This window comes from Lissotriton helveticus, chromosome 2_1 (genome assembly GCF_964261635.1).
Source record: "Lissotriton helveticus chromosome 2_1, aLisHel1.1, whole genome shotgun sequence".
In the NCBI taxonomy this organism is placed as follows: Eukaryota; Metazoa; Chordata; class Amphibia; order Caudata; family Salamandridae; genus Lissotriton; species Lissotriton helveticus.
In genome coordinates, this window is record NC_136059.1 from 1309518160 (window position 1) to 1309767159 (window position 249000).

Below are 249000 nucleotides of genomic sequence, written 5' to 3' on the forward strand. Positions count from 1 at the left end.
GGGTCCCCCGAGAGGGACTCCGCCTACCTTGTCCCTTCCGAGCCTGCGAGGCTCAGCCTCAGTAGCGTCAACATCGAGCCCAGCGAGGCTCGAGTGCCGGTTCGTTGTTGCCTGAGCCCTGAGAGGCTCGTCCATCGTCTTTGAGCCCCGAGAGGCTCCAAAATAGTACAGTTGCTTCCTAAGCCCCGAGAGGCGCTGTCATGGCCCGTGGGGCCACCGCGATACCGGGTCCCCTGAGAGGGACTCCCCCTTCGTCCTTGAGCCCCGAGAGGCTCCACCTTTGACCCTTGTCCTGCCGAGCCTGCTTGGCCCGGCCCCAGCCCAGCATCTATTGTCCTCGAGCCAGAGAGGCTCATCCCTGGCCCTTGTCCCGAGCCTGCGAGGCTCCAACGTGTCGCCCTGTCCTCTACAGCTGCCCAGCACTTCGTGGGCAGCTGCCACGTGTAGGTTTGTTCATGGCTCCCTGCAGCCGTCCTAACATTGAGACTTTGGGCGCCTTCGCCCCAGAAAAGGCCGCTGGCCTGTTAGAAGTTATTGTTGATGTTCTATGTGATCCCTGAGAAAGTGTTCTGGGTGCGCCTCCAACGGTGCCCCTGTTATGTTACGTACTTCCTTCCTTCCTAAGTTCCTAGGTCTCATGTATATGGCTTCTGGTTAGAGTGAGTCTACTGCTAGTTCTATTGTGTTCCAGGTTGTCATGTGTTCTAAATGCTAGCTCCTGGTTGTGATGTGTTCTGGTACTAGTTCTAGGAAGCTCCCAGTTGTTATGTGTCTTAAATGCCATTTCCATCATGTGCATATTCCTGGCAGTGGTCCCCTGGCCCTGTCCTGTGTTCAGTCCCTTGTAACCCTTGTCCGTGCCCCTGGCACCATGTAAATTGTGTATTTATCCCTGAGTATGTTTTGTAATACAAAATCTATTTTTCATATATATCTTGTGTGGAGTTCCTTTTGTGGGGGGCCGGGGAGGTTGTTGCTGGGGGTACGTGCGCAAATGCTTTACACATGACCTCCGAGATAAGCCTGACTGCTCGTGCCAAGCTACCAAAGGGGGTGAGCAGGGGTTGTCTTGAAGGGTGCTTCCCTACCCTAACTGGAAATGGTGATTTCTGCCTGGCCTTGGCGCAAGCCTCGGCCAACCAGGGATCCCATTTCTAACAAGACGGGATTGGGCACGTGGGTCCCCTCAGTTCAGCGCGTCGTGGGGGGACTGAAATACCTAGGGGTGTTCTTGTCAGATGTCCCTGCGATCTCCTGGGAACCTAATTTGGCTCCCGTCTGGGAACGGACCCGTAAAGATCTTAAGTCCTGGTCACGTATGCCCCTATCACTGTATGGCAAGTCACCAATTTTCAAAATGGTGGCGCTCCCCCCGGCTTCTACATCAGCTGCAAAATCATCCGCATCAGATCTTGCCCCAATGGTTCCGGCAGGTGAATGCAGCGCTTGGGCAGTTCTTATGGGAAGGGGGTAAGGTGCGCGTAGCTCTGCGTACATATTTCCTCTCAACGTACTGCAGGGGGCTGGCATCCTCTGATGTCCTATCGTATTACCAAGCTTCGCATTTATTGGTCTTTAACCCGTTGGCTGCTTCCGCTTTTTTGCGCCCGTTTTAAAAAACGGTCGTGTCGGCCATTGGCCGACGGCAGCACCAGCGAGGTAGTGCTGCCGTCGGCCAATGGCCGATGGCAGCAGCCAACGGGTTAATGCGTGGTGGTACAGCAATAGAGGAGACCCGGCATATGCTGTCGAGCGATGGCTAATGGGGCACCATACACTACATACAATTCTTTACTCTGCACCCCTAAGGGGCTCTTTGCCAGCTGCTACGAGGGCGGTATTCCTGATCTGGAGACAGGCACTGCGACAAATCGGTTGGTAGAATACCTTGACTAGGGAGACTCCACTCTGGAACAATGGGCGATTACCCCAATTAGCGGCCTTGCAGGGGTTTCGTGGGTGGGACAATATAGGCATCTCAACACTTAAGTATGTCATGAGGGGCCTAACGCTTAATTCCTTCCAAGATCTTTAGGCCGAGTTTCACATGCCACAGACCCAGTTCTATTGCTACCTACAATTTCGGCATGCCCCGTCCCCCAGCCTGGAGGGCTTAGAGTCCCTGCCGGAATTCAGCTAAAGTGGAAGCCAAGGTTTTCATGGGAGACCTGCCAGACCGGTAAATATCCTGAATATACCAATCCCTAGTTATACATTGCTCCTCTACAATGCAGAAGCTTTGGGGGGACTGGGAGGACGACGTGGGCTCATTGGAGGAGGAGGACTGGACGGAGGCCCTGGCTGCACCACGGGGTGCGGCTATAGCCATGCGACTCCACCTTGTCCAGTTCACGTACCTTCATAGGGTCTATTACACATGGGTTTGCCTGTGGAGGGCGGGGTTGATTGCCTCCCCTGAATGTCTTCGTTGCGGGCGAGAGGAGGGCACATTCATTCACACGTGTGGCATTGTTGGTCCTTGGATCAATTTTGGAGGGGGGTGTTTGACTGTTTATCAGAGTGCCTGGGGTGGAGGCTTTCCCGCACACCGCAACTAGCCTTGCTGCACGTTATGGAGGGGATAGGCGATAACATTTATAAGAGGCACCTCATGCTGTTAGGTTTCACACTGGCGAAGAGGGACATTGCCAGGGCATGGAAGGCACCAAGGGCCCTGTCATTGGCCGCATGGAAAAATGGACTGAACTTCTGCATGGGGTTGGAACAGCCTATCTTTGTTGCCAGGGGATGCCCACGCAAACACTATAAAATCTGGAGATGTTGGGCGGACTATCGAGGCTTGATGTTAGAACCACCACCGGTGGAGGAAACTCATTCACTGTAATAAGTCATGGATATGATGTGGGGGTTGGGGGTGCAAGGACGGGGGACTCAGGGAGTTCCATTTGTCTAGCTGCGCACAAATGTGGGGGGCAGGGCTGAGCAGACCTATTGCGATCGAGGGGAGGGGGGGAGTTGGGGTTTTCAATTTATTTGTAACATAAACTTGCTCGGGCAACATTGGAAAAAGTCAGTCATTATATCTGTGTGGGTTGATTGCGCAGATGTCTCTGGGATGCAGAGCCCTGCAATATATGTGCAACTTGACAAATACAATCTGTTTTCAAAAACAAAAAAACAGGAAGAGGTGATCTGAAGACACATTAAGGCAGACAAAGCAGCCAAATAAACTTCTACGGTGGTAACTGCCAAAAACTGCTGTACAAGGGATAGCACAAAGAGCAGATCATCTGAGAGCAGAAATTAAAAGGCTTTACACCTTTCAACTCACGCAAACAAACACACTTTGACCAGCAACCCACAAAAAAATACATGGTAGCGGGGTTTCAGGCAGATATACCAATATCAGCAAGCTCGATAAGTAAGAAGGAAGACTCTAGGGAGCACCACTCAATCCTCATGCATGTACTGGCATTGTCAGATGCCTGGGATGGAGGCCCAGAACGTATTGCTGGTAAAATGTCACACAGAGTGAGCATTCACTCTGAGTGGAAGAAGAAGAGAGAGCAGAATGATAAATCCTGATAACACAGCATACCAAATGCTCCTCACCAAAATGGGGCTTAACACAATCAGCTGAGCTCAGTCTTTCCAAATCGGTTTAAGAACATTTGACAGAAGTGGGGCACATGGAATGCACAAAGTGTAAGCACTGGTAACCAGTCAAATATTAAAGCATCTCCAAGGAAAACATTTGGATGGAAATGTATGCTACAAAAACCGGGGACATTTCCTGTTCTCCGGCTGTGGCAAAGACAGCCAGGGGTGGGCATCCCAATCTGGAGAAGGTCATGTCTATCATCTCAGAATGAAGTTGACACTCATAGTTCTCTAGGGACCTGTCATCACACTGAGGATTCCACTAAATGTTCTGCTACTAGGTACGGGATCTTCTGCTTCGCTCCTTACTACAGGGGCGAGGCCTCCCAACTTCGAGTCCAGCAACCCATATCACCCAGATTATGGATATAGTGCACAATGCACTGCAGGTTGTCCTTGCTTCGTCCCTCAATGCGGGACCAAACACTGGATGCCATTCCCTCATTGACCTGCCAACAGGATTCCTGTTGTGAACCACCTCACATGGATCAAGTCCCCCTCAAAAGAAGGCCAGTAGACTTTCGGGAGATACCTACTGTCATCGGATCTCCTTCAGCACAAGAGTGGGTGGAGCAGAATCACTACACTGTAAACATTGCTGCGTTATTTCTATCAGAATCACCTCACGAGCGACTGCACCGTCCACAAGTACTGCAAGGCACCACCTTCTTCCTCAGTCTAGGTATTTTAAAAGACTATGCCTTCCTTGTCGGGACACCGCCTAGGGAAATGCCTCATGGATGACTGACAAGTACTGCGAGGCACTACCTTATTCCCCAGTAATCGGGGAGTCTACATCTTCCTTCTCAGGGCACCACCTACAAAGAACTGCACCGTCCAAATTCTAACCAGCTGGGAGCAGGTATAATGACGCCTATGTCATAAACACTGGTTCAACTCAGATCGGACACACACAAGTTGGCAGATTAGTCTTCAACCATTACCTGTTATTCTGTTAAACTGTACACAGTGTGGGTGCTGTATGCGGCAGCCATAGGTACTGCTATATATGGTTTTCCTTTGCATACCTACATAACCTGCTTCGCTAGGAAAACTAGACCCTAGTTTTACAGCATATCAAGGAACAATTTACAACTATCTTTCCCCAGTCCAGGGGAAATCAACCAGAATCAACCTTTGGCTTTGCATACTCTTTCGAATGCCTAGCAGTTTGAGGGTTCCTTACAGCACTATATCTTCCCTACACAGCATCAACTTTTACATAATTATTCTAATATATATGTATATCTAAGAACTGTTTTTTATTGTTACTTTCCCAAATAATACAGTGACATTTTGCCTACTACTGCATGTAGCCAACTACCTTGGTTATAATTCTGTTTTAAGACTGATGTACACGTATACAGTTTTTAATTATTCCCATATTCTTTATGTGCTGGATTGAGCTCTGCTATTTTCTCAGACTTCTCTGACTCTAAATTCTCCTCCGCATGGCCACTGTGGGTATGAATCAGCCACCACCATTCCTCAATGACATTGGAGAACCTGACCTACCTTTGGAATGGTGGATAAAATTATTCCAATCTTATTTCATTGCCATAGGAGGAGATACATTCTCTCCAGTTAGCAAGCAGCAGGTTTTATTACACAATAAAAAGAAAAAATAACCAAATTTTTTTGACAACCTATCAGAACCTGCATTAGACTAAGGAGATGGTACAGCTACTCACCAATATGTTTTCCCATTGTCACTTAAGAATCTAGAAGATCAATTTGGAGAAACAAAATAATGTGGTTCTTTGAAGACGTAGGTATTTTTTTTTTTTTTTGAAGACATTATTGTGAAAAAAAAGTGCAGTACATATAGCAAAGCCTACAACCCTGCGGGCCGGCTGCGAGAAGTCCGTGTATTGTTGGGACATAGGGTACAGGGGAAGGCATTGTGCATCGTCTCGTTCATTGTCTGGCGTGCCTTGTCATTAGTAGATTATGCATACTCTTCGCATTGCGCACACGATCATTTCTATAATTGACGTCTCATTTTACATTTTTCTATAATTCAACCATTAACTCTTCAACATAAAACAGGGCTGTTCACATCGGTATGTCCCAGTGTGTCCGTGATGCCAGTGCTGCACCACGCACCATCGGTGCGCACGGCACCAATGTCCCATCAACCTGTTAGGCATGCGCTGGCGGCGCATCAGTGAAATGTGGGATCTATGGCTCGCTTGCATGGTTTGCTGTAAAGCTGGTGGGGAGCAGGTTCGGGGAGCGGTAGTGTCCCCCCATCTGTCGATTCAGTGTACGGCGTGTGTGGCAGACATATGTGTCGCCCCTGTTGCACTTTCGGTGGGTGTCACCCGCTCCCGTGTTCCCTGCCGAGTGTCCAGTCAGCGGCACCCGTCCGCCGCCGTGTGATGGTGTGCATCCACGTGGCTAGTAAGAACAGGAGTGCGAAACCTTTAACATGGGATTGCGTAAGGGGGGTCGGAAATGGGGGGGGGGAGGGGGGGAGTGTACTCGTGGGGGCTGTGTCAGGGCAATGGTGCTAAGAGCAATGGTCGGGCCATTGTGTGGTGGAGGGCCCTCATGTGTGTGGCTGACTGTGGTCGTGGCTTGTGTGTCGGGGGGTCGGTGTTGCTCTCATGGAGGGGGGGGGTGAGCGCGGCGCGCAGCCCTGTCTATGGTGTCGCCGCTCGCGGGGCGCCTACCCTTCTCAGCTGTCTCTGCGTGAGCCCCCTGGCCTCGCCCTCCCCCCGCAGGGACCCCAGGATGTCATCCCAGACGTGTGCGATCGGGAACTGCCTCAAACCCGCTATCTCCTCTCCTCGCAGTGCCGTGCCCTCTGCTCTGGCCCAGTTGAGAAAGGATGTGTACCAGTGTGCGGGGGTTGGCGGTTCTCTTCTTTTCCAGTGCCTGGTGAGCAGGCGCTTGGCCGTGATAAGGCCTAGGTCCCAGAACCGGGCTTGTGTTTTATTTTGTTTAGTCCTCTTGTATAGCCCAAGAACGCATGCCTCCCACGTGCTGGGTAGCCCCGGGCCTGTGCTATGTGTCAGGAGCGATGTCACCTCCCCCCAGTATGTAGACAGAGTCGGGCAGCTCCAAAGCATGTGCAGGATGTCGGCATCCAGCAGGTCGCACCTGGGACAGGCTGCGGTGTCTGTCGCAAAGTATTTATTTATTCTGTCTGGCGACAGATATGCCTGGTGCAGGATGTACAGCTGAATAGTGCGGAAGCGGGAGTTACGTGGGACGTTCACAGGGCTGGCTAGGACCAGTTTCCATTCTTTGTCTGTCCATTCCCTCCCTCGGTGGGTCGCCCATTTGTCCCTAATCGGTTGTGTGGGCCTCTGGGTGTGTATAAGGAGCGCCTGTGCCAGCCAGTGTGTAATGTGTGAGCCTCTGCCCGTTACATGTAGGTATTGGATCAAGTGATGGAGTGGTGGCTCCTCCTGGATATCCCCCCAGGACTCCGCGTACGTCCTCACCACTGACGCGTGGAGCAGGAATTGCCCCGCCGGCAGGACAGTGCTCTCCGATAGTTCCGCGAAAGGAAGCAGGCCCCCGTCCGTGTAGAGGTCTCCCATTGTCTCCACTCCGGCGGCAACCCAGGGTTCCATGTTGCGTAGCGACACCATCCCATTCCTCCGGGGGGTGCCCAGCAGGGGAAGGGCGGGGGCATACGGCTTGACATTCCTTGTCAGCTTCAAGCAGCGAAGGTTTGCGGGCTACGGCCATGTGCAGGGGCAGAGGGCGAGGTCCCTTGGTCAGTGGGTGAAACAGGGCACACACCTGCGGGTGCGTCCATTGGTAGTCCGCGTTGGCGGTGTCGTCGAGGTGTGAGTCGCTAAGCCAGTACGTGACCTATTGCAGCTGTGCTGCCAGGTAGTACAACTCCATATTGGGGACCGCCAGCCCTCCCTCCGCCGTCGGGGAGTACAACTTCGCCAGGGCTACTCGTGGGCGCCCCGCGTTCCAGATTAAGCCGCGGAGCATCGACTCCAGTTCGCGGAAGATCCTTGTGGGGACATACAGCGGGACATTTGCAAAGTGGTAAAGTAGTCTCGGTAGCGCGATCATTTTAGACAGAGCGATCCGGCTAGGCACATTCAGTGGCAAGGTCTTCCAGAAGTTCATCTGGGCCCTCAGCGAGGACACGGCGCGCACCAGGTTGCCCTCCAGTATATTCTGCGGGTCTCTGTAAATGTGCAGCCCGAGGTACTTGAACGTAGTCGGGTACCAGGTAAGCCGGGCGCCACCAAGGTGTACCTCGCATTCCTCCAGGTCCGGGCTGAAGGCGTACACTCCGGACTTGGTCCAATTGACCCTGAGGCCCGACACCCCTTCAAAGGTCCGGAATATGTCTGACAGTGTTGCAGGCACCGCAGTGAGGTCTCGCACATAGAGTAATAGGTCGTCCGCGTATAGCGAGACCCTGTGCACCCCGTCAGCCAGCGGGATCCCCCATTCCACTCCCTTGTCCCGCAGTAGAGCTGCCAGGGGTTCGATGGCCAGGGAGAAGAGAAGGGGCGACAGGGGGCAGCCTTGTCTGGTACCCCTGCGTACCCGCACCGTCTCCGACAGCAGCTTGCCCGTCCGTACGCGGACGTTGGGTCTCTGGTACAGCAGCCCGACCATGTCCATGAAGGCATCCCCGACACCGAGTTTGTCCAGCACCGCTCCTAAGTACGGCCAATCCACCGAGTCGAAGGCCTTCTCCAGGTCCAAGACGAGGCACCCCGACCTCGGCCAGTGTATTGTGGCCGCTTCCTGGACTCGGAAGAGACGTCGCAAGTTACGGGAAGTGCTCCTCGCCGGCATGAACCCGTTTTGGTCTGTGTGTACCAGTGCCGGGACCTCCAGGGCCAGGCGGCGGGCCAGCAGGGAGGTGAATACTTTGTAGTCCGTGTTCAACATGGCTAATGGCCTGTAGGACCCCATGCACGTGCCATCCCTTCCTGGCTTCAACCAGGTTCGCCTCGTTCAGTGAGTTTGGGAGCGCCGAGTCCTCGATCGCATGTGTATATAGCTTGAGCATCTCCGGGACCAGTACGTCTGAGCAGGCCTTGAAGAACTCGGCAGGCAGGCCATCGGGGCCGGGAGACTTGCCGTTGGACAATGCGAAGATGGCCTCTCGCATTTCCTCTTGGGTGAATGGGCCCCCTAAGTCTTCCTGTTGCGCGTTCGTCAGGGAAGGCAGTTGGATGTCAGCTAGGAATTCCTCAATGGTGGCCGCCGAGACCCTCAGCTGTGACATGTATAGGGCCTGGTAGTGGCCCACAAATGCCTGGTGTATCTTGCTTTGTGTGTACGCGATCTCCCCTCCAGCTGTCCGAATAGCGGATACTGGTTCCGTGCGGGATTCCTGTTTGACCAGCCAAGCCAGCAATCTCCCCAGCTTGTCGCCGTGTTGGTGCACCCGCGCTGAGTGGGCCGCGAAGTTGACGTGCCTCAGTCTTTCTAGTAGCGCCGCATGTTCCTCACGGGCCTCCCTTAGCCGGTCACCCGCGCCGATCACCGCCTCCCGTTCCCAACGGAGTAAGTCCGCCTCCACCCTGCATAGGTCCGCCTCTAACTTCTTCTGTATGCTCCCTTGTGTGCCCAAGCAGTGACCCCGTATCACCACTTTGAAGGTGTCCCATTCCACACTCGGGGAGGACGCCGTGCCCGAGTTGTCGGTGAAGTACTGTGCTACTCGGGCCTGTAGGGCGTCTCTGAAGGGGGCGTCGAGCAGCAGAGCGGGTTGCAGCCGCCACGTGGGTATGGGTGGATGTGGGCGTTCCCATGCTATTGCCAGCGTGTGTGGGTTGTGGTCTGAATGTGTCCGGCCGAGGTATTGCGACTCAGTAATGTGCGGCAGCATTTCCGTTGTCACCATGAATCTGTCCAGGCGGACATGTAGCGTGTGTGCCCCCGAGTAATATGAATATACCCTGGTGTCTGGGTTGTGCGCGCGCCATGCATCCCTGAGGTCCCACTGTGTCGCCCATCTTGTGAACGCCTTCGCAACCCCTAAAGATGTAGCATCTGGCCTGGGCGGGGTCGAGCGGTCCAGTACAGGGTCTAGCACTGTGTTGTAGTCTCCTCCCAGTACCCAGGGGACTCCGTGCCAGGGCGCCAATTTCTCCGATAGGTGTGTCAGGAAGCTTCCCTGGTCTGTGTTCGGAGAGTAAACGGACGCCAGGACTACTGGCTGCCCGTCCATCCGACCCTTCACTAGTACATACCTCCCCCCCTGGTCCGTGAGCACTTCCGACATTGTGAAGGGGGTGCCCGGCCTAACCCACAGTAGTGTCCCACGGGCAAACGAGGAGTATTCTGTGGCATATAATTGACCCCTCCACCTGCGCCGTAGTGCAGCCACTTCCGCCCCGTGTGTCTCCTGCAGGAGTGCGATCTGTACCTGCTGCCTTTTCAGGTAGGAATATATCTGGTATCTGCGCGCGGGTGTGTGCATTCCCCTGATATTCCAGGTGCATATCTTAATCGAGGTCATGTTAGCGGTGCGTACTCCTCCCCATCCCTCGCACAAACAGCAGCTCCACCAGGGGCTCTCCCATCGCCATCCTCAGCATGCCCATCTCCACCCCCCGTAGTACACTTAGCATTGTTCAGGTAGACATTAGGTAGGGAAAAAACAATAAACAACATTAACCAACTGTGGGCGAGACCCACTGAAATACCAAAGGGGCAGTGGCGAAACGGGCCACCGTCCATAATCTCAATTGAGAGGGACAACAGTTCCAGTCTAAGGGGCAGTGCGCATAAGCACGGTTGAGGCTAAGAGGAAGTTAAGTCAGTTAAAGGGATTCCAGTTCCATCCCCGAGCCTCAGGTTGCAGGCCGTTTGCTGGCCACCGGCTGTGGACTGGCACACGACGTCGCTCCGGTCCCCATGGGACCCCGCTTGTGTGGACCCCGGCCATTGGGGGGGAAGGGTCGCGGTTCTGTGCGGGCTCTCAGCCCCAGTCTGGGAGGGCACCCCTCCCCCTCCTGGCCACATCTGCAGACGGCCAAGGATGAGCACGGGTCAAGGGGCAACCCCACCATCACCAACCCCGTCAACCACCAACGCCACTTAGGCAGTACTCACTGTTTCTGTGGTCCGCTGTCCATTCGGCAGGCAGGGGGGGAGATGAGTGCACCCCCGGTTGCACCTGGCGCTGGCTGCGCCTCAGCGTCCCGTCGACCATTGCCGCATTCCCCCCGCCTGGACTGTCATTTTCCAGACTTCTCCTGTGGGGCTAGTGGATCAGGTCTGAGGTTTGCGGCGTGACCACCGGCAATTCCACAGAGATCTGTGAGTTCGGGATCCCGTAGATGGCTTCTTCGTCGTCGCTGGGCGCTGTCTGCTGTCCGTCCTCGAGGTGTGATTCCTGGAAGGGTGGGTTGCTGAGCTGGGAAACTTTCCGCATCGCATCGCGTTGTTCCTGGAGCATCTGATCCAACGGGGGAGAGTGTCGCGACCCTTCCTCTGCCAGCCGGGACTGTTGAGTTCCGTGTCTCCGGCGGTGCCGTGGGCCGTGCCGCCTGGGCCTTGCCTCGCCCCCACGATGGTGCTTGGGTGCCGCGTCTGTGCCTCCGTCCAGCCACTCGCTGACCTCCCCGGGGGTCCCGAAGAAGTACGTGTTGTCCCCCGCCACCACTCTCAGCTTTGCGGGGAAGAGCAGGGAGTATTTGAGGCCTGCAGTGCGTAACCTCCTCTTAACTTCCAGGAAGTCGTGTCTCTGGCGTTGCACCTGGATGGTGTAGTCGGGGAAAAACATGATCGTCGCATTGTCTATGCGAATTTCACCCATCCGCCTCGTTTCCCGCAGTACTGTGTCACGATCCCTGTAGTTCAGTATCCTGAAAAGTAGTGGTCTTGGGTTGGCGCCGGTCGCGTAGGGCCTGGTCGGTACTCGGTGCGCGCGTTCCACGACAAAGTGGGGCGAGAGCGTGCCTTCAGGCAACAGGGTCCGTAGCCAGTCTTCCACATGCTGTGCGGGGTGGTTCCCTTCCCATTTTTCCGGGACCCCTACGAGCCTGATGTTGTTGCGTCTCGCCCTCACTTCCGCATCTTCGGCCCTGTCCTCCAGGAACTCTACTCTGTGCAGGAGGTCCTGCACGTGCCTGTCCGTTTGGGTGACTTTGGGCTCGATCTCCTTCATCGCGCCCTCCAGGACCTTGGTTCGGTCGGACAACTTCCTGTGGTCGTCCCGCAGGAGGGTCAGGTCCACAGCCACGCCGTCTATCTTGGACTCTAGGGAGGTCCTGGTCTGCTGGAGCGATTGTTCCATTCGCTCGACGGCCGCCAGCACGCTGTCCAGTCTCGTGGCCAATTGTTCAGCAGCCATTTTGTCGAGCTGCTTGTTTGTTTTCCCTTTCTGTGGGGCCCCACCAGTCCCGGTGCGGGTCCGCACCCCTCCTGACATGTGCGGGGGTGCACGTCCAGCAGAGTCGTTGTCTCCGCCACTCTGGTGGCACCTCTGGGATCACCCCCGCCTGAGTTGGGGGTCCGTTGGTCCGAGACTCCCCTCTCGACCGTGGCCGGCGTCTTCGCAGGGGGGGGGGGTCCGGTGGGTCTCCTCTCCTCCGTGGCCCAGCCCCGCCACGCAGCCCGTAGTGCAGCGGGTGTCCCAGGGGTCCGGGCGTCTCGTGTGCGGTCGGTCACCCCTTCCTGGCCTTTTTTTTCCCCCCGCACGTGTGCCTGTGCGGAGGGGGGGGGGGAGTCCGCAAATGTCACTTCAGGTGTCCTCACCGCAGGGGGGGGGATGTCCGCTGTGCCACCAGCCGTTGATCGCAGGCCTGACCGGGGGCACCGGCCCGTGGTGGCGAGTTGTAGGTGGCCTCTCCGCCCCAGTCCCTCCGTATCCACGCTCGTGTCCGTGACTCCCCGGGTGGTGCCCGGTGTTGTGCGGCGCCCCGGGGGCCGCCCGACTCTCCCCCTCCTCACCGGATCAGTTCGCGCTCCTCGGTCGCCTCTGGCGCGCCGGTGGCGGTGTAACTGGTTTTGCTGCGTGGGTGCTGGGCCCTCGTCGTCCTCTGGTCAGGGCAGCAGCGACAGGGCTGTGTCCCCGCCGGGCCCTTGGCGGTCGCCCTCTGAGCGGTAGCAGGCTGCTGGCGGCCCTCGGGGAGTGTGGGCCGGGCGCGGAGGCGAGTTGTGGGCGGCCTCTCCGCCCCGGTCCCTCCGTGCCTGCCTGTGTGTCCGTGACCCCCCGGGTAGTGCCTGGTGTTGTGTGGCGCCTCAGGGGCCGTCCGACTCTCCCCCTCCTCACCGGGTCAGGTCGCACTCTTAGGTTGCTTCAGGCTCGCCGGTTGCGGTCTTGCAGGGGCTGCAGCGTGGATGCCGGGCCGTCGTGGTCCGCTGGTCAGGGCAGTAGTGGCGAGGCTGGCCTCCGCCGAACCCCCGGTGGTCGGTCCCAGTGTGGCAGCGGTCCGCAGGCGGCCCCCGAGGAGTGTGGGCCGGGGCCTTTACGCTGGGCCCAAGCCCCGGTCTCTCGTGACTTCACCGCCGGCCGGGAGGCTTCCGGGTCCGCAGGAGGGTCGTAGGACAGGCCGGGGTCCGGCCCGACGGAGCTTCGGGTCAAAAGTCGGCCAGACTGTCGAGATGACCCCCGCGGGTGTCCGCCTGCAATTTCCGGCAGCCGCGATGTATTTTGGCGGATAATTGGCTCGGGGAAGGGGAGCTTTTCACGGAGCTCTACCCGAGCACGTCCTCCGCCATTGCGTGCTTAGCCACGCCCCCCCTTGGAAGACGTAGGTTTGTTATTACAATTCAATGGAAAAGAGAAACAGCTGCAACTTATGTTGGAGTACTGAGAGGGTTATCTGCAACTTGCAAATTTGAGACCTTAACGGAATTCCTCATTAGAGACCCATTAGTTAGATGCGCCAATGATCCTAATTAGCAAGAGAGGCGATTGGCTCTCAATCCAAAATTAACCAAAGCTATAAATGTTGCCAAAAGCATTGAGTACACAACCAACTGTGTAAAATAAATGAAACTACTGAGAGAGTCCCTCAAGGTTACCAATGGCATCAATAACATTACAGATTCAAATGAAGTGTATAAGATAAGAAATGCACAAGATTCAAACCTACACCTATGTCAGAAAAAATGACATTTTTCAAATGTGTTGTTATCAGACATTTAGATAATAACCCCAGTTCTCCTGTTAAAAAAGGCACGGTATACCAGAAGGCTAACAAGAGGGTCACTTTGCCAAAGTTTGTAAAAATGCAAATAGTAAGGATGGCTATAACATCAGGTCAAAAGAAATTAAAGAAGAGAGTAAATATGTGTTTCGAGTGGATGATGCTGGCAACATTAAGACACATAACCCACATGCAACATTCTTCAGGATGGGGTTCCGTTCAAGGTTTTCACTGAATCTTGCTCTCTGTACACATTTATTGATAGAAAAACCTTTGATGAGAAACTAGCTAATTAAGGGATAAGAACTAGAAATCCCTGACATTCTTCCAAAAGGATACAATGAAAATCCTTTAACACTGGATGAAATAGTCAAAATGAGAATGTCTTTTATGGACAGGCATTCTGCTGGTAAGGTCTATATTTCCAAAAGGGGTACAAGCTTGTTAGGCTTGAACCACTATAAAGACCTCAGCATCAAACTTGATCCCAATAATGCAGAACAAGTGCTGTGAGTGGACTGGTTTGTGGCATGCAATGAATTTCAAGAAGTATTCACGGGTAAACTGGGATTATTGAAAGATTTTGTTAATAATATCAAATTTAAATCTGATACTATCCCAGTCATAAACAAACATCCCCTAGTACCTCTTCTTATGAGGGAACAACAACAAAAATAATTAGACTCCCTGGAAACTCAAGATATTAAATGAAAACAGAAAGCTCAAAATGGCTTGCCCCAATAGTAATAGCCACAACAAGGAAAAGATAATATATGCCAGTGCGTTGACCGGGAGATTTAAACACCAACATATGGGTGAATAGATATCCTCTGACAATAATGTATGTAATGATCAGTTTTTTACACAGTGGGCCAAAATGCTCAGGGCCCTTATGTATCCTTGGCCTATTACCAAGATGCTGAACCCAACATCCTGAATTCAAACTTAAACATCCTTCGTCACACCATTTGGTGCATACCATTTCCATAGGATGCTGTTTGGTCTTGCATCTGCTGCAGCAGGTTTTCAGAGGGTGATGCAACACCCACTAAAACATATACAAAATGCCCCTTGCTTGGAGGATGACATGCTGATTTTTCGTTCATCTGAAAATGATCACAATAACACCTTGAGAGGAATCCTTAACACCCTCAGAAATGCCGGTTTCATCATAAAAGGAGATAAATGTAAAATTGGGGTCAAATCTGTGGAATATCTAGGACATACTATATAATGTGAAGGGAACACACACAAGTGGAACCTGATTAATTCTGTCAAGTTTGCACTTTCCCCATCTAACAAGGAGGAATTGAAGTCCTTCCAGAGACTACCAGAGTACGCCCAAATTTGTTGATAACCCTGTGGACAAGGCCTAGCCCTTAGGATTCTTACTAAAAAAAGGTGTTCATTTTGAATCGGACACGGATCAGCAGAAATCTCTGAATGTCAAAAAAGTGACCATTATTAATGTTTCCATCAATGGTAAATTTAATGTGAAATACAAGTATATACTCACCATTGACTCGATCAATGATGGTCGGGGGGTACTCTATCACAGGTAGTCAATGGGACAGAAATACTTGTCGTTTATCCGTACAGACACCCTCAAGGACGCAGAGTCAAACTACTCCGCTGTAGAAAAAGAATCACTAGCATGCTTTTAGGCAACAAATCACATTAAAGCTTTATTGCGGGGATTGACTTTTACTATGAGAACTGAATACAAGCCTTTAGTTTTGGTATTTTCCTCTAAAGGAATTGGAAGATCTACACCCAGGATTGCCAAGTGGGTACTTGTCTGCAGGGGTACAATTTCAAAATGGAATACGTTCCAGGTACACAAAACTATGCATCCAACTGTTTGTCGAGATTGACAGTTGAAAGTGGGGTGTATGAATCTAAGGTCCTTGGTGAAATGATTTTATCCATCTTCATACCTGCATTTTTAAAGAAGAATGGGAAAGTTGATTACTACAGGAGGAAGTTCTACACCAAATAAGAGAGATGATACAAAATGGTTGGCCAGAAAAATGCAATAAATTGCCTGAAATTATTCTGTCCTGTTGGAATGTGAGAAAATCTACAGATGTTAGCCTGATCCTCAAGTCCGGCAAAATTATACCACCAGAGGGAATTTGGGATGGCATCACAGACTTAGACCATGAAGGATACCTTGATAGAAACCTCACCAAGAACAAAGTTTGAGCTGAATTTTGGGTTCCTAAAACTGATGTAATTATAGAAAGCAAGGTTAGAGATTGCTATCCATAGGGATGAGCGATAAAACCAAATCGACCCGCCATAGTCCTCCTCCCCCTGTAGAAGTATCCAGCAGGCCTTGGGACAAATTTGATTTAGATATATTAGGCCTAGTAGATTTACTGGGTTTACTCCAAAAGTATATGTTTGCCATCCTCACTGGGTATCTACTAAGAGTGTGAACAATTTCCCCGCCAAGACTCAAAATTACTTATTGTCATTTGTCTTTGCAGTGAAAGGAATACCCAGCACTATTGTCACTGACAATGAAGATCGATTTACAGCAGAGGAAATGAGACATTTTTGGGGTAAACTATCTATTTGTCATACCAAAACTCCCTTGTATTGTCTCAAAGCCAACAGATTAATGCGTCCTTTTTCCTCCTGTTTCCATGTTTCCCCTTCCCCTCCTTCCTTACCAATCCTTGGTCTGTTCCCAGCATGACTTGTTTAGAATGCTGGGGTCAGCAGATCGCTTTTACATGAGCAGAATTTGTAAGTGCTTATCAATGAACTTTGTCTAGTTATAAGAATATGTAAATTGATTCGCCTCTAAATACATCCCTAAAAAACAAGTTACTTACCTTCGGTAACGCTTTATCTAGTAGAGACATGATCTAGCCATAGAATACTTACCTTTGAATTTCCCAGGCGTCAGACTGGATTCAGAAGCTTTTTCTTCAAGCAATACCCCTGCATGCTGTTATGTGGCATTGGTTGGTTCCACGTGACGGCGTCTGACCCGTAAGTGACGCTGCATCACCTATATAGGCACCACCTCGGCACACTGACGTCAGTTACTTGTCACCAGTGGCGGGCAGTGACCCTCATACTGGAGGGGCGATGGGGCGACAGACAAACCCGGGGGACAAAGAGATCATTTAAAAAAAATTAATTACCCGCGTTTCGCTCTGCATTTTCTTCTTTCTTTTGAAGTGCAATGGAAGGCACCTCATGGAGCCTCAGGCAACCCCCTTCTACAAATACGGACGCTGCTCTCATGCTGCAGATGAGCAGTGCCAGGATTGGCAGGAGCGCGCTGCCTCAACGCTCCAGCAGGCACAGGAGGCCTGTGCATGCTTTCCATCCAGCTGCCGGAGCCAGCTAGGTGGAGAGGTTTACACTGCGCAAGTCAGGCTGGCTGTTGGAAGACGGATGGCTAAAGTAACTTGTGCAGTATAAATTGGTGGAGTGAGCACCACTCCCTTACTGCCAGTCAGCAGCAGCCCACCCCCAAACACTGCTCGGGCTGGGAGTATTGAAAAATAAAACGGTAATTCATTTTACATTTTGGCAGCAGGGGGATGTTGCTCCTCTGCCTTGATTGAGGGGGGGGGGGAGGGGGAACTGCTGCTTGTCACTTCTTTGCATGCCAGAAGGGTGGCGCCATGAAGTGCACAGACATTGGTGTATTTAGAACAATTAGGCCCCTGAAAGGGAACAGCCCTGACCGTATAAACTTGTCCGCAAAGGCGGGCAGGATGGGTGGGTCAGTAGGGAATCTGCAGTTAGATCATGTCTCTACCAGGTAAGGCGTTAACTGAAACTAAGTAACTTGTTCATCAGATAGAGACATCTAGTCGCAGATTCCTTAGATACCAAAGCAATACCATCCAGAAGGAGGGACTGAGGTCAAGTTTAGACCAGAAAGTCCTGCAAGACAGAACCACCTAAGAGGCATCCTGAGCATCGAGGAAGTAATGCTTGGTAAATGTAGGCAAGGAGGCCCGTGACCACCTGACAAATGTCAAGGACTAGAACTCCACGTTGCCTCGCTGAGGTAGCAACCTTAGCTCTAGTGGAATGAGCTCAAAGCCTTTAGGAGGCTGAAATTTTGATGCAGAGGATGACCCATCGCAAGATAATCCTCTTCTGCACTGCACAACCTTTCTTTGCCCCAGGGTAGCCCACAAATAGTTGGTCACCCACAGTAATTCTTTTGTGTGGTCAAGGTAGAAGACAATACTCTTTTTTGGATCTAGGCGGTGGAGTCGCTCCTCTTCTTTAGAGGGATGTGGCGGAGCATAGAAAGCGGGCAAGGTGACAGATTGCCCCATGTGAAAAGGTATTAAAACTTCTGGGAGGAAAGAGGCCATAGTGCAAAGCACCACTTTATCAGGGAATACTGTCAGGTAAGGAGGCTTGGATGACAAAGCCTACAATTCGCTCATTCTCCTGGTGGATGTTATTGCCACTGAAAAGGCTGTTTTGATGGTAAGGAGCCGGAGGGGGCAATTGTGCAGAGGTTCAAATGGAGTGCACATCAGGAATGTAAGAACCAAATTAAGGTAACACTGAGAGATAATGAAAGGGGAAGGTGGGAACATATGTACAAGTCCTTTGATTAATTTATTTACAAAGGGACATTTAAATAATGTGGATTGGTTTGGCAGCCACAGAAAGGCAGGCAGAGCTTAAAGGTACCCATTTAGAGTGCCCAGAGCAGAGCCCTGCTGGGCAAGGGTTAAAATAAAAAGCATAACATCAGAAAGGGAGGCAGAAAGAGGGTCAATAGACTTTTTTGTGCAATATATTACAAATTTGTTCCATCAGCAGGCGTATACCGACTTGATGGAGGGCCGTCTGACTGCCAAAATAATATTACAGACTTCGGGAGGAAGGTTGAATGGTGTCAACTGCCGCCGCTTAATCTCCAAGCAAGAAGGCTTAGAGTTGACAGGTGCGGGTGGAGAACCCAGCCCTGCTACTGCGACAGAAGATCCTCCCAAAATGACAGCCTGATTGGAGGATCGATGTTCATGCTACGACACTCAGGATACCAGACTCTCCGTGCCCAGTAGCCACAATATTGGCTTTGACCCTGTCATTCCCGATCATCTTGAGAACTCTGGGCAGGAGTGGTATGGGCGGAAAGGCATACAGGAGGCCGGAGCTCCAATTGAGACGAAAAGCGTCTCAGAGCAAGAGTCGCCTTGGGAACACCAGCGTGCAAAACTGCAGGCATTACGTGTTCTCTGTGGAGGTGAACAGATCTAACCAAGGCTCTCCCCACTGCTGAAAGAGACCTTGTGGCACCTCCGGATAAAGACGCCACTCGTAATATGTTAGGCATCGATGGCTGAATTTGTCCATCCTAGCCTTGAGAGGAACCTGCCAGGTGTTGTACCACCAGGGATGTGTTCTGCTGTTCCAGCCATGTCCAGAGACGCAGGGCCTCTTGACAGAGTCTATGACCCCACTATGCCCTGTCTGTTGCAATCCCACATGCCGGTGGTGTTGTCTATGAACATTTGAACTGGTCAAACTGTGATGGAGGGTAGAAAGGATTCCGCCAGAGACCAGAGTCCTCTGATCACTACCTCTCCCAGATGGCCGCCCCATCCCAGAAGAGACGCATCTGTCACTCCTGTGAGATCTGGCAGGGGAAGGGGTTAGCCTCTGACCCAATCGTGATTCATTAGACACCACTGCAAGTCCTGTGTGGTTCCTCAGAGATCTTGACCATATTGGAGAAACTCCCCTCATGCTGTGCCCACTGGAACGTCAGGTCCCACTGCAGAGCCTGCATATGCCATTTGGCATTTGTCACTAGGAGGATGCAGGCGGGCATGAGGCCAGCAGCCTCAGTCATTCTCACCGAAATCCAGGATAGAGGCTGAAACATCCGTAGCATAGCCTGAATATCTTGAACTCGCTGCTCCGGAGGATATGTTCGAAACTGAACTGTGTCCAGAACAGCTCAGATGAAGGGGAGCGTCTGAGAGAGAGTCAGGAGTGAACTTGGCACGTTAATAGAGAACCCCAGTGAATGCAGGAGGTCTGCAGTAGTCTGGAGGTGGGAGACGACAGCCTGTGGCGAGCCTGCCTTCAATAGTCAGTAGTTGAGATAAGGGAAGACTGTCACCCCTCATCTGCGTAGATGTTCTGCTACCACCGCCATCACCTTGGTGAACACACAAGGGGCACTGGTAAGGCCAAAGGGGAGAATGGTGGATTGAAAATGCGTGTGGTTCATCGTAAACAGCAGGTAGCACTGATGGGCAGGCAGGATGGTAAAATGGAAATAGGCTTCCTGCAAGTCCAATGCTACCATCCAGTCTCCTGGGACCTGAGCTAGAGTGAGCATCCTGAATTTCTCCTTTTTGAGGAAGTAGTTGAGGGCTTATAGATCTAGGACAGGACGAAGGCCTTTGTCCTTTTTCAGAACCAGAAATTACCGGTATTAACAATCACAGCCCACTTCTGGAGCCGGAAACCTCTCTATGGCTCCCTTGGCCAAGAGAGACATGACTTATTCCTGAGGCAAAATCAGATGATCCTCAGTCAGTCGGTCTAAAGATGGAAGCATGGAGGGAGGGCTAGCCTTGAAGGGGAAGGAGTAGCCCCTCCGGGATATTTGGAAGACCTTCCTATCTGAGGTGATGTTCTGCCATTGGTGGAGGGGATGGCTGATCCTGCCACCAACTGGCCGCCCATTGTCTGGAAGGGCTGGACTAGGAAGGCTTGAGGCCAAGGCTGCATGGGGGTGGTGGCCTGAACCGATCTCTGGTCACCCGACCCACATGGTCGGAACAAGCCACACCCACGGCCACCCAGAGGGTGCTAAACTTGCAAAGTCTTGTGGCTGGGATATGGCTGGCGTGGCTGACAGCCCCTTCTGTAGCCACAAAAGGGACGAAAGGCAGACGGGGGACGTGAGGCCACTGAGAGGCCCAAGGACTTGGCCGTAGCTTGTGAGTCTTTAAAGCACTCCAGCTCCATGTCTGCCTTGTCTCAGAAGAGACGGGTGAAATCCAAGAGCATGTCCATGACAGAGGCCTGGACATCTCCTGAAAAGCCAAAAGTCCTCAACCAGGCATGGCGTTGAACACCCACCGTCGATGAGATCGCTCTGCCCAGAGAGTATCTCGTGTCGAGACCACAACAAATGGCGAACTTTGTTGCATCTCTCCTGTCTGATACAGTTTGGGAGAGAATGGCCCAGGCCTCCTATAGGACCTTTCGTAGCACTTGAGCAACAGTTTCCCAGTGAGTGGGAATAACAGCCAGAAAGGAATACTGTGTTCACTAACTGCAATGCAAGAATGGGGGAAGAAAAATGTTTTGTACGCCAAGTGTCCAGCCTCTTGGATTCCCTATCCAGGGATGAGGAAGGGAATGCGCCTTGGAAAGGAGATGCCTAGACTGCCAAGCTCTTGTGGGTAGGGTGGTTGGTGAGGAAATGTGGGTTGCCCGGAGCAGGGCGATGGAGCTGGGCAATTGTCCTATTCACAGGAACCCCAGTGCTGGACTTAACCAGGTTCCCAGAAGGACATCTGTCAAGGCCTCATTTAAGTGCAGCAAGGCCTCTGAGGAGGAGACACCGGCTGCAGGGCCGTTGTCAAGATAAATGTCTTGAATGCCACAGGGAGTTGAAGGTCCAGAACCTCAGCTGCCCTTCGAACCACCATAGCGGTTGATGCTCCCTCCTCCATAGCCATGGTAGGGGGAGAAAGCTGGGCAAAATATGGGGAAGTATCCTGTACGCTGGCCTCACCCAATTCCTCGTACCAGTATATGTCCTGATAAGGCTGGTCTTGTAAAGGGTCAAGCACCCCTCCCAATCTTCCTCCAGTACTAGCCCTTCAGAATAAGGCTGAGGAACCGAACTAGGACCCAAGGGTTCTGTTGGCGCCGATCCGGCTGTGGGTCATCAGGGATGAGAATGGGGCTGGCGATCCCGAGGTAGGTGTCGCTGGTGTCGGGAGTCTCAGTGTCGGGGACAGCAAAAGGTTGCAGTGGCATGGCCTGTGCCAGTCCGGATCAATTGGGGGCGGGGCAGCAGGGGTGTCATCGGAGCCTGTGTCGGAGCTGCTGGCTTGGAACCTGATGGGGCCTCCTCTGAGCCTACGGGGCCCAAAGACATGCCAGAAGGGTCAGAAATCCCAAATATGAGGCACATGGCATCATAGAATTCTTTGAGCTAGGCAGGTGTTGCTCTGGCTCCTGGGAAGGTGGAGAAGCGCAGTGCCGACCTAGGTGCAGATTCTGGGGAATGAGGCCTAGAACGCAGAGGCTTCCCATTGCGTCGACCGACGGACAGGGAGAAATCGAAGCACGCTTCGACTTCTTGTGTTTTTGGTGCTTCTTTCCTGACCGACCCACGACTTCGAGTGAGAGGACGAAATCTTGGGACTCCCGGAGGGGTGCACGGACCTTCCTCTCGACCAGGCCCGAGATATCCGGAGAGAATGATGTGGTGCCGAGTACCAGGCTGCAAGCAGCTTTAGGGACTGCTCCCCCAAAGCTTACAGAGACGTGGCATGGCAGTCAGAGCACTCCTTCGAATTGTGGCTGTGCTCCAGGCACTAGAGACAAACCAAGCGATGGGCCGTCACCGACATAGCGCGGTGACAGGCTCAGCATAGTTTGAATCCAGACTTCTTGGACATGATAGGGAAACTTACACACCAAAAAAGTAGACAAAATGTCAAAAAAGCCTGTCAAAAAGTGACAGAGGGTAGCTCTCGTCTCAGATCTGTCCTGGCTTGCGTGCAAAGAAAAGAACGGATGTCAGCGGGACGAGGTGGCGCCTATATAGATGGACATATATCAATAAGGGCTAGCTAGTTTAGTAGGATATAGGAGACTCAGGTGGGTACGTCAAGGAGCAACAAAGAGTGAGGAAAAACATTGTTTTTCTCATAAAGCCCTCACCCACCGACCTAGTCGGTGGCATGCTTCATCATCGGGCCCACCACAGTGGCACCGAATGTGCCCCGGGTGTGCTTCAACGCCAGGAGACTGCGGAGCTGGTATGTTGCTGAGTGTGCGGTGAAAAGGGTGAAAGGGTGAAGTTTATAAAAGCTATGCAGGAGGTCCCAGCACCCGAGGGTTGCTTATCTTTAATGAACTGGGCCTCTGCTAGCAGATAAAAAGGCAAGGAGACGTATTGGAGTGCTTATTATGACCTCCAGCGTCTGGTGCAGACATCACTTCCGGTTTGGCAGATGTCACACGGAGCCGACCGACATCACAAACCTGAGCGAAGGAGTGTTGCTCGAGGAGAAGTCTTCCGGATCCAGTCTGACACCTGGGAAATTCAAAGGCAAAGAATCTTAGGCTAGATGTTTCTGTCACATGGGAACTAATTTACTCACCACTGTTTTGGTATAACTGTCACTTTTATGGCTATTGTTTCCCCCTTGTTTCACGTGTCATCATATTAAGCCTTGCTGATGTCATTCAAGCAAGGATCCTCAGGACCATATTTATATCCCCACTGGAATCGCTAGTATGGGCGTGCTTGCCCCTAGTCCAATACTCCAGATTCAATCCACTGTCTAAGTGTAGGAAAGTGCCCCTTTCTGCATGGTTATCCTCCACTTTTTGCCTGACATTTGATGCAATTTGACTTGATGTGTCCTAGGTCTCCGCGATTCAGGTTCCCAGTGCTTGGTACCCACAATTGGCACAGGTAAGCCCCTTGTAAAAGGTACCATGGGTACCAACAGCAGTGTGACCAGGGAAGGCCTTCTAGGGCTTCAGCACCTATTGTGCCACCCTTAGAGACCCTGCACCTTGACACCCACACACTGCTATTGCAGGATGCATGTTTTGGTGCAGAGAAATGTGATGAGTCGAGATGGCACACATCCCTGTGTGCCATGCCTGCAACCCACTTCCTGGGGCTTAGGTAAGTCACCACCTCTAGCAGGCGGCACTAGCCCCCAGGTGAGGGTACAGTGCATGAGCACTGTAACTCCCCAGTGCCTAAGTCCATTCTCAGACACTGTAAATGAAATAAATACATAAAGAGTATATGGTCTGGGAGTTTGTCATTACAGACTCCACAGCTACATAATGGCTTTACTGAAACCTGGGAAGGTTGGTAGCAAACCTCTCAGCACATGAACCCCACACTAATGCCAGTGTGAGATGCACTCAGAGGGTATCTTAGAGATGCCCCCTGAAAAACTACCAGCCCTGGTGTGGTTCCTGAATGGCTGCCTGCCATTTTCCACCACCAGACAGGTTTTTGGACCCCTGGGTAGAGGACCTCCGCTCTCTGGGTCCAGAAACAAAGCCCATTCTGGGCAAAAGTGCCATGCCTCCTCCCACAGGATGAGCAGGGTCCAAGAAGGTGAACCTTAAAAGGCCTTCCGCCTTTGTAACCTGTCCCTGCCTTTTCCTGCCCCTATCAACAGGCTCCCACCGGTTCTGACCCCCACTTTGGGTGGGAGAATCGATGGGAAAACCGAGTTAGGAGGAGAGGTGCGCCCATCTTTGCCAAACCCACCCCTCAGGTTGGGAAAGCAAGGTGAAGCACACATCGCAGTCCCTTCCATCTTGAAGATGATGAGACCCTGCCAATTAGGAGATGCCCATGCCCCCCTCCCACTCGTGGGTGGCATAATAGGAAATGTACCCACCCCAAGGAAGGGACCCATTGGTCCCGGCATGCAGACCCCTGTAAACGCCCCTAAATTTAGTATTTAGGGGCAACCCCGAACCTTGCCTTCTCAGATTTGAGGACAAAAGAAGAACGACTGAACAGCTGCGCTGATCCAGGAAGAAGAGGACACCAACTGCTTTGGCCCCAGCCCTACCGACCTGTCCCAACTCCGACTTGCCTGCAGCAGAAACCCCGGTGTGTGAGCAGTCAGCAGCCTCCCAGAGCCCGGAGAACCTGATCTGCACTCACCTTAAAGACACTGTGTCCAGTGAGCACCGGATTTGCTCAGCAAAGACTTCAACCACAGACTCCCGATCCAGGCAGCTCCGCGATTCTGCACCACTCTGTACCCAAAGCCCACGGCCCGTGTTAGAGAGGCCAAACACCACAAGGAGGTCTCCCTATCGATCCTGGCCTGGAAACTTGTGATCCCAGACATACCTCAAGCTTCAAGCTGACGCCTGTAGCCTCAACTTGAAGGGTCCCCCTGACCGCGACCGGAGCTGGTAAGAAGACCTGATGCAAAAAGACACCCCTGCACCCGACTCCCCACAGCCTTGGGTGGACTAACCAACGGTGTCCAGGCATCCCCCAAGAACCCAACTTACCTCTCCTGCCGATGGTCACCTTCAGGAAGCCTCCCTGCCTGAGCCTGCAGCCTTGTCTTTGAGCCGCAGATCTGCACTGAAAACCACAGGGTTCCCAATATCTTCATGGCACTCTGCACCTGGCCGCCCCATATCGCTGGTGGTGCAGCTCCTGTGCTGGTTGTTAGTCCCTGTAATGCTGTTCCTAAACCCAGGAGCTTTACTCCCACACTCAGGCGACCTGCTCGTAAGCAGCCCCTGACCGAAGTTCCCTTAGACCCCCTGGCTAACATTGGGACTCTGCACTCTGCAGTGCCGCTGGTGGTGCAATTTGAGTGCCTAACTGAACCTTGGTTCTAACCCCCAACAACTATTCTTGTAGGTCATATACTTACCTGCAAACAAATAACCCTCTTTTTCCAATAGGAATCAATTTTGAGGTTTTTGTTCCTAAAAATGTTCCAAGTGTCGAGCTGAACTTTTGTATGAAAGAAAAGTAACTGCTTTAAACCCTTTAGTGTCTTACTTACCTTTTTATTGTAGGGCCATGGTGTGATAACCAGGCATATCACCCTGAGTAGTTGATGTCACGGTCTGTGTGCTCTGGCCACCTCTGCCACTATTTATTCCATACTCTATATTTTAGAGCAGCAGGTCTTCTCTCTGCTCGCACCGCCTGCAATGTGGACATTCATCTACCACTCCAGCCCCAATTATTATGCGTGGACACCGTAAGTCAACTCAGAGTCTCCACTCTCAAATGGTTTCCCTAGAGACTCTGACCTGGCATCCCTGCCCCATCCGTCAGGAACCTAAGTACTCTGGGTGTGGGGTGCAATGCCCTGTCGATTCTCTCTAGACCCCCCACTTCATTCTGGCAGGGGTGGCCTGGCCTGTCTCGGATAGGCTCATCAAAGATGTCCGCACTCCGTGGTTCAGCCTGTGTTCCAGTCACCGGCAGATTACAGTAGGCACCACTGTCCCACAACATTCAGGGACACTATGGAAAGCTCTGGAGCTTCAGAAGAGAAGCATGGCCTACATGGCTGCCAGCTACGCTCCCTCCTCTTTTAACCAGTTACCTACTAACCACTGACACCATAATCAACCACATTGAAGCATTGATGTACACCCATTTTAACTGTACTTATTTTTTGTTTAAAGTGTTTTTGTTTTGTACCTTCAAAAGCAAATGAGTCAATATGATGCACTATCTGAGTAGTACTATCCAAAGGTATCACGAGTGGACTGTGCAGGGCTATTAGAAGTTTATGTATACTGTTATCAGGTACAATCTTAAAAGGCACCTCAATCTGAAAACTATGAAAAACAGTTCACAAGAAGACTCACATTTTAAAATCTTCATTATTGTAAGACGAAGTTCAAGAATGAAAGGAAATGTAAGGAGGCACGTACCTACCAGAAAGTGAGGGCCTCATTTATGAAAAGTGACGCATCGCTGCGTGAAAACAGCGATGCGTTGCTTTTCACTGCACCCTCCTTGCGACACCAATGATGTGTCATATTTACGGTAGTTACAGATATGTCAGTATTTCTGACTTATCTGTAGGCGAAAAAATGACGTATTGCTGGAGTGTGTCACAAATGTGACGCAACTCCAGCAATGGGTCATTACACATGGGCTAGTCCCATGTGAAATGTGCCGGCATCAGTCTTACGCCTGCCATGGCAGGCATAAGATATTGACGCATTTGTGTCCTAGAAGTGGCGCAGTGAAATCTATTGGAGCAGTGAAATCTTATAAATTTCACTGTGTCACTTCTACGACCATTTCTTGTGTCGGAACGCCCCCTATGCATACATTATACCTGGCGGATGTATAATGTGACGCAGGGGTTTACTAAGTGACGCATCTACCTATATACGTCACTTTGTAAATATGGTGCAACAAGGCAAATTTTTTACGCCACTGGTGCGTCACAAAAAGTGACGCACCGGCTGGGCAAAAGTGACGCAAGGGCTCATAAATAAGCTCCTAAGAATTCTTGTAGTCTGTCAAAATGTATCTCTAAATCTAAAACCAAGTTACATTTCTCTACACATCAATTCCGTATAATATTACTGAATATTACTGAAAAATTGTCAGTTCATGCCTGCTCTCGCCTCCCCCACCACTGTTAGCTCCCAGACGTGCTGAAACTAAGTTCCTGCCTTTGCTGCAAAACCATGTGTGTTTCTGATTCTGCCTGCCCACGGTTTTTGCTAATTTTATATGTTCCATTTCTTTTCGGCTGCCTTTTCACTGAAGTAACACTTCTCAGCCGAACAAAACCGGCCCAGCATCCGTCGAGTCTCCGAGGCAGCAGGAGGCCTGTGCCAGCATCGCGCTCGAGACACATGGCGTCCTCCCCCTCATCCCTGGAGCTGCCTCTGAGAAATGTGCTTTCTTCAACCGGGAAAGGGCGGAAGCCTTCATTTCTTATGATATAGGTAAGGTGATCCGAAGGAGCAACGTCACATGCGAGCCACGTTCAACCTGCGGGAAAAGGCTAGCAGCAAGTACGCCAGTCCAACCCCAAATCAATATACATTAGCCAAGAGTAGCTCGGATGGGTGCTTTGTGCGAGGTAGGCCTGTGCGTGAAGTTTGAAAACCGATGTTGGTACTTGAGGGTCACGTGATTTCCCTGATGCTGCAGTTCCGGCGAGTCAGCAGTCCCTACGTCAACCAATCCTGCAAGCACTGAGGGATTCCCGTGCCTAGTATTGGGGTGCAGCAGTGCTTGGAATGGAAATGGTACTCGCCATCCCAGAATACCCGTTTGCTCCTTAAAAGTGGCAGTACTCTTCCATTATAAGTATTGCAGCAGCACTAAGAAGTGCAGGTACTCTCCCTTTCAAATGAAGAAAGTGCAGGTACTCAGTACCGGAGAGTGCCTGCCTATTAGAAAGCACTGGGTGCAAGCATGATAGCTGCACTGGGAGGGGGGCGAAGCACAGAGAAAAGCTCCTGCCAGCCTCCATGTGTCAGCATGTCCTCTCTTTAGCCATACTGATGGCCCCTACTTTTACCCAACCCCAAGTTCAAGGTCTGTGGTACCATGCACCTCCTAATGCCTCTTAGGCTTTAGGTGGATCAAAGTGTATGTGTGCAAGTAGCATAACTAGTCATGCAGGCACAGGGAACGGACAAGCCATTGAACATTCATGATCAAACCACATCAAATATATAACCAGCCTGTGGAGAAGTGTGGCTCAAAGGTTAGAGCGGCAGACCCTGATGCAGAGGTCTGGCCCGGGACCAGGGTTCAATTCCTGCCTCGGCGGGTCTTGGGCTCAATTTCCTCGGACCTGATAATTCTCGCCTCGTTGCCTATTCTAATCATGGGTCCCACTCTGCAACTCTGGGCAATAGCTTGCTTTATCTCCACAATGGCCCCAACAGCGCTGGGATGCCTGGCTTCACCTTGGGGGTGCCCAGGAGTGGACATTTCACAGGGTTCCACAGCGGTATGCGTTACAGAGCCAGGACACCCCAGTTGGGGTATTATTGCGCTTTACAAGTACAAATTACATTACATTACATTACAGCCACATAACGTCGTGAGCCAAAACGAGGCTGATGAAGCCAGTGCTGAGGGAAAGAACGGCCAAGTATCTTAACACACGGCAGCCAGTATCAAGCATGCATAAAAAGCATAGGCAGAGTACAAGAATTTGATAACAAATACGGAACTCAGACATGCACCAATACTACACTTTAAGCCTATTGGCCAAGCTAGCTCGAGGAAGGCGGAGGAGAACATACCGCAGGATAGAAACGGTCGAAATGGTGGATGGTAAGGATGAAGGAGGCGGAGGGAGAGCAGGTGCATGAAGGAGCAAAGTCTGCAGGTGATAGGAGGGTGAAAGGGCACAGGTCTGAGGAGAGGAAAGCTTCAAAGACAGTAGGAAGAAGGCGTAGGACCACAATGGCAGGCAGGAGAAAGGCGGAGCAGCAGCAGGAAGCAGATGGAATGAGGCTGAAGGAGTGAGAAGGGGGACATGTTGAAGGGGGTGAACAGACCCAGCAGCAGGTGTGGGGATATGAGAGACATGGCGAGATAACACACCTATGCCACACGAACATCACATCACTGATTTGCAAATACTTACTAATTTATCTCATGCCCAATGGCATGCACGTGTATTTATAATCATGCATTTTTTTTTTGTCGATGTGGTTCGGCATCGACGAACAAGCAACATTGAAAGACGAGACTTGCTGGATTTGCTCTTGGTTTTTTGTTTTTAAAACAGTCTAAACAGGGAAAAAGTGCCACGTTTACAAACCTCGCAGGAGAGGCACATTAGAAGCAGGCTTTCAAAGAGTGGAAGAGGAAAGAGGGTAGCGAAATAAAATCAAAGAGCAAAGGATGCTGCTCGATTAGGCTCTGTTATGTTCCATATAGGTACCACAATATAGGCTCAGGTAGCATCCGACCCTTTCACCTATATTCTCCCCTTTCACTACACTACATAACGGGTCTTCAGACTGACATTTACCGAGTTAGGGTACTGCTAAGAGGACATAGGGGTTTCCCTGAAAACTAGCCTCATCCATTACGCATGAGGATTCTTGGAAACTCAGCAAGACTACCATCTCATGCATAATATATAATAACTATGTAAAAGGGTTATTCCTTTCGTCATCCTAAGTCCGACATAACACAGCAAGGTAGAACCCCTAAGGATACCAATTTCGGTATATAAACACCATATCTTTGCTGAGGCAGGGAAAGGAGAAAAGTACTTCCATGCTGATACACAGACGCGAGACGCTGAGGTTTCTGCACGCAGACACTCCAGCTCGCAGTGGTCTGACATCCCTCGCGGAGTGTCCATCTCGAGACCAGGACAGGGTCCCACAGTCTCTCACTTCAGGTAATGGGGTTGACTTTATCCTAGAGGGCTTCTTAGCTTTACACCTAGATATATGCTAGGTACACTTAGGTACATCTAGTTAGGGTCACATTGTAGGAGTATGCATTATTACTGTCATGTATTTTTATACCTGCATGTATTCCTTGTTTTAGCACTATGGTAGAAATCTACCACCCTTTTACTCTGTTGGTGCTTATAATCATTTATATCTGTTTCTGTTTTATGGTCGTTTCAGCACACCTAATTTACACTAGAATGACGCTGGTTCAATAATTGCTTATTGAAAACGTCGCCACCGTTTATTCTGTGTATCTCTCGGAGACAAAGTGAGCACAAGTGACTGAGGAAAAAGTAATGCACTGTTTCCACGATCTCTGATGGGACAGAGTTGTCATGTTTGATAGTTGCCAAGAACTATTCTCTCCTTGGTAAGAGGGGTTTCTAGTGGCGCTCTGAACTAGCTAGTACACAGGCAAACATACTCGGTAGTGGTGTCTAGAATCAGTCTGGACACCAATCCTACAGTCTATGTTGTCTAAATGCACAGATCTTATATAGGTTTATAGGAACTACACGGCACCCAAGTCAAATGACGATGGGGACAATACACTTTAGGCTGGGGGAGAAATAAGCATGTTAAGTTCCTAAAGGTATTGCAAATTGAAGAAAACGCATAAATGTTTTTTCATACAGCAGTATTAGGACTACAAATAATGAAAAGATGTCAAAATGTTTTCTGCAACGCAACTATTGATATATATCAGATACTCTTGGAGACCCTTTCTTTCTGTTTGTGATAAGAAATATATCCGACCAAAAGGAACAACCGCTTGACGCTGCAAGTCAACAGCCTAGTCATAGGGTTTGTATACTATAATTCTGCTACCAGTAAAGGTGTAGATCAATCCCTTTGGGCCTGATCTTCTGAACCCGTGTGTAGGAAGCTGGCGCTGTATATACAATATCAAAGTGAGGTATAGTGTGCACAGAGTCCAGTGGAACCCCAAAGGTAGGCAGAAGCAAAGTTAGATAGAACTTTACTCTCTATTTGTGGTAGTGTGGTCGAGCAGTAAGGCAGTATCAGAGGACAGTGTTAAGCATTTGTTGTACACACTCAGTCAGCAAATAAATTCACACACTCAAAGACTGAACTTCAGACCAATTGTTTTTGTATAAAAATATTCTTTTAGTTATTTTATTTTCTAGAACCAAGCAAGCCTGGCACAGGTAAGCAAGAAGTACTTTACAGTAGTAATGCAATTGAAATACAGTTTGAATGATAATTGTATATGCACTTTCATTTGATTTACAGTTTGGATGCAGAGAAATGCAATACTTAGTAAATGCAGTACATAGACTTGAATAGGCTTTTTAGTAAAATAGCAGGTAAGTAACTTTTGAGATTACAAGGCTTACACAAAGTAGTATACCTAGATACTACTCTGGGACATTTCCTGAAAACAGGTAAGTAAAATCGTTTTTGTTAGATTATACAATTTTAAATAATTTCTTTAGTTTCTCAAACGCCACACTTAAAAACTTTTCACAGAAAAACAGTCAACGTTATCCTAAAGAGGAAAATAGTGTTATCGGTTTTGAGGTAAATATTTGGTAGTGGGAGTTGAGGTTCTGGGGGGTAGACTCCGGGGTCCCCCCAGGGTCAAGAATGCACTCTTGTTACAGCCTCAGCGACACTAGGGCGGCAGGGTGCAGAGTGCTGACGTCCAATGTTATCCAAGGGGGCAAAGGGGACCTCCGGTTGGTGGCTGCTGGCAAGCCGGCCACTGAGTTGTGTGGTTCTGAAAATCTGGATTCATATAATTATACTGGACTCGAGAAATAAAACTTCGTCGAAATATGACGAATTTGGTATCAAAAGACCGAGAATGACGAGTACATCATGTACATGTATTTTCGGCGTGTTCGAGTGACGATTTCACCTCGAAATCGTCATTTACATTCTGAACCCTTGGCTCCCATTTATATGTTGCCCTTTACATAGGCCTTAATCCAGTTGAATTTGATTCCACAAGGACACATACTCCTTGATCGACTTTTCCCTGACCTCAGTACAAGTTAGAACCATTGCCCCAGGCCGAACTCGTTGGGTCAGTTCCCTCCCAGTGGCCGAGCAAGATAGCATCTAGGCTCAACCAGCCATAAAACCATTTCAGCGCGCACACCTGCCATATCTCGCTCACATCTTTTTCCACTCCTTTGCTTCATTTACTTTATGGTGGGGAGGTGCCCGTTTTTATTAGGGGTCCAGTGATATCTGATGAAATGTTGGGCCTTGCCAAATGATTTGTTGTCGGCAGCACGAAGTGAAATATGGACATGTCATCATGACTCTGCTTTTTCTTTGTACTGGAAACATGTTAACTATTTACTTTACAACCAAGAATGTTTTGCCCGAGGCCCAAAACTGTGTATAAGAAGAGAAGCCTGACTTCATGAAAGTGTGCAGTCTCCTGAGAACATACCCGTATTGTACTTCTAGGACACCTGTTACCTTGGTTGCAGCCAATAAACTAATCTTTGACTTCACCTAGAAGACTCTGAAGTTTCTGTAGGTCTGGATCAGGAGAACCCGAGGTCTCTGGGTGTTGATTCCCTGGCACCGCTGGGTTACCGGTTCTGTGCCGGTTCTTAAAAACCCAGTACCTCAGTTGGCGCCCAACGTTTGGGGCGATTCCAGTGGTACCAGTCAGCCTGAAGATCGTGAGGAGCTTCGTGTGAAAATTCCGGAGGACGGCCAACCACCTCATCGACCCCTGCATGTCGACGTGGTCCGAAGGTCTTTGCTGCGAGGTTCCCCGCTTCCCGACGGCTACAAGGACTGCTGCCCTGGCTATCGCCCTGATTTGGACCCTTGAAGTTTTTGGTAGAGCGAAACACTGAGACGAGTCTTCTGGTGACGTCATCGAGATATTTTCAGTTAAGTATAAGTGGAGCGTCTCCCAGTCCTTAGTTGGACTTACTTTGTGGTATCTTTGGGATACAAAAGGTTTTGTATTGGTACTTGCAAGCACCATAACCGAAGGACTCGTGTATTCACGAGAAATATCGTAATCGATAATCCTTTGAAGTTTGGAACTAGACTAGAGAGCGAGGATGCCTAGTCTTAGACTTGGGAATTTATTTTGTCTTGGTAATAATAGGGACTCCCGATTGGAGGACTCATGTCCGGTTCCTCCAGTTGGAACTCCGACTTACGAACTGTATGTAAAACATGGGGTAGGCCCCATCATCTACAACGAAGTGTGGATTAAATACACCAGGAAAGATGGTGTTTTAAAATGGCCCCAATATGGTAGTTTTGATTCTGAAATCTTAGACAACCTTGAAGTTAAACTCTTCAAAAAGAAAGCCCGGCCGGCAATGTTTGACTCTTTCCGCTTATGGCGTAAAGAAGCCAAACAAAAAGAAATTAAATTAGCTAAGAAAAATAAGAGAGAAGGGGGACTTTCAGTAATGCAAGCTGCTGTGCAGTTTAAAGATAATGAAGAAGAGCAGATGAATGAGCAGTTGCACAGGCAACGTAAACTGGCAATAGATAAGTGTTATCCAGTTTTGCCGTCTCTTCAGCAAGAGGCAGCAAAAGAGCGTGAAAAAGACCCATTAATGTCACATTTGCTAAATTCACCACCCCCCTATGCGCAGAATGCCACAGCACCCCTGCAACCTTTAGTTGCACAAGCTGCGCCTCCTGCTCCTCAACAGCACCCACCAGCTGTTCTTCAGCTGGCTCCTAGTTCTTCGGTGCAGCCTCCTCTAGGCCCACCGACCACTTCTGTTTCACCTGTGTTTTCTACGACTTTGCCTACTGTACTTTTTACATCTCCTAATGCTCCCTCTACAATTCTGCCTAGTACCACCTCTATTTTCCCTGATACCTCTTCTGCTATCTCTACCCCCGCCTTATCTCACCCCGTTTTTCCATCTGTTTGTCCTTCAGTTTCACCTTCCATTCGGCAGAAAGTGGCCAGCACTGTTACTAATCTTCTTTGACCTCTTTTCGGGTCGCCTGCTACGACCCCTAACATAGGAAGAAGACAGTTGCGAAGTCAACTGCCTGATTATCAAGAGAGAGATTCCCTGAATAGTTTAGCTCGGAAATGGGTTATGGACACTGCAAAATATGATGTACAGTCTGTCATGGAAGTCTTCCATCAGTGGGAAGCAGCGACACAGAGATATGTTTTCGAACAAATGTGTGTCTTTCTTGGCGAGGATTTAGAAGATAACGATCAAGACTGCATCCCACAAGAGATGTGTCGTGTACGGTTTAAGTTTGGAGAGGGTATGATTGTAGGTCCCGATGTGGAAAAAGCAGTTGAAATGTTGTTATCATATCGGAGTAAGGGAGGCCGTTCAGGGTCACCATCTGAATCTAATACATCCAGTAGGAAAAAGGCACGACAATACCCTATGAGAGAAGTTCCCCCACAGTGGAGAGAGGGTGACGCGACTGCTGTCCCACCTATTCTGCCACACTTCCAGCGTGTATGGGTACATGTCCCATGGAAGCGAGCTGAAGTTTTAGCACTCAAACAAACATTACCAGATCCGCGTAAAAATCCTGCAGGGTACTATAAAGAATTGTCACAAACTGCTGGGTCATGTATAATGAATTTAGCCGATATCGATATGCTATTTGGGAATGTCGTTCCACAGCCTTTATGGGGTAAAATTCGTCATGTAGATCATGACCAGGAATTAGGTGACACGTGGGCTAATATTACTGCTGCAGATGCCCGCCAAGTTGGTGGTGCCAAGCCCGAGCCTCTGATAGCAGAACTCCCTGGTAGAATAGTAGATTACATGAAAACGATAATGCCTGCAATACGCGTAAATTGGGATAAGTTGTCTGCATGCAAGCAAAAGAAAGAAGAAACCGTTTCAGATTTGAAGAAACATTCGTTGACCACAGCGGTCAAGATATGACCACGGAAGGTGGTCAGAGATTATTTGTTGACAAATTCGTGCACAATCTGCTTCCAGAATTGTGTAGAAAATTAAAAGATTCAGAAAGTTCTTGGGCAGTCTCATCTTCAGCGCAGATATTAGCTACTGCACAATACTACGAGAATAGAGACAAAGATGAGAAAGATAAAGTAGAAAAGAAAACTAGAGAACTCAAAACAAAGGTTTTGCTACAGCAAACCTATCTGCCATGTGGTGGTGGTAATCAACATAATAATGGCCAGAATCACTACCAGAATACTTTTCAGCAGCCTCAACAGTATCAGAGAAACTCGCAAAGATTTGATTACACTCAACCCCGTGTAGGTCCCAACCAGTGTTTATATTGCAAACAAGAGGGTCATTACAAGTATAATTGTCCTGTCCTATCACAACGTGCAAATGGAGTTTCTGGTGTTAGAGGTCGTGGCAGTCAGCAAGCGCCTAGAGGTAGAGGGCGTGGAAACGCCACTCAGGACACACGTCCCCTTCCACCACAAAACTCTATGAACAGGTTTGATCAGCAAAATAACGTATCTGACAGGACCACTCAGTACTATGTTGAAGATTATTACACAGAAAATGAGCAGTGGGAGAATGATGATTGCTAGGACAGCCATAGACAAAGAGAGAGAGTTGTTTCAGTTCCAGTAGATCAGAGTGGACCTTACGTTGAGGTGATTACATCAGGTGTGTCAGAACCTTTTCTGTTGGATACTGGTGCTACAAAGAGTTCTATTATGCACTCCAAACTCCCTGGCACACCTTTGTCTGGCGAAATGAACGTTTCTGTAGGTTTTTCTGGCGCCCCAGTTAGAAATCCGATTTCTGACCCTTTGTCTCTTTCTGTTGGTCCCTGCGAATTCGAAGCACCCCTCATACTGACAACAGGTTGTGGTGAAAATTTGCTAGGATTAGATTTGCTAAAAAGATTGTATGCGACTTTGTACTGTTCTCCTTCAGGAGTACAACTTACTTTAGGCAAGAAAGTGGTTTCTCCTATGTATTTGTCGAGAGATGCACTTCCAGCAGAATTGGCACTTCTCCCAGATATTCTTTGGGCTACTGGTCCTAACGATGTAGGTCTTTTAGAAATTCCACCACATGTTGTAACATTGAAGTCGAATGTTAAAATGCCACGAATTCCCCAATACAGAATATCTAATGAGGGTGAAAAAGCTTTGCTAGCGATTGTTTACGAATTGATTGAAAAGGATGTGATTGAGGAAACACGAGGCAATGTTTGCAATAGTCCTGTTCTGCCTGTTTTAAAACGAACTGACCCTTCTCAGCCACCTGTGTACAGATTTGTGATTGATCTTCGAGAAGTAAATAAAATAGTCGTGCTACAATTCCCAGTTGTGCCCGACATTACCACATTATTGACTATGATTCCAGCTTCTGCTTCGTGGTTTTCAGTGATTGACCTAAAGAATGCTTTCTTCAGCATCCCGATTGCTGAGGAGAGCAGGGATATTTTTTCCTTTAGTTTAGGAGGTCGAAGCTTCCGCTTTAAACGCGCTCCTCAAGGCTACTGTGAAAGCCCCTCAATATACAGTCAAGCTCTGAAAACACAGCTTGACACGATTATTTTGCCAAAAGGTGCCACTCTTGTACAGTATGTGGATGATTTGCTCATTGCTGCAGATAATGAGAAAATTTGTAAACAGGCCACATTGACATTATTGCGTCATCTGTGTGATCTGCATCACAAGGTGTCACTTTCCAAGCTTCAATATTGCCGACAAGAAGTGACCTACTTAGGTCACCTCTTATTGAAGGAGGGAAGGAAACTGACCCCAGAAAGAATTCAGGCAATAGCGAAATTGAATGTGCCAAGTACACAGAGAGAAGTGCGTGCTTTCTTGGGCATTACATCGTACTGTAGACAGTGGATTCAAAATTTTTTGTTATTGGCCAAACCCTTGGTGGCATTAACGTGTAAAAATACACCCAATCCCATTCCTTGGTCTGAAGAGTGTCAGAAAAGTTTTCTCGAATTACGCACAGCATTATGTTCGGCTCCTGTGTTAGGTACCCCCAACTACAGTAAGCCTTTCACATTGTATGTCAAAGAGAAGGAGGGCTGTGCATTGTCTGTGCTGACTCAGTTATTCGGAGATAGACAGCGGCCATGCGCCTATTTTTCGTCAACTTTGGATCCGGTAGCACGAGCATTGCCGAGTTGTTTAAGGGCCACAGCAGCAGCAGCTGTTTCTATTCGACAGTCTGCTGGTCTAGTAATGAATAATACACTAATCGTGATGGTCCCGCATGCAGTAGACACATTGTTAAATAGGACCAAGACACAGCACTTAACTAGTGCTCGACTGTCCAGTTACGAATTGACGCTGCTAGCGAGCCATGTGCACATAAAAAGGTGCAGTACCCTGAATCTAGCCACGTTGTTACCAATTGCAGGAGAGTCAGATGCTTTAGAACAGCACGATTGCGAGAGTGGATTTATTTGACACTCCTCTTGCTGAATGTGATGGTACATTACGGGTAGATGGTTCATGCTTTAAGCTCCCAAATGGGAATGTGACTACAGCATATGCTGTCACAACTTTGCACACAGTCGTTGAAACTGCGCGAATACCACATGGTTCAGCTCAAGCCGCAGAACTAGTCGCACTTACGAGAGCATGTGTGTTGTCTAAAGGAATGAAAGTGACTGTCTACACTGATAGTCAGTATGCGTTTGGAGTGGCTCACAGTTTTGGACGATTGTGGAGAGAACGTGGATTCCTGACTTCTCATGGAACTAAGATTCAGCATGGTCAGTTGGTGAATGAGCTTCTTGAATCACTGACCTTGCCCCTGCAAATAGCGATTGTGAAATGTAGTGCTCACAAGAAGGTGACTGATGATGTTGGTCGTGGAAATGCATTCGCTGATGAGACCGCTAAAGAAACGGCAAAGAATGTGATGAGCCGAATGTATGTTGCAGGCCCTGAAAGATGGACTGGTAAGGTTGGAATATGTGAGGACACGATAGAAAGTGTGAAGTCCATCCAAGCTGAGGCCACAGAGAAAGAGTTAAGCACGTGGAGAGAGAGTACAGGAAGAATGGATGCAAATGGTTGTTGGGTTGAATTGACAGAGCATCAGAGATGGTTGTTACCCGATGCATATGTGCTTGTAGTGGTTACAATGGCTCATGGAATGGCTCATATCAGCGCGAAAGGGATTTGCGAGTCGTTGGCCCCAGTGTGGAAGAATTCAGGGATTCCCAAGTGTGCAGAGAATGTTGTCAAAAATTGCATGGTATGTCTGAAGCACAATCCTGGTAGGGGAACCCCAACTCCAGCTGGTCATTTTGCACCTCCTACGTATCCGTTCGAGGTTTTGCAGCTAGATTTCATACATATGGAGAGGTTCAACAACTTAAAATACGTGCTCGTTGTTGTTTGTGCCTTCTCGAGATGGGTAGAAGCCTATCCCCTAAAAGACAATACTGCCTTGTCCACAGCCAAAGCCCTTGTAAAAGAGTACTTCCCCAGGTTCGGAATGCCTAGAATGGTCTGGTCTGACAACGGAAGTGAATTTGTGGGTCGTGTGATGAAAAGAGTGTGTGAAGGGCTAGGCATTAGGCAGAAGTTCCACGCTGCAAATCACCCCCAATCAGCTGGATTAGTAGAATGTTACAATGGCACGCTTAAACTTAAATTGGACAAAATCCAAGCGAGCACAGGTCTTAAATGGCCTGACGCTCTACCCTTAGCACTCCTATCCACCAGAATGACTGTGCATTCGCGAGTGAAACTCAGCCCCTACGAAATCGTCTTTGGCCGGCCAGCCAACATATGGGGAGTGCCTAGGCCCACGAAGTTCAGCGAGCTGCAACACCCTATTTTGCTTGATTACTTGTATGAATTGACGGCTAAGTTGCGTGTTTTACACCAACAGGTCCACAACACCTTGCCTCCGGTCTCTGAAACTCCGGGTCACTCCATTGACCCCGGTTCCTGGGTTCTCGTCCGCAACTTTCAAAGAACAAGAAACGACCAGCCCAGGTGGACCGGGCCTCACCTCGTCCTTCTGTCTACAAGGTCAGCCGTTCGGGTGGAGGGGAAGGCCAACTGGGTCCACGGGATCCATTGTAAAAAAGTACCCTTCCCTCTGCCCTATGACCAATGGGTCCACAAAGGTGGCACTGACTCAGAGCTCTCAACTGATGACCGTGTAAAAGAAACTAACTCTGAAAGTGAAAGCGAACATTTTTTTCAAGAAACTGTGCCACCACCAGAACAATTGAACTCTTTGGAACCTGAACTCCTGTTTCAGGACCAGACAGTACCGGGAAAAAGACGCTACAATTTGCGACCTAGAAAAACGAACAAACAAAAGTGATTCCTTTTTATGATTTTGAGACCAAGACCTATGGACTAATAAATTCTTTTTTCTCCCAAATACATTTTGTGCAGCTCTCCCATTTAGGAAACTTGCTTATTTTTGTTTTTCGAACCGCCATCCGGGTTCCGCTGCTAGGGCCGCGATTGGTTAAAGTCTTCGGAAGTGCAGCCAACGACGTTAGGTCGGTGGTTCTGGTCGGTCCAAGGGAGTTGCCCTAGACTGACAGAGGCACTCCTTAGCAGAAACAACCTCCTCGTCGCGGACAGCACCTTAGAGAGGATGGAGTTTCCTGATGTGGAGAGACCTGCCAAACAAATGAACTTTAAGCAGAGACTATGTAAAACGATGACAAAGAAAAGTTTTATAATATTGTGTATTTTCATGCTATCAAGCGTAATGATCTTTTTGATAAATTATGTTTTATTTTATTTCCATGTAACATTTGCGCCCACTGCATCACCCATACCTCCTCCTACTGTTTCCTCTCATTCTTTCCACCCTCTGCCTGACCACGAATCCAATAGAAGGTTAGAATTCATTAATAACTCCTTCGTTCAGTTATTACACCAACACCAACTTGTAATGAACACAACTAACTGTTGGGTGTGTGGTCTCATGCCTCACACAACGGATAAAGGTATCCCCTATTTGGTCCTGCCATTTAGTCACAATGGTTCAGTATGGGCATATAGGACAATGTTCATATATGCACGAGAAATCCAACCCCTACGTTCTGTAAAAGACAACCTCAAGACTAGCGCCCTAGTCAAAGGTATAGTTGACATGATCAAGGAAGTAACTTCTTATGAAGAAACTCCGGATGATGAGATACTTGCATATGTAGGTTGGAACGTGACCGGATATGGCACTACATTAAGTGAAAAACAGCAAGCCAAAAGATCGTCCCCTATCTGGATCGTACCCCATCAAGGTCACCTGTGTCTGCAAGGTATTGGCAAGAATCCCAGAGCTCAGCTAGGGAAGAGTATCTGTACAGAAACGTATGTTTTTGGATCTCAGACTTCCCCTGCGTTTTTAGCCGCTAAGGGTACTTATTTATTGAAACTGCTGGTGCCCTTAGTAACCTGACTGCTGAGCTCCAGTCGGATCGACTTATGACCCTTCAGAACCGGGTCGCTTTGGATGTAATACTTGCGGACCGAGGTGGAGTATGCAAATTGATCCAGTCTAGTTGTTGCATTTTCATCCCAGATAATGCTCCAACAGTGTACAGGGCCATCTCCAAACTACATAAGATTTCTGAATCTATTCATGTGGATAAAGGAGATTGGTCGTTAATGGGATGGTTCTGGGAACTGATATCTGCCTGGGGATGGAACATTCTGATAGTCATTGGGATGGTCTTAGCCAATCTTTTTCTGTTCTGTCTATGCATACAGTGTGCTCCTGCAATATGTGGCCTCTGTGTTACATCATGTGTAAGGAAGCCTGTGTCAAGAGATGAACTAAGTACTAGAATGATGTTACAGCAACATCTCAATGACTTTAGGAATATAGATCTGGACTCAGACTAACATGAGGATAGATTAATTGCCTATGTAAGGGCAAAAGGAGGGTTTGTGGTTCTGAAAATCTGGATTCATATAATTATACTGGACTCGAGAAATAAAACTTCGTCGAAATATGACGAATTTGGTATCAAAAGACCGAGAATGACGAGTACATCATGTACATGTATTTTCGGCGTGTTCGAGTGACGATTTCACCTCGAAATCGTCATTTACATTCTGAACCCTTGGCTCCCATTTATATGTTGCCCTTTACATAGGCCTTAATCCAGTTGAATTTGATTCCACAAGGACACATACTCCTTGATCGACTTTTCCCTGACCTCAGTACAAGTTAGAACCATTGCCCCAGGCCGAACTCGTTGGGTCAGTTCCCTCCCAGTGGCCGAGCAAGATAGCATCTAGGCTCAACCAGCCATAAAACCATTTCAGCGCGCACACCTGCCATATCTCGCTCACATCTTTTTCCACTCCTTTGCTTCACTTACTTTATGGTGGGGAGGTGCCCGTTTTTATTAGGGGTCCAGTGATATCTGATGAAATGTTGGGCCTTGCCAAATGATTTGTTGTCGGCAGCACGAAGTGAAATATGGACATGTCATCATGACTCTGCTTTTTCTTTGTACTGGAAACATGTTAACTATTTACTTTACAACCAAGAATGTTTTGCCCGAGGCCCAAAACTGTGTATAAGAAGAGAAGCCTGACTTCATGAAAGTGTGCAGTCTCCTGAGAACATACCCGTATTGTACTTCTAGGACACCTGTTACCTTGGTTGCAGCCAATAAACTAATCTTTGACTTCACCTAGAAGACTCTGAAGTTTCTGTAGGTCTGGATCATGAGAACCCGAGGTCTCTGGGTGTTGATTCCCTGGCACCGCTGGGTTACCGGTTCTGTGCCGGTTCTTAAAAACCCAGTACCTCAGTTGTGGGAGCAAAGCTCCTGGACTTTAGCTCAGGGGAAATGGGAAAACAAATTAACACCAAAGGTGCACCCTCAGCAGCACTGGGGGGGCGGGTGCAGGGTGCTGTTTCAATGTCAGATGCCCTGTTGTTTTCAATGGAGAACCTCCGGTTTGCAAAAGCACTGCAAGCAGGGAGACAAAGGTCTTCTGGGTGCGACCACCACTTCAAGAGGTAAGTTGGGAAGTTAGGGGTTGGTTAGGCACCGTCGGCTTGGGCACACAAGGCCGTGGGGCATCAGGTGCAGGGCTGCCTCTTGGGGTCGGACCTTCCTACTAGCTCCTGTTTGCGGTTAGGGGGGTCTTCTGGATTTAGACTGCAGGCGTCGGCTGGAGGCTTGAGGTAGGTCAGGGGTCGCAGGATCTCGGGTCAGGATTGCCGGGGGGGACCTCCCCGTGGTGTTTGCCCACTCGAGCTCGGGCCGTGGACGGTAGGGCGCAGAGTGGTGCGGTTTCCTGCCAAGGCCAGAGGTTGCAGATGAACAAATTCGGTGTTCAGGGGAGACAACATCTTTGGAGTTGAGGGCAGGCAGGTCCTCCAGGGTTTTTGAGGTTGCTGGCAGCAGGACAAACCGGGATTTCGCAGGAGCAGGTTCGAGGTGGAGAAAGGGCGGAAGGGCTGGGGCGAAGTCAGTGGCCGTCTTCCTCTTGTTAGCTGCTGCACAGCTGTTCGGTCCTTCTTCTTGCAGGTTTTTGTCTGAGGAAACAAGGTTCAGGGGTGCCCCTAAATACTAGATTTAGGGGTGTTACAGGTAGTTAAAAGGCAGGGACCAATGGGTCCCTTCCCTGGGGTGGGTAAACCCCTATTACGCCACCCTCCAGTGGGAGGGGGGCATGCGCCTGTCCCTGGTTGGCTGAGTCCCCCCATCTTCAAGATGGCATGGACTGAGAGTTGCGCTTTACCTCGCCTCCTCACCTGAGGTGTGGAGTTGGCAGAGGTGGGCACACCGCTCTTCCTCACTTGTTTTTACCGCTGGTTCTCGCGCCCAAAGTGGGGTCAGAACCAGTGGGGACCAGTTGCTGAGAGCAGCAATGGGCCTGGGGAAGCTCACAAAGGCCGCATGCCTTTTAAGCTTCCCCTTCGTGAACCCTGCCCATCCTGAGGGGGAGGCTTGGCACCTCGTCCCAGGATATGTATTGTTTCAGGCCCCAGAGAGCAGCAGGCTCTCGACCCAGGGGTCCAGAAAGATGTCTGGTAGTGGCAGCTGAAAGCAGCCACTCAGCCTGGACACTAGTGGTAGGTTAGTTTTCAGGGGGCATCTCTAAGATGCCCTCTGTGTGCATTTTTCATTAAATCCCACACTGGCATCAGTGTGGGTTTAATGTGCTGAGAAGTTTGATACCAAACTTTTCAGTTTTCAGTGTAGCCATTATGGTGCTGTGGAGTTCGTAATGACAAGCTCCCAGCACCATATACTATTAACAGCAGCACTGCACTTACAATGTCTAAAAATGGACGTAGACACTGTAGGGGTACAGGGCTCAGCACCTGTACCCTCACCACTGGTATAGTGCACCCAGCTAGAGGGGTGACTGACCTATGCCAGGGCAGTGGATTGTAGGCATGGCACACAGGGATGTGTGCCATGTCGACTCTTCACTTTGTTCTGCACCAAGACACGCAGCCTGCAAAGGCAGTGTGTGAGTGTTAGGGTACAGGACCTCTAAGAGTGGCACAATAAGTGCTGCAACCTTTGAAGCCTTCTCTGGTCACAGTGCCCTGGGTACCTGTGGTACCATTTACCAGGGGCTGACCTTTGGCCACAAATGCCAATTGGGTTTAGGCTTCGCTTAGTTTTAGGGAAAGAACATAGGCCCTGGGTACCTGATTAGCAGGAGCCCTGGGCACACTCACAGTACATCAGCAATTCAGCAAAAAGTGGGGGCAACCATGCAGACAGAGGGCTCTTTCTCACACAACATTCCCCCCCCCCCCCAAACGAAAGAGGATGAGACTAACCTTTCCCTAGAGAGTCTTCATTTTCTAAGTGGAAGAACCTGGAAAGTCCAACTGCGTTGGCATGGGTTGGTGTTGAGCAAATAGCCTCTTTCAGGGTGTCAAAAGCCTTTTGACAACTAACTGTCCAGTTTACGTTTTTGGGTATTTTCTTGGAGGTGAATTCTGTGAGGGGAGCCACAATGGACCCATATCCCTTCACAAACCTCCTGTAGTACCCAGTCAAGCCAAGGAATGCCCTGACTTGGGTCTGGATTTTTGGAGCTGCCCAGTCCAGGATGGCCTGGATCTTGGGCTGTAACTGTTGTACCTGCCCTTATTGGGGCACAGCAACACAAGCACACATCTGCTCCCCTTCAAGGGGTCAGATGTTTTTTGTTTTTTTTCACATTGTAAGAAAACACCCACATAGTGTTTGGCTCCTTCTTTAGCGCAGGCACACATCATGTTGCCCTAGCAGGAATACTAGGCTGCAGGAACACATTCACGTCTGTGCCTCAGCAAGGAGCCCAGATGTTGTTTGGATTTTTTGCTTATCCTCTGAAAAAAACCAGACCGCTTCCTTTTCCTCATTGAGGCGCAGAGACATTCTCATTTCGGAGTCCAAGTGAGGAGCATGGACCAGAGCCCGCCTCCTCACTGGAGAACAGAAACAAATGTTTGGGCCTCGGGTTGTCCGCGCCCAAGGGAAATCTACCAGCCCAAGACATTTCTTAATACTGGACATGAGGAAGAGTCCTGGGTGGTGTGACATGCATGGGCATGACCATTTTGCCATGCATAGTTCAAACTTTAAAAAAAAAAAAGAATTTCTTCACATTTCTGTGATAAGAGGTTCTGGAATTTGTAGAAAACAGCAAACCCGCACTCTTCAATACTACCACTAAAATAGTACCTTGTGTGGTTAGGCCGATTGTAACTGACACAAACAGGTCAATAGGTGACCCTGTGAAGTCAATGTGATGTTCACATGGTTTAAATTTTGGCCTGTGCCTGTCCTGTACTCTCACTCACAGATATTGGTCAGTATTTTTATAACAAGAAGTGTGGGATCACTGGATGGTAGGATGTTTGCCATTTGCCTGAAAGTGTGGAGTTTTATGTCAAAGAAACTTTACAAATTGCAATTTTATTTTCCCATAATTTGACATTTGCAGGGTATTCTGGCTAGGAGAACATGGTATGATTCATGCAAGTCACATCATCCTTTTTCTTTTGTTTCTTACAAATGTCTGAGTTTGGTAGTTCCCTTGCATGCTGGCCGACACTGCATCCAAATGCTGCGGACGGCCCCCATGGAAATATCCCACATAAAAACATTTCCTAGAGTCTACAGTGTCGACTCCTGGTCACAACAGTGGAAAACCCTCACATGTCTAATACCCCCACATTTGGATGACGTGGGAGAACACAGATTTGGGTCAAATCTTCGGAGGCATCTGTTTTGTGTGAGGGAGACTGTGGGAAAGTACCATGTTTTAGAAGATAAATATTGAAAATCTGACAAACGTAATGTTCATAGCACTGCCCCGGCCAGTCAAAGGGCGAGGGAGGTCTGGCACCTAGCATTAGAAACATTAGGATATGTAGACATTAAAGGTATATGGTTGTGGAGGGGGGGCGGCTTCATACAGCCTTTAGGTGATATCTTTGACCAATACACAGTGTACGAAACTGGTTTTGTTTGCAGCTGCTTTCCAAATTAAAAACATGCAAAGATATGGAACTCTCTTCCACCGGAGGTACTCAGAATCTACACAATGACGGCGTTCAAATTGGAAGCCAAAAGATTCCTTATGAATAGATTCTTACCCTAATTGGGCTAGGCTCATCGGCTCGAAGACACTGTTTCCTACGTCCGTTGTACCATCATTTGTTACTGCTCCTCTTTGCCGCTGACTGTGACCCCCTTCATTGCCTGTTTATACTTGTTTTTTTTGTATTACCCTCCATGGTGCAATTGTCCTGGAATCTGTGATTAATCCTGTTTTTGTCTTTTTTTACCCCTACTTGTTGGCAATTGTGTATTTATGTCCTTCCTTCGTCCTATTGTAAAGCGCTCTGATATCCCTCTGGATCTTGTTCGCGCTATATAAAACTTTATAAATAAAGAAATACATAAACTTAACAAGGTGGCACAAGTATACCACAGTTCCCTGCCCTATCTGGAATTTGGATGCCTTGTCAATTAGGCCTGCAGTTGGCAGGGCATTTAAAAACTTTCCAAGGTGGATCAGGTGATTCTGCCAGGTGAAGCTAACAACAGCAATATCATCTAGATAAGCTGAACTAAAGGACCTCAATCCAGCAAGGACTTGATTCACCAAACTCTGGAAGGTGGCAAAGACATTCTTTAAACCAAAGGGCATTACAGTGAACTGATTGTGCACATCAAGTGTGGAGAATGCTGTCTTTTCTTTTGCTCTGGGGGCCGTGCCAATTTGCCAGTACCCTGCAGTTAAGTCAAAGGTACTTAGAAATTTGGCTGCACCCAATTTGTCTATCAACTCATCTGCTCTTGGGATAGGGTGAGCATCTGTCTTGGTGACAGAGAAGAGCCGTCTATAGTCCACACAGAACCTCATTTCTCTCTTTCCACCCTGTGGATGAGGCTTGGGGACTAGAACCACTGGGCTGGCCCAGGGGTTCTCAGAGGGTACAATAACCCCTAACTCCCGCATCTTGCTGACTTCAGCTTTGACTCTTTCCTTGACTTGATCAGACTGTTGATAGATTTGTTTCATGACAGGGGAACTGTCACCAGTGTCTGCATCATGGGTACACCAGTTTGTCTGACCAGGGGTCAAGGAAAAGAGCTTAGCATACTGCTGCAAGACTTGCTTGCAATCAGTCTGCTGTTGGGCAGAGAGGGTGTCTGAAAAGACAACTCCATCCACTGACCCATCTTTGGGGCTGTATGAGATGAGGTCAGGGAGAGGTTCACTCTCTGTCTCTTGATCCTCATCAGTCACCATCAGCATGGTGATGTCAGCCCTGTCATGGTAGAGCTTCAGGCCGTTCACATGGATAACCCTTTTGGGTGTCCTACGTGTGCCCACGTCAACCAAGTAGATGACCTCACTCTTTTTTTCTAGGATAGGGTAACGGCCACTCCATCTGTCCTATAGTGCCCTTGGTGCCACTGGCTCCAACACCCACCACTTTTGCCCAGATTGAAATTCAACCAGTGCAGCTTTTTAGTCAAACTAGTACTTCTGAAGCTCCTGGCTGCCCTCAATATGTTTGGATGCCTTTTCAATTTACTCAGCCATTCTGGACCTAAGGCCAAGCACATAGTCCACAATATCTTGTTTGGGTTATTGGAGAGGCTTCTCCCCACCCTCTTTTACAAGACAAAGTGGTCCCCTCGCATGATGGCTAAACAGGAGTTCGAAGGGGGAAAACCCTACTCCCTTCTGTGGCACTTCTCTGTAAGCGAAAAGCAAGCAGGGTAAGAGGACATCCCATCTCATTTTGAGTTTTTTAGGGAGCCCCATAATCATGCCTTTCAAAGTTTTGTTGAATCTCTCAACAAGGCCATTGGTTTGTGGGTGATAGGGTGTAGTAAACGTGTACTGCACTCCACACTCTTTCCACATGTGTTTTAGGTACGCAGACATGAAGTTGGAACCTCTGTCTGAAACCACCTCCTTAGGAAACCCTTCTCTGGTGAAGACACCAATGAGGGCCTTGGCTACTGCAGGAGCTGTAGTAGTCCTAAGGGGTATTGCTTCAGGGTACCTAGTGGCATGATCCACTTTTCTCTTGTAAGGTTGGGCCATACTTTCAGGCTCCAACACTTCTCTTTCGCCCTGCCTCTTGCTCTGTGCTCTTATTTTTACATACGCCAGTTCAGGGATGTCCAGCATTGCTGCATGGGTTTTCAGTTCAACCTCAGCCCATGCTGAGGTTTCCAGGGAAAGAACATAGGCTCTGGGTATCTGATTAGCAGGAGCCCACGGCACATTCAGTCAAAGCACATAAGCAATTCAGCAAAAAGTGGGGGCAACCATGCAGAATGAGGGCACTTTCTCACACCGTGGTAGAGGCAGATTCAATGACAGATATCTGAATCATAGGGACATGGATATGGCTGTTCAATTGATAAACATATTATGTAACAATTACCAAAACGTATCTAGGACCACTGGGACTACCAGGTCAAATACCATCATTTCATTATGCCTGGATACATAGTCAGGTGAAAGTGCCATGTTTGCTCGGTAACTAAACCAGAGGGAACAGATATTCTGACACCGGATTCCACAACATGTGCATAGTGTTTTTTTCACCGTGGGTATACTGTAATGCTGAGTTCACATGACATACATAGAGACGTGTTGGAGGCACCACAGTGAATCAAGACCGGAACATGGAATACTCTCATAAAAAATTAGGAATGTCTGAAGAAGGATAAACCCAGAAAAAGGCATGGGCAGTACAAAAAGCAGGGTTTTCTTGTCCACACTTGTTTATTGGAACCTTTGGGGCATGTGGTACAGGTGCCAGGTACATTAGCCCTCAGTGTCAGACGTTTTGAGCAGCAGTGCCCTGTAAGATGGCATAGTAAGGGGCTTGGGGGCAGGTTGTGCCTTGACCTATTCTGGTTTTCAGTCACTTTGGAGTACTAAATATATTCGTGAAAGTAAACTGTTCTGGGCACTGTTGCCAATCCATCTTGCAGGTCATCTTTCAGACATTTAAAATAAAAAATAAAAGATTAAAAAAGTTAGAATCAGGCAAGTTAGCATCTCCAGTGACATCCTTAAATAGAGCCACACAAGTCTGAACTTCATGAGTTTTTTGTGTGCGTATGAGTGAGTGGTTTGCAGGATGGGGAGAAAATAATTAGAAATACATGGAAAAAAATCTTTGTAATAATTTGCTTTATAAAAGGTTTTAATGGAGAATAGGTGAACGTTTTGTAATTATGTTTTTCTCGTACACAAATAAGAAACAGTAAAGATTGATGATTATGTGAATTGTGAAAACAATATCGTGGATATGTGATCAAAAAGTACTAAAGTGCCTATGTTAATGGAAATAGAAAAACATATATATGTAACTGTGCTTATTTGTTTGAGTTTGTTTTTGGTCAGACCACTAGGGACTTTGAGTTACTGTACAAATAATACAGGTAATGAGGGATACGGTTTTTAGTTTATAGCAGGGCTCGAAAAACATAAAAATGTTACTAGCCCTGCAGGTCTAGTAACTTTAATAATCTACTCTACCTAACCGTAATGTACTTGACCCATGAACTGGTCTCAAATTGTGTGATCCTAGGCAAATACTTTGTCTAATGGAGCCGCCTTTTTCTTTATTATCAAATAAGAGAGCACCTTCAAATATGCAAGTTCACTATTTCTGCTGTTCAAAAAAACATCTTTTTATTTATTAGACTAAATGTTTGCTCTGTGTATAACAAGAATCAAACCTATATATAGGGTACACATGATTCCTGGTTTGCCTCTTAGTTCACTAATAGTATTGTCATCTGGCAGGAGAAGTAATAATTCCCAGTTCATGTTTAAAAACTCACTTTTCATAAAGATATTACCAAAGCATGATGTGGTAGTGCATTGTCATTGTTAGATAGCATATTTTCAATTGAAATGGCCACACAACTTTCCCACTAACCACTACCATGTAGTTTTACTGATAATAGCGCATAATCAATTTTTAGAAATTGGGTTTCAGCAAAAATATTTAAAAAAAATTGCACTTCAACAAGTAAAGTGTTCTAATTTGTTTTGATCCTATACAAATAGTTTTTACTACAGGATTACAAAAATGGGTCTTTATAACTAGTGAAATATATTTGAAATGTTTTAACAGTTTGCTTAGCTATTTCAGTGTTGTGTTAGAAAAAAGCCTGACATCTTACAGCCTTTCATTTAACATGCTTTGTACAGTTCAATTGTCACACAGTTCACTTTACAAAATTCTCTAATTTAAGTCACAGAAAGAAAAATAAATGTAATAAGATAAGCTGACCTTTGACCTCTGTGTCTGAAAGGCGGCAAATGTGACAAGGTAATAAGATTTAATGACATTTGTATTGCTCTTTCACTTTAAATCATGTTATCTTGTCACATTTGCTCTGCTTTCAGAGACAGAGGTCAAAAGTCAGTTTGTCTTCCCTGAAGTTAGAGGATTTTCAACACCCCAGAAAGGGTGAGTAGACCCTAAAAATAGCAACAGTGAGTGAGCAAGTGGATTTTTCGAGCCCTGGATAGGTTTTGCCTTCCCCTGATCCCAGGCCTAAAATGAAACAGTACTCGATACCTTGCTTTCAGGTGACGAAGGTTCAATAAAGGCCAGAGGCCTCTGTTCTTTTTTCGGACAAAACCAAACTGCAAGAATAACAAACATGTTTACCCACTTGATAGTACTTTTGGAGCGCAACCCCTGCACCTTCTGAAAGAGAATGGAGTGGTGCTCCTCTGAAAGTTGGGCAAATGTGGGTGGTACGTTTGTTAGAGCAACCAGAAAGGTTATAACATAATCGTAATAAACAATGATTATGATCCATCCATCAGATATGATGGATCAGCTTTTTGGAAGAAATACTGAATCATGCCCCCCCCCCTTCCCCCCCTCCCCACGGGATGGTGCCCACCTAGTGTCTGCTGCAACAGGAGAAGAAACCTGGGAGGACCACTGTCCCTGCTGGCCTGCACATTGACAGCCAGACCGATGTCAAAAAGACTGAGGTGACAACTGCAACAGTTGGGGTTACTGGCTGTCTAAACGCCAGCCCCAAGAGTAGCCCCTGATTTTTCAAAACTGATGTGGTAACTGCTTTGCAGGGGCCAAGAGACCTAGGGAGCGAGCCATGTCCTCAATGTGTTGAAAATGTTCCAGGGTAGGATACGTTTTTTCACCAAAATGACCTGTGTTGTCAAAGGGCATACTCAGGAGAGAGGGTTATTCATCTCCAGTAAATCCTGTGGAAGGCATGCAAGCATGGTGACAGAGCACAATGCTACTGCCAACTACCCTTCTCAGGCAATCAGTATTATCAAGGCAGCCCAAAATACATATTTGGCTGCATGCCAGACATCATGCATTATCTGAGCCAGAGAGGCCCCTAAGGTCTTTAGGAACCACTGGAAAGATTTCGATAGCATTGGCCGATCTCAATTCCAGGCTAACCGAGGAGAACATTCATTCTCCAAGTGCCTGAATTGTCTTGGGTACCCTATCCGGAGTAGTTGAGTAGAATTAATTGGGGTTCACCTTGCTATTGAAGCCTGAACTATGTCACTATCCCTATATATTAGATGTAAACTGTAGGAGAGTAGGGTCTGCTTTCCTATGGTCACCCCAATTTAAAATTTTTTGCTTCACTGGTTTTCGACTTAATGTGGCTGTGGGCCTGCTAATCAGACCCACAGCCTGCTGTTCTCTCTCTAAATTCAACACCATGTACTTTAGGTACATCACCATTTGGGTATTGGATCACCTTATGAGCCCCTGTACAGTGTACTATAGGTACCCAGGGCATAGGTGCATCCAAGGCCTACCAGGGGCTGCAGCATATCTTTTGCCGCTCCTGGCTGGCCATCCAAACAGACACAACTGGCTGATCACTCAGCTGGGGCAAGGTCGTGTAATCACCCCTTGCTTAGATATAGTATACCTATATCTAAACCTATATCTGGACACATATACACCTATAAGTCACTCCTATGGCAGGTCTTAGCAATCCTGGAGGCAGAGTGCTTGGTTTTATGTGAGATGGTGCTCTAGCATGAGCTGAGCCTTTCTGCAGCTTTCGGAACCATTTCCTTATAGCTGTTCTGGGATACTGCCATACCATATACTCTTAAGTGCATTATAATCCTCGCGGTTATTGCTAACTTTGGTTTGGCTTTATCAAAACATGTTGTGTAAGGTGTCATACACTTTGGAATACTACCCCCTCGCCAGTTCTGGCGACGGGGGTAGCATTCCACCCTTCTAGAGGGCTAAGACATGTGGGTAACAGTAAAAGCGGTTAAAACTAACCAGAGCCCCAGCATCACAAAATGGATGCTGCTCCCACCGACACAAGTCTGGCCTCCTGCTGCTGACCGAAACCTGGCAGGGGAGGCTTGGACAAAGGGTTTCCTGTCACAGGGAGGTGCTACACCACCCCTGACAGGAGATAGTGGATTGAGGCAGGCAGGGCGAGTGAAACTAGACACTGCCTGGGGCACACAAGGTGTCCCATGCATAGCCCAGTTCAAACCGGTCCTGGGGCACTCCAGCCCCAGCTCTGGCGCGAAACTGGACAAAGGGAAAGGGGTATAACCACCCCCTTCCTGGGTCCCACCCATAGGAGGGACCTAGCAGGTAATCTAGCCCCTTGATTTGGAATAAAGGTAGGAGCTGTGTCCCTAGACATTAGATTTATCCTAACTGAAACTTTGATACAGAACGCTGGACCCTTCGACATCCCACTCCACGTGGAAGACTGAAGAATCTCCCTTGTGGTCAAGGAGTGACCACCCTGTGCAAACAGGCACCATCCAGCGCCCAACGGTTTGCTTTGTTGCAGCTCCCGCCGGAGCTCGAGCGACAGAGATCGACAAGAACCGGATTCCCAGACATCCAACAGCCCGATCCACAGCCACAGCAAAGCTGAGACCCGTGGAGGCGACGTGAGACGTGGGACCGGCCATCTTGAAAAGACTGCGAAGTGCTGACCGTGCAGCCCCCGAGGTACCCTTGAAGCTGTGCATTGGGGTTTGAGAAGCCCCAGCCCCGAGCAGCTCATGCACCGAAGAGCACCCCTCCACACTCACCGAGTGCTGCGTGGGGCCCTTTTGCATTTTCCTGCTCGACGCGTCTGTCCGGTCACTTGCCCGTTGGCTAGTAGCCTCTACGACGACGAATCTTTGAAACTACTCTGCTAGTCTGGTTGCTCCAGACTGGCCCTTGCTCCCTGCCACCGCTCTGACCTTGCTGGTCCGAGTAAGAAGCGATCTTCACATCCTGTGTGGGTTGCCTTTGCCAAGGCCTGTTGACTCCGATCCGGAAGCCGACACCGCCAACAGCGTGAGCCTTCGTGGGTGAGTCCGTGTTCCACCCCAGGTCATCGTCGATGCCCCAGAGCCCACGTGGCAGCGGAGACAAGCTTCACGACAACCACCTGATTGCGCCCGACATCGCCTGGTTCCTTCCTGGTTCCATCCTGGTCACTGGCTAGTGACCCAGACTCTGTCCCCTCTGCTTTCAGGTACTCTACATCTTCGATCCACCCTTGGATCCAACCGGACTCTTCTGTCCTGGCCGCCTGCAGCATCTTCATCTCCAGGCTCCATAGAACTCCACGACGAAACCCGACACCCTTTGGCACCTATGCACCCGCTTCCTGTGGGTGAGGTAACGATCTAACATCGGTGCTCCTGTAGTGGTTTACACCTCTAGTGTCCTAGTTTAAAGTGGCATAATTCTATTCCAGTCGGAAGACTTCCAATACAGTAACTTTATAACTTTTACGCACCATTTACTTTGCATTGGTGCATGCGTGTGCTTTTAGCGCTGCACACGATTCCCGCGGGCTACTCCCGTCCTAACTGCTGTTAGTCCAGTGTAGTCCCAGCGATTCCAAAGGCCCTAGGCCTTACCATTGTTCGAGAAGTGGTTCTTATACCACTTATTTAGTATATGGTTTGAGTGGCCACCGGCCCTATCCATAATTGTGCAACTTGTGTATGTTTAACTGTGCTTTTGTTTAAACGCTTGTGCCTCTGGACTCAAAGAGTACAGAGGATTATTCTAGTAATAAATACATATATTTTTATAATATACAACTTGTGTGGTGTCTTTTCATTTGATATTACAGGACTGCATATGGTAAAACAGCTGGCTTCACATGCCCTCTTGATTTAGGCCTAAGACTGCTTAGACCATGCTACCATTAGGATAGCTTGTCTATAAGGTTGACTTTACAACCGCCACCATAAGGGATTGTTTGGACTGATACAAGGTGCTCACTAGAATAGTGAACATCATACATCAGGCCAACTTCTCACATAAACACATTGATAATTTGGACAAGGGTGCCTATGCATGGCAGTGACCTGGCAAAAGAGGGCATAAAAGTGCTAAAACTGGATCATAAATTCAAAGCTATTTTGAACACGGGCCCCCAAAATCCATTCGGCCCAGGGCCCCCAACATCCATAAGATGTGCCTGGCCCTGGGCACATGAAGTACTGCTTTACTAGAGACTTACAAGTAAATTAAATGTGCCAATTGAGTGTAAGGCAATTTTACTGTAATTAAAGGAGCGAGCACCTGCACTTTAGCACTGGTTAGCAGTAATAAAGTGAATACAGTCCTAAAAGCCAATAAACATGGGTTGAGTAAACAGGAGGATGAAGGCAAAATGTTGGTGATTATCCTGCACAGAGGGCCAAGTCTAACAAAAGGTATTAGTCAGACCTATGGCCCTAGTAACTGCAGTATCAGAGCTATCACAAGTTTAAAATGTTTTACTTCCCCGTCATTTTGTTCAGTAAGCACAGTTTCACAATCTGGCCATTTTCTTGGGAGCCTAAGAAATAACTTGAGTAGCACAGTACTCTTGAAGTGCTTGTGTGGTATCATTGGATTTAGCTTTACAAATTGGAATGGAATGTTAATGGTAAAATGTTGGTGGGAAGGCATTAGCATTGGTGTGAGAGGATGAGGAGCTCTAATCAGTTGGATGGCTGCCACATTTCTCCTGAAGAATAAACCACAATTTGTGCAACCTACACAGCCTATTCATCTTTATTCAAAGGAGCCAATTTTACACCAACTTGCTAGCTTCTTTCTACAACAGAATTAACCTTTTATTAATCACAATGTTTAAGCTCTGTGGATGGGTGATGGAAATTGAATGAGAGCTATCTGGAGAATGATTGAGAGCACACCCTCATTTTATAAGCGTCAGGAAAAACTGTCTAAGTTAATCTACTTCTATCATGACAAAAAGCTTACACTTTTTTCATCACCAGAGTGCCGCTGACCTTCGAGATTAAATATTGCTTTTGTGGGGGAAGGCACAGTTGAGAAAAGAAAAAGTCATTGTCTAGTTTGAAATTATGAGACTGTTTATGAAACTAACTTATAAGGGTGAGGGCAGTTCCACCACGCGAGCACTAGCCCAGCTCGGCTTGCCAAATGGATTTTCCCATTCTCATGGAATAATCATCAGCTAGCCTGGAGGGCACTTGTAAAATTAAATGCTGTCACACACGAATGACAGCAGAAATGGACTCCTGTGACCATTAAACAGGTCACTCCCACCTTACGAAGAGTGAGGGCGTTTCCAGTTACTATGCAAGAGGAATTCAATGCTTGTAGAACCAAATTGTCCCCAATAAAAAAACATTTCCGACTATACTGTGTCATTTTACATCCCCACACCGGGAAGACCTTGGTTTTCACTTTAACAGAGGAGGCATGCACACTGTTACTTAGGTCGAGTTAAGAAATCAAATCACAAGGCCTCATTATAACATTTATGTTGTGATTGAGAGAAGACGAGGACTGGAAGTGCTTTTCTTAAAATTTCTAGTCTGATGTAAAAAAGACTCACGTCAAATGGGTTATCAACTCATCTCCTGGTGGTGGATAGACAAGCCGCCTAGTTTCTCTCTCTTACCCTCTCTCATGGCTTTGGGTTCAAATCTCTGTGTCATATCCAGAGCTGGCACCATATATGATGCTCATGTGGTCTGTCCCACAAAGCAACCGCATGTTTAAACTTTGAAGGCTCCAAAGCGACATAATAACCTAAGAGAGAATTATTATTTTTTTTTTAAACTCTGGATCTCAGGTGCTGTGGACAAAGGTGCTAACATCCCTGCCATGGGTGTCACTTATGGAGTTGTTGCACCACTTCGAAGAGTGATGTCAAGGATTCCACGGCTGGTGCTGATTGACTGGTGCTGGTGAGGTAAAGTGCTTGAAGATTTCTCTTTCCAATTCAACACCAGGGAATACTTCAAATCTATTAGCAAAAACCGCTCAATGGCACTGTTTTACTTTACTAATCAAATACTATTGCTAACTGAAACAAGCATTTGCAATGCAATTGGTCTCGCCCTTGGGACCTTATATGTATTTAGCTATTCAGCACATTAGCCTGGGTGCAGAAACATCTACTGTTCTTTAACATGGAGGGAAAGTAAGCACCAGACTACGTGACCCGCCAGGTATGGGAACACATGGAGAGAAATGTTGCCTTTCAGTGGGAAATGGTATAGCCCAAAGCTCTGTTTTCAATATAAAAGCAGGGCCTTCGGTGGTCATATAACTGAAAATACAAGATTTGATAAAAATATTATTGTCTACGGGTGCTCAAGGAAGACAATTTCTATGGATTGGAACCTAGAGAATGCTAAAGTGATTCTGGTATTTTACTGACCTCTGCTGGTCGTTTTCTATCAAGAAAGTTAAATAGAGGCAGTTGCCAGAAAACAAAGTCCCTAAGCGGAAGCAGACACGTCCTAGAGCTGATCTCCAGAGCCCACAAAGTACATACACATATAAGTATATACTAAAGTATATACAAGAGGTCTCGAATGCTCAACCTAAAAACAATACAAAAGCTTGTCCTCTTACCCTTGTATCAACATTTTCAAGAGAATTATAGGAATTATACACTTCATTCTCACTTACTCCAAGCCGCTGACCTTCTGTTAACTTCCAGGTTTGTCCTGTCATGCGGAAAAAATGTTCTTCCTGCTTTCTGAGCTTCACGTCTTGGCGTGGCTTCAAGACACTGTCCATGTAAACATTGGCCTGTTAATACAAACAAACACTATCACGTTTGCATGTTAATTTTAACAAATGAGCGGTTAATGTATTTCTCCTGATAATGTAAATAAATCATTAAAAAGAAAAAGAAACAAGCATTTGCAATGCAATAGGTTTCGCATTTACACGAGTTTAAGCTATTGACATTGTAAATGACAATGCCTATTTTTGTTTTTTTTTAAAAAATAAAAGGTATTGTCATTTACAATGGAAATAGCCTAAACTCGCGTAAATGTGAGACCTATTGCAAATGATTTTAGTTTAAAACTGAGCGCGGGCCGCTTCAAGGACACCGTGCTCTCCTTTTTTTTTAGTTTTTTTTTTACTTTAACACTGAGCGCGGTGTCCTTGAAGCGTGCACCGCGCTCACTATTAAAGTTGAAAAAATAATAATAAACAGAGCGCGGTGTCCCAGAAGTGAAAGCCACGCTCAACATGAAAGTTAAATATAAATAAATAAACAGAGCCCGGTGTCCCTAAAGCGGGCGCTGCGCTCTGGATACAAATACAAAAAAGCCATTTGCTTTGTTAATGGTATTGTATTCTAGCTTGGCAATATTTAGTGTATATTTGTGATATGTGCATATATTTGCTCTCGCCTCTTTCGTCCGCCTCATGCTATTGTAACCCTCACTATACGAAATTAACACATACTATTCTTCTATTCATTCACCTCCCAAATCGAAAACACTGCTCTTTTCCTACTAACGCTATGCTTTAAACTACTACACATCTAACAAAACAATTCTAACTACATACAACTACAACATATCACAAATATACACTAAATAATGCAAAGCTAGAATACAATACCATTAGCAAAGCAAATGGCTTTAACTTAATCATAGGCGAGACCTATTCCATTTTCAATGCTTGTTAAGTAAGGATACAGCTGAATGGGCCCTGCCGGCTGACAGCTTCGATTTCTGCTCCTGAATCCATCTGTATGTTTCAGAAGGACTGAAGCATAAGTGAGGCAAAGGCGTTCATTAACTCTTGGTCAGGCATTCTCCAAGGTGAGGGTACAGGCCAGTCTGCCAATAACTGCCAAGGTTTCAGATGGCTATATGTGACATTTTCATAATTTCATGTAATTATGGGTCAGCCACCTCAGTTGTTTGCACCAGTTTTCAAATCTTACAGTATCTCAGTCTGATTCATTTCTGACATTTGTATGTTTCCCTGTCTTCATTGCTTGATTTTTTTGCTTGTAAGAAAGTGTCACTCTTACTCGTCAAAATGTCACTCATAATTGCATTTACATTTTGAAAATGTCACTCATAGCAATCTGAAACCTTGGCATCTATGGGTGCACTCACACTTGCACAACTTCAGACACTCATGGACAGACTAATGGCCACACAGAAATGATTATAAACACGTAAATGGAATCTACGTGTGGGGCACAAACATGCAGACACGCAGATTTTAAGCCACCTCGTAACACACGGGGAGAATAAAGGAGTGATGACCCACTGTGGGTGAGAGAAGCGCACGTTCCAATGAGATATGCGTGTTTTTTAGACAGACGGTGACAGGTACAATGCAGATTTAGAGATAAAGTGAGAGGCGCTATACGTTGCCACACAGTGATTGCGATATGCACGTTCAGACATCCACACACGCGCGAACAGGGTGACACACTGAGGGAAGAGAAGGAAGGTGTAAGTGGCGGGAAGGACTCTTATTCCGACACTACTTTCTTCCTTCCAAATGAGGGTCTGGAAAAACTGAGCAGGCGAGCTTGGCTCCCAAATCACAGCACTCCCACTGACACAAAGCCAGGCAGAGGAGAGAGAGAGAGAAAGACCGAAGCAAGAATAGGGCGAAGAGACAGTGAAGAATGAGGAAACAGGGGCGTGGGAAGTGAGCGCGGAAAGAAGAGCAAAGAGAAATCAAAGAATATGGAGACAGAGAGAAGGGGAGATATGTGAAAGAAAGATACAGCAGCAAGATGGGCCGAGGAGAATGGAGACATAAGTGGGGATCGAGAGAAAAGTGAAGACTGGCAGCGGAACAGGAAAGAAAGAGAGGGGGAGGAGAGAGGGAATAGAACGGAGAGCAAAAGAAAGAGTGAAACGGAGGAGCAACACAGACCAAGAGACACATAGGCACGCAACACAACAAATGAAGGAGAAAGAAAGTACAAGGGAAGACAATGAGCGTTGGAAAGTCCCGAGACACTGCGAAAGAAATAGCGCAATATGCAATGGAGAGAAAAAAGAGGGAAGAGGATGGAGATGAAAGATGACAAAGAGTGCCATAGAAGTGTGGGGCAGAGAGGGTGAAAAGGACACCCAAAAGAAGGAAACTGACAGAAGGAGTTAGAAAGAAGAGGACTAGCGAGAAATGAAGAGAACACGTGAGAAGAGAGAAAGATGAGGAAGGCGAGTGGAGAAAGATAGCATGATGGGGAGGGAAAGAAAGAGGTGAGAGTAACTGAAAGATGAGAAGAGGAGAGGGACCGAAAGTGAGAGGAACAGAGAGAAAAAATGAGAATAGCAAGCGATGAAAGTAACTGAGAGAGAAAGAATAGGAGACAGGGAGGGGGTTAAGCGCGCGGACACCTCTCCTGACCCACGCAGGGCAGGCAACTGCCAAGCACCCTGTTACGAGGCTGCGCTCCCGGCTGTGAAGGCAGGGGTGGGGGAGGGACGGGTGACATTTCATCAGGAGCGGTGAGCAGTTAGCAGGGGGATAGTGAAAGCAGGCAATGAGCCCCTGTTTGTGATCACATTAATGAGCAGTGTAGTTTGTACACAAATACACAAGTAGAAGTATACTTGGGCACATTTAACACTACAAACACACGCGCAGAACATCTCACACGTCATCACTGCTCCTGCACACACAGGCTGGGGGACGCTGAACTCTACCAATACGTACAACAGGCACCGACAGAGAGAATCAATCTCTCTTTGTCTTACACACACATGGTCAACACATGAACAGTTAATCACCCCTATGACACACACAGACTGAGGTACGGTCCTCACACGCGCTCAGACACGCCGAACCCCAAAAGCTCTCTCACACACGACACAGCAATACAAGGCCAGTCACAGCAATACAAGGGCAGTTTTGAAAGTTGTACTGTAAGGCCAGATATTTTGTCAGAAGGCAGATATTTTTGTCGTCGAGCTCTGGACCTTCGCCGCTGACAGCAATTTATACCCAGCTAAGGATTTTACAGTAGTAAACGTCCCACAGACTGTAAAGTTCAAGACAGACAGAATCCTATTGCAGCAACACACCCTTTAAACAGCAGGGATTAGAGAGGAGCACTTGAAAAGCCTCGTTGTTCAGGCAATTCCTTTACTTGCTGCAGAAAGCAGCTGTACTCTGCGTAATCGGGCACAAGCGATATTTGATTAAGTAGCAGTATTTAAGTGCTACGGAGAAAAGAAGCTTAGGCGCGAATATTTAAAGGAGCGCCGGCATCCAGTATAAAATAAATAAACAGAGCGAGGTGTCCCTAAAGTGGACACAGCGCTCCGATGTAAACTAAAAATGAATAAATAACAAGCCGTAATGACACTAAATAAACAGCGTGCGCAGCACTCCAGCCGGAATGATAAACAAGTCAGGTCCCGGGCCGGGGAATGACGTCACGGGTGTCATTAAGTCCCGCCCCTTGTTGCCGGGGGTGTCCCGGGCCGGCAGCCAATCACAGCGCGGCCCGGGACACACGGCAACAAGGGGCGGGACTTAAAAAAAGAGTCAGAAACGCCCACGATTCGCGTTCTGACCGGGAAAAAGTCATTGACAATGATGTCTTCCAATGGCTAGCCTCCATTTATGGAGCTAGCCAATGGAAGAAGGGGCGGGTTCAATTCCCCCACAGTGTTCTAACATTAGATTTCGCCTGGGGAAACGCTGCTTCCGCAGCTTTCGACAGGCGAAACCTAAAAACAGACCAGCTGATGTGAAGACCAAATAGAAATCATAGACGGGGAGGGTGCACAGTTTATTTAAGCATTTACACATTGCCACTCAATGATGGTCAATGTATTTTATATGTGAAGTGTGCAGAAAATAAATTCTCAGCAGAACAAATCAGAATCTTACCACTAATGGAGTTAAAAGGCAAAATAAAATGTGTTACCTGCAAGAATGGTTCTCTATTTAGGTAACTTCAACAGTTACTCATTCTTTGGATTCCCCTTTTGTCTTTTTCAGCCTCTGAGCATCAGCACCACACTTTGAGACTTACAACCTTGTGGAGGGTACAACCATGTTCAGAAGTAAACAATTTATAATGTACCATTCTATCGAATAGAAGGTAACCGCGTCAAGCGATACTGTATAAAAGATACTCAAATGGAACAATTATTGTTCGATTTAACCAAGTATTTTATTTGTATCACAGAACTATTGGTAGACTTTGTTAAAAACTGCAGGGCTCTGATTAGTTAATCTGCAGATGATCAGGTTTCTATGAAAACAATAAATAGCCTTATAGTAGTTTTGTATGTCAGCCAATCTGTCAATAAAGTTTTTCATCATTCATAAGGAAAATGTCCCTTGCCCTATAAGCATCTGTTCGTAGCATGAAGTGATGTGTAGATTTACATACTCTGCATATTCCTGCCACCTAGTTTTGGGCTTGGGCGTTTGATGGTTGTTTTTCTTAGAAGTAGTCTTTTGAGTCACGAAGTACAGTGAGAACCCCCTTTAGTTGGAATGGGCATCGACTTGATAGATTGTTTCCCGCACAGCAGGTGAGTTTGGTATGGAGTGGCGAGTCAACATGATATGATGCACATGTTTATAGATAAGTGATCTATGATCAAAGCCACACATGTCTGAGAAGAGGGCTGGGCACAGGGGAACGTATAGTGCTACGAACAGATGCTTAAAGAGCAATATTTTCCATCGTAGTGCGTTGTTTTAGACACACATGCTTTGCCTTGACTGTAAAGCAGAATCCTTCCACAAGCTGTGGCTAGCCTGTGGATGACGCAGATGCTTGGAATACGGTCCTTAATACAGTCTGGATGACCATAGACTGTTGTCTGGCTAGAATATCAACAAAACAAAGTTTAGAAAACGTATATGGGGTTGACCATGTAGTTACTTAAATATTAGGGGAATGTTTCCTAAGAAGGCTATGGTTGCTGCCTTCTGGAGGGTAAAATGCACCCTGGGGGTGAAATGGAGGGTTCTCTTGGCTTTTCGATAGCAAGTCTGGATAAACTTGACTATCCATCTAAACATTCCTGTCTTAGATATAGATTGCTGCTTGTGAGGTTTTGCAACAGCTACAAATAGCTGGTCTGCTTAGAAAAAACATTTTGTTCTGTCTGAGCACAGTCCGCCCCAGTCGATAGTCGCAGCGGGAGCTGCTGCCCAGCCCCCTTCCCTGCCCCGGCACACACCAAGAGGTTGACGGAGGAGGGCGCAGAGGCGGTCAAATCTCCCTTCTGTCTGCGGACATGATGAAGCTGCTGCCAGGGGGGCTGCAACACTCGTCCCCGCAGCGGAGAGCCACCTGCCACCCTGAAGCCTTCCCAGCTGACCCAGAGCAGGCCGCAGCACAACCCGACGGAGGAAATGCACCCTGCGGGAGCCAGGTTTGCCCAGCTGGTGGTTCCGCAGAAAGGATCTGCCCTCCCGGGGGACCAACTTGCCCACCGTGTTGAAGTTTCCGGGTGGACTGCACAGACCCCAACTGTTTATCTCTATACTGTTTCACGCTCTCTTGAACTCTCTCTTCAAAGGTCTTTCAACTTTCCCTTACAGTACTTGTTGGCTATCAGTCTCACACCTGTATTTAGCCTTAGATGGAGTTTACCAACCGCTTGGGGCTGCATTCCCAAGAGAAGATTCGATCCCGGCGCGCCGGTGGCCTCTCCCGACCTAACACTGTTTGTGGGGTGAGCCTTGATCAGAAGGACTTGGGTCCTCTGAGCGACATGGGGGAGTCAGTTTTCTGTTCGCCACATATCCCTCGTCCGACTTCGGGCGGGGATTCGGCACTGGGCTCTGCCCTAGCTGTTACTAATGGAATCTTGGTTAGTTTCTTTTCCTACGCTTAGTAATATGCTTAAATTCAGCGTGTCGCCACGTTTGATCTGAAGTCATAGTCGGATGCTTTCCTGGATCAGACACGAGGCCCACGGAAGCAGGCGAGCAACCACAGGGCTGGCAGGGGCTGGCCTTCCCCGTAACCCGGCCACAGTGGTGGGCACCCGAGGCAGTGAACGCAGACAGTCGTGGAACACTACAGACAGCCACGAACAGCATGTAGCGAGGCACCCAGGGGCATGCCTAGTGCGGACCAATCGCCAACCTGTGCTCCACCGTGGCAGGAGGAAAGGCCACGCACTGGCAGCATACCTCCAGGGGGAGGGATCCTGTGATGGGTGATCGGGTGTCTGACTTTGTGGGGGGACAAAGAGGGCAAAGCTACCCTGCGACGGACCCAACCACTCCCTGTGGCAGTTGATGAATGAGTGACCCTCAGACAGGCATAGGCCCGGGAGGAACCCGGGGCAAAAAAGAGCGTTTGATGTGTTGATGATCAACGTGTCCTGCAAATCACACTAATTCGAGCAGCTAGCTACGTTCAACGACACCGATGGTTTGTGGTGTGTGCCTGGTGGAAGCGTGCACCGACGGCTGATGGTGTGTGTGCCTGGTGAAAGCGTGCACTGACGGCTGGTGGTGTGTGCCTGGTGGAAGTGAGCACTGACGGCTGGTGGTGTGTGTGCCTGGTAGAAGCGTGCACGGACAGCTGGTGGTGTGTGTGTGCCTGGTGGAAGCGTGCACTGATGGCTGGTGGTGTGTGTGCCTGGTGGAAAAGCGTGCACTGACGGCTGGTGGTGTGTGTGCCTGGTGGAAAAGCGTGCACTGACGGCTGGTGGTGTGTTTCCCTGGTGGAAGCGTGCACTGATGGCTGGTGGTGTGTGTGCCTGGTGGAAGCGTGCACTGATGGCTGGTGGTGTGTGTGCCTGGTGGAAGCGTGCACTGACGGCTGGTGGTGTGTGTGCCTGGTGGAAGCGTGCACTGACGGCTGGTGGTGTGTGTGCCTGGTGGAAGCGTGCACTGACGGCTAGTGGTGGTATGTGTGCCTGGTGGAAAAGCGTGCACTGACGGCTGGTGGTGTGTTTGCCTGGTGGAAGCGTGCACTGATGGCTGGTGGTGTGTTTGCCTGGTGGAAGCGTGCACTGATGGCTGGTGGTGTGTGTGCCTGGTGGAAGCGTGCACTGACGGCTGGTGGTGTGTGTGCCTGGTGGAAGCGTGCACCGACGGCTGGTGGTGTGTGTGCCTGGTGGAAGCGTGCACTGACGGCTAGTGGTGGTATGTGTGCCTGGTGAAAGCGTGCACTGATGGCTTGTGGTGTGTGTGCCTGAACATAGCGTGCACTGACGGCTGGTGGTGTGTGTGCCTGGTGGAAGCGTGCTTTGACGGCTGGTGGTGTATGTGCCTGGTGGAAACGTGCACTGACGGCTGGTGGTGTGTGTGCCTGGTGCGACCTGGGAGCGACCCTTGACCTCGCCAGCTGCAGCTCCACCAGCGCCTGTGTGCCCCTGTGCTCGGATCCGCTGTGCCCAGTGCTCTGCTCCTGTGGGCCCATCTTCCTTTTTCTTTCCCTTCTGTCCCTCGCGCCGCGCTCCCTCCCCGCCCGCAGTTCTCGCAGCTGCTGCGCCTGCGGCACCGCCCCCCCCCTCGTCTCACCCCTGCCACCCGCCTCCCGCGCGCCGAAGGCATGCCTAAAGCAAGCCCATCTGCGCCCGTACGCGCCTGGACTGCAGCCAGCACCAGAACCCCTGGCCCCCACACCAACCACAAACACTGCCTCCGATACGACGCCAGCACCCTCATCGCTCCACCCCGAGCGCACCCACGGTCCCTTCACCCGTCGTACATCACCGCACCCTACAGATCCCCTGTCGCCGCTGGGGCAAAATCACTGCACAACTACAGACAAATCTCGCACTCAATCCTCCGACCAACCCCGACGACGGTGTGCGCACCCTCAGACGATCGATGGATGACTGCGCCAACACCCTAGCCCACTGAAAAAACAAACCTCAAGGACACCAGCAAGAGAGCCAACTGGTTCACCCCGGAACTCCTAGCGTCTAAGCGCACCTGCAGGAAGCTGGAGAACATATGGCACAGCGAGAAGTCGCCAGGCAGCCGCACTGCCCACAAAGACGCCATCCGCAACCACCACCGCCTCATCAGGGCGACCGCCAAGAGAACCTCCTTCAAAAACAGCCTCGACAACAACGCACACAACAGCAAGGAGTTCTTCAACGTCATTATAGAACTCTCCAACCCCAGCTCCAACGTCAACGACATCCCGCCGTCGCAAGCCCTGTGCGACACCCTCGCCACCTTCTTCTTCCACCACAAGATCGCCAACATCCACGACAGTTTCAACCCCCGGACTACCCAAACAGGCCCCAACACACCGGACCCACCTCACCCCACCAACCACGACCCCCTGACACCCCACCTGCGCAACATCATCAACCTCTCCTTCGAGACCGTGACCTTCCCTGAGAGCTGGAAACACGCAGAAACCAACTCCCTACTGAAGAAATCCAAGGCGGACCCGAGCGGACTCAAAAACGTCCGGCCCATCTCCCTGCTTCCGTTCCCAGCTAAGGTAATCGAGAAGATAGTCAACATCCAGCTCACCTGCTACCTTGAAGACAACAACATCCAAGACCCCTCCCAGTCAGGATTCCGCAGCAACCACAGCACTGAGACTGCCCTCATCGCCACCACAGACGACATCAGGATCCTACTGGACAACGGCGAGACGGCGGCGCTCATCCTTCTGGACCTATCCGCTGCCTTCGACGCCGTCTGCCACTGCACACTAGGCACTCCACTCCACAACGCAGGGATCAGAGACAAGGCCCTTGACTGGACCTCCTCCTTCCTCTCCGGCAGAACCCAGAGAGTCCGCCTTCCCCGTTCTGATCCGAAGCCTACGAGATCATCTGCGGCGTCCCGCAGGGCTCATCCCTCAGCCCGATGCTGTCCAACATCTACATGGCGCCCCTCGCACGCATCGCCTGACATCACGACCTCAACATAATCTCCTACGCCGACGACACGCAACTGATTCTCTCCCTCACCAAGGACCCCCTCACCGCCAAATCCAACCTCCACCAGGGATTGAAGGCCGTCGCCGAATAGATGGAGGACAATCACCTTAAGCTGAACACAGACAAGACGGAGATCCTCATCCTTGGACCCAACCCCTCAGCATGGGATGACTCCTGGTGGCCCGCGTCACTGGGGACACCCCCCTCACCCACCAACCACGCACGCAACCTGGGAGTCATCCTCGACTCGAAACTCACCATGACCAAACAAGTCAACGCTGTCTCCTCCACCTGCTTCAACACCCTCAGTATGCTCCGCAAGATCTACAGATGGATCCCGACTGACACAAGGAAAACAGTCACCCAGGCCCTAATCAGCAGCAGACTCGACTACGGAAACGCCCTCTACGCCGGCGCACCGACCAATCCAGAGTGCCTCTGCATGCCTGATCCTCGACGTCCCGCCCCGCGACCACATCACCCCCCCCCCCCCACCTCAGGAACCTGCACTGGCTCCCTGTCGACAAAAGAATCTCCTTCAAGCTCCTGATCCACACACACAAGGTACTTCCAAAGACCGGCCCAGCCTACCTCAACAGTCGACTCTCCTTCTACGTACCCAACAGGAAACTCCGCTCCGCAGACCTCTCCCTGGCCACCGTCCCACGCATCCGTAGAGCCACAGCCGGAGGCAGATCCTTCTCCCACCGCGCCGCCACGGCCTGGAACACCCTCCTCCTCATCCTACGACAAACCGAAGACCTTCTAACCTTCAGCAGGCAACTCAAGACCTGGCTGTTCGAACAGTAGCAACAGAACCCCCCCCCATGCTCCTTGGAACCCTTGCGGGTATGTAGTGCGCTCTACAAATGGTATTGATTGATTGATTGGTGAAAGCGTGCACTGACGACTGATGGTGTGTGTGCCTGGTGGAAGCGTGCACTGACGGCTAGTGGTGGTATGTGTGCCTGGTGAAAGCGTGCACTGATGGCTTGTGGTGTGTGTGCCTGAAGAAAGCGTGCACTGACGGCTGGTGGTGTGTGTGCCTGGTGGAAGCGTGCTTTGACGGCTGGTGGTGTATGTGCCTGGTGGAAACGTGCACTGACGGCTGGTGGTGTGTGTGCCTGGTGCGACCTGGGAGCGACCCTTGACCTCGCCAGCTGCAGCTCCACCAGCGCCTGTGTGCCCCTGTGCTCGGTTCCGCTGTGCCCAGTGCTATGCTCCTGTGGGCCCATCTTCCTTTTTCTTTCCCTTCTGTCCCTCGCGCCGCGCTCCCTCCCCGCCCGCAGTTCTCGCAGCTGCTGCGCCTGCGGCACCGCCCCCCCCTCGTCTCACCCCTGCCACCCGCCTCCCGCGCGCCGAAGGCATGCCTAAAGCAAGCCCATCTGCGCCCGTACGCGCCTGGACTGCAGCCAGCACCAGAACCCCTGGCCCCCACACCAACCACAAAGACTGCCTCCGATACGACGCCAGCACCCTCATCGCTCCACCCCGAGCGCACCCACGGTCCCTTCACCCGTCGTACATCACCGCACCCTACAGATCCCCAGTCGCCGCTGGGGCAAAATCACCGCACAACTACAGACAAATCTCGCACTCAATCCTCCGACCAACCCCCGACGACGGTGCGCGCACCCTCAGACGATCGATGGATGACTGCGCCAACACCCTAGCCCACTGAAAAAACAAACCTCAAGGACACCAGCAAGAGAGCCAACTGGTTCACCCCGGAACTCCTAGCGTCTAAGCGCACCTGCAGGAAGCTGGAGAACATATGGCACAGCGAGAAGTCGCCAGGCAGCCGCACTGCCCACAAAGACGCCATCCGCAACCACCACCGCCTCATCAGGGCGACCGCCAAGAGAACCTCCTTCAAAAACAGCCTCGACAACAACGCACACAACAGCAAGGAGTTCTTCAACGTCATTATAGAACTCTCCAACCCCAGCTCCAACGTCAACGACATCCCGCCGTCGCAAGCCCTGTGCGACACCCTCGCCACCTTCTTCTTCCACCACAAGATCGCCAACATCCACGACAGTTTCAACCCCCGGACTACCCAAACAGGCCCCAACACACCGGACCCACCTCACCCCACCAACCACGACCCCCTGACACCCCACCTGCGCAACATCATCAACCTCTCCTTCGAGACCGTGACCTTCCATGAGAGCTGGAAACACGCAGAAACCAACTCCCTACTGAAGAAATCCAAGGCGGACCCGAGCGGACTCAAAAACGTCCGGCCCATCTCCCTGCTTCCGTTCCCAGCTAAGGTAATCGAGAAGATAGTCAACATCCAGCTCACCTGCTACCTTGAAGACAACAACATCCAAGACCCCTCCCAGTCAGGATTCCGCAGCAACCACAGCACTGAGACTGCCCTCATCGCCACCACAGACGACATCAGGATCCTACTGGACAACGGCGAGACGGCGGCGCTCATCCTTCTGGACCTATCCGCTGCCTTCGACGCCGTCTGCCACTGCACACTAGGCACTCCACTTCACAACGCAGGGATCAGAGACAAGGCCCTTGACTGGACCTCCTCCTTCCTCTCCGGCAGAACCCAGAGAGTCCGCCTCCCCCGTTCTGATCCGAAGCCTACGAGATCATCTGCGGCGTCCCGCAGGGCTCATCCTTCAGCCCGACGCTGTCCAACATCTACATGGCGCCCCTCGCACGCATCGCCTGACATCACGACCTCAACATAATCTCCTACGCCGACGACACGCAACTGATTCTCTCCCTCACCAAGGACCCCCTCACCGCCAAATCCAACCTCCACCAGGGATTGAAGGCCGTCGCCGAATGGATGGAGGACAATCACCTTAAGCTGAACACAGACAAGACGGAGATCCTCATCCTTGGACCCAACCCCTCAGCATGGGATGACTCCTGGTGGCCCGCCTCACTGGGGACACCCCCCTCACCCACCAACCACGCACGCAACCTGGGAGTCATCCTCGACTCGAAACTCACCATGACCAAACAAGTCAACGCTATCTCCTCCACCTGCTTCAACACCCTCCGTATGCTCCGCAAGATCTACAGATGGATCCCGACTGACACAAGGAAAACAGTCACCCAGGCCCTAATCAGCAGCAGACTCGACTACGGAAACGCCCTCTACGCCGGCGCACCGACCAATCCAGAGTGCCTCTGCAGGCCTGATCCTCGACGTCCCGCCCCGCGACCACATCACCCCCCCCCCCCCACCTCAGGAACCTGCACTGGCTCCCTGTTGACAAAAGAATCTCCTTCAAGCTCCTGATCCACACACACAAGGTACTTCACAAGACCGGCCCAGCCTACCTCAACAGTCGACTCTCCTTCTACGTACCCAACAGGAAACTCCGCTCCGCAGACCTCTCCCTGGCCCCCGTCCCACGTATCCGTAGAGCCACAGCCGGAGGCAGATCCTTCTCCCACCGCGCCGCCACGGCCTGGAACACCCTCCTCCTCATCCTACGACAAACCGAAGACCTTCTAACCTTCAGCAGGCAACTCAAGACCTGGCTGTTCGAACAGTAGCAACAGAACCCCCCCCCCATGCTCCTTGGAACCCTTGCGGGTATGTAGTGCGCTCTACAAATGGTATTGATTGATTGATTGGTGAAAGCGTGCACTGACGACTGATGGTGTGTGTGCCTGCGTGAAGCAGGAACATTCACAGCAATAGAAGACACAGATGAAACTGACGAAGAGGGAGGGGGAGAAAGGAGGGGGGTGCGAGCAGAGGAGCCTGATTACAGCAATAAAAACACAGATGGCAGCTGAGCACATGCATGCGCTCATGAACGCAAGCTGGAGCCCAGCAAAAGCCTCTGGTGGCACTTTTAAAAGCCGCTTACTAAATGTCTCGAAGAGACAGCACGCTCTGTCTCAGACGAGACCTAAAAAGGGAGGATTTTTCACTATGGGACATGCCCTATTCACCAGGCACATTCGCCCACTCTCCCTTTCTCCCACCCTCAAATGTCATTTTGTGCCTGTATTTTAGATAACAATCTTCTCATTAGGACGAGTCAACAGAAAAAAACAACTATTTTAAGGTATTTTTGGTCATGACCAATGTTAGGCAGGATTTTCAAAGGCACTAAGCGAGCATAGGTAGAGTGAAAGAGTTGAATACGAGGACCACCACGCCAGGGGTAATCGGTGGACAGCTGTTCTACCCCAGGCCCTGCACTGCTCATACACGTCAGTGGTGGCTAAGATCTTGGTGACCAAGACTCCTGTATCTGGTTGGCGTGCCTGTCCACTTTCACATCTTTCCATGGTAAAGAGCAAGCCATACTACTACACCCTACATTTGTACCACAGTGTATCAGTAATGTAGGACTTCAGGTTGGATCGATAATATAGCACACAGTAGCTTACCTTTTCACTCAGTTTCTCCTGTTGCTCTTTTCTTGCAAGCCTTTTTCTTTGTTCTTGCTCAACCTCAGACACTTAAAGAAAAATCAGATCTGAGTACGGTGACTTTCCACGGCTTGACAGAATTTAAAATTAAAGCATCATCAAATTGATCACACAAGAACATTCCCTTACGTTCGATATATTCCCTTGAGAACACTTTCACCACAGGTTCATAACGGGTATGCAACGCCTGTAGCATACTGATACTCAATGTAATTGGTCACGTTCATTTAGGGTACAAAAACAAGTTTGCAATTGCAGACTCATAATCTTACTTTACGAATGCAAATTCGTTTTCCTTTTCATTTTACTGTAGGTTGTTTTCCCTCTAAACCATTAAGAAACTTTCTGCACGACCATGTAATCCATCTGATAGATCTGATCTAGCTGGATGCAAAACATATTTTTAAAAGCAAAAAAATACAATAACAATAAAATTGCAGTTAAGCATCTTCTTACCTCGCATTCTATGAGATTGGACAGTCTAAAAGGGTCGCCCCATGAATATAGATTTAACTAATTACCATAACTATGAAGCCAACTTCCAGTATTCTTTTATTTACATTTCATTTCAGTTCCTAGTACAGCCTTTTCGTTTAATTTATTAATGTGCCATGCCACCTTTTATTTGTGTTCTGCAATTACACAGTTCAACAGGTTTCGAAGCAAAAAGAAACACCCTTGAAGAAAAAAACTCAGGGTGCCGTGCATCTGCCACACACATATGACACGTGCTTATCAACTACAGGACAATATACTCTGAAAACGTACGGCATATAAATACATTTTTAATTTAGGTTTAGACACCATTTGCAAAAACAGCAATATTCTACACAACCTTGGGATAGATGCATACAAGTACTTTGCATTTTTGCAAATGCAAAGTACCATTCGCAATGCAAAAATGTGCATACATTATTGCCACTGCAAATCGCTCTGCATACACTGCGAACCCTAGACGTTGGAAGAAGTATAAACTAAAAAAAGGTATGTTTCTCCCTCCTTTTAACTCTCAAAGTCATGCACAAATTAACCCTGGGCGTAGTTTGCGTAGTAACTACGCACTACGAGAGCTACGCGTAGCACTACGCGTACTGCGTAGTGCAGAAGGAAATGCTGTTCGCAATGATTGCACAGTGCCGGATGCTTGTCTCGCTGGGATGTTATTTTGCTCGCTCGCGGTCGCCAACTTGACGTTGAGGACCGCGAGCAAGCAAAAAATGCCCGCTACGCTACGCGTTTTTGCACTGTGCTAAGTTCAATTCGCGTAGTGCATAGTTGCGCAAACTACGTGAGCGTGGCGTAGTTTTCTGCGCAGGCCTAGCACAAATGCTTTGCAAAAGCAGCATGGGTGCCAGGTTGTAAGTAACCTTTTGCAAAATGTGAGCTTGTCAGTGTGTAACAGCTTACACTCTGCTTGTGCAGGCAACAGGCATCAACAGGAATAAAGAGCTGTTGCATGGACTTCTCCAAGCTCGTCATGAGGCAGCCCTGATGTCCCATACATAGGAGGCACTATAAAACCAACATTGCAAGTTCGAATGGTATGTTGAAGGTATGCTTCTTCATGCAGTCCTCTGTCCGAATATTTCCTGTTATGTGCAAAGAGACTTGCTGCCAATTCCCACCACATTATCATTAATGATGCAGGACGTTTCTGTGCACAGTCTTCTGACACACCAAAGGTTTAATTACTGTTTTAAATGTCGATATAGATTGGTTGCGCACAGGCTGTTTTGTATTTGATTTTATACCTTTGTAGTGTGCTCCTGAGGTATCACTCTCTGAACCATCGAGTGTGACTGTGAAGTACTAAGCAAGCATCCTCTATATGTAGGGGATGACCCTCTGGGCACAACATGAATCGCTGGTCAGCGAATGAATGGTAATCTTTTGTTCAATAAAGGTTCTCCATTCTTTATGAATTTCAAACTATGAATTTAATTCAGCGGTCAATCATAAATCACATATTCTTTATGATGTATTTGAGTATTTCTTCACAGATTAAATGCAGTTTAAAAGTGGCATTCCCAATGCATTTCGTGCACTGGTGTGCACTTCTTCAGGGGAATCTCTAGATAAAACAATATAATGACTCTCAAAAGGATACAGTGTTCAAATTCAAATATTGCGTTAGTAGGTGCATATTTCATGCTGGTGTGTATAACAATAATAATCAGGCAGTTAGTGCTCTAGTGATTGTTAGAAATTATAAGTCAATTTCATTATGAAAGCTAGTTGCAAGAGTATCTAAAATAATAGATGTTAGGTAAGTGTATTCAAAACAGTGGTAAAATAACGGGTATTAGTCTCATTGATATATCCTTCGGGTATATACAGTGAAAGTTAGGTGGAATCAAATCGCTAATGGCTCTATCCTAATCGGTGTAAGGTAAGTACTCTCTATGAATATAAGTTGATATTGGTGAAAAGATAAAGAGAGAGAGATTGTTCCCGTGTCTTACCTGCCAGTTAGTTTTGCATGTGCATTTTCGTCGTCCGTTCCTGTGGTTAGTTGTTAGCGCCTCTAGCTCGCGAGTTAATACAAAGTTTGGATATAAAGAGAGGACTTTTCTCGTGGCGCTAAGTATAGACGCGATCTTAAAGTGGTGTGAATATATGAATATGAGGGGCGAGCTCCCATTTCATAATGGTTAATATAACGGATTACCTTCCAATAAAGGTTACCGTGTTATTAGTAAATATGTGCAACATTCGGGATGGTAAAGCGGTTGGACGTTATAAGGGTAACAGAGGCAGGCGGGATTTCTCGTTGGAAACCATGTATGAGCGCCATCTTAGAAAAGTATTAGATGCAAAATCTAGGTGAAACACAATCTGGTAACCTTCGGGTTAAATCAATATCGATCAATAGGGTGTATAATACTAAGGTTCAACCCATTATATATATTGACGAATCAAAATCAAAATTAACCATAAGAAATTGAGAATTGAAGTATATACAATTAATTAGAAACAAAAAGGTGGAAAGCTTTAAAAATTGAAAGCTTTAGAAATAGTCATGATAAAGTGTATAGTTCTTAGGTTATGAAAGGTAACAGGCGAATTCCAGTCGGTCATTGAGCCCTTTTGGTTTCATCGAGTCTAGAAAATAAATCCAGTGGTTTTCCCTTTGTAACAAGGTTCTGTTCATATCTCTTCAGGGTATTTTCTCTATCACTTCCAGTACAGTAAATTTCAATTGAGATCTACTGTGGTGTCTTTCATTAAAATGTGTGGCCACTGTTGAGCTTGTTTTGTGTGTTCTGATATTGCTTTTGTGTTCTGACATTATCGTTTTAATTTTTCTAGATGTCTTACCAACATATGCAAGTCCACATGGACATTTTAGTAAATAGATCACATTAGTTGTGTCACAGGTAGCTGTCATTTTCAATTTTATTGGTGTTCCTTTCATGGGATGAGTAATAATGTTCCCTTTGATGACATTGTGGCAATTGCTGCAATTATGACGAGGGGTCATACCCTTTTGATCTGTCTTGGTACTGTTTTTAGATGTTTTGAGTATGTCTTGAATATTTTTACTCCTGGTGTATCCAAATGTGGGTTATTTTGCAATTATCGTTGCAAAATCCGGTTAATTGGTAAGTAATGGCCAATGTGTTTTTATGATCCATTTGTATTGTTAGCTGTAAGTCGAATATTTAGACACAATGACAGTTTTAAAATTTCCATTTTTGTGTGTCTGTTGTAATAATTCTTTCCTTGTTTTTAAACCACATCTTTGTTCGGCTTGTTCTAGGATTCGTTTGGGATATCCTCGTTCCTCAAATCTGGAAATCATATTGGCAGTTTGAATTTGTAATTCACTTGATTCTGATACAATTAGTTTAACTCTATACAATTGGGATAATGGTAGATTGTTTTTTAGTGGAAGCTGGTGGAAGCTTTTGTAATGAAGTAAGTTATTGCGATCAGTTGTTTTCTTATATATGGTTGTTTCAATTTTAGTGTTTTTGCGTGTTAATAGTACATCCAAGTATGCAATTGTTGAGTTATCAATCTGATACGTAAATTGAATTCGTTCATTGATGGTATTGAGGTTAATAAGTGCTGATTGAAGTTCTTGATGGGTACCCACCCACAGTACAAAGATGTCATCTATATATCTGAGAAATACCATCGCATTTTTCTTCCAAGATTCTTGGTTGAGAATGTATTTGTTCTCAAAAATATTCATAAAAGAATTAGCATATACTGGAGCGACACAATTGCTTAGCGCCACGAGAGAAGTCCTCTCTTTATATCCAAACTTTGAATTAACTCGCGAGCTAGACGCGCTAACAACTAACCACACGAACGGACGACGAAAATGCACACGCAAAACTAACTGGCAGGTAAGACACAGGAACAATCTCTCTCTCTTTATCTTTTCACCAATAACAACTTATATTCATAGAGAGTACTTACCTTACACCGATTAGGATAGAGCCATGAGCGATTTGATTCCACCTAACTTTCACTGTATATACCCGGCGGATATATCGATGAGACTAATACCCGTTATTTTACCACTGTTTTGAATACACTTACCTAACATCTATTATTTTAGATACTCTTGCAACTAGCTTTCATAATGAAATCGACTTATAATTTCTAACAATCACTAGAGCATTAACCACTTGGATGCTAAGGCCCTGGAGACATTTATTAACACTTTCCATTGAAATCAATGGGAACTCCATGACGAGTTACCCTTGTCATTAGCAGCCAAGTGGTTAACCTCCTGATTATTGTTGGTATACACACCAGCATGAAATATGGACCTACTAACGCAATATTTGAATTTGAACCCTGTATCCTTATGAGAGTCATTATATTGTTTTATCTAGAGATTCCCCTGAAGAAGTTCACGCCAGTGCTCGAAATGCATTGGGAATGCCACTTTTGACCTGCATTTAACCTGTGAAGAAATACTCAAATACATCATAAAGAATATGTGATTTATGATTGACCGCTGAATTAAATTCATAGTTTGAAATTCATAAAGAATGGAGAAACTTTATTGAACAAAAGATTACCATTCATTCGCCGACCAGCGATTCATGTTGTGCCCAGAGGGTCAGCCCCTACATATAGAGGATGCTTGCTTAGTTAATTACTGTTTTGCCACACAGAACGAAAGAATGCACAAAATGTGCACTGCTAGCAGCCTCTGCGAATCTGGCCCTTTCAGTTTCTCAAGAGACTGATGCAGTCTAAAACTGAATAGCTTTTCGCCTTTTTGTAGGCTGTGTTTTAGCTGGTTGTTTAACTCTGCACTTTGCCACTGGTAAACAAGAGTAAAGTGTATGTCTTCCCCCTTTAAACATGAAAGTATAGATGGGTAGGGTTGCCCCAGGGAACATTTACTCCACTGGTTATGGAGGGGCAGTGTGGCCCCCTACCCACTAGCTAGTACCAACCATAAATATGGCACCCAAAGGAACCCTCCTCAGAACACTTTATGGACCTGCTGAAGATCAGAAGACTGGACCTGCTGTCAGTGACCTAAGAGGAGCCAGAAGTACTGACCTGCTCCCTCTTGTACCCTGGACAAAGTAGTAGACTCCAAGGGGTCAGTGGGCTAGCCTCCAGTGGCTACAGGGACAAGGTGCAAGAGGCCTTTTTCCTGAAGCGACCAATTAACCAATACCAACTGGACATAGACTGGAAATTGCAGGTGGCCTCTGCTGGAGTGCGTCCTGGCCTCTAAGTGCTGTCCCTGAAGCCCCAGGAGCCTTAAAGGGGAGCCAGGGGACCTGCTCCAGAAACTCTGAAAAGCAGGGACTTAAAGAAACATTTTGGACTTCCAGGACCTCCAGAGCTGTTAGGGAAACCTCACAGCAAAGGTGTCCAATATCGATGCAGATTGCTCACATACTACTTGAGGCTTGCCCTCATTAGGATTCTAAGCTCCATAAAAAAAGACTACATCAGTAGATAAAATAATTAACTGGGGTGAACCAGCTTAGTGTATCTGACCTGTATTCCATTGTGGTCAGCTTGAAATTACACCTATGTCCCGATTTACTGCTCACGTAGACTGGGGCGTAGTGCGTTTTAGCTATTTGTACTAAAAACTTTAATAATGTAGGTCTCCGGTTTAACTTTAAAATTTTTTTTGCTTTTACGTCTTCTTGTTTCTTAAACTTTACTCTATTTGTCTAATTCAGTTTGGAATTATTATTGTTTGGATTTTTAACTTTAATAATGTTTTGGTACTGTATAATATTTTACACATTGTCCTAAGTTAAGCCTGTTTGCCATAGATACCATGTGGTGGAGGTCAGGTTAATTTAGTAACATATGTTTCACCCTGACAAGTTGGTGTCATTATTCCTTGAGGTGGGCTATCGCCCACAATAAATAATAATTCACTTTCTTACATTGATTTTCTCCTGCCGTGTATAAAAAAACACTAGAATGCCAAGCGCTAACAGATCTCTGAACGCAAATTATTACTTTTCAGAAACATAGTATGTATTGATTTAGTTATATTTCTAGATGACCTCTGATTTCCTCAACCGGCTAAAGCCAGAAACCAAGGCTCTTTATGGCAGAAGAGCTACAAGGGGCCTACACCATCAGGGAAGGACACTAAAGCAGTACTACTGCCGAGGCTGTCCCTCAAATTGTCTTAAATCCCTTTAAGACTAAGATAGCAAGTCACACCCACCCACCTCTGGAACTCTGCATGCAGTCAGTGAATATGTTTTCTACACCCGGAAAGTGCACCACAACCGGATGGCCATTGTCATGTATTTGGAAATCTGGTATTAACTTCCTCAGAAAACCAGTTGAGCAAGTGGATGTTGAAATATTGAGAGGAGAGAGCAGAACCTTGCTGTATTCAACAACCTAGATCCACAGTGGATTAAATATGGCCTTCAAACAGCATATTTTCTTCAAGTAAGAAGGAGCTCATGCTGAGGAGTTGAGGCCTTCTTGAAGACAGAGGGATGACAAATGTCTGTTCAAGAACAGGGGGCACCTCTCATACCACAAAGCCCTAATCAATGGTAATGGTATTATAATCAAGGTAACAATGTTTCTAGTTCCATCATCAACAAAGCGGGAGAAGAATGCAGCTGAGAAGAGACCAACTTGATTAGCTGTCAAGTACCTGTTTGGGTCTTTCCCTAGCTCTCTAACAGGCTTAAGCTCCTACAGACTATCAGTGTCTAAGTCTTTCAAAGAGTACCTAGTGCCACAATGAGTTGCCTTATCTCCTGAACTTTCTTTTGAGAAATAAATGACTTAAATTTACCACCATGAGCTGCCTCACCTGCATCACTGTTTGCCCATTTAATGGTTTACTCTGGTAGTATTCAGTGGCCCTGGAGCCTGTTTTGAGAAGGCCATCAGAGTATTTGCAAGACACAAAGCCCTCCACCTTATGCAGTTTGGTATTCGGTTGTCTACACCTTCTCCCAAATAACTCACATGTGTACATAATTGGATCATCATTTACCCCAAATGCTCAGACACCAGTTACCATGCCACTCCCCACTCTGCAAGGAGTAAGATATTAGACCACTTGTGACAAGAGAGTAACTCTTTGTAGTATTCTGTATTGTGCCTTACTGACACTGGTAGTTGGAACACTGTGACTACCACACTCTTGTTATAAACATTGACAATTTGGGACTGCAGGATGCAAATAAGGCCAATTCAACTATGATCATATCACACAAGCAGAGCATTTGTTATGATACTGCAACCATCACAGTCACCTACCTGATGCCTGACTAGTTGTGTGGGTCTGTGCACATGTGAAATGAAATGTAGGTTTTCAGCCAAAAATCAACATTGCAAAATCAATACAGCTGGTGTACGCAATAACAAGGAAACGATTTTGAGAGTTATGATGAATGGGCAGATTGCAGACCCTAGAAATGTAACTAAATTGCTAACACAGTGCTCGGGCCACCTAAAGTCAGAGATCAGCAGCATCAATATGAAACATAGATGGACACTGTGATGGCACACATCAAGTGCTTGATACAAAAATGCAGTCATTGCATAAACCGTTTCTTCAAATGACAACGCTGCAAATTAAAATCAAAGTAATGTAATGGAAATATTATACATGATGCTACTTGTGCATAGATTTAAATTGCAATTCTCAAACTGAAAAAATACCACTAGTTTCCGCCATAATTTGATGTGACATTACATAGCAAGAGTCAATAATCAAATGTCTTTAAATTAATTAGGCGTAAGCCTATTTCACATATGTTAAATACTTAGAAGGCTGTTCCTTCTGGCTGTTAGAGGGACAAAAACATTATAAGGGGAGAGCCTTTCCATAAAGGTGTCCCTATTTGGATGAATGAACAAATGTTAATATTCAGCTGGATAAACCAGCATTCTCTATGCGTGTACAGCTTTACCAGCGTTTCTCATACTACTGATCTTGCGCCAAACAAGCTCTATATAACAACCAGAAGGATTGTAGAGGCTCTGCAGATAGTCTTTCTTAATGACCATCCATCAAGAGATAATCGAGCTACATATAAAAAATAAATATTTATAGAGTGTCTAGAGCGCTCTTGTAATGTCTGCTCACAGCCAAGGTCATCCTCCCCTCTCTCATCAAAGGCACCAACCAACCAAAATGGCAAGCAGATTCAGCACCAGTGTGCAATTCCCTATCCCCGAGTGAAACTCACCCAATCACTTTTATCAGTATTATGGGAGGGTTATTTGAACCACATCCTTAAATTCTGAGACTATTTCATTCATTGGGTTCAGAATCCCTTTGGAAGGAAATCAAAGGCCTTATCGGTGCCTAAAGGCACAAGGGTGAGAATGTTTGCTATGTATACTTACCACAAACAGGATAGTATACCACGTGCAAGATTTAAAGGTGTGGCTCTGTGAGACATGAACCAAAATTGGTCATGGTACTGCATTTCTAGGCTTTTAGCCAAGATCACAGCCCTACTTTGGGAACTCTCAACCCTTTAGTAAATGCAGAATCAGTCAAAATACTAATTCTGAGAAGGAGGGCCTGTAGACTGCAGCCCATGTATCACTACTGCATTTAAATGAGAGTAACACTTTCAAGGAAAGCAACAGTCATGTGAAACATGCAGGGATAGATAACCTCCAAACCTCCTTTCACCATAAAAAGACACACTCAAGGATATGATCAAGTTTTTTTATATAATTATTTTAAAACCAAACTTTCTAGTGCCAAGTTCATGTATAGCTGGAGCTATAAAGCAAACAATAGAGTAGCAGCTACTGTAATCAATAAACAGAATAACAAAAATAAATGCAACATGATTCAGAGACTCATTGTGGTTTTGTGATAATTTACCAAAACCCTTTCTGCACTTTGCCCTCAGATAAATTACCTCTAGCACATTAGGAAGCTTGTCAGAGCGTTAACTGTTCTCACATTTACCCACATACCTTAACAGAACAAACAAGGATATTGTTCTCAATGCAGAGAGCCTAGATTGCCAGCCAAAAATAAAGCCAGGCTGACGTAGTTCACTATCATCTCTGCCCTGCAGTCACCTCCGATGATCTTTGTCCCTCTGACATGGCCCAGTTAATTACTAGGAATGGCCTTATATACCTTTCCTTTAGATTGTTTTTGATAAGGAACTCTAAACATAAGAGTCACATCCTGAATGTATGAAAATAATCAACAATCAAATCAGATGTTCTTTCATCTAGTTTTATTGTCAAGGCCTTGTTGAACATTTAAAAAAAAAAATAATGCCTAAGGTGATATGTTCTTGAATATTTTGAAGAACAATCAGATAATATTAATGGCGACATTAAGACCAGACCATGGCAGACTTAATAATGTGAATCTAAAAGAAACTCACAACAAATATGTACTCATATGTAAAAGAACATAAAAATATGAACAACTGTGTATGAAAGAAATGCAATGTGGGTTCATAAACAAGAAAACACGATTTCACACCAATGGTGGACCAAAATTGTTACTATTGTCACAGTTGTGTTTAATAGCAATCTTGCTAGCACTTTGGTCTCACTGCTTAGGAGAGAAAGTTGGTTTAATTAGTTTACTATTAAAACAAAGCGAACAGACTAGGATGTTGGTTTAATTAGTTTACTATTAAAACAAAGCAAACAGACTAAGACAGCACAAACACAAAATGCTTAATAAGTACATTGACAAGGTTGTACATCTTGAATCCACAAAATAAGAGATGGTTTAACTAATTCAAACGGTAGTCTATCACACTATCAAACCTTTAAAAAAATCAATTAATATATAATTCTCTCAAAAGTAAAAAAATCATATATTCACTACACCGGTCCCACCAACAGAAAGAGTGGAGGAAATGTCAGAGAGCCATGGGTTTTACAATATCAGATTATAAAAAAAAAATGTCACTCAGCTGTGCACCCCCATGATACACACTTCTCTACCATCAGAATATAAATGTTTTCCCTCTGGGACACCAACCATGCATTCCATGAAGGAGTGTCATAATTGGCAGTATATCATTTTCTCTATTTCTATTTGCCTCACTCAAAAAAAGCTTTGGATGCCTCCACAGTTGAAAAAACATATTCCTTTCCCTTTGTGTGACACCTTCAGTTGTACTAGAAAAATCATGAGTTTACAATATCTACATAGCACAGTTCCTTTTTGACTGCTAGCAAGGCTCTCTGTCTCGTTTAGGGACATTGGAGTAAAAAAAAAAAAAAAAAAGACGCAGGGGGCCCAATCATAATTGTCCTGACATGCACTGAAGCCCTCAGTACTAACTTGCGACGATGAACGGGATCACCATCACCGAGCCCACCACTCAATTGATCGACCCTTGCATTTTTCTTGGAAGCCTATATTCTTTGTGCTCTTTCACCCATTCAAAGCCTGAAACCTGGAGATTCCATTGAACATTAGTCATTGCTTTAAGAATCATGTCTGCCTCGGTGCCGAGCATTGAAACCATAGTATGATATACTGTATCTCATTTCCTTCCTAGATGTTTTCTTGTCCCAGTTTCCCATTATTGTGTTATTTTATCATTTGTCTGTTTCTACTGTGTTCTCTGCTGCTGCAGAGAATTCTATATGGAATGTATATAGTTGAATACTAGCGGGGGAGTGTTCGTGGCTGGAGTTTCTTCATGGAGACAAAAGCTTATTTTTCAAGAATCCTTTGTCTCGTGGATTTATGAGTGTACTAATTTCACATTGGCGACAATAGGCTCTTTGTATCCACGTGTTTGTGAAGAAACTTCAACACTTGAGTGCTGATTTGTGAGTAATCCTCCCCACCATTGACTTCCTATCGGGGGATCAGTCTATTGCGTTTCATTCATACATTTGCCCCCCTTTCATCATTGAGATTACTCATCTTGTGCCTACGTGTTTTGGCTAGAACTTGCTCTGTTTATTGCCATTTTCGCTCCTGTGCCTTCCTCTGCTTGCCGTGGAACCTTATTATTTATTTGTTTCCCTCGTTGTATTTTAACCTTTGTGGACGATTGCTTTATTTCTTTTTTCCCTTCTTCTCGTTTGGTGCCGTTACTGGCGTGTACTTCAATTGCGCTCAAGATCCTCACGCGCTTTCAACATCAGTGAGCACGGGAGACAGCCATGACAAGGTGGGCTTTACACCGCGCTGCCATTACGACACTGCCATCACAACGCAAGTCTTTACAACGACTTGCGCTGGATTGCGCTAGATACTAAGGAATAGTAGATTTAATATTCCAACACCTTCCCTACTGCTGCGTAGGCTGGAGTTGGAATAGTAAATCATACTATTCCAAAATCCAGCGCCTACAGCGCCAGTTGTTGTAACGACTTGCGTTGTAATGGATGCATCGTAATGGCGGAGCGGTGTAAAAGCCCGCGTTGTCATGATGTACACCCGTGGGCACGAGCCTCTCCTAGCCCATATCTTCTATTGCTGGTGCGCCTGACCCTCTCGTCAGTCCTTGATGGCTAAGACGAGTATCCCCTTTGCGTGTCAGCTCGTGACCCCTGAGTCACGCATCTCACTTCGCGTGTTTTCTCCGATGCGCCTGAGTCACTGAGCCACTATCTCTATTGTGCTCAACTGTGGGCTTATCTTCATCCTGGAAGTGGCTGCCTCCTGATTTGCTCATTTACTGATCTCGGGCACGCTTTTCACCTGACCATCCTTACTCATTGACTAGTCTCCCTCCATTCTACTCCACCTACTGCTGAAAGCATGGAAGGACTGGTTTAGTCTTCATAGAAATTGAAAGTGGACTTGAACTTCATCTGCTCTTCACTTTGTACAAGTCAAAAAAAGGACTACAAGAATCATCTATGCACAAGACTCATTATAATGAAGAAAAAAAACTTTATTGATTTTTACTTACATTTATTACGGTTTCTTTCATATCTTCCACTTGTTTTTTACTCTCTCTTATTTCTTCTTGCTATCTATCCCTTCTCCTTTTTAGTGTTCTTTTCTCTTATTCTTTGCAGGAGGATTCGGGTATCACCTAGGATACTGGTGTGATTCATTCATTTATACGTTTAGACATTATTACAGTTACATTGATATTTAGTCATACCTGTGTTATTTAGTGTCACCATGCTCTTTGCAATTTTGTGAAGAATACTGAAGAGCGAATTTGTGATCAATTCATGTTGGAATGCTAGAGTCCGGAAAGAATTGTGGGGTAGGAATGATCCCAATCTTACTGAAGTGCTCACCAACGCTAAACAAGTTGAACATTCTATGAAGTGTATACGGGAACTGCAAAAGTCCAAGAATGAGAGTAAAAGTGAGGCCAAAGGTGAAACATCCATTGTTAATGTGGTCACATCCTCCGAGGGGAAATTCAATGCATCTTCCAGGCCCAAGGAGTGTTGTTACAGATGCGGAAATCCCAATCATTTGGCCAATTTCAAGGACTGTCCTGCTGTGCTTGTGGGAAGAAGGGACATTTTGCTAAATGTTCCAAGTCCACTGATGCCCGTAAAGAGAGGGTTAATGTTGTAGGTGAACTTGAACATGATATTGTGTTGCAGATTTCAGATGTCAATATCAATGATTTGCACGAAGTGGCTTGCTCGCATCCTTCCGACGCGGTTAGTGTGAATGTTGTTATGATGATGAACTCAAGAGCCAGGTTGTCCCTATTTTCTGATAAAGATTTTGAGAGAATTTTCAAGGGAACGGTTTCTCTTGTGGCACCTGACGTCACTCCGTACAGCTATGGTGGAAAACCTATAGAGTTAGTTGGGTATTTTGAGGCTGATTTTGAATTTTGTGGCAACAAAGCTACAAAAAAATTGTACGTACCTGTGAGGGGAGACTCCATTTTGAGTTGGCCGCAACAGAAAATGTTGGGAATCTTTTTAGATCCGAACCTAGATCCACCTGTACAGGTCAGAAAAGTAGCTACCATGGCTGAACAGTTACAAAGTGAATTCCCTAGTGTGTTTGTGGACAAAGGGGGTTGTGTGAAGGGGTATGTACATCGCATTAGGATCAAGGATGGTGCTACACCAGTTGTGTGCAAGGTTAGAAATGTGCCTCTGAGTCGTCATGGTGCTGTGTAGAAGGAGTAAAAAAACTTTAGAATGAGGGGACTATTGAACCTTTGGAGGCCTCAGAATGGTTGGCTCCTCTCTCCGCTGCAACCAAGAGCTCAGGTGAGATTTGTCTCTGTGTGGATCTTCGCCACCTAAATAAAGAGGTGGTTGAGGACAAATTTCCCCAGCCAAACATTCAAGAGATGGTTACGTTGATTGGTGGAACTAAGTATCTTACCACTCTCTACTTGATGTTTGCTTATCATCAGGTTAGGTTGCACGGTGACTCAAAGAATCTTACTGCTTTTGTTTTACGACATTTGGCGTTTTCTGTTTTAACCGCAGGCCTTTCGGGGTTTGTTCCGCTGGTTCAGTCTTTCAGACGCTGATGTCTAGTCTGCTGAAGGGGTTCAACTACGTCAAATTCTTCCAGGATGATGTATTGATTTTTAGCGACAATTTGATGGATCATATGAACTGAGAGAAAGAGGTACTGCGTATTTTTGAGTAAAAGGGCATTACTTTGAAATGAAGTAAGTGCAAATTTGGTTTGACACAGATAACTTATTTGGGTCATGTCATCTCCAGTGAGGGTGTTAAACCAAAGGCAGTACTTGTCTGGGCAATTGTGGAGTTGTCTCAACCGTCCAAGAGGAAGACATTCAAAATTTCTAGAGATGGTGGAGTTCTATGCACGCTTTGTTCCAAACTTGGCGAGTCGGTCTGCTGCGATGCGAGATCTGCGATTTGATTGATCAGAGGAGTGTAGTAAAGAGTTTGATGGTCCAGGTCTTGAAAAGTTTTGTGCCTGGGTGGTCTTGTGTTTTGTACACTGATGCCAGTATCACAGGTCTTTGAGGTGCGTAAAGGCAGGGCGAGGAGGAGACAACCATAGTGTTCTCCTCTAGGTCATTGAGAGGTGCAGAAGAGCGTTATTTCACCAATGAAAGATAAGATCTGGCGATTTTCTGGGCCGTTTGGGAATTTAGGCACTTCCTGTAGGGAGTGAAGTTTACAGTGTGTTCTGACCAAAAGCCCTTACAATATGTCTTTATGAAGAAGGGGCTCGAATGCATTTCCACCAGGATTTGCAAATGGTTGGTTGCTTTACAAGGTTATCAGTTTGTAGTTATCTATTTGCCAGGTGTGGATAACAAAGTGGCTGATTGCTATCAAGGTTGACTTCTGAGGGTAGTGATTGTGAGGAAGTGTGTAACTGGTGGAGGGATGGTGATGTCAAGGTTTGCAGTGTTACTGGTGGCTGTGTGTCAGAGGAGTGGAGTCGAGTCAAGAGATGGAGAAGGACGAGGTGGTGAAAGACATCATCAAGAATGTCATGTCTGTTTGTTGGGTTCTGGAAGAAATCAGAGCGCTTTTCTGGTTTTGTTAAGGTTTTTGATAAATTGTCAGTCAATAATAGTGTCCTGGTGAGAGGTGGAAGGTTAGTTCCCCCGTTGGGTATCAGGGAACGTTTTATTCAGTTAGACCATGAGGGACATCAGGGTACAAAGCAGTATCTCAGATCTGTTTATTGGTGGCCTGGGATGGATATTTCCATTGAAAGGTTGGTTCGAGATTGTTGTGAGTGTAGGTTGAGTGATAAGAGTATCAAAGTACGTACTTCTCCTACGGTTTGCAGAGATCTACCGGCTGAGGTGTGGGAGGATACTGCTTTTCAAAGTGTTGGTCCCATTAATGTGGGAAGTACTCCTAAGTATGTCTTGGTTGCCATGGAAATGCTTTCTCGTTGGCCTGAGGTTGGAAATACTACTGAAATCAGTTCAATTCAATTCAATTAGTCTTTATTCGATCTTTTTCAATCATAAAAGACACATAAAATACATACAAATGATAAGATAGCATAAAATATTGTAAGAACAGGGTCAGTAAGATTAAAATAGGAGTATGATCATTTCCATTAGGATTCTATACCATGACAGTACTTAAAATAGACTTAATCTTAGTAAGAGAAGAGAGGATTTGATCAACAATTTAAATCCATTATGGCACAAGGTTATAACAATATCTCTCTATTTTGTTTGTGTTTTTTTTTATGCAATTTACACTCAATCTCCAAGAGAAAGAAACAACACATGGTATAAAACAGGATACTTACACATAACAAAACCTACATTTGATTACAAGCTTTCCCTTCTAAGGGCCCAAGTCCAGCTCAAAAACTTAGCCATAGCTATAACTACGACTTCACTAGTATCTGTCTTTAAGATTTGCAAAGCTGTTAGGCATGATCTTATACCAATTGTTTGACAGATCGGCTTAAGCTGTTTGTGACGTGGATCCTTGTAGGCAGGGCACAAACAAGACATGGGTTAAGGACTCTTCCTGAGAGGGACACCTATGGCATTTTGAGTCTGAGTCATCACCCCACTTTGCCGAAAATGATTTTATAAGGATGGGAACCCACTCTAAATTGGTGGAAAAGCTTCCTGTCACCAGGTTTTGTAATGATATCCCAATAGGTCTCCATCCTGTATTCATATTTCTAGTCTAGAAATAGACCAGTTAGGGAGGTACTATTCACTAGTGACCGGGACTTCTGGCAGATCATATCCCTATATAAAGTTTTAAAATCCTTTTTCGATGGAAACGGTCTCCCTTCTGGGTCCTCCCACAAATGGCCGAGCCCCATAGCAATTAGTGTGCTCTTGATCTTTTGCAACCATGTAACTTTTGAGGACATATCGGCTTCTCAAATATGCTTTAGAGCTTTGGCATAGGGTGATAACTCTGGGGTGGTCCATAGTCTACATCAATAGGCAAGCGTTCTAAAACCCGCAGCATCCTCAAAAGGAATACATCCCAGATCTAAAAGTAGGGGTTTAAGAGGAGACGATTGAGGGAGACCAGTCAATGCTCTCAGAAACTTATTCTGGGCTAGGACTAATGGACCTAGATTTTCGAATCCCCAGAGTTCCGCACCATAGATTATGGAAGCCCTAACAATCCCTTGGTAAATAGTGAGAGCCGGGCCAACTGGTTTGGTATAGGATAACCGCTGTTCTTTTAAAAGGGGCCCTGCTAGCTGATTATGCCTTAAGACTAATAACTTTATCTGTGGCTTCCAATTAATCCTTTTACCCATAGTAATGCCCAGGTACGTGAAGGAATCAGTTTGCTCCAAAGACGCACCATTCATTTGTACTCTAGCTTTCAATGATTTATGTTTATGCAACACCATAACATTGACAACTAAATCACGGTCGTTGCACAATAAAGTGAATCTGTCAAGGGCTCGTTGCAGACCAGATTGTGTTTTAGACAAAACTAAAGTATCATCCGCAAACATTAAAATCGGAACCGTAGAATCAGCCAGAGTGGGGACGTCTGTCGGTTATTCAGTATAATATGAGATAACATTATTTATGAACAATGAGAAAAGGGTAGGGGCCAAAACACACCCCTGCCGAACTCCCTTGTCCACAGAAAAACAATCAGTTACCTCACTCTGTTGTCCCCACCTAACCTGGGCATAGGTAGACTCATGAAGCTTAATAATAAATGATAAAATCTCAGGGGGCATCCCAGCTTCCTTCAATGTGTCCCACAACTTAAATAGAGAGTCCTCCCAGCTAAAACCACTGTATTCCAATAAATCATCATGAATCTAAAAACTTGGTCAGTAGTGCTAACGTGGGAGCGAAATCCTGCTTGATAGATGGATAGAATTTCATTATCATCAATCCACCTATTTACCCTACTAAGCACTAATCTAGCCACAATCTTTTGCAGAGTGTCTATAAGGCTTATAGGCCTATAATTAGTTGGGCTGGCACGGTCCCCTTTTTTGTAAATGGGGATAATTTCTGCCCTGTGCCAGGATTCTGGTATGGGGGCACCTCTAGTCAAACCATTGGCTAGAATGAGAATATATTTAAGCCAGTTCGGTCTATCGGCTTTAAATATATCTGCCGTAATACAGTCCGGGCCCGGGGCCCCACCTGCTGCGACACCATCCAAAGCTCTCTCAATTTCCCCTAGGTTGAATGTTAGGACTGAATCAGAGATTACTCAAGGGTAATGTCTTGAACTATCTGTTAAAGATGAAAACTGAGTCTGAGAGTGCGCGACACATGCTTCTGGTGGGACATTAACTAGTACCGGCCCTGCATCACCACTACCCCATTTGATTGTTTGCCAAAACCAACACCAGTTTTTCCCATTGCTTGCATATAGCAAGTCCTTCCATCTTTTTCATCAATGGTCTTTTTAGCCCTTAGTAGGGTTTCCTTATATTCAGACCTAGCTTTCCTAACCTCTTGGGCTACTCCCGACCTAATGGCTTGAGAGAGGTGCCTAAAAGCTGTCCTACATGCACCATCATACCATTTTGCAGATTTTTGAATAGGCTGCTTATAGAATTATTTTTGTTTGCTGTAAGAAAAGCTTTCAGCTTTGCAAACAGGTCCTCATGTACCTTTGTAAGGGCAGGGAGAGTGGCCTCATTAATTTCAAAATGAGAGAGGGCTAGAAGAGTGTCTTCAAGAGTTGACTTTATCAAGACCATAGTGCCCTCATCTTCTGAGACCCGTGCCCATTTTAATCTACGGCAGTCATGAGACATAATTACATCGGCCTTTGTGGTTTCCGTTCCTACCCTCACTGATAGATGGCCCTTTGCCTCTAGTGTCAATATCAAGGGATCATGGTCACTCTCGGTTCTTTGATGAACCTCCATATCCCTTAGCCGTGTGCATAATTCTAAATTAATAAAAAAGTAGTCAATCCTACTACTTCTTGACCCATTCTGAAAAGTATGGGAGCCTTCAGTATCATATTTCGACCTCCCGTTGACAACCCTTAGGCCCCTCTCCAAAGATAGACTTTTTAATTGGAGAACTGCCTCTGTCCATTTATTAATTGGGGGAGTGTCAGAGATGGTATTCCCCAAATCGCATCCGAATCACTGGTAAGGCTTCCGTCATCTGAGCCAAGTGGGTAAAACGTACAGTTGAAGTCGCCAGCGATAACCTGATGACATGTACCCATTAAAGATTTAATAAAGGAGTCCAGGCTAGAAATGGTTGATGAAGATTTCCCTCCCATCATCCCTCTTTCGTAGACAATGACCAATAATAGCTCTGGGTCGTAATCAGCATGTATTTTAATAGCCAGAATATCCGGATTGTCAATCACTAACTCTTGAACTCGGTAGCCCCCCCCCTCTGTCTAACCCAGATAGTCAAACCCCCAGATGGTCTCCCTTTAGATCTTGCAATGGCCGGTTTGCCAAAGATAACCTGGGCGAAAAATCATGCTCAGTAACCAAGTCTCCTGAAAGGCGATGATATCATAATTCTCTATGAAAATTGACCAGTCAGAAGAGATGGTCTTTGGTTGAAGGCCAGCAATGTTCCATGATATAATACTTATAGAAGGGGAAGCTATACCGCCTCCCCTTCTATCGATAGCAGATTCCCAGTATTCTCCATTCGAATAGATGCTGGTAACTGGGGGCTTCGATTAATCTGGATACAAAGAGCAGCCTGGGTAAGGGAATTCTCTATCTCAGGTGGGGCTTCTCTATCTCACGTGGGACTTCAGATGATAGTCAGATTGTAGTCAGTCACAAGCGTCAGGGGAGCAAATCTATTAGCTAAATTTAGGTCAAAGGGTCTATGTGAAGCTGTAAATGGTACATATTGGACCCCCGCCAGACGGAGGGAAATTGTGGGGTATATAAAAGAACCCTAAAGGCAAAAGGGAAATTTTCCCAGGATACTCCCCTTGATTTCTACTACATAAATGGGCCAGGAGAAATCTAACAACTTGCTCATTGTTGAAATTAGCAACTACGCACTCACCGCCCCCCCCCCCATGGCCATTATCATTATCAACTGGTTACAAATATCCCAATCCCATACCCCAGCTTCCTTCAGTTGTGTAGTAAGCCGGTGCATGGTTTTTGCCATTAACTGGTTGGTGGATTCAGTCTGCATAGCCTGAAGGGCCGGAACATTCCTCAAGACCACCACCAAGGGGGCGGCGGCCGGTGGAAGGTGAATGGCTCATTGACCTTCTGGATCTAATCTATGTGCCAATCCTACATGCAAAGCAGAGAGATCTCCGCCGGTTGGCCCAGACACAGAACTGGCCTGAATGGCTAAGTTGAGGGTGGTAGGAGGTTGTGCAGTATCACTTACTATCCTTACGCCTGGTCTGCTACCCTCCCTCCTTGGGGAGCTCGGGATAAACTGAGCGAATTCACCAGACATATTCCCTGTTTCGCCCATATTTCCACCCAATACCACAACACCAACATTAGGAACAGTAGCTACCCCGCCATCCCTCCTAGGTGATTGGGGCGAGGGCCTTATTATAGGAGGATTGCCGGGTATAGGCTTGGGTATTGCAAGATTGCAGGGCTCATTTATTGTTGAAATTACAGGAGGCCAATTAATTTTATGCCAAAGAACCCTCGATGGAACAATAATTGGACATAACTTCCAGTTCAAAATGTGCTAGTCTTTCCTCAATCATTGTCAGTCTGTCCAAAATTGGGGATAAACAAGTTGAAATGTAGTTCCCCAGTTTATTCCACAAAGCCTCATGTCCCTCTGGGGCGAGATCACCTACTAAATCTAAATTCGGACCACCAGAGGAAGCCGTCGGAGGCTCTGCTACAGGTGATGGTAGTAACGATGAAGCTCCTCCATTCTTGTTTGTCCTTTGCAATTTTGCGTTTTTCTGCCTCTGGAAACCCATCCCCACTTCCTCTTTATATATGACTCCGGGATTGAATCAGGAGTTTGATGCTTAGGTTGGGGCACAGACCTTGTGGAAATACGTGGGAACGAGCTACTTGCTGTTCTCTTTTGTACCATCTCAGTAGTCACTGGGATGATAGGGGCTTCTGGTACAATAGAAACATCCGGTGTCACATTCGGGGACTATCTAATACCAGCCCAGAGTGGGTGTCTATGACCAAACAACGTTCGGGGGTACGAGCAGACATCATACCACCCATTGAAGAACTAGCTCTAATTAGAAATTGGTCCAGCGTCCCCCACCACACTTCCGCCAGATGATGTGCCTCTCCCCCTACCCTCTCGCGTATTCATCCTGGGCTGAGTACAATGACAGCAAAATGCCAAAATGTGGGTGCCTTCAAGGAGACAAACAATGAACTGGTGCAAACTGACCTTGATTTGTTGATTGTTGAGGGGTTTAGAGGGGGGGCCCAGCCCGGCCTCTTCCGGGCTGAAACAGGCCTGCCCTTGGCCCGCCACGCACCTGTCCCGCCAAGCGGGTGCCGCGAGAAGCTTTGAGGTCTTCTCCCAAGGGCGCTCAGGTGTGGCGAAGCAGGGCGTCCTGGGACTAGCAGTACCCTCTTGCAGAATGAGGCTGAGGGCGGCCAAATCCAACGAAGCGGCTCCCGCGAATCAGGTGCCGCGAGCTGCTTTGAGGTCTTCTGCCAAGGGCGCTCAGGTGTGGAGAAGCAGGCCGTCCTGGGACTAGCAAGTCCTCTCTTGCAGAATGCGGCTGAGTGTGGCCATATCCAACGAAGCGGCTCCCGCGAAGCAGGTGCCGCGAGCAGCTTTGAGGTCGTCTCTCAAGTGCGCTCTGGTGTGGCGAAGCAGGGCGTCCTGGGACTAGGAGTCCCCTCTTGCAGAATGCTGCTGAGTGCGGCCAAATCCAACGAAGCGGCTACTGAAATCAATACTTCGGCCGTCATCAAGTTTTTATCTGAGGTATTTGCCAGAGAAGGAAACCCGATATCCATTCTGACCGTTATTTGGTGTGCAGTTTACTTCGAGAGAGATGGTGGAATTTCTGACTAGTAGGGGTATTGCTCACAAAAAAATTTCATTGTATCACCCAGAATCCAAAGGGGTGCTTCTAAGTTCAGCAGAACATTTTTTGTGACTAAAGTGTTTCGGGATGCAGCAAAGTTGGATGACGGACGAATTCTATATGGAATGTATATAGTTGAATGCCTGATGTGAAGTGACAGTTTACCCTGGATGCTTCCTGTGTTCGTGGCTGGAGATTCCTCATGGAGAATAAAGCTTATTTTTAAGATTCCTTCATCTCAAGGATTTGCGAGGGTACCAATTTCACACATAAGCTCAAATTAAACACTGCTCCCCACAATATATCTTCAGAATGTGATTCTGTAAAGGGCACGGTGAGCAAATACAGGCCCAAAAATGTAAGCTGTCACACTGTTTTATTTCATGGTAACGGTATAACACCCTAGCACTTAGAAGACGATAAGCCATATTTAAATTACTATAGCGGTTACTAGATAGGTGCCCCAATTTTGGCATATGAGGGTACCGAGGCACATGGAAATTAAATAATTTGTTAGACCACACGATCTTCTCAAGCTTTGAAGCTGAGATTAGAATGAGCCTTCAGTTTCACACCCAACAAAAGAACCACTAAACATGACATCACAAGCAAACCCATTGATAACACATTATTAATAGCTACCAGTCACTCATCTGTTTCTGAGCAGGTCGAGATCTGCTTTGGACATCACACTTTGGTTAAGAACGGTTTAGCCATTTTATTCTTACAGCAGACTCAGAACTTGGTAGAGATTAGGTCTCCTATCAAAAAAGTGGATCCTCTGGATTGGCGCCACCCTCCTGCACAGCTCTTAGACCATACTCTCAGAAAAGAGCAGATGTAATTTTTCGAGCACCCAAACCAGTCTGGTTCCTAAGTGCTTAATCAATTTAGTCAATTCAACTCTTGCTAGTTCCAGCAATCAAAGGAAAATAATTGTAGGGTTTTTCTTCAACGGGATGATGCTTTCATCCATCCCCAGGTCTAAGTGGGGTTCTTACCACAATTAAAGAACAACAACAGCATCTCTGACGCCTTGAGATTACTAGTTGCTTTTTTAGGTGATCTTACTTGCTTGGTACATATGGACTTAGGATCTCTTAAGTAAATGTCTGTTGGGCCCAGAAAGCTGTATGAGCCAATGCAGTTGTCAAAATGATTATTCTTTATGCCACCACCAGCCAGTGGGAGCTATGCAGTGTACAAGATGAGTCATTACCTGGGTATCTTGACCACCATTCTGACTTCTGGGGTTTCTGGAACGTATTTACCATCATTTAGGTCAACCCACATTAAGGGAATTCCAACAATCCAGTGTTGCATCAACACTCACACTGAGTAGACGGCCTGTCATTCTCCTTCACCTGGGGGTGGAGATTCCAAAGTAACATCAGATTATGACTTTTGGATACCTCATTTGCTTTATGGTCCTTTGATGGGCTGGAATCAAGGAACAGACCAAGAGCCTTGATTTAATATAACACGAGTTCTGAGATCCACCTAGTCAAAAGAATGAATAAGGGCATTGGTTTTTCCAGGATGCCTTTTGTGTCTGCCACACTTAGCTTTGCTTTAATCCCATGGAGGGCAAAACATATAGAAGTGTAATGGCGTTTCCATATCAAGGATTACAATCTTCTTAGATTTGGAGAACAACTGGGTAAACATCAACTTAGCTGCAGAACCCTGCTTGCCTAATCCCAAAGAGCTACTCCAAAGACTGGAAGTCAATGTTATAGAGTTGGGATGATATCATAGGTACCCAATCAGTTATAGGCATGTGCAAAACTGGCATGACCAAGGGAGCGCCTAGTGGCCGCTCATCTGAAGCTGAAGGAGGAAAATAAAAGCTTTGGTCATGCAGGAAGAAGGAAGCTGAGTCCGAAGCATGGAAACAAGGTGAGCTAGGGAGTAGAAATATGGATTGCAGGAGGGAGAGCAAAGAAGCTCTCTATCTGGGACTGAAGGATGGATAGATGACTGAGGATTGAAGGAAGAAAATGGAAGATTGTAAAAGAATGGGAGAGGAGCTTATTTGGAGCTAATGGTTAGTAAGAAATTCTGGAAGCGAACAAGGGAATTTAGAGCAACAATTGAAGGTCAGAATACTACACCAATCATGGAACACCTGGACTTCCAATTCCAAACAGACAGCAGAACAACCATCAGAGGCACCCTCGCCTACAGACCACCAGGACCACACCCCAGGTTCTGCAACACCATTCCCGAATTCATCACCGCACTCACCATTGCGTCAAAGCACTCTTCCTCAGTGACCCCAACTTCCATCTCAATGATTTTAAAGACACCGCTAACCTCCAGGAAAGCATCAGCAACACCGGCCTCACCCAACTGGTCACCAACTCCACACACAGCGCAGAACATGCTTGACTCGATCTTCACTGCCAGCAACAGAGTAAAGTAGTTAAGTCACCGAACTCACCTGGACAGACATCACCATCGTCCACTTCACAATCGAGGGATCTCCATGCATCATGATCATCATCAAGCCTCCCAGCTCCTCCCACCTCAGCTGGAACAAAGTAGACTGGTGCCTTCCACACCACCCATCCCAATACCGCAACCTACCTTTAACAGGCAGTCAAGAACTTCTCCTACTGGCTCATCAACTGACCCGATAGAGTCGCTCCTATCAAGCCCGCCAAAACCAGGAATTCCACCAATTAAGCCAGCTGGTATAAATCAGAACTCAGGACCATGAAACACAACTACAAATGCCTAGAAAGATGATGGTGCACCAGCAAAGATTCCACAGACTGAGCAACCTTCAAGTCAGCTCTCAACAAATACCACAAAACCCTGAAAGACACAAAAAGATGCGCCCTGGCGGCCTGCATCGAAGCCAGTTCCAAACACATCCAGAAGCTCTTTAACATCAGGCACTAGAGTGCTCGGGCGCAAGATGGCCGCCACTTTGTGAGGCTCTGCTGGGCGGAGCAGATAATCCAACATTTATCCGGCTTCATAGGGTGCATTGGGCCCTGCCTAGATGGCGCCTACACTGCGAAATTCCCGACGCACCTAAAGTGTGTGAAGCTGCGCTTGGAGAATGAGCAGAGGACCTTATTTTTGATGAGGCGGACTTTTGCCTACATCAGACCACAGCGATCCCTCAGATAGCTGTTGAGGATGCATTGCAGGAGTGAAGCCACAGGAGCAGCAAACTATTGCAGTGCACAACACCTGTTGTGACACTGTGGCCATGTCTGAGCTCTGCTGGGTAAGTGATCTGAGGCTGGAGTGCGGACCGGTCACTTGAGAGCCTGTGCGGAGAGTTTCGCTGTTGCACAGACAGGCCAGGCCAGGCCTGTTCGCTTGGTGTGGCGCGCAGGGCTGCAGTGGTCTGTGGCTGAGTATTGCAGAGCACCCCAGAGAATGTGAAGCACATTGGGAGGGGTGGAGTGCCTCCTGGGCTCCTTTGTGGGTGTTGGTGGGCCACCCATCTCTCGGCGGCCCACGTGGACTGCGAGGTGGCTGCTCTGCTCACCATGCGGAGCTGAAGGCACAAGGAGGCGGGCTGGACTCGATTCAAGGGAGTGCAGTCAGCGCTGATTAGCTCCCAGGACACTGGCTGCAAGGCCACCCCTGCCACCGCTGGGTGCCTATGGCCGGTGAACTCACATCTTGGGCCTGGATACTGCAGTGTGGCACTATCTAGACTCGGTGACCCAGTGCCTCAACAAGTGAGACTGGCTGTGAGACTCATACCCCCAGACTCCTAGTGATTGTATTGTACCTTCTCTTGCCACATCGTAAGGATCCATTGGAGTGCCCTGGCCTGCTCGATTCCCCCATGATAGTGATATCGGGGTGAGGCAGGCCTAGACGAGACAACAGAGGCCCTCTCTTCATAAGCTGTGGCGCCTCACGCTGATGCTCTTGTTGAGGGTGGACAGTCTGTGACTGCGGCGGACGTCTGCTCCATATAAGAACTCTGTTGGGGAAGCTGTGGTCTGCTTGTGCCCACTGCGCACCCTTGGGGCAGTGGCAGGACCCAACAGCAACGTTGAACGTATGAAGGTCGTGTGATTGCGCTTGTCTATATTCGAACACCTCCGAGTGCTGCACTGGCACTGGTGCGAGATGGGGAAGACTGATGTAAGGCAGTCAAAGCTCTCTTTTGAGAACAGCAGGCAGATGAGAACGATGGATCCACTAGTCCATCAGCTGAGTCAGGGTGATGGGGAGGGCTTGACTCTGGAACTAGACATCCGCACTACGTTCCTCGACCTCAAGCAGAGCCTGACTAACAATGACACTAAAATAAATCGACTGACAGACAGGTTTGATCGCCTTCAAGAAAAGTCAATAAACACAATGAAAATATAGAAGAACTCGTGCATCGTACATCGGATGTGAAAGACGGGCAGTCCGCAGCTGGGGAGAAACAACTCCGGATGAAAAGAGTTCTAGAAGTTATCTGTAACAAGAACGAAGACTTGGAGGCCCGGTCATGGAGAAACAACCTGCAAATACTGGGAGTGCTGCAATCAACAGAGATGGGCCGCATGGAGGACTGTGTTGAGATGATGCTCCGCCCACGGATCACTTGGACAGCACCCCCGCCCAATAACAGCCTGGCTATTGAACTAAAGAGACAGAAACACAGCCATGCGTCTGGCGAGGGTTAGGCGGCCGCACCACTACCAGGGAAACAAGATCTCCATATTCCCCAACTTCATGATTACTTTGCAGGCCACCAGGAACAGACTTTCTACCGGTCAATTTGTCACTGCAACGAATGGAGGTCAAATCCTCCTTGTGGTACCCACCCAAGCTGCGCATACACCACCTGGGTAAATACCACTACTTTACAGATCAAAAGGCCACCACAAGGTTTGTCAAAATGCGCAGGGTTCGCCTTTGGCTGTGCAAGATGCTGATTTGAGACATTTCAGCGACAATGATTAAGTTAAGGCATCCCTCCCTCTGTAGGGGCTGCTCGTGCTGTCAGGAAGTTAACATCGACCCAGTCGAGGACTTCTTCCTACATCATACTTGGCAATCCTGCGTTTGAGATGTGCAGTGAACTAGCAGCAGGGATGACCACAAGAGTGACCTTGCTAGACCATTTGGGTGGGCCCTTGCTGGTTGATCCCTGGTTCTTCTTCCCCTCCAGCCCCCCCGGCTATGTACTGGCTGGGAGAGTGCCGGTCTCTTGCCCAACCCCCCTTGAGATGAGTCCCTGGATGTTCTCTATAGTTGCCTGTTGGGTGTTCTTTGGGGGGGCGGATTGGTGGAATTTGGTCCAACTAGGGGCCCAAAGTGGGTGGTGGGTGGGGGGAATGAGAGAATGTTGCTGGATTGTTTTTGTCCTCCCCCTTTGATTGCCATTTAGCTTCTTGATGTAAGTTCTCCTGGTTGGCTGTTCATACTGGCGTGACAGAGATTTACACACTAATCACGCAACTGCAGTCCATCAAATGCATAACCTGGAATGTAAGGGGCGTCAATGATTAGTGAAAGCACACCAAGTTTTTGCTCATATCCAGAGAAACAACGTAGCTATCTGCATGTTACAAGAGCTACATCTCACGGAGAGCATGCAGGCATGTATGCTGGTGGGGTGGATAAGCGAACACCACATACGTACTACTCCAACTATACCGGGGGGTGGCTATCTAGATCCTTAAGGAGTTGCCATGGCACATGTGGAAAGTTTTTTGTGATTTGTAGGGGCAATATGTCCTGCTTTCTGGTAAACTGCAGGAACACCCAATCAGATTCCTCTCTGTATATGGCCCAAACGTAGATAATCCCGATTCTTTCTGGAGGTTTAGAGACTTATGGGGTGCGCTAGGGCGATTCTGTGGTGGGGGGGGGGGGATTTCAACATAGTCTTAGTGCCTGTGGCTGATAGATCGAGCGACTCTTGTCGCCCTCACCCAAAGACAGCCTGGCAGCTTTCTCTGCTCATGGAGAAGAACAATGACCTCACAGATCTTTGGCGCTCCCGACATTTGGAAAGCACAGAGGGCACTTGTATTGCGCCTACTCATACCAAATGGTCATGCATTCACTACAGGTTGGTAATACCCGATATGGACATATGGACCACAAATATCACACACCTGCCATGAACTTTGTCTGACCATGCACTAGTGTTGCTGGAGATGGTCCCTACAGGGGGAGATGTGCACGCATCCCGGCCGGACGACTGCACAATCAGGTGTGCAGGGAGGGGAATACTTTGAACGTAATGAACGCTTGGTGGAGTCACGAGCCTCTCTTTGGGAGGCCTTTAAGGTTGTAATCAGAGGCGCATATAGAGCGAAACAGGCGGGGTGCTGCATGCCTTGCACGACAAGCTTGCGTGATTGAAGGAGGAGATAAAAGTGATGAAACTTCAGTATTTTGCTGATTGCAGCAGCTCAGAGGAAGTTCTTATCTGGGGAAAGGAGGCCCGTGCTCTGCACTATGGTGAGGGTAGCAGGGCAGGCAAGAGACTGGCTAACTTGTTGCGCAGACCATGGACAAGTGATTACATAGTTCCGCGGAGTGATGACCAACCCCATGAATCTGTGGGCACTGACGTTATGCAGAGAGAAATAGCCGCCTTTTTCTCCTCCCTTTATGCAACCAGGCATGTAGCACCACACCAGAAATTTCATTCCTTGCAGCTGCTGTGGTTCAAGGAAAGCCATTGGTGCTTCGTAGGTGAGCCTTTCATGGTGGAAGAGGCTGTACAGGTTATTAATACACTACCTGGGGACAAGGCTCCTGGCCTGGATGGCCTCACCTCTGCCTTCTATAAGAAATATGTCCATACCCTGGCCCAACATCTTCTTGCCATGTACAAGGAGTCCCTTGCTGCTGGCATCCTTCCCCTCTCCTTGCGGGAGGCATTGATCATGACAATACTTAAGCCGGATAAGGATCCTCAGGGATGTGCGTCGTACCGACCCGTATCCATGATTAACAAGGACAACCTAATTTTTGCTAAGTCAATTGTCTCATGGCTACTTGCGCTGCTGCAGACTATTGTGTGCCAGTGCTTAATTTTGAGCTGGTGGTTTTCGGTGCTCAGCACCATCACTTAATCTTCAACAACCACGCTTGAGCACTAGTTAAGGACACATTCATTTTTGGTGGGCACAGGGAGTTTATTGATTTGCCCAGAATCACAGGATGTTGAGCCGGAGCAGAGACTCGAACCTGATTCCCCAGCTTCGAAGTTGGCAATTCTTATCATTATACCACATCCTCTCCCCACTTGTAGTGTTTGTTGGTTCTGTGTTAGGCAGCGTTAACAGGAGAAATGGACAGATCAAAGCTGCCTCCTGATGAAGCCCTAGCACTTCTTTTTTTTGTACAAATTAACCTCTGATGTGTGCCTGGACCAATCGGACTTTGTTCCCGGCAGTTCAACGACTCACAACCTGCGCACCTTCTTTGCAGTAAATCATACTATTGATCCTAACTTTACTGCCGCGTAGGTGGTCTTAGAATCCACCAAGCCCCAAATTTATAAAAACTGATCAGCCTTTTGTACGGCCAGCCCTTGGCCCGTTTGAGGGTATATGGGCGGTGTTCCCCCTTCCCGGTGTCCAGGGGCACCCGCCAAGGATGCCCACCGTCCTCTATCCTATTTGCCAAAGCAATGGAGCCGCTCGTAGCTCAACTGCATTAGCACCATGGACATCGGGGTCTGGCATTCACACCTAGCAGACAACGTTGCCCTATACGTGAGGGACCAGTGCAATTTTTTTTATCCATTTATTAGAAAATTCACTAGGTTTGGTGGTATATCAGGGATACTATAAAGTGGGCCAAGTAGATCCTATTCCCTCTGATGGATGTGACGACAAAATTCACCTCGGAGTTACTGCTGAGGTGGGCAAAGGAGACAGTAAGATACCTGGGGATTTGGCTTAGCAGGGACCTAGATTATCTCTAGCAAGCCAATTATGGACACCTAATGACTTGTTTGAACGAGCGGGTGGAGAGCTGAAGGAAACTTCTGCTTTCCTTAACTGGGAGGCTATCCATGGCCAAGATAGTGATCCTCCCTAAATTCCTGTATCTGTTTGTTAACCTGCCCCTTCCTCTGCCATTATATTTCTGCCAACAGCTTTGTTTGCACCTGGTATACCTTGCGTGGGCGGGAGAGCAGCCCCAAATCGCATGGCAGATATTGATGCTCCCCTTTGAGCAGGGTGGGGTTGGGGCCCCAAATAGGGATCTGCACTACTACAGAGTCTAGGCACAGTTTGTACATTACTGGCTTTTCCCTACGCAACATCTGGCGCACACAGCACACCAACATGGCCACACTGTGCCATGCCCTCTTCAAATGGCGTTTTTCTTGGCCCCCAAGAGAAGACAGGCACTGTGGCTTGCACAATACGGGCATGTAACTAACTCCGGAGATGGGCAAGGTTGTAAAGCCTATTTGCTCCTTAGTTTTTTCTTAATTGGGCACTCTTCCTTCCCGATTATCCACGACACTGGGACCCAAAGCAAGCTGCGGAAATTTCAGCTGACTTCACAGGGTGCTTTATATCTGGAGGACACTTTATAGAACCACAACAAGCATTACAAGGGCCAAACTTGACTCTACTTGACACATTCACATATTACCAACTGCATGCCATCGTCCGGACGGTTCATGGCTCGTTCCCCAGTGACCCACCGACCTTCCATGTACTGGAGGAGATTTTTACAAACCTTCTCCCCGCGCAGGTTGGTGACAGGAGGAAGCTCCTGTCAGCCGGCAGGCGTGGGACACAGATCTGTTGCCTCCCCTTACGAACGACCAATGGAAGTACTGCTGCCCTCAATCTTGTGCATTTTACCCCAATTATAGGTTGAGACTAGTGCATTTCAAATATCTACACAGATTTTATCGCACCCTGAAAACAATGCACAGAATGGGCTTGATTGACGATGGGCTGTGCCTTGCACTGATTTCCTACATCTAGCTTGGGACTGTCCTGGAGTGCAGCACTTCTGGGGCATGGTATCTGTAGTGGAGATCAGTGGGTACTCACTCAAGCGCTCTCCGTGTGTAGCACTTTTAGGGTATGTAAAAGATGTCTCTCGGGCAAGAGCAAATGGACACTCTTCTTGTCTTGCTGCAGCGCTAAGTGGTGATACACTGCGGCCGAGGGCCGATGCCAGAGAGCGTGCAATGGCTTAGGGATGCTGCCTCCTGCCAGGAACAATTAACCGATTACTCAGAGCTGATGCCGGCGTAATCACGTACCAAAGATATATGGTCCCCCTTAGAGCGGTACCTCAGGCCCAGGCTGTCCTGGAGGGCCATGAACTTGCAACCGGAGGATATTGACCCCTCGGACCCTTATATTGTTGTAATTTAGGCTCCACAGGCGGTCTAGCTAGACAGCATGATGAAGCCCTGACCCCCTTGCATTGGAGAGCAGACTTTTAAGCTCCATTCTCAGTCTCTTAACGAAGACTTCCCAAGCTGAGTGGCTCCCCTCCTACCTTCCTTCCTTCCTTCCTTCCTTCCTTCCTTTCTTGCCCCATTTCTTTTTTTCTATTGGTTCTATTCTCCCCTTTTTAGCACTGTAAACGAGAACACAGTAACTGCAGATATTATCTGGAGAACATGATGTATCGTAAATTCTGTGACAGTACAGGATTCTTTGCTGTTTGCCTCCGTAATACTTAAAAAATTCATTTTTTTTTTTTTAAAGGAACTCTTTAGCATTGTCAGAGTGCTCCTGTCAGTCAGCCACCAAGATCTCAGCGAACTTGAGAACTATAGCTCCATCTTGCTGCTCGCCTTCCCTGCCAAAGTCCTCGTGCAGGCCACCAACTTACTGAACACCTGGAGAGCAGCAACGTGCTGGACACCTCCCAAACCAGTTTCCGCTCCAACCACAGCACTGAGTGTGCGCTGTTCGCTGCCACTGATGACATCAGGACCCTCCTCAACCAGGGCGAGACAGTGACCCTCATCGTCCTCAACCTGTCAGCAGCGTTCAATACCATATCCTACTACACCCTTATCAAGAGACTCCACCGCTTTGGGATCCAGGAAGATGGCCACAAATGGATTACATCCTTCCTCACAGGACAAACCCAGAGAATCCACCTACCACCCTTGACTTCAGAATCCACAAGCATCTTCAGAGGTGTCCCTCAAGGCTCATCCTTCAGCCCCACCCTGTTCCACATGTACAATACGCCCCTGACCATCATCGTCAGAGTCCACGGCCTCAACATCATACCATACACAAATGACACCCAGCTTATCTTTTCACTCTCAGAAGACCCCTCCTGCCTCCTGAACCAACTTTCACAACGTGCTCCTGCATAAAGATCTTCAAGCCAATAACAAGAAAATCGTACACACCAAATCAAATCTTTCTAAAAATGAGAAACAAGCGTTAAACCAATTAGCCACCAACAGTGACATCACCATCTGTAAAGCAGACAAGGGCGGCACCCTAGTGATACTGGACACCCAATTTTACCAGGACAGTGTTCACACTCATCTACAAGATACAAATACTTACATGGAAATAAACATGGATCCCACCATAGAATACTCTACCACTCTCCAGTCTCTCATTGACAAAGCTGTCATCCATGGGACCATCACGGACAAAGACAGGAAATACTTGGTCAAATCACATCCTCAAATCCCGTACCTATACATGGTTCCCAAAATTCATAAACACCCGTTGAAACCTCCATTTAGACCTATTGTCAGTACATGCAACTCCATCCATGAGCCCATTGGTACTTACATTGACAAGCATCTCCAACTTTCAGTCAAACAAATACCCAGTTGCCTACAAGACACTATTGACCCAACAACACCTGTATTATTATGTACGATCGATGTAAATTCTTTATATACATCCATCCCCCACAACTTGGGCCTCCAAGCCATTGAAGCAGCACTACTCAAAACTCAGAAACCCCCAAACTTGCAACTATTTTTTATGGAACTGATTCAATTTACATTACTGCACAGCTACTTCAAATATCGGGAAAAATTCTATATCCAACTGTCAGGCGTCGCCATGGGCAATTGTGCGGCTCCATCTTACGCTAATTTATTCATGCATGAGTACGAGACTGAACACATACTTACTGTCCCACACTGGCAAGATCATCTCAAATTATACCATCGACACATCGATGACATTTTCCTCCTATGGACTGGTACCGAAGAACAATTAGTCTCAGCAATAAGCCAACTCAATACCATCAATGACAGGATACAATTCATTCACAACATCAGTGCTTCCAGGATATCTTTCTTAGATGTGGATATAAAAATAAACAACACCAATCTGGACACATCGACTTACATCAAACAAACTGACCGGAACAACTTCTTGCATTATTCAAGTTTTCACCAGCCCAGTCTCAAAAGACATCTACCCTATTCACAACTGCTTTGGGCCAAAAGAATAGCATCTACTGATACTGCTTACAAACATGACAGCACCATCATCATGAATACATTTTTGAGCAGAGGCTATCCTAACCAAATTGTCAAAACAGCCAGTGACAGAGTAGCAGAAATCGAACGTACCACACTACTTACACCTAAAGCCACTACCAGTCCAGCAGAACCACGGAACGTATTAGTTTCCAAATTTTCAACCAATAGCCAACTCATCAAACATTGGCAAGTTCTGCAACTAGAACCGGATTTTAATCACATTTTTGAACATTTTCCCATTTTTCCCTACCAGCGGTCAAGAAATTTACAATCGATGCTGAAACCTCGCTCCACGGAATCTACCACATATAAGGGCACAATTCCGTGCCATAATTGTACGAACTTCCATAACATCATTCCAGGAAACAATGTGATGCACCCCACTCAAGGTACCCCCATTCGCCTCCAGGTGAATGCAACTTGTGACACCATCAACGTGGTATACCTTCTAAAGTGCCCCTTCGGCCTACCCTATGTGGGTAAAACAGAACAAAAGATAAAAACCAGACTCACGGAACACCGCAGCAACATCAGAAATAAAAATCTCAAATCCTGCGTGGCAGCCCATTTCACCTAACTGAACCATAACGTAAGCCAAATTCGCTTCCAAATCTTGGAGGTAGTAAAAAACCCCACAGGTATCGATCCAAAAAAAATTCTTCTACAAAGAGAACTATACTGGATCCACAAACTCTGTTCTACTAATCCGAAAGGACTCAACGAGAGACTGAAATATAGTAATTTCTTATAATGTTGCTCTTCTTTATCACCACTTGTTCTCTCTTGGTGATTATTCCTCTGTAAATGCTCTGTTCCGTTTCACCACATTGCCCCATTGCATCTTTCATTATATTTCTTTTCCATTCTGTTTACCTTCTTTACTCATATCACCCGTCCTACATCAGCCTCTCTCACTCGGTATATTTCTCTTACTTTCTCTATCCTTTCAATTTTCCCATTTAGTAACATGCACCGTAGATCTCAACCTCTGTCACACACGAGACCCTCTGGATGCTTTTCCTTTTGTCCTTATACAGTCACTGTATCTTTTTTCCTCTGCACAGTCCATCTCATTTCCTTAATATTTGTGTTGCCCTCCTGTTCCTGTTTGCTACTTGCATTTATCCTATCTTTGAACCCTTACTTTTCTGTGCTCACTGTCAGAGTCTTATATGTCATCGGGTGTTCTTCACCTTTTTATCTATGCATACCGTCTGTTCTGTCATCATCTCATAATGTCTTCAATTTTTTATAGCAATTCTCAATTCTTTTTCCTTTATTCCTTCATCCCTTTTCTTGACATCAACAGTTTTTTCTTCAACCGTAGTCTTTTATTCATGTTTATTGTGTTTATATGTCCCGTCTTTTTTTTCCTTTCTTTATATCTTTTTACTGTTCCTTTCGTTTTAATTATGACATCTCAGTTCATTACTGTTGGACCCGGCCTCATGGCGTGGTCCTACCCCTCCCGCATGGCGGGCCCAGGACGACATCGGCCCTCCACCCAGCATCGGGCAGCCCTTTTGCCCGACACTGCACGTCCCAACATTGTTGGTCCGGTCACCATCCCGGACCCCCACTACCGGCCTGGCTCCATCATGGGCCCCTCACGACCTAAGCACGAGGCCGCTCCGACTCCATCTTGGGCCCACCACGTCACGACCACGTAGCCTCGGCCCCGGCCCAGGCCCCAGCGAAGCCCAGACATCGAGGCACCAAGATCCACCCAGGTGGTCGAGTGGCCACTCGACAGATCCCGGAGAAAGGAGAGTTTCGATGGCCCTCCAGCCGTCCCCGGACGCCTGGTTTCGATCGCCCTCCGGCCTCCCTGGGCGCTGGCCCCACACCCCTGCTGGGTGTCTGGACACCATCGTCCCGGCCCCTCTGACCCCCAGGCGCGGGGGTCCGGACATCAAAGGAATCCAGCCCTATATCTGGGCCAGCCCTGGATTAGGACGCCAGTTGTATCCTGGACTGGAAGCCCTGCTGACGCTGTCACGGCCGACACCAGAAGAACTCATTGCCTGTAACCTGAAGAGACCCTGAGAGCCTGCTGGCGCTGCCGCGGCCCACCTTTGCTGCACCATCTTGAGAGCCTGCTGGCGCTGCCGCGGCTGAACCATCTTGAGAGCCTGCTGGCGCTGCCGCGGCTGAACCATCTTGAGAGCCTGCTGGCGCTGCCGCGGCTGAACCATCTTGAGAGCCTGCTGGCGCTGCCGCGGCTGAACCATCTTGAGAGCCTGCTGGCGCTGCCGCGGCTGTACCATCTTGAGAGCCTGCTGGCGCGGCCGCGGCTGAACCATCTTGAGAGCCTGCTGGCGCGGCCGCGGCTGAACCATCTTGAGAGCCTGCTGGCGCTGCCGCGGCTGAACCATCTTGAGAGCCTGCTGGCGCTGCCGCGGCTGAACCATCTTGAGAGCCTGCTGGCGCTGCCGCGGCTGAACCATCTTGAGAGCCTGCTGGCGCTGCCGCGGCTGAACCATCTTGAGGGCCTGCTGGCACTGCCGCGGCCTCCTCTCCGTTAAGATTACCTGGCGAGTCCTGCTGGCGCTGCCGCGGCTCGACCTCTTGGAACCCCCGGCTCAAGGATTGAGAGCTGTGCGCGGGGTATCCCTTCCTGTATCCATACCGAGACTGTCCCGCTACCCTGTCCCTTTTACGAGACTCTACAGATCCCTCGATCTGCCTGTATATACCGCTGAGACCCAGCAACCTTTATTCTTGATAAAGCCTAAGAACTTAACCTCTTGTGTGGTGTCCGTTTGTAGTGTGGTGGTTACCCTGCTGTACGATCCTAGGAGAGGACCCTCACCCAGGAGGCCTCTCGATAACGCTCGGCTACTTCTCGACGGAGGGGTGGACCTAGGGGTGGTCAGTCAGACATCTTCTGCCTCCCCGGGATCGCCTTTCTAACATTGGTGGCAAGCGACGGGATCCGAGCCGACGCAGATCGTACAGAGGGTGATTCACTCGCTACCGAGAAAAACACACTACGACCATGACTACGCAAGAGACAAGACCGACTACGGAATTCCAGAAAGAAAAAATGGAAGATTACAGTCACAAAGAATTAAAACAATTCTGCAAAGATCTGGGCATCGCTACCACTGGGCTAAGCACCAAGGAAGACTTTAAATCAGCCCTACAAGCATGGGTGGACACCGATGATACACCACCCCGGAAGGAAGACAACCCGGGCCCGAGCGGACGCCCGGAGACCGACACGACCCCAGCGGGGGAGAGACCCGCCAATCCAGGCACGAGCCCCCACGAAGACCCCCGAGAGCGAGAGAGGAACCGGCTCCACGAGTTGGAGCTCGCCCGACTCCGGCTGGATGGAGAACTACAGCTGGAGGAAAGGAAAATCGCACTCGAGCAACGACGGCTAGAAGGAGACCTGGAAGAGAAGAGAAGACAGAGAGACCTCGATGAAAAGAGACTCATGCTCGAGCATGAGCGCGGCCTAAAAGAACTAGAACTCAAGGCCAAAACGAATGATGCCAACGACTCCGGGGGCAAGACCTCGCCCCCGCCCTTGGACACAAAGGTGCACATACCCAAGGATGTCGTCAAGGAATATTACAAGAACGATGACATCCAACAGTGGTTCAAAGCCTACGAGGTCGCCATGACCGCCCATCGAGTACCCCTCAAGGACTGGGGCGCCGGCCTGTGGGGGAAGTTCGTCAATGAGGGGAGAGACGCCCTGCTAGAGCTCCCCGACGCCGAGATGACCTCGTACGAGCACATGAAAACCGCTCTCCTCACTCGCTATGGACTCACCCCCGAGATGTACCGGCAGCGATTCCGAGACTGTAAAAAAATCCCCGGTACCACTTGGGTGGAATACGTGAACTTTTACGGCAGAGCCTTCGAGGGGTGGATCAAAGGCAGCAAGGTCACCACCTACCAGCAATTGGTCGACCTCATTATATGGGAACATTTGTCCAACAACTGCTTCATCGAACTCCGGCAGCACCTCCTCGACAGCAAACTGACTGAGCCCCGAAAACTCGCTATCGATGCGGATAGATGGGTGAGCACCCGAGTCCCCCGGAGTCCGATGGGAGACTACGGCCGGGGATCCCCGGGGATCCACCGACCCCGGGGCGGCGGAGGAGGTCAGAGCAGGGGACGAGACACCCCCACGAGGTCCTCCCCTACCTCCACTTCGCCAGCCCTGGGCCGAAGGGGGGTTCCCCTAGCCCGAATGTGACTTGCCACAGATGCCAGCGACAGGGTCACTACGCGAATGACCCCCTCTGCCCGATGAACCAGCGACCCGGCACCACCGGTCCTCCCAACCGCCAGATCGCGGCCGCCGCCCTGGGGGAAGAAAGAGGCGAGGAAGACGACAACGACCACGAACAGGCCGAGTGGGAGCCCGCCGCCATGATCTTGGCATGCCTGGGTGATCGAGACATGGTCCCCCGAGACCCGATTCTAGGCAACACCCAGAAATATCGCCAATGGGTCACCATCAACGGCCGCCGGGCCGAAGCCCTCCGAGACACTGGAGCCAGCGTAACAGCGGTCCGACGCCACTTGGTGACCCCAGAGCAAGTTCTCCCCAATATCATGTGCCCGGTGCGGACGGCGGACAACTCCGAGAGTTTGTGCCAGATGGCCCGCATCCCCTTCGAATGGGGAGGGGTGTCGGGTATACTGAAGGTGACCGTCCGGGACGATGCCCTCGTGGACTGCCTCCTCGGGAACGACCTGGAAAGTTCCCCCTGGGCCAGCGTCGAGCGGACAGAGCATCTGGGGATGCTAGGCCTTCCAGAGTGGGTCTGTGCGACCACCCGCTCCATGTCCGCCCGAGCCTTCGCCCCACAGGAGGATGCTCCGACCGAGGAACCAGAGTGGCCCGCACCGCCACCGCCCGCCGTCCCCGAGGACGCCGACCTTGAACCTGGCCCCCAGGGGCCCAACCATGAAGACCTCACCGAGCTCGGCCAACTTCCAGAACTAGCTCAATGGCGCAAAGAAGGTGGCCCCACCCGCGAACAATTCCGGCAGGAACAGAAAACCTGTCCCTCCCTCGAGGGGATCCGACAACAAGCTGCCACTCAAGCCGCTGGAGGCCCCTCGGGGTCCCACTGGGTCTATTGGGACCACGACCTTCTCTACAGCGAGCAGAAAGTTGCCGAACTAGGGGCCAGCCGAGTACTGGTCGTTCCCCTCCGTTTCAGAGACTTCCTCTTGAACTTGGCACACGACGTGCCCCTCGCCGGGCACCTGGGGCAGGATAAAACTTACAGCCGCCTGGTGACCCATTTCTACTGGCCGAAGATGCGCAACGATGTGCACAACCACTGCCGATCCTGTCCGACGTGTCAAGCCAGCGGGAAGAGCGGGGGAAAAGTCAAGGCCCCACTCCAGCCCTTTCCTGTGGTCACCACCCCCTTCGAGAGAGTGGGGATCGACATTGTGGGACCCTTGGACCCCCGCACCTCTCAGGGGCACCGCTTCATCCTCGTTCTGGTGGACCATGCCACCCGCTATCCTGAGGCCATCCCCCTCCGGACCATCACGGCCCCCGTAGTAGGCCGAGCGCTGATGGGGATCTTCTCCAGAGTCGGCTTCCCCCGAGAAGACGTGAGTGATTGGGGTACAAACTTTATCTCCAAGCATATGCGATCCCTGTGGCAACAGTGCGGGGTCACATATAAGTTCACCACCCCGTATCACCCCCAAGGAAATGGACTTGTAGAACGGTTTAACCGAACACTGAAGGGGATGATCAAAGGCTTAGACGAGCCCCTACGACGCAGATGGGACGTCCTGCTGCCCTGCCTCCTGTTTGCGTATCGAGAGGTACCCCAGAAGTCCCTGGGGTTCAGCCCCTTCGAACTATTGTATGGGCACCCGGTCCGAGGCCCCCTCAGCCTGGTCAAAGAAGGCTGGGAGACGGCTGTCCGAGGTGCCCCACCAGATGTCTACCAGTACCTCCTGACACTCCGCAACCAGACTCGGAAGTTCCGGGAACTTGCCGAGGCCAACCTCGTGGCCAGTCAGGAGGAAATGAAACGCTGGTATGACCAGAACGCCTCATCCATCGAATTCGAGCCAGGCCAGCAAGTCTGGGTCATGTCCCCGGTTGATCTTGCGCCCTCCAGGACAAATGGACGGGGCCCTTCAAAGTGGTGGAGCGCACGAGCCCCGTCACTTACCTGGTGGACCTGGAATCCCCCCGGAACCCCCTCCGGGTTCTGCACGCTAACCAGCTCAAGCCACACTTCGCCCGCACGGAACTAAGTCTGCTGCTAGCGACCGATGACGGAGCTGAAGACGACTCCGAACCCGTACCAGATCTCATGAGCATCACCGAGAAGGACGGCTCCGTCGAAGGGGTCACGCTCTCCTCTACCCTGACCCCAGAACAGCACCAAGACTGCCGGGAGCTGCTGGGGCAATTTGCAGACCTGTTTTCCCTCACCCCTGGAGTCACCCGGTGGTGTGTCCATGATGTGGACACCGGAGACAACCCGCCTGTAAGACACCGAGCTTTCCGAGTGCCCGACCGAGTTCGGGCCTGCATTCAATCCGAAGTAGCCAAGATGCTAGCTCTGGGGGTAGTCGAACCCTCCGACAGTCCCTGGGCCAGTCCGGTTGTCCTGGTCCCCAAAGCCACCGTCCCTGGCACACCCCCGGAGCTCCGGTTCTGTGTTGACTACCGGGGGCTGAATGCAGTCACCCGGACCGACGCCCATCCCATCCCATCCCCCGGGCGGATGAACTGATCGATCGCCTGGGGGCCGCCAAATATCTCAGCATCTTCGACCTCACGGCGGGGTATTGGCAGATCGGCCTCACCCCTGGAGCACAAGAGCAATCGGCCTTCTCGACCCCTGATGGCCACTACCACTTCAAAGTGATGCCCTTCGGCATGAAAAACGCCCCGGCCACCTTCCAGAGACTCGTGAACCGGGTACTGGCCGGACTAGAAGAATTCAGTGCCGCCTATCTCGACGACATTGCGGTGTACAGCCGCCACTGGGGTGAGCACCTGACCCACCTCCGGGAGGTCCTGTCGGCCCTCCGACGGGCCGGACTAACAATAAAGGCCAGCAAGTGCCAGATCGGCCAAGGGTCCGTGACGTATCTGGAACACCAAGTGGGGAGCGGCCTGGTGGCTCCCCTCCAGCCAAAGATTGACGCCATCCGGGCCTGGGAGCCCCCGATCACCCAAACGGCCGTCCGAGCCTTCCTGGGGCTCACAGGATACTATCGGCGCTTCATAAAAGACTATGGAAGCATTGTGGGGCCCCTCACAGAACTGACCTCCAAGAGGCTACCCCAAAAGGTGCGCTGGACCCCAGAGTGCCAAACAGCCTTCGAGGTTCTAAGGACTGCCATGTGCACCGCCCCTGTGCTCCAGGCCCCCGACTACAGCCGAGAGTTTGTGGTCCAAACCGACGCCTCGGAACACGGCATTGGGGCGGTCCTCTCACAAGTGAACCCTGAGGGGATCGACCTTCCCGTTGCCTTCATCAGCCGGCGGCTGCTGGCCAGAGAACAGCGCTGGAGCACTATCGAGAGGGAAGCCTTTGCCGTCGTGTGGGCACTAAAGAAGCTCCGACCCTACCTGGAGCCCGTGTTGACCCTTTGTGTGGCCCCCACCATTGTGCTTGTGGTGGTTGGCTACTCGAAGCACCATCTTGCTTGGGGTCCAGTATAGTGCAGCCTGCCATAAGCAGCAACGTCTCTTCGCGACATCTCACCATCTGGAATTTGAACGTAAGATCGGCGGTCAAGCATTATCAGGATATTGCTGATCTTATGGACAATGACCCCCCTGACATCTTCTGTCTGACAGAGACATGGCTGCAGGATACCGATTCTACTGTATTGAATTTGGCGCTCCCCGCGGAGTATTCCATCTACACGCTCAACCGCTCTTCGAGAGGGGGTGGAGTCGCTCTTGCAGTTAAATCTTGTTATCCTTGCGCCTGGAGAGTGCAGAACATCACGGGATGCGAGAGCGCCCTGTTCAAGGTTGCAGTTACATCGCATTTTACCATGTCAGGATTGCTTATTTATCGCCCACCTGGTAGTTCCGTGGCATTTAGGGAGGCTCTTCCCGAGGCAGTTAGTTCACTAGCAGTAGGGTCTGCCAATTTTTCTATCATTGGAGACTTGAATCTCCATTTTGACACTCTGTGTCTTTCTTCAGTGGGAGGGATGGTGGCGGATCTCGAGGCCCTTCAACTGTTCCAGCTGGTCTCGGACCCCACTCATAAGGGTGGCCACATTCTGGACCCCTTTTTCTCCAACTTAGAGGGGGCTACAGTGGCCCCCCCTCTCCCCCTGACCTGGTCAGACCACTCGCTCGTGACTATCTACTGTCCTCTTATAGAAGCCCCACTTAAGGCGCCACTGCGAGCTATGCCCAGACGGCGCTGGAGCAAACTTAAGGCGGAAGATCTCCATCGCCTTCTCACTGATGATCCTCTGGGTGCAGTGGAGAACGTGGAATCTGGTTATGACCATTTCTGCGGATGGGTAACCAGAGCCCTCGACTCCCTTATCCCGATGGTTTCCAGTAAGTGTGGCCTCCGCGCCCCCAGCCCCTGGTATGATGGCAATCTGAGGGCTCTAAAAAGTGTCTGTAGACGTGCAGAGAGAGACTGGAGGAAGAGGTATGACAGCAGAAAAAAAAAAAAAAAAAAAAAAAAAAACTGTATATGGCTGCGGTTAAGTCCTATCACCGCGCGGTCTGTAGAACCCGGGCGGCATATTACGCTCTGGAGTTTCGCAGCAGTGGGAATCCTGTTAAAACCATCTTTAAGGCCCTTAAAGACCTTGTGGCTAGGAAGCCTGCCGGCAATTCCATCAGCTCCAATACCCATTGTGAAGCGCTGGCGGCTTTCTTCCTGGAGAAGGTCCAGACCATCTATAGGGCCTTCCCCACCACTGCACAAACCAGTACGGGGCCACCCATCCAGCAGGATCAGGTGGTGCTAGATTCTCTCCCCTGTCTCTCTTTGGAGTCTTACACGGCATTGGCCCTTCGAGTCAAGTCTGGGTCGCCGGTTGACCCGCTCAAGCCACCAATGTTCAGAGACCAGACTTTTGCTCGCCCGGTCTGCGACTTAATCAACATGTCGCTATCATCTGGCCAGGTGCCTTTGAAATGGAAGCATGCGGTAGTTATGCCCATTTTGAAAAAACCATCTCTCGACCCCTTAAAATCGGAAAACTACCGCCCGATTTCGCTTCTCCCGTGGCCAGCCAAACTCGCAGAGGTGCATGTTAACACCGCCCTCACTGATCATCTGTCGCGTGCCAACATTCTGGACGACACCCAGAATGGTTTTCGGGCCGGCCACAGTACGGAGACAGCATTGTTATTTATGGTCGAGCACCTGCGGGCAGTTCTGGATGCAGGTCAAACGGCGGCGCTTGTTTTGTTAGACCTAAGCGCCGCCTTTGACACGGTCTCCCATGAAATTCTCCTGCAGCGGCTGGAGGAGATAGGGGTGACTGGCACTGCACAACAGTGGTTTCGTTCGTTTCTCAGGGATCGTTCCTTCTGTGTGGCGTCCCCGCCCTATCAGTCCAAATGTCATCCTCTGTCTCTTGGGGTTCCGCAGGGTTCCTCGCTGAGTCCCACGTTGTTTAACATCTACGTGAGGCCGCTGGCTGAGGTGGTGAAGCTCTGTGGTATGACCATGGTGTCATACGCAGATGATACCCAGCTAGCGGTCACGATCAGCGGGGACTCTGGGGTGGATGCCCCAAGATTCAGAGAAGGACTTAGGGCGGTGGCTGGTTGGATGACGTCCAACTGTCTCCAACTTAACGCCAAAAAAACGGAGGTGATGGTCTTTGGGAAGCGGACGGACCTTTGGGGAGATACCTGGTGGCCCCCTGAGTTGGGTCCCACCCCCACTCCGGTTGCGGAGATCAAAAATCTTGGTGTCTGGCTGGACCCTTCCCTCAACTTTGTTGGTCACACTAAAAGGACGGCGGCGTGCTGCTTTGGCATCTTGCGCAATCTGCGACCTGCCCTTAAATATTTTGATGCCGCAACCCGTCAACTTGTGGTACAAGCAACGGTTTTGGCTCGGCTGGACTATGCCAGCTCCCTTTTCATAGGGTTAAACCAGGCCGAGCTAACCCGACTTCAAAGAGTGCAGAACGCAGCGGCCAGAGCAATCGTAGGTCTTCCTAGGTTTTGCTCGGCCGGTCCAACCTTGCGAGCCTTGCATTGGTTACCCGTTAGGCAGCGGATCCATTTTAAAGTACTGTGCATATCTTTCAAGATTCTGAAGGGCCTACCGCCTCCCTTACTGTGCCAACTTTTGTGCTCTTACATCCCGGGCCGCACTTTGCGTTCGTTGGACCAAGAACTAGCGGCAGCCCCTCGGTTCAAACTCAGTCGGGCGGGGGGTCGCTCTTTTAGGGTGCGGGCAGCCGCGCTCTGGAACGCTCTCCCCTTGAAACTCCGGACCCTTGGCGACTTGCTTTCCTTCCGCAAGGCCGCTAAAACCCTTCTGTTCTCTGAGTTATGTTAAAATCCATACCCCCATTTTTAAATAATATTTTCTGTTTTCTGTTGTGTTGTGTTCGCCACCTTGTCGGTGCGCCGGGACGCTCCTTCGCTGGAGCAGCCGTGCGCAATACAAATAGCCCTAACATAACATAACATAACCTCTTCGGCACCCACTTCCGGGTCCGGACCGACCACAGGCCCCTGCGGTGGTTGATGCAGATGTGGGGAGAAAACCCGAAACTGTTGCGATGGTCCATCTCCCTGCAAGGGATGGACTTCACTGTGGAGCATCGCCCCGGCAACGACCACGCCAATGCTGACGGCCTGTCCCGATTCTTCCGCCTCGGCAAGAAGAATCCCCAAGAAGATGGGTGACTCTCCCCTGCCTTCAGCTGGGGGGGACGCGTGTTGGACCCGGCCTCATGGCGTGGTCCTACCCCTCCCGCATGGCGGGCCCAGGACGACATCGGCCCTCCACCCAGCATCGGGCAGCCCTTTTGCCCGACACTGCACGTCCCAACATTGTTGGTCCGGTCACCATCCCGGAAACCCCACTACCGGCCTGGCTCCATCATGGGCCCCTCACAACCTAAGCACGAGGCCGCGCCCGACTCCATCTTGGGCCCACCACATCACGACCACGTGGCCTCGGCCCCGGCCCCAGCGACGCCCAGACATCGAGGCACCAAGATCCACCCAGGTGGTCGAGTGGCCACTCGACAGATCACGGAGAAAGGGGAGTTTCGATGGTCCTCCAGCCGTCCCCGGACGCCTGGTTTCGATCGCCCTCCGGCCTCCCTGGGCGCTGGCCCCACCCCCCTGCTGGGTGTCTGGACACCATCGTCCCGGCCCCTCTGACCCCCAGGCGCGGGGGTCCGGACATCAAAGGATTCCAGCCCTATATCTGGGCCAGCCCTGGATTAGGACGCCAGTTGTATCCTGGACTGGAAGCCCTGCTGACGCTGTCACGGCCGACACCAGAAGAACTCATTGCCTGTAACCTGAAGAGACCCCGAGAGCCTGCTGGCGCTGCCGCGGCCCACCTTTGCTGCACCATCTTGAGAGCCTGCTGGCGCTGCCGCGGCTGAACCATCTTGAGAGCCTGCTGGCGCTGCCGCGGCTGAACCATCTTGAGAGCCTGCTGGCGCGGCCGCGGCTGAACCATCTTGAGAGCCTGCTGGCGCTGCCACGGCTGAACCATCTTGAGAGCCTGCTGGCGCTGCCGCGGCTGAACCATCTTGAGAGCCTGCTGGCGCTGCCACGGCTGAACCATCTTGAGGGCCTGCTGGCACTGCCGCGGCCTCCTCTCCGTTAAGACTACCTGGCGAGTCCTGCTGGCGCTGCCGCGGCTCGACCTCTCGGAACCCCCGGCTCGAGGATTGAGAGCTGTGCGCAGGGTATCCCTTCCTGTATCCATATCGAGACTGTCCCGCTACCCCGTCCCTTTTACGAGACTCTACAGATCCCTCGATCTGCCTGTATATACCGCTGAGACCCAGCAACCTTTATTCTTGATAAAGCCTAAGAACTTAACCTCTTGTGTGGTGTCCGTTTGTAGTGTGGTGGTTACCCTGCTGTACGATCCTAGGAGAGGACCCTCACCCAGGAGGCCTCTCGATAACGCTCGGCTACTTCTCGACGGAGGGGTGGACCTAGGGGTGGTCAGTCAGACATCTTCTGCCTCCCCCGGGATCGCCTTTCTAACAATTACCAATTTCAGGTTGTGTATAATCCATTCTCTATCGTTACTGTTTATACCTTATTTCATTTCCCGAGTATTGTATCTGTCCTGTTTCTGTCTATACCTAACACGCATGCGTGTGATTGCCTAATGTTTATTTCCGAGTTGCTACACGGCGTCTTTGACTCCAGCGTTCCCTACTCAAGCACGGAGCACATCGGTTCTCGACTAACTCACAGCGGTAAGCCCTGCCACAATAACTTTGACATCGCGGCATCTAGCATATCCTTAACTCACCTTGGTAGGTGTTTTTCTTAGACAACCTCTTAAACCTGCCCGCGTTTTGCTGGGACGCTAAATACTATGCACAGTTCATAACCCAGCATGTTACCATTTTGTTCTGCATGTGTTTCAACTACCTCACGCATTTTTCTTGTTCACCTTCATTTCTTTAGTATTCACTCTTTCATACTTCACCGGTATACTGCATACCATCGGGTACCAATAGACATCACCTTCACTTCGGCCCATTGACGATACTGCACGTATAAACACCAGGGTGTATAGTTCAGTTTTAATTTCAGCCATAACCTCGGGCCCTGTATAACTCTTAAACAACGTTTCTTCGTTTTAATTTCTCTGTAGATTAATGGACCCCCTGAAGAAGACCCATGGGCTCGAAATGCATCGGGGCTCATACAAAATTATGTTCATAAGACACATACACGTTGTGTGGAATTAACCTTTTGAAATATCCAGAAACCTATGTTGTTGAAAAGGAACTATAATCCATGTTTCCTAAGATTCAGATTACAAAGTGAATAAAACTTTGTGTCCCTTCAACTGGACTACTCTGTTTAATTGCCTGCAAAATCGTTTTGCTCATAGGAGTGCTCAACAGCACCACCTTACACTTGTAAGGTTATTCTTGCATTAGATGTCACAGCACCCCAAATTAACCTGGAAGATGGCGGTCGGGCTGTAGACCGAAGTGTAGACCGAAGTGCAGCAGGACGCCAGAGCTCCGCTTCCACTAGCAAAGCAAATTTGCTTCAAAACCGGGAAAATGCCGAGCCACGGAAACGATGGTAATCAGCATTTACAACGAAATTGAGCAATGAGAGCAATAAGATCATCAAGATAAAGAAAAAGGAGAAATCCGTGTACACAGAGATGAGATAGCTAAGCCCTGTGCCGAACGGACTGAAATTGACTGAAACCCGCAGTCATATCTGGAAAAACCAGCGAAGCATACAGGCGAACAGAGAGAAATGTTCGGAGCAGGCTATGAAACGCCAAACCAAACGAAACGCTTACCTGAGACATCGGATTTGACGGAAGGGCTGCAGGCACTGCTTGGCTGGATCGTCTGTGAGATTGTGGGTGGAACTACACGCCGGTGCTCCCAATCGACACGCCTAAGCCAGAGCCGGATTCAGCAAACTCTCAGCGACCCCTGCGCGCAGGAGTCTAAGTTGGAGTGTGAATCAGAGGCAAAGTCTGTATTCTCTGCCTTTCAAGAGCTACTACAGGATCAGAGGAGTTATATTACAGAAGACCTATATTTAGCACTGGGACGGGCTGTGTGTAGGCTGATACTATCGCCTCCTAATCCATCTGTGGTAACTGGGTGCTGCAGTACCAGGATAGCAACAACTAACAACATGCCTTCCAAAGCCGCTTCCGCAGCAGCAGCCCGCTCGAGATTAGCGAAGGCCGCCAGAGCTTTGCGTGAGGCTGAATTGGAAGAATTACAGCAAACTCAGGATATTTCACAGAAAATGGCAGGATCTGTATCTGGAGGTAATACAACCGTGAAACCTAGAAATAAAAAACAGCCCAATGTTTCTGCCGAGTCCACACCACGACAAGAGGTGCTAGCATCCAAACGCAAAATAAATAAAGATAACATGCCAACAATGGCTACACCAGGAAATTCTGTGATGGATTTATTGCTGCGAAAGCAAGGTGCTCCAGTAAACGCCTCTCCTAACTCTCAACACTCCAATTTGTCACCAATGCTTGATTTAGATCTGGAAGATGTCAATAAGGAGGTGGAATCACCAAAACGTACACAGCCGGCTATGACCTCTAAAACTGTGAGTACACAAGTAACTGGAGAGCCGATTGAGATAGCGCTTGCGGTTAATAACACTGTTGGCTCACCTTCTAATACTTCTAATACTTTACTCTCTAATACTGGTGTTGGTCATATAGACATGGAAAAACATAGCATGTCATTCTCTGGTGCAGGAGAGAACATCATGGGGGTAGCCGAAACTGTGGTAGGACAAACTGTTTTAATCTCCGCAGCAAATACGTCTGAAATTCCTAACAAGGAGATTAATGAGAATGGGGCTGGAGATGAGCAAATTAGAACAGAAACACCACTATCTATCCCAGCCATTATAGCTTGTGGCCAAATAGCTACGGATTCATTACCTCAGCCACCTCAGCCACCTCAGTCACTAGACACTGAAAATAATGAGCTTAATGTACACATTTATGACGAACAATCGATATCAAATGCTGACCCGAAAAATTCTAACCATCCAGCTTTAATTGAATGTGAAAAAGAGACAAATGTATTCTACTCATTCTCAGACGAGACAGGAGTAGAGGTTGAGTCAGAATCTAGATCGCTTGATAATGAAGGTGAAAAATATAGTGAAGAATCCGAAGATGAAAACGATGAATCTCTGCTTTTTTCTAACACCTCTAACACTTCGGATGAAGGGAGTCTCGAAGAGGGTATACAGCTCAACACAATTAGATCTAAGGCTAATATAGTATCCAGGCTGAGCCATCGAAGGCCGGTTGAGCAACCTACTACCTCTCGAACCAACATGCAATCTACTCAAGCTGCTGAAGGGCTAGAAACAGATGGTGACATTGTCAATAATCAAGAGATCCCCCTAAATGCGGTTGAAACCATACTACAGGCTATTGCTGCTCACAGAGAACAGACAGCTATTGACAGCAAACGCTCCAGGACAGCTATACGAAAAGTTCAAGGCGTAGTTAAAAAACTGACTAAAACATGCAATCAAATTGGGGAAAGAGTCACCGAAATAGAAGCTAGGGTTCTCTCAGCAGAAAGCGAAGTGACAGCAAATTCAGGGAAAATCAAGCTGCAAGATGCAGAATTAGTTGACATTAAATGGAAGCTGGAGGATTTTGAGAATCGGCAGCGTAAGAACAATCTACGCATACTGGGGGTCCCCGAAAAAATGGAGGGTGCAAATATACGCTCTTTTGTTGTGGAACTGCTTAGTAAAGCAATGCCGGAACTAACAACCTGGGATTGGGACGTAGAAGTTCAGCGTGCTCATCGAATGCCTTTTAACCTACCGCCCAAACCAGGATTGTATCCCCGCGCTATATTAGTGTACTTTGGTAATTTTTTGCTAAGACAAACAGTAGCAGAAAAAGCAAGACCTGATCACAAATTAACCTTTAATGAAATTACTTTTTTTACAAGACCTGATTTTTGTCATGCTACTGTTGAGAGACGTTGGCGTTTAAGATCATTAATCAAACCCTTTCAAGAGAAAGGAGCCCAAGCATTTTTGAATAACCCAGCTAAGCTTAAGGTTGTGTGGGGGGGGTGGCATAACCAAATTTTTTGTTTCTGAGATCAAAGCCAAAAACTATTTAGAGAATCTGCATTAATAATTTGAATAGAATAGAATATGAATTGAAAGCTTGATTTCTAATTTATGCTTGAGGGTACAGCAAAAAATTAGAATAATTCTTATACTTAAAAACTGTTTTATGATTTACGATTTATAGGCCTTTTTTCTAAATATGTTTAGGTATGTTTAGGAATGTTGGGAAGCGTATAGTAATATGCTTTTGTGCTTTTTGTTTTCCCTGGTATAGTTAGGGTTTCTAAAATTTTCTCTACATCATGTCATCATGTTACTATTTGTTTATTTTTCACCTGGTGGAAGCGGAAGCTCAGGTGTTACACTGCATCCATCACTAGTCAGACTCTGGCAGAGTCTGATGGCCTACACCTTGGGGGGAGGAAAGGAGTGGGAGGGGCTGCTGGGGGGGGGCTTGGGGGGCACTCAAATAAAAAATAAAAATGAACCAGATCTGAAGACAGAACAATATGATATTTTTCTTTTTCTTGAATATACTAAAAAAGTTTTTTTGTATATAATGAGTAAGCATAATAACAAGACACCAAAAGAATCCTTCGGTCAAACTTACGTGATAAATAATGGGTAAGTTGGTTATACAAACATGGAATGTAGGAGGGCTATTGAACAGTGAGGAACAATGCCGGTTTGCAGAAATAATTGGCCTGAACTCGGTAGATATACTTTGTCTCCAAGAGACACATGTGCCTTGGGCTCGGAGATCATTATTGAAGATAAGAGGTTATAATCTGTTAGCTGCATCAACGCAGACATCAAATATAAGAGGAGTTGCAATTTTAGCTAAATCACACCTAGGTGGGCCGGTACGTCATCTCTCCGACTCTAATGGTAGATGGGCAATTGTAAAACTCGCTATAGGTATCACGATATGTACCATCTATGGCTCTAACCAAGATGACCCTACAACCTTCACATTTCTTGAATCAGAACTTGCCACTTGGCAGGGCCCTCTAATTATGTGTGGGGATTTTAATATTTCTCTTAATCCTATGCTTAATAACATTAGCGGTATTCAACAGACCTATACAGGCCGGAAACCTAAAACGTATAAAGCAATTAGGAGACTGGTGAATAGCTTAGGATTGATTGATATATGGGAGGAAAAAAATCAGAATACCCAGAATGCTGGATACACATATTTCTCGCATCCACACCAAAAGCATGTTCGTATAGATTATGTATTCGCAACTAGAGATTTAGCGACGCGATCCTTCATCTATAAATACCCCAAAATTATATCAGACCATAACGCCCTGGCCTTTACAATGGAAACAGAAATGTCAACTAATAAAACTAGACAATGGACTTTTGATCGCAAACTGCTCTCTAATAAGGACTATATTAACTATATTAGTAACTGGACAGAGGAATTCTTTAACATTAATCGCTTTAGCGCCGCAAGGAATGCGGTATGGGACTGCTATAAATCTGCACTTAGGGGGGAAACTATAGGTTTTCAAGCTAGGGCTAAAAAACAAAATACAATGAACTATAACTTGAAACTTGCGGCCCTAGCTAAGGCAGATGAAAATCACACCTTGATTATATCACAAAGGTTGGACGCAAAACAATCTATGTATGAACTATCATTGTTAAAAGCCGAGCTGAACGCAAGTCTTAGTGAAAGAGCGGCCCAAACTTATAAAACATACAGAAAAGATGTCTACGAGAGTGGGGAGAGAGTTGGTAGGCAACTGGCTTTGCGCACTAGACAGAAGAATGTATCTAGCTATATCAATCAGATAACTGACAGTGGTAGAACTTATACTGACACTCCTGATATCATCTATCAATTTCAACAGTATTATCAAAAACTCTATACTGAAGAAACTAAATCCACTGATAAAGAAATATTCTGTTTTCTTGATAATCTTCTGCACAATCATGAAGCATCAAAAATCTTAGACGATACTATTAGAGATGATTTAGAGAGCGAAATCACCCTACATGAAGTGGAAAATGCTCTGTTATCACTTTCATCGGGTAAAGCAGCGGGACCTGATACAATACCAATAGACCTATATAAGATACTTAGTCGTCAAATATCTCCTCTGCTTCTTGATCTCTTTTTGGGAATACAATGGAATGGAGTATCACCACATTCTTGGAAAGAAACAAATATAATTGTCTTCCCTAAGAAAGGTAAACCCCCGGAGCAATAAACTTCATATCGCCCTATTTCCCTGATAAATTCGGACTCTAAATTATATGCCAAAGTGATGGCCACGAGACTCAGCAGGGTTATTGAACAACTGGTCTCCCCTTGGCAGCATGGCTTCGTACCTGGTAAGGGAACCACCGATCACACATGTAGGGCCATTGCCCTCTTCGATGCCATGTCTGTCACTGGGGGTAGGATGTCAATGATCCTGCTGGATGCCGAAAAGGCTTTCGATCGTGTCTCGTGGAGCTTCCTTTGGGCAGTTATGGCACATAACAATTTCGGCCCCAAATGTATTAAAGCCATTAAATCTATGTATATATCTCCCAGAGCCAAACTTCAGATGTTAGGAACTGAGTCTGGTTACATTAACATCACAAGGGGCACCAGACAAGGGTGGCCATGCTCACCCCTATTATTTGCATTATATATAAATCCATTAATTTTAAAAATTCTTGAGAGTCAATCTATTAACCCAATTATTTGTAATCAGTATGCAACTAAAGTTCTGGCATATGCCGATGATATTGCGGTTATCACATCTGACCCGATTGAGGCTATGGAGGAAATAGTGTCCCTCACTTTCGAATATGGTATTCACTCAGGGTATTCTCTGAACCGGGGGAAGACAATTGTATTATGTACCGATAATATTAATTATATCGATCAGAGAAGAGCTGATAGAGCTACCTATTTGGGAGTTACTATTAGCCCTGATATTAAACTAATAAATGCTCTTAACTACAACCCTCTTATTGATAAAATTTAAAAAGATTTGGATCGGGTTAATGTCTTACACTTATCAATCATTGGAAGAGGCAACTTTCTCAAAATGAATGTACTGCCTAGATGCTTATATCTGTTCCGAGCAATTCCCTTTGCAGTAGAATCCAAAACTTTAAAAACACTCGACTCCCTGATGAGTAAATTTTTATGGCAACAAGGAAAGATCAGGAGATCCCATAAGCTATTATCATTACCGAGAGATAGAGGTGGGCTTGCCATTCCCAATACAAGTCTATACCATTGGGCATCACTCTTTAAACTAATGTCACCCATGTTTAACTATAGTCCTGAGATAGCTATTGTGGACATCAATATAACACCACCAATTTATGATCTAGCTCTCGGAAGAAATGTTAATGGGTTATTTTTACAACAAACAGAAGCCAAACATATTAGGAAGATATGTAAATTTGAAATCGTAAATAGTGCTTGGAAGGTTTGGGCTAGGATTGTTAAACACATGAAAATTACGAAAGTTAATAGATACACTTCACTATGGCAACCGAGGACCATCCATTGTTTCTCCCATGATGTTATAGCCAGGAAATGGCAAAGACTGGGAATTTGCAGAATAAAGGATTTTTTGTTAAATAATTTTGAAACTAAGTTTATAGATTTAAAGAATAAATATCATTTATCTAATGGTGATTATATTAAATATGTACAAATTTACGCTTATCTCAAAGCAAAAGGATCAGGCATAAGTCTAACAAGAGTGGATATTATAGAAGCTGTTAATAAACCAAATATAAAAATAGGATTACTGTATGACATTTTATTAACTCACATTCAAGATGATTTGGAGAAAACTGAAGCAAACTGGGTAAGAAAAATTAGTAATCCTAATGTTGATATCTATAAAGTGTTGGAACTAAGTGATTCTTTGTTTATGGCCAGTAATCTTAAAGCTCAGACGTATAAAACTGTATTTAACCTGTACTATACCCCTGCAAAACTATTTAATTGGGGTAAAAGGGTAAATGATCAAGTCCTAGATGCTCGCAGGGCCCAGCGACACTAATACATATGTTTAGTAATTGTCCAAAGCTTGATCATATTAAAATAGCGATTAGTGATTTTTGGCTGGTGATATTTGGGCGTAAACTTCCAGAATCTGATACTTTGTTTATGTTTGGTTATGACTCTTCGTTAGTACTCTCAAAACAAGAGGAAAAGTTGCTATTTATTGGAACGGCTGTCCTTAGAATTATCTTGTCATCTCGTTGGAAAGAACTTGAACCCCCTAGCTTCCACATGTGGTTAGCCCGATTTTTAGCAGTTTTTAGCTATGAGACAGCTATTTATGCTACAAGGGGAATTAGAGCAAAGAAACGTGGTGACTCAATATGGCACCCAATAACAAATTGGAAAACTGGTGTCATAACTGTGATATAAGATAATGTACTTGATATATACGTATTTTTGTTATGTATATTATGATTTACAACTGCATGCCGCTTCTTTTAATAGTCATGGCTATTCAGTATTGATGTATCAATTGTATTTATAGTATTTGTAATAAGTTATTGTACTTCATCTTTTTTCTGTTTATACTGTCTGTTGGAATCAGGTTCAAAATAAAAATAAAAAATAAAATTAAAAAAAAGATGTCACAGTGCCCCTTGGACAGGAGGCGATCACCTTGGGCACCCTTACCCTTTTTTTGAACATCTCTACCTGCTTTCTACCTATTAAAAGTACATTTTGGAGTGTAGCGGACCTCTTTTTCGTATATACCAACTTTCACAACTGCATGATGAGTGTCGCCGATTGGATGTAGACCAAATGCCTGAAGCTCAACACGGAAAAAATGGAGGTGCTGAGTTTTGGGAACAAGAGCTACCCATAGAACGACACCTGGTGGTCCGTCAAACTCTGACCCATACGCACAGACCACAACGGCAACTGCGGCATTATCCTGGACAGCAAACTCCCCATGAAACACCAGATTAAGGCAGTCACCTCTGCCCACTTCCAACACCTTTTGCATGCTCCAAAAGATCTTCAGGTGCTCCCTGTCAACACCAGGAAAGCCGTCACTCAAGCCCTAGTCACCAGCCGCACTCAGGACTCATCATCCAACTCCTATGGCAGAGGAGGTGGGGTGGCGGTGGTAGTGAATAAGTTAGCTTCTTGCTCTATTCTCCCTTTAGACACCATCGGAGGATCCGAATCCCTTGCCTTCACTATTAGATTGACCCCGCAACAAGCCTTGAAAGGGCTGTTGGTGTATAGACCCCCTGGACCAGTGGGCTCTTTTTTTGATGACCTCCAGGTGGCCATCTCTGGACTGGTTTTGAGTGCGCAGCACTGTCTGCTGGCGGGCGATTTTAATTTTCATATGGATGTCGGAGATGACCTGGACGCGAACAAACTGCTAAACATCACGGCCCCTCTGGGCCTTGTCCCTTATCTCACGGGTCCTACACACGACAAGGGACATACCTTAGATCAGGTTTTTTCCTCGGTGCCTCTTGCCGACATCGAGCTTCTCCTGGTTCTCTAGACTGACCATAGGTTGGCCAGATTTTTTGTACTGGGTAGCGAGAAACTTCCCAGTAGCGCCCCCAGACAGTATGGCTCTGCTCGGAGGGCTCTGCATAGAGTCACTCCTGAGCTATTAGCGCAGGCCGCCTTGGACCATCCGTGCCCTCTCTCAGGGGATTTAGCGTGGGATGTTGAGTCCTTGCAGATGTGGTTGCTGGAGAGGCTGAATGATCTGGCCCCCGCAATGGCCCCTCGGGATACAGCTAAGAGGGTTTCGGCTCCATGGTTCACTGAGGCACTATGTGCCACTCGTCACCAGTGTAAAGTGGCAGAGAGGGCATGGCGCCTCCACTACGATCTGGAAGCTAGACTGGCTTACAGGACAAGGGTCAAAGCCTACCATCGTGATATTCTCCGTGAGAAAAAGGATTATCTGGCCAGGAGGATTGAGGCTGCCTCCAACTCATGCAAAGAGATCTTTACGGTGGTGAGGGAGTTTACTGCCCCTAGATCCAACGTGCCCCAAAGGGTCTCATCAGAGTTGTGGGTTTGTGATCTTGCCAAATTCTTCACGGATAAGATCAAATCTATCCAGGACTCTTTCACAGTGAGGCCTGCTGAAGTGTGTTCTAGATTGGAGGCCGGACCAGCTATGTTGCCCACGCGGGGTGTGGTTCTTGCTGAGTTCCCCTATGTTTCCACTGAGGCTTCCCTAGCACTTCTGGCCAATCTGAAATCGGGCTCGCCACTTGACCCCTGTCCGGCCAAATTTTTGGCTAAGATGGCGGCCGTGGTTAACCCATTGGTCAACCCACTTGTGAATCTGTCTTTGAGTGAGGGGAGGGTCCCGTTGCCCTGGAAAAGGGCTATGGTGATCCCCCTCCTCAAGAAGCCTGGGTCAGACCCAGAGGTTTTGGCCAATTACAGGCCGATTTCTCTCCTCCCGGCGTTGGCCAAAATCACGGAGAAGCATGTGCATGGCGCTCTCTCTAGCTTTCTAGAATCCAACGACCTGCTTCACCCTTCGCAGTCCGGCTTCCGCCCTAATTTAAGTACGGAGACGGCACTGCTGGAGGTGTCAGAGATTATTAGGGAAACACTGGATTCTGGAGGCAGGGCCATGCTTGTTATGCTTGATCTGTCGGCGGCGTTTGACACCGTCCCCCATGAGGTGCTCCTCTCCAGACTTTATGACATCGGTCTGAGGGGGACGGAGCTCAATTGGTTTACATCTTTTCTCGAGGGCCGCCGACAAACGGTCTGGGCCTCCCCGAGCTCCGCCGAGATGCCGCCATTGGGAGTCGGGGTTCCGCAGGGTTCTGTGTTGAGCCCGACTCTGTTTAACATCTTTATGACACCTTTGGCGGCACTGGTGGAGTCCTTTGGGGCCCGGATCATGTCCTACGCGGATGATACGCAATTGCTTTTCGCGTGTGGGAAAGATCAGGCTTTTGATGTTGATAACATCCGGGACTGCCTGGAGATGGTCTTCAGCTGGTTTCAGCTGAACAGCCTCAAAGCCAATTCCAAAAAATCTGAGGTTTTGTTTTTTGGTTGTTCCCTTGACCCCGACTGGCGGGCTTGGTGGCCAGTAGATATGTGTCCCCTGCCCAGTCATCGCTTGTGGCAAAAAATCTGGGAGTGAAGATTGATAACAATCTGACGCTGAGATCACACATTCTTGGCCTGACGGGCACCTGCTTTGGTATACTCAAGATGCTCCGGAAGTTCCTGCATTTGCTCACAGAAGAGCATAGAAAGATCACTGTGCAAGCCTTAATTGGCTCCAGACTGGACTATGCGAACGTCCTGTACGTAGGCCTTCCGGACTATCTTGTTCAGCGGCTGCAGGTTGTGCAGAATTCCGCGGCCCGCGCCATTTTTGGCCTTCATAGGCGAGTGAGAGCCTCCGGTTTGGTGCAGTCGCTTCACTGGCTGCCCATCCGGAAGCGGATCATGTTTAAAGTATTGACTTTGGCGCATAAAGCGCTTTTTGGCGCCGGAGCAAAATACCTACAACGCAGGCTTGCTTTCTACCGCCCGGCTAGATCATTGCGGTCAGAATCCCTGTTTCTGGCTGTGGTCCCTCGAGTGAGGAAGGCTCGCACTGGGGGGCGCTCCTTTACGCTGGGGGGCACTCCTTTACGCTGAGGGCCCCTCAGTTGTGGAACACCCTGCCTTTGGCCCACCGGTTTTCCCCTAACCTGCTCCTGTTTAGGAAGAGCCTTAAGACCTGGCTTTTTAACCTTTAGGATTCTTTTCTTTTGCTCTCTCATTCTGTTGTCTGTTTTTATGGTGTTATGTTTTTATACTGAGCTGCCTCGATAAAGCGCCGGGACACTCCTTTGGAGTAGCCGTGCGCTATAAAAATAAAATTATAACATAACATAACATAACATATGGATACTCCAGACGATACAGAACTCAGCTGCCAGACTCATCCTCAACCTCCCCAAACGGATCCACATCACCTCCCACCCCAGGAACCTCCACTGACTTCCCATCCAGAAAAGATGCCAATTCAAGTTGCTGATAAGCGTCTACAAGGCCCTCCACGACCACAGACCAGCATCCATCAAACACCGCCTGAACTTTGCCAGACACCTGCGCCTGCTTCCCTCGCTCACACGCTCCAAATCCACCTAAGCAACATCATCCTCTAACCCTGATCTCAAAAAGGGACTCAAGGCTTGGCTTTTCCACTGGGCCCTACAAGAACACAGCGCTGGATACCCTCATGGGTGATTAGCCAAGTTCTACAAATTCAAGTTGATTGATTGATTGAGGCGGATTAGAAAAGGTGGAGTACAGAAAGTGAGAGGTGAGCCGAGGTAAAGGATATTCAGCTGTGTTCAAAGAAGGGAAAGATAAGATGGAAGAACATAAGGGAGCTTAGGTACAGGAGGGAGTGTAGTTTTAAAGCCAAATCAGTTATGACAAAAGCTACTGGACATATGTGCATTAAAGGTCTTACATACATTACCAGAACTTTCTCTATAAAGCGACACTTGCACCACATCAGCTCAGTTCAGACCAACAGTATAGCCCCACTGAGCTATGGAAATACCTATTTGCCACAATATACAAAATGTTCTTGAACATATCCTGCCTCCACCTTTACCAATGCCACCTGTGCACCCCAAAACATCCACTGAGCCCCTGGTGTTTACAGGACCACACTGACGACATCCTCAGTTTGGTCTTGCAAATTTGAGAGTTATGATTGAAAACAATGAATGCAAACTTTTGCTGCTAGATCCTGTAGAAAATATGCAAACCATCTGATGTACATAAACCCCTAAACACGACATTCAGCCTCTTCAATACAACTGTGGGGTTAATGGCGTCAAAAGAGCTGGCATGTGAAACATCATTAGTAGAGATGCCACGTCCCAGTCATCTTCGACAGTCTTTCTTTAATAGCTAACAAAACGTGTTTTGTTCCTTCAAGCTAAATTTCAAACTGTCTATCCCAAGGCAATGCTTTTCTGTGAAAGTGTGCTCGCTTGTATGTGGTTTTTAATTTTACCCTTGCCAAATCTTACTTTGGTATAGGTCTCGAACTAGGATGCCTTGAGTATCTAATGAGGGGATTCTTCTGTAGGCATTGGACCCATGCTCCTTTCAGAACAGCTAGTACCATGCCTTGCGCAAACGAGCTGTTGATAGTTGAGGCGCATACATGTGCAGATTCCGAAGTACCTTTGATGACACTAGGTCACACTTCGTTCCTGATGGTTTGCTGCAAATTATTTGAGGCCCACCACAGCCAACAGGTCTCAGATCAAACTTTGGAGGGGTACAGAAAGTTTTCACCCTACAAAAATTGCTAAGGACTTTAAGCCTACTAACAACAACTCCTCAATTAGTGGAGCACAGTGCTCCGTCAGGCATACTAACAAGTTCCTTAGAGGATGACTTTGCTTCTTGAACACGAAGCACATAATAATAATTGTTTGTGTTCAATATCTTTTGTATGCGGGTCATTGTTAACTAGAACTGAAGCCATTAGATTTGACTTACTGGTCTAGAAAACGACACAGTAAATAAGCTACATGAGGGTCTGGATGTTTTTTAATTCCCTACCTTAATGTGGGATTAAGAGAGTAGTTACGTCTCCCACATGCTTACATTGGGCACACCCATCCAGATTCCTGCTGTGTTTCTAAATGCAAATAGCATCTTTTAATTTCATACCCCCAGGAATGTTTTTAGTTCTACTATATATTTAACGTTTATCAAAAACATGGCTGTAACAATGATATTAGTGGGATTTAGAAATAACTGTACGAGGTGCACAACTGTAGGAACGGGGGAGGTAACATATGTATAGAATTTAGCAATATTTAAAGTCTTTAGCCTTAGTACAAAGGGAGACTAAATAAATGAGTCTTAATAAGTTTCCTGAAGAAAGGAAGAGGGTGTTGAGTTCCTATGTGGGTTGGCAGAGTTATAAAAGCTTGCAGCAGCACCCATGAAAGACCGAATGATGGTTTGGGGTGACATGCATTTAACCAAAGCCTTTAACAGAAAATGATTGCTCCCAAGACAATCCATGTATAGAAATGTATGCAAATGACCACTCCTTTAATTAATTATTTAGGAAAAACTCATCTTCTACCAATATTTACATAAATGAATGTTAGAACTGGGGTCTCTAGTTGGCAGAGGTAGCTACCTTTGACCAAATAGGGACCCTTGCTTCTAGTCAGGGTAAGGGAATACACTATTCAGATAACCCTAGCTCACCCCCTTGGTAGCTTAGCACAAGCAGACAGGCTTATCCCAAAGGCAATGTGTAATGTATTTGTACCAACACTCACAGTAACACAGTGAAAACACCACAAATAGACACCACACCAGTTTAGAAAAATAAAGTATATTTATCTAAACTACATAAGACCAAAACGACAAAAATTCAACATACACAGTTTAAAATTATGACTTTAAAAAGGTTTCAAGAACTTGTACCATAGAAATCTATGGATGCGCACCAAAGTACCTGGAGATGCGACAAAAGTTCCCAGGCCAAACCGATGCAGCGTCAAAAAACAAAGAGATGCGACACTCCTGAGACCCTGAGGAGGCAATGCGACAGCCTCGCTGTACGCAGCGGACGGGTTGCGTCGAGTCCGGTCTGCAGGGGGAGCGATGAGTTGAGTCTTCGTGCCGGTTCCGGTTCACAGGTGAGGCGTTGGGAAAGCGTCTTGCACAGATACGATGCGTAGATCTTTGGAATACGACAGCGATCGATGCGGCGGCTTTGTGCATTGCGGTGTCAGTCCTCTTCAGCTGCGATCCCTTGATGAGTCGGTTCTTGCAGCAACAACAGGCCATGCGACTATCTTCGCAGCGGCACAGCGATGTGATGGAAATCTTCTTTCGCCCTTAAGATGTGCCGGTGTCAGAACCTCTTAATAATACCTTGCTCTTGGCTCACCGATTCTTGCACAGGAACAGAGATGTTAGGTCCCAAATCCCTTTGGACAATGCTAGTGGGTCTTACGCAGAACCCTCCACCATTACCTCAAGGGAAGGGGGAAATTGGATAAAACAACAAACAGAGAAGAGACTGGTCCTGAGTAGGGTTCTTCAGTCAGCTGTCTTCTGTGCTGCTATTTTCTTCTGAAGGAAACCTAAAATGACATTACATTATTAACATCCTAACCTACAGCATCTAACTGGAAAAACTGCTCTGTAACCTTCTCACTACCCACCCTTATACTGCTGGACCTTAGCTCCTCTTCTGGTAAGTATTGTAACTTATTCTCCTCTAGTAGTTGTCACTAGTGAGAAAGAAGACACAATATAATTAATGCTTGCCCTTAACGATTCTCTGCTAGAATTATGTTATTATTTTCTTTTGTAGTAGACACTTACTTCACTAATAGTGGAGTCTCTCTCTCTAATGGGGTTCTGTTTTACTGTGTAATCTGATTTACTCTTCTGTGCTGCTATCAGTCTTTTTCTTACAATGTCCTATTCTGTTTTTTGCAGGATTGCTGTTTCACAGTCTTTTTGGTAAGTGTTTATATACATATATAGTTTACATATTGCTGGTATTATTCATGCTGTTCTTGTTTTGTTAATCTTTTTTCCTTCTTAGTAAATTCACGTTTTAACTAGACACGACTTCTTGCCAGATAATTCACGATAATCACTCTTGCTCAAGGTTGTTAAAAATTCACTTAGCTTTTGTCTTCTTGCGCCTCTGTAGTTCTGCGCCTCTGAACTTGCTTCTGCCCAACACTCGATAACTTCTTCTCAGACGAGCGGCGCTAAATCACTGTCACTCTTCACTGGACTCTAGGCTCGAAAGTGGAGCTACACCTTTGAGACGAATTGGTTACTCTTCACCGTTTACCACTCAAAAGCTTGTGCTCCGAACGAGTGGAGAAATTCCTCTGACGTACTTATGAACTCGGAACTCGCGCTTGGCTAGTGCGCCGAATTCCGACTAGATTCAGTTCTAAGGCTTAGCGGTTGTACTAAAACGATAACAGGTTTACTCAGAATTCTTAGGTCTCTCAAGGAACGAACTTCACTCACGGATGCTTCTTGGTGAAGTGCGCATTCCACAGGCTGCTCGCGCTACACATGGAAATCACCGCTGCTGTGAGCAGAAAGACTAGAACGCCCACTGTCACCTCCTTTGGCAACAACGGCGGCCATCTTGTCTCTCCAGATTCGCACTCTCCTTGCCCACATGTAACCAGCAGCAGCCCGTCCTGTCAGCGTCGCTGTTGGACAGCAATAAACGGAACCCAGAGTCTGGGTCCTGACAGTACCCCCCAACAAAGCAGGTCCTCTCTTTCTTGGCTTGGTGGGGAATCGTTGATGAAATGATCCGATTAATCTAGGTGCATGAACATCCTTCTCTTGCTCCCAGGATCGCTCTTCTGGGCCATAGCCTTTCCAGTCTATTAAATAGTACAACTTTCCTCTAGATTTCTTGGAGTCCAAAATTTCTTTTACTTCATATTCAGTACCTGTTTCTAATTGAACTGGCTTTGGGGGTGATTGTCTCCTCAGATTTTCAGGAGCCTTTTTTAACAATGATACATGAAAAACTGGGTGTATTTTTAACTTGGATGGCAGTCTTAGACGGTAAGTAACTTGGTTGATTTGTTCTTCGATTGGATATGGACCGATAAATCGGGGTTGAAACTTCCTGTTTCCTTTTAACCTCAAATTCCTGGTGCTCAACCAAACTTGATCTCCATTTGCCAAGGACGGTCCCTCACGTCTTCTTCGGTCAGCATATTTTTTATACTTTTCTTTAGCTACTCGTAGATCGTCTGCAGCCTTTTGCTGAATTTGAACCAAGTGTGAGATGACCTCCTTTACTGCGGGTACTGCGGTCTCCATTTGTCGAATGGTAGCATTTGGGTGCCTGCCATAGTTCAGGAAAAAGGGGGAATACCCTGTCGAGCTGTTTTGAGCATTATTGTGAGCGAATTCCGCTGTCCACAAATATTCAGACCAATTTCCTTCTTCTTTTAAGAGAAACAGCCGTAGATATTGTTCTAGTTCTTGGTTTACCCTTTCAGTCTGCCCATCTGTTTCTGGGTGGTAACTAGTGGAGAACCTAACTTCTGTTCCTAAACCTTCCATAAAGCCCCCCCCAAAAATGGGACAGAAATTGGGAACCCCTATCAGAGATGACAATTTTAGGAATTCCGTGTATTTTGACAATCTGGGAGCTAAAATGGGTGGCTAATTGTTTGGCCGTAGGAACCCCTTTTAAGGCTGTAAAGTGGGCCATCTTTGAAAAGGCATCCACTACCACTAGGATGGTATCGTACCCTTGACTGATTGGTAAGTCTGTAATAAGGTCTAAGGTAACTGTGTGCCATAGATAGGGAGGTGTTGGTAGGGGCTGCAATAACCCCTTTGGTGCCTGCCGTTCTGACTTCCCCTGCGCGCAAATCTCACATGACTTAACATAACTCTCAATATCTGCTGCCATCTTAGGCCACCAGTAATGTCTTTTTATTAATTCTTCGGTCTTGGCTTCTCCCTTGTGACCAGCTAGTTTGTCATCATGGCATTCGTGCATTACTTGTCGTTGTAACTCAGTTGTTGGAAGGTACAAGGCGTTCTGGTGATAAGGCATTTGTCGTATGATTTTTCTGTTGGCATCCTCCTCCACCCAACTCTGCATGGCCTCTGGACTCATGGCGTTTGCAATCGACTCTTGTAACTCTATGGAGATTGTAGCTCCTATGATCTTGTCATTGGGAATGATTGGCTGTATGTCCGTAACTGTTTTCTGCAAATCAGTTCCTATTCTGGATAGCGCATCCGCCTTTCCGTTTTGAGCACCTGGACGGAACGTGATCACAAAGTCGTAGTCCGCAAAATACAAAGACCATCTCAGTTGTCGTGGTGTAAGAGTTCTGGCTGTCTTTAGAAATTTTAAATTGCGATGATCCGTAAACACCGTTACTTGGTGCCGGGCTCCCATCAGATAGTGTCGCCACTCCTGAAAGGCGTCTTTTATTGCCAGCCACTCTTTCTCGGTGATCGTATAATTTATCTCTGCTTGGGTCAACTTCCTTGATCGATAAGCAACCGGATGTAGTTGGCCTGTGGTCTTATGTCGCTGTGATAATACTCCTCCCACAGCTTGATCTGATGCATCTGTTTCTACATAAAAGGGCTCCAACGGATCCGCATGCAACAGAACTGGCGCCGTGGTGAAATCTTTTTTTAAAGATTAAAAAACCTCCTCTGACTCCCCTGACCACTCAAACTTGGCTCCTTTTCTCAACAATTTGGTGAGAGGAAGAATCTTTCTTGAGAACTCACAGATAAATCGCCGGTAGAAGTTAGCAAATCCAATGAAGCTTTGGACTTCTTTTACACTCCTCGGAGATTCCCAGTTCGTCACTGCTTCCACCTTGCGTTGATCCATCAGAATTCCAGAGGGCGACAGCACGAAACCCAAGAACTCCACCTGTGAAACATCGAATGCACATTTTTCTAACTTCACAAACAACTTATTCTCCTGTAGCTTCCGCAATACACCCTTAACTTGCTCATGATGTTTTGCCACCTCAGTAGAATAAATTAGAATGTCGTCAATGTACACAATCGCACACTGATCAATGAATTCCTTCAGGATGTCGTTGATGAAGTGCTGGAAGGCTGCTGGGGCATTACACAGTCCATAAGGCATCACCTGGTATTCGAAGAGCCCAAATCTAGTCCGAAACGCTGTCTTCCACTCATCTCCTTCGCGCATTCGGACCAGGTGATAGGCCCCTCTCAAGTCGAGCTTGGTGTAGATTTTCGCACCTTTCACTTGGTCTAGAAGCACCGAAATCAATGGTAAGGGATACCGATTTTTCTTGGTTATTTTGTTGATGGCTCTATAGTCGATGCACGTCCGCAAATCTCCTTCCTTCTTTGGCACAAAAAATAAGGGAGACGAGACAGGCGACTGGGATGGCTGAATGAAACCGTTGGCAAGATATTTATCTAGATACTCCTTGAGGTGTTGGTGCTCCTTTTCGGTCAAGGCATAGACACGACTGCATGGCAGGTTAGATCCAGGCTCCAATTCAATCTTGCAGTCATAAACTCGATGTGGTGGTAAATGTTCAGCTTCTACTTCGTTAAACACACCCGCAAATTCTTTATATTCTTCGGGAATTTCCTGACTGTCAATAACACACACGGAGTGCTCCGTGGAACACAATGACATAGCTGGGTTGTTCCTTGCTCGTCCAGTCTCTGGATTAAAACAATTCTCATGACAATAACTCGAATCCATTACTATGGTTCTGGAGCTCCAATCAATCGTCGGATTATGTTCCGTAAGCCATGGGAGGCCAAGAATTAGTTGGAACTGGGGAGCATCTATTAAGTTAAACTGGATTTTCTCTTGATGTCCGTCATTGGCCGTCAATTGGATGATTTCTGTGTGGCTCACAATTGGTCCCGAAGATAGGTTTGTCCCATCCACTGCACGAACTGACTCGCTCTTAACTTTTCGGGATTTCCTGGATTCCAACCTTAGCAGCAAATCTTAAATCACAGAAATTTCCGGTGGCTCCCGAATCAATCATAACTGATACTTCCGTTAAGGTGGTCTGTCCGAATTTTATTTCCATGGTCAGAACTAAGTGCGGAGCCGCTGATTGTAGTGTATTCGCCACTTGATGTTCGTGCGGAGTTGTATTTTGAATCGCACCCACCTGCTCAACTCCTCCCGCAGGTGGTGCCGTTAGTTTTCCTTCGGCTTGAAGGTTCCCTTTGGTTTCTTTGGGCACTCTCGAACAAAATGACTCCCTGATCCGCAATACATACATTTGTTATTCGCCCTTCTTTTCTCTTTCTCCTCTTTGGTTAAAGGGCCTCTTATTGCTCCAATCTGCATTGGTTCCGCTCCTGAATTGGTTTCTGAAGTTCTAGTCTCATCTGACCGAACCCTGTCGAATCTTGGAGGAATTGACTTAAAATCTTTCTTCTTTTCTCCTCACCTTTCTCCTTGGCGGAAATCTATCTCCAACACCAAATCTATGAGTGCTGAAATCTCAGTAGGTCGATTAGGAATTTGGGCTAATGTGTCCTTCAATTCGTCTCTCAACCCACGATAGAACACCGCAGCCCTTTTACTTTCTGGCCAATCCGTTTCCACCACCAACTTATTGAACTGTGCCAAATATGTGATCAAATCCCGATTTCCTTGTCGTAAATCAAGCAGCTCATTATCCACCACTTGGGATATTCTTCGTCGGTCAAAGATCCGTAAGAATTCTCTTTTGAAATCTTCAAAATTCCTCAACAAAGGGTCATCTCGTGAAACCAAGGGCATGGACCACGAGGCCGCATCCCCACTTAGATATGAGAGTATGAAAGCCACTCTAGACTGCGCGTCTGGGAAGATCGAAGGACGACACATGAAGTGTAATGAGCATTGAGAGAGGAAGATCTGGGCCTTCTGTGGATCCCCACTAAATCTCTCTGGGGCTGCTAATGGTATGACCGGGGAGAGCGAATGTATAACCTGTGTGGTAGATCTATTTGTAGTTTCTAAAACTGGATTCATGGCTTCCCTCTCCAAACTACTAGGCTGGCGCAACCTTAGCGCCAATTCAGCAGTTTCTTTTCTAGCGCTGACTACTTCTTGTCTTAAATTTCGATTTTCCTCCCTTACCGCTCCCAATTCCTTCTGAATAGCATCTAAGATTGTACCTAAGGATTGGAGGTCTATTCCTTCCGCCATCACTGTTCGGGTGCGAAGGCAACTTGGGCACTTCACTCTGTCAGAACCTCTTAATAATACCTTGCTCTTGGCTCACCGATTCTTGCACAGGAACAGAGATGTTAGGTCCCAAATCCCTTTGAACAATGCTAGTGGGTCTTACGCTGAACCCTCCACCATTACCTCAAGGGAAGGGGGAAATTGGATAAAACAACAAACAGAGAAGAGACTGGTCCTGAGTAGGGTTCTTCAGTCAGCTGTCTTCTGTGCTGCTATTTTCTTCTGAAGGAAACCTAAAATGACATTACATTATTAACATCCTAACCTACAGCATCTAACTGGAAAAACTGCTCTGTAACCTTCTCACTACCCACCCTTATACTGCTGGACCTTAGCTCCTCTTCTGGTAAGTATTGTAACTTATTTTCCTCTAGTAGTTGTCACAGAAAGAAGACACAATATAATTAATGCTTGCACTTAACGATTCTCTGCTAGAATTATGTTATTATTTTCTTTTGTAGTAGACACTTACTTCACTAGTAGTGGAGTCTCTCTCTCTAATGGGGTTCTGTTTTACTGTGTAATCTGATTTACTCTTCTGTGCTGCTATCAGTCTTGTCTTACAATGTCCTATTCTGTTTTTTGCAGGATTGCTGTTTCACAGTCTTTTTGGTAAGTGTTTATATACATATATAGTTTACATATTGCTGGTATTATTCATGCTGTTCGTGTTTTGTTAATCTTTTTTCCTTCTTAGTAAATTCACGTTTTAACTAGACACAACTTCTTGCCAGATAATTCACGATAATCACTCTTGCTCAAGGTTGTTAAAAATTCACTTAGCTTTTGTCTTCTTGCGCCTCTGTAGTTCTGTGCCTCTGAACTCGCTTCTGCCCAACACTCGATAACTTCTTCTCAGACGAGCGGCGCTAAATCACTGTCACTCTTCACTGGACTCGAGGCTCGAAAGTGGAGCTACACCTTTGAGACGAATTGGTTACTCTTCACCGTTTACCACTCAAAAGCTTGTGCTCCGAACGAGTGGAGAAATTCCTCTGACGTACTTATGAACTCGGAACTCGCGCTTGGCTAGTGCGCCGAATTCCGACTAGATTCTGTTCTAAGGCTTAGCGGTTGTACTAAAACGATAACAGGTTTACTCAGAATTCTTAGGTCTCTCAAGGAACGAACTTCACTCACGGATGCTTCTTGGTGAAGTGCGCATTCCACAGGCTGCTCGCGCTACACATGGAAATCACCGCTGCTGTGAGCAGAAAGACTAGAACGCCCACTGTCACCTCCTTTGGCAACAACGGCGGCCATCTTGTCTCTCCAGATTCGCACTCTCCTTGCCCACATGTAACCAGCAGCAGCCCGTCCTGTCAGCGTCGCTGTTGGACAGCAATAAATGGAACCCAGAGTCTGGGTCCTGACAGCCGGTGAAAAGTGCCGCAAGAAGAGCGATGTGAAGGGTATTGCAGTTCTTTTCATGCTTCTTCTCCTTCCAGCTCCCAAACAGCAGCAACTACCTCCAGAGGCCCCCCAACTGGATCAAGCACTCTAGGCAGGTTAGAACTCACACAGCAGAGTTCATAGGGAGCTGGGGGTGAAGTCCTTTTGTTCCTGGGTCTTCAAAACAGGAGGCCAGCTCTTCTCAGGCCCTTTAAGATCTTTTTCAAGCAGGGGACACAGCACACAGCAAAGTCCTTCTCCTTTCCCTGGCAGAATAGCAACTGCAGGGTAGCCCTAGGACGCACAGCAAGGGCAGTCCTTCTCTTCAGTTTCTCCAGCTCTTCTCCTCGGCAAAGGTTCCTCTTGAATTCCAGGATGATCTAAAGTGCAGGGGTTTCAGCTCTCATGTTTATACTCCAAAAGTCTTTATTCTCTTGGTGTAAGGGGTCCTGTACCCAGCCCAAACCACTCCAGGGTGCACTCTGCCAGTGCACAACTTCTTCCTTTGTTAGTGTGGGCCAGGGTCTTCAGACACACTGCATGAGGTGGAACCAGCATTGTGGAAGGCAGGCACAGCCCTATTCAGGCCCAGGTGCTACTCCTCCCACCACTCCAAATGCAGATTGGCCTATTCAGCCTAGTGCTGCCTCACCCAGACTCCTGGAGCCACCCCAGCCCGTCACTCTCAAACCAGACAGTCAATCCACAAACCGGCAGAGGCACATAGAAAGGTTGGACAAGAAAATATCCACTTTTTAAAAGTGCTATTTTTAAACACAGAATTTAAAAACCATATTTACTAAAAGATGTGTTGTCAAATTCTGAGTTCAGGGATACCAGACTCCAATTTTCTATCTCACTCCTATGGGAAGATATGCAGGTAATCATGTTACACAGCATTCCTGATTCTGGCCTACGGGCAAGATAGCCTTTCAATAGTGAAAAATGGAATTGGCAGTATTTCCCCATCAGGACATGTTACAAACACTAGTACCTGTCCTACCTTTCACATACACTGCACCCTGCCCAGGGGGTTACCTTGGGCCTACCACAGGGTGGTCCTTTGTGTAAGAAAAGGTAAGAGTAAGGCTTGGCAAGTGGGTGCACTGGCCAGGTCAACATGGCAGTTAACAAACTGCGCACAGGCACAGCGGTGGCAGCCCTGAGACATCTTTTCAGGGCTACTTATGTGAGTGGGACAATCAGTGCTGCAAGCCCACTAGTAGCATTTAAATTACCAGCCCTGGCACACTCAGTGCACTTTACTAGGAACCTACTGGTAAGACAAATATGCCAATCATGGATAACCAATCACAATAACAATTTACACAGAGAGCATATGCACTTTAGCAATGATCAGCAGTGGTAAAGTGCCCAGAGTCCTACAGCCAACAACCACAGGTCAGGAAAAACAAAGGAGGAAGAAGCAAAAAGGGCCGTTTCCAACAATGAACAAGTATATTCTAAACCTTTTCCAACTGTGGTATCCATCAACATTACTTTCACGTAAAAAAAAACCTGATGCCTCCGAAATACGAACGCAGAGCATGTCAGAACCTGTTCTCATACACTGAGCATTGAACCAGAGGGCTGCTGCTAAACACCAGATGTGTGAGGATGTGATGAAAAAAATGACCAGAAAGTGATCACGATTATAATAAATTAGTGTTTTGTAGAGATTTACTTAAAAGAAAAACAGAAAAGTCACTGCTGCCAAAATGTTTATATTAAAATATTTTCATCTAAACTTGTGTTTAAGCAACCTTTTTTACATAAGTGCATGCCGCATGTTAATTAGCAATATGTTTACGCTTATTTGAAAATTATAGTTAATCTGTTATGACTGTAAAACTCATGCAAAGTCCCGTTGTTCACAAGCAGGAGCAAAGAAAGAACCACTCAATAATTCTAGGCAAAGCTCAGTGTAATTTAAACATAAACCAAAAACAGACACGACTGTAATTTGTTAAACAATTGTAGACATGTTTCTTCGCACATGGTCTTCCTCGGGTTGCAGGTGATTTGCCTGGAAAGTAATAAACGTGTGCGGGTGGTTGATACCTTTTCTTACCCGTAGATTTGCTGGTTTTAGTGTTGCCACAATCTCATGTAGATCCTTTGCCCTAAACAAACTGTCTAAGTCTATCTCCAGAATCAGCTAGGCCAATGTCCGAACTGATGAGCCTTCTCCAATTTTTTCTCCAAGTGTTTGTTTTTCTGTTGTCTGCATTCAAAAGCTCAGGGTCTGCCTTACACTAGGAGTCATGCAATCACAGAATTGAGAATTGAGGTACAATGTGGCTTATGATTGACAGGAGAGTTTCTGATATACTGATTTAGTGTGTATGAGGCCCCTAGTGTCTACAATAGAGATAATTCTTCAAAACTTGGCCAGAGGAGCTTATCACTCTCGGTACAAGTAAAGGGACCACCTAGGCCTCTGCAAGTACAGAGCCGTCTAGATAAGCAATAAACAGGGGAAGAAGCGTGCAGCCTCAATCCGCAGCAAAAAGCACCAGAACAGCCAACAGATAAGAACTCTTGCCAACGATAGGCCCCATAAAAGTGATTAATCTTGTATATATTAAAGCACAGCACGGAAAGAGTGTACATCAGGCTTGGTTGAGGGCCAAGAGGATCTGACTAAATCTGGTAGGGCTACTTTTATTAACAACTTCTCGAAATTTGAATGGGAAGGGAGGGTGCATAGATAGAAGAGGTACTGAAAATATGCGATTCTGCGCCAGTGTTTTTTTCTGCATAGTTAAAGATTTACCCACACTTGCAATATAACCCTCTATCTTCTGCATAATGCGAAGATTTCCACCAAACATGATTCTATTTTCAACAGATCACAAGTTACTAAAACACTTGGGATTGTTCATTGGCATTTTCAAAGGTTAATTGTTCACGTTTTAGGAGACGATTTCTATATATGTAGGTTTTAAACTGACACTACGGAGGTGAAACTTGTGACCAGAGTACTGATGTGTGTTACAATGATAAAATGGAGAAATAATACTACCGCTTAATATGCCACATTATACAGCACAGTTTGCTTTTATTACTGCATAATTTCGTCAAAGAGCCACATAATTTGGTTCTCCTTTACCAGATAATTCCAGTAGCCTGGATACACTCAACAAATGTACTTGCAGAGAGAACAAAGTATGAAAAGAAAGGGTAGACAGATTTTCAAACAGAAGCAAGAGGCGGGGCAAGAAACCCTTCTTTAGTCAACCCCAGAGTCAATAGCTTAAAGGATTAATACTATACTCTTTAAAGATGAGATGCCTTTCCTATGCAGTTTTAGTCTCTATGGTGTCCAGCCTATAACAGCACATTAAAACATATGACAAAAGTAGTGTATTGTAAGGCACATGAAAATAGCCCAAAAATAAAGTCACAGCCTTCTAAAATGAAAACAAAGAACCAAGCACTAACAATTCACGGTTAGAGGCTAAAATTCACAAATAACATAAAGCACCCCCTGGAAATTCACAGAAGACATGAAGTATCCCTAAGTAAAACATCTGCACAAGAATTCTAAGCTATAAAAGCCAAGCTTAAAGATATGAACCCACCAGTCAAACTTTGAATGAAATTGCTTGATGAAGTTGGTAAATCCAACACATGTAGTGATGCATGCTGTCCCATTAATAACCATATATAAAGTGGGACACGAGCCCTACCGAATACATGCACCTGTTATGTAATGAAGTACAGAAGGTAAACAGGAAGGCACCAACAATGCCTGCATAGTGGAAAAGTGTGACAAAAGTCACTGATCGATGCAGAAAACAAGAAAAAATTATGAATATATTGCAAGGAAAAGAAACATCTTTCCAACTCAAAGAAACACAAAACAAAAAAACAAAAAACAAAAACATTCCCCAATTGCTGATTAAGCTCTTTTCACATAATATGAGAAAAGGTGAACCCCTGTTTCAAAAGGTATTTAGATAACTGTAAAAAACACACGCTCTGGCAAAATCAATACATCGTGCCTTAAGGCTGCCCCTATAGCTCTATTGGCATTGGCAGTGTTTTTTGTCAATGTTGTTCAGCTTAAGCAAAAAAAGTGAGAAAATAGCTTTTTGGCAGCGGTGCACAGCATCAACAATTTAAAAGAAAAAAGAAAAAAAGTTCAATGGTGCATATTTGTGCGTCATGACCCAAACAGCATCCTTGCATGATGGCGTACAGGCATCACTACGCATTCATTCAGAAAGTCATAAAGCAACTTTTTTCCATTTACTTTTCAAAGACAGCCGACTCCAATCTTTGGGCAGTAAATAATAAAAAATAAGTTAAAGGTGTATGAAACCATATTTTTGAAAAGGAGCAGCCCGGCAGCAAATTGCAGCTGTCAAGCATGCCAAAAAATAAAAAAGAAGATGGTAAAGCGGATGACAGTTACGCCACTGAGTATAACTAGGATCAGGGAGCACGGGGGAGTGGCGGAGGTCTACATTTACAAAAAATGTAAAGGGGTGGGGAAGAAAGCAAAAAAAAAAAAAAAAAAGATCAAAAAGCTGAGTGGGTCGGTGGGAGTGTTTCACCGGATGAGCTTCAAAGCAGAGGACACGGGACAGGGATCTGAGCAGCACACAGGGATAGAGTAAGGAAACAATGGAATGCTAAGTGCGATACAGAGCAGGAAAAATTCAAGACATCCAATCAAAAGAGTGGGTTAGAAGCTATGCTACAGGGGGAGGCTAACTCAAGAAGAGGAAGGAAAGCCAAAGAAATGAAAGCAAGCAAATAACAGTCACAATTAAGAGAACTAAAGTTACACAATATGCTGTCTCAGAGTCCACTGTAAGAACTGATGACGTTCACAATAGGTCTTCAACAACAAGCAGCTACAAGCTGTCTATAGGTGACACCTAAAAGATGAAAAAATGGTTCCATAAAAATCACGGGCTATTTTTTGCAGAAAAATCATACCAGATAATTTGTCAAAAATATGTAGATGTCAGAGCATTGTATTATGCTTCAAAACACACTTGACAACAGAGGTTCCAGATATAAAAGAAACTCACTTACGCATGTAGCCAATAAGCACGAGACACAAAGATTGCAGAAGATAACGTTAACCACACATTTTCAAAAACACTAGAAACAAAGCATAGGCTGAACATGTAAATACTGCAAGGCACTAAGCAATGTAAAGTAGTCGAAACATCCAGTGAGGTGGAGCATATGTAAGAAAGTGGCAACATTGAGCTCAATGGGAATTTCTAGATAATTGGAATTAGTTACATTAAAGATTACTTTTCTAACCACAGGACTGGATCCTAGATTCAGTCATGGGACATCTCGTGTAAACAGTTAAATAAAAGCGTTTTGGTTACAGTAGTGATTTTTAAGGATTATTATTGTATTTTAAAAGTTGACACTTAGAAACTTTTTCACATAGAATCACCAATGTCATCCTATTGGAGGAAATTCACTTAGCAGGTAAGTAATGTTATCGTTACTTTTTCCTACTTAGTGTTGGATCCTGGATCCAGCACTGGTGTATCTCCTGTAAACAATTGAAATAATGCGTTTAAGTCATACAGGCGATTTTTAAGGAATATTTGTAGTTTTTGAAAATCGACTCTTAGAAACTTTTCTGGTGAAAACCAGACAATGGATTCCTATGGAAGGAAATTCATGTTACTGGTAAGTATGGTTAAAATTACTTTTCAGGGTCAATGCTGGGCTAAAAGATGCAGCACTGGGTTCTCTCCTGATAACAGGTGAGTAAATCGGAATTCGTTGTTCAGCTGATTTTGATGAATATTTTAAAGTTTCAAAACTCCACACTTAAAAGAATTTCCAAGTGAAACAAGTCAATGTTACTCTATGGAAGAAAAGTGAGTTATCGGCTTTTACATAAGTACTCGTCTGGCACAGTTAAGGTGCTGGGCGTAGACTCAGGGGTCACCCAGGGTCAGGTAGGTACAGTTGGTACACCCTCAGCCACACAGGGGCAGCCGGGTGCAGGGGTAGTTAGGCCCAATGTTATCCTACGAGGGGCAGGGGGCCTTCGGTTGGTGGCTGCTGGAAGCAGGCCACGTGGCTGTGGGAGCTGGGCTCCTGGTCACTTGCTCAGGGCAAATGGGGAAGTAGATTAGGACAAAGGTTGCACTGCCAGGGGCACTCGGGTGGCTGGTGCAGGGTGCTTTTGAGCCGTCGGGCGCTCAATGTTATTCAATGGAAGACTTAGAAGATGAACAAAGGCTGCAGACTCGGGGACGGAGATTCTTCAGGAGCGACCAACACTTCGAGAGGTAAGTTGGGAACTTGGAGTATAGGTAGGCACCCAGGAGTTGGGCACAGGGGTGTCTTTACATGTCGGGAAATCTTACCCTCAGCTGGTCGCGGTTGGAGGGGTATCTGGTTGTGAGGCTGCAGGCGTAGTCTGGGTCGTCGAGGAGGGTCCTTGGGCACTGGATTCCAGGTCACAATCGCCGGGGGGACGTCCTCAGGGTCTTTGTCCACTCAGGCACAGGCCGGGCTCGGCAGGTGCAGAGTGTGCTGGATTCGGGGTTCCTGGCTGGCATCAGGGGTGTTGTTTTTTGAGCAGAACCACTGCTCATGGGAGGACCCAGTCTTTTAGTTGAGCAAGGCAGGCAGGTACTCCGGGTTTTCGAGGTTGCTGTCCGCAGGCGACGCCGGGGTTTAGCAGGAGCAGGTGCAAGGATCAACAGGCCGGTAGGGCTGGGGCCAAGTCAGTTGGTGTCGTCCTCTGGATAGCAGCTGCATGGCAGGTCGTACATCTTCTTGTTTTTCTTTCTTGATTTAGAATCGGGATCTGAGGAAGGAAAGTTCCGGGTGCCCCTAAATACTAAATTTAGGGGTGTTATAGGTAGGGTAAGGGCAGGAACCAATAGGTCCCTGTCCTGGGGTGAGTACACCCCCTATCCTGCTCCTCTCCTGTGGGAGGGGGGAAGGAGCCTATCTCTGATTGTGCAGGGCTCCCCACTGCACTTACAGTGCCCAGGAATGGCCCTGGGCACTGTAGGGGCACAGGGCTCATGCACCTGTGCCCTCACCACTGGCATAGTGCACCCAGCTAGAAGGGTGACTGATGTATGCCAGGGCAGTGTGTTTGTGGGCATGGCACACAGGGATGTGTGCCATGTCGGCTCTTTGTTTAGTTCTGCACCAGCACACTCAGCCTGCAAAGGCAGTGAGTGTCAGGGTACAGGGCCCCTAAGGGTGGCACAATTACTGCTGCAGCCCTTAGGGGTCTTCTCTGGTCACAATGCCCTGGGTACTTAGGGTACCACTTACTAGGTGCTGACATCTGGCCAGAGATGCCAATTGGGGTTTAGTTCAAAACAGTTTTAGGGAAGGGACACAGGCCCGGGCACATGATTGGCAAGAGCCCAGGGCACACTCAGTCAAAGCACATCAGCAATTCAGCAAAAAGTGGGGGCATACCATGCAAGAAAGATGGCACTTTCTCACAGCATAACAATGTGCAAGAATATCAGTTAACTCACTTTAAAGTGAATGGAAGTTCAACAGCTGTCCAACGTGCTAAGCAGTTCTTGAAATGGAAACATTGAAGTGCAGATACCCTGTAACAGAGTACCTGCTTGTTTCTGAGAAGTGCCGGTACTCTCTCATTAAAAGTATTACGTCACTCTTGAGAAGAGTCGGTACTGTCCCTCTCAAAAAAAAAATGCTGGTACTTTGTACCAGACAGTACCGGCCCATTTAAAGCACTGGTGCTAAGGAGTCATTTGAAAATGGAGAGACTAATAATAAACACTCAGTGTTTCAACTCCAACCGCTTGGGTCTGCTGGTATCACCAAACAAACAGTATGTCAGTCAGACAATCCTCAGGTAAAAACAAACCATAGTTGTGGTTTCTTGTGCAAAAAAGGCAACGTTAAAAAGAAACTGAAAAAAGCCCAGAATATTGTCACGTAGATAACTGCTCAGCATATAATGAGGTTAGGGCAAGTTAGAGTGCAGTGAACCTACTTTTTGATGAAAAACCCACCCAAGTTCTAAAAACACTGTTCGAAAGTCAGGGCTCAGAATAAAAGGCAGAAAAAATCTAAATAAGTCAATCAATCAATCAATCAATCAAACAACTTTATTCGGCTTTTGAAATAAAAAACATTAACATACAACAAATGAATACATCTTAGTCATGTAAAAAGCCAACCCCAGAATACATAAGGTAGAATTAGTTTTAAATTAACTAAAAGTTACAAAATTAGTTAAAAATACACAATTACAATTAAAAGAATAAAAGAAGGATCTTTACAAAAACAGTAGTTGATTGTTATCTATAAATATAAAAACGAATGTATATCTGTCTGTCTGTCTGTTTGTCCTTTATGCATTACTAGACCATTCATCCAATCGCCATGAAACTTTGGGAAGTTGTTGAGTACACTCCTGCAAAGGTTTCTGGCATAAAATGTTTTTAAATATCTGCCCCCCAGGGCCCTCATAATCTTTCGAATACTGATAAACGTTTACAGTTTCCGGTGCGACTCGCTTTTGCAATGACCATCAACAAAGTACAAGGACAATCGCTGCAAGTGTGTCGACTAGATTTGGAGAATCCGTGCTTCTCACATGGACAACTGTATGTGGCCAGCTCACGCGTCGGAAAACCTTCTGATTTAATCGTGTACGCACCAGACGGAAAAACAAAAAATATCGTGTATCCACAAGCACTCGAATAAATAAATAGAATGAAAACGACACTTTGAAATGTTTTCCATATTAAAATGAATAAGTTTCAATAAAAATGACACAATGTAAATTGAATGTTATCATAACAAGTTTCCTTGAATTTCCTTTCTCAGAGACCGCAGCAACGCGCGACGGGTAAGTTAGTTGCTAACTAAATCAAACAAAGACAGATTCGCAAAGCAAAGTGAATTGCTACAAACATCTAGAAGGACATATAGACTAGCAGCACATCTTTTCGCAGAGGATCACTACAAACACAGGCAACTCAAGATCAACTAAATGAGCAGCAATCACTAACAGACTATTGAAAGGCGGAAGCCCACGTGTATGAAAAGCTAGACCAAAAGCGTTTACTTGTCCTAGGTGTCACGAAAAACAAAATACATTTCCTCATGCATTCCGCCCAAATATGAGGAAACAAGAAGTGTCTAATATTGGTAGTTATTCAAAGAATCACCAAGTTCACAAGCTGAACACAAGCACGTTATTCTGAAAGGGCAACAATAAAGTATTAAGGGAATTTGATTTAATGTAGCTCAAGTGTCACTGTCTGATCAATGTAACAAAAAGCCTGCATTATTGAAGTTCTAAAGACTGCCGAACGTTCATCAGAACATACTAAACGGTCCATGTCGGGAGGTTCTACCAAATTATAATATTTTTAGACTGCCCTGCAACCGTAAGACTACCACTAGATAGTCAAGATACGTACATATAGGCAAGTACAGAGTTACAATTCTTAACCCATTTACTGCCAGGGTATTTATAGAATAATCAGTATTGGGTCATTCTGCACAGTTATGTAATGCTAGCGCAGATCACAAAATTGTGGCAGACTCACTGTTTATGGTCCAATATTCAACTGATGACAAGGTATCAAACTCAGGACTATATGGAAAATAAAAATATATATATCTTTTTCTTAAACTGAAGTATGAAATCTAATGATGCGAGCCAAACATTCCTTGCCCTGACTAGCTGGCCAGTAGAGCACTCATCATTTCCCCCCCAAAAAACAATAATTCCCTCCTGCCTCCTATCCACTGGAGCATATTTCTGCTAAGGCTTGACCTCCAAATTTATTTCTTGGGATTTCCGAACAGGAGGGTGCAGTATGGGTGATAGATTCAGGGTACCAACAATTAATAAAAATGGGTATAGTGCATTTAGGAAATGCTGGTTTAGCTCGTTTTTGGTCACTTGCGGCTGTATGGAAACAATTTACAACATAATATTTTTTACTTCTATACATCTTAGGGTTTCTATCGCCAGGTGCTAAACCCACCCTCAATCTGAAAGTTTGGCCAGGAGATTGTGCTGTGTCGCAGGAGATTGTGCTGTACATAACGTTTCATAGTTTTAGCATTTTTATTTTCACAATATGGTAATGACTTTCAGTCTGCCTCACACAGGAACATATCACCTGCCAAGGTTTAAGCTATACCCCCTTCCAAAACGTGTTTCTTTGTGTCACCTGAAGTACCAGACATGTAAAGGTTTGCTATCTGCTCAGGGTGCTCACAAGCAATAATAGGAATAATGCATGTTTATTTGGAAAGCAGCTGCAAACAAAACCAGTTTCGTGCACTGTGTATTGGTCACAGATATCACCTAAAGGCTGTATGAAGCTCTCCCCCCTCCACAACCATATACCTTTAATGTCTACATATCCTAACATTTCTAATACTAGGTGCCAGACCTCCCTCGCCCCGTTGGCTGGCCGGGACAATGCTATGAACATTACGTTTATCAGATTTTCAATCTTCATCCTCTAAAACATGGTACTTTCCCACAGTCTTTCTCACACAAAACAGATGCCTCCGAAGATTTGACCCAAATCTGTGTTGTCCTACGTCTTCCAAATATGAGGGTATTAGACATGTGAGGGTTGTCCACTGTTGTGACCAGGAGTTGACACTGTAGACTCTAGGAAATGTTTTTATTGAGGATATTTCCATGGGGGATATCCGCAGCATTCGGATGCAGGGTCGGCCAGCACGCGAGGAAACTACCAAACTCAGACATTTGTAAAAAATGAAAGAAAAAAGAGTCCATGGTGATGTCGCTTGTATGAATCATACCATGTTCTTTTAGCCAGAATACCCTGCAAATGTCAAAGTATGGGAAAATAAAATTGCAATTTGTAATGTTTCTATGACATAAAACTCCACACCTTCAGGCAAATGGCAAACATCCTACCATCCAGTGATCCCACACTTCTTTTTATAAAAATACTAACCAATATCTGTGGGTGAGCGTACAGGACAGGCACAGGCCAAAATTGAAACCATGTGAAAATCACATTGACTTCACAGGGTCACATATTTGACTTGGGTATGTCCGGTACAATCGGCCCAACCACACGAGGTGCTATTTTAGTGGTAGTATTGAAGAGTGCGGGGTTTGCTGTTTTCTACAAATTCCAGAACCTCCCATCACAGAAATGTGAAGAAATTCTATTTTTTTTAAGTTTGACCTATGCAAGGCATTCTGGGTAATAAAAAATTGTAGCAAGTCACATCACCCAGGACTCTTCCTCATGTCCAGTATTAAGAAATGTCTTGGGCTGGTAGATTTCCCTTGGGCGCGGACAACCCGAGGCCCAAACATTTGTTTCTGTTCTCCAGTGAGGAGGCGGGCTCTGGTCCATGCTCCTCACTGGGACACCTAAAGGTGAGTGTCTGTGTGCCTCAATGAGGAAATGGAAGCGGTCTGGATTTTTTCAGAGAATAAGCAACAAATCCAAACAACATTTGGGCTCCTTGCTGGCACAGACGTGAATGTGTGCGAGAAGCCAGGCGGTGTTTGTAATATTTTAATTTCAAAGATCACCCAGTATTCTTGTTAGGGCAACAGCATGTGTGTCTGCGCTAAAGAAGGAGCCAAACACTATGTGGGTGTTTTCTTACGATGTGAAAAAACCCAAACAACATCTGACCCCTGGAAGGGGCGCAGATGTGTGAGTGTGCTTCTGTGCCCCAATGAAAGCAGGGCGCTGTTTTTCTGAAGATACGGAAAATTTCCAAACAGTGTCCCAGACTATATGCTGGTGAACAAAGGTGTACATGTGTGTCTGTGTCCTAGAGAGAAGCAGGACACTGTCTGGATTTTATTTTATGGATAATTAAAACCAAAACAGCATCCGGGCTGCTCGCAGGTGTGCAGAACGGTGTGTCTGGGCCCCTGAAGAGGGCCAAGCCTGCAGTTATGTCCTGCAAATAGTAATTTTTTAAAGGTTCTTATTGTGGAATCTTTTTGGAGTTTTTTTGGGTTAAACAATTTTTTCTTAATATTTTTACATACACCGTTCAGGTTTTATATTTGATTTTTTTTCCTGCAAACTTTTCCTTAACTTGTATTGAACTGTTCATGTTTTTTAACTTTGGAAAATGTGTTTATGGTATTTTTTAAGGGGCAAAGTCATTAAGCATGAGATTACAGTCTTGTTTGTTTCTCCTGAAACAAATGCTTTTCTGCATGTCCTGCCCTATGTAAAAATACAAACCTGCAGTCTGATTTTCTTCTGCAGCTTCCTTGTGCACTTCTGGAAGCAGGCTTCTCTCCTCCCCTTCCTCTCATTGCTATCTCTCCATCTCCACATTCAGGTGCATGGCACAGAGGAGTTCCAACATACCACTGGTTCCAAATAAGTATATCTCTCTATGCTCTTGCCGCAGGACGTGGTCAAACAAACTGCATGTTACCTTGCAGCAATTCACTTTTTCCGGTCCTTCGAGATGAGTAAAACATTTCCACACAAAGGTCTACTTTTTCGATGAGAGGTACAGTACCAGCCCTTAAAGACAATGGGATCTACACAATATCATTTTACTGTGGGGTTTAACAGGAACATTGTTCTTCTCCTCACCTGCTGCTTCCTGGATTTATCCAGTCTCTTCAAATGCCCAAATGTCAACACCTGAATCTTGCTTCGGTCACTGTGAACCAACAAAGATAAATGGGCTTCTTCAAAGAGTGAGATGCTTCTTTCGTGAGGCTATGGGCTTGCTTTTGCATTTTTTTGTTTTTGGAATCTGCAGATTCTCCGCGGCTCCAACAGAAACAAGTTTGGGCTTCCTTTCTGGGTACGACAAATCTAAAATCAGTACCACGAATGCCACACATTTTTACTGAGTTGAGTTCACTAAGAAAACAAGCTCACTTGTATCAAGTATGGTAGGGGTTTGCTAAGTGCAACTTGAACCTCATTAAAGTAGTTGTACATTTTGAAATGTTAAGAGTTTTAGGACCCACACTACCCGTGCTGCGTCACTATAGTGTTACTTTACTACGACTCAGAGGATTCGCAAATCCTTGAAAACTATTGGAAAGATTTTATGGGTTCTGTGACTGTGGTATTCTTCATTCAAATACTTCTCATTTTTGCACATATCAATACACTTCTTGCAATAGGAGAGATCAAGAGCAAAGAAGGCAAGCCATGTGATTTTGCTGTGCTTTCTTTTGGACATAGAGAACCTTATTGCACTTGAGTAATGTCTTCTGGACAGGATCAGCAGCAGAAGGGAAGTCCAGACGAAGCAGCTCAGGAGAGCAGTCAAGATCAGGGAGATCTCCACACCTTGGATTCCAGCTCTACACCCGAGTACATCGTGTAGCAGTTTTTCATGATCCTTGCAGGAGAAAAACAGCTGTCCTCAAAATATGTCACATGCACATTATGAGACAAAAACAGTGAGCCAGGTAAGCTGTGGGTAATATACGTTTGCCATATCTTCGATGAACAAGCATCCTAATACTTTGCATAGGTCTATTTAATGTGGACAAAAGGAAGAGGGACTCCAAAGAGGGATCCTATGGGTCTGCCGCCCCGTTATAGCATGCCATGCTTGCTAGCCACAAATTGCCACAGACTGCCCTTAAATATGGAAAAGATGTGAGTAACGCATGCTTCTCAACTATACGCTTGCACTGCTTGTTCTGGAAGAAAGTTATTTTCATTGGAGAATAGAGTGTGCGAAGTGCAGGAAAAAAACAAGCATTTCTACATCAGCGGACTTGCATGAAATAATGGCTTTCTTCTTCATCCAAGCACCTATTCCGCTGTTCAGGTTTTATTTCAGATTTTTTTGTGCAAAATCATGGTTCTTTTGAACTATTATGATTTAAAGAGAAAAAAACATTTATGTTACTTGTTTTGGATATGTGCAGGACACAGTCTTCAGCCAGACCCTTAATCCAAACCATCAAGGACTGACAGTCACTGGCGCACATGACCAAAGGCAGTACGCAGTGGCTGATCCCCAGCCAGACCCTGCATGCAAACCACAGCGTGCAAAGAGACACCACACCGTGCACAGCCTTCAGCCGTGTGCACTGGGCATTGTCAAGAGGCCAGGCATGTGACCTGCCCTTGCTGGTAATCCAAGATGTGCATGGTCTTTGGCCATGCGAAACGCGCATTACAAGCAATACTTCGCCTATGCCAAAGCTGTGCACCCCAAGTCGTGCACCCCACCTGCCAAACCGAACTGTACAGCAAGAGTGACCCAATCTCCAGCGGCCGTAAATCCCCACTGCACACAGAAGTTGGCCGCCAGTGGAGGGTGGTCCAAAAACTCCAGCCCATCCAGAACACCGTGGCCAGACTCATCCTCGGCATCCCACGACATGAGCATATCACCCAGCACCTGCAAGACCTCCACTGGCTCCCTGTCGAGAAGAGAGTAACCTTCAAGCTACTCACCCAAGCCTACAAATCCCTCCACAACACCGGACCCAAATACCTCAATGCAAGAGTCTCCTTCCTCATACCCAAAAGAAACCTCCGTTCCGCCGACCTCACCATAGCAGAAACCTGTTCATCCGTAGAACCAGAGTGGGTGGAAGAGCCTTCTCCTACACCGCAGCCAAAGCCTGGAACGTGCTCCCGGTCAACATCAGACGCTCCCCTACTCTGCACACCTTCAGGAAGAGCCTCAAAACCTGGCTTTTCGGCGGACTCGGAGCTGCACTGCACCCCCCGCGCCTTGAGACCTTTGCAGGTGAGTAGCGTGCTTTAAAACCCCTGTTTGATTGGCCAGAGGCCTGGCACTGTAGCCAAAGCCCACTATACACAGCCAGTGGGCACTCACTCTCCACAAGCATCTGGTACCCACTGAACATTGCATGCAGAGGGGGGGGTGCAGGGTCTGGCGTCACCCCACCATCAGCAGGCATCCAGCCCCCAATGAACATCACTTTGGCCTGGTTCAAGGGGGGCTGGTCGCAGGACTCACAGGGTTCAGCCTTAGGCAAGCTTCAAAGACCGCTATAGACATTTATGCAGTACCAAGAGATGGCCTTGCTGGGAACCATGGAGGACCCAGGAATCCCATGATTACAGATGTTTTGGAAAGGCAATCAGATTGTTCCTGTACCATGGATCCATCTTCAGATCCATGATGCCTAAATAGCTGACAGAAGAAAAAGCTCCCTCAGCCAGTCAGGTCTTTGCGTTTTTCTATTTTTTTAAATGTTGGAACCAAAGAGGTCCGCTGTACTGATCCCACAGGTCCTCTGCGAATTAACAGTATAGATAGCTCTAAAATGTAACCTCTGGGTAGACCACTATCTCCTAAGGAATGGGAACATATAGTCTACAGAACACATCACACTGCACACAACACTGCTGGGGTGGAATCTGCCTTTAAAGTCTTCTCATACTGGTATTTTACCCCAATGCGATACACAGTTGGGACAAAAGCAAATCTGAACTATGTTGGAGGGGATGTGGGATGTCTGGTACCCTATCGCACTTGTTATGGCATTGTCCCAAACTTCAGCGCTACTGGTAATGGCATTGTCCCAAACTTCAGCGCTACTGGACTGAGGTCTTTAATAACAGACGAAGCGTTCAATATCGCCTTACCCCGGTCTCCAGAATACACTCTCCCCTCGACTCTCACACTATCGAGTTTTCCCATTACGATCTATGAAAGGTAGGCAAATAGCGCTAGCCCTGTTTGCAGCAAGACAAGGTATTCTAGCTCTATGGGGCACGAAGGTCATTCCTGGTGCAGTGAATTTGTTACATCGCTTGTGGTATATTTTGGCTATGGAGTGCATGTCTCTTGTTGTGGATGGAAAGAGGGAGTCTACGCAAAATTATGGGCGCCATTTCTGCAGTTGTTGTCCAAGGACATGAGAGAAATCACTTGCCCTAAATATTTGCAAATCCTTAAATTAATACCGCAGGAAGCGCTTGCTGCTTCACCGCCGCATACAACTTAAGAGTGGCAAGTTACCAACACTTCTGTCCAGGGGCATGGGATCCGATAGGGAGGTAACGACTGGTGCGGGTGAGGAAGCGAAACGGGGATCTAGGGTTAGGATTGTTCCTTTTAGTGTTTCACTATTCATTTTTTCTTCCTTTATTATTAATGTGTTTCTCTACCCTGAAAAGTAAGAAGTCTATATTCGATGTGAAGAGCCATTCCAGCCACAATGCTGCCGGCCTCCGGCTTGTGGCATCAGCCACGGCCCGTGGAGGGAGTTTTGGTGGGGTGGAGAGGTGGGGCAGGACAGGGGCAGGGTGGGGGGGGTGCTAACAACCGGAGTATGGATAATTGAAGGTAAGTAAACAATTTAATTAATAAAACTAATTTCGTAGCGCACCCTGCATCACATTTTGCGAAGCAGGGCGCGCTACGAAATTAGTTTTATTAATTCAATTGTTTACTTACCTTCAATTATCCATACTCCGGTTTTTAGCACTCCCCACCCTGCCCCTCCCCCGCCCCACCGAAACTCCCTCCACGAGCCATGGCTGTGTGGCATGAAAGCTGTGTATTGCTCCGAGAGATGCGCTCTGCCGGCCATTGGATGTAGGCAGGAGGCTGTGTTACCGCATTCTGACTCCTCCTTACCAATAAACAGATTGGTTCTATAAAATGTAACCTCTTCATATCCAATCCAAGCTGCTTTTTAAATGCTAAGGTCTTGAAAACTACTTAAAAGATTTACACCAAGCCAAACAAGGGCACTTCTTTTGAGTGAAGTTCTATCTTCATTACACACTTCTGTTGCACCAAATTTTGTTTTATGGAGGAGCAAAGAATGCTATGAGAAAATGGAAAATGTCCCTTTTGGCATCGTTGCTTTTTCTTGCCCGCCCCTTGATGGAGATATACAAAAATTGCCATGACAAAGCCAAACTTGTTTTTTTTTTAGAAAGTTTAATGTGGAATACGCGAATGATAAACTTATTCAGATAACAAAAAACGCCTTTCCATGGAAGGTCAAACCTAACCATAACTACATTGGTGCTATCGCCAACAGTGTAATTAAATATGTACTTGATGTGGCATTATGAATGATAAACACATATATATATATATATATATACACTATATACACTTACCTTGACAATATAGTGGCAGTCAATTTTGCAGCTGGGCGTTTTTGTGTACCAGGATATTCTAACATTCGACCCCATACATCAAAAATAACACCATGCAGCTGGCTACCACACATCCTAATAAATACTACTTACCAACATATTTAAACACACACATCAGGCAGAACGCCTCTTGTGCATAAACAAGGCTCAGACATGGGGTTATCACTGGGCTCAAAAAACATGACGCACAAACAGGAGCCGAGCAAAAGGCATGCTACATGTCTAATAAATCGGTCAAATTGGCAAAAAGGTGAAAGCCTCCAAGCCAGACTTCCCAACACAACATACACCTACTGGTCATTACGTACGACAAAAATGAGTTCACCCAGAAACAAACAGAACACAATGCCCAAAATATATCAACCCAGGAAAACTCAGACTCCAATTCTAATGCAAATCTCATTCTCATGTAGAGGAAACCCAGGGAATGCTTCGAGACCAATAGAGCAATATACTGAGGGAGATAAGTGAAAGATGAGGGAGAGATATTTGAGGAAGGGAAAGAGAGGAGAAACGAGTGAGTTGGGGGTGTGCAGGGCACGCAGGGTCAAGAACATGACCTCAATAAAACACATGCTGGAGTGACAGATTGTTGCAGCATGACTGGGCCCTCAAATCACAGGTTACTTAAACCCTTTGGGCATGAACTATCCAGTTTCCAAAACTAATAATACAAAAGAATTTCCCGAAGCATGTTTCTAACGAGAGATCACGCACTGAAGTTCACTGTTTGGGTAAACAAACGATACATGGAATGCTAATGTTCATTTCAGGCACTGGGGGCTAATCTTTGAGGAATGCTTTAGTCTGTCTCCCTCTGCCTCTTGGCACCGACATCACTATGACACCGGGCTGTGAGGATAACGACAGCAACAAAGGTCTCAGTTTTAAAAGCCACTAAAAGATGAGTTTCAACTTGTTCTGAACAAATGATCCAAAGCTAGAAGAGGCAAGCAGCCTTTGCTGACTATGCACACAGACATAAGGGTCTTACCTGGCGGATATTCGCGGCTAAAAGCCGAAATTACTGAACAAGCGCAGCATACAACAAGCACTGGCAAAGCCAATAGGTTTCACCTATACTAGAGCTATTGACGTTGGCAATGTGTTTTAGCCATGTTATACACCAGTGTGGCTGCTGTTCAGCATGTTTAAAAGTTAGTGGCGGTTAGTGGCGTTTAGTGGCGTGTAGTGGCGTAGAGTGGGTTGAAATGGGGTGGATAAGAATAGATTGGGGCGGGGTGGGTGGAATGAACTGGAGTGAAGACTGGGGCAGGGTGGATTGTATTGGGCTGGGGTGAATAGTATGAGGTTGGGGTGGATTGGATTGGAGTGTTTGGGTGTGGGCTGGATTGGGATGGATTGTTTTAGAGTGGGGTGGCTTGGGTTGGATTGGAGTGGTTTGGGTTGGACATATAGTGGGGTCTGGTGGATTGGAATGGGGTGGACTGGGTGGATTGGGGTGGATTGGATAGATTGGGGTGGGGTGGGGTGGATTAAAGTAAACTGGATTGGACTGGAGTGGGGTGGAGTGGAGTGGGATGGAGTGGTGTGGGTGGAGTGGATTGTGTTGCTTTGAATTGAACTGAAGTGGGATGATTGGATTGGATTTGAGTCAGTAGATTGAGTTGGACTGGATTGGAGTGGGCTGGGTAGGACTGGAACTGGCTGGATTGGAGTGAGCTGGGTAGAACTGGAACTGGCTGGATTGGAGTGGGTTGGATTGTGGTGGATTGAGTTGTGATGGACTGGATTGGAATGGACTGGAATGTATTTGGGTGGGGGATGGGTTGGATTGGACTGGAGTCAGCAGGATTAGATTGGAATAGGATGGACTGGACTGGAGTTGGTTGGATTGTGATGGAACGGAGTGGGGTAGATTTGAATGAATTGGGGTGGGGTGGGTGGGCTGAACTGGAGTGATAAGACTGGGGCAGGGTGGATAGTATTGGGCTTAGGTGGATTAGAGTGGTTGGGAGTGGGGTGGATTGGACTGGATTGTTCGAGAGTGGGGTGGCTTGGGTTGGATTGGGGTGGATTGGAGTGGTTTGGGTTGGACTGGTGTGGAGTGGTTTGGGTTGGACTGGTGTGGGGTGGGTTGGATTGGACTGGGGTGTGCTGGACTGGAGTGGGGTGGGGTGGATTGGAATGGGGTGGTCTAGGTGGATTGGGGTGGGGTGGATAAAGTGAACTGGATTGGACTGGAGTGGGGTGGGGTGGATTGGAGTGGGTGGAGTGGAGTAGGGTGGATTGGGTTGCTTTGGATTGAACTGAAGTGGGTGGATTGGATTTGAGTGAGTAGATTGAGATGGACTGGCCTGGAGTGGGCTGGGTAGGATTGGAACTGGCTGTATTGGAGTGGATTGAACTGTGGTGGATTGAGTTGTGATGGACTGGATTTGAGTGGGGTGGATTGGAATGGGCTGGAATGGATTTGAGTGGGGGGATTAGGTTGGATTGGAGTCAGCAGGATTAGATTGGAATGGGTTGGACTGGAGTGGGTTGGATTGTGGTGGAATGTAGTGAGGTAGATTGGAAACGTTGGATTGGATTTGAGTGGTTTGGATTGGGGTGGGGTGGATTGGACTGGTGCGGGTGGGGTGGATTCGACTGGAGTGCGGTGTGGTGGATGGAGTGAGGTAGATTGAATTGGTGTGGGAGGAGTGGGGTGGAGTGTGGTGGAATGGAGTGTGGTGAATTTCGACAGAGTGAGGTGGATTGGACTGGAGTGGAGTTGGGGGGATTGGAGTGGGTTGGATTGTTTTGGAGTGGGTCAGATTGTTTTGGATTGGAAAGGGGAACATTGGTGTGGGGCAGACTGGAGTGGAAGCAGATTGTTTTGCATTGGAGTTGAGCGGATTGGAGTGGGGCAGATGGAGAAAGGCAGATTGCTTTGGAATGGAGTGGGGCATATTGTTTTGGTTTTGAGTGGGGCAGACTATTTTGGATTGGAACATATTTCAGCATCTTCACCAATGAAAGTCCTTTGCTACAACTGCACTCATTCCTAAGAGTCGGCCTGGTTCATAATTTACAAGCCAATAACAGGTCAAAACAGCTATAAGACGAGCAATGGGAAGAAAAGATAGCAACGTATAACTGGACAACTTGGGAATCTAAACAGGTCACTTCCAGAAGAACGGGTGTCCGTGGTAATAACATTCGAGCCAATGGCAGAATGTTAGTCCGTACCAAAAGAACAAATGAGCTGCCCACATCATATGTATACAAAGAATTAAGGACTTTTGACATGCAGGCGTAACTCTAACCCAGAAGTGAATCTTTGATGATGAAGCCAATAAGATTTAAAATCTGACAGTTGCTGTTTAAAAAAATTACTTTGGTTTTTGAAATAATTTGTGTAAACACTGCTTTTATGTTGTCGTTGTGTATCAATTGAAAGCATCTTCAGAAACTACCGAATTGAAGGCCTCCATTGTCACTCATTAGTATAAACTGAAAACATTTGCTTGTTTTGTTATAACATACAGTTTTTGTCCTTCAAGTTTATGGGGTTTAGTAGTAGTATGTGATATACTGAATGTTTTTTCCTGGTCCGTGTATGCCGCTTTAAGTAAAACGTTTATACTGAATTATGACACTTCTTCCTAACGAGAACAATATACTAATAATCTATCAAACATGATAAGAAATACAAAGATACGAAATTAGAAGTAACACATCTTTGTGATTAAGTCTAAGATCTGTTTCCGTACATCAGTGTAATAACTTTTTTTTTAAATCACTGCAGGGTTGTTTCTTTGTAATGCAGATTACCACTGCATAAACAAATTAAACAAGCATTTACAATGCAACGGTTTCGCCTTTGGAGAAGTTAGAGCTATTGGCATTGTAAATGACAAAATTTGTATTTATGTGTTGCTGGAGCACCTCCGCAGATGTGCAGTACTTCTGCCTGCTAATCTTGCCGTTCCTACGCTTTATTTGGTGTTGGAAGATTGGCATTGTTTATACCAGTGGAGCCTCCACTGGCTCTACTGGTGAAAACTTCCGACCTGGCTGCCTATCAGCCAAGGAGCTACAAAGTCAAGTCAAGTCAAGTCATGAAATTTGTATAGCGCACTACATACCCAGAGGGTTTCAAGGCGCTTAGGAAAGGGGGGGAGGATTATTAGTCAAATATCCACGTTTTAAGCTGCTTTCTGAACGCTAGGTGATTCTGGGTGAGGCGAAGGTAAGCGGGGAGTGAGTTCCATGTTTTGGCAGCCAGGTATGAGAAGGATCTGCCTCCCATGGTGGTCTTGTTGATGCGAGGTACAGTGGCGAAGGCTTGGTTGGAAGAGCGAAGTTGGCGGGCGGGGGTGTAGAAGGACAGCCGAGAGTTGAGGCAATCTGGTCCGATGTCGTAGAGTGATTTGTGTGCGTGGGTAAGCAGTCGGAAAGTGATCCTCTTATTGACGGGTAGCCAGTGGAGGTCTCTCAGGTGACCAGAGATGTGTTCGTTGCGTGGGATGTCTAGTATGAGCCTGGCTGATGCGTTTTGGATTCGTTGGAGTTTCTTCTGGAGTTTAGCGGTGGTGCCTGCGTAGAGGGTGTTTCCGTAGTCCAGTCGGCTCGTGACCAGAGCATGGGTGACTGTTTTCCTTGTTTCGGAGGGGATCCAGCGAAATGTTTTTCTGAGCATGCGAAGAATGTTAAAGCAGGAGGAGGATACGGCGCTGACTTGTTTGTTCATTGAGAGTGAAGAATCTAGGATGACGCCTAAGTTCCGTGCGTGGTCTGTCGGGATGGGTGCTTTTCCGAGGGCTTCCGGCCACCAGGAGTCATCCCAGGCCGAGGGGGATGTACCTAAGATGAGGACTTCTGTTTTGTCTGAGTTCAGTTTCAGACGGCTTTGTTTCATCCATTCTGCGACTTCTTTCATTCCTTCGTGTAGGTTAGTTTTGGCGGTGCTGGGGTCCCTGGTGAGAGAAAGGATCAGTTGAGTGTCATCCGCGTAGGAGATGATGTTGAGATTGTGTTGGCGAGCGATGGCCGCAAGGGGGCTCATGTAAACGTTGAAGAGGGTGGGGCTGAGTGAGGATCCTTGTGGTACGCCGCAGATGATTTCAGAGGCCTCGGACTTGAATGGTGGGAGGCGGACTCTCTGGGTTCTTCCATTGAGGAACGAGGTGATCCAATCAAGTGCTTTTCCTTGGATTCCGATGTTGTTGAGGCGTTGTAGAAGGGTGCTGTGACAGACTGTATCGAATGCTGCAGAGAGGTCGAGGAGGATGAGGGCGACTGTGTCTCCATTGTCCAGTAGAGTTCGAATGTCGTCTGTTGCTGCGATGAGGGCGGTCTCAGTGCTGTGTTTTGCTCGGAAGCCAGATTGTGAGGGGTCGAGGGATTTGTTGGCTTCGAGGAAGGCGGCGAGCTGGTTGTTGACTGCTTTCTCGATGACTTTGGCCGGGAATGGAAGAAGCGAGATGGGGCGGTAGTTTTTGAGTTCGGTGGGGTCTGCTGTTGGTTTTTTCAGAAGGGCGGTGAGTTCAGCGTGTTTCCAGTCATCCGGGAAGGTGGCGGAGTTGAAGGAGCAGTTGATGACGTCTCTGAGGTGCGGAGCTATGACGGAGTCTGCTTTGTTGAAGATGTGGTGAGGGCATGGGTCTGTGGGGGATCCTGAGTGGATGGAATTCATCAGGCGGATGGTGTCCTCGGTGGAGATTGGGTTCCAGGCGTTAAGGGTGTTAGCGGGGGGAAGATGGTCTGCAGATGGTGGGGTGGGTTGGCTTCCGGGTTGGTTGTCGAAGCTGTTGTGGATGTCGGCAATCTTGTTGTGGAAAAAAGAGGCTAGGGAGTCGCAGAGGGTTTGAGAGGGGGTGATGTCGTTGGAGTTGGCCGAGGGGTTGGAAAATTCCTTGACGATGTTGAAAAGTTCCTTGCTGTTGTGGGCGTTGTTGTCAAGTCGATCCTTGAATGATGTTTTCTTGGCTTTTCGGATCAGTTGGTGGTGAGTACGAATGGCGCTTTTGAAGGCATCCTTGTTGCTGGTGGATGGGTCTTTTTTCCAGGCCTTTTCAAGGGAGCGGCACAGTTTCTTGGATTTCTTGAGGTCATCGTTGAACCATGAGGCCTTCTTGTTGCCAAGTTTGTGATGACGTTTTTTCAGTGGTGCTAAGGTGTCGGCGGTGTTGGATAGCCAAAGGGTGAGGTTGGAGGCGGCTTCGTTGGCATTAGAAGAGAGGGCTGGGGGGTTTAGAAGGAGCGATGAGGAGATCTGGTCGATGGTGATTTTGTTCCAGTTTCTTTGTAGAGTTGGTTGGTGGTGGTTGATGGGTTTTGGTTTGTTGTAGGTGAAGTGAACGCAGCTGTGGTCAGTCCAGAGGAGCTCCGTAGTGTGGCTGAAGGAGACATGGTTGCTGGAGGTGAAGATGGGGTCGAGTGTGTGACCTGCGATGTGGGTGGGGGAAGTGACCAGTTGTTTAAGTCCGAGGTTGGCGAGATTGTCCAAGAGGGTGGTGGTGTTGCGGTCGTTGTTCTTTTCAAGGTGAAAGTTGAGGTCTCCCAGAAGGATGTATTCTTTGGAGGGGAGCGCGTGTGGAGTGATGAAGTCCGAGATGTCTTCACTGAATTTTGCGCGGGGTCCTGGTGGTCTGTAGAGGAGGGTGCCTCTGAGTGTGGTCTTGGGGTCGATGTGGATCTGGAAGTGAAGGTGTTCGGAGTTGGTGAGGTTGGAGTCAGAGCTGGTTGAGATGCGGATTGATTTCTTATGGACGATAGCGATTCCACCTCCTGTATGGTCGGTGCGGTCCTTGCGTGTGATCTTATAGTCTTCAGGGATAGCGATGGCGATGTCAGGGGCGGAGGAGGCGTTCATCCATGTTTCCGTTAGGAAGGCGACGTCAGGAGATATGGTGTCTAGAAGGTTCCAGAGGTCAATGGCGTGCCTGTGCACCGATCGGGTGTTGAGAAGGATGCATTCTAGGTGGTTGGGGTCGGGAATCCGTGGTGTGGTCGTAGCGGAGATGTTGTCGGTGCCGCTGAATTTGCAGGAGTAGCAAGAGAAAGGTCCATGGGTTTGTCCAGGGGCGGCTTGGACGCAGTTGGGAGCGCGACCGGGGTTAAGGGCTAGGAGAGTGGCGGCATCGTAGGTAATGCGGGAGGGCTGGGCAGCGCGAGGGCCAGGGGTCCTGGCGCTGGGCGCGGTCCAGGCGCGGACGGGCGTAGACGGGCTTCCTTTGGCGCACCTTCGGCGCGGATTGGGCGCGATCGCTGCGCGTGGACGCTGCGCGTGGGAACTACTGTCATATATGGATAGTGGAGGGGGAGGGGCGAGGGCGTATCAGCTGGGAGGCGGGGCGGGTGCACGAGGACGACGACGAGGACAACAAACAAAATGGAGGCGGAGGGGGGAGGCACAGCGTAGCGCTGCAGGTAAATGCGCTGAGAGCGTAGGGGAAGCAGTTGTAATCTTACAGAGCGCAAATGAGGCACAAAGCAAGCAGAATGTCAACAAAGCGGCACAATTTCAGAAGCCACAGAGCGCCAATGCAAATACACTATGAGCAGATAAACAGCGCAGATCAAGCAAAGCGCTACTTAGCTATGCAGCAGGCGAAATGAACCAAGTGAATAATTCTGGTAAACGAGGCAAAGCAGCGCGGAGAAACCAGCTGTCTGCAGGGACAGTGGGAGCGACTCCTCAGCTCGTGGGAAAGGAGCGAGTCACCAAAGTCACAATGATGGCTGACCTATTCTTTTAAGGACGAGCTACTATCACTATTTTTCCTTCCAAAGGCATGGTGGATGCAGGCAGGGAAAATGTAGAATCACTCAATGTGCAGGAACCTGTGATTTGTATTAAGAAAACAAACTAATGCTTTGAGAGTTTCTTTTTTCCAATGCAAAGAATGTTGCTGAGTGGGTGCTTTAAAACATTGAACCTGCTCAGCAAGTCTGATTGCTATCAAGTGGGCACCACTTGGGTGACTACCCTTTCAGCACAGTAATGGAGATCTTTAGGGTAGATTGTCGTCTCTGAGTGGAGGAAGCTATGGGTTTATCCCCAATAGCAAACCTGCTGACTGACCATGTTCTAAATGTTCATCCCCTAAGCATGGTTCACAAGGTTATATAGGCATTGCATTTGACAGATCATAGGCGGGTCTAGTGCATCATCAATTTCTATGCATTATCTATGTAGCTACCATCTATGTTATCATAATGCAGGCGCAAAGACGAAGCTGGTGACTGAAGGACAACAGACAGTACAGATGAATCCCATCACTCTTCCTGCCCCACACAAACACACATACCTATATCCCACTCTCCTGTTTGAAATATGAATGCAGGGCTACGTTTTGTTAAAAGAGATTTGCCTAGAACTGTATCGCCATTATTATGGCCTCACAGTCCTGTAGACTGAGTATGCTGCATTTTTTGTAGCTGTATTTATAGTAGTTGACGTACTCCTAATGAGGCACCAAAGCGCATTTGCTGAGGGGTAGCACACTACTCGGTGGCAAGCCATTGATTGAACACTACGTATTTTCAGTGCTGCCTAGAAGGGAGTTTGTTTATCTAAAATGACAGGACCAGAATTATGGTTTTAATAAGTATCATTGTTATTTTTTTACTACAGTTTTCAGCAGAGAAGGGTAGATGCAACACTTTGACACCTGTAAATGTCTTGTACATATTAAAACGTCTTCTTACAAGTGAATTCTTTGTAATTTGTGTTCAGTAAATGGAATGTGCTCTCTTTTCCTCCGGGAACACTCGATGTTGATTTATTTTTTTTACCATTTATCGCTTGTGGACAGTGAAATAAGGTGTCACAGGACAAAATAAGCCAACACATTTTGAATATGAGAAGGCGCCGTTTATTAAGATCACAACAGCCATCAACAATTTATTGACATCACTACATTCGGTGGTGGAATGCAAAGTGTATAAAACCGTACAAGAGAGATATTATAGTTAAGTCATTGACTCAGCGACAGGCAATGTGTTTACAATAACGCTCTTACACTAAAGCACCCTGAGACCCTGGTAAATATTACTTAGTGTCCGTGTGCCTTGGCTCTGCCATTGTATTAAAAAAGTACAAATAGGTGATGTAAATTGCAGTGTGAGCTAAGGAGGAACACTTATTAAGAATTAATATTCCTTTAACCACGTAGCAGGAATAGGATACAAAATCAAGAACGAGACACGAACGTATGAACGAACACGTCACTAGGTTGCATAAAACTTTTTGTTTCCCATGGCTGATCAACTGTCATGTTTGACAGTTAATGCGTTCTTTCGTCTGAATGGCTAGTATGCTCTAGTAAAGAGCATACTAGAGAAACTGAGTTGTGGAGTGAGGCATGTAGGTTTGTGACGGAATGGAATTGGTTTTAGCCTATCATACCATCATGGTGTCAGTGTGGTTCAGATTTCGGTAAGGATTGTTGTATTTTCCTCTTTTATGATGAAATAAAATTGGGGTAAAATTATAATGCGGAAAGAGTTATAATAGTATTTTCCCATATGCAAGTTGTCTTTTTTCAGAATAAACAATACACCATTTCTTTTATAGCTGCGATAGGGATGTGCTGCAAATACGGCTGCTCTGAATTTGCAAACAAAAGTTTCGTGTTTGTGTTGTGGCACTGCTCCAAATGCGTTTGTTATAAATGAAGTTTCAGGACTAAACATCGTCAAGCTGCATCTGCTATCGCGTTGTGTCAGAAAAACTCAGTTGTTAATTCAAGATAAACCAGAGACTAAGCTCGCATTTTTATCAGACTACAGATACACTTGGAATCGGGATCCACACTTCAAGCTCGCTTAATAACGCCCGTGAAGGACAAGGGTGTCTGCGAGAAGATCCTGCAAAAGCGGCAACGTCCGTTGTTATTTAATGCCAAAGAATGCCACCAAACTTGGGGACGGAGGTCAGTCGTGAAGGGACTGTCAGTATCCAAATGACAAATGGTAAGTACCACGGCAGCTCGTATCTGTGCATGGCTATACACTATGGGGAGAGGAACACACCACCTACTCTGCAAGGACCTAGGCGGCGTAGGCTTGTACCATTTCCCTTGAATTCTTAGCGAGCCCCTCTCCGTGCCCGCGCTCTCCCTGTTAGCATTTCTGGTGCCCCGTACGCTGCCACAACTCTTTCATGCTTACCTGTCACTGTTCTCTCTTTCTCAGACCCGCTGCGCCCCTCTCTACTCACCAATACGACAAATCCAATTGGACAGTGACCTCTCAGTAACGACGCAATCTATTGGCTGGGCGAAGTTGAGGCGCACGCGGACGTTTGTTGACTTTTCGGATTTCTTAACGAGAACGGAGTCAGAGCGTACACGTGCAGCGTGTATGTTTTCCCTTTCCTTTAGGTAGCGTCACTCAGTGTCACCATAGAATGTTCAGAGTGTATTTAAGTGACGTCACTGTGATCTGTGTGACAGATGACAGCTGACGCCGTGGTGACTGCCAGCTACAACCGCTCCCAGCGGGCCCTTGTACTTAATAAATCTGATTGTTGACAACTCTTATTCTCATGTCATGCTGTCACACTACAGTACGTCATTAGTTCGTAAACTAACTGTCTGCAAAAGGGGTACGCGTGGTTTTATTTATTTATTTTATGCGTTTTTATATAGCGTGATCTTTACCCGAAGGTGTCAGAGCGCTTCACAAAAGTTTTACATGAGGAGAACATTACAAGTGGGCATGTTAGAAAAGCAAACGTTACATTACATGAGGCAAAAGGCGACAATTATGCATATATCAAAAACAAATTAAACACAAGAAGATGTAGCAAACGATACGTTACAAGAGGAACAAGTCAGGTCCCGGGCCGTGCTGTGATTGGCTGACGTCACGGGGGTGTCCCGGGCCGGCAGCCAATCACAGCGCGGCCCGGGAATGACGTCACGGGGGTGTCCCGGGCCGGCAGCCAATCGCAGCGCGGCCCAGGACAAAGGGGCGGGGCTTAAAAAAACACCGCGAAACGCCCCCGAATCGCGTTTTCAAGAGAAAGCGCGATTGACAGCCTCTGTCTCCCAATGGCTAGCCTCCATTTATGGAGCTAGCCAATGATAGACAGAGGCGGGTCATCACCCGACATAGAACTCAAGAGGTTTTGCTAGCGCATGCGTACTTCGTACGCATTGCTAGGCAAAACCTAAAAATGTTTCCTTTGCAAATAGTTGAGTTAGCGGCTGTTTTTATCATTTACTGCGAAGGTCTTTGAGAGAGGTTTCATTACGTGTTCACAATGTCTGAGCTTCCGCACTAGACCATACTGTGTAATGCTGGGAGATCACTTCATTTACATGTGCTTCCGTGCCCGTAGCAACCAGAACTGATATAATTTACAAATGGGCTGGACATCAATAGGTGGGCCTAGTTAAAAACTGAAACATGGCACCTCGCTGTAAAGTACGGCAATGCTGTTTCTGCCTTACAGCCGGGCTTCAGATGCATTTGATTCCTGGTAGGATGCATGTTCATATACCGTGCAACTCAGTGCTTAAAATGGAAATATAAAAGTACTGATACTCACTCTGCAGGTTACAGGTGCTCGTACTCGCCCATTAAAAGTATTATACCAGTGACTAGAGGTGCAGCCACTCTCCCTTTCAAATGAAAGAAGTGCAGGTACTCAGTTACAGACAGTACCTTCCCATTAAAAGCACTAGTGCAAATCCATCCAGGGCCTTACACCTCCCTACCATATGCAGAGATGACATATTGTGTTACTCTTATTTCTGATGTGGGATACACCATCACGTTGAGCACCTTCAAAGTGGGCATTAAACAACACTCACTTCAAGTTTGAAGGGTCTGCCTTTTCACCCCTTCCACAGTCGAAACTCCATGGCGGGGCTCAACTATCTGAAAATTCAATGTGCAACGCTTGATAGAACTACTAGAAGCCGCTAAAATAGCCTAAGGCACTGAGCGGACCTACTCAGATAATTGAAACATTCAGTCATGTGTTCAAATGTTGAGAGGAGTTACGCGGACAAGCTCAACAGGGTTGTTCCTAAGAGGACAATAACGACAACAGTAATTACGATCTTATATTTGTATTTAAAAAAATTGACACACACACAAACAAAAGTAGTTTATCATCCACAGGTATCGCACTCACCAACACTACCCATTTATTTTTTGTTTGTTAGCAACTCACGCTTGCTCCATGTATTCTGTTTGATGCACCATCTGTATGGCGAATCCACAAAAGGGCTACCTATCCGTAAATCGATTCAACTGTTTTTTTATGGGTAGTAGGCGCAGTATAAATCGACAAGATGCTCTACGGGAAGATACTGCAGAATTTTAAAAAGGGGTGCAGAATGCGACATGGGAAAGGAATTACAGAGGGAGAGAGTAATGTTGAATGTTTTTATTTTTTTGTATGTTTTTTCTATATCGTTTCTAAACAGTGTGGCATGAACAAAAGCTACATACAATAATTAACAGCGTTTCATAAAGCTATTTAATTATTTCTAAAAAGCATTTGAAAATGCTGCGTAAAAGAGGGTTGCATCACTTGAGATATGGAAGCACGGATCCCTGACCTGCCCAGTGATGCCATTCTAGAACAAGTCTACGCTTTTGGCAGGTGGCATTACAGAACAAAAGCCACAAGGTGTGGCAGCCACACAGTCTGCACAATGTAGTCACACCCATAAGGTGGAGCTTTAAAACCTGGGCTCCTACAATGGGGACATGCGATTTTGTAGTTGTAAGGCTTATCTCGCGGACAACAAACAGCACCAGAGGACACTCTGTGGCTTGCACGTGTGGAGCTGTCAACTAAGGAGTTGGGAAACTGGGTTTGAGTCTTGGCGTCGGTACAACATCCTGTGACATAGGGCAAATCACTTAATCTCAATGTTCCTACAAAAATGAACATGTCATTGTGTAAAGTAACTGGTGCTCACATAAGCTCTTTCAAAGTAGGCACAACATTCTGTGATCTTGGGCAAATCACTTAATCTCGCTGCTCTGACAACAATGACAGCGCAAGCGATGTGCAGGCAAAAAATAATTTTTTTCCACAAAAGCGGATGAAAAGAGTACTTGGTCAATGGGACACTGATAAGATACACACACGAGGAGCAACAGAATAGGAAATAGTATGCTAGAACCAATAGAAATGGAGGAAAAGTGGCAAGCACACAAATCAATGCAAAGTGGGGGATGTAAGTCCCTATTAAGATTTAGATTAAATACAGTAGATTCCACACGAAACCTAAAAACAAGGTTTCTAAACTGGTGTGCACAAAATGCTTTTCGAGACTTCAAGGTGGGGACCAAGTGAGGCTGGGGAAGCAGACCGAGGCCACTTCATTTACTCCGAGAAACAGGTCCTTCTTTTTCTACCTAAAGGAATACTGAAGACAACACCTGGTTTCAGCTTTTTTTTTTGTTTACCTACTTTTGGCGATTCTTTGAGACTTCTATGCCATCTGAAAACAAAGGTTTGTGACATTGCTCCCTCAGTTTTCAAGAGGAGGACTTTTCCTCCAGGTAGGTCACCTTTTACCATAGCCCACTGCAAACCTGCAACTCTTTGAGTGCGAATGTCGCAGTTGAATCACTAGAAGCAGTGACCATCACTCCTCTCTCCTCCCCCCAAGGTGGATCACTTCCTCCTGCTGCAGAAGGTCCTTGTTGGAATTGGCCCTTTTTGCAGGGTCATCCCTAAACTTTTTGCCTTTCTCCTAGCCTTTTCTCTGACATGGTGTTGGTGGTTTTAGGACTCTGGGCACTTTAGCACTGATGTCCAGTGTAAAGTGTGTGTGCTCTCTGTGGTAAATATGGTAAGATTGGTCTACACCTGTTTGGCACATTTAATTTACCTGTCAGTCACTTGTAAAGTGGTATCTCAGATACCCAGGGCCAGTAAATAAATTGCTACTGGTGGTCTTGCAGCGCTGATTGCGCCACCCACCAAGTAGCCTTTCAAACCTGTCTCAGGCCTCTGCCATTGCAGGGCCTGCATGCGCAGTGTTACTGCCGCTGTGACGTGGCACCTAAAGTGTGTGCCATGTCTGTGACCGCCTTTTACTACATGTCAGTCACCCCTAAGGTAGGCCCTAGCTAGCCCTGTGGGCAGGGTGCATTGTAGGTGAAAGGTAGGACATGTACCTTAAGTGTGGGACATGTCCTGGTAGTGACAAACATACATTTTGGTTTCTCACTGCTGTGAGGCTACCCTCCAATAGGAATGCATTGGGGATTCCATGATCAGCGTTTCAGTGGTAATTCCTGATATGAGAGGAGCAGCATGGTCAAGTTGGATATATTTGGAATAGTGATAATAAATGCTACGCAATGGTGTGCGCAGATTTATTATAACTATTTTAGAAATTCCACTTCTAGAAGTTGGCATTTCTGTGTGCTATGTATCTGCCTGCTTGATGTGTATTGCATGTCTGGTTTTGGAGTGACAGGAGCTGGTGAGGTGTGTGTAGCTCCAGGAGGGGCAGGGTGTGTCAGCGCTAGGTTGAATAGGGCAGCTGCATTTGGAGTAGTGGGAGGAGTAGTCCCCTAACCCTGAATAGGTCTGTGCCTGCCTATGTGAATGCGGGCTCCGCCCCCCTGTGGTGTGTCTGATGACAAGCCCCCACCTGACAAAGGGGAAGAGGAGCCTTGTCAACAAAGTGCTCCAAAAACCCCCAGAACCAGTTTAGGCTGGTTCCCCCAAGCCCTGTGCCAGGGCAGACCAAGCAAATACTGGTATAAATATTGGGGCCGTGACCCCATGAAAAGGCTGTGCTTTTTTGTGCTTTTGGGGACTTGCTGCTGCTGGGCTCCAGGGGTACCGCAACGAGGGACTGCCTCCCTGCTGGAGGGCCCTGTGAGCTGGCCTTTCTGGGCCCAGCTGTGCCCCTTTCCAAATCCTGGACTCTAGCACCTCGAGAGCGCTATATCTTTATTGATGGATCCCCAAGGAGGGAGACTTCAGCCTCTGCCAGGAGATGAGGGCATTCGTACCCTGCAGCGCTCGGCTGCAACGTGTGCGCCGAGGGAATCCCGGCGTGGGGATTTCCCTACATTGCGAAGATGCGGAGCGGGAGCCCACCGGCATTCTGTGTTCCTCGAAGCAGGAGCCTACCCCGCATTGCTTGCCAAGAAGAGCGGGAGCCCACCCTGTATTACTGCGTGGTTACCGGTGGAAGCCTACCCTCCACTGGTGGAGAAGGGGAGGAATTGCCAAGACGTGAAAACGGAAGCCAGGCGGCTGTGCCGGGTTAGGGGCGTGGCCGGCCGACAAGAAGGAAGTCGCCTGTAGGTCGTCCCTGGAGGAAGGCGGGGCCCCTGTGTACCGGTGGGAGCCCCGCACGTCTGGCACAGGAGAGGAGACCCCGGTGAGTGGGGCCTCCCGAGGCACATTGTCGGTGCCTTGCTCCTGCCCTGAAGGAGACGGAGCCTTGTGACGGCTCTCCACCCTGTGCGCACCGCCGTAGAGTGAGTCGAAGGAGGAATCCTGAGATGGCCTAGTGAGCAGGGGCTGAAGTGTGGAGCCTGATTGGTGCTCCCAGAGCATTGTTGGTGCCGTAATTAGGCACCAGATGAGCCTCAGCTGAGGGGGGTTTTCAAGGCATTGCGGTGCCCAGGGTGATGCCAAAGCTGCCCCACCAGACAGAGGGCAGCTGCAACGTTGGGGTGCATTTTGTTATAGGAGCCCCAAAGCGGGCCCCTCAGGCACGGAGAGTGCCAGTGTTTTCTCTGCAACGTTGGGGGCCATTTTATATTAGAGTCCCAGTGGGGACCCAGGAGGCACAGTGGTGCCAGTTCTTCTTTGTGCCAATCCCAGCTGCCCTGCGAGAGCGCGGGCAGCTGCAACGTTTTGGGGGCCATTTCTTTCATTAAGGAGGGGGTGAGTTGCATCTATGCACTGTGTTTCTGCTGCATGGGCAGCCAAGGGGGCAATGGAAGGCCCACAGCTTATGCCCCGACTATTTGGACATAGGGCATTTGAGCCCCAGTAAAAGGCCAGTTGGACTGGGGTCAGTTCAGCGATTACGCTCGGGTGCTGTGTGCACTTTATGGGTGTACTGAAAGGGCGCAAGTCCCTAAGGGGATGTATGCACCTCATTAGTGTTACTATGGTGCACTGCCAAATGTGTGCATGTGTTTATGCTGATGGTTGCCAAATGTGATTGAGGCACCCTGATTATTACATAATGTGTGTATGCTGGTAAGTTGGAAAAAAAAGAGAGGTGGCTCACTCGGTCCCAGGGGGCTGAGCCTAGTCTAAGGAAAGCAAAGAAAGGGTTCCCCTGGACTCAAATTAACAGGTGTGTATTCACAGCAAATCCTTATTGTTACTCACAATTATATCAACATAAAACATTCATTCTTCCCTTCATTCAGTGCCCTTGAAATGTTACACCCACTGTGGCATAAATCTAAAACCAAACTGAAAAGTAGTGCTAATTAATGTTTATTTTCTATAAAAAATACAAAAATTGTAATTACTTCTGTACAGATATTAAAAAGCTCCTTCGTAAGTTTTTTTTCCCCTGAAAGGATGCTAAACACCATTAAAAACATACAATGTAAAAAACATCAATGGAAAACAATTAATAGTAAAAAACATAAGACCCTATGACCTCAACAACACAATCTTAATATACAGTTGTGGTCACATGTTTGATCCAAATCAAAGACGTGGTATAAGGGGAATTCCGGCAAAAAAGCTGTATTTTCTTTTTTTTGTCCTGTTCTGTACAGAAGTAATTAAAATGTTTGTATTTTTTATAGAAAATAAAAATTAATTAGTACTACTTTTCAATTTGGTTTTAGATGTCACAGTGAGTGTAACATTTCAAGGGCACTGAATGAAGAGAAGAATGAATGTTTTATATTGATATATGTGTGAGTAACAATAAGGATTTGCTGTGAATACACACCTGTTAATTTGAGTCCAGGGGAACCCTTTCTTTGCTTTCCTGTATGCTGGTAAGGCCTATTGCGTAATGTGTTTATGCTAATGTAGTTTGGGCCTAATGTGTTTTATGCCTAATGTGATAGTGCTGAGGTCCTTATTATACCAGTAGTTACTGGTTGTGTTATTTACTACTTGTTACTAGTGCTGTCTAAAGGTTCTGAAAGTGGCCCGATTGGCTCCTGTCCTGGATATAATCTCCTGTGAATATTGCCTAGTGTCAGTTGGCACAGTGTACATTGTTTGATTATGATCTAATGTGTTTTGGACAATACAAAGGGTATTTTTTATATAACCTTGTGTGGAGTTTCTCTTATGGTGTGCCTACTGTGTTGTTGCTGTTTGTGTGTGTTGCACAAACGCTTTACACATTGCCTCTGGGATAAGCCTGACTGCTCGTGCCAAGTTACCAAAGGGTTGAGCAGGGGTTATCTTCAGTGTGTTACTCCCTTGCCCTGACTAGAGTGGTGGTTTCTGTCTGGTTTAGGTGCATGCCCTAACCAACCAGAAGTCCTATTTCTAACAGGCCTGTTAAGGAGCACCCCCTCTGCGCTATTTTTATGGATCGGGAGAGAACATAAGCAAGACAGTGGAGTGGAGCTGCAGGTCAGAAATATTGGTGGAGGAGGGGTCGGGGTGGACACATGGGCAGTTTTTGTCCAGAGATAAAGCAAATAACTTCTTTGATTTTGGGGTACCACAAACAGGCCAGAAGGGCTTAGGTGGGCAGCACCCAACTTTGGAACACCCAAGGGTACAGAAAAGGATCTCATCAGGCCCTTTCCACTCCAAGGCAGACTTCAATTTCATTTAAAGTGAAGCAAGTCTAAGGCTTTTGATGTACTCACAGGTTCTAATTGGGGAACCTATGCTTACCCCTATCCCATGTAAGTATTTGGGTGATGGCGGAATAAGGGTGTAGCTGATATATTATCTTGAATAGGCTTCTAGCCACCAATAGGTAGTGGCAGATTGGAGTTTTTCTTTCTCTTTGTAAAGGTCAAGGGCGACCAACGGGGGCCAGTTCACAGCCCCATTGCTATCCTAAAGTCATGGTGCAGAGGGCAGGTAATCCGCTTCATACTCTGTGGGGCACCATGGAACACAGTAATCTTCCTGTCAACTACAATAGGCACACAAATGTGTACATTTTGCCACAGAACACAATCCAACATGACAAAATGCAATCTTCTAGTGGAATACCCTATTGTTTTCCACTTAAAAAGTTTGTGGGTTCAGAAATGATGCAACTATGTCTAAGGTCAGCAGTTTCAAAGAACGTTATTTCAATGTTGGCAAACCGCTTAGACAAGTCCCAGTCCTTAACTTGCCAATTTTCTTACAAACACAGTCACAACTCTGAGATTTAAGTATATATTTTATGCAGTGCTATGTGCCACTAGTAGCCTCATATGACTCTGAAAGTTGTAAAACAGCAGCTGAGCCAGAAAGGAAAGCATCTTAAAATTTTAAATAACTTCCTACAGTTTTCACCTGTCCCAGAAAAGGGTATGGCTTTTTCAGCTTTGGTATATATGTCCAACATCAGAACATGCATTAAATTAAAGCTGTCAAACCTAAGAAACATTCAGCAGTTAGACATGCAATTCTCATGACTACCAACCACTAAATACTGCCCCTGGCACAGGTTTAATTTTCAATTAAAATATTTGCTGGCTTTATATCAGAAATACTTCCATATACAATATATGTTTCTGTCCATATTGGGAATTTCTAAGAGGCACACAGAGTAGCTTCCATGTACACAACATAGTAACATTCAAGGTGGATGCATGGCACAACTAATGTGCTCCTGTACCATTTATTATTAAGGCATATGGCAATTCAGTACAGTGCTTTATTCGTGTCATATTCCTGAACTGAGACAAGTTATGGGTATTAATGGATCAGTCCTGCATGGAATCTACTGTATGATGGAATTCAAAGGGCAACTCTATTCGAATGGAATTTAAGTTTGGTTGTGAGGCCAAAGAGGTCTTGGGTTTTTATTACAATCATTTTAACAAATACATGACATCCTTGGTCAAGATCATGAAGAACCCCAATGTGATGTTTCAGATTCACATAGATGGCCACAAGGGACCATTTCCAGGTAGAGGGAGAGGAATTCTACGTCAGAATTTCTTATTCAAACCCAAACCTGTAGACAGACATAACAAGCAATGGCATAGCCAATAGGTCTCGCCTTTGGGACCTCATAAGTGTTTAGTCAGAGCTATTAGTTTTGCCAATATCTTTAAGTTGTGTTGTAGAGCAGAGTGGCTGCTGTGCAGCATGTTGAAAAGTTATTTTTAAAAGTGTTATAAGTATTTTTGTAACCTTATATATATATATACCCAAGAAGACATTATGTACAAATGAACAACCCGAATAAAAAAAAGAATTAACAAAAAAAATGTCTTCCTGTTTTTTTGTCCTTGCAATTTCTTTCAGCCTGCTCTGCCGCTTTTTTGTTAATGGGGAGGGGCGACAAACAACAGGAGGCTTCATATTTCTGATCAACTTAAGATTAATTCAGCCACGAACTTATGAAAGTAAGTACTACAATCAAAATATTAGTGTTTCACATCTTTTCCTGATAGGGAATCTTTGTTATAATTTTATTTGAGGATGGTCTTCACCATGAGCATAGGATTAGAGTTCCATTCCTGTTCTTTACACTTTGTTCATCTAGGAAACCCGGGGATGTAATACTAGTGATTCTACTCCCCATCACATATGCATAGGAAGAGTGAAGAGGGCGGGTGGGCAGACAGTGAAGGGGCAGGTAGACGGGAAAGAGATAAAGAGTGCTAAAAACTGTAGATCGATTTCTGTAGTTTATTCTGTGGCTATTGAAGTGTGTGTGGTTACGTACTGGTCATTAGAGCGCACGTGACGCCATAGCACAGCATAATATGTCTCATACTAACAGAACGGAAACTCCGCTGCTCTATCTGTTTGCCCAGAGAGTTCAATGTGTGCATAAAATGAGTCAATAAGAATCTACACAGTGCCAAGACACTATGAGAGTGAAAGTTGTGCTAAACAAATATCCTAAATAAATACATAATTTAGCAATAACATTTCTTAAGTTACTAGTGCAGAGAAGAAGGTGTATTGTAATGTATCGGAATACATGTAGGATAATGACAAGGCTGCTACCAGCCTTACACAATGGCAGGAGACTGCATGCTGTAAAACAGTACCCGTGAGAACACTAAAAAGCCATAGGAAAAACCCCTCTGCTCCCTGGTTTTCTCCAACGTTGGAAGAAGTACAACTGAGGTGCAGACAGGAGGAGCATCTCTGGAGAGTAGATTACTCCCCGGGAAAAAAGCTAGGTATAAAAAGATCCTTGCAGAGTACAAAGAGCTTATAAAAGCCGAAAATTAGAATAACAGGAAATCCTCCAGGGGACTTTTTAAAACAGTTAAAGGTCTGTCAAACACAGCAATAACAACTCCTTTGAGATGGACGAATCCTTCTGCTGTAAGCTGGCGGACTTTTTTCAATCCAAGGTCAATTCCATCTTTCAGGCATTCTCTCAGAAGTCTCCCAGTGCTGGCCTCATGTACAACTCGAAAGAGGCTTTGGTCTCAAACTCAGTTATTGGTCAGGAAGTCTCCCTCACTTTTGAGAAGTTTTCTCTCCTTACGCAGGACAAAACTATTAGCCTTATCAACTCTATTAAGTCCGGGGCTCCCTCTGATCCATGCCCCCCAGGGATCATCAATAAGCTGGCTAACCAGGTGGCAGGACCACTTAATGATCTTCTGAACCAGGTACTGAGTTCTGGGCTATATCCTGGCATCTGGAAAACGGTCTTTATTCTTCCGCTAGCGAAAAAAAACCAAAAAACCCTCTCTGGACCCTAAGTCGGTGAACAGTTATAGACCTATCTCTCGACTCCCATTTCCGGCTAAGGTCTTAATTTAATTTAATTTAATTGTGGGTTTATATAGCGCTAGAATCAACTCCTGGAGGAGTATCTCCGCGCTTCGACCGCTGGGGAACCCGTCCTGGCTCACCCTGAGAGATGGTCCCTAATGGGTATCTAAGGTGCGACCAAGCATCCCCGGCGGTCTGGGGGGCCGTTGTGAAGATGAGGCAAGCTAATGCCCAGAGTTGCCGAGTGTGGTCCCTGACTAGAGTAGGCACCGAGGCGAGAATTATCGAGCCCGCTGACCCTGGTCCACGACCCTGCCGCGTCGGGAATCGAACCCTGGTCCCGGGCCGTCCTCTGCTTACGGGTCTGCCGCCTCTAACCAGTGTGCCACACCACTCCACTCCTCTTAGAGAAGGCCAATAACGCAGAGATGCTGACCTTTCTAGATGCCCATCGACTGCTGGATCCGGCACAGCATGGGTTCAGAGCTAATCACTGCACCAAGTTCGCACTGGTGGCTGCATCAGAGGAAAGCAGAGGGAGGGTGGACAAGGGTGGCAGAGCGGCACTAATTCTACTCTATCTCTCTGCCACCTTTTATACGGTCTACCATGTGCTCCTTAGGAAACGCCTACATGTGCTGGGCTTTAGGAGCACGGCACTATCGCTGCTGAGCTCTTTTCTTGAAAACAGGCAACAGTGGGTCGAGATGGGAGAGGTAAAATCCCGACCCTTCTCTCTCCCATGTGGAGTGCCACAGGGCTCGGTGCTCAGTGCTACGCTTTTCAATGTATATGTCACCCCTTTGGTACAGCTTATTGTGAGTTTTGGCTTGTCCATGCTCTCTTACGCTGACAACACACAGATTGTGGTGTTGGTATAATCTCAGGTTGAAAATGATGCCAACAATTTGCGCAGCTGCATGACCGCAGTGGGAGGTTGGATGAAGGAGAATTGTCTGAAGCTAAACTCCGGGAAAATGGAGGTACTGCTTTTTGGGAATGAAACCTCCTTCTAGAATGCATCTTGGTGGCCCCAGGAGTTGGGGGACGTACCTAAGCCAGTTCTGAAGGCTAAAAGTCATTTTTGACACCAAGTTATGCTTCAGTGCTCACATTAATGCAGTGACCTCCGGGGCTATTTTTTGTTACATATTCTAATAAAAATACTCCAGTTTATTCCAACAGAACTTCAGAAGGGTATGTAACCTTTACAATGAAACTTTTACAACGACCTACCATTACAACGCAACTTTTACAACGCAAACTATTACAACGCATTGCTCTGGGGGGCGCTCTAGGATAGGGAATAGGTTAATTGCAGTCCCCCACACTCTTGAACATCCCCAAGCTTAAACCGGTGTCACATTTACTGCATGGCCTTCACTGGCTACCAGTGGAGAGGAGAATTTCTTTTTAAACATTGTGCCTAATGCACAAGGCCCTTAACGGAACAGGCCCCCTCTGTTTCCAAGAGCTATTCAAATGGTATACACCCAGTAGAACGCTTAGCTCTAGCACGGAGCATAAGGTTCAGATTCCAAGAATTAAGCAAACAAAATGGTGCGGGAGGACACTGACATTCCAGGGGGGAAAGTTATGGAATTCCCTGCCTCTGGCCCTCCGCTCCAAACACAGCCTGCAGCTGTTTAGAAATCAGCTAAAGACCTAGCTGTTTCCGCCGACTTAGAGCTAGTGTTAGTCGACTTATTTCTTTGGCCTCCGCCCCTTTTCCGTCTTTGATCCGACCGGCGCTAAGACACCTTCGAGTATTGCGCGCTTTACAAAATCATTCATTCATTCATATTGCCTCGATGATTATTGGGCACAGTGATCAGTCTATCTTAGTTGCACTAAGGAAGGATGAAAGGCTCAGTCGGTCCCTTCCTTTAAGGTTGCAAACTGGGCTCTGCAGTATGCGCATTAACCCACTGATATACGTTGCCACCTTCAGAAGGAATTCAGTTTCAGGCAGCCCACACAGTGTTCCAGCCCTTGAGCATCAAAATGCATACTTATCTCTCCCGTAAGTGCATTAATCTCTTGATCATCACGAGAAGGATGAAATAAAGAAGAGGACGATCATGCAACTCTTTACCACTTCCTACCAGCATACAAACCACAAACACAGGCAGAGAGAGAGAGAGAGAAATCTGCGTTAAATTTCACTCACCCTGCTATATGAATGGCTGTTTAACTGAGACAAAAATCACTTTTTTAAATCCGCCTCTGGTGACTTTCATGTTCCTCCCCGTACAAACTCACTATCTCCAGACATTTGTAGGCCTTTTTGGCAGTGCTGTTCACATACAAACCCCAGGCTGTAAAGCTGTGAATGAATCTTAATGCAGAGTTGAGGAAGAGGGATTTTAATAGGCTCTGCCGCCTTAGCCTGGCCATTAAAAGTTGAGCTGCCTGGTGGAAGCGAACGAGGCTGGGTGCAGCTTCGCATGTGTGCCGTGTCAGGAGGATGCGGGATGTGTGCAGTGTGCAGTTTGATTGCACTTGCAGCTAGCTCCCGCTTTAATCACGAGAACTCCCCATAAAAGCAGAAGGCAATGCGGGAAAATAACCGCACCTCCAGGGAGGACGGGGGCGAGCTGAATGTATGTCATCTGCTAAAATACAACAATTGGGAGCGCTCAGGTGGGCAAACTGAACAGTAATGATGTGTTTTATATAGCGGTTAAACATCTGGGTATGGTGGCGCTACAGTGGTAATGTTCCTACTACCACCCACATTGGCACGCATTTTCAAACACCGGCAAAGGATAACATGCAGCGTTTTGGAGTGTTTTGAAGTCCTGCGCACAAACCTACACAACTCAGACAAGTAAATGAAGGCATATTTGTGTGTATTTGAGTGCATGGGGTGTTCTCCTACACCCAAGCCTGCCGAGGACAAACAGCACTTTTTAGACAGTATATACTGTTGTTTACCAAACAACACATACACAAGAAAAATGGAAACAGCGCCTCGCCTTGCAATGCAATTGGTCTCGCCTTTGGGACCCGAGTAGTATTTTGGATATGAAGCACATTATATTGGGTACTGTACTATCAAATTGTTTTTGTGCCCAAAACAACCGGTTGCATAAAGCCAAATCCATCACGTTCTATTGAAAAGCGTCTGCCAAGTTACGTGTGGGTGATAGAATCTGCCACGGTTCAGTTGTTAATTATTGGCCATGTTTGCGTCGGCCATGTTAAGTGTGGGGGATCCCATGAAAATGTTAGGAGTTGAAAAAGTGATCCGATCCCTTGGGGCATAGTTCGCACGATGTGCATTTTCTTTTTAAATAAAGCACCCAAAAGACAAATACATATGCCTTGCAAGGGGCGATGAGCACCCCCGGTAGCGTGAACAAAACATGAACTACACCACGCTTGGGGTAGAGTTTGCGCGATGAAATATATATATATTTTATTTTTACAAATAAAGCACATACATCGCGCTAAATATCAACGCTCCCTGTCCCATTAGAAGAGGAGTTGAAAACGCGCTCCAATACCTTGGGGCGAGGTTCGTGCGATTTTAATTTTTTTGTCTAAATCATGCACCTAAATGACAAATAAATGAATGCTGGGAAGCCTTGTGGGGGAATAAGCGCTCCCGGGGTAGCATGAACACAGGGGCGTAGGAGACACTAAAATTCTGGGGGGGACAGGGACAACCTTGTGGACTTTCCAGTGACCCTATACAAATCACCGCCTGTTAAAGAAATACAATCGCATACTTTCGAAGTGAAATATTAAGATAAGCAGGCATGTTGTCACACTTTTCATTTATGCTTTATTGTTATTTACATTCATATAGTAATCAGTCCAAATGTTAAAAAAACATGTATATGAATCATCTTGATGCACCAAGCAAACATTGGTGGCTGACTTAAGGTAGGGGCATTGTGTTTGCAAGTGCATTATGATTTGAAAAGTACCTGCTGCTGCATTCCTGGGGCCCGATTCACAGAAATAACTTAAGATAAAATCCTAAACTTACTACTTTTGGTATTCACAGAAGTTAGGATTTTGTCTTAAGTCTGTCTTAAGTCTGTCTTAAGACAAACTTAAAACAAAATCCTAACTTCTTTGAATATCAAAAGTAGTAAGTTTAGGATTTTGTCTTAAGTTAGTTCTGTGAATCGGGCCCGTGGTCTCCAGCAATTTTCAGGCAACAATAAAAATGTGAAGATAACTTTGGTGATTAATGTTCTTTATTGAGAGAGATCGGAGGTTTGTCTAGTTGAAGTTTTGACTCTTGGTAAGGTAGACACAGTGGGCTAATATGCATGCTGCAAAGAACGTCCACCACGCAGTTCACAAAATGCATATCATGTAAATAGGTCAGTGAGTTACTGCTTTTGTCTGAGAAATTCTTTTGGTATTTGCAGTTTATAAGTTAAAATCCTAACATTGAACAGTGAGCTATTAACCGTCATCAAAGAGCTGCATGAAAACTTCAAGGTATTGATTAGAACATTATGATTTTTCCCCAGTATTTCCTTATCCTAGTGTTGGAAAATGAGTTCATTAGGCTAGAAATCAATTCTGATTATTAAAGCGAACCCCCCAACCATGGTGTTATGTTTTAAATTCTGAGTTTGTGCTTCTTTAGTGTTGCAAAGCCATCCTGTGCCCTGGGCACCCCCCAACGTTTTTCTGACTGGTACTGGTGGTACCTGACTCTGACTGACACTGGCCTCTGCCTGAACAGGCCCAGGGCCAGTGGTATTCTGAAAGAGACACTTAAAGATACTGTGAAAACACCTACATAGGGTGCACTAGGGGTTAGGGTACCCCTATGATTGGCATGACCTCTCCTATAAGGCCCTAGTTCATAATAGGGCAGGGAAATTAGAACTACTTTAAGTCCCTAGAATATAATAGGGCATGGCAATTTAGAGGCCAACAGCCTTTTCTGCGTTTGCATGTGTGCACTGAGGTCAGTTTAAACGTAGCCCTGTGTTGTAGGACTGCTTTTAAAATGCAAATTGTGCCCAAACTCGACTTTTGGGTTTGGGGAACTTATAAATTGATCAACTACAATGCTGGGGCAAAATTAAGTTAAGTGGAAAAGAAATTCCACTTAACTATGGCTGTATCATATTTCCCACATAATACATCATCTGCTGCATAATCTAACGATTTGACCCAAAACAATTTTGTAGCTCAAACGGTTAAAAAATTACTAAAAGAAATGTGACTTATGTTGCTGTGAAGTGTAGGGCCCTTTGCAAAGGTTGACTGGTCACCTTTCCCTGTGCTGCATTTGTATGTTACACAGGTACTAATGAGGCAAAAGCTTTGCAGAGGCTGTTAGTATGTATAAATATGTTAAAGAAATAAAGTATCATAAAATGCACCACATTACACTGCAGCCTTTTATTGTTGCATCATTTAGTCAATTTCTGCAACATAATTTTGGCCTCCATTGCTGCATAACTCCAGTGGCGCGAAAGCAGGCTGCACATGTTAAAAGTGTTTGTGTATGAAGCAGAGACTATGACGTTTGCAAACTTAGGGGCTGATTACGAAGGCAGGCGGACTTCAGACCTCAGAATTCGGGGAATGGGACCGCTGGCCTTTAAGGTGGCGGCCCGACGATAGGCCTTACAATGCGACCGCCACTATGGCATTCGCAGTGCCTATCTTTTACATTGCAGCAGGTGCTTCTGGCTACATCATCTGCCGCTATGTAAAAACTGACACGTCAATCAATCAATCAATCAATCATAGCATTTGTAAAGCGCACTACATACCCGTGAGGGTCTCAAGGTGCTAGGGGGGGGGGGGGGGGGGACTGCTATTGTTCGAAGAGCCAGGTCTTGAGGAGTCTCTTGAAGGTTAGAAGGTCTTCGGTTTATCGTAGGTGGATGGGGAGGGTGTTCCATGTCTTGGTGGCGAGGTGGGAGAATGATCTGCCACCGGTGGTCACTCTTCAGATGCAGGGGACGATGGCGAGGGCGCGGTCTGCGGAGCAGAGCTGGTGGGCGTAGAAGCCGAGTCGTCTGTTGAGGTACGCCGGTCCGGTGTCGTGGAGCGCCTTGTGTGCATGGGTGTGGAGCTTGAAGGTGATCCTCTTGTTGACCGGGAGCCAGTGCAGGTCTTTCAGGTGGGGTGTGATGTGGCTGCGGCGGGGGATGTTGAGGATCAGTCGTGCGGAGGCGTTCTGGATGCGTTGCAGTCGTGACGGTAATTTGGCCGGGGCTCCTGCGTAGAGTGCGTTGCCGTAGTCCAGTCTATTGCTGACGAGGACTTGGATGACCATCCTTCTAGTTTCGGTGGGGATCCACTTTAAGATCCTGCGATGCATGTGGAGGGTGTTGAAGCAGGTGGAGGAGACGGTGTTGACCTGCTTTGTCATGGAGAGTGTTGGGTCGAGGATGATCTCTAGGTTTGTGCGTGGTTGGTGGGTGCTCCTAGTGCCGTTGGCCACCAGGAGTCGTCCCAGGCCGATGGGGTTGAGCCGAAGATGAGGATCTCTGTCTTATCCGAGTTCAGCTTCAGTCGGCTGTCCCTCATCCAGTCGGCGACAGCCTTCATTCCTTCATGGAGGTTGGTTTTGGCGGTGTGGGGGTCCTTGGTGAGCGAGAGGATCAGCTGGGTGTCGTCGGCTTAGGAGATGATGTTTAGGTCGTGCTGTCGGGCGATGTGGGCGAGTGGTGCCATGTAGACGTTGAACAGCGTTGGGATGAGAGATGAGCCTTGGGGTACGCCGCAGATTATCTCGGTGGTTTTGGAGCGGAAGGGGGGAGGCGGACGCTCTGTCAGGTCCCATGTCTGGGGGCTGGGGGGAAAGGGGCCCGCTATGGGCCTCCAATGTCCCTTTCCGTCAACTTTTCCATGGCGGGTGAACTGCCATGGATAGGCTGGCGGGTAAAGGGTATCGTAAGCCCTACTGTGGTGCCTGGTAGGCACCACCAGCATTGTAGGAACCAAGAGCCCCTCCGCCGCACTGGCGGGTTCAAGGAGCCAGTCGGATGCGTGGCGGTTGGTCTTTCCGACCGCCAGGAAAGCACCCACCATTGTAATATGGTGGGCGTTGATGCAGTCACCGATGGCAGTGGGACTGCCAATGACGGGGTGACGTGGCGGTTCCACCTACATTATAATCACCCCCTAAGTTTGGTGTGCATGCAAGTCCTACATTGCCAACCCCTGGTAAGTTGCACTACTGCTGAAAAAGGCCAATGGAGGTACCAATGGGTGCGGTGGACTGGCCTCAAGGATCTTGTGACCTCAGTGACAGTCACTGTTGATCTAGGGTGTGCTTCTTTGTATGCCTGCTCGCAAGACTGGAGGTGAACTGCAGTATGGAATGTGGTGGACAGGCCTTCCGGGTTAACTCACACTTGCCGCCATTAGGGTCCACCTACGGGTGCTAAGACACCAGGGCTTTTAAGGTCTATCGGGCCTTCTAAGGTGTAGCATCGGAATGAGCTCTGCTAGGGGTACGGTCTGGTGGATTGGTCATGAAGGCTGAAAATGGTGCGCCAGTTCCGAATTCAGCAGCTCTGGCCAGAGTGCCACATCTTCTCCCACACTGAACACCATAGTGCCCCACTGAGAGAAACGTGCACTGCCTTCAGCTACATCTCAATTGTGCTGCAACTAAATTCAAATTATGCACTAGACAACAGTAAAATGCTGCCTGAAAAAAAAACATGAATAACACCATAAAAAAAAAAACACTCATAAGGAATGCAAGAATAAGTAAATCATGTGAAATGTATTCAGGAACAAATGGTTACCGTAACAGTTTTAAACTCATTATTCAGAAATCAGTAAGTGATTTTACCTGAAATATTCAGGATATGGCTACAGGACCAGGAAGGGACCCGTTTCAATATCCATTGCTTATATCCTTTCATAATGTAAGCAGTTTGATTAAAAAAAATCACATCCCCGAACACAGAGTATACATTTTATAAGCTAAAATAATTAAAACAGTTGAAAATGATCATATTAAACATTTCCACTCCACTTATCAACCAGGTATTGCAGTCCCTTTGAAATGGTGCACTTCCAGTGGGAAAACAATGTTGTTCAAAGAAAGAAGAAAAAAAGAAAGTAGCGCTTTCACTGGCAAACTCTGTGAAGTGGTTCTAATGTGTGTGGGTGTAAATAACAATCTGGCCTGTCTGCTGACCACTCTGTATTGCTTAATTTAGGTATTTCATTTTTTTTTTCTCTCCGTCCCGAGGTTTTTCTTTGGAATTATAACACGGTCAGTAAATGAGGAAATATCAAGCCAGTGTCCGCCTATTTTGGATCCATTTCACAGAGAAACAAATGAAGAAAGGAGATGCAAGAGAGAGTAATAAGAGCTCTTGAAATCAGAACTTAAGGAGGAGCGAGACAAAGACAGGAATGGGTATGAAGGAAAAGACAGTTTGTTTCCCCTTCTCTGCCCTTCCCAGAACGCAGAGCCTTCCTGCAGCATAACAAAGGGCAGAGGGCGGTGGCCTCTTTGACTCCAGGCAGGTCAAGTGCAGGGCCATTAGGTAGCGCTTTAGCGCACTAATGGCCCTGCTGAATAACAGAAGGGAGAGGGGAAATTCTCTTGTCCCCTCGCCCCCCCCACCCTTGTCCCCCGTGTCCCCCCCACTCCAAAATCTGGGGGGGACATATCCCCCGCGTCCCCCACACTTCCTACGCCCATGCATGAACAAACAAATAAGCACATAAACTAGACCACAAGAAGGTAAAGCCTTTCTGGGGGATTACGGGCCGTGGGAGCCAACATTCCGAATGGCTCGCCTAAACAAGTCTTACGAAAAAATGACTGACAAAAACAAACATAACAAAAAACTGAAGCAGCGCATGTTGTAACTGCACGTAGAGAAACTCATTAAAGAAAAGAGTGCTCACAGACTTAAAAACACGTACAGTGTAACAACCGAAGTAAAGGGGCCAGTCGCCATGGGAGGTTACAACTGAAGACAAGGCGGTACTAAGGAGGGACTAACATGCTTACTAAGGAATCAGAAGCCAGCATTTAAGAAGGACAATGACACAAGTCAATGACAAATATGGGCGGAGAGTGGACGCGGCTTCTCCTCCATACTCCAGGACAAGTCGTCTCGCAGACAGTGCATGCGCGCTGACTCAGGCTCTACCTAAAATGGAGACATGATCCTTGGAAGCCCAAGTGTAGCAGCGCTACACAAATGTATTAAATGATACGAAGTGATAGGCATGTATATTGTGTTATTACTATAGCCTTTTAATTCAAATTCCACGACAGATGACTTATAACCCAGCTTTTTGTTCAGCTGCTAATGGAGCCAACAAAAATGAGCTAAACTCAAGCCTGTATACTCAATCCTTGGAAATCAAAAATCCATGGTGCCTTCAGAGTTCACAGATCTCATGGGTGCAGGCTCAACCAAAAAGGGTTAGGCAGCTAAAGGTTTGCTCCTTACACAATAGTCCTCCAAGATATTGTCTGCGCGCCTTGAAGTGTAAGGGCAACCCCCAACTCTACACAGATGCTTACATTTATGTTGGAATAAGGGATTTAGGTTTTGGTTAACAAAATGATTGCAGGAAAGCAAACCATAAGACAAGAACAAAAGCTGAAGCCTTTTAAGGGATCACCAAGAAATCATAATGTACATTATCACACTTAAGTTAAACACATTAATGCAGCTTTAGCCCAGCACTCCAAACAGCAGCAGAACATTCAGGTGGTTTATTAACTGACTTTCAGCGCACTGCCAACATTGGCTCTGAATGACTATGTACCTTACGAAGTTGACAGAGAAGACACTCTATTCATTGCCTCACAGACCACTATGGAACAGGCTTGGCTAACTAATAAGCGGTTATCGGTGATGGAGGACTGGCTTGTGCTTGACGATCTCTGTTCAGGCAGAAATATGTATGTAAAAGACACCCTGAGGAAAACTCAGCATGAACAGACTAGTGCCCACCACACATCACTTATTATTAGACCGAGCCTCTTCTTCATACAGCTGTCACCCTGAACAAAGCTCTACATCAAGAGGCCAGTACCCCACCAGGCACATCGACTATTAGTAAGTCAAGCTTCTTTTAAATTCCACTTTTGCCATAAAGAAAAGTGAGCATGTAGAGGCCAGACCCCCCAGACACATTACTTAATAGTAGGCCAAGCCTCTTCTACACACAGCTGTCACCATGAACAAAGCTTTGTATCAAGAGGCCAGTCTCATACCAGACACATAACCTAATAGTAGGCTGAGCCTCTTCTACACACAGCTGTCACCATGAACAAAGCTTTGTATCAAGAGGCCAGCCCCCCACCAGACACATTACCTAATAGTAGGCTGAGCCTCTTCTACACACAGCTGTCACCATGAACAAAGCTTTGTATCAAGAGGCCAGTCTCCTACCAGACACATAACCTAATAGTAGGCTGAGCCTCTTCTACACACAGCTGTCACCATGAACAAAGCTTTGTATCAAGAGGCCAGCCCCCCACCAGACACATTACCTAATAGTAGGCTGAGCCTCTTCTACACACAGCTGTCACCATGAACAAAGCTTTGTATCAAGAGGCCAGTCTCCTACCAGACACATAACCTAATAGTAGGCTGAGCCTCTTCTACACACAGCTGTCACCATGAACAAAGCTTTGTATCAAGAGGCCAGCCCCCCACCAGACACATTACCTAATAGTAGGCCGAGCCTCTTCTACATAAAGCTGTCACCCTGAACAAAGCTCTGTATCAAGAGGCCAGTCTCCTACCAGACATACCACAAAATAGTTGGCCGAGCCTCTTACACATGTAGGTTTCGCCCTAAAGTGAGTTATTGATATAGAGGCGCCAGCCTCCCATCACACATATCACCTATTAGTAGTATGGTAAGCCTCTTATACATACAGTTTTTGCCATGAGCAAAGTTCAACCAGAAGAGGTCAGAATCCATCTATTATTATATGCCAAGCATCTTGTAGCTACAGCTTTCGTCCTGAACAAAGATCAACACGAAGAGTGCAGACCCCAACACAGACACCACCTATTAGTAGGCCAAGCCTTTTCTACATACAGCTTTTGCCATGAAGAAAGGTCAGAAAGAAAAGGCCATTCCTTCGCCAGGCACATTACCTGTTAGTGTACCAAGCTCTTCTACATACAGCTTTCCACATGAAGCGATCTATTGAGATTTAGAGGCCAGTCCACCATCGCATACATCACCTGTTAGTTTGCCAAGCCTCATCTACATACACTTTTGCCATGAAGAAAAGTGAGCATGAAGAGGCCAGCCCCCCACCAACACATTACCTAGTAGTAGGCTGAGCCTCTTCTACATACTGCTTTTGCCATGAAGAAAGGTCAGCATGAAGAGGCCATTCCTTTGCCAGGCACGTTACCTGTTAGTATATCAAGCTCTTCTGCATACAGCATTCCACCTGAAGTGAGCTATTGAGATAGAGAGGCAAGTCTCCTATCACATGCATCACCTATTAGTAGGCCAAGCCTCTTCTACATACAACTTTTACCCTGAACAAAACTCAACCAAAAGAGCCAGCCCTGCACTAGACACATCACCTATTACTATATGCCAAGCAACTTCTAGATACAGTCTTCGCTCTGAATACAGATGAACATGAAGTCCCATCCGCTACCACACACATCACCTATTAGTAGGTCAAGCCTTTTCTACATGCAGTTGTCACCCTGAACAAAGCTCTACATCAAGAGGCCAGTCTCCCACCAGACACATCGACTATTACTATATGCCAAGCAACTTCTAGATACAGTCTTCGCTCTGAATACAGCTGAACATTAAGTCCCATCCGCTACCACACACATCACCCATTAGTAGGCCAAGCCTTTTCTACATGCAGTTTTCACCCTGAACAAAGCTCTACATCAAGAGGCCAGTCTCCCACCAGACACATCGACTATTAGTAGGTCGAGCTCCTTATACGTACCACTTTCGCCATGAAGAAAAGTGAGCATGAAGAGGCCAGCCCCCCACCAGACACATTACCTATTAGTAGGCCAAGCCTTTTCTACATGCAGTTTTCACCCTGAACAAAGCTCTACATCAAGAGGCCAGTCTCCCACCAGACACATCGACTATTAGTAGGTCGAGCTCCTTATACTTCCCACTTTTGCCATTAAGAAAAGTGAGCATGAAGAGGCCGGCCGCCACCAGACACATTACCTATTAGTAGGCCAAGCCTCTTCTACATTCAGTTGCCACCCAGAACAAAGGTTTGCATCAAGAGGCCAGTCCACCACCAGACACATAACCTATTAGAAGGCCGAGCCTCTTCTAGATACAACTTTCTCACTAAACAAAGCTCAGCATGAAAAGTATTTCAGGCTGTTTCCACAGGACGTTAACTGAATTGCCCTGGTATCCAGTGAAACATGCATGAAATCGCACAGAAGACTTAATCTTCAGGGCAACTGTGTTGGCGATAATATGATGCAGGTGTTGGGTGAATAAATGAAGCGTTTCCAATAACAGTAAACTGCAACACATTCCCCCAAAAAACGTTTTGTCAAAAAGGTTCTCTTGATTGTGAGGTTAGTTGAATATAAGTTCCAGATGCTAAAAGCTGGAATAAACGAACCTGTTTGACTCGAGTTAAGAAAACCAAAAGCATGGTATCCTCTGGGAAGCTGTTATACCAAAGGAGATACTCTTCATCTCAGTCACCCGCATACCTCCTTTATTTTAATGAATGTGTTGCTTATTCTTGCAGTTTGTGGTTGCTGCATCTGGACATTTGTAGTATTTAATATATGATTTTAATGTAGCCATTCATGTGAATAAAAACAAAAAAATCATGAATTCATATTCGTTCCTTACCGTTCGAAGGGGAGATTCTGGAAGACGCCACTGAATAAGACTGAATCCACGGAGTCACATAGGAAATGAGTAAACTGAAAAGAGCAAGAGCCAAGATGAATCGCCCGGCTAGCAGGACAAAGTCCTTCACACCTGTAATGAATAAAGATTACGATTTGTAGCTGCTTGTTTAGTCAAACGTGTATTATGTTTGATATTAGCACGTTCCTGTGTCCATCATGTGCAGATACAACTATAATTCCTAAAAAAAAACACAGTAAGCTGACTCACATATGGAATTAACTGGACTAAAACAGAATAAAACAATTTAGTTAAAACAAACAAAACAACAACTTTTAAAACACCCTCAATTTGATTTCCTTGAGAACACAAACACGGCCAGAGACCCTGTTTTCCGTAGTGTTCAATAACAAACTGGTGAGCCTTGAACTCGGAGGAGAGGAGAGCTCCTCCAGGGCGCCCCACTGCCGCAATGAGTGCAGGTTCCCTTCAGAGGCAGTAGACATCGGAAGCAAGGCAGTGCAGCATCAGACAAAGTTGATACACCCCCCGGATCTCTCGGGAGTGAGACAAATGCCAAAGACTAGGTTTGACTTTTGATTCACTGTGAAGGCCCATTAAAAAGAATGTCATGGCTGACAGCAGAGTGAGCACTGTGTTATAAGTGTGCATGTGTCATCACACAGTATGCTGTTTCAAGCTTTGGCACGCCATGGCCAATCTTCCTGTGTCCACATGCTCCAGCTCCTTTGTTCCCCAATCTACCACCATTCTGGCAACCACTCACCTCAGACCACATGCCGATCTGTCCCTCCATTTTGAGTCCAAGTTCGAGTCAAAATTCTCATCTCTTCTATTGTTTTTTAACTCGCCCATGGCACTTCCAGAGGCACAGAGGTGGAAGAAACCGCACTATATCCAGTGATCATTCAACTAAACCTTATCATACACAGTGGGGGCTCTTCCGCTCCTGCCTTCCCAGATCCGTGCCGGCCACCACCGATCATACACTAAGTAAATATCTCCCTGTGAGAAATACCCCTCACCACCACCAATATAGATCAAACTGCCTATAAAGTGCAAGGGAAAATGAAATAAAACAACATACATCTGTGATCACTCTATTAACAACCATAGCAGCTTCCTTCAATGCAATGACCAACACATGGCCCAAACCTGCTATCACTGTTGCCCTCCAAAAAAACAGATGGGCCTTTAACCACAACTAGCTGTGGTGGGTTTTGCAACCTTTTGTGCAAGCACCTCTGCTTCACCAACCCTCCTAGCCAAAGTCTTCCAACCTATTTCAAGAACATAGCCATCACAACAGAAACTACCACATGGACTAAACAGTGTCCTACATTATAGACCTGCCAGACTTTTCATCACTTTTTTCTAAGAACTTGAAGTGAATCATCGAACATAGCCAAACTCCACGCCACCCCACGCCCCTTTTAACACAAAAGTCATGAAAACAAGTAGGCATTCTCATAGCTGGAAATGGAGAAAGATGAGCACTCCACAACTTCTTCTTGTCTTTACTCACTCACTCTTGAACCACAAATATTGTTATCCTGACACCCACACCAAAAGTGCAGAACCTTGCAATCTTTTGTTGCGGTTTATTTACAAATATCTTTAGATTAAACCTGATTCTTTATATCTAAGACAATGCTGCATCACTAGCTGCCTTGCTGTCTCAAATTCTCCAAATTGTTCACCCATCTCATCTTTTTGCAGTACTATTGAAACCCTCCTACCCATCTGACTATAAGCACTCTTGCCAAATCTTCCCATAATCAACTCTTCTTGCACCTAACTTTGACATCTTCACAGTTCAATTCGTAACACCCCAGTGCATTTCCACATCGCACATTCTTGCTAGGCTCGAACAAACCTTCTCTCAACAAACAAACTGACCCAGTGCTTAAAAGCAGAATCTGTCAATTCAACCCTCAATATGCTCCTGGATCATAATCCTGCCCTTGCTTGCGTCACCTACTCCTTCTCCTTTTGCTCCTACTCCATGTGCTGCTGCTATCCCATATTCACCCACCTCTTACCTGTGGAGTCTCCCAACGCTCCATTCTGGTTCCATGCCTTTTTCGACATATTCCGACCCTGTGAGGGGATAGAGTAGTGCCCTCTGTCTTTAGCTTCCCATATGAGCTCTTGATGAATAGCTCAGATTTTCTCTTTTCCCACCCTCACTTCATCCATGGCAATGCAAATGACCTCAGAGCAATCAGACGCTAAGACCCCTTGCTACACAATCAGACACTAAATGACCCTTTGCTTCCCCAAACTCTCATTTATCTCCACTTAACTCCACCTCAAAATGACATTCACACTAGATACCCTTAACTTATCAGTCTCTGCACAAACCCTACAGGTTTACTTTGATAGCCAAATGTGTCTGGACTCATACAAAGCACTCACTGCCACCTCTGCCAACTTCAAACTCCTGAGCACCCATCCAATCTTGTCTTGCAGCCTAATTCCTGAAGAACATTCTTGTTCTCCGGAATATAGACATGGATATCGGCTCACTCGTTGAACTCTTGGATATATATATCTGCATCTATCTACAGCAACTGGCGACAGCATTGTGGTTATGGTTCAATCACATTTTTTCAGTTACAAGGCATTTTTTGGGTTAACTTATAACTTTGGAGCCATCTGACAAATCATCAGGAAATGTGTCACTTTCTCCAATATCTGTCTAAGTTTGGTATGCGATGTTCACTGAAGGTGACACAATAATTTCTGTTTTTGAGGCCCCATATGCAACTGCTTCGATGCATGGGCAGTTAAGCAGAGAGCCCCGGCATCTTACTGTTCTGCTTTTAGTCGAGGACAATGCTTATATTCCAAAGTTCTGGAGAGGGATTGAAAAACATAAAGAAGCCTGTGTCATAAAACCAAGTTGTCTGTGTTCAGGATTTATAGTTTTAGTTGGTTTTACCATCTTATCCTGGTTAGGTCCCCCTGAAAATGGCTATTTTTCATGGGTCTAGCATTTGACTTAGGCAGGGATGTCACCCTGACTAAGCAAATATTCTTTACAGACATTATTGCTGTTTAAGATCCAATGTATTTTATGTTGTTATGGCCAAATGGACGAATTCTTTAAAACTAGGCCAGTTTGTGTTTTAAAAAGTAAGATATTCGACCCATTACTATGAAATAAATTAGTAAAGCATACAAGGCCACCTATCTACCATTGATGTAGCACTCCACCTGAAGCAGATTGTAATCTGTCATTATTATTACCTTACAAATGTGAATAAAATGGTTACTTCAGAATAATTACTTCTATTGTATATGTTTTTTTAATAATGTGGGTTCCCACTTCCTAAGTGTGCAAAGTGGTGCCTCATTCAAAGAAAGGTGTTGACTGCTCTCTGTATTAGAGTGCCACTTTATGCATTTTCCCAGACTGTACTACTGGATACTCGTTTAAGGGTGAGGAAACAATACCTTGCTCATTGTGGGGCATTATCTGAAACCTGCAATCATGATGTAAAACATAGTTAAGAAACGTCCTATGTGCTCAGACTGCCAATGTATATGCAACAATAATGTTTTGGCGACAAGATCTGAAGACTCATTTGTGGTTTAACAGTAACTGTATAAATTACATGAACATAAGGAAACAATTAAAATTGCATCTCATGAGCAAACAAGCAAAAGGCAGCAGCTCTATGACTGCCTCACCAATGTCCAATACAAATGGCTGGTATGCAATGTAAGGAGGGACATCATGGTGTGCTTCCATACTTAGTAGTGGAATACTCATGAAAAGTGTGGGCAAAGCGAAGAGCAGCTTTGTTTACATGTGCTGGCTACATGGTCTGCTGCTGGGGGAATTAAGAGCCGTCCTGGAAGGAATCCCGAAGTGCATCAGAAGGATCAGCAGTCTTATACCAGTTTGGTGCCACTGACAGAGGAAGGTGATGGCAGAGGCAGTGCAGTCTGCAGCAGCACATGTTAATGGAGTAAAAATAAAGTATGACGCTTAGTGAAGTGCTTTAGGACAATGTTGGCTCTCTCGGAATACGATTGTTTATTTGGATAGAGCACAATTTAAAGTCCTTGCCAGAAAACTGGCAGCTAAACTGGCAATTTCCAAGAATGCAGTCACAGTTGGCCTGCATGAACTTTCACAGGACTATTCTCGGCTGGAAGCACGTGGCCTGGGAGGCTTGTCAAAAGCGCAGCGCAGGTGTGGACAGCAACATGTTCACTCCTGATGTCTTATGGACATATTCTTATCATTAAGAGACTGAACTAAGCCATCAATCAATCAAAACATCTTTATTCGGCAGGGAGACTCTCCACATAAGCAGTTTAAAATACATACAAAAAAGATAAATGAACATCAAAGGCGACCAACATGTATCATATAGACTTTGAGAAAAAGCATGGTACAAGATGTTAATCAAAGTGCACAGTGCTTCTTGAATGTACGTCTTTTTGAGAAACAAACTTAAGAAACAACAGGTTTCATTTTCAGTTAAATCTTGTAGACACCTAAAAGCTTGTAGGCATTTATGATAATTGTTGAGCCTTAAAAAGGTACTAAAAACATTCTCGTAAATAATTGGTAGTAACCAAGAAAAAAGTAAAATGAATCATAATTTGCTTAGATACATTGATACACAGGCAAACTCATGAGCTCAAGTTGTGCTGGAAACCTCACAGGAAGCAAAGGGAATATTTCAGGGTCCTTGCTCTAAATTGAAATAGAAGCGAGCGCACCCAAGTTCAAGTTCATAAGCTTTTATTCGATTTGCACATACAAATCATACAAGCATAATAAAAATACATAGGTTAAAATATTAATACACAATAAACACACAAATATTACAAGGGAAAGGAGTAGCAGACATATGAAAAAGCTAGTGGGCAACAGTTAAAAAAGTTAATTTTAAAAACAACTAACCGATACAATAATATAACGTTCATAGGTGTACAGACAGGAAATCAAAAGATTTGTCACAACGAATATAGTTTCCTGGCAGCTGTACATTCCGGTAAAATAAAACTGGGCCACATGGACTAACATAAAAGGTAAATCTGGAGAAAGCAGGGAATCATACAATTCATGCTGTGCACATCGACACATAAAGTTATTCCTTATTTACAAAGCTTGGATAAAACTCATAAAAACTTATATGTACAGACAGGAATGTAAAGAGTAAGGCAGCACTATACAATTCCTGGCAGCTGTACATCACAGGTACAGACAGGTAAGTATAAGAAAATTTACAGTAACATACTTTTCCTGGCAGCTGTACACTTCAAAATATAGGTAGCCAAAAAGAAACAAATATCCTCATTCTCCAATGAGGATAATAATGTCAGTGCAGTCTTTGTGGAACGGGTATTGTACTTTATAAAAATGGGTTTGAGGTATTTTACCCTAAGAAAATGAAAAAATTTACAAAAAAGTAAAAAATGGCAACAACTCTGACGTGAAATACTGTCACATGGACAGGGTATCTCAGATCTAACTTTCTGGTTCGGAAACGCAACCAGATGGTGAACAATACCCAGTCTGACACGAGTTAATACAAATTGATGGGAGGGACGGGTCACGTTCACAAGGTAAGATTGAAGCCCCAGAGTTAATTTCAAGTCCTTATAGAACTTTACGGTGGCTAGCTTACCGTATACTTTGTCTCGCTCTACCTTTTTAAAATTTAGGAACGTTGACTTAATTTCCTTTTTTGGGATAGAGACTGCCTGCTCTGGATCAAGTAACACATCAATATTAAATAAAAGGTGATACCAGAAATGAATGTATCTCAACCACTGTATACGTGAAGAATGGTCCAAACCTATACAATCAAGAATAATATCTTGAGTGAATCGAGTCTCTGGCTTAGCCCAAATAGAACGCCACAATAAGAGTGGCCGAACGGCTGCTAAGTCAGATATAAACTCGACCCCAACCTCTTCATGAATCAATTGAACAGAGGCGGAAGGAGGGACACATAATAATCTCCTTAAAAACTTGTTTTCATCCATTTGGAGGGATGGGCCTTCACTGTGGCCCCATACACCGGCCCCATACAGTGCAGAAGAGGCACAACGAACATTATATATATTAATCATGTCTGGGATGCTTCTTGATCCAAGTTTGGTGGCAAATCGGAAAATGCTGCTGGTGGACCGCAGCATTTTTGATCTAATGGTATCGAATTCCGAAATCCAGGTCCCGCTGTTATTATATGTAATTCCCAAATAACAAAACTTTTTAACATGTGTCATTTTATCTTTGTCCAGGAAGAAGGTATGCTTTGTCTTTATTGCTGCCTGGCCACATGACATGACATAAGTCTTGGATTTGTTCACACAAAGCCTCCTATTTTGAATAAACAACATAAAACCATCGATTAGACGCTGGAGGCCGATCTGTGTGCGAGATAAAAGAACAGCGTCGTCCGCATAAAGTAAAAGTGGGACAGGTCTTCCTCCAATCAAAGGGGCATCTGCTTGGATGTCAACCAGGGTGCGATCGACACCATTAATAAAGAGGGAAAATAAAAGAGGGGCCAAAACGCATCCCTGCCGGATGCCCCGTGAAACTTTGAAAAAGGGGGTGCATTCGCCTAGGGTGCCGTAGCGCACTTTACAAGAGAGTTTTTCATAAAGTCTAGCTAAAAAGTGGACAATTTCCCTCGGTGCCCCAGATTCTAGCAAAACCTCCCAAAGAATAACATGATTAACTAAATCAAACGCGCTGCTCAAATCAGCAAAACATAAAAAGAGATTGCCATTTTTGGCCACAGTGTATTTATTAATTAAAAGATCCAGATTTACACATTGTTCCAAAGTGCCCATACCTTTCCGGAAACCATATTGAACTCTAGTTAAAATATTCGATTCAGTTGCCCAGGTTTCTAACCTTTTAAGCAGAATCCTACTCATTACCTTTACCGAAGCGTCCAGCAAGGAAATCGGTCGATAATTGGAGGCCTGAGATTTGCTACCTTTCTTATGTAAAGGAATAATAACAGATTGGCCCCAGGAGGGAGGGAAATCAGCTTCTGCCGCACAATTAAAGATCCTCACCAGGATGGGGACCCACAGATCTGGTTCGGCTTTATATAGATCTAGCGGGACCCCATCTGGGCCTGGAGCTTTCCCTCCTTTACTATTAGAGAGTCCATCATGACCTTCTTCTAGTGTTACTCCCAAAGGGAGAGATGGCCAAGAGGTAGTCTCAAGAGACGATGACTCAGAGGGTAACCCTTCAGGGTTAAAGATGTTAGAAAAATGGGTAATCCAGTCACTACATGCAACATAGGATGTTAATTCTGGGATACCATCTTTATTGAGAAAAGGACTATTAATAGTTTCCCAATAAAGTTTGCAGTTTTTGGTCTCCGCTGCTTCTTTTAACTTATCCCAGGCCTCACTCTGTAAAACCTTTTTTCTGTTGGTAATTGCTAATTTATAGTTAGACCTAAAGTGTTTAATTCCCTCGCTATCACGTGGTTTAATGCCTAATGCCTTCTTTAGTTCCCGGAGGGCAAGTATACAGGGTTTGTCAAACCACCCCTGCTTCAAACCTCTATTGGATGCCGGGACCCTAGTGAAAATACCATCAATAATACTATTGATGGTGATAAAGAGTAATAATAGGGGACCAGAGTTAATTTCATTGTCTAGACAAGAACTAATTTGAATTTTACAGTTAGTTAAAACCTCCTTCTGTTTGGCCTTGGAATTAATTCCAGACCATCTGATCCTGAGACCATTCGGTCTGATGGGTACTAGGTCAGTAGAACATTATTCAACTGACTTTGTTGGGGTACCATGCCCTAGGAGGGATATACAAATGCTGTTATGGTCACTGAGACTTTCCTCTTTAACATGTAAATTACAAATGTCTCCGCTACTAGACAACAGAATGTGATCTATAAATGACCCCGCATCCCTTCCAGTAAAGGTAGGACATGTAACAGCCTGAATATTTTTGTTACAGTTTAAAAGGGTCAGGTCTAGCGTAATTAACATATTGTTCAATATAGAACCATATTTGCAATGTGGGAAGTGGAGGGAATCCTCCCTCTCTCCCACTCCCCCCCATTGGCTATACATAGCTGTTCCAAGACCACAGGGGCTCCCATTGGACAAATAACAGGGCTGTAAGTTAAAGTCCCCTACCCAGATGACCTCTGCCTTTCTTTTCGAAATACCCATAACCCTAACGATTTCTTTTTCAAGAGGTGGTAAAATATCTCCTCTAGTGGCATCAAAGATATTGTTGTAGAAATTAACTATAACCAGATCAATACCTTTTCTACATTCCACCCTTACAACCTGGCTGAAGGTCCCAACTGACGTACTACTTCTGACTATACAGTTAATCAACTTATTGGACAGGAGCAGCAAAAGGCCCCCCTTGGCCCTGCCCGAGCTAGATTTAGTAGCTATCAGACAGTGCGATGAGTAGCCTTCGATATTAATATGGTCCAGACACCACGTTTCCTGGAGGAGGATTGAGTCGTATCCTTCCCCAATAAACCTGGTCCAAAAAGGTGTATCTATTTTACTGGCAATGCCAGCAATATTCCAGGAAATAAGGGAAATACCAACAGGCTTACTTGTGTCAGCGGTAGCCGTCTCTGGCTGGGTAACACAGGATAAGGTTGAACTAGCTACCTGGATGCTTGCAACTGGGCCTGGTCTGGGGCCGTCGATGGATGTACTAGTATCAGGACCATTACAATTGAATACTTTACAGGAATTAGTAATTGGAGTGGTACTAGTAGAGTTATAAGATGGGGGGGAATCTGTAGGGCTGCCCTCTATTCCCGTAGCATCTCGTCCGTCCGCCAGGTCAGCAATGGATGTACAGACCGGCGTAGGTGATGCTGAAGCTCTGACCTTGGCAGATGACTGACATTCATAGGCTAAACCAGGTTGCTCGGTAACAAACTGACTAGGGAAAGATGAAGCTCTATGTCAGTCAACCATCTCCAGGCAGTCATACCTATTACTGGTATGAATGCCTTGCCATCCATTCCCCATAGGGTGGCCTTTATTAGGATACCAGGGGCGCAAAGGCCAGTCCCTGTTCCTGTTCTTTTGTGTCAACCAGGGGCCTCCATTATTCCAAGGTTGTTCATGAGGAATAACCCAATTGGGAGCTAATGTTGGAGCATGAAAATTTAATACTGGGGGATAGAAAAACGAGAGCCTCTGGGTATCAATTCCTCCTTTCTTCTCCAACTCTGGCCAAGAACAGATGTGATTCACCGAGGATGCGTCTACACAAGTAACAATGACACAATCCCCCTGAATACTCTTTGAACTCGACCCCACCCATGAAACCCTACGAACAGAAGATATTCTACAAGTATTAGCAGGCTGTAATGGCCTGTTAATACTAAGCCATTGAAGGATTTTATTCAACAGGGACCAGGAAGGTTCATCGGTACCTACTGGGAGTTCCGGAACTCCCGTTAAGATTACCGTGAAAGGAGAAACCTCCGGTGGGAGATGTACCGGACGTTTATACCTGGGCCCCCTCTTGGCATCTGCATGATGTGATTTTTGAGGGATCACGGGTTTATCTGGGGGCGGCTGCAGTGACCCCTGTGTTGTGATGGCGTTAACAACTGGTGGTATAACTGCAGGCGTGGGTTGAGTAGAGTTTTGTTGACTTGTTGTGTGGGCCTGAGATGTAGGCTGCGATATGGGTGTAGCATTAGATTTAGGGGGTATACTCTTATTCAAGGCAGAGACCAAGGTGGGGGTTGGAAGCTCCTTAGTTTTTGCCTGTGCTACAGATGTAACCAGCAATCTAGATGAATTAGCCGGAGTGGACCCCAAACTAGTAACAGTTGGAGCCCCTCCTGCTTTAATAATACCCACCCCAGGCTGAATGGATGATTTGGAAAGGAGAATGGCAAGTTGCTTTTCTATTGCCATGATGCTCTTCTCTAAGGGTTGAAGATGGTGTATTAATAAATCCCTAAAGCTAGCAAGAAGTTGTAATGAATCACTGTTTGGCGGGATGGATTCACCTTCCAAGACATTTACATTAATCGGATTAGTATCTTGTGAGACAGATGGAACCGATGCTCCAAGGTTATTACTGGAAAGGACAGTTTTAGATGGTAAAACACTAGACCCATTATTAGTTCTGGTAAAAATGGGATTTAATTTAGTACTCCCCTTCTTATGCTCATCTGGCTGCTTCGAAACAGCGCCTTCTCTAGCCCCTCTTAACTTGTTGACCTGTGCTAAATCCTGAGCCGGATTATCGGATAGGATGTGCTCAAGGTCAGGGGTTGTCTCAAGGTTCTCCGTTGAGTCCATTTCCGATGACAGATTGGTAGCTGATAGGTCTACAGCACTAGGGATGGTATGTACTTGTGCTGTAGTGCCTGATTGTATTAAAATAGGAATTGGAGTAAATGATGGTAATGGTGTTAAGGCAGTCGCTATGGGGCCCAGAGAAGATCTCCGGGCAATCGCAAGGTCCTGAGAGACCCGTCGTTCTAAAACAGCGATGTTCTGATTAATGGCCTCTGTTGTTTTAGTAATGAATAGATCAATAGGGCCAGTAAATGAAGCAGCTTTAGAGGCAGTTTTACTTCTTGAACCCCTGGTCATGATTGTAACAATTGGAATCTCCCGGTTAGACAGTCAAATAACACAGTCAATAGATGGGAGACAGTACCTTTGGGGCACAGCCCTGGGGATGAGATGAAAAGAGGGGTGGCCCAGCCCAGCCTGGATCAGTCTGGAACGGGCTGAAACGGGCCCGCCCTTGGCCCGGGCTTCGCCCGGCGTCCCGCGAGACGGGGGTGACTCTGTACTTAAGCGCCTCCTGGCGCGCGTTTGACGCGATTAGCGCCGCTAAGGATGCTGGGTTGTGTAGTTTTTTGCTACCTCCACCGCGCTCCGCTCGGCTGCCAGACCCCGAGGTGGAGCAGGGGTCGGCGGCGGGAGGCGGGAGGGCAAAGGCACCAGGCAAACAGCAACAGATGACCTCAAAAGCGGCAAAGGGTCCAGACAGCGGCAATTCTATTCTGCAATGGTTCCCCCCCTCGACCGGGGTGACTCTGTACTTAAGCGCCTCCTGGCGCGCGTTTGACGCGATTAGCGCCGCTAAGGATGCTGGGTTGTGTAGTTTTTTGCTACCTCCACCGCGCTCCGCTCGGCTGCCAGACCCCGAGGTGGAGCAGGGGTCGGCGGCGGGAGGCGGGAGGGCAAAGGCACCAGGCAAACAGCAACAGATGACCTCAAAAGCGGCAAAGGGTCCAGACAGCGGCAATTCTATTCTGCAATGGTTCCCCCCCTCGACCGGGGTGACTCTGTACTTAAGCGCCTCCTGGCGCGCGTTTGACGCGATTAGCGCCGCTAAGGATGCTGGGTTGTGTAGTTTTTTGCTACCTCCACCGCGCTCCGCTCGGCTGCCAGACCCCGAGGTGGAGCAGGGGCCGGCGGCGGGAGGCGGGAGGGCAAAGGCACCAGGCAAACAGCAACAGATGACCTCAAAAGCGGCAAAGGGTCCAGACAGCGGCAATTCTATTCTGCAATGGCTCCCCAACTCCTGGTTGTATTCATCAGGCAATGAGTTGACACAGCACTGAAATGAGCAAGTAAGTAATCCTCAATAGTGGGTTTCTGCGATTTCTCATGCAACCTGATACCTTGCAATGTTTTCAACAACCGGGCCTGTGCTTGGTTTCTGCTAGGTAGTGCACCTATAACTGACTCAGAAACAGCAAACCTTACACCGATCCCTTCCAGTGAATTTTTTATGTAGCACAGTCAAGGAATAGAGAGCCCTTTGTCACAGGCGAGGCAGTCAAAAAGTAGCTTTATGGTGAGTGAGGCTGTCACTTTCGCATAACAGAGAGCCACAGCAGAGTGGGACAAATGCTTAAACGGGCGCATAAATAATGTAATCTGAACTCCTTATGGCAAATAAAATGTGAGGTCAATGCAGGCACCAATAATAAATGCCTGCAAAATCGATGTTCCTCCATTTGCAGAGGCTGTGGGTCACTAATGCCCCATACTCCTTCCCCACAAGTAGCAACAGGTACACACTTAGCTGAATATATTTGGAGTGCAACAAGAGTGCTCCCTCCTGGTGGTGATGGTAAGCCTTCGACAATTTCATTCTCTTCTGTGCAATTTGGGATGCCCATGAACTAGAGGCACTAAATAAAATCCCTAGATATGTAAAAGTGCTGATGTGCAGTAATGTATTTGGCCCTATCGTAATGGGTAAAGATCGATTTTGAGAAATTAATCTTTAGATCTAATTTCTCCATAAAATCCACAAAGGGGACATTGGTGGTGCGATTTATAAGATCCAAACTGAGGTTATTTATATATAAAATAAATAAAGGGGCAAGCACACACCCTTGATGCACACCCCAACATTAAAAACATCAGGTATTCCCTCAAGTCCAAAACCTACACATGCTTTTGTCTCATGGTGCAAAGATATTAAATTGCGCATCAGTATTGGGCCCATTCCCATTTTGATTACAATTTGCCATTACCTAGCCCCGTTTGCACAGTCAAAGGCCGTCGACAAGTCCATAAAAGCAAGATACAGGTTAGACTGCTAACCACAGTGTATTTGCCTATAATAAGCTGTAAATCCATGCATTCTTTCACCAAGCCTATTACATTACAAAAACCCAGCTGACATTTATTCAATACATTATTTTCATTGGCCAGGTTAGTATCTTATTGTGTAGAACTCTTCCAAAGATCTTAGCTGGGATGTCTATCAGGGAGATAGGGAAATAATCCTGAGGCTCAGAGTGACTCCCCTTTTTAAAAATGGGCACTATGATTGAAAGGGCCCAAAATCTTGGAATTGTGTGATGTCTCATGGAATTAAAATATTTATCAGTAAAGGTGCCCATAAAGTCGGCTCACACCTAATCAAATCAATGAGAAAGCTGTCAGCGCCAGGGGCCTTAGCGTCCTTGCTCTCCTGAATGGCAGTTGTGACTTCCGACAGTTGTGTCAATTTTTGTAGTAAAATTTGGAGTGGGAATAGTAACACTCCCTACCCTAGATTCTAACACTGTCCCCAATGTTGTTAAGTTTAGAGTGGGAATAATAGATCCACCTACCCAGCAAAGTCCAGCACATTCTCCCATGTGGGTAGGAATAGTGGATCTCCTTCCCCTGTCCAACCATTTTATAATGTGGCTTAGTTTGGAGTGAAAATAGTAAATCTGCCTACCGCAGCCCACAAAATCCAACACCTTCACCAGCGTGGCTAAGTTTGGAGTAGGAAGAGTATATCCAACCCCCAAAGTCCAACACTTTCCCCAGAGTGGCCAAGTTTGGAATGGCAATAACAAATCCACAAGTCCAAAACATTCCGCAATATAGCTAGGTGTAAACTGGGAATAGCAAATCCAACAGCTAAAAGATGGTCTCCAATGTGGCAAAATGTCAAATGGAAATAGTATATTGACTCCACACCCCAAGTCCAACACTTGCCCAATGTGTCTTAGTTTGGAGTGAGAATAGTAAATCCACCCCTTTACCACCCAAAGCCCAATATTTCCCCAATGTGGTTAAGTTTGCAGTAGGAATAGTAAAACCAACCACCAAAAGTATAACACTTTGACCAACGTGGCGAGGTAAGAAAGCCTGAAATGCAACATTTGTCATATTTTTCCAATTCAATAATACAATTTTGGAGCCAAACGTGAGCATCAGGTCTACGAAATCTCTATCTGCTGAACTTCTGATAACTTGATTCTGTGGTTTCGGTTATAGGAAAAATGCTTTATGGATTTGGTATTCAGAGACGTATATATTTCCAATGAAAATGCTTCCAAGGTTGGGCAATAAAACATCACATGTCCTGGGTCACTTATTGTGACATTACAGTTCCCAAAATTAGGATTGTAACCTAGGTTATTTTAGTGAAGCCTAATGGTATCGAGAAAGTTCTATGAAGTAATTAGAATTTGTTTTTTGTCAGTGAGAGGTGAGTTTATTTTTAAAAGGGGTGTTTCATGTTATCGCCCACTAAATTCCAGAAGAGCCAGCACTAAATTCTGCTTTCCATTTGGATTGTTTTCAAGTATGTGCTTGTTAGACTTGGACTAAAGTAGGGCATATATCTTAGGGACCATTTATCCTCTTTGTAATACGGTTAAGGATTGAAGGGTTAGTGTCTCTGATTTTAGATTACTTTAGCACCCCCTTTCATTTTAAAAACATATCACATTTTATGTTTTGAAGGCCATGTGCTTGTTGTAAATTGGCTAAGACTAATGGACCAGAGTTAGTTCCCAGATGTTTACCTAGATGTCCATTCACTCCAGTCGATGGTGATGCCATCTATTCTTCTTATTATTAAGCAGTGATGTCAAGATTGATTTTTTTTAATTTCTAATTTAGAATCTATTTGCAAGTAGTTTTAGTATCCTTTAGTATGCAACTCGAGTGGGGGAACATGGTTGTGATAAATGTGAGGTATGAAATTAGATGAAAATTATTTACGATGGCTTTTTCAGTTTCCAACAATGGTAGTTGGTATGAGTAGGTTTTAGTTAACCATCTGGTGCTTTGTTTAAAAAGAAAGATGGTGTGATCGTTCTTAAAGTTTCCAAAATTCACCCTTCCTTGCTCCTTAAGAAGTGTTAGTTTTTAACGGAGATCCTAGGATGTTTCTTTTCCCAGACAAATGTATTTATTATCATGTACAAGTTGTGGTGAAAATCGTCTGAAAGTAGAGATGGAATCATGCTTGTTGGATAGTTTACCATTGGTGTGACCATCCTTTTTATTGTTTCCACCCTTCCCCGCGAAAATAAAAATTTGAGGGAGAAACCCCCAAAAAATAATGATATTTGGTTTAGCAAGATCATTTAATTTTGTTTGAATGACTAAACTAATCATGAAAAGTACATACGCACCAGGCAGGTTCAAGCAAGCATTGGCAAAGCCAATAGGTCTTGCGTCATGGCTAAATAAGAAGAAAACAATGTATTGGGTCCGTGTAGGCATGCATGTGAACCCCTCCAAAACGATTACTATTTTTATTTGCATTGTCTGCTTGGACTGGCAAATACAAAGAAAAAAATGTGTGAAAATGTTTTTGGGGGAAAGACAGCTGGCAACTCAACATGAGCGAGGGGAGCAACAAGGGGCAATGCCGGCCAGAGGACGCAACAGAGAGGGTGCTATTGGGGAGAAGCAACATAGAGGACACAGGGAGAGCAAAAGAGCAAGAGGAGAGCAGAGTGGAGGGCTCTTACGCGCACATCAGAGAACATTTGTTTCCTTAACTTGCCTCTCTGTGGCCCTTTTCTCCTCCTAAGGCCTCTTGTAGGCCCTTATTTAAAGTTAAGGGGAGATTTGTTAGTCGGTACACTTTGTGTATTCATAGCAGGCAGGCAAGTTAATTCTTGTGTGTTTCTACGGCGCTTTTAATTGTGACCGTGATATACCACTACCCCAGAGGTCAAAGTGGGCAGGAGGGGAAAGGCAAGACATCCCTATACTTTTTTAATTTCTGAAATAATGCACCCGGTCTTTTTGTGAAAAGACAACTGTCCTGGGATGGCTATTTCTGATAGTTTAAATGCTTCAGCTGTCATTCAGGTATTCTCCTGTTCAGTGAAACCAAAGGCAGGCAGAAGGCTTAACAAGAAAAATGCCTTTTAGCCAGGGTACCTGCTTCCCTGAAAGAAATGCAAATGCGTGCAAATGGTTAACACTAAAATCTGCATTTTGGAAGCGCCATTTTATCTTAAACCTGTCTGTGCATTTTGTAGCGATCTATCTTATACAGTGTATAATGTCAGTGTTGGACTTGGCACTTTTTGGCTAAAGTTCCCTAAACTTTTTGCTTTCCCCCAGACCTTTTCTCTGACATGGTGTCGCCAACTTAAATGCTTTGTGCACTTTGCCACTGCTGATCAGTGTCAAAGTGCAAGTGCTCCCTGTGTAAAGTAATGGTAATTGGTTGTCCATGATTGTTATGTTTGCCTTACTCGTAAAGTCCCTAGTAAAGTGCACTATGTGTGCCTGGGCTAGTATTGCAAATGCTACTAGTGGGCCCCCAGCACTAATTGTGCCACCCACACAAGTAGCCTTAAAGAGAGAACTCAGGCCTGCCACTGCAGTGCCTGCGCACAGTTTGGTAAACTGACATGTTTTGCTGACAAGTGCACCCACTTGCCAGACGTGACCCTTTCCTTTCTATGCACATCAGACACCCCTATGGTAGGTCCAAGGTACCCCCTGGGCAGGGTGCAGTGTATGTGAAAGGTAGGACATGTACTGAGGTGTGTACTATGTCCTGACAGTGAAATACTTTCGTTTTTCACTGTTGAAAGGCCATCTTGCCCATAGGACAGAATTGAGAGGCTGTGTACTATGTTTTCCAGCCTATCTTCCCAAAGGTTTAAGATGGAGAGCTGACGTTTAGTATGCCTGAACTCACAATGTAATAACACAACTTTTTATGAAGGTGGTTTTTGCATTGTGTGTTTAGAAACCACTCTTTCCGAAGTGGCTGGGTTTTTGTGCTCTAACATTTCTGTGTGTCTCTGCCTGGTTATGGATTGACTTTCTGAATTTCAAAGTGATAGGATCTGGGGAATGTCTGGACCCTGGGGAGGAGGCGAGACAGCATCAGGCTGACCTGTATCTGGAGTGTAGGGGGGAGGAGTAGCCCCTAGAGGTGAAGAGGTCTGGGCTGCAGCCATAAAACAATGGCTCTATCCCCTGCTGAGTGATTAAGGCTCCAGACCCCACTATCAAAGGAAGAAGGTGTGTCTGGCAGGGAGACACCCAGAACTGGTTTGGACAGGGGTCAGTGCCCCCACTGAATACAAAGACTTCAAATACATTTAGGGGTATAACTATGAGAGCGGAACCCCCTAAACGATGGAATGGAATGGAACTGTTCAAGACTGAACAGGACTGAAACTACTTTGTGGTCAAGAGGAACCTCTGCCAAGGAAGAAACAGCTGCAGAGACTGAAGGAAAGGACTGACCCTTGCTGTGTGTTCTTGGGCTGGCCTGCAGTTTGCTGCTTTAACCAAGGAGATGTTAAAGGGACTTTGCTGTGTGCTCTGTCCCCCTACTTGAAAGGACTTTGCTCTGCTGTGTCCTCAAGTAACTTAACCCCAGGGGCCCGAGGCGAGCTGGATTCCTGTTGTGGAAACTCAGGAACACAAACGTTTCCAGAAGTGTCTCAGTGATGCTGTGTGAGTGTGCTTTTTGCAGCCTGAGACCTTCGTAAGCCGTGCCCTGTGATCGTGGGCACCTGGAGTCCAATCGAGTCTCAGCGACGCTGTGTGCGTGAACTTTTTGCAGCCTGAGCCCTTCGTGAGGATTGTCCTGTGATCGTGTGCACCTAGCGTCCACGTGAGTCTCAGCGATGCTGTGTGTGCTTCGTGCAGCCTGAGACCTTTGTCAAGATTGCCCTGTGACCCTGCACACCAGAAGTTCAAGTCTGTCTCAGCAAAGCTGTGTGCGTGTGCTTCGTGCAGCCTGAGACCCTCTGAAGAATTGCCCTGTGATCGTGGGCACCAGAAGTTCAAGTGAGTCTCAGCGATGCAGTGTGCCTGTGCTTTTTGCAGCCTGAGACCCTCTGAAGAATTGCCCTGTGATCAGGGGCGCCAGGAGTCCAAGTGAGTCTCACCGATGCTGTGTGCATGTGCTTCGCGCAGCCTGAGACGTTCGTGAGTATTGCCCTGTGACCGTGCGCACCGAGGCTCAACGGAGTCTCAGCTACGCTGTGTGCGTGCGCTTCGTGCAGTCTGAGACCTTCATGAGGATTACCCTATGAACGTGCACAGCCGAGGCTCAAGGGAGTCTCAGCGACACTGAGTGCGCATGCCCTGTTGCAGCCTGAGATCTTCGTTATCGTCATCGGCCCGGAATCAACAAAGTTGCACCCGAGGCCCAAGTCGCGAGAGGAGGAGAGGAGAGCGAGGACACGTGCCCCGCCCCCCCTCCCTGGTAACGTGTGTCGGCGCCTGGGGAGGGGTGCGGGCTCGGAGAGAGATGCTCTTTTGGCCTCTCCACTTATGGTAGCACGAGCCTCTGTCCCAGCTCATATCGCGGGCCGTACGTGCCAAGCAGTGGCAGTACTTGGGCCAGAGCGTGGAGCCGCACTGTGGTTTACACCAGATCTCGAGTCAGTAAGAGGGGCGGAGAGACCGTCTGAAGCACCATGATCGGTGCTGGAGTGTATTATGCATTGCATTAATTCTGCATTACGAACTACCTGACTGTTGTATAACGCATCGCATTAGTTTGCAGAACGAACTACCTGATTGTTGCATTACGCATTGCATTATTTCTGCATACCGAACTGCCTGATTGTTGTTTTACGCATTGCATTAGTTTGCAGAACGAAATACCTGATTGTTGCATTATGCATTGCATTATTTCTGCATAACGAACTGCAGGATGGTTGTATTACACATTGCTTTAGTTTGCATCACGAACTGCATCATTCTTACATTGTAAAGTGCCTGCTTCTAGCATTACAAACTGCATAGCCTTGCATTAGGACTGCATAGGATCACCTAGAAGTGCTCATTAATACCGCCAGAAATTACAAGAGCTGGCTGACCTAATAACCGGCCAGGAGGTATATTAAAAATACACATATGTTGGATTTTTATCGTGTGGTCTCATCGTATATCTTTTTATATAAACTTATACTTGTTTTTATATGAAACTCGTGTGTAGTCCTTTTGTGGTAACACCATTCGGTCACTGGGAGCGTGGTTGCAAATACTTTATACATTTGCCTTGAAGATGAGCCCGGCTGCTCGTGCCAAGCTACAAAGTGGGTGAGCAGGGGTTATCTGAGAAGGTGTCCTTCCTTTCCCTGACGTGGAAGGGAGGGTCCCTACTTGGCCTAAGGTACCTAGCTAGGCCAACTAGGGAATCCCGGTTCTAACAGCCAGTTTACAATAATGACTTACATATTCACAGTGCTATCTACCACAGACCTGGTAGCACTAGAAAATACACAAGTTACTATTCTCCACTGCACCAACTATGATTTAATTCTGTGGCTCTTTGGTTACTCCCAGACCTCTGCAGTGCATTAACTAACAGAGGTTTCATTAGGGACTATAGTGCATTTCCCACTGATTAACTAAACGTTTTTATTTATTTCGGTATTTTATATGTAGCTACCTGAAGGTGAAAGATCGAAACAATTTACAGAATAGTTCGCTTTTTTAGCCACACCTTTGACCCCTGCCCCCACGCTCACTAACTCTGCCCATATTGCATTCAACATCACAGTTCCCATACTTTGTTTTTATTCACTTCAACCTCTGCACTGTCCACAACACAAATATATTTTTGGGAATATGTAATAGCAAATCAAATGTGATTTCACATAAATTCCATTTGCACAAATGTTCAAATTGAACAAAGAACACTTTACACTGTATGCATCAGCGTTAGTTCTAAGGAAATGCAGTAACAGTCAGTGCATAGGATACGCACCATCCTCATGCCCAATTGCGACTAAAAAAATGAAATGTTGCTACAGTGCAAGAGTAGAGCAGTTAAATGATATTGACAAAACAGATAGAAACACCTTAGTACCAAACCTTTATGTCAAGGGCAGCTAAAAGACAGACACGAGATTGGTGAGCATGCCATGGTTTGGACATTGTGATAATGTGTTCCCTTTCCCATATATTACCTGCCCATAATAGACGTGTGTGTGCCATGCTAAAACGTTTAGATGAGGCTGGTATGTCTCTTAAAAAAAATAAGTGTAAGTTTGGAGTTGAAGAGGTTAATTATTTAGGACATCGAATTACAAGTGAAGGTGTGTTTCCTAAGAAAGATTTGGTTGATTCCATCGATAGGGTCAAAGAACCACTTAATAAGGAGGAGTTACTCTCTTTTCTTGGAATGGTTGAATTTTATGGGAAGTTTATTAACAATTTTGCAGACAAGACACATAATTTGAGAAAGCTGACGGCCAAGAATGTGGTTTTTGATTGGTCCTCTGAGTGCAAGAATGAATTTGTCTGTATCAAGAATGAGTTAAATAAGGCTCCCTCTCTTCATGCTTTTGTTCCTGGTCTTCCTACATTTATGTTTACTGATGCAAGTGACAAAGGACTTGGTGCTGCTCTTGTTCAGAAGAAGGATGGAAAAGATTCTCTTATTTGTTGTTCATCAACATGTCTTAAGGGATCGGAATTTAATTACTCTGTGATTGAGAAATAGTCTCTAGCTATTTTTTGGGCTTTGAGAAAGTTTAAAAATTTGATTTGGGGTTCTAAAGTGTGTATTTTGTCTGATCACAAGCCTTTAAGAGAGGTTTTCTCGAAGAAAGGTTTGGATGCTATATCTTCAAGGATCAGAAGATGGGTTGTTTCTCTACAGGAATTTGATTTCGAAGTACAGTATATTCCTGGAGTGGCAAATAAGTCAGCTGATTGTTTATCTAGATTGGTTGATACAGAGAATTTTTATGAAGAAGACATGAATGATATGGAAGAGTGTATCAATGTATGTGAGGTCACGGAGGGAGCGGTAGATGAGTCTGAGTGGATGAAAGAATTGGAGAAGGATGAGGAGATTTGTAGAGTTATTTCTTCTTTGAAGAGTAATTCTCGTTTGGATAAGCCGGGGTCGTTGGTCTCAGGGGAACCTTCAGTTTCTGAAGGTTTGTTAAATCGTGGTACTAAACTTGTTCCTCCCTTTGGAATTAGAAAAAGATTGCTGTCTCATGCTCATTGTGGTCATTTGGGTATAGTTAAAACTAAAGAAATTCTACGCATGCAGTTATGGTGGCCTGGTATGGACTTGGAAATTGAGAGGTTGGTTAGAGAATGTGTAGAATGCTGTGCGAGTGACAACATTTTAAAGACTAAACAAATGCCTATGGTTAAAAGAGTTTTGCCTAGTCATCCTTGGGATGAGGTTGCAATAGACATCTTGGGACCTCTGTCTGGGGTTTCGGATACTCCGTATTTGATTGTACTAATTGACTTATATTCTAGGTGGATAGAGGTAAGTGCTGTCAGGGAGATTACCTCTGATTCTGTTATCAAGTTTTTGGAAGGTGTTTTTTCTAAAGAAAGCTTTCCTCTTAACTTTCTATCTCATAATGGACCACAATTCTGTCCTGGTGTGTTCAGTGATTACTTAAGAAAATGTGGAATTATACATAAACGGTGTTCTTTGTATCACCCTGAAACAAATGGTGCTGTAGAAAGGGTCAACAAGACTCTTAAGGAGTCAATTCAATTGGCACGGTCTTCTGGTTTGAATTGGAAGACAACTCTTCAAGACAGGATTAATGTTTATCGTGTTGCTCCTCGTTCTTCTACTGGGAGGTCTCCGTTTGAATTATTCAAAGGGAGGGTTCCTAATACTTTGTGGTGTCCAGGGTGGATGAAAAGAAATAAAGGGTTGGTAGATAATAGCATAGGTGAAAGGAGGAACAAAGAGTTGGATAAACAAATTGCAAGAAAAGAATATTTTGATAACAAAAAGTGTGTAAAATATCAAGAGGTAAAAGTGGGTGATTTTGTTAAAATTAAGACACCTGTTGGACGTAAGTCTTGGTCAAAATATTCTGATGTCAGACCTGTCATAAAAGTTTTTAGGAATGCAATCAAGACGGAAGATGGTAGGATATGGAATAAGAGTCGAGTTGTATTGGTTGATTCTAAGTTATCAGATTCAGATGACAACTGTACTGGTAGTAAGTTGCACTACACCAACAACAATTCCAACAGCAATTCTGATGTGTCCAACTTGTTGTTAACATATAAAAGGAGTCAAAGAATACGTAGGGCTCCTGTTTACATGAAGGATTATGTTTAAGTTCTATTGTTTTTGTTTCTTTACATGAGAGTTGTTCCTATTTGTGTTACATTTATTCATTTATTCTTTCTTCTTTATTTAGTTTGTTTTGTTAGGAAGGAAGATATGTGATAATGTGTTCCCGTTCCCATATATTACCTGCCTGTTTCTTTAAGGTTATGGAACATTTGCACTGTATTCTTTATTGGAATGTAGTAATTTGTACTGAGTCAGTTGACCGGTTTCTGTTTGTGGATGAGGTTAATACACCCACTTACCAGCTCTTCGATGTCCAGCTCCTTTATTTAAAGTAGAAAACATCACAGACATCATGGTACTGACAGAACATTTATTTAAATCAGTATGAGATAAACAGTTTCCAAAATTAGATTTTTTCTACTGTGCGCAAACACAGTATAAACTGGCATAATATGCCAGCATATCTTTGTTCTTATTTTGAAATTCAAAATAATTAAATTATAAATTAAAGGTAAACACTGGTGACTAAAAGTCAACTCAACTGCAAAACACCCTTCTGTGTTGCATTCACTAATGTGAGATCTGGATGTGCATGTATGAGCACTGGAGTGCTCCGAGGTGACTGCTATCAGCCACTTCCCCTCCGCTGCTGCTCCGCCTTCCTGACCTTTTGCCGCCTGCTCCTCCATGCAGGGCAGATCGACGCTCTCCTGCCCTGCACGAGCGCCGCCTGGACTGCCTGTGCCTTGGTTGTGTGCCCCGTGTGCCTGCCCGCCCCCTTCGCTTTTTTGTACCCCCGAGTGAGTGTTATTCCTGGTTCTTCCATCGGGCTCCTCAGCCCCGTCTTTCCCGCCGCTGCCTCCTGCGCGGCCCCGCCCCCCCTACACCCATTGGCTTCTTCCCTCCCGCCTCCCAGCTGACCCCCTCCTCCCCTCCTTCCCTCTTATGGAGACCCCTGGCGCGCCAAAGGTAAGCCCGTTTATGCCCGTCCACGCCTGGACTGCGTCCAGCGCCAGGAACCCTGGTCCTCAACGAAGCCAGCCCACCCAACGAACCTACGACGCCGCCACCCTCCACGCACTCAACGCCGTCCGGAACCCCGCCTGCTACCGAGCCACCCCGAAACGCTCCCACGGACCCTTCACCTGCCAAGCCTGGCAATTCACCTGCCTCCGAACCTGCACCCGCCAAGCCGAGCACCAGCAACAACCACTTCAAGTGCATCCTGCTCAACACCCGCTCCGTCCACAGGCACGCCGTCGAACTCTGGAACTTCCTCGACACAACATCACCAGACGTCACCTTCCTCACAGAAACCTGGATGAACGCCTCCTCAGCCCCCGACATCGCCATAGCCATCCCGGATGGCTACAAGATCACCCGGAGGGACCGCGTCAACCAAACCGGAGGAGGCATCGCCATCGTCCACAGAAACACCATCCGCATCACGACCAACTCCGACGACACCCTCACCGCCGCCGAGCACCTTCACTTCCAGATACACACCGACCCCAAGACCACCCTCAGAGGCACTCTCATCTACAGACCCCCGGGACCACGCACACATTTCAGCGAAGCCATCTCAGACTTCATCACGCGTCCACACGCCCTCACCTAGTCAGACTACATCCTCCTAGGGGACCTCAACTTCCACCTGGAGAACAACAATGACAGCAACACCGCCGCCCTGCTGGACAACCTCGCCAACCTCGGACTCAAGCAGCTGGTGAAGACCCCCACCCACTACGCCAGCCACACGCTTGACCCCGTCTTCTCCTCCAGCAAGCACATCTCCTTCAGCCACTCCTCCGGACTACACTGGACAGATCACAGCTGCGTCCACTTCAAATTCAGGAGAACCACGACCCACCACCACCCGCAGCAGGTCCCTCGCAGAAACTGGAGCAAGATCACCGCCGACCACCTCACCACCGCCCTCAGCCAGAACCACCCCACCAACACGACGGACCCCAGCGAAGCAGCCCGCAACTTCACACAGTGGCTCACCACCTGCACCGACGACCTCGCACCACTGAAGAACCCTCCCAGCAGATCCGCCAGCAGGAAAGCCTCGTGGTTTACCAACGACCTCAAAAACTCCAAGAAAACCTGCCGCACCCTCGAGAAAGCCTGGCGCCACGACCAGACAACAGATAACATGATAGCCCTCAAGAACGCCACCCGCAAACACCACCAGCTGATCCGCACCACCAAAAGGACAACATTCAAAGAATGACTGGACAACAACACCCACAACAGCAAGGAACTCTTCAGCATCGTTAAAGAGCTCTCCAACCCCAGCGCCGGAAACAACAACATTACACCCTCGCAAGACCTCTGCGACTCACTCGCCTCGTTCTTCCACCGCAAGATCGCCGAAATACACAACACCTTCGGCGCACAGACCACGCACCAACCACTGAACCAATGCCCCCCACCACCACCCTCTGCACCTGGACCCCTGTCAGCACCGAAGACACCACTCGCCTGATGAACACCATCCACTCCGGCTCCCCAACCAACCCCTGCCCACACCACATCTTCAACAAAGCCGACTCCATCATTGCACCCCAGCTCCGGAACATCATCAACAGCTCCTTCGCATCCGCCCCCTTCCCGGAGAGTTGGAAACATGCCGAGCTGAGTGCCCTCCTGAAGAAACCCACCGCGGACCCCACGGACCTCAAGAACTTCCGCCCCATCTCGCTCCTCCCCTTTCCAGCCAAAGTCATCGAGAAGACCGTCAAAAGACAACTCTCCGCCTTCCTCGAGACCAACAGATCCCTCGACCCATCACAGTCCGGTTTCCGTGCAAACCACAGCACCGAGACCGCTCTCATCGCAGCTACCGACAACATCAGATCCCTGCTTGACAACGGGGGAACTGCTGCCCTCATCCTCCTCGACCTCTCAGCAGCCTTCGACACCGTATGCAACCACACCCTGATCCAGCGCCTCAGCAACACCGGAATCCAAGGAGCGGCCGTGGAGTGGATCATCTCGTTCCTCGCCGGAAGAACCCAGAGAGTCCGCCTCCCCCCGTTCCGGTCTGCGGCCACCGAAGTCATCTGCGGCGTCCCGCATGGATCCTCACTCAGCCCCACCCTCTTCAACGTCTACATGAGCCCTCTCGCTGCCATCGCACGCCAACACAACCTTAACATCATCTCCTACGACGACAACACCCAGCTGATCCTCTCCCTCACCAACGACCCCGCCACCCCCAAAGCCAGCCTCCAGGAAGGAATGAAAGACGTCGCGGAATGGATGAAGATCAGCCGTCTGAAACTGAACTCAGACAAGACGGAAGTCCTCATCCTTGGACCATCCCCTTCCGCCTGGGACGACTCCTGGTGGCCCCCTGCACTGGGCACCGCACCCAAGCCAACGGACCATGCACGCAACCTGGGCTTCATCCTGGACTCATCCCTCACGATGACCAAGCAAGACAACACCGTCTCGTCTTCCTGCTTCAACACCCTGCGCATGCTCCGAAAGATCTTCCGGTGGATCCCCACCGAAACCAGGAAGACGGTCACCCAGGCCCTCGTCACCAGCCGTCTGGACTACGGGAACACCCTCTACGCCGGAACCACAGCCAAACTCCAGAAAAGACTCCAGCGCATACAGAATGCTTCTGCACGACTCATCCTGGACTTCCCCCGCCGCAGCCACATCTCTGCCCATCTGAAAGACCTGCACTGGCTCCCCGTCATCAAGAGGATCACGTTCAGACTCCTCACCCACGCACACAAGGCTCTCCACGACATGGGCCCGAAATAGCTCAACAGCCGCCTCACATTCTACACACCCACCCGCCAGCACCGATCCGCCAGCCTCGCCCTCGCCTCCGTCCCACGAATCCGCAAATCCAACGCCGGAGGAAGATCCTTCTCCTACCTGGTGGCCAAGACATGGAACTCCCTCCCCACCCACCTTTGGATGACCCAGGACCATGTCTTCTTCAGAAAGCAACTCAAGACCTGGCTGTTCGAGCAGTAGCGATTCCCCCTCCTCCAAGCGCCTTGAGACCCTAGCGGGTGAGTAGCGCGCTCTACAAATTTGCTGATTGATTGATTGATTGAACATGCATGCACGCATGTGTTCATGTGTTTCTTTAAGGAGAACGCGATGGAGCACTGGACAAAGAAAGGAGCTCTGCGTTAGGATTCAAGATCTTTTACAGAGAAGCAGGCTGATTTGGAGTATTTTTGCTTGTTAATTTCGAATTTAATTAAACTTCTTTTCTCTTTTATAATACTGCAGAGTATTCTCAGGTTTTCAGTTAGTAATAGCAGTAACGCAAAGATGGCTGCACCTTCCAGCGCAACACCAACACCAGTTCCATATATCAGGGATATGTTCCTGCCTTTATTGCCAAGAGTTAGAATCCCTGGAGTCCTGCATTACCCTTCTTCCTTGCAAGGACGACAAATCAGTACCATGGGCATAAGCAACAATAAACACCCAAAAGAGACAAATGGCTGAACGTGTGTTTTACAAATACATGGGTTATGTTACTTAGTAACCGCGAGTACATCTATGAATAGAGTTTACTTTGCTCAACTTCCACGCTTTAAATATACATGTACAGTAACTCTTAGAAACCAGACACCATTAAAAAGAGAAACACCAACCATCAGAAACCTCTACAGCCGCTACCCGAGAAAAACAATGTATGATTACTTAACTTGTATAAGGGCACATATGGAACAACTGAAAGCCCACCCAGAAAATATTTGTTGTGTTTTATTTTGCGGTTTTATATGGCGCAAACGCGACCCGAATGTATCAGAGCCAGTTGCATCACAGACAGACACATTCATTACCTCCTCATTCATCTTCCTCTCACAGTCCTTATGCATAAGTTTGTCTCTTAACCGTGCAGATAATGATTGGCAAACTTGAATTTACTTTCCCAATCCAAAATGGTGCCCATCAAATGGGATGAACATATATGTCATTTCCCACCCAGGACTTCCTGTTTCTTTTTCTGCAGCCGATCAATTTCCATTTTGGCCACAGGTATGGATTATATTTTCCTTTATGTTCTATTGTTCTTTCCCTTGTTTTTATTTAAGACCTGCTTTAGCTGTCTTTTAGATTTTTTTTTATGGTTGACCGATATTTATGTGCTGGGCATACGAGATCAAGGTTTGGTGTGGGGTTGCGAGGCTGTCTGTGACGGACTCCGGGGTATTTATGTTTTCATTTGGATATTTGTAGGAAAGTGTGTTTCTGTTGCAGTTACCTCCCCCTACACTTTTTGCCAGATTTCTGATGCACTTTGACTGAGTATGCCCTGGGTCCCGACCTATCAGGGCCTGTGTTCTTTTCCCTAAACTGGACCATTATTACCACCATTGTCACAACTCTGGCCTACTTGCAAGTCCCCTGTAAGGGATATCTATGGTACCAAGGGCATGGTAGCCAGAGAAAGGCCTCTGAGGGCTGCAGCATGTATTATGCCATCCTCCGAGACCTCTCACCAGAAACATGCCCCACTGCCATTGCAGTCTGCATATTTTGGTGCAGCTACAAGTGAAGAGTCTGCATGGCACACGTAAGTCACCCTTAAGGCAGGGGGCACTATACCTCATGTGAGGACCTATCTACATAAGCAGACAGTCCCCTACAATATCTAAGGCCAGTCTTAGATATTATAAGTGCCCAGTATAGCCATACCACGTATATGGTCAGGAAACTGTTCATTACGGGTTTCCTAACACCATAATGGCTTTACTGAATCCTGGGATGTTTGGTATCAAACATCTCAGAATAAACCAGCACTGATTCCAGTGACAGATGTATTATTCCATACACTCAGGGGTCCCTTCTAGAGGGGATCCCTGACCCAAGCCAACCACTGGTGGATTCCTGCTGGTGAACACCAGCCTGCCACCACAAGACACGTTTCTGAACCCCTGGGGTGGGAGCCTTTACTCCCTGGGCCCAGAAACAAAGTCTTTCCTGGGCAGAGCTGTTCCCACCTGCCCAGGTCAAGAAGAGCCTTCTGTGGCAGGGTAGCTTCAAAGGCCTTGACGTCTTGAAATGCGACCCCCAGCCTCTCCTGCTACCAAGAGCAGGCCCCCTTCCTCTCCCCCCCTTTTCGGCAGACGCTGCCTCACCGTGTTACTGCCTGCAGTCTTGGTTTCTGTGGAAATCTAATGATGAGTGATATGGAGGAGATCCCCTCTGTGGCTGGGCCATCTTCAGAGGTCCATCCAGCCCCTGACCTCCAAGCTACCATTGCAGCAGCTGTTGGGGCTGCATTCCGGACATGGGATGGGGCTCCTCCTTCTAAAGTCCCCAGGATGGATCCTTCTGTTGAGGATGATGGCATCAAAGTACTTTTTTTGCAGGGCTCCGATTTAGCTGAATTGTTGCAGCATGTACATTATAATCTGGGAGTTGCTTCCTCTGCTCAGGCTCCTGCTGATGATGTCTTTATTTTTCCCACAATATCAGCGTGCGGAACCTTAATCTTTGCCCTTGCACACTTTCATTTGTCGTGTGTTATCTAACTAACTGAAGGAAGTCAAGAAGCAGTCTTTTCCTCACTTCCTTTTGAAACGCTATCATCTACACAAATTTGAGGAGGAGTTTCCAGTCTCCATAAAAATTGACATCATGGAATGGTAGTCCACCCAGGGTAATGTGGTGTCAGAGGTTGCCCTGCCTTCTGATGCAGTGGCAAAAAGGCAGAAGGGGCGGTGAAATGGGCCTATGTGGCTTACAACTTGTGACCTAAGCTAAAGCCTACTCCACCTATGCTATACAGTACCTCCTAAAAGAGTTCCACTCTTTGGCAGAAAAAGTACTTGAGAGTGTGGATTTCTCAGCTCTCTTGGTCTGTTTTCTTTCAGACATCACGTTTAACAACCTGTGTGTTACTACTGCTGCTTCACCAAAGCAGCCCACCAAAACATCTGGATGCACTCCTGGAAGGCTGCCACGGCTCAGAAGGCAGTCCTCATAAAACTGCCTTTTACTGGAACCAAGGTTTTAGGCACTGCATTCAAAGAGCAGATTAAAAAAGAAAACGGCAGAGAATAAGAAGCTGGTTACTTCTGTTCGTCAGGTCTCCAAGGGCAGAGATTGTGGCCACAAATGGGCTTTTCCCCCAGGGGGTAAGGCTCCTTAACAACAGCCCTTTCAAGGCAAGGGTAATGGGTGGGGTGCACCAGTTGTCAGGGTACCAGCCAGCTCCCGCCATCACCCTTCCCGAAGCATGACTGCTCCAGGTTTCGTCCAGTGGGGGTCACCTGCTGTACTTCCAGGACCTTTGGGCTTGTACCATTCTGGATGCCTTGGCTATCCAAGTGGTCTTGGACGGCTACAAGATCAATTTCAGCAACACTCCACCCCGCCACTTTTTCGAGACTCCTACTCCTCACACACCCGGAGAAGTTGTCTGCCCTACTCCAGGGGATCCAGTTGCTTTTTTTTTTTATAATATATTTTTATTTTCTGCAGAAATGATCACAGTATTACAACAAGTATTTTCATTACAAAATGTTCCCCATGTCATACTGTGTACAGAAAGCTCAAGCATATACAATATTGTAGTTTCTGTTTGCAAAAATCTTATCCCCCATAACTCTAAACCCCCCTCCCACAACTTCCCTCGCACTCCGATCAAAGCGTCAGTGTGTTTCATGTTGTACCGGGTCAGTTCCATACATTACAGTAATATCCCCTGTGCCTCCTACTTTCGACACCTCACTCACCCGGAGAAGTTGTCTGCCATACTCCAGGGGATCCAGTTGCTTCTCCAGAAAGCGGCCATCAGTGCAGTTCCTCCGGGGGATGTTTTCCATGGCCATTACTCCCTGCTTTTTCTGGTTCATAAGGTGTCAGGATATTTCTGCCCTGTGTTGGACCTCAAAGAGGTCAATAGGTACATTCCTAAAGTGCCCTTCAAAAAGGTTTTCCCTCCAGATGTTTCTGCTTTTCTTGTGGAAGGGCGATTTCCTGGCCTCCACTGACCTCATAGATGCCTACTTATACATCCCTGTGCATCCATCTCACCAGAGGTTCCTCTGGTTTGCGGTCCAGGGAAACCACTACCAATTTTGGGTTCTGCCCTTTGGGCTGGCTTCTGCACCGAGGGTGTTCACAAAACTGTTAGCACCATTGGTGGGTATTTTACATTGTGAAGGTATCCAATTCTACCCTTACTTGAATGACTGACTAATTGCCTCTTGTTCTTTTTCCAAGCCCAGTTGAAGATTCACTGGGTATCCACTCTGTTTCAGGAGTACGGCTTCTTGATGAACTGGAAGAAGTCCCAAGTCCAGCCATCTCAAGAGCTTCTCTTTATCGGGGCTCACTTCAGGATGGACTTAGGGGAGGTCTTTGTATCAGAGGAACGTTGTGTCCTGCTCTGCTCCCATTTGTCTTCTCTCCTTCTTCGCCATCTGCAAGGACATGGCTATGCAGTCAAGGGGAGATGGAATCTACTCTGGCTTTTCTCTCTTGGGGGAGGTTACACCTGTATCTCTTGGTTCACCATCTCAGGAATCATTGGAATCTGTCATCTCAAGAGTATGAGGCTTTGGTTCCAGTGACTCCTCAGATCTGCAGGGGTCTCCAGTGGTGGTTGATTCCCAATCATCTGAACAGAGGTTTCTCCTTGGTTCCTCTTTCTGTTCTGGTTCTCACGACCAATGCCAGTGGGAAAGGCTAGTGTGCAATCCTGGGGGATTCTGCTGTGCAAGGGAAATGGAGTCGAGTGGAGGCTTTTTATTCTTCCAACTGGAAGGAACTAGTATCTGGATCTGATGCTTTTTCAGTCCACGCTTCTCCAGTTCGGTCACCCATAGCTGGATCCGTTCGCTACGGAGGAGAATGGCCTGCTTCCCCATGTTTGCAGCCTGGTTCCTTCCCCAAGGACTTGGGTAGTGGATGCTCTGTCGGTTCCCTGACCTAGTGGTCTTCGCTTATCCCTCTTCCTCCTCGGGTGGATCAGAAGGTGGTTCAGGACCAGGCTGAAAGTCCGTTGATTGCTGCAGCCTGGAAGAGGCACCCTTAGTTCCCTTTGTCTTCTCCATCTTTCGGTCCGGCCCCATTAGGTTCTACCGATTCATCCTGCTCCTCTGAGCCAGTCGCTTCTGCCTCTGGACACCCTTAGCAGGTTGAATTGTGAGATATGGCACTTGAGAGGCAGTTCCTCTTAGAGGAAGGGTGTTCTTTGGATGTTGCTAAGTTGATTCAGCAGTTCCAACGACCGCCTACTTTATGGCCGTCACTGGTGTAATTTTTCTGTCTGGTGTCAGGACAGAGGGTTGTCACCTTCCTCTTGTGATCCATCTGCAGTGTTTGAGTCTCTTCGGGATGGTTTCAGCAGGATTTGGCTGTGTCTACACTGCGTAGTCCGTGGGTTGCTCTTCAGGTTTATTGCAGGGCTAGTGTACTGTCTGTTGCCCCTCTGGAGGCTCGCTTGCGGTGTAGTTGTCTCTTGTTCTGCAGGGGTTGAGGGGGGGTTAACTTGAGCCCTTTGATTTCGCTACATTCAAGTCTCTTTTAGCCACCATTGTGTTTCTTGTGGACAATTCTGCTGGGAAACGGGTGATTGAGATTCGGGCTTTGTTGTCCTCTGCTCCGTTTTTTTCCAGACAAGGTGGTTCTGCGGTCTAATCCGGATTTTCTCCTGATGGTGGCTTCCTCTTAATTTAGATTAATATATTGTCTTACCTACTTTTTGTCTGTCTCCTGCGTCATATGCTGAGGTGCGCTTGCATTCTCATGATGCAAAAAGAACAATTGATGGACAGAATGTCAAACAATGTCAAACATTCACCCCTGTACAGAAATCTGGGCTTAATTCCATCATTTTTTGCTCCCCAAGCCACTCTAGTTTGAACCCAGCCAAATGCAAATCAGTTTTGAACCCATTCCCCTTGGGAACAGTTCAGGCCAGGTCCTCCCTCGACTAGAAACAAGCATCCTGGGACCGGTATCGGTGTTCACCCTTTATCAGTCAGAATAGCTTGACGACAGTGGCATAGAGAGAGCACGGGACCCACGTCTAGGCATACCCGTCCCACTCAGGGGGACAAATGCAAAAAGAACAATTGATGGACAGAATGTTGAACAATATACAACATTCACCCCAGTACAGAGATCTGGTCCAAATTGCATCGCTGTTTTTGCTCCCCATGCCATTCTAGTTTGAACCCTGCCAAATGCAAATCAGTCTTGACCATGTTCCCCATGGTATTCAGTCGAGCCCGAACTGCCAAGCAAGGTTCTCCCTGACTGGAAACAAGCACCCTGGGACCGGTTTCGGGAATGCACCCCTCATCAGCCAGACTAGCTTGCCTCCAGTGAAATGGAGAGCACAGGACCCAAATCTGGACAATCGATTGTGCATTTTCCATTTATTTGCAGCGCACTGCTTTGTTTCGCAAGTCTGATGCATTATTTATTACCCATGGTTTATCCCTTGGATTCTGTTTTGGGTTCTGTTGGTCCTCATTTAGTAGGATTTCTTTCGCTGGAAGTTCTTTACCAGGACAAAATCGCCAGGCTGAATATCATGTCTGGGCCCCTTGGGTACAGGTGGTAGGGACTCGTGTATCATTTGGTGAATAGAGCACAGACGTTTAGTTAACTCACACAGGAAATCTGTCAGCAAAAGATACTCAATTTCCGAAAACATTCGCGGTCGCGGGTGTCCACACACGACCTCGTAAGGTGACAATCTTGTCCTAGAATGCGCTGTTGTTCTTGTGGACACAAGGGCTAATGGTAAAGCATCTGGCCACTGCAACCATGTTGTCACCTGAATCTTTGCCAATTTCAGTTTGAGAGTACCATTGTACTTTTCAGCCAAACCTGCTGACTGAGGATAGTTGGCAGCATGGAACTTCTGTCTGATGTGTAGTCCCTCACAGACTAGCTGGATAACCTTGGAATTTAAATGACTTCCGCTATCACTCTAGATCAAACGGAGCACGCAAAAGAGAGGAAAGAACTCCTTTAGGAGTATATTTGCAGTCGCAATGGCTGTATTTTCCTTAGTGGGGTAGGCCTCAAACCATTTACTGAACGCTCAAACAACCACCAACACATACTTCAAATTATTTACCCTGTCCATTTCAATAAAGTCTATCTGGAGGACCTCAAAAGGGAAAGCGAGAGGTGCAGAATTACTGGGTGGTGTAGGGGTACCCTTGCCAGGATGGTAAAATACTGCATGGTGTGCATGATGCACAATGTGTGTAGCTGTCTTGGAGATGTTGTTATTTTGCTTTATCTAACAACTTGCAAATATCGTTAGCACTTATATGAGCTGGGCCATGAGCCATTGTAACTATAGGAAGAACATATGCATCTGGCAACATCCATCTCTGATTCCCTGACTTATCAATCCAACATCCATCATCATTCAAATTCGCTGTACTTTCTTGCCACACCGCTAATTCCTCCACCATGCCCTCACTCTGGATCTCCTTCTTATTTTCTAGTGTATCCTCAAACATGGAGAACTCGGGTACCCACCTGGCAGGACCTGCTACAAACATTCTTTTCATCTTTGATCGGGCAGTTTTCTTAGCTGTCTGAACCGCAAAAGCATTCCCTTTACACACATCATCAGTAATTTTCTTATGGGCTTGGCACTTCACTATGGCCACTTTATTAGTGAGTGTCAAAGCAGATAGAAGCCTATGTATAAGAGGACCATGCTGAATGCGTGCCCCAAGGGAAGTAAGGAACCCTCTCTCTGCCCAGAGCCACCCAGAATCATGGGCGACCCTACAGGCATACTGGCTGTCAGAATAAATATTAACAACCAGACCCTCACTCAACTCACATGCTCAAATAAGGACAACTAGCTCTGCAGCTTGGGCCGACTGATAGGGAACTTTTGATGTCTCAAGACATCCCCGTCACCTCATCCGTACCATAGTCATCATGATAGTACTGTTTGTCCCGATGATCGTCAAAGTAGATCTGATCAGTACAACCCTGCGATGTCTCAGCGGTCTGAGCCCTGTGCTGGCCCCCATCTCCACGACCCCGTCCAGAAGGACCTCGTCCTCTTGGGACCGCCACCTTTTGCAAAAGCACAGGACACTCACAGCGCCAGTGTCCCTCCTCCTTACAATATGCACACTGATTCGGTCCTACAGGCGTAGTATTCCTACTGGTTGGGGAATCTGTTGGGCCGCACCACCACGTCCTCTACCATTCCCTTGAGAAGCCTGTTACAACAAATCCCTAGTCTTCAAATCTTTGTGCTTTTTCTCCATCTTCTCCTTATCCTCGTTTTCCCTGTGCTCATAATACTGTGCCGTATTCAAGATAACAGAAGGAAAAGAGGTGGACCACGTTCTCGCAGAAGCCTGAAATTGAGTCGCAATCTCGGGGAGCAAGTTTTAAACAAATCTAACTAACAAACAAACGCATACCACCTTCAGTCGACAAATCCTGTCCACTATAATCCAGAAACACACTTTCAAACCCGGTGAAAAAATCGGACACACTCATCTTTCTACTGGCGACAAGCCGATAGCTTGTCTCAATCAATTTTTCGGGGTGGAATAAGGGAATGCATATAAGTGATAATTCGGCCAGGCAAAGCAAGTATCTCTGCCTTAGGCTTCTCACCAGGCTTGCTCTCCTGATCCCATACTTTAATCTGATCCCAGGTACCACCCAAATCTGCATCGTGATCCTGTGCATGTACCTGTCTCCAAATATCAACCGGAAAAAACAAACCAAAGAAGATTTGAATATCCGCAAGCGTCATCACCGAAGAAGCTGCCTCAATAAATTCTTTATAATATACAGTAGGATTTTTCCTAGGGTCTGGTAACTGAGTCTTAAGGGACAAAACCTCACTCCTTTTCCATGGAGTATAAACCCACTGTTCTTGGAAACGGGCCGCTACCCCTGGTCTAGTAACAACATCAAGCTGATCCCGTAGCTTTAGTATTTCAGGGTGATATATGGGGTGGACCTCCATTGGACACTAAGATACCGTCTTCGGGCTCTTCTCAAGCAGCCTACTCCGATAAGCAACCAATATTGCAATATTACCAAAAACTTGACCAGGCGCCATATCAGCAACGTAGACATGATCCTTAATATCATAGATAATCTGTGGTGCTGCATCATTGAAACACTGCTACCAAAGCCCAATCAAAGTAGCCATGTGTTTAAGGGCATGCTGCTGCACAAAAGGCTCATAATCTTTCATCACATTCCACACATCCTCCACACCATTAATGGGATTCCTGGCCCACTAAGCAACCTGATTAGCTACTATCTGTTTTTCTGTCTCACCCACATCAAATCGTACCAACGTTCGCACCAATCTTTCCTTGAATTTCGTCCAGTCTCTATCTTCAGGGCCACGTACTGGTGTTCCAATATCCTGCAGTGTCAGGGAATGGAGGAAAACAGTGGAAGTGATAACAGAGGTAGTGGGCATTAACGTCGCTGCTGGCTGGGTCGTGGGCGTAGGAGTTGGCGAAGGGGATGCCGAAGCAATAGGTGTTGCAGGAATGCGGACAGTCGTAGTTGCCACAGATGGTGAGGACAAGTAAAAGACAGGAGGTGGCGTGGTCAAGGCAGACCGAGTAACGGTAGCAGAAACAGCAGAGACAGAAGAACCGGGCAGCTGGGTCTGTGGGGGCAGTACAGCATATACCCTCTGCAGGGCATATGGAGGTGGGGGTTGAACATCTAGCAATTCTTCGACAACAGCATCATTTTCCTCTCAGGCTACATAAGATTTATCAATATTCAGTCGATACCTCATATCTTCACGTTCAATTCCTATCTCCTGTTTCTCTCAATTATGTGCTACAGCTTTCAGAGTCAATGTCTGCATTCTCCCCTTCCGGGCCTCATTCTCTGTTTTCATTCACCTCTGTTTAGCCTCTTTTTGCCATGTTCTGAGGGAATCAAACATGGACTGCCTACGTCTTCTTGCAAACGACTTTTCCTGTAAAAACCCAATTTTTAGTTCATCAAAGGTGCCCGTCAATAGCCACTGCAACTCAGCATTGTCCCTCGTATATTTGTGCTATAACGCACTAAACATAATAGGCCAATGCCATGTTTTACATACAAGTCAAAATTCGGAGTGCCTTCCGGCGGCGCTGGTTAACTTTCTTCCAGTCGAGCATCAGCAGAACAACGACAAAAAGAAACCAAGAAACGACTAAAACCAGGTATTTTCAAAAGTAAGCCAAATTCGTTGTATTGCCTACCGAAGTGTTCAGAAACACTATGTATCCAAAGCGGTCCTCAGACCGTACCAAAGATAATTCAGAATCGGTCCTCAGACCATACCCAAGACAAAGCAAAATGGTACCATACCCACAAAGAACCAAAACAAACTCCCCTGGTGCACCCAGGTCAAACAAATGTATTCTCCACTGATGACTCTTCAGACCAAACGGTCAGATCCAAGGGTTTCGCAATTCAGGCCCCAGTCGGGATGACCACTAGGCGAGGCACCAACTGGTCAGACAGATGGGGCAGCTGCGAGTTCAGGAGTCTCTCATGAAGGGATCCCTTGTCCGCCCGTCCGACCCGACGATGGCCCCGACCTCCTCACCCATCCGAGGGCGAGGATGGGTCACCCGATGGAGTCCCTATTGGGGCGCCAACTGAAGGAAGTGACCCAAATAGGGCCACCCAGGTCACTCGCAACCACCTCTCAATCTTCCATACAAATGATGAGTGGGTCAAACAGTAGAGAATACAAACCAAGTATATTTTATTCAAGTACACTCAAGCGAAGTCCAGTCTGACCAGCCTTCTGAGATTGCTGCAGAGGGGACTGACTTCAGCAAGCATGGCGATACATTATGTACAGTTCAGAACCAATAAAGACACAAGCTGATTGGAATTTTCCAGTTGGTAGCTGGCGAAGAAAGGGAATACAGAAGGATGAGTCTCGATTCTAAGACCAGGGACATGCTATCTCAGCGCCAAGGTCACTCTGCCTGTGCCCGCCGCTCTAAGGGTGCGAGCAGGCCTATCTAGTGGGAAAGGTATGCACTAATAAGAACAGTGTATTCATTAATACAGCAAGACTCAATATTGGAAAGGAAAATGATCACAGCTCATTTCAGTTGGGGCATTGAGACAGAAGTTAGTTGCAATCATAACTCAAAATAGCTGCTGAATATAAAATGGTGCTGCAAATGCTAACTTAAAACGTGCAATGCATAAATAATACAGCTAAAACATTTCTATTCCAACATTGTATTAAATGCACTTATGGACTGTACTGATGGTAGGTTTGCTTTTGTTGAAATCAGTTCTTTCACTGGGGTATGTACCAGTGTCGCGGGGGTGAGTGTCGCGGGGGGAGTGTTGGGGGGATTGTTGTGGGGGGATTGTTGTGGGGGGAGTGTCGCGGGTTGGAGTGTCGTGTGGGGGAGTGTCGCAGGGGAGGGAGGCTTGAGTGTGCACTATTTGCAGGTCCTGCGTCTCTGCTCCTGCTCTCCTCTGAACGGGAAGCACAGTCAGGCCCCACTGACGAATCATAACACTGCAATGCAGCGTTGTGATTGGTAAGCACCCAGCTCCCTGCAGTAATTTGCACAAGTCACGCAATTTCTTTGGAAACTAACAGAAACTACAATTGTGGTTCCGCACCTTCCAAAAACGATACTTCCTCCGCCCACATGGACAGCTTGACAGGCAATTTTTATTACTTTGATTATGATATACCGCACTCCGGCTGCAGCGCAGTGACCTCAAAATGAATAGCTGTCGAGGAGCGTATCCCATTTGACATGCAACACTTATTTAAAAACAAAATCTGTTTTTTTACTACAACATTGGGAAATAAATATTCAGATCTATTCGTATAATTTGAAAGTGAGTCGTAATATTCATTTGAACTGACAGATTAAAAGCTCTGTAGTCTGCAATGCAGACTCTGCAGGATATATTATGTATGGATGAAGGGAAAACTCTCGCATTTTTAATTGGATACTTTACAAAAACTTTCTAAAGCTGGAGGGTACCACACCTGTTTTTAGGTCTCGCCTAGCGACACAGTGCATGCGCTGCTGGATTGGCAAGATCCATTATCGTTGATTTTCTGCTGAAGGGGGACAAGAGATGTGCACGCGTACGGAGGACAGCAGATGTGCATGCGCACGGAGTCTCTTCTCTGGCGATCTCAGCTTTCGCGCGCTTTCACTTTCACCCTCTGGATCTTAGCCTGCCTTCTCTGCTCGTGCCAAGCAGACTTTCTGCCGAAGGAGGACAGGAGATGTGCACGCATACGGAGGACAGCAGATGTGCACGCGCACGGCGTCTCTTCTCTGGCGATCTCAGCTTTCACTTTTGTGCACTCCCACTGCGCTTTCACTTTCGCGCGCTCGATCTCAGCCTGCCTTTTCTGCGCTTGCCAGATAAGACAATGACAAATAAGTTCCCGTCCCTAAAAAGGAGTGCTGATGCCAACCACCTGCAACCACTACTTAGAATAAGCAATGGGGCTCGTTAGGTGATGATAGAGATCTCGTAACATCAACAAACAGTAATCTTGCGTCAGTGTGAGCCAGAAGCATGCCTGCGTCACTCTGTGTACTACTGGCACTACGCCTCCTTTGGGACTGCTGCGTGTACAAGTCGCCCCTTGCTGTATAAATGCGCGCAGCTGCTGCTCTCCCAGATAGCACTGGGCCGCGCAGATCTTATCTGGACAGGGTGCATTGAGGGTTTCGGCAGCTTCAAGACATGACAATTCTACCATTCTCTTTGCTTCTCGTGGCATGCCTGCACTCTGGTGAGTCACTGCGCATGTGCCCTCTAGTACAATGACACCCTAGGCCAAAGAGCAGGTTTTCCCAGAAAAATGAGATTACCAGAAAAAGTGTGAAAGTGGTGATGGTTTTAGGGAAGTAGAGGGATGGTAGTATGAGAGGGACAGAAGATGAATAAAGGGAATGAGAAGGGATTGGAGTAGTGTTCTAAAGAAAACTTGGGATGGGGGTCCTCACACTCCATGTCACCTTGATCCACCAATTTCAGGAAGGCCGAGCTATTCCACATGCACAAGCTGTCTGTAGGAAGGTGGATACCTGACTATGGTTACCCCAGATTTTTTGCCTTGTGTTTAGCTGGTTTTCGACTTAGTTGGCCTGGGATCCTGCTAATCAGGGCCTCGGGCTATCTGCTCTCTCTGTAAAATGGACTCCATGTACCCTAGGTACATAACCAATTGGGATTGGGTCACCTTATGAGCCCCTGTACAGTGTACTATAGATACCCAGGGCATAGGTGCATCCAAGGCCTACCAGGGGCTGCAGCATATCTTTTGCCACCCCTGGCTGGCCATCCAAACTGACACAACTGGCTGATAACTCAGCTGGGGCAAGGTCGTGTAATCACCCCTTGCTTAGATATAGTATACCTATGTCTAAACCTATATCTGGACACCTATACACCTATAAGTCACTCCTATGGCAGGCCTTAACAATTATGGAGGCAGAGTGCTTGGTTTTATGTGAGATGGTGCTCTAGCATGAGCTGAGCCTGTCTGCAGCTTTCGAAACCATGTCCTTATAGCTGTTCCAGGGTATTGCCATACCATATACTCTTAGGTGCATTATAATCCTTGTGGTTAGATGCTATCTTTGGTTTGGCTTTATCAAAACATGTCGTGTAAGGTGTCATACGCTTTGGAATACTACCCCCTCGCCAATTCTGGCAACGGGGGTAGCATTCCACCCTTCTAGAGGGAGAAGACATGTTGCTAACAGTAAACCCGGTTAAAACTAACCCGAGCCTCAGCATCACAAAATGAATGCTGCTGCCACAGACACAAGTCTGGCCTCCTGCTGCTGACCGAAACTCCGGCAGGGGAGGCCTGGACAAAAGGTTTCCAGGCACAGAGAGGTGCTAGCACCACCCCAGACAGGAGACAGTGGATTGGGGCAGGGAGGGCTGAATGAAACTAGACACTGCCTGGGGCACACAAGGTGTCCCATGCGTAGCCCAGTTCAAACAGGTGCTGGGGCACTCCAGCCCCAGCTCTGGCGCGAAACTGGATAAAGGGAAAGGAGTGTAACCACCCCCTTCCTGGGTCCAACCCATAGGAGGGACCTAGCAGGTAATCCAGCCCCTTGATTTGGAATAAAGGTAGGAGCTGTGTCCATAGACTTTAGATAATCCTGACTGAAACTTTGAAACAAAACTCTGGACCCTTAGACATCCTACTCGATGTAGAAGACTGAAGAATCTCCCTTGTGGTCAAGGAGTGACCACCCTGTGCAAGCAGGCACCATCAAGCGCTCAACGGTTTGCTTTGTTGTTGCACCCACCGGAGCTCGAACGACAGAGATCGACAAGACCTGGACTTCCAGACTTCCAACAGCCCGATCCACAGCAAAGCTGAGACCCGTGGAGGCGACGTGAGACGTGGTACCGGCCATCTTGGAAACCCAGCGAAGTGCTTCCTGTGCAGCTCCCGAGGCACCCTCGAAGCTGTGCTTTGGGGATTGAGAAGCCCCAGCCCCGAGCAGCTTTTGCACCGAAGATCACCTCTCCACACTCACCGAGTGCTGCGTGGGTCCCTTTTGCATTTTCCTGCTCGACCCGTCTGTCCGGTCACTTGCCCGTTGGCTAGTGGCCTCTGTGACGACGAACCTTTGAATTTACAACGCTGGTCTGGTTGCTCCAGACTGGCCCTTGCTCCCCTGAAAAGGAGCAGCCCATCAGACCTTGCTGGTCTGATCCAGAAGCCATCTTCGATTCCTGCGTGGGTTGCATTTGCCAAGGCGTGTTGACTCCGAATCGAGATCCGACACCGCCGACAGCGAGAGCCTTCGTGGGACAGTCCGTGTCCACAACCTGGTCATCGTCGATACCTCCTGGTCCACGTGGCAGCGGAGACAAGCTTCACGACATCACCTGATCGCAACCCGACATCGCCTGGTTCCTTCCTGGTCACTGGCTAGTGACCCAGACTCTGTCCCCTCTGCTTTCAGGTACTCTACATCTTCGATCCACCCTTGGATCCAACCGGACTCTTCTATTCTGGTCGCCTGCAGCATCTTTTCTCCAAGGCTCCATAGAACTCCACGACGAAACCCGACACACTTTGACACCTATGCACCCGCATCCTGTGGGTGAGGTAACGCGAGTACTGCGGTGCTCCAGTAGAGATTTACATCCCTAGTGTCCTAGTTTTAAGTGGTTAAGTTCTAGTCCAGTCGGAAGACTTCCAAATCTGCAACTTTCTAACTTTTACGCACCATTGACTTCTATTAGTGCACGGGTGTGCATTTAGACACTGCACCCGCATCCTGTGGGCCTCCTACGTCCTAACTGTTGTTAGTCCAGTGTAGCCCCAGCGATTCCCAAGGCCCTAGACCTTACCATTGTTTGTGACGTGGTTCTTATACCACTATTTTAGTATATGGTTTTACGGGCCACCAGGGCCTATCCATAATTGTGCAACTTTTGTATGTTATATTAAGTAATTTGTTATACGCTTGTGCTCCTGTGCTCATAAAGAGTTAAGGGGATTTATTTAGAAATAAATACATATAGATTTTGAACATATAACCTGTGTGGTGTCCATTCATTTGATATTAAAAGGTTTGCATATGGTAAAACAGCTGGCTTCACATGCCCTCTTGAGTTTAGCCTAAGACTGCTTTTGTCCATGCTACCCCTAGGATAGCTGGTCTATAAGGTTGACTTTACAACCACCACCATAAGGGTTGTTTGGACTGGTGCAAGGTGCTCACTAGAATAGTGAACATCATATACCAGGCCAACTTCTCACATTGGTGTGCAGCGGTTGGGATTTGAGCTTGCTGTTGTTTTACCATTGTAATCTTTTTTGTCATTTGAAAAGATCACATTAGGTACCATGGGTACATATAACAAAGCTTAAAATACTTAAGTTCTACTGAACTTAGCTGTTGTAGAGGAAAGGGCTTGGCACACCCTGACTACAACTCCTAGGGAGGTTTAGTAGGTAAACACTTAGGGGCAGATTAGGATACCGTTTTTTCCGTATCCTCCGGGCCGGCGGAAGCCACCGCCGGCCCGGAGGATACGGAAAAACCGCAGCGGACCCACCAAAGACCCATCGCCACATTAGGAAGACTGGTGGGTCCAGGTTTACGTCTGCAGCTTTTCCGCCGCGGTTGGCTTACAACCGCGGCGGAAAAGCCCTAATATGGTGGCGGTGTCTCTCAGACACCGCCAGCCATATTAGGATGCCCAAAAAGAAATGCTTTTCCATGGCGGGTTTTCCGCCGTGGAAAAGCATACGGAGCTTCACTGCGGGGGCCTGTTGCGGGCCCCCTGGGTGAAGGGGGGGTGGGGGGTGCACATGGGGGGTACCTATGGGGGGTACCTATGGTACCCCCTGCACCGCGCGGTGCCTGCCGCTTTCTGCATACAAATGCAATGTATGCATTTTTAACATTGCGGAGGGTGCAGCTTGAAGCTGCACCCGCCGCAATGTTAAAAATAGAGGATGTGACCGCCAGGGTGGCGGGCACATCCTAATTGGAGAGGAGGGAACTCCGCAAGCCATGCGGAGGTTCCCTCCTCCTCGATGGTCGCGGACGGACTCAAGTCCGTCCGCGATCATAATGAGCCCCTTAGTGTAGGTAGGTGCACACACCACACCTCACTAGTCATGTCTGGCACAGGTGAACCAGCTAGTTCTCTACCTGTGGAAAGTGACCCTCCCAGGGCACCCTCCAGCTATGAAAAACTCAGCTTCCGAGAATTGAGTGCCTTGTGTGCCTCAAGGAGGTTGAAAAAGGGTCATTACCCTACCATCCCAATTCTGATACGAGTCCTAGAGACAGCTGATCTTGAGAAGGCTTCTGGAGCAGGCCCCTCAGGTAATACAGGAGAAGGAGTAACCCCACAGAAGATGATTCCATCACCCCAGAAGTTGAGGCTGAAGAGGTAGATGAAGATGATTCAGATGATCAGGGGGATGGCCAGGTTTAGGTCAGGAGGCTTAGCCAGGCTAACCTAAGTTTACATGGGAATGGAGAAGGGTTGCACCTTCCCAGACCTAATAGTAGACTTAATCCAGGCAATAGAAGAGAAAGATCTCCTTCCAGGGAGTCTCTCCTTTCTAATGCCTCAAGGGGTTCTCACAGGGGAATGACTTCCCCTCAGAGAAGAGAACATGAGGCTAGGATGAGAGCTGTCCACCTTCAGATAGAGAAAGAGGAAACAGCCCTGGCCCAAGCTAAACTTGCTTTTGCAATGGAGCAAAAGTTACGTGGATTAGATTCCACTGGTGGCAGCAATATCACTAAGGATAATGACAGGTCCTATGATCATAGAAATCGGAGTAAGATTGTGCCCCCCTACAAAGATGGGGATGACATCCACAAATGAATGACTGCTCTGGAGAGAGCCTGCATGGTACAGCAGGTTCCCCAAGATCAGTGGGCAGCAATCTTGTGGCTCTCCTTTTCAGAAAAAGGAAGAGACACGCTCCTCACTGTTAGACATGAGGATGCTAAAAACGACACTGTCCTGAAGAGTGCTCTGATTGATGGGGTTGGCTTAACCACTGAGCAATACAGGTTGTTGTTCAGGGATACCCAAAAGGCTCAGACTCAGGACTGGACTGATTTTGTAGATTGTGCTACTAAGGCTCTGGAAGGTTGGTTACTGGGCAGCAAAGTACATGACTATACAGGATTGTATAATTTGATTATGAGGGAGCAGATCCTTAGTAATTGTCAAATCCAGCTTTTACACCATCACCTGGTGGACTCAGATCTGACCTCTCCACAAGAATTGGGTAAGAGGGCAGACAAATGAGTCAGAACCAGGATTAGGCCTAAGAATCAGGGTGGTGACCAAAAGAAGGATAATTCCAAGGCTCAAGAGAAAGGTGGGGATAAATCAAAAGACAAGTCTTTGACAGGGCCCCAAAACTCCAATGGTGGGGGTGGGTCCCAAAACACTTCCTCTAACCAAAAGAAACCTTATTGCCATGTCTGTAAACAGCCTGGCCACTGGAAAACTGACAGCAGTTGCCCAAGGGCCAGCAATAAGGAAAATGTTCCTCCAAGTAAGACTACCTCACCTCCTGTTACTATTAGTAGTAATCCCCCAGGTGGTGGGAGTGCCCCCAAGAGTTTGGCTGGGTTTACTTTTGGACCTCATGTGGACTCTGGCCTAACCAGGTCCCCTACAACAGCTACTCTTGTCTGTGAAAATGGCATGGGGTTTGCCAACCTCACTGCGTGTCCCAACACTTTGGGCAAGTACAGACAGGAGCCCCTCATCAATGGTCAGAAAGTTGAGGCTTATAGAGACACGGGGGCTAGTATCACTATGGTGACTGAGAATCTAGACCCCTCAAGGCAATTTGTACCTGGAGCCACATACCAGGTGACCAATATTGATGGAGTACAGAAAGATCATCCCATGGCAGTAGTTAATCTCAGCTGGGGAGGTGTCACTGGCCCCAAGAGAGTGGCAGTGTCTACAAACTTGCCTGTAGATTGTCTACTGGGAAATGATCTGGAAATCTCAGCCTGGGCTGAGGTAGAACAAGAAACCCATTCTAAAATGGTAAATCTCCAAGGAAAGGTTAGTGGGGCTGTGATGGCCACAGCCCCAGCTCAGGATATCCTCCCTGAAAAGGTTGGTAGGGCTCTGCTAGTCTCAGCCCAATCCCAAGCAGACTCCTTCCCTAGACAGACTGGCAGGGCTGTGATGGTAACAGCCCAAACTCAAACAGATTCATGTGTTGTGAAGCCTGAAACTATGGATCACTCCACACAAACAGAGAGCCTTGAGGAGGAAGAGAAATCTCCCTCCCACCAGACTTTAGGAAAGGATCAGCCTCCTCGGGGAACTGATCTTACCCCTTGTGAAGAAACTGCCCCAGAGGTAGTCAGGCCTAGCCTGGCAGAACCCCTGATGTCAGTGGACCCTTCCAAGGTGGGACCCAGTCTGGAGCAGGTAGCCTGCCCCTCTCTACCCTGCCTTAGTCAGCCCAAGGCTGCAGAGGTCAAGGAGGCCAGTGGACCCCAAAGGGCCCCCTGTCCAATAGAACACCCCATCAGCAGATTAGGGGCACCAAAGCTAGCAGCCCTAGCAAGGTAAAAACTTCAACAACTCCTGAGGGATCTCACTTACACCTAGTTAGGAACCTCCCCCAGATGGACACTGTTGGGCACAGCCAAACATGGGACCCAAAGGCCCCAAACCTGACCTGTCCCTCCAGTAAGCCAACAAAAGGGACCCAACCTCCAACTGTAGGCAGCCAGAGGTTGACCCTGAGAGCACAGTGCAACTCAGTCATGGAAAGAAAGGCATCCATGGTGGATAGTGATTGGAGGAAGCTGAGCCCTACATTAGTGGAGCCTCACTTCAGTACTCCATCTCAACACCAGCCTTTTACTTTGCCAAAACACACCACAGGTACAGATTCCCTATGGTGGAGACCCTCTGATACCCCTAGGGTGAGGGATTGCTTAGTGGACCATGAGACAGGGGGTAACCGTGCATGTACTTCCTTATATGGCCACTTAGGCAATATAGGCTTACCTGGTCAAGTATAGCCTTATCTCCTTTCGTTTGGGTGGGGGGGGTGTAGGAAGGTGGATACCTGACTATGGTTACCCATGATTTTTTGCCTTGTGTTTAGCTGGTTTTCGACTTAGTTGGCCTGGGATCCTGCTAATCAGGGCCCCAGGCTATCTGCTCTCTCTGTAAAATGGACTCCATGTACCCGAGGTACATAACCAATTGGGATTGGGTCACCTTATGATCCCCTGTACAGTGTAATATAGGTACCCAGGGCATAGGTGCATCCAAGGCCTTCCAGGGGCTGCAGCATATCTTTTGCCACCCCTGGCTGGCCGTCCAAACTGACATCAAGGAGTGACCACCCTGTGCAAGCAGGCACCATCAAGCGCTCAATGGTTTGCTTTGTTGTTGCTCCCGCCGGAGTTCGAACGACAGAGATCGACAAGACCCGGACTTCCAGACTTCCAACAGCCCGATCCACAGCCACAGCAAAGCTGAAACCCATGGATGCAACGTGAGACGTGGGACCGGCCATCTTGGAAAGCCAGAGAAGTGCTTCCTGTGCAGCTCCCGAGGCACCCTCGAAGCTGTGCATTGGGGATTGAGAAGCCCCAGCCCCGAGCAGCTTTTGCGTCCGAAGATCACCTCTCCACACTCACCGAGTGCTGCGTGGGGCCCTTTTGCATGTTCCTGCTCGACGCGTCTGTCCGGTCACTTGCCCGTTGGCTAGTGGCCTCTGTGACGACGAACCTTTGAATTTACAACGCTGGTCTGGTCGCACCAGACTGGCCCCTGCTCCCCTGAAAAGGAGCAGCCCATCAGACCTTGCTGATCTTATCCAGAAGCCATCTTCGATTTCTGCGTGGGTTGCATTTGCCAAGGCCTGTTGACTCCGAATCGAGATCAGACACCGCCGACAGCGAGAGCCTTCGTGGGACAGTCCGTGTCCACCATCTGGTCATCGTCGATACCTCCTGGTCCACGTGGCAGCGGAGACAAGCTTCACGACATCACCTGATCGCAACCCGACATCGCCTGGTTCCTTCCTGGTCACTGGCTAGTGACCCAGACTATGTCCCCTCTGCTTTCAGGTACTCTACATCTTCGATCCACCCTTGGATCCAACCGGACTCTTCTCTCCTGGTCGCCTGCAGCATCTTTTCTCCAAGGCTCTATAGAAATCCACGACGAAACCCGACACACTTTGACACCTATGCACCCGCTTCCTGTGGGTGAGGTAACGCGAGTACTGCGGTGCTCCAGTAGAGATTTACATCCCTAGTGTCCTAGTTTTAAGTGGTTAAGTTCTAGTCCAGTCGGAAGACTTACAAATCTGCAACCTTCTAACTTTTACGCACCATTGACTTCTATTGGTGCACGGGTGTGCATTTAGACACTGCACCCGCATCCTGTGGGCCTCCTACGTCCTAACTGCTGTTAGTCCAGTGTAGCCCCAGCGATTCCCAAGGCCCTAGGCCTAACCATTGTTTGTGACGTGGTTCTTATACCACTATTTTAGTATATGGTTTTACGGGCCACCAGGGCCTATCCATAATTGTGCAACTTTTGTATGTTATATTAAGTAATTTGTTATACGCTTGTGCTCCTGTGCTAATAAAGAGTTAAGGGGATTTATTTAGAAATAAATACATATATATTTTGAATATATAACCTGTGTGGTGTCCTTTCATTTGATATTAAAAGGTTTGCATATGGTAAAACAGCTGGCTTCACATGCCCTCTTGAGTTTAGCCTAAGACTGCTTTTGTCCATGCTACCCCTAGGATAGCTGGTCTATAAGGTTGACTTTACAACCACCACCATAAGGGTTGTTTGGACTGGTGCAAGGTGCTCACTAGAATAGTGAACATCATATACCAGGCCAACTTCTCACACTGTCCCACCTGCACTGTGTCTCACTTCTCTCCTGTCATTCTCTCCTTGGCTAGTCGCCCACCATGCACCTCACCCTGGTCCTTTCTACCTGTAGCTCTTCTGTCATTCTTCACTCCTTTCATCCCCTCTCCATCAGTTGTTTCTCCCCTTTTGTTATCGCCCCTTTTCATCTTGCCTCCCCCTCTCTCTCTCTGCTGTCTTTCTTGCCTATCCTTTTACAAATCTGCCACTGGCCGCTCACTCACCTCTTTTACTTGTCACTTTCTGACTTGTTTCTGTTTCATTATCGCCCCTCTAACCTGTCTCTCCCATTCTCAGTTCTTCCCTTCTCACCTACCCGTGTTTTAACACCGCACTCTCGCCTTGTGTTTCTCATTTGTGCCTTGTAAGCACCTCTATGTCTCCTGTCTTCCTCTCTGTAGTATTTACTTTCTCTTTCTCACATCTGTCTCCTTATCTTGTCTCTAAGTCTCAGCTGTCCCTCTAACTTTTTCACAGCTGCCACTCTTTCTTTTCTCTGTCTCCCATCTCTTTTTCACTCCCATTATTTGTTAATGCTTTTCTGTATGTAACATGTTTTTCTATCAACTGTATCAGTCGCTTTATCATTCTCTCTCCCTATAACCAGGGCCACTAGAATTAAGCAATTCCACGGATGCTGCGTTTTCTGCATAGTTATGGATTTGCTGCATTTGCTGCATACTCCATCATCTGCTGCATAATCCGTATATTTTAACCCCATAAAATTGTTTCTAGCTCAACTGGATCATAAATTACCAAAAAATATTGCAACATGTGTTCCCGTGAAGTGGAAGGCCCTTTGCAAAAGTTGATTGGTCATCTTTCAGTTGCTTATTGCTGTAGTTGATTGTTACACTGGTACTAATGAATTGCACATACAATAGATTCCCCCTGTGATTAATAATACTTTTTTTTTTAAGTTTTAGCTTGGTGAGCAGCTGTGCAATATAAGTTAAAGAAACTCTGTAAAAATTTTATGACTTGTTTATTGAGAAACTAACGCCGGAGACCGCTGAACAGACTGAATCCTGTTCGGGCTTGATTTCGACTCAAAGGTCAGCAGCCCCTCTCCCATGATCTTCCGATTTACCCGTGAGCGTCCAACAAATATGTCTTCGACTGTTGTTGACTTTTTTCAAGTCCAGGAATTCCAATCTGTGTGAAGCCATCCTACACCCCTGCAGTTCCTGCGCGATTTCTGCAGATAAGGATTCACCCAGTCCACGTCCTGAGGAGAACCCTCAACTTACCAGTGGTTCGAAACGCATTGACCCCCAGCCTGTGATAAGGAAGAAGGGTGCAGCTAGGGAATCATTAATATCATTGCCCCTCTCCCTCGCTGTTCAATCACAAAAAAAGACTTAATCACAGGTGTATCTAGACAGGCAGGCAGTTGTATTCAATTTATGTGTCCGCCTGTCTACTGGTTTATTATTCAAAGGACTGGTATTTTGCTAAATGTCTTCATGTTTCAATTAAATAGAAAACATGTTAAATATCAGCACTATAACATGTTTTTTTAATTACCCATGGGGAACCATCAATGGCTCTCAGCCAATGTTGTTAATAACGTTTAAAAACTTCAAAGGAAAAGACCTTTAATCCTTACACAGCATAACAAACTCTACACTCCAAGCTGAGATCTCAGCTGCCCAGCTTTATCCAGGACAACGTATTTAGCATTCAACACACTACCAAAGAAGGTCATATCCCTGCAGGGCTCCACAGAATGTCATTCCACCAATCACAGTCCTAAACACAACCATCTACCTTCCCGAATGGAGTAGCATACATGCCCGTTCTAGTATCTTCCAGTGTATAAAATGTCTCACATAACATAAGGCCTGGAGGATATTTGGATGTCAGTGCTCTGCTATTTAAAACATTTCCAAACATCAATATGTAGAATGAGTTTGTTGTGTTTAAAAACAATTGTAACGTATGAGTAAATCTGCATCGGCTATTTAAGACACACTTAGTGGTTGACAACTAACACCACTCCCAACCTTCATCACATGGATCACCACTAGAGCATGGAGGCATATGTATACAGCGATGGGTCTGAATACTATTTAACTACACCACCACCAATATATACAAGCACAGAGTGTTGGCACCCCTCGAAACAAGCTGCAATGTAAATGCAAGGTTTTAATCTGTAAATGCAATGCATATAATGATGCTGAGATTGCTTCATAGCTCAGGTTGTTCTTAGATTCTATTCCCCGTGGGTGCAGACATTGAATGAGATATGTCACTATTATATGGGCAATGTAAGTGTTATGTTAAAAATGTGACTATGTTGTAGGAAAAACTTATCCAGTCACCATTTTCAAATAACTTTATGAGCAACAACTAGCATTCAGAAACAAGCATTTGCAATGCAATAGGTCTCGCATTTACGTGACTTTAAGCTATTGGCAATGCCTTTTATTTATGTTTTAAAAACCAAAACATAAATACAATGCATTGTCATTTACATGGCCAATAGCTCAAACTCGCTTAAATGCAATACCTATTGCATAGCTTGTTTGACATGGGTAGGGGATTTAAAAAAAAAAAAAAAAAAGCAGATATCCATCCAAAGCTGAAACGTGGAGTATGACACGTCTATGCAGATTCTACTGTCTACTTCCGCCATGCATCCACCTGTAATGGAGCAAGACTGTAGGACTACTAGCAGGCAGTCCGTGGACACGAAGAATTAAGTTACCTAGCTCGTGGCGCCTCGAGACACCCAGGTACAAGAAGGCGATGGTGCCGATAGTCACCAACAGTAGAGTGCGACTACACAGTGCCATCCCGGGATCTGCCGCTTTCTGGCTGCCTGAAGGGGGCGTGTCCCACGGCCACTTTGCCCAAGGGCCCTACGCCACCTGACTTCTCTGCTCCTCATAAACGAAAACAGAGGACTGAAAAGCAATAATCGTGTCATACCCCAACATGTAAAGCGAAAGAATGAGTTAACCCAGAACTATGTAAGCGAACCCAGCGGCCATCTTGTAATCGTTCCTTTTCATTGAACTATTGCTGATGTAAGATAAAAACTGGAATATTTACATGAAAACGAGTTAAAAATGTTCGTCTTCCGAATGCGGTATTTTACAATATTTAATAACGTTTTTTATTTCATGTCAACTTTGTTCGGTGTTTTGATTTTTACATTCCGTTTCATTTACAACCCTAAAACACAAGCCAAATAATGGGAATGCTTTGTAGGTGGCTGCTCTTTTGCGCTTCAAGCTGCAAACCACACCATACACCGATTCAGAAGCGAGACACCTGATTTTTCAAGTCCAAAATGCCTTTATTTTAGGTGTTTGTCGCTTAAAATTTCCTCCCCTTTACTTAATGTAAGTTAATGGTTTAACCCATTGCTGTCAATGTTTCAGATTGCTACGTGTGACATTTTCATAACTTCAGGTAATGATGAGCAGTCCTGCCAAGCGTCACGCAACAGGTGTGACGCTCACGCATTTCAGTGCGGTGATCCGCATCACCGCACTGAAATGAATTGTCACGCATAATTTTGCCACCTGCTGCCAGGCTGCGGCGAGGCTCCAGGCAGGGCCCTGGAAACAGAATGCGGCAAATTATCGTGGCTGCTACACCACAGACCAGGGCGGCTCATGACACTGTGGGGGGCCGAGCCGGGCTGCCTGCCCTCTCCGCCGATACTGCAGCCAATCACCGACCGGGTGTGTCACCAGGGGGCTGGGATTAAATCAGGATGTGTGGCGGTACTAGAGTGCCGTCACGTCCGGCCCTGAACAGAAGTAAAGCAGCGGCGGGGGAATCTGAAAGTGCGGGCTGCCTCACAGCAGCCTCTCTCATGCCATGATGGGCTGACAGGCCGCCCGCCGCAGGAATCGATTGCGGTGTGGGCGGCATGCGCCCGGCAAACCAGGCTGCAGCAGCAGTTGACATCTTGGCAGCTGAGCCGGCGAAAGGTCTGTGGCCAGCCCACCAGCAGGACGAGCACGGACGGCCGAGGCGAGGAGTGTCCGACGACTGGACTTACTATTTTCAAGTGAGAGTTTAATGCGGGACAAAGCCTCTCAAATGAAATCATGATAGGATCATTAATTTGTCGCAGGGTAGATAATAGAAGAGTCCGGGCCAAAGCACCTCCGGTCCCTAAGGTTCACAACCGACCGCAGATGCACGGAGCTAAAATTGTGTGCGCGGCGTGTAGGGACAAAATACAAGGGAATGAAACCACATACAAACCTTCACACGAACACCTGTAGGGACGGGTGACGGCAGACGCATGTGCTGCTACAGTGCTAGAAGACACCCCCCTCCCCCTTTGAACTTTGGGTGTGGGGGTGATTTATTGATTCGGTGTTAATTTGTTTTGTCCACTCGAACGGAAACTGTGAACATGTAATTCCAGAGATTCCGGCCGGCTCAGGTTAAGTTACAATTAGGGGCGCAATTAATGTTGACGTTTTTCTTCCACAGATGTTCACACATTTCAAAACTTTGTGACCTTCACAAACGTTCCTACATTTGAAGTGCAATCTACAAAAATAAAGTCATCTGAGTTTGCCCATAAACTCAGCAAAACTCACTTTTAGTGCAGAAAATGTATCGAAAAATAGGTTTCCGCAGAGAATTCTTTTGCATAAAACATCTTTTGCAAGAATTTCCACCCACAACTTTGCAACCTTAATCAAATGTGACTCTATTAATGATGTTTGTGAACTTTCAGCTTTTCGTAGCAGCAACAGACAACTAAGAGCCTGTGTCCAAGCGGTTTGCCAGAGAGCTGAATGATGCTCGCCCATCACAGCCACCACACAACATGCTTTACTTCCTCGTCCATTTCGATCAGTGGGGCGAATGGACTCCGAGTGTTGGAATTACCGCTAATCGGAACATTAAGTAGTCTGCATCACCCTTGCGGGTTTTGATTGCTTTTAGTTCTCGCTTCATCGTTTAAACTAAAGAAGAGTTGGTGTGGTGCGAGAGCATAACACTGGCACTGGAGAAGTGCGAATAGTAAGCACTCCAACGACTTTTCAGTTTAATTGCCCATAGATATTTTATGTAGGTAGCAGCTTTGTCCGTTTGATGAGGGTCCGAAAACTCTAAAGGCTGCTGATTGTATAGGAGCGCAGTGATGGTGTTTGGGCCCAATTACGTTTTATCCGGGAGGGAATGTGTGCGAATTTAAAATGTGTAGTAAAAAATCGAGTCTCTTGGAGAGGAAGTGGAGTTAACGTCTAGAGCTGCTGACTTTAGAACTGGGTTACCAGTTTGACAGCAGTATTATTTATTTCTAGGTAACTTATTTCTATGAGGAATACGTTAACGCTGACGTGAAAGTCAGAGTGGCTGGCAGCCTGAGCCAGCTCTGCCTGGATGAAGACAGGCACTGACTGGCAGTAGTGGCCGTCACTGTGCTGCACATCATGGCTGGGCAGCAGCATCACTCAACATAAGTAAGTCAGCCCCCACGCAGCGCTGCGCACGCGACGCCGGTGTCACTTAGTTTATCTTTTTATGTAATGTTCAGCACATCGACGGTGCTGGTGCATAAATGCTTGCAAAACTATATTGTACAACTGTAGTACTAGTAGCATAAAATAGTGGCAACTAAATGGAAACGAAACCCCTGTGTTTATAATCGGGTATGTATGTAGGTTAGGTAGGATTAAGGAATCCAGACTATAATGTAGCAATTATGAGCGCTCAAAGGCTGGCTGTCACAACAAGATGGTACAAAAAGTAAAACCTAAAACAGCATGTTCCTACAGACTTGTTTGAAACCGGAGATTATGATGCAGACTAAGACTATAACAGATGTCTAAACAACATCTCATCACTTTCCATTCTCGGCCTTAAGTTCTTGGATACTTTTATTTCCATCGTGAGCTTGGTCTAGATATTATGTACATATGGACTTTAAAATAATATTATTTATTTTATGCAGATGCAATCAGTTGCATCCAGTAAGTATTTTTATATCAACTGTGCATGTGTCAGCATATGTACACAGAACTTTAATAAAGTACTGCTGCTGAAAAACTTAACTTGTGTACTTTCATGGTTATGCATTTGTTTACAGTACAGTCCGGTTACAGGCGGGAGCAATAGGGTTAGTCTCCTTCCATTTATGGTGCCCTGCAACAGTTTCAAGAAGTTCTTGGAGTTTCTTGTTGCTCAATTGGCTGTTGTAGGAAGGTAGATCCCTGACTATGGTTGCCCCCAACTTTTTGCCTGGTGTTTTGCTGGTTTTCTGACTTAGTTGACCTGGGGCCCTGCTATTCAGGACCCCAGGCCTACTGCTCTCTCTGTAAAATGGATTCCATGTACCTTAGGTACATATCTAAATTGGATACTGAGTCACCTTATCAGTCCCTGTACAGTGTACCTTAGGTACCCAGGGCATAGGTGTACCCAGGGCCTAGCAGGGGCTGCAGCATGTATTATGCCACCCCTGGCTGGCCATCCAAATCTGACACAACTGGCTGCACGACAGCTGGGGCAAGGTGGTGTAATCACCCTTTGCTTTAGATATAGTATACCTATATCTAACCCTAAAAATGGACACACAGATCTCCTATCAGTCACTCCTATGGCAGGCCTTAACAATCCTGAAGGCAGAGTGCTTGGAATCGTGTGAGATGGTGCTCTGGCATGAGCTGAGCCTGTCTGCGGCTTTCGGGATCCATCCCTTAGCCGTTTCCATGATATCGCATACCATATACTCTTAAGTGCATTATAATCCTCGCGGTTATATGCCAACTCTGGTATCGCTTTATCAAAACATGTCGAGTAAGGTGTCATACGAATTGGAATACTAACCCCTCGCCAATTCTGGCGACGGGGTTAGCATTCCACCCTTCTAGAGGGACACGACATGTATGTAACCCCTAACCCCGGTTAAAGTCAAACAGAGCCTCAGCTCCACAAAATGGATGCTGCCACCGAGACACAAGTCTGCCCTCCTGCTGCTGGGAGTCCTCCCAGAGCAGGAGATAAGGACAAAGGGTTTCCTGCCAGGGGCGGTGCCAGCACCGTCCCAGACAGGGTTTTGTGTATTGTAGGTAGGCAGGGCTTTAGAGGAAGGTGACTGCACGTGGCACCCCGGTGCTCACTGTGCATAGGCTGGCTGGAACCAGTTCCAGGGTCACTCCAGACCCTGTGCTGTGGAAAAGCCCGCCAAGGAAGTGGGTGTAACCACCCCCCTCCTAGTCCCACCCATAGGGCAGGACTTAGTCGCGTGCCAGCCCCTTTTTACAGGATAAAGGTAGGAACTGGCCCCCTTCCAAATCAGATCATCTTTGAATCCTGAAACTACTTTCCACGAAAGGAACTCAAGACTTCTTCCTAAGATTTCTCCCTTGTGACTAAGGAGTAGTCACCCTGCATCCGCAGGCACCATCTAAAGAACACTGCGGTCTGCTGCAAGTCCTTCCTCCGGAATCCGACTGCCCAGCTCGACGAGAACCGGCTTCCCTGGCACCTCTGACCTCTACCCGCCTTTACAGCCCAGCTGAGAACCGTGGGTGCGACGAGACCTCAAGGGACCGGCCATCTGCAAGACTGCACGACTTCTTTCCAGCAAGCCCGCCGAGTGAATTCCTGGTGAGTGCTTTGGGGTCCGAGAAGCCCCGACCCTGAGCAGCTCCAGGACCGAAGTGCAGCCCCCCAGCATCTCCACGATCTGCGTGGGGCCCTTCTGCTTTTTGCTGCTCACCGCGTTGTTTGGCTACTAGCCCGCTGGCTTGTGGCCTTCCTGACGACGCCCGACGACATTTCTGCTGCTGGTCTGGTTGCTCCAGACTGGCCCTTGCTTCCCTCCATCGGAGAAGTACCCTGGACCCTCCTGGTCCGCCCAAGACGCCATTTTAGGTCCACCGCGTGGGCCTTGCATTTGCCAAGACTTGTTGCCCAATCCTGGGTCCAGCGACATCGACAGCAAGAACCTTCGTGGGACAGCTCGCACCTCCATCCTGGTCGCCGACAACGCCTCCTGGTCCGAGAGACTGCAGAGCCCAGCAGCGCCCACTCACCTGACTGCGGTGACTTCGCCCGGTGCCATCCTGGTGCCCACTTAATCACTGGCTAGTGATTCAAGAACTTGGTCCTCTCTGCTTTCAGGTTTCCTTCTTCCTTGATCCAGGCTTGGATCCATCGAACTTTCCTTCACTGGTCGCCTGCCAGCAACTTCCTTCTTCCAGGCTCCTGGTCCGGCAACGAGATCCCCGACGTCTTTTCAGACCTATGCAGCTGCAGCCCCTGGGCTAGGTAACTTCGGCACTTCGGTGTCCCAGCATAGCCTCACTATCCTAGGGTCAGGATCCACTGTCGTTTTCTTCCTACCAGGTCGGGTTCGCCCGTGAACACTAACTTTGCCTTTACTAGCCTCCATAGACTTTGTCCCGCATCCCGCGTGAGAGTGCACACTCTGCACCCGAGTCCCCTAGGTCTCCTAGAAGTAATCTAACGATTCCCTAGTCAAGTCCTAGCGATTCCAAAGCCTATTAGTACTGTTACTTACCTGCTAGTAATTCGCATTCCACTTTTTAAGTATATGGTTTTTCGTGCCCCTCGGGCATTTGTGTATAACGTGCTAACTTAAGTATTTTCGTAAGAGTTTTGTTGTGTGCCTAGCACCCTGTCCTCATAAAGAGTACAGGGTTGTTGTGATTCTAATAAATACATTGTTTATTTTCATAACACTTGTGTGGTGTCCTTTCACTGGGTGTTCAAGGGGTAATGTGATGGTAAAACAGCTGGCTTAACACGCCCTCTAGAGTCTTAGCCTTAGACTGCTCGTATCCATGCTACTAGGATAGCTGGTCTATAAGGTTGACTTACAACCAATCATCAATAAGGGTTGTTTGGACTGATATATAGTGATCATTAGAATAGTGAGCACTGCACATCAGGCCAACTTCTCACATTGGTGAGCAGCGGTTGGGATTTGAGCTTGCTGTTGTTTTACCACACATGCCCTAAGAATATCTTGTGAAAGATCACATAAGTACTAAAGGTACATATAACTTAGCTTAGAATACTCTGAGTTCTACTGAACCAGCTGTTGTAGCTCCTAGGGCCTAGCACACCCTAAACTACAACTCTAGCAAGGGATCAGTAGGCAAACATATAGTGTAGGTAAGTGCACCACTTACACCTCACTAGAAAAGCATGTCTACCCAGGGAGATTCTACTGAGACTCCCCTGGTCAGTGTTGACCCTCCACAGGTCACTTCAAGATATGCAGCTCTCAGTTTCCAGGAGATGAGACAGATCTGTGTCTCCAGAAAACTGAAGCAGGGGTCTAACCCCACCATTCCATTTCTGATAGGTCTCTTAGAGACATATGATGCCAGAAAGCTTTCTCAGTTACATGAGAACATGCCAGCCTTAGAGGGAACCTCTGGGGATCCAGATCTCCCCAACATTGCTACTGCAGTTGAGGAGGAGGATCAAGAGGAACTCTCTGGGGATGAGGTAGACAAAGGTCTTGAGGTAGTCAGAAGGCTAACCAGGGCCAACTTAGACTTACTTGGGCTAGGATCTGGGGGACCCCCAGTACTAACCCGAAGTGGGCCTAACCTTGGAGTTAGGAGAGATAGATCTCTTTCTAGGGACTCCAATAGATCTCTGCACTCTAATGCCTCTTCTCAGGGGAGAAGGAATCCTCCACAGAGGAGATTTACTTCCCCTCAGAGAAGGGAGCATGAAGCTAGGATGAGACAAGCTGAACTGAGGATTGAAAGGGAAGAAATTGCCCTGGCCAAAGAGAAGCTTGCCCTGGCAAGAGAGCAGCAGATGAGTGGGTTAGCTCCCACTGGTGGCAGCAATCTCCCAAGAGATAGAGAGAAGGGTTTAGATACTAAACACCTGACTAAAATAGTGCCCCCCTTTAAGCAAGGGGATGACATCCAGAAATGGATGGCTGCTCTGGAGAGGGCCTGCACTGTGCAGTGCATTCCCCAGAGTCAGTGGGCAGCTATACTGTGGCTCTCCTTTGATGGTAAAGGTAGAGATAAGCTCCTCACTACAAGAGTGGAGGATGCTAACAATTACCAGGTCCTGAAAAATGCACTGGTTGATGGGTTTGGCTTAACCACTGAGCAGTACAGGTTGCTGTTCAGAGACACCCAGAAAACTCAGTCTCAGGACTGGTCTGACTTTGTTGATTGTGCCACTAAGGCTTTGGAAGGCTGGCTACTGGGTAGTAAGGTTACTGATTTCAAAGGATTGTATAATCTAATTATGAGAGAGCAAGTCTTAAATAATTGTCAGAACCAGTTATTACACCAGCACCTGGTAGACTCTGATCTGACCTCTCCACAAGAATTGGGTAAGAGGGCAGACAAATGGGTCAGAACCAGGATTAGGCCCAAGAACCAAGGTGGTGACCAGAAAAAGGAATCAACCAAGCCCCAAGAGAAGGGTGGGAATAAATCTACAGATCAAACCACATCAGGGCCCCAAAAATCCTCTGAGGGGGGTGGGTCCCAGAATCCTTCCAATAACCAGAAGAAACCTTATTGTTATCCCTGTAAACAGGTGGGTCATTTAAAAACTGACAGCAGTTGCCCAAAGAATAACAACAAGGAAAACATACCCCCAAGTAACATTCCCAAACCTCCTGTTACTACTAGTAGTAATCCCCCAGGTGGTGGGAGTGCCCCCAAGAATTTGGGTGCATTTACTTTGGGAGTTCCTGGGGACTCTGGCCTAACCAGGTCCCCAAACTTAGATACTCTTGTCTGTGAGACTGGCATGGGGTTTGCCAACTTCACAACTTGTCCCAACACTTTGGGCAAGTACAGACAGGAGCCCCTCATCAATGGTATAAAAGTTGAGGCCTATAGAGATACAGGGGCTAGCATCACTATGGTGACTGAGAGTCTAGTCCCCTCAAGGCAACTTTTACCTGGTGCCACATACCAGGTGACCAATATTGATGGAGTACAGAGAGATCATCCCATGGCAGTGGTCAATCTCAGCTGGGGAGGTGTCACTGGCCACAAGAGAGTGGCAGTGTCACCAAACTTGCCTGTAGATTGCCTACTGGGGAATGATTTAGAGCTTTCAGCCTGGGCTGAAGTAGAGCAAGAAACCCATTCTAGAATGGTAAACATCCCTGGTAAGGTTAGTGGGGCAGTGTTAGTCACAGCCCCAGTCCAAGATGTCCTCCCTGAACAGGTCAGGAGGGTTGTGCCAGTCACAACCCAATCTCAGACAACTTCCTTCCCAGAACAGGTTGTCAAGGCTGTGATGGTCACAGCCCACACCCAAACTGAGCCCCCTCCTGAAAAGGTTGGGAGAGTTGTGATGGTCACAGCTCAAACTCAGACAGATGATAGTGTTGTGAAGCCTGAAACTATGGATCACTCCACTCAGACAGAGAGCATTGAGGAGGAGGAGAAATCTCCCTCCCACCAGACTTTAGGAAAGGGTCAGCCTCCTCAGGGAACTGATCTGACCCCTTGTGAAGAAACTGCCACAGAGGTAGTCAGGCCTAGCCTGGCAGAACCCCTGATGTCAGTGGACCCTTCCAAGGTGGGACCCAGTCTGGAGCAGGTAACCTGCCCCTCTCTACCCTGCCTCAGTCAGCCCAGGGCTGTAGAGGTCAGGGAGGCCAGTGTTGGACCCCAAAGGGCCCCCTGTCCAAAAGAATTCCCAAATCAGCAGATTAAGGGCACTGAAGCTAGTAGTCCTAGCCAAGTGAAAATAAAACAAACTCCTGAGGGATCCCCCTTAAATTTAGTTAGGGACCTCCCACAGATGGACACTGTTGGGCACAGCCAAACTTGGGACCTGAGGGCCCCAGACCTGACCTGTCCCTCCAGTAAGCCAAACAGAGGGACCCAACCTCCAGCTGTAGGTAGCCAGAGGTTGACCCTGAGAGCCCAAAACAACTCAGTCTTGGAAAGAAAGGCCTCTATGGTGGATAGTGATTGGAGGAAGCTGAGCCCAAAATTAGTGGAGCCTCACTTCAGTACTCCATTTCAGCACCAGCCTTTTACTTTGCCAAAACACACCACAGGTAGAGATTCCCTATGGTGGAGACCCTCAGACACCCTTAGGGTGAGGGATTGCTTAGTGGACCATGAGATAGGGGGTAACCATGCCAGTGCTGGTACTTCCTTATATGGCCACTCAGGCAATATAGGCTTACCTGGCAAGGCTAGCCTTATCTCCTTTCGTTTGGGGGGGGGTTATGTAGGAAGGTAGATCCCTGACTATGGTTGCCCCCAACTTTTTGCCTGGTGTTTTGCTGGTTTTCTGACTTAGTTGACCTGGGGCCCTGCTATTCAGGACCCCAGGCCTACTGCTCTCTCTGTAAAATGGATTCCATGTACCTTAGGTACATATCTAAATTGGATACTGAGTCACCTTATCAGTCCCTGTACAGTGTACCTTAGGTACCCAGGGCATAGGTGTACCCAGGGCCTAGCAGGGGCTGCAGCATGTATTATGCCACCCCTGGCTGGCCATCCAAATCTGACACAACTGGCTGCACGACAGCTGGGGCAAGGTGGTGTAATCACCCTTTGCTTTAGATATAGTATACCTATATCTAACCCTAAAAATGGACACACAGATCTCCTATCAGTCACTCCTATGGCAGGCCTTAACAATCCTGAAGGCAGAGTGCTTGGAATCGTGTGAGATGGTGCTCTGGCATGAGCTGAGCCTGTCTGCGGCTTTCGGGATCCATCCCTTAGCCGTTTCCATGATATCGCATACCATATACTCTTAAGTGCATTATAATCCTCGCGGTTATATGCCAACTCTGGTATCGCTTTATCAAAACATGTCGAGTAAGGTGTCATACGAATTGGAATACTAACCCCTCGCCAATTCTGGCGACGGGGTTAGCATTCCACCCTTCTAGAGGGACACGACATGTATGTAACCCCTAACCCCGGTTAAAGTCAAACAGAGCCTCAGCTCCACAAAATGGATGCTGCCACCGAGACACAAGTCTGCCCTCCTGCTGCTGGGAGTCCTCCCAGAGCAGGAGATAAGGACAAAGGGTTTCCTGCCAGGGGCGGTGCCAGCACCGTCCCAGACAGGGTTTTGTGTATTGTAGGTAGGCAGGGCTTTAGAGGAAGGTGACTGCACGTGGCACCCCGGTGCTCACTGTGCATAGGCTGGCTGGAACCAGTTCCAGGGTCACTCCAGACCCTGTGCTGGGGAAAAGCCCGCCAAGGAAGTGGGTGTAACCACCCCCCTCCTAGTCCCACCCATAGGGCAGGACTTAGTCGCGTGCCAGCCCCTTTTTACAGGATAAAGGTAGGAACTGGCCCCCTTCCAAATCAGATCATCTTTGAATCCTGAAACTACTTTCCACGAAAGGAACTCAAGACTTCTTCCTAAGATTTCTCCCTTGTGACTAAGGAGTAGTCACCCTGCATCCGCAGGCACCATCTAAAGAACACTGCGGTCTGCTGCAAGTCCTTCCTCCGGAATCCGACTGCCCAGCTCGACGAGAACCGGCTTCCCTGGCACCTCTGACCTCTACCCGCCTTTACAGCCCAGCTGAGAACCGTGGGTGCGACGAGACCTCAAGGGACCGGCCATCTGCAAGACTGCACGACTTCTTTCCAGCAAGCCCGCCGAGTGAATTCCTGGTGAGTGCTTTGGGGTCCGAGAAGCCCCGACCCTGAGCAGCTCCAGCACCGAAGTGCAGCCCCCCAGCATCTCCACGATCTGCGTGGGGCCCTTCTGCTTTTTGCTGCTCACCGCGTTGTTTGGCTACTAGCCCGCTGGCTTGTGGCCTTCCTGACAACGCCCGATGACATTTCTGCTGCTGATCTGGTTGCTCCAGACTGGCCCTTGCTTCCCTCCATCGGAGAAGTACCCTGGACCCTCCTGGTCCGCCCAAGACGCCATTTTAGGTCCACCGCGTGGGCCTTGCATTTGCCAAGACTTGTTGCCCAATCCTGGGTCCAGCGACGTCGACAGCAAGAACCTTCGTGGGACAGCTCGCACCTCCATCCTGGTCGCCGACAACGCCTCCTGGTCCGAGAGACTGCAGAGCCCAGCAGCGCCCACTCACCTGACTGCGGTGACTTCGCCCGGTGCCATCCTGGTGCCCACTTAATCACTGGCTAGTGATTCAAGAACTTGGTCCCCTCTGCTTTCAGGTTTCCTTCTTCCTTGATCCAGGCTTGGATCCATCGAACTTTCCTTCACTGGTCGCCTGCCAGCAACTTCCTTCTTCCAGGCTCCTGGTCCGGCAATCGAGATCCCCGACGTCTTTTCAGACCTATGCAGCTGCAGCCCCTGGGCTAGGTAACTTCGGCACTTCGGTGTCCCAGCATAGCCTCACTATCCTAGGGTCAGGATCCACTGTCGTTTTCTTCCTACCAGGTCGGGTTCGCCCGTGAACACTAACTTTGCCTTTACTAGCCTCCATAGACTT

General features: G+C 47.0%; 1 protein-coding gene across 1 annotated transcript; it reads right to left on the reverse strand.

Annotated features, from left to right (window-relative positions):
- Positions 1–14680: 14680 nt before the first annotated feature.
- UBXN8 (UBX domain protein 8) lies at positions 14681–237464 on the reverse strand. Its single transcript, XM_078677839.1, has 5 exons — positions 237310–237464; positions 187355–187486; positions 69868–69938; positions 56222–56401; positions 14681–14827 (listed from the first exon to the last, which is right to left on the reverse strand). Exons 1-5 carry the CDS (start codon positions 237395–237397, stop codon positions 14681–14683), a joined length of 618 nt encoding a protein of 205 aa, XP_078533965.1. The 5' UTR covers positions 237398–237464.
- Between the last annotated feature and the right edge of the window lie 11536 nt (positions 237465–249000).

Bases quoted from the DNA above. Each gene is read 5' to 3' on its own strand.
- UBXN8 (XM_078677839.1), bottom strand. From the start codon at position 237,397: ATGGCACTGTGTAGTCGCACTCTACTGTTGGTGACTATCGGCACCATC. The intron at 187,487-237,309 runs GTAACTTAATTC...TATTCATTACAG, and splicing joins CTCGAGGCGCCACGAGCTAG to GTGTGAAGGACTTTGTCCTG. The intron at 69,939-187,354 runs GTAAGGAACGAA...TTTTTCTTTAAG, and splicing joins CAGAATCTCCCCTTCGAACG to TGTCTGAGGTTGAGCAAGAA.